The 288,358-nt window shown below is 45.3% G+C and overlaps 2 protein-coding genes across 3 annotated transcripts; both read left to right on the forward strand.

The window, feature by feature from the left end:
• Nucleotides 1-18,225: 18,225 nt before the first annotated feature.
• Nucleotides 18,226-136,713, forward strand: ZNF704 (zinc finger protein 704). Its single transcript, XM_075316293.1, has 8 exons — nt 18,226-18,441; nt 79,878-80,125; nt 106,180-106,283; nt 108,572-108,798; nt 111,985-112,085; nt 114,477-114,741; nt 131,792-131,883; nt 136,599-136,713. The coding sequence occupies exons 1-8, from the start codon at nt 18,226-18,228 to the stop codon at nt 136,711-136,713; spliced, it is 1,368 nt and encodes a 455-aa protein (XP_075172408.1).
• Nucleotides 136,714-155,626: 18,913 nt separating this feature from the next.
• On the forward strand, nt 155,627-281,736 carry LOC142244097 (uncharacterized). 2 transcript variants are annotated; one of them, XM_075316294.1, is made up of 11 exons: nt 155,627-155,748; nt 160,429-160,483; nt 161,533-161,622; nt 180,901-180,979; nt 195,927-196,041; nt 216,172-216,356; nt 220,507-220,661; nt 234,103-234,265; nt 252,780-252,938; nt 257,962-258,129; nt 279,952-281,736. In XM_075316294.1, exons 1-11 carry the CDS (start codon nt 155,742-155,744, stop codon nt 280,132-280,134), a joined length of 1,359 nt encoding a protein of 452 aa, XP_075172409.1. In that variant the 5' UTR covers nt 155,627-155,741; the 3' UTR covers nt 280,135-281,736. The 2 variants fall into 2 exon arrangements, with proteins under 2 accessions (XP_075172409.1, XP_075172410.1); XM_075316295.1 differs by lacking the exons at nt 155,627-155,748; nt 160,429-160,483; nt 180,901-180,979 and having other exon boundaries at nt 161,536-161,699.
• Nucleotides 281,737-288,358: the final 6,622 nt, after the last annotated feature.

A 288,358-nucleotide genomic window follows, 5' to 3' on the forward strand; every position in this document is an offset into this window, starting at 1 on the left:
TTTCTAAGGTTGCCCGTCTAGTCAAATGCTTAGGGAGAGTCCACCTTGGTAAGCAAACTTCGTTCACACATAAATTAACGCCCACCTAGGGGTCTAGACAGCCCGGGGCGGGAAAAACACTTGCGAGAGACTCGCGCGAGTCTCATATCGCATCACCCGGCATGGCCACACACTCTCCTGACAGGAGCGGGTCAGCTGCATGTATTTCTATGCAACTGAGATGCTCCTGTCAGGAGAGCTGCATGTCGGGTGATGTGATGCAAGACTTGCACGAGTCTCTCACAAATGTGACTCTGGCCTTAAACCATTACCCTGTCAGTTATGGGCCCAGCCACTAGAGTCTTGTCCTCCAGCTTCCTTCTATTGTCTCAGCCAACTTCATTCACATGCCAGTTAGTATTTACCTGTTACTATGATCGTTAGGGGCCCGGCCACTATAGTCATGTCCTCCAGCTCCAGTTGTCTGGAGCTGCTACGTTCTAGGGTCGGGTTCTAGCCTGAATTATGTTCTCGGTCAGCACTGAAGAATTATGCTATCTCCTATCCTGTCTCCTTCCTCATTTTGACACAATTCATTCACTGTGTAGTGCCTTGAAGACCTACAGACTATACATTCCTGCTTAGCACACACTGGATTTTCACTGCCTTTTGGAAAGGAACTGTCTCTTTTCCTATATACTAATAGTATGATAGCCCCACAACCCTCTATATACAATACAATGTTTCCACAGCCCACTATGTACAGTATGATGGCCCCACAACTCCCTATGTAGTGTGATATTTCAGACGGTTCACTATACCCAATATAATGATGCCCACAGCCCTCAATACATTATGATGGCCCTACAGCTCCCCTATATACAGTATGATGGCTCTACTGCCACTTATATAAATTATGATGTCCCTCAGAGCCTCCTTAAGAGAGTATGAATCCCCACAGCTGCTTGTGTCGCGAGCGGGGAAGGACGCCGCTGCGCTGCGCTCGCTAACGCTCGGGTCCGGCGCTGCTGCGGTGGCGGCTCGGTGGCTCGAGCGGTGGGCCGGATCCGGGGACTCGAGTGGCACTCCTCGCCCGTGAGTGAAAAGGGAGTAGTTTGGTTTGGGCATTTGATCCGTGACGCCACCCACGGGTTGTGGTGAGGTTGCACACCACCGCTGCTGGTGACGGGGATCCCGGGAGCGATGGCAGGGAGCAGCTGGGATGTTGTTTCCCCCCTCCGTGGGTAGGGGTTGGTGGTCCCAGGGCCCGGTGAGGTGACGGGGAGGCAGAGCTGGCAAGGTGCAGGGTCGCCTGGATTGCGCAGCGTGTATATGTGCCGGAGGAGCCCTTTTGCCTGCAGGCTCTGGCCCTTGGAACTCTAGCTGTGGCGGTAGCTGTATTTCCTTTTGCTGGTCGGACGGTTGCCTTCAATCGGGTCTTGGCTGTTAGGAAACCCCTGGGGTTCCGGTCACTGACGGATTTGACCTCTAATGGCGACTCCAAGCCTGGTTGGGGTCCGTAGGCCCTGCCTGAGTGTGCTGGCTTCACTTCGCTCCCCGGTTCGGTACCGGCGGGCCACCGCCCACCCCCTGTCCTACGGTTCCGTGTTGATCTGCCTCTCCTGCAGGCGGCCACCACCGTCTGCCAACCTTGCTTTTAGTGCCTGGGCCAAACACCCGGACACGGTCAGTTTACTCCTCCACTACTACTTCACTCCTCTCACTTGCACTTCCCTAACTGATCTGACTTCCTTCTCCCGCCTCCAGGACTGTGAACTCCTCAGTGGGTGGGGCCAACCACCTGGCTCCACCCCACCTGGTGTGGACATCAGCCCCTGGAGGGAGGCAACAAGGATTTTGTGTCTGGCTGATGTGCCTGTCTCGGGGTGGGGGTGTGTGTTGTAGTACCTGTGACAACCTGGCTAGTCCAGGGCGCCACACTTGTATTCCCTATGATGGGCCCCACAGTTCCTTATATACAGTATGATTGTGCCCATACAGGCTATATACAGTATGGTGGCTCTAAGGCTCCTTATATACCCTATGATAACCCCACAGCTCCCTATATACAGTATGATAGGCCACAGCTATAAAGTACGGTAGCCCCACAGCTCCTTATATACAGGATGATGGCCCCATAGCCTCCATATGCAGAAAGATAACTCTATAGCTCCTTAAATACAGTATGGGGGCCCCCCCAATTACCTTTATCCAACAAGAGACCCCCCAGAGCCCTATACAGTGGGTACGGAAAGTATTCAGAACCCTTTGTGTGACGCCCTGGCCTATCAGGTCATCACAGGGTATTGTGCAACCTGCCCTTCTGCACAGTATCCAATACTCCTTGGTTAAGGATCCTTGTCCTTTGGTGTTGCTAAAATCAGAGCCAGTCAAAACCTTAGAAACACTTTACACCATACCCACCAGACACACCACTGGGGGCCTGAAGGGAATAGGGCCGCCCACTTGGGGGGTTGGTAGGGGAAAGTGAAAAAGTGAGAGGAGTTGTCGTGTGTGGAAGAGAGAGAGAGGAGGTCAGGAGCAGGGCTCCTTGAGTCTGCTAGGTGGCAGACGTTGGTCTGGGCCTGGTAGGAGCTGGAACCCCGGTCGCAGGGGATCGTGTCAAGGGGCACGGACTTGCTGAGGAGGGCATTCGGCAGCCTTGAGCCATCTCCGGGCAGGGCACAACGGGGTACGCGGACCCTAGGCCGTGAAGTAGCTTCAAGCGTCCTTGTAATTTACCCAACGGGGGTGAAGTCTTCAAGATTCATCCCTCACCAGCTCCAAAATCGGGGTACTAGCGCACAGATGGGATAGGACTTTCCCAAACACAGTCCAGAAAATCCCGAGCGTGAACCCCGAGATCAAGCTCACTCCGTTAGCCATACGGGTGAGCAGGATCCGATTAGTTCCAGACTATTGGGTCCAACAAGTGAGACGGTGCCACGGAAAAGGCCACAGGCTAACAAGCAACACCAAGGGCACTGATCCAAGCGTGCTCCCTCCTTGCTGCAGCGGTGCTCAGAACTCTGGTTTTCAAGCTGTCGGTGTCAGTGTTCTTGGACTGAGTGAGTAACCAGAGACCCTTCCTTTTCCAAACGGCATCCACAGCACCACCACTGAGCCCTGGGGCACAAACCAACTACCACGGAGGAGTTAAACACCTTACTGCCAAACCACCGCCACCGGGCTCCCCCACCAACAGCAGCGGTGGTATTTCAACTTACCACACACCGTGGGTGGCGTCACGAACTTCTATCTCCCCTGTACATACCCCCCTTTTCAAACTCGAGTGACCATGTGAACCCCCGGGTCCGGAGACCCCTCGAGCCACCACGGTTCTGGATCCAAGCGGCTCGGCCGCTGACACGGGGGCGGTACATTTGCACTCTTTGTTTCATTGCAGCTATTTGGTAAATTAAGAAAAATATCTTTTTTTTCATTAATGTACACTCTGCATCACAAGGAAATTGACAGCATTTGACTTAAATATGGCTGTGGTTGAGCTCAGAGACGCAGTAGGGAGTAGGGAGAAAGTGCCATAAAGTCAACTGTCACTGCAGCCCTCCACCAGTCGGGCCTTTATGGCAGAGTGGCCCGACAGAAGCCTCTACTCAGTGCAAGACATATGAAAGCCAGCATAGAGTTTGCAAAAAAACACATGAAGGAGCATCTCTGGAGAGACCTGAAATTGGCTGTCCACCAACGTTCACCATCCAACCTGACGGAACTGGAGAGGATCTGCAAGGAGGAATGGCAGAGGAGCCCCAAATCCAGGTGAGGAGAAACTTGTTGCATCATTCCCAAGAAGACTCATGGCTGTATTAGCTCAAAAGGTGCTTCTACTCAATACTGAGCAAAGGGTCTGAATACTTATGACCATTTGATATTTCAGTTTTTCTTGTTGAATAAATTTGCAAAAATGTCTACATTTCTGGGGGGTTTTCTGTCAAGATGGGGTGCAGAGTGTACATTAATGAGAAAAAAAACCCCTTTTTTTGAATTTACCAAAAGGCTGTAATGAAACAAAGAGTGAAAAATTTAAAAGGGTCTGAATTTTTTCCGTACCCACTGTATATAAAGTACGATGACCTACAGCTCCATATGCATAGTATGATGGCCCCGCAGCTCCTTAACCTCTTCACAACCTTAGTTGTGATTGATTCAACTTCTCCCCTTTTTATCTGGAATCAGGTATGATTTTTATATTGCCCACAATGTTATTTGACACATGTGAGTCTGAACAGCTTCAATGAAGAAAAGAAAGGGATCCAGCTCCATGTAAAATTACAAGGCTTGAATTCTCACAAGATTAAAAATTCCATGTTACAAAAATAACGATAGACAAAGATTTCACATCATGGTAAAAGTCATATGCTACTGGAGGTGAAGAGCACCAACAGCCAGGTGAGCTTAAACGAATTTGACCTTTGCTTTAAAAAAAAAAGTTTACCCACAATTTTGGAAGTGTGCCAACAATTTTGTCCTGCCCATTTTTGGGGGTTTATGTGAGATTATGTCCAATTTGCTTTTTTTCCCCCTCTATTTTTTTGTGTGTGTTATTACAATACACACAGAGGAAGTAATCAAGTAATAAAACGTGTAACTGCAATCATTTTCTGGGAGAAATACTTCATTTTCTGGAACAATTTCAAGAGTGCTAACACTTTCGGCTGTAACTGTGCTGGTCTGCTGATCTTTTGAATTGGATGATTAATAACCACAGTGATGCCACAGTAAATGGAAAATAAACAGTGATGTCACAGTACATGGGTAAGAAACTGAGTGATGTCACGGTACAGGAATAAAGAGAGTGAATTTACAGTGTAGGGATAATAAATACAGTGACTGCACAGTACAAGAATTGTAAAGCGCTGTGGAGTATGTTGGCGCTATATAAATAAAATAATTATTATTAAGGATAATAAAAGCAATATCACAGTAAAATGATAATAAACCCAGTGATGTTACAGAACAGGGATATCAGTCCAAGTGATGTCACAGTACAGGAATTAATACTACACTGATGTCCCAATATAGGGATTAACATAGTGATGTCACAGTACAGACAATCCCAGTGATGTCACAGTAGACTGATTAATAAACAAAGTGATGTCATAATATAGGGATTAGTAAACATAGTGATATAACAGCACAGAGATAAACTGAGTGATGTCACTGTAGCGCCCCATGGGGCAGGTGGTTAACCTACTCGTCGCCGGGCCATTTTGGGTCAGGTTCTGTTGCCCTGAGGAGTACAGTAAATGGTGGGGGAATCGGGATATTGTGAAAAGTTTCTCATGACACCACCTGTGGTATGCGGCGAGGAGTAGCCGCCACTGCAGGATTCCTCACCGGGGCAGGTGTTACAGCAGCCGGGATGGTGTCGCTCCCCACAGGCGGAGCGGACCCCGGGTGGATGATGAGGGTTATAATGGCTGTTGGCACCTAATTGCTGGGCGGCGGCACCGGTAAGGACGAGTCAAAATAGTCTCTGCAAGTTCAGGGTGTAGTTTACTCACAACTTTTGCTGCCAGCCCAGTCACACTGGTCACTGCCATGATGGGCTCAGGTCAATCCCAGATCCTTTAAGGGGTCACCACCGGTGTTTTGTGAAAGAAGTGAAGGTCCTATTTCTTAGGTATTCCCCTCCGCAGATAGGTACCCTGGCTGACCTCCCGCTCCAAGCCCCTTGGCCCATTAAAGTCCAAGTTGTCCAGAGATGTCTTGCCAGAACTACGGTCCTGACAGGTCTGTTTTTGATGTGCGTGTGTTGCGCCTATTTCTACCCCAAGTGGAACCCACCCCCCAGGTGGCTGTTTTCAGTAACCGGGAAGTCCCATGACCGTTATGATTACCCCCCCCTGCCTACCCTGAGCCAACCCACTCTGTGTGAAGGCTCCTAAGCTGTATGTAGTGTGTGAGTGTGGAACACCGGTGATTAACCCCCTCCTTACCTGAGATAGATACCGCACCTTAATTGAGGTGCAGTACCCTGTGGCGACGAGAGCTTCAGGGGCGCCACATTCCCCCACGACAAATGGCAGCACTCCTGGGCTGCAACATAACACAGTCAACACTGCAATTTTTATAGGCATTTAACAGGTTAACAAGAAAAACATCTTTTCCCCTTTTTGGGACGCAGCATTGACTTCAAATGTTTCAAACATGTTCAACATTACCGGTCACAGGTCATCAAAACAGTTCAAATCAGAAAATATCAGCAATGAGAAAACATTCTGCATAAAAATACATTAACAATTGTTCTTGCTTGGTTGCTGGTGTTTCCAGAGGGCCAGTCCCGACCCCCTGGTTTGGCACGATCACTGGACATCCTCGGGCATAATGTCCTGCTCGCTTGCAATGATAGCAACAGGGAAAATCTATACAGTGATGTCATATTACAGTGATAAAAACAAAGTGTTATGGTCGCTGAGGGGTGGCAAGCGTGCGGACTCCCCTGAAGGAGCTAACCAATAGCGAACCCCTATACAGGGACTGTCTGGCACAGCTACAGGGGGCCTATATGCACGATTGCCAAGAACCAGTGGTGGTCGACTCTTACAGACTTGGTAGAGCCTCTTAATGTCCAGTGCTGGTGAGCTTGGATGTGGCAGCATGGAGGTGGTAACTCGGAATTGGCAGCACAGAGGTGGTAGCTCAGACATGGTGGCACAGAGGTATGGCTCAGACATGGCAGCACGGAGGTGGTAGCTCAGATGTGGCAGCATGGAGGTGATCGCTCAGACGTGACAGCATGGAGGGGTGGTAGAGAGCAAGCTCTAGAACGAGACACAGGTTAGGAACACGAGACTGGTACTAGGACAAAATTAGCAGAACTAGACACTGTAGCATAACGGGACCTGAGAACTAGCAATGCACTAATTGATGGCAACGTTGCTCAGGCACCTCCTGTAAGAGGAGGCAGTCTTAAATACCTTTAATGTAACAGGCGACCTCAGGGATCGCTTCCGGGTAATGGGACACCGACCCTTTAAAAAAGGGGCGTAGCCGCGTGCACACCCTACAGGCCTTCACAGAAGGGCTGCGCATGGCCTGGAAGCAGGAGGAGGCCACGACAGACGCTGGGGCAGGAGAGGAGCGAGTGGAGCTGACGGGCAAGTGAGAGGGAGGGCGCCCCCACCGAAGCCTGGGAGTGAGAATGTGCAGGCATACCGCACTAGGACCGAGCAGGTGAGAGGGGAGGATGCCTATGCCAGAGCTTGGGAGCGGGGGCGCACGGGGATGCCTCGTTGGGACCGGGACCGGTGCGCTACAGTATCCCCCCTTTTGCCCCCTCTTTTTCAGGAATCTCCTAAGGAGAAGAGGAGCATCAACATTCTCTTCTGGTTCCCAAGACCTCTTCTCAGGACCGGACCCCTTCCAGTCTACCAGCCAGTAGGTTTTACTTCTGGCCTCCTTCACTACAAGTATGGCTTTTACCTCATAGATGTCTTTATCACTGATCAGAGGAGGTAAGATACCAGGATCCCGGTGAAACTGACTCAGGACGACAGGCTTGAGGAGGGATACGTGGAAGGAGTTGGGGATGCGTAGAGTGGGTGGCAACTTCAATTTGTACGATACCTTGTTGATCGAGCCATACCTTGTCTCCAGGCTGGAAGGAGGGAGCATCTAAGTGTATCTTGTCCATGTGTCTCTTCATACAGATGTAGGAGTGCTCCAGAGCGGACTTGGCCTCTGCCCAGATGTTGGTGAAGGACTTCATGAGAGTATCGGCTGCTGGATTGCCAGAGGAACACACCACAGGACATGCAACTTTGGGTTGCTGCCCATAAGCCACCTGGAACGGAGACTTTGCAGAGGACTCACATGATTGTTGTAGGACAATTCTGCCCAGGGAAGCAGCTTGATCCAGTCGCTGTGGTGTTCGTTGATGAAATGGTGACGGTAGTTCATCAGGACCTGGTTAACATGTTCTACTTGGCCATTAGACTGCGGATGGTAAGCTGATAAAAAGTCCAAAGCGACATCCAGCATCTTGCAGACAGCTCTCCAGAACTGCGTTGTGAACTAAACCCCTCTATCAGACACAATGTGGAGGGGCAAACCGTGTAACCCGAAGGTGTGCTGGATGAACTCCTCAGCAAGAACTGGAGTGGACGGTAACCCAGTGAGTGGCGTAAAGTGGGCCATTTTGGAAAACCTTTCCATCACGACCCAGATGACGGTGCACCCAGAGGACATTGGCAGGTCCGTGATGAAGTCCTTACCGATATGTTGCCATAGAACAGATGGCACTGGTACAGTATAAGAAGCAGAGGGCCTACAGGAAGCATCTTTGGAGTCTTTTTCCGGGCACAGGAGGAACAGGAACTCCAGAAATCCAGAACGTCCTGATGTAGTTTAGTTCACTAGTAATGCCATGAGATCAGCTGCAGAGACTTCCTGTGACCGACATGACCCGCCAGTCTGGAGGAGTGTCCCCACTGGAGGACTTGTTCTCTATCTACGTCTGCGCGAACGTCTTAACTGGGGGAAATTGGTGCACATAGACTGGAGCCACCATAAGCTTGGTTGGCTCTATGATGTGCTGAGGCTCTTCCTCCTCGTCCACCGTCAGGAACGACCGAGACAGCGCATCAGCCTTGACGTTCTTCTCAGCTGGACGGAAGTGTAGGACAAAGTTGAAGTGAGAGAAGAACAGTGACCACCGGGCCTGTTACGTATTCAACCTCTGAGCTGACTGGAGATAGGATTGTTGTGATCAGTGTAGATGATGACAGGATGCACCCCCCCTCCAGTAGGTATCGCCACTCCTCCAGGGCTAACTTAATTGCCAGCAACTCTTGGTCGCCAATTGAGTAGTTAAGCTCTACTGGAGAGAAGGCCCTGGAAAAGAAGCCACTGGTGATTGTCTTTACCCTCGGTTGTGTTCTGAGTAAGAACCGCACTGGCGGAAAAGGCATTCACTTCCAGGATAAATTGTTTGCTGGTGTCGTGTCTGTGCAGTGCAAGAGCAGAAGCAAAGGCCCGTTTGAGCAACAGAAAGGAGTCTTCTGCCTCAAAGGTCCATCTCTTCGGAGGCAGAAGAGATATACAGTCATGACTGAAAGTGTTGGCACCTTTGAAATTGTTCTAGAAAATGAAGCAGTTCTCCCAGAAAATTATTGCAATTGCACGTTTTGTTATTCACATATTTATTTCTATTGTGTGCATTGGAACAACAAAGAAAAACTAGAGCAAAAAAGGCAAATTGGACATAATTTCACACACAACTCCAAAACTGAGAGGGACACAATTGTTATCCCCCTCAACTTAATATTTGGTTGCACACGCTTTAGAGCAGGGGTGGGGAACCTTTTTACTGCGGGGGCCATCTGAAAATTTCTACGAACAATCGGGGGCCGCACAAAATTATCAATGTAAAAATTACCCGGCTACATTTGGTCAAGCAATTAATTAACTCACCCCTATTGTGGTGGCCAGAGATGATTCTCTTTGGCACAGTGGTTAATTTTCGGTGATATTGATCATGTTGCTTCTCACAGCTGCTTTTCCAGGATTGTCTCGGTCTGGAGCAGTCAACTCTTTGTGATAATAAGATTGGTAAATCATATACATCACAACTGACACTGGGACTGCTGTATATATATACATCACAGGAGGGGCTGGGGGCATATACATCACATAGGAGACGCTGGAACTACTGTATATACATCACATAGGAGACGCTGGGACAACTGTAGATATATATTAAAGGAGATGCCCCAGCCCCTCCTGTGATGCATATGCCAAAGCATCTCCAATGTGATGTATATGCCACCAGCCCCTCCTGTGATGTATATGCCCCAGCCCCTCCTGTGATGTATATGCCCCCAGCCCCTCCTGTGATGTATATGCCCCCAGCCCCTCCTGTGATGTATATGTTCCCAGTGTCTCCTGTGATGTGTATGCTCCAGCCCCACCTGTAATATATACATTACAGGAGACAATGGGGCATATACATCACAGGAGGGGCTGGGAGCATATACATCACAGGTGGGGCTGGTAGAATATATACGTCACAAAAAAGGCTGAGGACATATACATCACTGGGAGGCATAGATATGGCTTTGGAGCGCAGACAGCACTGGGGGGCACGGACAGCACTGGGGGGGGCACGGACAGCACTGGGGGGGCACGGACAGCACTGGGAGGGCACGGACAGCAATAGGTGGGCACGGACAGCAATAGGGGGGCACGGGGGAAACTGACAACACATGCAGAGCCCAGACATTGCAACGGGGGTGCAGACAGCATGGGGGAACATGGACATCACTGGGGGCACAGCACTGGGGGGTGGGGGGGAGTCACACAGCTCTGGGGGAGTGGGGGGCACACAGCTCTGGGGGAGGGGGGTACACAGACCTAGGGAAGGAGAGCACACAGACCTAGGGGAGGGGAGGCACACAGACCTAGGGGAGGGGGGGCACACAGACCTAGGAGAGTGGGGGGCACACAGACCTAGTGGAGGGGGGGCACACAGACCTAGTGGAGGGGGGGCACACAGACCTAGTGGAGGGGGGGGCACACAAACCTAGTGGAGGGGGGGCACACAGACCTAGTGGAGGGGGGGCACACAGACCTAGTGGAGAGGGGGGGCACACAGCCCTGGGGGCCACACAAACCTGGGGAACACACTACCCTGGGGAAGAAGCACACAACCCTGGAGAAGAAGCACACAACCCTGGGGAAGAAGCACACAACCCTGGTGGAGCGAACACAGAGGGCGCAGGCACAAGGCAGCTGGGAAATGAGCACATAGCAGCACAGTGGGAACGGGCACACAGCACAGTGGGAGCGCACACGGGGAAGCGGGCACGGAGGAGCTGGCACAAAGGTGCGAGCACGGGGGAGCGCGCATGGGGGAGCGAGCACGTGTTAGCTGGCACGCAGCACGGGGGAGCGCGCACTGAAGAGCTGGCACGCAGCAGGGGGGAGCGCTCACCTACTAGTTGAAGCCATCAAACTGCTGCTGGGCTTCTGTGGGACGGGGCGAAAGTGTTAACCCCCGCCCACATAGTAAGTCCTGAGCACACACGCACTGACCAGCGTTCAGTAGTGAACGCTGAATGCGTGTCCTCGTAGCGCACATGGGGATTTAAAGGGCTGGCAACCGGCAAGACACGGCTGCTGGCAGAGTCCCGGGGGCCGTAGAAAAGATCTTCGCGGGCCATATGCGGCCCGCGGGCCGGAGGTTCCCCAACCCTGCTATAGAGTAAATAACTGAAATCAATTGCTTCCTATAACCATCAACAAGTTTCTTACATCTCTCAGCTGGAATTTTGGACTTTTCTTTTGTAAACTGCTCCAGGTCTCTCATATTTGAAGGCACCTTCTCCCAATAGCAATTTTAAGATCTCTCCACAGGTGTTCAATGGGATTTAGATGCGGACTCATTACTGCCACTTCAGAACTCTCCAGCGTTTTGTTTCCACCCATTTCTTGGGACTTCTTCAGATATGTGTGGGGTCATTGTCTTGCTGGAAGATCCATGACCTAGCATGCAAACCTAGCTTTCTGACACTGGGCACTACATTGCGACCTAAAATCCTTTGGTAGTTTTCAAATTTCATGATGTCTTGCACACAGACAAGGCGCCCAGCCAGAGGCAGCAAAACAACCGGAAAACCTATTTGAACCTCCACCATATATGACTGTAGGTACTGTGTTCTTTTCTTTGTAGGCTTCATTCTGTTTTTGGTAAACTGTAGGGAATAATGCGCTTTATCAAAAAGCTCTATCTTGGTCTCATCTATTGCTTTCCCAGAAGGATTTTGGCTTACATACATTTTGGCAAACTGCAGTCTAGATTTTTTATGTCTTGATGTCGACAGTGGGGTCCTCGAGGATCTCCTCTATAGTGTTTAATTTCATTCAAATTCGGATGGCTAGTTTGCACTGATTCACACTGAGCCTGCAGGACAGTTTTAATTTCTTTGGAACTTAATTGAGGCTGCTTTCCACCTTCCAGACTACCCTGAGTTACAATCGTTCATCAATTTTTCTCTGCTGCCCACATTCAGGGAGATTAGCTACAGTGCCATGAGTTGTAATTTTTTTTTATTATGTTGCACACTGTGGACAAAGGAACATCAAGATCTCTGGAGATGGACTTGAGATTTAAGATATTTTTCAACAATTTTGGTTCTCAGGTCCTCAGACAGTTATTTTCTCCTCTTTCTGTTCTCCGTGCTTAGTGTGGCACATGAAGACACAATGCAAATATTGAGTCAACTTCTCCCCTTTTTATTTGGTTTCAGGTTGGATTTTCATATTGCCCACACCTATTACTTGCCCTACATGAGTTTGAACGAGCATCACATGCTTGAAACAAAGTTGTTTACCCACAATTTTGTAAAGGTGCCAACAATTTTGTCTAGATTATTTTTGGCATTTTGTGTGAAATGATGTCAAATTTATAGGGGGCCAACACTTTCGGCCATGACTGTAAATGTACTTATACAGAATATGCTAAGGAGTTGTGCTAATATGATTTGTTATGCATGTGCAAGTGTTTAAAATGAATGAGAGAAATCCTCAATAAAGTTCTTTAAAAACTTATTTTGGGGTTATTGTGATTTTTTTGGATATGGGAAGACAAGAATGAAAAAAAAAGAAAGAAAAAAAGCCATATCATAAAGATGTTTTTTGTAAGGAGTTATACTAAGATCTTGTAAATTGGGAGCAACTGCAACAAACCATAGAATGCCACACTTAGTAACTCTTGTTAAATGCTGAAGACATTACACATTCAGAGATTGATGAAGCGATTGTCAGTAAGCGATTGTCCATTAGTGACGATATACAGTGCCTTGCGAAAGTATTCGGCCCCATTGAAGTTTTCAACCTTTTCCCACATTTTAGGCTTCAAACATAAAGATAAAAAAAAATAATGCTATGGTGAAGAATCAACAAGTGGGACACAATTGTGAAGTTGAACAATATTTATTGCTTATTTTAAATTTTTGTAAAAAATAAAAAACTGAAAATTGGGACATGCAATATTATTCACCCCCTTTACTTTCAGTGCAGCAAACTCACTCCAGAGGTTCATTGAGGATCTCTGAATGATCCCATGTTGTTCTAAATGACTGATGATGATAAATATAAGCCACCTGTGTGTAATCAAGTCTCTGTATAAATGCACCTGCTCTGTGATAGCCTCAGTGTTCTGTTTAAAGCACAGAGAGCATCATGAAGACCAAGGAACACAACAGACAGGTCCGTGATATTGTTGTGGAGACGTTTAAAGCCGGATTTGGTTGCTAAAAGATTTCCAAAACTTTAAACATCCCAAGAAGCACTGTGCAAGCAATCATATTGAAATGGAAGGAGTATCATACCACTACAAATCTACCAAGACCCGGCCGTCCCTCAAAAATTTCATCTCAGAGAAGGAGAAGACTGATCAGAGATGCAGCCAAGAGGCCCATGATCACTCTGGATGAACTGCAGAGATCTTCAGCTGAGGTGGGAGAGTCTGTCCATAGGACAAAAATCAGTCCAACACTGCACAAATCTGGCCTTTAGTGGCAAGAAGAAAGCCATTTCTCAAAGATATCAAAAAAAAAAAGTTGTTTAAAGTTTGCCACAAGCCACCTGGGAGATACACCAAACATGTGGAAGAAGGTGCTCTGGTCAGATGAAACCAAAATCAAACTATTTGGGCACAATGCCAAATGATATGTTTGGTGTAAAAGCCACACAGCTCATCTCACTGAACACACCATCCCCACTGTCAAACATGGTGGTGGCAGCATCATGGTTTGGGCCTACTTTTCTTCAGCAGGGACTGGGAAGATGGTTAAAATTGATGGGAAGATGGATGGAGCCAAATACAGGACCATTCTTGAAGAAAACCTGTTGGAGTCTGCAAAGGACCTGAGACTGGGATGGAGATTTGTCTTTCAACAAGACAATGATCCAAAACATAAAGCAAAGTCTACAATGGAATGGTTCACAAATAAACATATCCAGGTGTTAGAATGGCCAAGTCAAAGTCCAGACCTGAATCCAATCGCGAATCTGTGGAAAGAGCTGAAAACTGCTGTTCACAAATGCCTCCATCCAACCTCACTCAGCTCCAGCTGTTTGCAAAGGAAGAATGGGCAAGAATTTCAGTGTCTCGATGTGCAAAACTGATGCCCCTGAACTAGTCAGGGTGTCACAGGGTACTGCACTCTTATATCTTTTGGTGCAGGACTCAACCCCCCCCATCCTAACTTTTGGTATTGCTCAATCAGCACGCAAATTCTAGTTCACCTCACACCCCACCCTGTCAGGCACACCAGTGGGTGGTCTAGCTGGAACAGGGCCACTCGCCTAGGGGTCATACAGACTGATGGGAGGGGCAGAGTTAGTTGAGTGGTAGCTCCCAAAGATTGAGGAGCTGGGAGTTGGACCTACCTGGGAGACGTTAGCTAGGGTGCAGACGGTGTTCTGGGTCCGAAGGAGTAGGAGACCCGGTCGCAGGGTGCTTGAAAAGGGTGCCTGGCTTAGTTTAGGGGAACAGTCGGCACCGGAGTACCTAGTAACCGAACCGGTACCAAGCACGGTGGGGTACTGGACCCAGATCAGGGGGTAGCTTCACGCAACCTGATAATTAACTGTGGAGGATAGTCTCTTTATGAACTTTCCCCAAGAGCTAAGAGATCGAAGGCATCAACATAGCAAGGGGGATAGGGCTTTCCAGCTTATTCGGGCCAATGAAATCCCAAGTGTCAGCTATCGAGAGCACAGCTCCCCTACTTAACAGTGGGGAGCGGGACCCCGACAGCTTCAAGAATAGGGGTCACTCAGAACATCTAAAATACAGTGCATGGACGCAAGGTACAGATCACTAGCAATACCAAAGGGAGCGGACTCCCAGACGAGCTCCCCTGAAGTGGCAGCGGCCCCTAGAAACTTGGTTTACCTTTGTGTCAGAGTCTGCTTTGCAGTCGCATCACTACCAACACGGCCTGAGTACGCTGCCTCCCCTGCTTCCACCCAGCTCCCCTACACCCTCCATCATCCAGAGTCCCGGGGCCTCCCCTACCCGTGGAGAGAAAGTCATCTGGCTGCCCCGCTCCATCTTCCCTGGGTACGCCAATCGGCAGCGGCGGTACTCCCCTTACCGCGAACCACACGTGGCGTCACAAACTCTTATCCCCTGTAAATACCCCCTTTGCATTAGAAGTCGCCGCGAGCCCCCCGGGTCCGGAGACCCTCGAGCCACAGCAACCCCTGGATCCGAGCGGTTCGACCGCTGCAGGGGTAGCACGCATACCCCAAGCGACTTGCAGCTGTCATCGCAGCAAAAGGTGGCGCTACAAAGTATTAACTTAAAGGGGATGAGTAATATTGCACACCCCAATTTTTCAGTTTATTATGTTTTACAAAAGTTTAAAATAAGCAATACATGTTGTTCAACTTCACAATTGTGTCCAACTTGTTGTTTATTCTTCACCATAACATTAAAACTTTTATCTTTATGTTTGAAGCCTGAAATCTGGAAAAGGTTGAACAATTCAAGGGGGCTGAATACTTTCGCAAGGCACTGTATAAATGATTGTCTCTTAGTGACAGTATAAAACGATTGTCAGTAAGCGATTGTTAGTGATGATATATAAATGATTGTCTATTAGTTACAGCATGAAGCGATTGTCGATTTGTGGCAGTATGAAGCGATTGTCAGTAAGTGAATGTCCATTAGTGACAGTATGAAGCGATTGTCAGTAAGCAATTGTCCATTAGTGACAGTATGAAGCGATTGTCAGTAAGCGATTGTCCATTAGTGACAGTATGAAGCGATTGTCAGTAAGCGATTGTCCACTAGCGACAGTATGAAGCGATTGTCAGTAAGCGACTGTCCATTAGTGACAGTATGAAGCGATTGTCAGTAAGCGATTGTCCATTAGTGACAGTATGAAGCGATTGTCAGTAAGTGAATGTCCATTAGTGACAGTATAAAGCGATTGTCAGTAAGCGATTGTCCATTAGTGACAGTATAAAGCGATTGTCAGTAAGTGAATGTCCATTAGTGACAGTATGAAGCGATTGTCAGTAAGCGATTGTCCATTAGTGACAGTATGAAGCGATTGTCAGTAAGCGATTGTCCACTAGTGACAGTATGAAGCGATTGTCAGTAAGCGACTGTCCATTAGTGACAGTATGAAGCGATTGTCAGTAAGTGATTGTCCATTAGTGACCGTATGAAGCGATTGTCAGTAAGCGATTGTCCATTAGTGACAGTATGAAGCGATTGTCAGTAAGCGATTGTCCACTAGTGACAGTATGAAGCGATTGTCAGTAAGCGATTGTCCACTAGTGACAGTATGAAGCAATTGTCAGTAAGCGATTGTCCATTAGTGACAGTATGAAGCGATTGTCAGTAAGCGATTGTCCATTAGTGACAGTATGAAGCAATTGTCAGTAAGCGATTGTCCATTAGTGACAGTATGAAGCAATTGTCAGTAAGCGATTGTCCATTAGTGACAGTATGAAGCGATTGTCAGTAAGCGATTGTCCATTAGTGACCGTATGAAGCAATTGTCAGTAAGCGATTGTCCATTAGTGACCATATGAAGCAGTTGTCAGTAAGCGATTGTCCATTAGTGACAGTATGAAGCGATTGTCAGTAAGCGATTGTCCATTAGTGACAGTATGAAGTGATTGTCAGTAAGCGATTGTCCATTAGTGACAGAATGAAGCGATTGTCAGTAAGCGATTGTCCATTAGTGACCGTATGAAGCAGTTGTCAGTAAGCGATTGTCCATTAGTGACAGTATGAAGCGATTGTCAGTAAGCGATTGTCCATTAGTGACAGTATGAAGTGATTGTCAGTAAGCGATTGTCTATTAGTGACAGTATGAAGTGATTGTCAGTAAGCGATTGCCCTTTAGTGACCGTATGAAGCAGTTGTCAGTAAGCGATTGTCCATTAGTGACAGTATGAAGCGATTGTCAGTAAGCGATTGTCTATTAGTGACAGTATGAAGCGATTGTCAGTAAGCGATTGTCCATTAGTGACCGTATGAAGCAATTGTCAGTAAGCGATTGTCCATTAGTGACCTATGAAGCAGTTGTCAGTAAGCGATTGTCCATTAGTGACAGTATGAAGCGATTGTCAGTAAGCGATTGTCCATTAGTGACAGTATGAAGTGATTGTCAGTAAGCGATTGTCCATTAGTGACAGAATGAAGCGATTGTCAGTAAGCGATTGTCCATTAGTGACCGTATGAAGCAGTTGTCAGTAAGCGATTGTCCATTAGTGACAGTATGAAGCGATTGTCAGTAAGCGATTGTCCATTAGTGACAGTATGAAGCGATTGTCAGTAAGCGATTGTCCACTAGCGACAGTATGAAGCGATTGTCAGTAAGCGACTGTCCATTAGTGACAGTATGAAGCGATTGTCAGTAAGCGATTGTCCATTAGTGACAGTATGAAGCGATTGTCAGTAAGCGATTGCCCTTTAGTGACAGTATGAAGCGATTGTCAGTAAGCGATTGTCCATTAGTGACAGTATGAAGTGATTGTCAGTAAGCGATTGTCTATTAGTGACAGTATGAAGCGATTGTCAGTAAGCGATTGTCTATTAGTGACAGTATGAAGCGATTGTCAGTAAGCGATTGTCCATTAGTGACAGTATGAAGCGATTGTCAGTAAGCGATTGTCTATTAGTGACAGTATGAAGCGATTGTCAGTAAGCGATTGTCCATTAGTGACAGTATGAAGTGATTGTCAGTAAGCGACTGTCCATTAGTGACAGTATGAAGCGATTGTCAGTAAGCGATTGTCCATTAGTGACAGTATGAAGTGATTGTCAGTAAGCGACTGTCCATTAGTGACAGTATGAAGCGATTGTCAGTAAGCGATTGTCCATTAGTGACAGTATGAAGCAGTTGTCAGTAAGCGATTGTCCATTAGTGACAGTATGAAGCGATTGTCAGTAAGCGATTGTCCATTAGTGACAGTATGAAGCCATTGTCCATAGTTGTAGCTGCTGGTTTAGTGCTGGCTGTTATCTCTTCTCTCCTGGTGACATGTTTTGGGGGTCAGCTCTGGGGACCCTGCACCCCGCACTGTACAGCACACACCTCCCCGGATATCCCCTGCCATGATGCCAGTGCACAGGTGCCCACCTCCCGTGTGGTTAGGAGGTGCCCGGCTGGTGGAGGGGTGTGCTGCACATGGGGAGGTGCTGAATCTGACAGCTCCAGGACCTGAGGGGGAGGAGACAGGACAGTCCCGGGTAAGAACATGCAGCCTCGACGCCTCAACAAGCGCTCCGTGCTGGGCACTAAGATGGGCACCACCAAGGCTGCCTCCAAGTGTGGCATGAAGGAGGCGCTGTTTGCCCCGGGGTCATCTGCAGGGCACGGCCGTGGCGAGGAGGAGGACGAGGAGCTGGATGTCGGGCAGGCTGGGCAGGCTGTCAGACCCTCCTGCCCCCGGGGGGTGCGGTGCCCGGAGCAGGTAGGTGCCAGGCTGCTGAGGAGTGGGCGTGCTCGGGTAGCCATGTGCTGCAGCAGGCTGCTTGTTTCTCTGCTTGTAACAAAGGAAACTAGTTCTCATGGTGTAGAGAAATGTCTCCAGATTTACTGATCTGCACCTAATGAGGCTTTGTGCTGCCGCTGCCCCTTCATCACTGCCAGGGAAGCAACACATGCCATGGCGGGGGGCACCGGCGGGGGCGAGCCTGGTCTCCAGCGAGCCATGCAGCACTGGCACAGGGTAACACACCCCCTTCTCTGGAGAGACACACGTGCCCTGGCGCTATCTGCCCCCAGATCTGGTGCCAGCCCCCCCAGATGCCCTCCCTGACCCATACAGATGATGTAGGGGCTTTGTGCGACAGCAGCCCCCCTGAGAGTCACCTGTGCCAGGGGGCAGCCCTGACAAAGGCTGTACAGTAAACAATCTGACGGTGTGTGATTGGCACAGGATGCACCAAATGTCCCGTAAACAAAGCAATTAATGTCAGTGACGACAACTGCCAATCTAATGAGAGCCCCCCACGATCCATGCCCCTCACAGCCACGCAGTGTCCGTCAAGTTGATAGAATGCCAGTGTGAATACCAATAGGAATAATATGCCCAAAACATAAGCAATGTGCCCAATCTGATCAATCATATGTGATCTAATGCTGATAAGGATGATGCCAGTATTGTTCTCTCCGTGTATATACAGTATACAGAGTGTGGTATACGGGTTACGTGTAATGTGGGGGTCTTTGTGTGACCCTGGCACCTCCAGGGAGTCAGCTCAGGGGGCACAAGGTTACTGGAACAAAGGCACATAGTGCAGGGTATAGTGCTTGGCACCTCCGCCATCTCCCATGTAATAAACCTCCTCGTAGTGGGAACTGCGATCATAATAGAAGTGAGGAGTGAATGCATGGAGTGGGTGTGACGGCACGCGGGGCTCGTGCGAGTGTGGTGTCAGTGAAGGACCACACTGGAGAGAAGCCGTGTAACAAAGGAAAGGCCCAGTATATTCTCCATACAGTGCTGTGTGCCCATCGCAGGGCGGAAATCGCTGGACAGTCAGCAACTTGGCTTCTTCTTCCTCTTCTTCCTCGTCTTCCTTTTCTTCCTCTTCTTCCTCTTCTTCCTTTTTCTTCCTCTTCTTCCTTTTTCTTCCTCTTCTTCCTCTTCTTCCTTTTCTTCCTTTTCCTCCTCTTCTTCCTCTTCTTCCTTTTCTTCCTTTTCCTCCTCTTCTTCCTCTTCTTCCTCTTCTTCCTCTTCTTCCTCTTCCTCTTCTTCCTCTTCTTCCTCTTCTTCCTTTTCCTTCTCTTCTTCATCTTCTTCCTCTTCTTCCTCTTATTCCTCTTCTTCCTCTTCTCCCTCTTCTTCCTCTTCTCCCTCTTCTTCCTCTTCTCCCTCTTCTTCCTCTTCTCCCTCTTCTTCCTTTTCTTCCTCTTCTTCCTCTTCTTCCTCTTCTTCCTCTTCTTCCTCTTCTTCCTCTTCTTCCTTTTCTTCCTCTTCTTCCTTTCTTCCTCTTCTTCCTTTTCTTCCTTTTCTTCCTCTTCTTCCTTTTCTTCCTCTTCTTCCTTTTCTTCCTCTTCTTCCTTTCTTCCTCTTCTTCCTTTTCTTCCTCTTCTTCCTCTTCTTCCTTTCTTCCTTTTCTTCCTCTTCTTCCTTTCTTCCTCTTCTTCCTCTTCTTCCTCTTCTTCCTCTTCTTCCTTTCTTCCTTTTCTTCCTCTTCTTCCTTTTCTTCCTCTTCTTCCTTTTCTTCCTCTTCTTCCTTTTCTTCCTTTCTTCCTCTTCTTCCTCTTCTTCCTCTTCTTCCTCTTCTTCCTCTTCTTCCTTTTCTTCCTCTTCTTCCTTTTCTTCCTCTTCTTCCTTTCTTCCTCTTCTTCCTCTTCTTCCTTTTCTTCCTCTTCTTCCTTTTCTTCCTCTTCTTCCTTTCTTCCTCTTCTTCCTCTTCTTCCTTTCTTCCTCTTCTTCCTTTTCTTCCTCTTCTTCCTTTTCTTCCTCTTCTTCCTTTCTTCCTCTTCTTCCTCTTCTTCCTTTTCTTCCTCTTCTTCCTCTTCTTCCTTTTCTTCCTCTTCTTCCTTTCTTCCTCTTCTTCCTCTTCTTCCTTTCTTCCTCTTCTTCCTCTTCTTCCTTTTCTTCCTCTTCTTCTTTCCTAGGTTCCATCTATTTCTGACATTGACAATTAGATGGCGGCGAGCACCCAGCTTTCCTGCACACAGATAAAAGTAAAAATGACTGAAAAGAATTAGAACTTGACAAATATGTCAGAAATCAATATTTACCAATAATTGGCTCCGGATTTAAAGGCATGAACGGGATTTATTAATGGGGATTTTACCATATGAATTGACTTTGACGAAGAAGAGGGATCCAGGTAAAAAGTGTTTTGGCTCTCCATCTTCAGGGAGTTGGAGGAAGGTTCCTTAGAGGGGAGCGGCAGCCACCAAAAGAGGGTGGACGTCCAGCAACAAAACATCCAGGAGGTGGACAATGCAATCATAACAGGGTATGATATGGAACCTTGTGTTCAAAACGCGTAAAAAGACCCCGGGAATCCCACCCACCACGGGAAATGTGTCTCATTTCTTTCTAATAAACAGTTAATTTTATTGTCCACTTTCTGCAGCAATGAAGAGGGGTCTCACTGCAAATCCCCCAAACCACTTGTAGCCAGACTCTGGCTGCCAGAGGACATGATGATGATTGCCAACAAATTCTTTCCATATTCAGGGGGTTAAATGTCTACACCTTTGTGTGCCCCTTATGGAGAATCATTCCTTGCAAAGGTTTGTACCCCTACGAGGGTCTTTGCAGGGGTCCCATAGTACCTGTATGGACTGCCTCTATTAAATGCAGCCTTGTGACGTATGATCCAGTCTTATGTTTGTTATGATGCATCTTATTGTTACATTCCTCATTGTTTAAATAATAAATCTCACAGAGCCATTCACATCTATGTAGAGAAATAGCGGATTATAAGACCCCAACCAATACCTAGAGCAGAGACGACGAGGAGCCCATTGTCCTCCTTACTGCATGACACCGTGGCAGAAGGGAAAGCTTCATTCTTCAGCATACAAGACATTTTGGAAATTTGTAGCTTCCAACTTTGTGTGAACAGTTTGGGGAAAGCCCTTTTCTGTTCCTAGAGGAGAGGAAACTGTTCTAGCTGAAAAGGGAGAACCAGTTCCATATTAATGTCTATAGAATTAGGGGCTATATAAGATCTATAGGTAAAGTATAGGTGCCCCAATCCGTTTCTCCATATAGTGTATTTTAAACTCACCTCCACTTTGCAGTTGCCTGAAGATAGAATTATTGTCCTCAAAAAGATGATAAATGTGTTCATTGGACTTGTTCCTATTAGTCCCGTTAGTGCAGGAATGTCTTATACAAAGTGGTTGACTTGTGTGCAGAATAGCAGAATATAAGCTGCCTTTTACAGTAGTCTGCAGTCTGTCATTGAACTCTCATCCAAAGTTCGTATAGGATATAGACACTTTACATGCATGAATTTTGGGCTATTAAAGGGAACCTGTCAGGTGCAATATGCACCCAGGACCACGAGCAGTTCTGGGCGCATATTGGTAATCCCTGCCTAACCGTCCCTGTATACACTAGCTTAGATAAAGAGATCTTTAGAAAAAGTATTTCTAAAAATCTTTTATCATGTGCTAATGAGGCCAGGGACTAGTCATAAGGGCGTTACGTTCCCCAACTAGTCTGCCCTCTTAGCATGGTAGCACACACAGGGGTGTGCTAACATGCTATTCAATGCAGCATTATCAGTGGTATCACGCGTACCTGTCTCCTCTGTTCAGAAGTCCCCGACACTTCTGGTCATGCCCAGTATGAAGCAGGGTGTACACGTCCCAGCTTCAGCGAGGTCTAGTGCGCATGACCGGAAGTGTTGGAACTTCTGAACAGCGGAGACAGTGGACTCCGGTACGCTCATCACTGCTGATGATGTTGCATTGTGTAGCTTGTTAGCATGCCCCTGTGGGCATACTACCATGCTAAGAGGGCGGCTAGTCGGGGGAAGTAACGCCCTTGTGACTAGTCCCCTCGCTCATTAGCATAAGATAAAAGATCTTTAGAAATACTTTTTCTAAAGATCTCTTTATCTATGCTACTAGATACAGGGACGGTTAGGCAGGGATTAGCAATATACACCCAGGACTGCTCATGGCTCTGGGTGCACTGAGGACCTGACAGTTCCCTTTAAATAATTTTGCAATTGGGATGATTATAAATTTTGTACACTTTTGTCTCCTGTATCCTTTGTGTTGTGCTGTCTATTGTTGGCTGCAGAATGCGTAATCTAAGTACTAGTGATGAGCGAGCACTACCATGCTCAAGTGCTCTGTGCTCATAACTAGTGATGAGCGGGCACTGCCATGCTCAAGTGCTCTGTGCTCATAACTAGTGATGAGTGGGCACTACCATGCTCAAGTGCTCTGTGCTCATAACTAGTGATGAGTGGGCACTACCATGCTCAAGTGCTCTGTGCTCATAACTAGTGATGAGCGGGCACTACCATGCTCAAGTGCTCTGTAGTTGTAACGAGCAGTCAGATGCGACTCGTGGACCGAGTATAATGGAAGTCAGTGGAAAGATGTTCCAGAAAAATGCTCAAGATCCTTCATTGATTTCCATTATACTTGGTACAGGAGTTGAGTGTCCCACTGCTCGTTATGAGTACCGAGCACCCGAGCATGTTAGTGCTTACTCATCCCTACTAAGTATCCGTCAGTGAGCTTGGGAGATTTTTTTACTTGTTTATCTTAATTTTTCTGAGCTCCTGATTTATGATCACAGACCACATCGAAGTTGAGCTGAACATGAGCTGAGAGGAGCTCAAAAAAAGACAGATGAATGAGATAAATTAGTTATCAACTCCCCTGTTAGAATAATTACCTAAGGGATTATCTCTTGTTCTTCAATTGTTCAAATATCAGAAATATTAGAAAATGACTTGTTATTTTCAAGAACGGAGGGATTGTTAATTGTATTGTTTACTACTCGTTGAGTAGGTTACCGACAACTGCTGCAGTCTAGTACAAGGGTCTGAATGTGCTTACAAGCTCTTTCCAATAGAGCTTGTAATAGCTGCTCTGAAGCTGTCCGGATTGCTGGAGCGCTCTGTTAGTTCCCGGTTTCGCTTCAGTGCTACTGTGCGCTTCCAATGCTGCAGAGGCAAATTTTTGTCTTGTATAACAGCATCTGAGAGCGCACAGTTTGGACCATTAGTACAACGACGCTGCTAGTCCAAACCGTCAATCATGGAGTGTGCCGCCCCCTGCCTGGAGCAGAGGAGGGTGAGTAATTGATAAATTCATTTTTTCAGCTACAGCAACAGCCTGCAGAACTCCATATCCCTGTTTTTGAAGTTTTTGACAATATTGTGTATTTGTGTATGTAAGGAGCATATCAAGATGGATTCCTGTTTATTAAGAAGCAGCAGGAGGAGGAGAGAAGCAGCAGAAGAAATGAACCCTGCAGCCTCCTCTGTGCTGTTTGGGTGCTCTGGGCTCTGTACAGTATGTAGAGACGCTTACATTTATCCGACATGTAGCCATACCCTTCTATTAGCAAATTAAACCTTTAGAAACAGCTATGTCCTCCTTTGACTGATTAACTCTTTGGAAGCAGAGGTTTATTGAGCAACTCTTCTTTATCCAGACCTTCCCTATATATAGTAATTGTATTACGGTATTATTATTATAGCTGATAAATGTGGTGAAGTTCAGGATTCTGGTTGGAGGTAATGAGAATTTTTGTTTAATTTACATTTCACTTCTTATTCGGATGCTTTGGTGAAAAATAAATCACCATATTTGTGAATCCTTTTAGGAGAATTTATGTGAAAAGTTATCTCAGTGTAATCTACTGACCAGAGAGTAAGCAAGTGTTTGCATTGTGTACGCTCACTAGGAAGATGACCTACATGAAGTTACAAATGTACTACTGTTATTACACGTTCTTACAAGCTGATCCATTTTTTTACTTATGAAAGGGAATTTGTCAGCAGGTTTTTGCTACCTCATCTGAGAGCAGCATAATGTAGGCAAAGAGACCCTGAATCCAACAATGTATCACTTAGATTACTGGGTGCAGTTGTTCTGACACAATCAGGATTTTTAGATTTAGCCATGTAGCAGAGCTGAGAGAGCTATCCTGCCCACACCAGGCTCTCTATAGAGATTGTGCATTGACTGGGAGGTGTCAATTAGAGGAGGAGGCGTGCTGGACTGCTGTGCGCTTGACATTGTAGTCCAAGCAATGAGAAGTCAGGCTGCTTATCAAACATAGCAAACAAAGAAGAGATCAGACCTTGACAAGACAGACATCCCTGAATTTTCTGTGTTAACCCTTGCAGCATGCTCTCTTCAGCTCACATAGCAAAAACCTGCTGACAAATTCCCTTTAAAGGGGTTGTACCAAGTGTGTAAGTAATTCCTTATCCATAGGATAGATAATAACTTTCTGATTGCTGGGGTTGCTAGTTGGGACTCCCACTAATTAGAACAACGGGGGCTTTGGAGAGTCCCATGTGAATGGAGTGGTTGTCGATCATAGGTGGATCCGCTCCATTCATTCTTAATTGGAGTGTCGAAGACCAGCCAAGCACTGCACTAAGCTATCACAACTAGTCCAATTAGGAAGAAATGGAGTAGAGATGCGCAAGTTTGTCCACCACTTCATTCACATGGGGCTTTTCAAAACCTCGATTCTTGTATTCGGTGAGGTTTCCAGCAGACTCCGAGTTATCAGGAAGTTACCTCCTATCCTATAGAGAGGGTATAACTTCCAAATTTGCTACAGCCCCTTTATGAATAAGTCTGTCTGAGCATTAGAGGAGCTGTCCCACTACTTAGATATTGATGACTTACCTAGATTATTGATATCAGCTATTTGGAGATACATCAAATGTAGAGAGGGTACGGAGCTGGAACATCACTGCTCATCACTGCTCCATACACTGTAGTGTCCACAGCTGAGAACTGTATCTCAGCTCCTATTTAAGTGAATAGTAGCTGATCTACAATACCCAGGAGCGACCACTACAGTGTATGGAGCACTTCAGTGTATGGAGCAATTCATGGAGCACTACAGTGTATGGACCACTACAGTGTATGGAGCACTACAGTGTATGGACCACTACAGTGTATGGAGCACTACAGTGTATGGACCACTACAGTGTATGGAGCACTACAGTGTATGGAGCAATGCTGTTTCAGCTCCATATACTGTTTACAGACGTCCCTCTGATATGAGATTGATGACCTATCTGTAGAATAGTCTGTTGATGACAGATGAGTGATCAATATCTAAGTAGTGTTGAGCGGATCCGGATGGGAAAAATCCAGATCCGCACAGTTTGAGTACCCGATCCGAGTCGGACCCGGACGCGGGACTCCGGGTGCAAGATCCGGATCCGTGTTTTTTTGTTTTTTTTTTTTCTCTCTCTCTCTCGCTCTCTCTCTCGCTCTCTCTCTCGTCCCCAGATTCCACTCCCCTTTGACATATATGGGTCCAAACTCCGGATCGAATCCGAACTTCTTTCTCAACCCGCCGGGTAGCTGCCGGACCCGGATTTTACACTATCTGCTCAACTCTATATCTAAGTAGTGGGCAACACCTTTTAGAACCAAGATTTTTTTCTTTGTTCTTTCATAGTTGCATTCTGAGCACCATCTCTTTTCTGTCACATTTACTGTACATTTTTTCGCCAAAGGAGCTTTTATTTTTCATTTTTTATTAATACCATAAATTACTGATTGTCATAATTATGTCATCCATATTCAATGAGTCTATATAATTATACAATTACCAGAAATTTTAACTTTTCTAATACTAAATCTTTTAGGTTTTTTATGCTTTATTACTTTTGCACAATAAAGTCACTTATTAAAAAGTTGTTTTCGTGTCATTATATTCTGAGAACCGTGACCATTTTTCATTAATTGAGCTGTACACGGACTTGTTTTTTTATTAAATGCGTGATGTTTTCATTTTTCCCAATTATGGGGACTTAAAGCTTTCTGGTCGCTTTTTATTCCATTTTTTGAGAAACAGGATAAACAAAAAACAGCACTTCTGGCAGAGTTTTGTTTATTTCCGCCTCACAGCGTTCACTGTGCATGTTAAATAACTTGATCATATAATAAGTGTTGTTATGGATGTGGTGTTACTAATTCTGTGTATTTTTTAACTTAATAAAGCATTTTAATAGAGTAGAAAGGGGTTTGTGTGTCATTTCTTATTTTATACGCTTAAACTTTATTTGACTTTTTTCTTTATCATTTTTTTTAAGCCCCATTTTGGAACATGTATGCACATGATTGCTCATTTAATATATTCAACACTTCTATACAGCTGTATATTTTACCTGTCAGAATAATAGGTGCACTGATACGGTGGAGCTGGGGGTCATTTATAGGCCTCAGCTGCCACAGAAAACCATCGTCCATCTGCCAAAGGCAACTGCTATCTTGCTTTTTTGAAGGGTAAGGCTTGTTTGGGGGGAACATAGTTTGAGGGTAAGTTTACCCCCCAAAAAGGCAGACCTTCCCCCCCCTTCCTCAGGAGAATCATACTTACTAGTCACCGGACACCTGTGTCACTCCTAGGTCCTCAGCGCATGCTCCTTGCAGGTTCTTGTCTTCTTAACAGAGGTCCTCCCCTGCTTCTAGCCAGCCGGCATTGACACCCACACATCCGGTAATACCATTTCTTCCAGCTGACAGGGGGATTTGGGACGCTGTGAATGTGAGGACCTGTGGTGAAGCGCATTAATAACCTGCATTGGAATGCATCGATGCGTTCTACTGCCGGTCCTTGCATTCCACAGCATCCCAGGTCACCGGAGCAGTGCAGTACCACCAGAGGCAAGTGTGTATGTGTGGGTGTGTGTGTGTGCGTTCCACCGCAGGTCCTCAATGCATTCCACTGCAGGTCCTTTGCATTCCCCAGCATATGGTGAGTTTGGTTATGGGGTCTTCAGTCTTCTTTCTTTTGGGGGTGTCTTCTTTCTGTAATGAAGTGTCCTGTAATATTCTTTAACTTTTTTAGCTGCATGGACAATTCTTTATTGAACCACAATTAGGGCTTATTTTCAGGGTAGGGTTTATACTTAAGCCTTACTCCGAAAAGACCAAAAAATCCTGCTAGGGCTTATTTTCGGGGAAACACAGTGGATGTATTTCCTGTTATCATGACTGCAAATAGGATGGCCAAACCATAACAGAAAAATGCAGCCATCTTTGTATAGGAAGGAACATGCAACCTCCTTTATAAGGACTAGGTGTACAATTCTTTGTAGGCTGTAAGTATTGAACTCGTAGGATATGTGCACCGTATGTTTTTTCAGGCCGGCGTACTTTTGACTCCATTTGAGAGGAAAATGCCAGAAGAAAATTCGGATTTCTTCTTTTAACCATTTGGCGTCTATGGAAACCTGAAGCGGTTAAACGGTGATCAAAAGCCTGACCATCTGCACAGCAAGACGTTTTTATATAGATATTCATGTATTCATTCTTTTGAGGGTATTAATGGGTGCTTTCTGAGTGGACCCGCCTGAAAAAGAACGTTGTGTGCACATACCCTTATTACCTCAAATATTTAAAGGGTTTTTACCGAACTTTTAAAAACTATGGTATAATATAGTAATTCTTATAAAATAATTGTCTGTTATGGTTTGAATACACGTCTGCTGCTCCAATGGTTTCCATTGGGACTGGAAATGATGATGACATACTTGCAGTATCGGGGACTGGAAGTGACTGAGCGAACATAGTGGGGGGAGCGGAGACAGTGGGTGGAATTGCTTGGAATTAGTGGGCGGTAGCCGTGATAGTGGGCGTAAGTCCATGTGGTCATGGAGTTCATTAACCTAGACCCCCCAGAGTAAGACTCCCAGCAGGGAGGAGAGGTGGGAGGAATAATTTAATTATGCACCCCTTCCCGCACCCTCCTCCTTGCCTGGCGGTCTTTCCCCCAGACACCTACTTTTATTATAAAAAAAACTCCATGACCACATGGACTTAATAATTGTTTATTCCACTGCTCCTCAAAAGAAAATGCTGGGCCAACTAGGGTAGACATGACCAGTTTATCTCCGCTCCCACCCACTAACTCCAGGATCGATCCTACCCACTGTCTCCCCTCTGCCCACTGTCTCCGGGCGGCCATGCCCAGTTGCTTCCAGTATCCCAGTATCCGATATTGCAAGTATGCCATGATGACGTCTTTGCCATCAATCACCTGACCACTAAGGCCAATATTTGGATGCAGTAATCAAGTGACTGATAAAATATCATCACTTTTAGTAGGATGGAATTTTATCAGTTACCTGACTGCTGCAGCCAATCACTGGCCTTAGCGGTCACATTCCATACATGCACACATGACTGTAGAGGCCAGGGATTGGCTGCAGCAGTCATGTGACTAATGAATATGATGTAATTTCATAAACTCTAGACAGCCCTTCAGAGAGCTGCAGCGCTGGAGGGGCAGGGGGTAGTAAACCTTGTTTCTTTATTTTATAATGTTCTCTACACTCTGCCCAAAGTCCTGGAAAATCCTTTAGTAGCTACTAGGTGTCTGCTCTCCCTATTTAATAATATATTAGTAGTCATGTTAGTGACTGTTGGCTTTCTGAATGTTATTATGAAGTTACTTTCTTTCGGGATTCACACTCACAATGTATTTTGCAAAAATGCCAGAGCAGTGTCTGACACTGAACCAGAAGTGGATTCATAAAGAATGAGAAATATAAAGGATGGAATTCTATGACTTTGGGTTTAAAAACTACATAAAAAATTGCAGTGATTTTTGCCTCTGTAAATCATAGCTACAGAGGGGACCAAGACGGTGTTGTTTGCACCTAGTTCATTATCATTACAGACAGTTTTCATAATTCAAGAACTGTTACTGAATCTGTCTATAAATTCAGCACAGTATCTTTATAACACAAGTGCAGGACGTTATGGAGCATGAGTATATGCTGCTTCTTAATAAACACGATTTGCCAAAGGCAGCAAGAGAGACCTCAACTAAGGGCTAACTTAAAATATAACTTTTACTCTGTTATTTAATAAATGACCCATATTAAAAACAGCAGATGGCACGGGTGCTTATAATTATACAGTGTGTCCATCCATATCCTGTCCACCGCCATTAACTTGAGAACTGCGGCAGCTATAGGCATAGAAGTGGTGTCTAGGTATAGTAAAGTAGCCATGCGCTACGCAATGAAACCACCTATAGCGCCACCTGGTGGAAAACAACGGAGTTAGAATTTTTATATCGAAAACGGAACAAGATAGAGAAAAAAGTGAATTAAAAAATTGTAGGGCATCATCAATTCAATACGAATCGACACCTTGCATACAGAAATGCTATGATATGAAACCCATGACCCCCCCAAAACATTGAATGCTGGTCACGCATATGGGGCTCATTTAACTTTGATGCTCAAAGTGGCCACTGTCAGCTGCAATACACAACTGGACTCTGCACAGCATAATGTATCTTGCTGCACGTTGTGCAATATGGTAGGTGAAACGTTTGCACAAGCATCTGTGATACGTCGTCGTAGGTCCTGCAATGTTGTTGGAGGGGTCGCATACACCTGCTGTTTGATGTGACCTCACAGAAAGAAGTCCAATGGAGTCAGGTCAGGTGAGCGTGGAGGCCACTCCACGCAGCCACCATACACAATGTCTTGTAGGAAGGTCTCCATGAGGTATCGCTTCACGTCCGCAGCCTTGTGAGTTTTACATGTTCTAATCATAGCAATTCTGTATGCAAGGTGTCGATTTGTATTGAATTGATGATGCCCTACAACTTTGTAATTCACTTTTTTCTCTATCTCGTTCCGTTTTCAAGATAAAAATGCTAACTCCGTTGTTTTCCACTAGGTGGCGCTATAGGTGTTTTGATTAACTACTTGCTTGGTGATCCCTCATTTATGGCACTTTCTTTTTCTGCTTTTTTATTACAATTTCGTAGATGTATAGCCCACATGAAAATAAGCAAATTTTATCAAAAGAATCTTCTTCTTTCTCCTCCAGAACTGATCGATCATTTTCTAAACTCTCAATTAATTTGTAAATTCTATATTCAGTGAAGAGAGATTGTTATATTAATGTGATAGGAGATAAAAGTTGCTACTGATGAGAGGGGAGGAGGGAGGGGATGGAGAAGTGAGGAGCTCCTCAATCTTCCTTCTTTCTCCCAACTATATATAATCTTATTAGTAGCAACTAATATCTCCTATATTACCTTAATAGTCTCTCTTAACTGAAGACAGATTTTACCAATCAATTCAGAATTTTGAAAAAGATCGATCAGTCCTGGTAGATAAAGAAGTGAATTTCTCTGATAAGATATGTTAAATTTCTCTGATAATATATATATTACAGATTTGCTTACTTTCATGTGTTCTATTGATTTATAAATAGTTATGGGCGGACTTGGACTGTAAAACTCCAAATCCACGTGGGTTCAAATGAACCCGAGCGTTGACCCCAGGCCCGAAGTTCTCACGGAACTGCGGGTAGCAATCCAGGTCTGGCCACTGGGTAATAAAAAAAAATCAAAGAAAAAAACAAAGAAAATGAGAATAAAGCAAGCGCCTTATACTTACCGGTCTCAGCTGTAACCCTGCTTCCAGGCCGCTCACGCTATTTCCAGGGCTGCTCATTATCCTTCATACATATTCACTGCTTCTCACGGCCAGTGGCAGTCCCTGCGTCTCTGATTGGTTGCAGTTAGATGCGCCTCCAGTCTGTATGACAGCGTCAGACTGCAACCAATCAGATGCGCTCTGCCTGCATCTAGATTGGTGTAAAAATAAATAAATAAAAAAAATAGGCATAGAGTCCCCCTATATTATGATACCCAGCACAGATAAAGCATATGGCTACAGGCTACAGCCCACAGCCATGTGCTTGTCTTGGCTGTGTATCAAAATAAGAGGAACCACATGATGCCTTTTCTTTTTCTTTTAATTTTAATAAATAATTTTAAAAAACAACAGTGTGCGGTCCCTCCGATTTTGATACCCAGCCATGATAAAGCTGGGAGTTGGTATTCTCAGGCTTGCACGGCCATGCTTATTGGGCCCCCCGTCCTAAAAATGGCAATTGGGGTAATAAGGGGTTAATAATAACTCACACCTGCCACCAAGCCCTAGGTTAGAAATGGGATGTGTCTATGAAAACCCCCATTACTAATCTGTACGTGAAAAGAAATAAACAGAAACACAGAAAAAAATCCTTTATTTGAAATAAAATACAAAATACACCCTCTTTCACCCATTTATTAACCCCCAAAACACCCACGTCCGACATAATCCACATAAGGTCTCACGACGATTCCAGCGCTTCTACTTATGAAGTGACAGTGTGTGGCCATAGAACAATGACCGCTTGCTGTGAGCTTCAGGCCGTGTGCTTATCTTGGCTGTGTATCAAAATAAAAGGAACTGCATGCGACTTTTAAAAAATTATTTAAATAAATAATTTAAAAGACCGATGTGTAGTGCCCCCCCTAATTTTGATACGCAGCCATGATAAAGCCGACAGCTGGGAGCTGGTATTCTTAGGATGGGGAGACCCATGGTTATTGGGGCCCCCACCTAAAAATAGCAGCCTGTAGCTGCCCAGGATTGTCGCATCCAGCAACTGCTACAATCCTGGAATTTTACCTGGCTCTTCCCGATTGTCCTGGTCCGGTGGCAATGGGGATAATAAGGGTTTAATAACAGCTCACAGTTGCTACTCAGGTTATTTGCTGTCACAGCTGGAGGTTTCCACGGTCCTCCACTTGTGATCACAGGTAACCTCATCTGGAGTCACTCAGTTCATTGCAGGTCTGAGTTTAATGAGATCACATGCAGTCTGGTTTCCTGTGATCACAGGTGGAGGACCATGGGAACCTCCAGCTGTGACTGCAAATAACCTGAGTGACATCACCATTAATCGCGCGGCTCAGTCTCTCCCTGAAGCTGACAGCGGGCGGTCATGTTCTATGGCCGCATGCTGTCACTTCATATGTAGCAGAGCTGGAATCGACGTGGGACCTTGTGTGTATTACGTCATACCTCGGTGTTTTGGGGTTAATAAAGGGGTGAAAGAAGGTGTTTCTTTTGTATTTTATAAAATAAATAAAAAAAAATATTGAATAAAAGATTTTTTCGGTGTTTCTGTTTATTTCTTTTCACTTACAGATTAGTAATGGGGGGGTCTCATAGATGCCTCCCATTACTAATGTAGGGCTTAATGACAGCTGTTAGCCGTTATTAACCCCTTCCTACCACACTAGGGCAATCGGGATGATCTGAGTAAAGTTCCGAGATAGTCGCATCTAATGGATGTGACAATCCTAGCCAGTTGCAGGCTGCTATTTTTAGGCTGGGGGGCCCCAGTAACCATGAGCGTCCCCAGCCTGAGAATACCAGCTGTCAGCTTTGTCATGGCTAGGTATCAAAAGTGGGATGGACTGCATGACGTTTTTAAAATGATTTATTTAAATAATTAAAAAAAAAGCAGCTTGTGCGTCCTCTTATTTTGATACATGGCTAAGATAAGCTTACGGCTGGGGGTTGCAGCCTGTAGCCGTATGCTTTTTCTGTGCTGGGTATCATAATATGGTGGGACCCTATGCCAATTTTTTTCTATTTATTTATTTATTTTTCGATCAATCCAGATGCAGGCAGAGCGCCTCTGACTGGTTGCAGGCTGGAAGCGCATATGACTGCAACCAATCAGAGATTTGGGGACTGCCGGTGGATGGGGGAAGCAGTGAATATGCATGAAGGATAATGAGTGGCCCAGGAAGTTCAGTGAGCGGCCGGGAAGCAGAGTTACAGCCGTAGGTAAGTATAAAATGCTTACTTTATTCTTATTTTCTTTCTTTTTTCATTGATTTTTTTTTTTATTTACCCAGGTGGCCAAACTCGGATCGTTACCCTGGGTTCCCTGAGAACTCCGGGCTCAGGGTCAGCACTTGGGCTCTTTTGAACCCGTGCAGATCCGGACTTTTATAATTTGGGTCCTCCCATCACTATTGAACAGTGATCCATGAGAGGTTCATAGCTTTAGCTATTTTTTTATAACCTAACCCTGCTTAACCTATCTGGTGTGTTCCTTGGTTTTCATCATGCAGTTTGATCCCTAATGTTTTAAAATAAACCTCTGAGGCCTTCACAAAACAGCTGTAGTTGATGAGAATGAGAATAAATTACAAAAGTCAGGATTTTATTTAGGGGTATGAGACAACAGGCAGCTGAATACAAATGCACGTCACAATTTTCAGATTTAGAAATATTTAGAAATATTCAGAAATTCATGTATTATTTCCTTTACAATTCAGAAATACTTACTACTTTGTTTTGTTACCTACCATTAAATCTTAATAAAAATAACTTTTTAAGTTTGTGAATGTAATGTGAAAAATGTGGAAAAATTCACGGGGTATGAATACTTTTTTACTGCACTGTTGAAGCCCGTACAGCTCATATGTTGCCCAGTAAAGGAACAAATGGAAAGCAAAAATTTCTAAAAAAAACATATAAACTGTTTTCATTTTGTCAATGCATTACTTTGTCCTTTACCCTTTCTGAGTTATTATCGTCTGTAGCTGCAGCCACGGTTTTCTGGTTTCAGAGTTGAAATTTGGTTGCAATCTGAATATTTAAAGTATTGATGATTTTTATTAACCGCTTAACAACCACTGATAACACTGGGACTCTGAAGAGCCCCATGTCAACAGAGTGGAGATTTCTCATGTGCACTGCTGCTCTGTTCAGTCTTAGGCTGTGTCCGCACTTTCCAGTTCAATTCTGCAGCGTGTAAGTCACTGCGTGTGCGTCTCAGAACGCAGCTGAAAAAGCTGCGTTCTGAGACGCATTCGGCAGAACGCAAAGTGCAGACATTCCTGGAGAGAATTCATGCGTTCTGGATGCTTTCTCTGCCATAGACAGAATGGGGAAAGCATCCAGAACGCACATTTTTTTCAATACGCACTTACTCGGCTCTGCAGCATCCCCATAGACTTGCAGCAGAGCCGAGTGGGGCCGCACTGTCACTGTCATGGCTGGCTTCGGGACAGTGCCGCGCAATCAGAAAGAACTGGGATGAACTTCACCCGACTTCATTGTGATCGCGCGGCTCTGTGCGTGTGCCGCGGATTGATTTGCAGTCACACGTGAAGAACTCACCTGTGATCGCAAATCCCCTGAGTGACTGCAGTGAGCCACGCGATAAGCTGTGCTTTCACTCAGGTTACTCGCGGCCACAGCTGCAGTCCTCCACTGGAGAGCGGTGACCGCGAGTAACCTCAGTGATAGCACAGCTGACCGCGCGACTCACTTCAGTTGCTGCATGGAGCTCACAGGAGTGGCAGTGTTCTACTGCCGCTCCTGTCGGCTTCCGATGGAGGTGTTTTTGAGGGATTAATAAAGTGGTAAAAGAGGGTGTTTTTTTGTCTTTCATTACAAATAAAGGATTTTTTGGATGTGTGTGTTTATTTCCTTTCACTTACAGGTTCATCATGGAAGGTATCTCGGGGAGACGCCTGCCATGATGAACCTAGGACTTAGTGGCAGCTATGGGCTGCTGCCATTAACTCCTTATTACCCCGTTTGCCACCGCACCAGGGCGATTCGGGATGAGCCGGTAAAGTCCCAGGACTGTCGCATCTAATGGATGCGGCAATTCCGGGCGGCTGCTGGCTGATATTGTTAGGCTGGGGAGCTCCCCATAACATGGAGCTCCCCATCCTGAGAATACCAGCCTTCAGCCGTGTGGCTTTACCCTGGCTGGTTATCCAAATGGGGGGGGAGCGCACGTCGGTTTTTTTTTCATTTATTTATTTATTTTTTTTACTGCTCGATATAGACACGCCCACCGGCGGCTGTGATTGGTTGCAGTGAAACAGCTGTCACTCAGCGTGGGGGCGTGTCAGACTGCAACAAATCATAGGCGCCGGTGGGCGGGTGAAGCAGGGAATACGAGATGGATTAATGAGCGGCCGGCATTTTCAAAAGAGAAGAAGCCGCCATAGTGTGAACGCCGTGCTGTGCAGCGCCGGTGATCGTGGATCGGTAAGTATGAGAGAGGGGGTGGGAGGGAGAGACCGACATGAACAGAGAGAGAGATAGAGACATAGAGAGAGAGAGACCGACCGACAGACCGACCGAGAGAGAAAGACGAAATAAGTGCCTTTGTTATGTTAAATAAAAACATGTGGATCGCAATAACAATGCAATGCAAGCGCACTGCTTCACATTTTGGCAGCGATTTACTACAACTCATAGATTTCAATGGGTGTAGAACGCTGCCAAAATGGCAAAAACAACTGACATGCTGCTTCTTTGAACGCATGGTTTTTGCCCAAAATTATGCAAATTAAACGCAGCGTTTGGAAACGCAAAGTGCGGACAAGAAATTCACATTTTCCATAGACTTTGCTGGAAAATCAAAACGCATGCCTTTTGGCATGAAAACGCTGCAGTTCAAAACGGACCTAAAAAGCAGCTGAAACGCAGGTGGAAATGCAAAGTGCGGACACAGCCTTATGGAACTGTGAAAGAGCAGCTGAATGCAGCTCCCAGCTATTTCCAGCACTCCTTCCTTCAGAATTAGTGGAGCAGCATTGCGCATAATCAAACTCTGCATCATTCACATGAGGCTCTTCAGAGCCCAATTTCTTGTGATCAGTGGGGGCCCCAGCAGTTGGACCTAATAGCCAGGGAATAAGTTAAAGGGAAGGTGTCGTGATTGTAATTTTGTTTTAATAACTACAAATTGGAATCAATTGGAATCAATTATTTTTTTTATACAAAATTAAATTAATTGTGTATTTAGTTTTTATTTAATTCTATTTTTACTCAAACACTGGGGGCTGCCATCTTGGATTTGCTGTGTGTAACGACAAATATGGCAGTTCCTGGGCATAGAGATAATAGTCAGCATCTGACCCTATGTTCTGCACTGTGGCTGCGCCCTGCTGTGACCTGGACACGCCCCCGGGCTGTCCTGATCACAGCTCTGGGAGGAGACTGCCACCATCTTTGTGGAGCCAAGACCGTATATTGTGCGCTCCACTTTCCCCCTGAGCATGGGGCCAGCGGTGATCTGCAGCCTGGTATTGTACTGGAGATATCACGCTGTGATCACCGCTCCCTCCCCCCACATGTAACTTGAACCTCCGCTCCTGGCAGTTCCTCCTGTCACCGCTTTATGCGCTGACAGGAGGAACTTCTGAGATATCAGGTTGACAGAAGGAACTGCTGAGACACCAGGTTGACAGAGAACTGCTAAGACCAGAGGTCCGAGGTGAGTTACATGTGGGGGAGCAGTGATTGCAACGTAACATCTATAGTAGAATACCAGGCTGTAGACCACCACTGCTTCTGTACCGACCCACGGGCTTGGCTGCGACCGCCGAGCTGCTCGGATCTGTGCTCGTACGGTGGGTGGTGGCTCGAGCCTCTCACGGAACCAGGGGGGCACGTCGCTCTTCAAGGGAGTTGGCGCTACTCGCAGGGACTTGACGGGGAGTTCCACGGCCGGGGCCGTTGTGGTTTGGTTTGGGATGTAAGTTCGTGACGCCACCCTTGGGTTGTGGTGAATAGATGGACACCACCGCTGCCGTTAATTAGGCCTCCCGGGGACAGTGTTGTGCAGCTTGGTGTTGACCCCTCCGTGGGTAGGGGGATGATGGTCCTGGGGGCCCGGGGGAGGTGCTGAGGCGTGGGAGCGGGTGCGTGCTGGGTGCTGATGCTGTGCAGCGCGGTGCGCGGCCCGAAGGCACTGGTGTACTCACTATGACACAATACACTGGAGTCTCTGGTAAACCAAACGGGGTGATGAACGGGGCCTGCAGCCGGCTGCAGCTTCTCCCAGAATAGGTTGGTGGTTTCCACCTTTCTCCTGCACCTCTTTGTATGTGTGTTTTGACTCCTATGCATAAGCAACTGTAGGCCGCTCCCCGACTTGTATATGCCGTAGGAGCCCGTTTGCCCGCAGACGCTGGCCCTTTGGGTCTCTATTCCTTGGCGGTGGCTTTACCCTGTATGGTTGGGCTGTTGTCTTCTAACGGGTCTTGTGTGGGATAGGTCCTAAAGTCCAGTCCGCAATCAGTTGATTTGACTCGGCCCTGTCGGTTCAGGGCTTTGTACTGGGTCTGAGTACCCCTCCTGGTGCTCCGGTTTCCAATCCGTTCCCCGGTTCGGTACCAGCGAGCCACCGTCCCTACGGTTCCCCCGGCTGTAATCCCAGCTCCTCTAGGCGGCCACCACCGTCTGCCTCCTTGCCAAAGGTGACTGGGCTCCGACCCAGCCACCGGGGTAGTCTGTTGGCAGGCCTGGACACAGGTCTGCCCGTGAACTTGACTTCCCTCTACACTGCTCTAGAACTTGTGGTGTTTGTTTCACCGCCTCCAGGCCTGTGAACTCCTCAGTGGGCCCCCCTGGTGTGGACATCAAACCTGGAGGGTGGTGACAAGGGTTTCTTGGTTGGCTGCTGTCACCTAGTCGGGGAGGGGGTGTGATGTGTGTGTGACTACCTGAGACGACCTGACTAGTCCAGGGCGTCACACTTCTCAGGAGGAAGAGCTGCTGGAATCGGAGGTGGCATAGCATTATGGGGCACAGTAATATGGAGGCACAGTATTGTGGTGCACAGTATCTGGTGGCACAGTATTATGGCTCACAGTATTATGGTGCACAGTATTATGGCGCACAGTAATATGATGCACAGTATGTGGGGGCACAGTAATATGGTGCATGCATATGGGCACAGTAATATGATGCACAGTATAACGAGGCACAGTAATATGGTGCACAGTAATATGATGCACAATAATATGGGGGCACAGTAACATGGAGGTACAGTAATATGGTGGCACAGTTATATGGTGCACTGTGTATGGTGGCACAGTAATATGGTGGCACAGTAATATGGGGGCACAGTAATATGGTGGCACAGTAATATGGGGGCAAAGTAATATGGAGCACAGTAATATGGTGGCACAGTATTATGGTGCACAGTTATATGGTGCACAGTATATGGTGGCACAGTAATATGGTGGCACAGTAATATGGGGGCACAGTAATATGGTGGCACAGTAATATGGGGGCAAAGTAATATGGAGCACAGTAATATGGTGGCACAGTATTATGGTGCACAGTTATATGGTGTCACGGTAATATGGGGGCACAGTAATATGGGGCACAGTAATATGGGGGCACAGTATTATGGTGCACAGTTATATGGTGCACAATATATGGTGGCACGGTAATATGGTGTCACGGTAATATGGGGGCACAGTAATATGGGAGCACAGTAATAGGGTGGCAGAGTATATAGGGCACATTATACAGTGGGACACAGTATACAGTGGATCACTATGCCACCTGTCCTCAGCGACTCTTTCCACAGTTCAGGATACTTTTGCAGTCACCAACAAAATGGCTCTGCACTGGGATCCTAAACTTCAACCTCCCTTATCCTTTTGCCATACCCCAGAAAGGGAGGGGGAGGTATGTTCCAGGCTAGTTGTACACTAGTGTTTAAGCAGCTGCTCCCTCTATTGTTTAAGCGTGGAAAATGTCAACTTTTTAAATTACTTTTTATATTTTGCTCAATTAAAAACAAATAATATTTAAAGAAAACATTAATACTTTACATTTTTTCAGTTATTGAAATTTAGTTTTTGATGGCACTTTCCCTTTAAAGGAACCCTATCACCATATTTGTCCCCTATAAGCTGTGGCCACCACCAGTAAGCCCCTATATACAGCATTGAAGAGTACTGTAAATAAGTGCCCAGGCTGCTTTGTATAACATAAAAAATAGCTTTTACTTGGGGCGGGTTTATACTTGGGGCGGGTTGGTCGAGTCCGATGGGCGCTGCTCGTTTCAGTCCAGCGCCTTGTATCTTCTTGCTCCCGCCATCCTCCTTCCTGTTTTGTGTGGAGGACGCATCCTCCTCATAGGCCTCAACTGCCTCAGCGATTTCCTGCAGCTCCGCACGTCCTTCCCGGATCTGCTGCACGATCCTCGCTTCCAGTCGGTTACTGAACTGGGCAAGCTCCCAGGACCACCAGGCAGCGGAACCTGGCTCTGGGCTCCTATCTTCAGACGCCATCTTCACCGTGTCGTCGCTGCTCTGCAGATCTTTCCTCAGCAGCAGGCTTCCGGCTCCCTTTCTTTCCCGACGTCTCTGAACGTCTCCGCTCTCCTCACTCGCGAGGCCAGGACCCTTCAGGGGATCTCTGGGTAGCCACACCTCTTCGTGGGCGGTAATTTCTCCCAGCGCGGGCTGCTGTTGTTTTTCAGCGCGCTTTTCATGGTGGCAATATGGCGGCGCTTCCAATTTTCCAAGCGGACCGCCCAGGCACATGGTCACCTGTCTGAACAGGTCTAGTCCTTATCCTGTTCGTGACGCCAGATGTGTGGGGCCCCGAGGTTCGGTGTCGGTGCAGCGGTGCATTACCTTCAGGGACTCCACGCGGCTGGATCTTGTCACAGGTAGGAAATCCTCTATTTTGATTGTCGTGACGCCACTCTCAGAATTGCGGTCGGTGGGGACCGCCACTGCAGGTTAGGGGTGCCTGGGGCTGATAGTAGGTGCAGTCAGTTGTAATAGCCTCCTGAGAGTGAGGCATGCCCCAGGGTCCCGTGTAGGTGTGTGGAACTACAAGTCGCAGAATGACTCACACGCACAAGCAGGATGTCTTTCAGGGGTTTTTACTCACTGATGGTGGCAGGGTGAGTAACCCGGGCGTAGCTGGGATGAACCAGGCTGGAACCAGGTGTCCTTCAGGCTGACTGGTGAGGGTGGCTACCAACTCGCCTTCCTTAGCCCGTTGTGTTTTGGGGTAACCCCTGCTTGAAGCCCTGCTGGGGTCGCCCAGGGAAGTTGCTGGTGCCTCTCTCCCCTTCTTTTGGCCCGTTTGCTTGTAGCCTGGACCAGGTCACTCCGGCTGCTTGCCTCCTGTGAGCTATGGGCCCTCACTTTGGCTACGTGGCTGCGGACTCTGTGGTGTTGTCTTGGGGGTGTAAAGTGCCCCCTCATGCAGGTTTGGCAAAGGACAGGTGGATCTATCCCTGCACCGGGACCTGTTACCCGTTTGGGCCTGGTATCTCCCTGACAGTCTCCTTACTCTCCACTCCGTTGCTCTCTCTTTAGTCGTGGGTGGATTTCGGGAAGCACTACCAGGTGACCGATCTCCCCCGTCGGTAGTCACTGCGCGTACGTTGTCAGAATTGTGTAGAGCTACAGGGTCTGCTTCTGCCCTCCCTGAACTTCACCACTCAACTGTCCTCGGCTCACTCTTCCCTCCTCTCCTGTTCTTGCCTACGTCACCTAGCAACCAGGCTCTCTACCACACCCCTCGAGTGGAGATGGAGGCTTCGCCCCCTCCTGGGATCCCCAGGGGTCCTCTCAAAGGTAAATGTGTGAGACCTGATCACTATGCGCCTGTGTAGTCACACCTCGGTCAGCCTTCTGGATTACCTGTTTTGTACTGTCCCCAGCATGGGTGCAGTACTCAGTGGTGCCTGACCAGTTCAGGGGCGCCACAACCCTAATGATAAAGCTGTTGTATTATGTATCCTTTACAGTGAACACCATAAGATAAGATAAACACAAACACCGTACTGACACACAACAAGTAATAAAAAGTGATTAAAAAGTGATAGTGATGGCCTAAAGTGTTGGCACCCTTGAAATTGTTCCAGAAAATTAAGTATTTCTCCCAGAAATTTATTGCAATAACACGTTTTTATACATGTTTATTTTCTATGTGTGCATTGGAACAACACAAAAAAGAGAAATAAAGTCATATTGGTCATAATTTCACACAAAAATGAGCACCTTTCCAAAATGTGGGCACAAAACTTTGTTTCAAGCATGAGATGGCAAGTAATGTGTGGGCAAAATGAAAATCACACCTGAAAGCAGATAAAAAAGGCAGAAGATGACTCAATCTTAGCATTGTGTGTCTGTGTGTGCCACACAGCATTGAGAACAGAAAGAGAAGAGACCTGTCTGAGAACTTGAGACCCAAAATTGATGAAAAAATATCAACAGTCTCAAGGTTACAAGTCCTTCTCAAGAGATCTTGATGTTCCTTTGTCCACAGTGCTCGCCATAATCATGACGTTTCCAACCTATGGCTCTGTAGCTAATCTCCCTGCATGTGGACGGCAGAGAATAATTGATGAAAGGTTGCAACGCAGAATAGTCCAGATGGTTGATAGGCCCCAATCAAGTTCCAAAGAAATTTAAGCTGTCCTGCAGGCTCAGGGTGCCTCAGTGTCAGAGTGAACCATCCATCAATATTTAAAATAGCTTTGATGATGGCACTAAATAGAATGAAATTTAGTTTGTACTTCGGACTACCCTTTTAACGCTGCCAATAAATACTTAAACTCATCCTACAAAAAAATAAGTCCCCAATCAGGTCCATAACCTGAGAAAGCCATGGAACCCATAGGGTGGAGGGGCGACATGACTAGAGGGAAGGGAAGGAGTGATGGGGTTAATGGAAACAGGAATGGTTTGTTTATAAGGCAGAATAAAGGGATTGGTGGGTAGGAGGAGTTCCCTGGAGGAAGAGGTGGGACAGTTGAGGGGTGTAAGTAAAGGACTTTGACTTACCTACTCTCTCTTGACTTCCGGATATGGAACGATCCCCGCCCACCCTCCCTTGTGTTTAATACAGAGGGAATTTTGTCTGGGTTGTTTCTTTGTCACAGCAGCGGGGGGTAGGTCTGGTCCAGAGGCGGTTGAAGGCAATGGTAACTGGACAGAGAGACACCATCTTGGTATGGTGGCTCCAGGTTCCGGGATGTTGCAGGCACGGGGTTCTGCAAAGTCGGGGGGTTAATCCATAGGTGATTAATACCTCATCTCTGGGTCGGTGTGTTGCGGCCAGGGATACTGGGGTGAGAAGTGGTTCCTGGACTGGGCCTACTCAGGGTTGTATATTTACTGTATTGGTTACTGTAACCTATTGTTATTTGTTGGGGTCGCCCGTTGGACGGCGCCCCCTTGTGTTAGTATGTAAATAATAGGTAATAAAGGCTGCTGTGGCCAATTTTAAACCAAGTCACATGCAGTTCGTGTATTATTTACAGATGGTATTGGTGGGTAACACACATACAGCACGACTGGAGAATCCTTCCTCAATGGTCATGAAAGATGAAATAGGTATTTTTCCACTTTCATAGATTGAAGGTTCGTAAAATGCAACAAGTTCCTCCCCAAAATAACATTCAGTGAACTCTTGCTCCAAAATCAAAATGGCCCCCTTACTTCTAAGGCTGCTTTCACACATCCGGTTTGAGCCGTGCGGCTCAATCCGGATGTGAAACCTATGCAACGGATGCGGTGAAAACACCGCATCCTTTGCATATGTTTTTTACATGCGGCCCGTCCGGCTTTTGCTGCTTGCGGCATGCTACTGAGCATGCGCAGTGGCAAAAACCGCATGCGGCGGCCGGATGCGGTTTTTGCCGCATCGCGCCGCATCCGGCATCCATAGGGATGCATTGGAAAAAGCGCCGCATCAGCCGGATGCGGCGAGATGCGGTTTTTTTTGCCGCACAAAAAAACGTGCCAGGCAACGTTCCATCCGGCCGCCGCATTGGCTAAATCTGCCGCATGAAAAAAAACGGACGGAACGCAAGGCCATGCGGCACAATGCGGCACTAATTAAAGTCTATGCAGGAAAAACGCAACCGGCAGCAAAAAAAAAACGGTTGCCTTTTTCCTGCAAAGTGACGGATTGTGCCGCATAGCAAAAACCGGATGTGTGAAAGCAGCCTAAGCTTCATGAGGGGGGGGGGGGGGGCAAAAATACAATGGTGTAGAGCAGGGGTGCACAACTTGCTACCTGGGCGCCTGCAATGCCTTTCTGTATAGCCCTAAACTATCTGCTCAGATAAATGATAGTATCTGGCATGTATTTTTCATGACACGTAGAAGACCAGTGTTGTGTACAACCATAGAGACAGGTATTTATGACTGGTTTCAAAGCCTTATGGATTCTTCCTCAGGACAAATCATATACCCATTTGTGATTTGTCCTGAGGAAGAAGCCTGAGGCTTTGAAACGCGTAGACAAATAAAATAATTCCTTCTTCATGGATCCTCTTTTCTACGGCAGTGCGGTCTATTAACCCTTTTCTCTATAAATTTGAACTGCATCTCCACGTGAGTTCTGCTGCAGCCTTTACAATGGTTGTCTCTCACAACCACACCAGGTGAGGCTACCCTTACAGCACCTTTGCTAACAGTGTTTTCTAGAATACGACCCTATTTGCGCTTACTGTCTCTTCCAGCAATTTTAAGCAAAACCACATTCAAGAATTTTATTAACCCTGCACGTGCTTCACAGGAACTGAAGCAATGTGGAAGGAAAAAATGAAAATTTTACTTTTTCCCACAAAACTGTTACTTCAGCCCCAAATTTAGCATTTTTACAAGGGTAAAAGGAGAAATAGCACCATACAATTTGTTGTACAATTTCTCCTGAGTACGCTGATACCCCATATGTGGTGGAAAACAAATGTTTCAGTGCAGTGCTCGGAAGGGAAGGAGCACCATTTGACTTTTTGAATGCAAAATTGGAGGGAATTGTTAGTGGACTCTATGTGGCGTTTGAAGAGCTCCTGATGTTTCAAAACCACAGAAACGCCCCATATGTGGTCAGAAACTATGTTTGAGACACATTGCAAAGCTTAGAAGGGAAGGAACGCCATATAGGAGTGTAGATTTAGTTGGAATGGATTGCGGGTGCCATGTCACATTGGCAGAACCCCTGACATGCCAGGAAAGCAGAGCCCCCCCATAAGTGACCCCATTTTACAAACTGCATCCCTCAATGGAATAATCTAGGGATGCAGTGAGTATATTGATCTCCAGGTGTGTCATATAATGTTATAGCAATTCATAAATCAATAATTAGAAGTGCAATCGTGAAAAAAAACAAAAAAAACTCCTAAAATTCAAATTTTAATAGTCTCATTAAAAGGGAAGGGAATCTTCCAATACCAGTAGTAAATTCCTTCCAGAATACAAATATTATCAATATTAAGAAAACACAAGGGAGGGGGAGGGGGTCTAACCCTTCATAACGCCCTAAGTTAACCCCTTCCTTGCCGCGGAGGTCGACGCCCTATGAACCTGCGCAGATGGCGCCCCCGCTCTACGTCGACTCTCCCTCCTGGCCCTACAGTGGCCCTAGGAGTCGTGAGGAGGGTGATAGTACTGTGAAGGATTCACACATTCAAATGAACCAAAATTCAAGATGTAATATACATAATCATAACCTATGGCCAATATGATTAATTGGACACATACACGGGCACAATGACCCAGAGATCCACTCAATAATCTCCAGTGGTCCCTAAACGAAACCACCCGACGCGTTTCCCCTCATCTATCTGAGGTTCTTCAGGAGTGGAAAGAAATATTAGTTCATAGAACAAAAAAATAAATGACTGTTGGTGGTCCCAACACAATACAAACACTGGTAGAATCAAAGAAATGCTGGAGTCTGTATAAAGCAATCCCGGTGGAGCTAAACCCTATAGTTAGATACAGGGGTTAATCATGAATGCAAATACATGCACTTGTAAAGACAGACTCCAAACATATAAGGCCAGGTCAGAACCAAGGCTTTAACCACTTATCTCATATGCCTCGGTATCCACCAAATAAAGGACCTTTCTCAGGGGATTCCCCAAATATCGACCGGACCCAGCGTCTCCAGAGTAGCGATAATGCAATCCCTCAAGTCCTCATCCTAAAGCCCAGATGCGGCCCGCAACAGTGAGGATGTAGGTTCAAGGGGCAGAATGATCTCTGGGTCATTGTGCCCGTGTATGTGTCCAATTAATCATATTGGCCATGTTTTTTTTTTTTCATATAATGTTATACTATTGAGCGGTGAATAAAAAATAATTACATTTTTACCACTAAAATATTGTTTTAACTCCAGATTTCCAATTTTCACAAAGGGAATAGGTAACAAATGTCTCATAATGTGTTACACAATGTCTCATGAGCTTGGCAGTGCCCCACATGTGACTGTACAGTTCTCATTGGTCACATGGCAGGGCATGTGAGGAAAGGAGCGCCATTTGACTTTTGGAGCACAGATTTTTTTAGAATATCTTGCGGACTCCATTTACAGAGCCCCTAAGTTCCAGAAAAGAAGAAACCCCCTCAAGTGACCATATTTTGGAAATTACACCCCTTTGGGAATTATTCTATGGGTGTAGTGACAATCTTATGTCTGGAACACACCTGTAGAGTCAAACACAATGAATATTGAATAATTAAAAATTTAAAATAATCCCTTGTAGTGCCCAGTACATTGTAGTGCCCGTACATTGTGCCCACCACAAACTCTGGAGACACCCCCCTGTACATTAAACAGGTCTTTCTCACTACAACAATGCTGAACATGTGGACATTAACTGTGGTTTAGGCACAGAAAGGAGGGGGCATTTGGATTTTTTAGGGGGAGCCATAGCGCTTTTCCAGAGCATTTGTGCTGCTAGTAACGTGGAAGCCCCCTATATGTCCGTTAACAGATGAAGTTGAATACTATTGATGGTTATTTGCTTGCGGAACATTTTGGATCAGTTCACATTTATCCTGTGCTCTTTTCTGCGCACTTACAACAGGGATTCCATTTATATCTTCGAGATACGCAATTCGGGTGAAACCCCCGATGGATCTAATCATTAATGAGGCAGCAGAGTTAAGCGGGCTTAGCTTTACCTCGCTAGCAAGATCGCAAGCGATCGTACCCGCCCCCGTCGGTTGTGCAACACGGGCATATCGCTGCCTGTGTTGCACAACCTCGCTTACCCCCGTCACACGGCTTAGCTGCCCTGCGACGTCGCTCTGGCTGGCGAACCGCCTCCTTCCTAAGGGGGCGGGTCGTGCGGTGTCAGCGACGTCACACGGCAGCCGTCCTATAGAAGCGGAGGGGCGGAGATGTGTGGGATGTAAACATCCCGCCCACCTCCTCCTTCCGCATAGCCGATGGAGGCAGGTAAGGAGAAGTTTGTCGCTCCTGCGGTGTCACACACAGCGATGTGTGCTGCCGCAGGAACGACGAACAGCATCGCTAACATCCTGAAAACGTTTTTTTTGTTTCCGGACGACCTCTCCACGGCAAACGATTTTGCCCTCTTTTGCGATCGTTTACGATCGCTCTTAAGTGTTACACGCTGCGATCTCGTTAATGACGCCGGATGTGCATCACAAACAACGTGACCCCGCCGATAAGTCATTAACGTTATCGTAGCGTGTAAAGCCCACTTTACTCCAGACTCTGTTTGGCCTCTGTTCGCAAGTGTCTGTCTTTTCAAAGGTGCACAAAATTGTTTACCGCACTAGATATTTAAGCGGGCTTTACACGCTACGATATCGTTAATGAATTATCGTCGGGGTCACAGTGTTTGTGACGCACATCCGGCGTCATTAACGATATTGCAGTGTGTGACACTTATGAGCAACCTTAAACGATCGCAAAAGCGGTCAAAATCGTTTGCCGCGGAGAGGTCGTCCGGAAACAAAAAATCGTTTTCTGCTTATTAGCGATGTTGTTCCTCGTTCCTGCGGCACCACAAATCGCTGTGTGTGACACCGCAGGAGCGACAAACATCTCCTTACCTGTGTGCAGGCCAGAGCGACATCGCAGGGAAGGTAAGTCCGTGTGACGCTGCCGTAGCGATAATGTTCGCTACGGCAGCGATCACCACATATCGGCCGTACGACGGGGGCGGGTGCTATCGCGCTCGACATCGCCAGAAAATGCTAGCGATGTCGCAGCGTGTAAAGCCCGCTTTACACTTAATCCCCATTGTAAGTGCTCAGCGTAGAGTTTAGAATAAATGTGAGCTGCGCAATAAACAAATCAACAGCGGTTAAATATTAGCTTTGTTTATTTGTTTTTTTAAGTCATTAACTTTACGGTATAGGTGATTAGGCGGCTTTATTCCACAAGTCACTATGATTACAGCGATACCAGGTTTATATTGAGGATTTTTTTAGATTTGACGACTATCACAGTAAAAACGCTTTTTTACGAAATACATGTTTTTTGGCATCACTGAATTTTGAAGGGTTTAGGTTTTTTATTTTTCTGCTGACCTAGTCATGTGAGAGCTTGTTTTTTTGCAGGATGAGTTTGTATTGGTACCATTTTGGGCCACTTAATGTTTTTAATCGCTTTCTATTCCGCTTTTTATGAGGCAGAATCAAGAAGAAGGAGAAATCAAGGATTTTTTCTTTTACGCCATTTACCATGTCGTAAAAGTGATAAGAGAACTTTATTCTTCAGGTCAGTACAAATACAGCGATACCAAATTTAGAATTTCGGATGGAGATTAGTGTGGCACTTTTATAGATTGGGTTGTTACAGACACGACAATACCAAATAGGTCTACTTTTTTGTATATTTTGTTTTTACATAAAAAATTGTTTAAAAGAACTGAAGTCCTCAGTGGTTGATACCTTTTAATGGCTAACTGAAAAGATGGTAATAATAGTAAGCTTTCGAGACTACTCAGGTCTCTTCATCAGGCATGGTATAACACAAAATCTGAAGAGTCACATATTTATACACAACAGGACATAGAATAGTGCTAGTGTTGTGTATAAATATGTGACTCTTCAGATTTTGTGTTATACCATGCCTGATGAAGAGACCTGAGTAGCTTGCTATTATTACCATCTTTTCAGTTAGCCATTAAAAGGTATCAACCACTGAGGACTTCAGTTCTTTTGAACAATTTTTTATCTCTACTGGCTAACACGGTACAAAGATATATTTTACCTGTTTTTACATAAATATATGTATTTATTCGTATAATATATATTTTTTTCCTCTGTTTTCTGTTTGTTTGTCTTTTAATATTTGTAACAATTTTTGTTTTCACGTTTTATAGTTAGTCCCTATATGGGACATTACCTTTTATTGCCTTGATCGCTGATGTAATCTATTGCAATGCACTAGCTAGATCCCGCGATATTGTTCGCAGCATTTGGGGGAGGTAAGACAGTCCGGGTGATATAGGCACGGCTCCTGGCTGTGAGAGCTAGGTGTCGGCTTTCAGATAAGCCGAGATCACGGCTGAGATTGCATGGGCACAGCTACCCCGTGCGTTCGCCTTGACGTACCTGACGCACCCATGGGGTCGGAGGTTACCCATCACTGGGCCGCGGTTCTTCTCCTGGGTCGCTGCAATTGCCTCGCCCAGTTCCGTGACCCTGTCAAGTGTGAATAAAAGGCTTTTTGGGGAATGGGGATGATGGGGGTAGTAGTTTGTGACGCCACTTGTGGTACACAGCCAGTAGGAGCCGCCGCTGCGGGTGCTTCTCTCTTCTGGGGCGGATGGTGATGCAGCTTGGGTGTTTTAGCTCTCCACAGGTAGATCTAGGCCCCAGGGAGGACGTTGGGAGTAGTAGTGCTCGCCTATGGCGGAGGGGCACGATGATGGGAGCACCTGCAGGGATGAAACAACACAGATGGTGAAGTTCAAGTTCTTTACTCACATTAAGCACACTGGCGTTGGAGTACCGGGCTACACTGTGATGGGCTTCAGCCGATCCCGGATACTTTGGAGGTTGAGGCCAGTGTTTCCTTCTGTGCATCGCCTTTCAAAGGTTTCCCTCCACCCCAGCTCCTGGGCCGTGGAACGGGTCATGGGTGCCTTCTGCACTCCCCGTGATCCCTGGATCCCCCTTCCTTCCTAAGAACCCAGGTTGAGCTCCCAGCTCCAGACCACAGGCCCAGAACTAACCATGTCCTTTCTCGCTTTGTTCCCTAAGTCCGTCCAGACGTTGCTACGCCCGGAGCTAACTTCTGACTCATTGGTGTGTGAGTGGTGGCTCCTATCTCCCCTGTGGAAGCTCCGCCTCCCGGATTCCTGAACTAGTGGGCAAGAGGTCCCATACCTCATGATGGCCACCCCAGCACCTACCCTAGGCCGGTCCCAGTGACAGAACCTCCGGGTTATTTGTTGATTGAGAGTGGTGTGGTTGTTACCAATGTCGACCTCCTCCATATCCGAGATGAGCACCACACCTCGGGTGAGGTGCAGTACCCTGTGGCGCCTGAAGCCTCAGGGGCGCCACATACCCATACATTAGTATATATAGTTAAAAAGTTAATATTCGCAGTGGATCCATAACATTCGTATGCAATATGAGATACAATTTTTTTTCCCCACCCATAGATTTGAATGGGCAAGTTGCAGCCAATATACGGAAGAGAATAGTGCATGCCGCTCATAAGTGGGGTAAAGGACAATTTTGGAGTCAGCTCAACTGTTAATAAGGCATCTAGCCGAAACGCATAGGTCCAGTGTGATATCTAGGGGTGTCATGTTTTTTTTAATTTTAATCTTATACAATAAATGTGACGTTTTATACTTATCATCACTGGAGGAATCACCTGCTCTATTGAATTACATTAGTCTGTGTGATGTCTGCTTCTTACTCGCACAGCACACGTCTGTATAATATGTTCATCTGAACGAGCCCTTAGGCTGCATTCACATTCAAGAGAAATTGTAGACTTCGTTTTTCACAGGTGTCATCCTAGCTTCTTCTATTTTTTTCTCATCCATATTTTTTTCACTGAAGCAGGTAGACTGAACTTTTCTTTTATCACAATGCTTCAGTTAAAAACAGATGAAACTTGGATGGAGATCTGCAGTACAAAGCAAGTCTTCAGTGCGTTTTACACGAATTTCTATAGACTTTAATGTCCAAGTCTGTATAATAGGACCTGCTCTGCTCTGACAGACTGGACGCATGGATCCGTTTTTAAAACTAATGTGTATGGCCCAGTTCACTCTTTGGATCAGAGTGCATATTTGCTTTAGGCCTCGGTTCTACTTTAGTTTTGCACGGATGAGTGCAATCCGATAAAACATCAGATTTCACCCACACCAGTGCAAAACTATGGGACAGTGTCCATCTGCGATTAATTTCTCATGCGGCATGAGAAAGAATGGCACTGCGGTGATCCACAGTGTAGGCGCCAGATGTTGCAGAGGGGACAGCTGGGATATGTAGTTCCACTGGCAGCAGATGGTGCTGTCACAGTAGCTGAAGTGGGTCGCTGGACCCTAGACGCTTCCCTCGTGTCCACAACAATTGTCAATAGCAGGAGGTGGCACTTAAGGTGATGGTACAGGACCCCCGGGGGCACTCCTATGGATTTGGTGGTGTCTGGGTGCAAGTGTTGGAGCGCCCATGATGTTTGTGCAATTAGAAGCAGCCAAAGACAAGGGTCAATTTGCATTAACACTTAACTGAAGAAGAAAACAGGGTACAGTCTCTCTCTTAAAGGAAAAGTGGCGGTAGTTCTCTCTATAGGATACACTTAAGAGTACTTTACACGCTGTGACATCGCTAGCGATGTCGAGCGCAATAGCACCCGCCGTTGGTGTGACATTTTGTGATCGCTGCCGTAGCAAACATTATCGCTACGGCAGCGTCACACGCACATACCTTGTCAGCGACGTCGCTGTGACCGCCGAACAATCCCTCCTTTAAGGGGGAGGTGCGTTCGGCGTCACAGCGACGTCACAGCGGCGTCACTAAGCGGCCGCCCAATAGCAGAGGAGGAGCGGAGATGAGCGGCCGAAACATGCCGCCCACCTCCTTCCTTCTTCATTGCCGGTGGACGCACATAAGGAGATGTTCGTCGTTCCTGCGGTGTCACACATAGCGATGTGTGCTGCCGCAGGAACGACGAACAATATCGTACCTCCAGCAGCAACGATATTAAGGAAATGAACGACGTGTCAACGAGCAACGATTTTTCACGTTTTTGCGCTCGTTGATCGTCGCTCATTGGTGTCACACGCTGCGATGTCGCTAACGGCACCGGATGTGCGTCACTAACGATGTGACCCCGACAATATATCGTTAGCGATGTCGCAGTGTGTAAAGCACCCTTTAGCCTGTGATCACACATAGCGCTCAGCACATCTATAGCACGTATCCAAGATATGTCCACTGAGAAGTGACTTCCTAAATGTTGTAGTGCCTTTCCCCTGCACCATTAATTGCAAATGGCTGGCCTATTGTTAATTGCCGCATTTTTCAGAACCGTAATAAAGTCATTACTAATTAATTCGCAGAAAGGTGCTGCAACATTTCAGAAGCCACTTTTCAGCAGACGCACCTTGGATTGGTGCTACATATGCGCTGAGTGGTGTGGATTTTCAGACTGAAGGTAGGTGATGTATCACTGAATGATCCTGGTAAAATAAACTAAACCTTAACCAATATATCTAAATTTCCCTCCTTCTAAGGGGTACTTTGCACGCTGCGACATCGCTAGCATCGGATAGCGATGCCGAGCGTGATAGTACCCGCCCCCATCGCACATGCGATATCTTGTGATAGCTGCCGTAGCGAACATTATCGCTACGGTAGCTTCACACGCACTTACCTGCTCTGCGACATCGCTCTGGCCGGAGACCCGCCTCCTTCCTAAGGGGGCGGGTCGTGTGGTGTCACAGCGACGTCACACGGCAGGCGGCCAATAGAAGTGGAGGGGCGGAGATGAGCGGGACGTAAACATCCCGCCCACCTTCTTCCTTCCGCATAGCCGGTGGAGGCAGGTAAGTAGATGTTCCTCGCTCCTGCGGCTTCACACACAGCAATGTGTGCTGCCGCAAGAACGAGGAACAACATCGTATCTCCTATTAGTGCGACATTATGAAAATGACTGGCGCTACACAGATCACTGATTTTCGACGCTTTTGCGATCGTTTATCGGCGCATCTAGGCTTTACACGTTGCGACGTCGTTACGGTGCCGAATGTGCGTCACTTTCGATTTGACCCCGACGATATCGCAGTAGCGATGTCGCAGCATTCAAAGTACCCCTTAGAGGAGACAATGGAAGATAAAGTCTTCATTGTGGGTGATGTTAGCTGCTGGATATCCACCGCTCTTGACAAAATTTCAGGGTTTGAAGGTGTCACTTGCCATTTTTCTAAAACATTAATCTCCTAATATTTCCCATTCTTCGTAGTATTGAATTAATGTGTACCCAAAAATACATTGGGGTCGGTTCATCAAAGCTTTTATTTAAAAAAAAAAAGTGAAGTATAAGGTTTGAAAAGTTTCACAATTTTTGTCCAATGTGGAGTTGCACAAAAATGTTGCGACTTTTGCCATTTTCACCCCAGTTTGAATCAGCTCCACTGAAATGGGCAGAGCCGTGGAGGAGCCAGGATGGAGCATGGCCATGCCCACCTGTCCAATTCCTCAAAAGAGCTGGCATTTTGTACTGCACAAATGCTATCTGACTGGAGTAACACTTCTGTTACAGTCTACAGAGGTGCATGCATTGGAGGGATGAGGATTTCTGACCTGTGCTGCGAGTGCCAATGGGAATGCCTTTTTTGCCCAGTTTGACGATTGGCTTCTATCATGAAAATAATGGGCAACTTTTGTTCAGTACCATATGCTCCTTTGCATATATACTCTCTGCTCTCTGACTTCATTTTTCTGTGTTCCCATTTGTTCCCCTTCCCCACAGTTGTTGATCAGCATTATTTAGAAGTGGCCTACCCCATAGGATTTTCATCAAAAACAGATGCTTCTCATTGAGAGTCTAACTGGGCTTGATTATTCTTCACTCTACCCAGGTGCGAGAATGACTACCCTTACTTGGGTCCCAAAGTGCCCTTGTGTTAATGAAGCCGTGGTGTACATGATCATTGCTCCATGCATTTCTATATGACCGACAAAATGGCTATGTCCATCAGTCCCATAGAAGTGAATAGAGTGGTAATCGTGCATGTACATTACTGCTTCATTACCATGGGATTCTGGGACACCCATTCTTAGGATCATAGGGGTCCCAGCAGGTGCAAAATTTATCATATATCCTGTGGCTGAATCTGTGGCCAAGAATGTTGACAATGATAATTATGGATATATGTAACGCCTGTACCTGTGTGTCGCCCGGGGACAAGGGGTACTCAGATCCAGGCCACGGGGTCACTTCTGTGGGTATCACGGTGGCGTGACCCAGTCTGTGATCCCAGGCTCCACAGTAAGAAGGGGATTAGGTAAGGGGGATTGTCCGTGACGCCACCCGTGGTGTGCGGTGAGGTAACGGAGCACTGCCGCTGCCGGTTAATGGATCCCGGGGATGGTGGTGGGCAGCAAGGTGGTGATTTCCCTCCATGGGTAGGGTGTTGGTGTCCCGGGACCCCGGTGAGGTGGTGCAGGGAGGAGATGGAGACGGTCTGAGAGCTGTGCGTCCGGTTGGACCGGGGGATGTTGTTACTCACAGTTCGCTTTGCAAGAAAATTCACACAGAGTCAGGAATTAACCAGAAACTGCCGGAGTCCGCAGCCTTCGGTACGGAGGGTGTTAGAGTGGCGCCCTGGACAAGCCAGGGGCCACAGAGAACAACACCCACACACCCCACACTCCCGGTCAGGCACACCGAAGTCAGACACAAACCCTTGTTGCCTTCCTCCAGGGGCTGATGTTCACACCAGGGGGTGGGCCAGGCGGTTGGCCCCACCCACCGAGGAGTTCACAGTCCTGGAGGCGGGAAAAGCAGACAGTTTAGTTTGGACGTGAAAGTGGAAGGAAGGAAAGTGGTAGTGGAGCAGACTGAAGTTGGTCCGGGTGTGTGGCCCGGACGGATCAGCAAGGTTGGCAGACGGTGGTGACCGTCTGCAGGAGTGGCCTATCGGAGTTTACCACAAGGACCGTGGACGGGCGGTGGCCCAGCGGTACCGGACCGGTACACAAAGAGAAGCCAGCACCATCTGGCAGGGGCTTACGGACCCCGGCAAGGCTAGGAGTCGCCGTGAATTTGCCAAATTCGTTAGCGAAGGGTCCAGAGAAGCGGTGGTGTCACCAAACTCACCACAACCGTGGGTGGCGTCACGGACAATAACCATATCCCCACAATCAATCCCCACCCTTTTCACTCACGGGCGAGGAGCGCCGCTCGAGTCCCCGGGATCCGGCCCACCGCTCGAGCCACCACCGAGCAGCCGCAGCAGCCGCGCCGGACCCGAGCAGTGGGAGAGCGCAGCGTCCCCTCCTCCGCCCGCGACATTAGTGTCCCACACACGGTGCAGCAGCCCCTGTTCTTTCCCTGCAGCCAGGTGCCTCTTTCTCCACTCTTTCTCTTTCTCCTCAGCCAGGAACGGGGAGTCTACTCCCCTGCAGTGATCCGGGTCACCCTTGGTACCGGCGGGCCGCTACCCTGCCCCGGCTACCTCTGGCCCCTTCCTCACTAACAGCCTGTCCCGACCCTTTTGGAGCACGCTTCTGTAGTAGCCCGGGAGCTACAACTCCGGGCTCCTCTCCTGTCTCTCTCCACACACTCTGCTCCAGCCCCTCCCCTCCTGCTTTGTTTTACTCTTACACTGGGGGAGGTGGTTTGTCCTGCTGCACTGGTGTGGGATCAGGTTACCAAGGAGGATTAACTCTTTCTGTGACAACCTGGCTTTGCCAGGGCGTCACACCTGCATCCTTACACTGTCCTGGCCATCATTCCCGGTGGGAATGCTAACTTCCCCAGACACTACTCCTGTCCCTTGAGGCCTGTGCACATCGCATAGACCTCCTGGAAGTGTCATTAGGCCCCTGTTCTTAATGGGCCAGTACAACCTAACCTGGAAGCACCTCCCAGCTTATTGCTGAGAGGCATCAGGTATTTAAGGCACCCTACCCTTTTGAGAGGTGCCTGGGCAATGTTTTCCTAACGTTGCTAATTCTCAGGTTCCTTTGTGCTGCTGCTGCTGTTATTGTGCTGTGTGCTGTATTGCTGTATTGCTGATGCTCGTCTGTGTTCCAGTGCATGACGTCTCCTCTGCTGCTACAACTATCCATAATTACTACTGTTGCAATTGTCCACATGAGCCACTGCTATGATACCAGCCACCACTGCTGTAACTAACCATCTTGGCCGCCACTGCTGCAACTTTTTCATATCAGCCTTTGCTGCTGCAACTGCTCATCTCGGCCGCTGCTGCTGCAACTACCTGACTCGGCCGAATCTACGATATTATCTGCTGCTGATCTCTCTACACTCAGAGACTATTTATGAATATACCTGTGACGCCAGCTGTCGGGGTACCGTGATCCCCTGGGGCTACCCTTGCAGCTACATACCAGCGTGTTTGCCTATCTCCACCTCCAGTGGCTTTGGTGAATACTTGATAGACCATTCAGGTACACTCCTCCAGATCAGTGATTGGTGCCAATGGTCCAGTGGATCCACTTATCCCATGCTTGCATAACAATATAAATACATATATTCCCCCCCAAAAAAGACAGAAGTGACGACATATGACCTTGGTGATCTGGAGCCAAACTTCTGTCCCATCACTCCCACCACCTCTCCATTTGTAATGAAAACCCTAATCTTCTAACCTTGGCTTACCTTTAGGAGACATCATCCCATCAAAGTATTGTAGAAAGGAGTCCTTTTTATATGTAAAGTATGAAATATTGTGGAAATGTTGTAGAAAGAAAGGCAGAACTGTCACAGCAGAATCAAGCATCTAGACAAGCTCTTTGGATGATGCCTACATGTATTTCTCCCATTTAAACATGATCATATTAATAAGCGATGTATCATTTTAGATTCATGATAGCGCGAATTCCATAATTCAACATGTGTTTATACTGTAAAGCACATAATGGTTTCTGACATTGCTGACTATTCTGCAAGCAAATGAGCTGTCATCGACTTTTCTTCCAGGCCGATCCAATGACACAATCACACATGCACCGCACATAGATGGAGCTTCTCCAATCTTCTTTATTATTTACCTTTTTTACTGATTTCTTACTTTTTTGTGTAAGGATATTGTACTGATGGTGCCAGGAGAAAACATTTTTTCCAATGCTTTAAAAATACCGTAATACATCTTGCGATTCACAATAATATAGGATTAAAATGTTGGGACTGAAACCATAAACATTGAGAATTTTAATAAAAATATACCCAATTATATTTCATATGTAGAAACAAAAAACTCCTGGCAGGCTGCTTTATTCTCTCCACATCAGGACCCCGGGGAGAAACCAAAAATTATCACTATTAACAGATCCTTAACACCCCTAGGACCAGACCAATTTTTTTTACATTCATTTACTCATCTCCACCTTCCAGAATCCATAACTATTGAATTTTCCATCCACATTCTGAACCTGTGCCTAATCAAAAATAGTTTTTGTTAAATTGATGGGGAGTAAAGGGGGCTTTACACGCTACGACATCGCTAATGCGAACTCGTTGGGGTCACGGAATTGGTGACGCACATCCGACCGCATTAGTGATGCCGTTGCGTATGACACCTATGAGCGATTTTGCATCATTGCAAAAACGTGCAAAATCGCTCATCGGTGACATGGGGGTCCATTCTCAAATATCGTTACTGCAGCAGTAACGAGGTTGTTCCTCGTTCCTGCGGCAGCACACATCGCTCCGTGTGACGCCGCTGGAACGAGGAACCTCTCCTTACCTGCTTCTCAGCCACTATGCGGAAGGAAGGAGGTGGGCGGGATGTTACGTCCCGCTCATCTCCACCCCTCCGCTTCTATTGGGCGGCGGTTCAGTAACGCAGCTGTGACGTCGCTGTGACGCTGAACGAACCGCCCCCTTAGAAAGGAGGCGGTTCGCCGGTCACAGCGACGTCGCCGGGCAGGTAAGTAGAGTGACGGGTCCAGGCGATGTTGTGTGGCACGGGCAGCGATTTGCCCGTGTTGCACAACAGATGGGGGCGGGTACCCACGCTAGCGATATCGGTACCGATATCACAGTGTGTAAAGCGGCCTTAAGTGCAATTCTAACATTTTTATATGATTTGTTATGACATATACTGTGGTGTAAAAGTGACGTTAACTTTGTTCTGCAAGTTATGAAAATCCCATTTATTTTTTGCTTAACTACTTCTAAAAAATAAATATTTTAAAAATAAAATGGATGAATCCCCATATCCTGAAAGTCATGACTTTCTTAATTTCTCTGTCAATATTAGAGCTTGATTTTTTTTTAGGAGCAAGCTGTAGTGTTTTATTTTTGTACAATTTTGAGCACTATTGGTTACTGTTTATACCATTTTTTAGTAAGGAGTGGTGACAATAAAACAGAAACTCTTGCATATTTTTTTCATGTAGTTACATAAGTTGAAAAAAGATCTAGGTCCATCTAGTTCAACCTTCCTCCACCAATTATATATTATGTCACTAAATCATGTATATGTCACGCTCCCCGGGTCCCCTGCTCTGCTCCCCGGCTCACCTGCCACGCTCCCCGGCTTCCCTGCGTCGCTCCCCGGTTCCTCTGTCCGGCGTCCGCCGCTCCCCGGTCTCCAGCCTCCATTGCCTGCGGTCCCCAGGCGTCCTGGTCCCCGCTCCCGGCGCCCGTCGGCTACTCAGCCCCAGCCCGGCTCTCCTGCTTCCTGCTCACCGCTCCCTGCCCTGGCTTCTGGCACCCGGGCCTCGCGCATGCGCATTAGGGCGCGCGCGGTCATTGACCCTCTCTTAAAGGGCCAGCGTCCACTGACAGGAAATTGAACACACAGGTACAGGGTATAAAGGGGTTTAGTGTCCAAGTGGGCGGGGCCTGTTCTTCGTGTTTCCTAAGCTAGGAGTCAGGTCTCCTTGTGTCTCTGTGATATACTCACCTATCTCTCTTCTAGAGCCGCTCCTGCCTCGCCATCCGGTCCTGCCGACTCCCGAACCCCGAACGCTGACTATCTGCCATCCCGTCAGTCCGTTCCATCTCTGATCCCTGTGGTGACCCGTCCTCTCGCTCCATCGGTTCCGGACTCTGCCTGACAAGACCTCGGCCTCCGAACCTGAGCTCCGTCACCCGGACTACCATCAGTGACTCCGTGGTCCCAGGGACTTCACCATTCTACTCTGTTGCACGGACTGTCCTGCTACCTGTAGTGCTCCGGCTACCGGACTCCTTGCCTTCAGGAAGGTGTTCGGCCCAGTGGATCCACCTCCTGGGTCTGCCCGTCCATCTGGCCCTAACAGTAAGAACAGGCCATGGATCCCGCCGAAGCACTAGCGGCCTTGCAGGAGGAACTCACACGCCAGCGTGAGACCCAGACCCGCATGCTGAACTTTATGTCTTCTGTGGACGCCCGCCTGAACACGCTACAAGCGTCGGTTACATCTTCGGCATCTCGAGCTTCCACTGGACAATCCACGGCCCCAGCTCCTGTGGCAGCCTCCTCGGATGCTTCCAGGCTTCGTTTGGCCTCACCACCCCGGTACGCCGGAGATCCCAAGACCTGCAGGGGATTCATAAACCAATGCTCCCTCCATTTCACGCAACTACCGCATTTGTTTTCCTCCGACCAAGCCAAGGTCGCGTTCATGATGTCCCACCTAGAGGGTGAGGCACTGGCGTGGATGAACCCCTTGTGGGAGAAGGAGGACCCTGTGACCACTAACATCCAGGAGTTCCTGCAGGCATTTCGTGGCACCTTTGACGAGCCCGGACGCGCCGCCGCGTCTGCCTCATCTCTCCTCCGGTTACGTCAGGGGACTCTGACGGTGGGTCAATATGCCATCCGTTTTCGCACCTTGGCTTCGGAACTTGGGTGGAACAATGAGGCTCTAACCGCCGCCTTGTGGGAAGGTCTCTCGGGTCGTATCAAAGATGAGCTGGCTGGTCGTGACGTGCCGTCCACCCTGGATGCCCTGATTGCCCTAGCAACTCGAGTGGACATTCGCTTTCAGGAACGATCCAAGGAAGTGTCCCGTGAGAGACGTCCGATACGGCATTCCTCTCCTCCGCAGAAGCCCGCCGTTCTTCAGTCAACGGCATCTGGTGTCTCCATCCACGAGCCCATGCAGATCGACCGTTTGAGGCAGTCTGAACAACGCCGAGCAGAACGGCTCGCTAAGGGCCTCTGCTTCTACTGCGGAGAGGGCACACACCTTCTACGCTCCTGTCCAGAGAGGCCGGGAAACTCCAAAGCCTAGGGTTGGTAGGAGAGGCCACCCTAGGTGCTGGGACTCTCTCAGACCCGGTTACGTGGACTGTTCAAGTGACAACGGGAGAGACGCGATTCACGGCTGAGGCGTACCTCGATTCCGGGGCAGCAGGCAATTTCATCCAGCAGGCCACGGTGGACAAGTACCAGGTGCCTGTTACTCCACTCGACAAACCTCTCGTGATTGCCTCTGTGGATGGGAGACCCCTCTCTGACACCATCTCGTGGATCACCAAGCCGGTGGAACTGCGTATCGGTGCCCTGCACACCGAGAACATCGCTCTCTACTTCCTCCCACACATGTCCCATCAAATCCTGCTGGGACTCCCCTGGCTACGGACACACGAACCGTCCGTCAGCTCGGGCACTGGTGAAATCACCCGATGGGGCTCCTCTTGCCACGAGAACTGTCTGAAGACCATACCACCGACGACCTCCGGTTCCAGAGTCCCTACCGGGACTGCCCTCGGCCTATTGGTCCTTCGCGGACGTCTTTGACAAAAAGGAATCAGAGGTACTTCCGCCACATCGTCCTTACGATTGTGCCATCGACCTGCTCCCGGGAACTACACCACCTCGAGGACGGATATATCCGCTGTCTCCTGCCGAAACAAGGGCCATGTCTACCTACATCACAGAGAACCTGGCAAGGGGATTCATTCGGAGATCCTCCTCTCCTGCTGGAGCAGGCTTCTTCTTCGTCAAGAAGAAAGAGGGCGACCTACGCCCATGCATAGACTACCGGGGATTGAACCAAATCACCGTGAAAAATAAGTACCCCCTGCCGCTCATTCCCGAATTGTTTGACCGGCTTAGAGGAGCTCGTGTGTTCACCAAGTTGGATCTTCGGGGTGCCTACAACCTGGTCCGCATCCGCTCAGGGGACGAATGGAAGACCGCGTTCAATACTCGCGATGGGCACTATGAATACTGTGTGATGCCCTTCGGCCTGTGTAACGCACCAGCAGTCTTTCAAGAATTGGTGAACGACGTGTTCCGAGACCTTCTCTACATCTGTGTGGTGGTGTATCTTGATGACATCCTGGTCTTTTCTCCGGACCTCCAAACCCACAGAGAGAACGTGCAGCTGGTACTACAACGACTGAGGGAAAATCGTCTGTACGCCAAGTACGAGAAGTGTGTCTTCGAGCAGTCTTCTCTGCCCTTCCTGGGTTACGTAATCTCCGATACCGGATTGCAGATGGATCCGCAGAAGGTCTCTTCCATTCTCAACTGGCCCCCTCCTTCTGGACTGAAGGCAATCCAACGCTTTCTGGGATTCGCAAACTATTACCGCCAGTTCATCCCTCACTTCTCGGCCCTGACTGCTCCTCTCTCCGCCTTGACCAAGAAGGGAGCTAATCCAAAGGACTGGTCACCTGCGGCCGACGCCGCGTTTGGCTCTCTGAAGCGGGCATTTGCCTCCTCCCCTGTGCTCCACCGTCCGGAGTTGAACCGACAGTTCACCTTGGAGGTGGATGCCTCCTCCTCGGGAGCCGGAGCAGTGCTCATGCAGAAGTCCTCCTCCGGGAAGATGGTGACTTGCGGTTTCTTCTCCAAGAGCTTCTCAGCGCCTGAACGCAACTACACCATCGGTGACCGAGAGCTATTGGCAGTCAAACTGGCCCTGGAGGAATGGCGCTACCTTCTGGAAGGAGCAGTATACCCCGTTATTATTTACACGGACCACAAGAACCTGGAATACCTGCGGTCTGCTCAGCGACTGAACCCACGGCAAGCCAGGTGGTCCTTGTTCTTTGCCAGATTCGATTTCCAGCTCCATTTCCGACCCGCGGACAAGAATGTACGCGCAGATGCCTTGTCCAGGTCATTCATGCCCATGGAGCAGGAGGAGGAGACATCCCAGCCCATCATATGCCCTAGTAAAATCATTCCGGTGGCTCCTGTCACCCTGGCCCAGATACCGCCCGGGAAGACCTATGTCTCTGAGACCGACAGGCAAAAAGTGTTACACTGGGGCCATGCCTCGAAAATAGCCGGTCATGCTGGTCAGAAGAGAACATGGAGTACGATTGTACGTCATTACTGGTGGCCATCCCTTCGGACGGATGTCGCTTCTTTTGTCTCAGCCTGCTCCTCTTGTGCCAGGAACAAGACGCCCAAACATCTGCCTTATGGCCGTCTTCTGCCTCTGCCTATACCCTCAGTTCCGTGGCAACACATTGCGATGGACTTTATTACGGACTTGCCACTGTCCTCCGGACACACAGTCATATGGGTCGTGGTGGATCGGTTCTCCAAAATGGCTCATTTCGTCCCTATGGCTGGACTGCCCTCTGCCCAGGAACTCGCTGACGCCTATATACAACACATCTTCCGCTTGCATGGCTTTCCATCCCACATTGTGTCCGACAGAGGAACTCAGTTCACCTCCCGCTTCTGGAGGGCTCTCTGCAAACATCTGGGAGTGACTCTGGACTTTTCTTCAGCCTACCATCCTCAGTCGAATGGCGAAGTGGAACGGGTCAATCAGATCTTGACCTCCTTCTTACGTCACTACGTCAACGCCCATCATGACGACTGGTCCACGCTTCTTCCTTGGGCTGAATTCTCCCATAACCACCACGTCAGTGAGTCCTCCTCCAGCTCTCCCTTCCATGTTGTTTACGGACTTCAGCCTTCCGTCCCATTACCTGTATCCTCTTCCTCGGATGTTCCTGCTGCTGATGCTGTAGCCCGTGACTTTGCAACAATTTGGGACTCTGTCAAGGCGTCCCTTGGACGTGCTTCCCTGCGGATGAAGAGACACGCAGACAAGAGGCGTCTGGATCCTCTGTGTTTCTCTCTAGGAGATCTGGTCTGGCTTGCTTCCAAGTACGTCCGATTGAAGCTGCCATCCTACAAGCTGGGTCCTCGCTACATCGGCCGTTTAAAGTCCTCAGCAAGATCAATGAGATCTCCTACAAGCTGCAGCTCCCGGCCACAATGAGGATACCCAACTCCTTCCACGTCTCCCTGCTCAAGCCGGTTGTCCTTGGTCCCTTCTCCGCTGCTGCCAGTTCGGCTCCTCCTCCTATTGCTGATGATGACATCTATGCGGTAAGGGATGTAGTGGCCATGAAAACCGTACGGGGCCGACAGTTCTTCCTGGCGGACTGGGCAGGGTATGGTCCTGAGGATAGGTCCTGGGAACCCCGGGAGAATGTGGGTACTCCTCTGATCCGTGCCTTCCTGTCCCGGTTGCGGGGAGGGGGGCGTGGGGGGGGGTACTGTCACGCTCCCCGGGTCCCCTGCTCTGCTCCCCGGCTCACCTGCCACGCTCCCCGGCTTCCCTGCGTCGCTCCCCGGTTCCTCTGTCCGGCGTCCGCCGCTCCCCGGTCTCCAGCCTCCATTGCCTGCGGTCCCCAGGCGTCCTGGTCCCCGCTCCCGGCGCCCGTCGGCTACTCAGCCCCAGCCCGGCTCTCCTGCTTCCTGCTCACCGCTCCCTGCCCTGGCTTCTGGCACCCGGGCCTCGCGCATGCGCATTAGGGCGCGCGCGCGGTCATTGACCCTCTCTTAAAGGGCCAGCGTCCACTGACAGGAAATTGAACACACAGGTACAGGGTATAAAGGGGTTTAGTGTCCAAGTGGGCGGGGCCTGTTCTTCGTGTTTCCTAAGCTAGGAGTCAGGTCTCCTTGTGTCTCTGTGATATACTCACCTATCTCTCTTCTAGAGCCGCTCCTGCCTCGCCATCCGGTCCTGCCGACTCCCGAACCCCGAACGCTGACTATCTGCCATCCCGTCAGTCCGTTCCATCTCTGATCCCTGTGGTGACCCGTCCTCTCGCTCCATCGGTTCCGGACTCTGCCTGACAACACCTCGGCCTCCGAACCTGAGCTCCGTCACCCGGACTACCATCAGTGACTCCGTGGTCCCAGGGACTTCACCATTCTACTCTGTTGCATGGACTGTCCTGCTACCTGTAGTGCTCCGGCTACCGGACTCCTTGCCTTCAGGAAGGTGTTCGGCCAAGTGGATCCACCTCCTGGGTCTGCCCGTCCATCTGGCCCTAACAGTATAACTGACAATGTTGTGTACTGAGGAAATCATCCAGCCCTTTTATAAAAGCTGTTATAGTATCTGCCATTACTACCTCTTGTGGTTGGCATTCCACAGTCTGACTGCTCTAACTGTAAAGAACCCTTTCCTATTTAGCTGCCGGAATCGTCTTTCTTCTACTCGCAGTGAGTGCCCCTGGTCCTTAGTACTGTCTTTGGAAGGAATAAGTCATGTGCCAGTCCTTTATATTGACCACACATGTATTTATACATATAAATGAGATCTCCTCTGAGACGCCTTTGAACTGACTCTAAATTCTGAATATCCTTTTTAAAATGTGGAACCCTAGGTGAAATACTTTTTTTTTTTATAACTGTAGTTTCTATTTAATTATATAAAGTTCAACAGATTATGTTAACAACAAATGCAATCATATGCTATATAATGAAAGGTATATAAATGCAAGAAGAAAACATTGAAGCTTATCCATAAAACTTTACACCCTCTAGCGGCTCCTGAACTAACTGCATATCATTGCAGGAATTATAGAGCTGTGAAGCTGAATTACTACAGGGCCTTAATACATGTTTCTTTTAAACAATTAACCTTAAAGATACAGTGGCAAACAAAATTGACAAAGACAGAGGACTGACACACTAGGGATAGAGAAAGAAGGTGGGGACAAAGGCTGAATCAAACCTTGCTGTTGAATTGGGCCCAAAAATAATCCCAGGGAGCCCAGGTATTTTCAAAGCGATCAACTCTAGCATTCAGTAGTGCAAGTGTAAATATTCCATTCTGCGAATGTCAGACATTCTGGTTAGTAAGTCCCAATTATGCAGGGATTGGACTTTTTCCAATGGAGAGCAGTCATGCATCTGGCTGCTGTTAGAAGGTGTAGTTACAGTTTAGTTGAATTTTTTCCCAATCCTCTAGGAGTGACATCAAGAAGGTAGATTGCCGGATCAAGCCCCACCTCCACCAAAAGAACCTCTTATATCAGCCTTTTCACTGAGGTCCAAAACTCAGACAGCCTGGGGCAGGTCCAAAATATGTGAAAGTGTGACCCCACCGACAAACCACAGCATACACTTGGGAGTTGAGGATTTAATTTATTTAGGAACTCTGGGGTACGATACCAAAACATCATGATCTTATATTGATTTTCCTTATATGAGGTATATATGGAGGTTTTAGCCACCTTATCCCAAATATATTGCCATCAATAGCCAATGTAGGGAGAATGAAACAACTGCACAATCCAGCTCAGATCCGACCGGTGAGTGAAATGGGGTTTCCATGAGCTGTCCATTCCCCCCAGGACTAGGCTGGTTGCGGTGGTGCAGAACCGTCTTTGCTTTTCTAACCAAATATATTGCCATGACTGTGAGGAAAGTTCCCTCCCTAGGAAAGACTCCCACCTAGCCACATATGAACGTTTTTTTAAACGGATCGGCTTGAGGAGAATTAATTAACCTATAGATATCTGATATTAACCCTTTTCGTGATGGCCCTCTCCTACAAAGCTTTTCAAATACAGTTGGCTGAGAAACTCCCGATGAACCATAAAGTAGTAGTGCTAAATGTTTTATCTGAATATATTGGGAGAAATCGTGGTTTTATATGTAGAAGTTGGATTTCAGAAACTCAGATGAGTGTATTTTCAATGTGTCCTTGTCCACCACATCCTCAAATCTAAAAAAAAACCTGCTGAGATTGGGTGGACCATGTTGAATTCCATGCTGTTTGGGATTAAGGGTTGATAAATGAAAGATATCATCAAGGAGTTAGCTGAAGCCAAGACAAAATGTTTCATACATGTGTGCCATATTTCGCTTGTAAACTGCATGGGTCCTAAAAGAGGTTTAGTTAACTTAGACTGGTGAGTTGTCCATAATAGGGAGTTTGGGTGGACAGGTGCTAACCAAAGCTTTTCAATCTCAGTCCATTTATTATATGCCCTCAATGAAGCTCAGGATGGAATCCTCCTAAGCCCTCCGACACACTCACGTGAAAATCACGCACGTGCCGAGAGACACGTATTTCCCCTGCGTGTTGCGTGCAGGTAAGTACGTGTCTCTGGTACGTGCGGGCCACGTGTGTTCTCCGCATGCTATCCGTGATAACATACGGAGAACAGGTTATCTACATACTCACGTGGTCCTTTCTGCTGTCCGTGGTGCTGATCTTCGGTCTCCAGCCCTCCCGTCTCCCCGCTGCTGCTGCTTCCGGCCGCAGTGAAGTGAATATTAAATGAGAATAATGAGCGACGGTCGGCAGCAAGTGACAGCAGCGGCAGCGACAGGAGGGCAGGAGAAGGTGAGTTAAGGTTTTTTTTTTTTTCTCTGACACGTGTGTTTTCTCCGGCGCGTATCACACGGGACCGCATCCACACTACACGCGTGTGGTACGGGTGCGGGCCGTGTGACACCCGTGCTGCCGGAAAAAACACTGTCATGTCAGCGTGTAGAAAAACGCACACACGTACAAACGCACACGGACACACGTTCCGTGTGGTTTTACGTGTGTGTGCCTGCTACAATAGGGTAGCATTGCTGAACGTGTCTCCGTGCCGCCGGTACGTGCAAAAAGTGGCAAACACGTACCGGCGGGACGGATGTGTGTCGGAGGCCTTAGATGAACTGCCCAGTAATACTTTATGACATCTGGAACCGAAAAACCTCCTTGCAGTCTATGAGTGGTGAGAATTTGTTTAGAGATTCTATGATTCTTGTCGTTCCAAGTAAATCTTATTATGGCGTCCTGAAAAGATTTAAGCTCCCCAAGAGGAATTTTAACTGGGAGGGTCTCAAAATAATAAATTAATTTAGGTAGAAGAGTCATTTTTACAGATGCTATACGTCTCATTAATGAGATTGTAAGAGGTTTCAGTTTAGTCAGTAAGCCCTTTAGCATTACTTTACATTTATCAACAGTAAATCTCAATTTCCAAGTATCTGCTTATTCCAACATCTTATCTAGATCGTTTTATAATATTGTACTATCAAGGTTCGATTTTAATATGCTACATACATTTGGTGTCGTTAGCAAAGACTGACACTACTATCAATGCCCAGTCACCAAGTTTTGTATGGCTGTTTTTGTATGCTAAATATCTCATTTTTCTTAGATTTTCCTAAGCAGTAATGCATATCTATCTATATTCATACATTCATGGTTTTCATGGATTAGCAATTCAGAGTTCATGTGTAGTTATGCACCTATTCACCTTGCAGTTTGGTGAGTGCCGTCAGTCTTTTTGTCTACTTTACTATCAATCCCATCCACAAGGTCATTAATAAAGAGATTCAAAAGAATCGGTCATAGTAGAGATCCCTGCGGCACCCCCCTGCTAAATCTAGTTCAATTAGAGAATATACCAATTCTGACTACTCTTCGTTTACTATCTTTTAGCCAATTCCTTACTCATCTGCCTGTAGTTCCTCTTATCCCTTGCTTCTGGAGCTTCCGTATAAGGCTGTTATATCGTACATAATCAAATACCCTTGCAAAATCCAAACAAATCACATCAGCTGCATTACCAATATCCAGATTTGCACTTATCTCCTCATAGAACCCCAACATTTTGGTTAGACACGACTTATCTTTCATGAATCCATGCTGGTTGTCAGCTATCAAATTATTCTCTGCAATATATTGTTGCATCTTATCTCTTAAAATGCCCACAAAACTTTGCACACCACTGATGTCAGACTTACTGGACGGTAGACGCCTGGATCCACCCTCTTACCTTTCTTAAATATCGGTACCACGTCAGCCATTCTCCAATTCAGGTGCACCAACCCTGTTACAAGAGAGCCTAAAGAAGATGAGATGCCGCAGTCTGTGTCAATTACTGACCTCAATTTCCTCAATTTCCCTGGATGAATGCCATCAGGCCTGGGGGATTTCAGTCTTTCTTTATATCAGGTAGAGAATGATCCCTGGAACAGCCAGTTTCTTAGTGAACACGGATGAAAAGTACCAGATTAATATCTCAGCCTTTTCTTTGTCCTCTATAATTAACCTGTTATAATCTTTTAAGGGTCCTATATCATCCTTGTTTTCCTTTTGGCATTGATGTATTGTCAACATTTTTGGGATTTATTTTAATGTCTTTGGTGATTTGTGTTTCAGTAGATAATTTTGTGTTTCTCTTTTTAATATTATAAAAGCTTTTTTAAAAACTATTTTTGAACATTTTGGATTTAAATATGTAATTGCTTGATTGCAGATGCAATAAACGGCAATACTTCTATTTTACAGTATATTGTTAATTCTGCTGCAGTCCTTCTGTGGCTGAGCTTCATAGGACTACAAGATAGCATAGACAGGGACCTTCTTTAGGCCCCTTGCTGATATTCAGTACCTCATGATAATGCTTCGAGTTGGCCAAAGGGGTGACCACTTAGATGATGTCCAGCTAGCACCCACCATGTATGGAGCGGGCTCAGCTTCTGGGCTGGCTCTATAAACTATCTGCACCCAAATGACATTTTTATGTTACAGGGTCTTAAAGGGTTTATCTAGGAGTTTATATTCATAATTTAATCTTAACTAGACCATCAGATTACCCACAATTGGCAAAACAGCAAAATAAGGTGCATTAAAGTGGTTGTTTGTAGTGATGGGCGATCCCCCGATGAACGTTTTGTAAAGATCAAGATCGGGATTGAGATAACACGATCTTGCGTTCAAACACTGAACTCAGGCTTTACAGTAAAGGGATGGCGCGGGGGGGCTGTAAAATAAACAATATAGTTAATAATAAACATTGTAATTATACTTACAGGTCCCACAACGCGTCCTGCAGACTCTGTCTCCCAGCCGCTTCTGCTTACACGTCCGATAATTGCTGTGACCCCGTGCAACCACTACTACCTAAAGGACCTCCCATGACTTCATAGTCATGTGACAAGTCTGGTGCATAAGTTGTACAGACATTGGCTTACAGACTGGTCACATGGCTATGACGTCATCGAAGGTCCTGTTAACTGAACTTTCACTTTCACTGTTTGAGTGTTGCATCGCATCACCCGGCACGGCGCACACTCTCCCGACAGGAGCAGGTCAGCTGCATGTATTTCCTGTCCAGAGACCATCAGACCATGCAGGGTGATGCAATGCGAGACGCAAGTGGAATCATACCCTCACTGTTAGCCTGCTTCTCGCTTTGTACAGAGCGATGAAGCAGGGCTGACATGGCTCTCCCTGCTTCATTCTCTGTAGAGATGTTTGTCTGTACAGAGTGATGAAGCAGAGCTGACAATGCTCTACTTGTGGACTATGTCGGACTAAAGGGTACTTTACACGCTGCGACATCGCTAGCGATTGCTAGCGATGTTGAGCGTGACAGCACCCTCCCCCGTCCCTCGTGCGACATTTGGTGCTCGCTGCCTTAGCGAACATTATCGCTGCGGCAGCGTCACACACACATACCTGGTCAGCGACGTCGCTGTGACCGCCGAACAATCCCTCCCTCAAGGGGAGACGCGTTCGGCGTCACAGCGACGTCACTGCGGCGTCACTAAGTGGCCGGCCAATAGAAGCGGAGGGGCGGAGATGAGCGGGACGTAACATCCCGCCCACCTCCTTCCTTCCGCATTGCCGGTGGACGCAGGTAAGGAGATATTTGTTGCTCCCGCGGTGTCACACATAGCGATGTGTGCTGCCGCAGGAACGACGAACAACATCATACCGGTGGCTGCAGCGATATTAAGGAAATGAGCGGCGTGTCAACGATCACCGTTTTGGAACGATTTTGCGATCGTTGATCGTCGCTCATTAGTGTTACATGCTGCGATGTCGCTACCGACGCTAGATGTGTGTCACTAACGACATGACCACGACGATATATCGATAGCGATGTCGCAGCGTGTAAAGTACCACTAAGAATTTTTTTATAATAAAGATAAAGTCTCTACATTTTTTTTGTTTTATTTCCAATAAAAAAAAAAATCTATGTGTTTTTTTTTTTTACTGTTTGTTAGAAATACATGGTATCCATGTCTAATTTGGCGTGACACCAGGAATTTCGGGCTTAGTACCATCTGAGAATACAAAGTTGGTATTAACCCCTTGATTACCCAGCATGCCACCTCCATCAGGGCTGCTGGACGAGCCAGGTAAAGCTCCTGGAAATGGCACTAAGAAACAATGCGCCATTTCCACGGGCGGCTGCGGGCTGCCGAGAATCCCAGCCTCCAGCTGCCTAGTTTTACCTGACTGGTGATCAAAATACGGCGGGAGCCCACTCATTTTTTTTAAATTTTTTTTAAATAATGTTTTTTAATAGTGTGTCTTTTTTTTACAGCCCCTGGACCTGAACTGTAACACGAGCTTCCCAGGAAAGCTTGTGTTCGGGATTGTGTACACGATCACTATGTGTTCGGTTCGAACCCCAAACTTTACAGTTCGGGGTCACCCATCACTAGTTGTTTGGCCTTAGGCTACAAGACTGCAGACTTGTGAATCTTGATATCGAACACACTGCACACTAAAGACTCTCCAGTGTCTGCGCAGCAAGCGGCATACACGTGACCGAAAGTTTGGGATTTGCATACATGCGTTCACGTGCCAACCAGATGGGAGTGTATTGCGCAAGGTCGAATAAAGTTTAGTCAGAGTGTAGCCAGAATATTGTACACTTGTGGACACATGACCCCTGGCACTGAAGAGACCTCACAGTGCGCAGTGAGCGTCTTGTGAGGATTCACAAGTCTGCAGTCATATTCATGGTGTCTCCTAAGGATTTGGAAAATTTCAGGCAGCAAGGTCCATTATTCTAATCTTTGAAATGAAACAGAAACCTCACAGAAATGAACTAATTTGAATATAAACTAACATTATAGATTTGTTGGGGGATATTGGAGCCTCCGTGTCATGCCTTCAGAGCTGAAATCCCATCCTAGTTGGGTTTCTACACAGTCAAGGAAAACAAATTTTGGTTTCCCCTGTTTGTCCTTATCTGTGGGTTCAACCACTCCTCTCCCGGCCCTTCCTTAGGGTGAGGGACAGGGGGTATTAGATCAGGGCTGTACAGGAACAGGGCACAGAAGGTGGCCCTGACATTGTCACCATTAGGTGTATCTCTGGGATAAGAGATAGCTAGTGCCCTACTAGCCTGAAGCCAGTTTAGGAGCCCCAGTCCCCGTTTATTCCATCGCAGTTGCACCCTGTGATAACACATTTAAGAGAGAAACAATATATTATGTATGTTAGTGGTTCCCTGGGGGAAACTTTTCTCCTTGAGGAGACTGACAAACCAATCTGGCTGCCAGTGAGGAGTCTTATAGCTGCAATGCTCCTCTGGGAAATATTCAAATGTTCAAATATTTCAATTGACCGACGCTACACCGATGATACGATTACGACGATTTTGCGCTTGTTAATCGTATCAAAAAGGCTTTACACACTACGATATCGCGTGCGACACCGGATGTGCGTCACTTTCAATTTGACCCCACCGACATCGGACCTGCGACGTTGTAGTGTGCAAAGTGCCCCTAAAAGTCAAAAGTGACCCTTTAATGAGCCTTTTCATATGACTTAGGATTTATGCCAGATCAGAACCTCAATTTGCAGACACTGTTTCAGGGTGATTGCCCCTCGTCAGTGCAAAGTATGAGATCTGATCTGGCTGTATGAGAAGCTGTAGTGGGGTCTAAAGGGAAAACTCTCCTTGCGAAGACTGACAAACCAATCTGGCTGCCAGTGAGGAGTCGTTCCCTGTAAGTCTTCAATATTAATTTCTTTATTCATTTTGACCCTATCTTGTGAATAGCTTATCAAGTTTTCAGTCCTGGACAACTCCTTTAAATAAAATGTATAGACCTCAACTGGTATCACTTTAAGGATAATGCCTTCATTAAGAAATTATTATTTTCTGTAACTAGAAATGAATAACTGTTATAATTACACTTCTTACCTAATCTGGCTTTATTGTGAACTTTTTTCCTTTAGTTCCTGAACATTTTACAGCATACAATTTACACTTTCACTGGTCGGCCTTGTGGGTAAAACAACACAAAAGCAGATTTACAATTATGGAACAGCATTTGGACAAGGATAATTATTTTCATTAAATAATCAAGTTGAACAATTGTAACACATAAAATCACACTTCCAGAAAATCACACCCAAGGTGTCATATTTACTAAGAAATGCTGAGATTTCCAAAATGTAAGCTTTGCAATTAAAGAACTTCAAACGGTATGTGTGAAAAGCTTTTTGCTATGTAATCTGACAGTATCATGATGTAGGGAGAGAGACCCTGATTCCAGAGATGTATCACATACTTTACTGTGTGCAGCAGTTGTGGTAGAGTCACAGTTTTCTCTGCTGCAGCTCTAGCAGAGCTCAGAATGCTGAGCCCTGTTTAACACACCACTGATTGGCAACTTTCTGTGTATGTGGACAGAAAGCTGGTAATCAGTGGGGGTGGGGCATTGTTGGCCCAGGAGGCAGAGACACTAAGGCTATGTGCGCACGTGTGCGTATTGCATGCAGTTACGCTGCGTTCTGCACTGCAATGTAACTGCATGCTTCCTGCGTCCCCAGCACAATCTATGAAGATTGTGCATGAGACATGCCCACGTGGCGTATTAGAAAGCAGGGATTCGGCTGCTGCCCGAAGCGTGCGTTCTAAGAAGTGACATGTCACTTCTTTCCTGCTCTTTGCATGCTGTCTATAGGGAGAGGCAGCATGCAGAGCGCACAAATTCTGCAGGCACCAGGCGCTTCAGAAGGGAGCTTTTCAGCTGCGCTCTGAAGCAGACCTTTTGTGTGCGGTGCAGAGCGCACACGTGCGCACATAGCCTTAGTCCTCTAATGATGATATCCTGTTGATAAAACACTGATTGTGTTGATACAGAAACTTCCTGACTAACAAGTGACACACCGCTAAAATCAGGGTTTCAGCACGTCAATTATGGTGCACTCAGGTTATATAGCAATAACCTGCTGAAAGATTATCTTTAAGGCTGGAGCCACACGAGCATATGGCATCTAATGCGAGTGCATCGGATGCGATATTCTAATGACCCTTGGCTCTGCTGCGAGTGAAAGCCGAGTATCATGTCACTGTGATCCGATCCTGCGATCGGATCACAGCTGCAGAGGAGAGGGAGAGATTAATTTCCCCATCTCCTCTATTGCCAGCTGATGAGATTATCTCACTGCACTCCGGTGTCATCTGAGTGCAGTGCGATGTTTCACTCGCACCTATAGACTTGTATGGGTGCAAGTGAATACGGATCAAATTACACCGCATGCTGCGACTGTTTTCTCAGTCTGATTAGGGTTGAGAAAATAATGATGGGAAAGGCCTCGTGGAGTAACATGGGTCCAGGTGCAATGCGATTTTTTTTTATCTCTTTCCACTCAGGCCGTTTTACTCACTATGTGTCCTAGCCATAAAATGCTCTCTGTTCTTTCAATACACTTTCCATAAATGAATATGAAAGGAGAATATAAGGAACTTTGTAATAAATATTTCAAAATTAGTAGACAAAAATCTTTGTCTATGTATGAGACACTGTTTCACTCTCATAGCCTGCACTGAATATTCTTTTAAAAGCGTTAAAATTTCATTCTGAGAGATAAGAGGGACTTTCAGCTCTCTAAGGTACCAGGTTACATACAGTCCATAGAAGTCTATGAAGCGGGGAGAAGAGAATATCTGCTGAATTGAAACAGTCGGTGAGATCCAGTATTTGCTCATAATGACCTCTACTTCTTCTGAGGTTGTGTTACAGATCGGGGAGCAGGACCTCCTCATGTCTCTGTGTACTATGGAAGAAATAATACCAGCTCGTCTATATCTGCAAGTTTTGGTAATCTGGTAAACAATGGGGAATATACCCTCCCTGCAGACCTAATGCCTTATTCATTAGCATCTGTAAATCTAAACCCTTGTAGTCAAAGCCCCCAGTGCCGCCCTTGGTTGTAGTCCACTTTACCTGCAATATTCATCATTGAATTATTTCCTATGGAGGTGTTGCTAGGGTCTTGATTTGCTGTACTGATGAGCTTGTGGATATAAGCCCATTATCTGTGATACCTTCTCACAGAACCACACAGCGCAACCATCTCATTATAAAATAATTTTCAGTGACACCGTTCTGCTGAGCTGGAGTTCTGGCATCTCATACAACAGAGAGCATTGCATTTCCCGTCATAAAATGTTACTGCGTTCCATTATAGAATTGTTAGTGCTGTTCTTTGGTTTCATTTATGTAGGACCTTGCTCACACCTTAGGGGTATTTTGCACGCTGCGACATCGCTACTGCGATATCGTTGGGATAAAATCGGAAGTTACGCACATCCGGCGCCAGTAACGACGTCGCAACGTGTAAAGCCTAGATGCGCCGATAAACGATTGCAAAAGCGTCGAAAATCGGTGATCTGTGTAGTGTCAGACATTTTCATAATGTCGCACCAATAGGAGATACGATGTTGTTCCTCGTTCCTGTGACAGCACACATCGCTGTGTGTGAAGCCGCAGGAGCGAGGAACATCTCCTTACCTGCCTCCACGGGGCTATGCAGAAGGAAGGAGGTGGGCGGGATGTTTACGTCCCGCTCAGCTCCGCCCCTCCGCTTCTATTGGCCGCCTGCCGTGTGACGTCGCTGTGACGCCGCACGACCCACCCCTTTAGGAAGGAGGCGGGTCACCGGCCAGAGCAACGTCGCAGGGCAGGTAAGTGCGTGTGAAGCTGCCGTAGCGATAATGTTAGCTACGCCAGCAATCACAAGATATCGCATGTGCGACGGGGGCGGGGACTATCGCGCTCGGCATCGCTAGCATCAGCTAGCGATCTTGCAGTGTGCAAAGTACCCCTTAGACATTGAGGCAGATTTCATTTTTTTACTTTGGTGTGCCGGATTATGTAACTGATCTAATTTTTACATTTTTGTCTCATGCACTGTTGGATTCTGAAAGGCTTCTTGTACCTCATGTCCTAAATGATGCCAGGTATACAGAACATGCAACAGGTGAAATAAATATTGACCATGTCACCAATTCACCAATTTTGTAAGTAAATATATTTATAAATGTTCTATTGACTATGAATTTCTCACCATATGTCAGTAACAACCCATCCAAGAACTCAAACCATAGATGGCCATAAATTTAGGGATGTGTAATATTAAGAAATGGCACAGGGAAATAGTATTGAACACATTTATAGAAATGTATTTAATGCTACATACAAAATGATTTGTTGATATGGAGAAACTAGTTGCATACATTGCTCAGGTGTGATTTTGAACCATTCTTCCATACAAACACTCTTCGAATTCTGAAGGTTCCCTTGGTGCCTTCTATTAACTCTGAGCTTTAGTTCCTCCCATAAATTTTCTATTGGACTCAGGTGGAGTGATCGGCTCAGCCATTTTTGCAGCTTTATTTTTTTTCTCTGAAACCAATTGAGAGTTTCCTTGGCTGTGTGTTTGGTATCATTGTCTTGCTGAAATGTCCACCCTTGTTTCATATTCATCATCCTGGTAGATGGCAGTAGATTTTTATTAAGAATGTCTCGGTACATTTGTCCATTAATTCTTCCTTCAATTATATGAAGTTTACCTGTGCCATATGCTGAAAAACAGTCCCACAACATGATGGTCCCACCTCCAAACGTCACTGTTGGTTTGGTGTTTTGGGCTGTTATGCAGGCCTTTTGGCCTCCAAACATGATGTGTATTATGGCATCCAAAGAGTTTAATTTTGGTCTCATCTGATCAGACTATATTCTCCCAAGGTATCAACCACTGAGGACTCTCTGTTCTTTTAAACAATTTTTTTATCTCTACTGGCTAACACGGTACAAAGATATATTTTACTTGTATATTCTCCCAGGATTTTACAGGTTGTTGAGCAATCTTTAAATCCGCTTGAATATAGTTCTTGTTTTGCAATGGAGTCTTGCGCTGATTCCAAGTCTTTCTGTAGCTCTCAAGAAGTGGTTCTTTGATTATTGTTTTCACTCCTCTGTCTGAAATCTTGTTGAGAGCACCTAGTCATGGCTGGTTTATGTTCTTTCAAGTTCTGTATTATGGCCCCAACAGTGCTCACTGGAAACCTCAAAAGTTTAGAAATGATTCTATAACCAATGTCAACACTATGTTTTGCAACAATAAGATTGTGAAGATCTGGAGACAGCTCACTGGTTTTACCCATCATGAGATGTTTCATTTGTGGCACTTTGGTAATGAGACACCTTTTTATAGGCCATCAGTTGAACCAGCTGATATTATTTTTCACAAAGTGGCAGGATTGCTTTGCGATTACTGATAGCTTTTTGCACCTTTCTTTCTTCATGTGATCAATACTTTTCTCCTGTGTCATTTCTCATAATTACACGGAACTTACTATGTGGACATCTATGGTTTGATTTGTTTGCCTGTCTGGATTTGATGGGTTGTTACTGACATCTGATGAAAAATGAATATCAATAGTAACTTTAGAAATATGTTTACTTAGAAAATTGGTGACATGTTCAATACTTATTTCACCCGCTATATCTCTATATATAAGTATTATCATTTAGGACATTTATACACTTTCAGAACTACCAGCTATCGGCAGCGTAGGGGTCCCTTTCTACACTGATGACCTTCAAAAGAGACCATACAAGCCTGCAGATCTCTCCATTTTGTTTGATGTATTTTTCATTTACAATGAAGTTAGCCCCATGAGCATTTGTCTTAGTAGTCTTAGTGGTGCCTCAAAGTGATCAAGAAATCCCCTTCTGCCAATACTTTGGGGTCTCAAGACATCTACACAGTGCACCTGCTCCTATTGTATTTGCCGCCTGTTTTCTCTGTATAAATGCCCAAAATGATTCTGGAAAATATGAGAGCAGCTACCAGACACAGAAAAGCATGAGTGGGGTCACACAGAAAAGCATGACTGGGGTCACACAGAAAAGCATGACTGGGGTCACACAGAAAAGCATGACTGGGGTCACACAGAATGGCATTGCAGGCCAATGTGGCCCTGGAGCCTGACGGAAATGCAAAAGAAGAAAAGGTATTTTATGTGCAAAGCTTGGAGTCAGGTGTATCAGCTTTCCCTTCCCGTAGTTGCATACTGTATATCTCAAGAATTTGACAGCATTTGCCTATCGATAAAGATTCAGATGTTGGGATTCCCATTGCCATCTAAAATAAAGAAATCTTAGTAGTATTTTCCCTAAATACCTCTATGGCTATGCAACTGCATCCCTAATGTACATGAACAGGCTGGAGATGCAATCACTATCTACAGTATGTAAAGAATGAAAAGTCTTACAATTTTTACATTGAGCATTAGGGGTCTGATTCATTATTGCACTTGTACCTGCATTTTGTCTAGTTTTTCCTGAAATATAGGCAAGTAAAGTTTGTGAAATACACTGTTACTTGATTGATAGCTTGATAGATTGAAGCTACAGAATATCTAATAGGTAGGTCGGGTTTTGCTATCTGCCTCCCTGTCCTTCCTCCATCCTCCTCCCCCTGTAGTAACAGAGAAAGGGGGAGGAAGGACAGGAAGGCAGACAGGGACAGGAAGAACTACCAAAACCTGAACCACCTATTACATATTCTGTAGCTGCTATCAATCAAATAACAGTGCATTTCACAAACTTTAGTTGCCTGTATTTCAGAAACTATTCATCCGATTTGACAAGTAAAGGTACAGTTAGGTCCAGAAATATTTGGACAGTGACACAATTTTCGCGAGTTGGGCTCTGCATATCACCACATTGGATTTGAAATGAAACCTCTACAACAGAATTCAAGTGCAGATTGTAACGTTTAATTTGAAGGTTTGAACAAAAATATCTGATAGAAATTGTAGGAATTGTACACATTTCTTTACAAACACTCCACATTTTAGGAGGTCAAAAGTAATTGGACAAATAAACCAAACCCAAACAAAATATTTTTATTTTCAATATTTTGTTGCGAATCCTTTGGAGGCAATCACTGCCTTAAGTCTGGAACCCATGGACATCACCAAACGCTGGGTTTCCTCCTTCTTAATGCTTTGCCAGGCCTTTACAGCCGCAGCCTTCAGGTCTTGCTTGTTTGTGGGTCTTTCCGTCTTAAGTCTGGATTTCAGCAAGTGAAATGCATGCTCAGTTGGGTTAAGATCTGGTGATTGACTTGGCCATTGCAGAATGTTCCACTTTTTTGCACTCATGAACTCCTGGGTAGCTTTGGCTGTATGCTTGGGGTCATTGTCCATCTGTACTATGAAGCGCCGTCCGATCAACTTTGCGGCATTTGGCTGAATCTGGGCTGAAAGTATATCCCGGTACACTTCAGAATTCATCCGGCTACTCTTGTCTGCTGTTATGTCATCAATAAACACAAGTGACCCAGTGCCATTGAAAGCCATGCATGCCCATGCCATCACGTTGCCTCCACCATGTTTTACAGAGGATGTGGTGTGCCTTGGATCATGTGCCGTTCCCTTTCTTCTCCAAACTTTTTTCTTCCCATCATTCTGGTACAGGTTGATCTTTGTCTCATCTGTCCATAGAATACTTTTCCAGAACTGAGCTGGCTTCATGAGGTATTTTTCAGCAAATTTAACTCTGGCCTGTCTATTTTTGGAATTGATGAATGGTTTGCATCTAGATGTGAACCCTTTGTATTTACTTTCATGGAGTCTTCTCTTTACTGTTGACTTAGAGACAGATACACCTACTTCACTGAGAGTGTTCTGGACTTCAGTTGATGTTGTGAACGGGTTCTTCTTCACCAAAGAAAGTATGCGGCGATCATCCACCACTGTTGTCATCCGTGGACGCCCAGGCCTTTTTGAGTTTCCAAGCTCACCAGTCAATTCCTTTTTTCTCAGATTGTACCCGACTGTTGATTTTGCTACTCCAAGCATGTCTGCTATCTCTCTGATGGATTTTTTCTTTTTTTTTCAGCCTCAGGATGTTCTGCTTCACCTCAATTGAGAGTTCCTTAGACCGCATGTTGTCTGGTCACAGCAACAGCTTCCAAATGCAAAACCACACACCTGTAATCAACCCCAGACATTTTAAGTACTTCATTGATTACAGGTTAACGAGGGAGACACCTTCAGAGTTAATTGCAGCCCTTAGAGTCCCTTGTCCAATTACTTTTGGTCCCTTGAAAAAGAGGAGGCTATGCATTACAGAGCTATGATTCCTAAACCCTTTCTCCGATTTGGATGTGAAAACTCTCATATTGCAGCTGGGAGTGTGCACTTTCAGCCCATATTATATATATAATTGTATTTCTGAACATGTTTTTGTAAACAGCTAAAATAACAAAACTTGTGTCACTGTCCAAATATTTCTGGACCTAACTGTATGTATAGAATCTGCATGATAGCGCCAGTATAACACTGGGTTTAGTATATAAAGGAAAATCCTGGTGGTTGGTCCTCTTTAAGCCTATTTTTGCTTTGCTCTAAATTCCTCATCTTTCATTTGACTCTTTTTAAAGGCCTAAGACACGCGGCGAGAAAAATGGTGCGATAAAAAAATCACATTCCACTTGGACGAATGTTACCCTATGTTCCCGCTCCCATGAGCGATTATTTTCTCAGCCCTAATCGGACCGAGAAAACAGTTGCAGCATGCTGCGAGTGGAACGCGATCCTGTTCCTCTCGAACCCATACAAGTGTATGGGGCGAGAGAAACATCGCACTGCTCTTGAGTTACACCGGTGTAACGCAAGAGCAGTGCGAGAATCGCAATTGCCGAATACTGACGAGAGAGGGAGATAAATCCCTCCCTCCGCCCCTCAGCGCCGGCCCGCAGGTTAATAGCGTTTTCTTTACAGGACAGATTTCCTTTATAAAAACCTGCAAATAGTGAATCAGGCCCTAGGCCTAATATTAGACTCCTATTTCCTCTCCTTTACATGGATGTTTACAGCAATAGACTGATTCAGATCCTATATATTTGTAAAGAAGATTTATTTGAGCTTGCTCTAATAAAGACAAAAGTCATTGTGAAGGAAAGGCAGGAAGGTGAGCCTTAGTGTGAATTCTGTGTTGTCTACTGTATATACAGTTGTGACCTTTTGTTGTAATTCTGTCTGTGATGATAATGGGACTCCTGAAAAGTCTTCTTTATAAAACAGGTAGTAGAATTCTATTATTAGGTTCAGTGGCTGTTATGAAAATTTGTGACTTTTTTTTCATAGAAATTGATATTAAAAATTAAAAAAACATTGTCAAAAATTAAAGCCATTATACATTTCACATAAAAACCTGACTTGAACAACAGGCCATATATTGATGACACGTTCCCTATAAATGCAGACTTCTTATAGTTCACTCATGACTTTTTGTGCCACATGGACACTGACTGTTTTTGTGTTAATATTATATCCACAGGGAACATGTGGAAAAACACACTGGCGAAGTAAAGAGCATCAGGCTAACATCAAACATACTGGTCAGATGGCATCAGAGTTCATGGACTCCGCTACAGAATGGAAGAACTCTTCATCCATCGTCTTGAGGAATACAAGTAGAGGAATGGACACCAAGCAGGAACTGAAACAGGAATGTACAAGATCCATCTGCCTTTTGGAGCAGAAAAGGAAGGTTGTCTCATCCAACATAGATGTCCCACAAGCAAGGTATGAAGAAAATGGGTGGATGCAATTGTATATTCTGCATAGTAAAGTGAATATCAATCTACAATGTCAGTGCACAAAGCGGGAGCTTCTGCTGTATTTCTACATGAAGTATTACATCCTCACATTAGAACCTTGCAATTCAGTATTAAAAACAAATATAAAATGTGCGCACAATTATTAGCCAATTTGGATTTTTAATGATTACAGAGTTGTCGGTCAATCCAAAGGGTTACATTTTGCGATGTATAAGACACACTTTTTTCCTAAAAATTTTTGGAGGAAAGCAGGGGTTGTGTCTCATAGTACGGATGTACCTGGCTTTATCTGTGAGGAGAAAAGGCAGCAGTGGAGGAGTGGATCACAGGACACAGGAGCATGGTCACAGGAGGCAGGAGCATGGTCACAGGACACAGGAGCATGGTCACAGGAGGCAGGAGCATGGTCACAGGAGGCAGGAGCATGGTCACAGGAGGCAGGAGCATGGTCACAGGAGGCAGGAGCATGATCACAGGAGGCAGGTGCATGGTCACAGGAGGCAGGAGCAGGCACTGGTGCAAACATGTGTGCCTGCTAATAAAGACTGCTTACCACGAGCATAATCCCGCTCTCTTCTCGGCACTGAAGCTGGTGCTGAGAGGTGGGCGTGATTATGGGAGTTAATAGCAGTGAATATTCATTCTCTTTAATAGCGGGTACACGTGATCATCATCATGAATTTTCACAGCTCCCCATGCTCATAATCCCAGGCATGGGGAGCAGTAAATATTCTGGCAGCTGACTCCAACATATAACTGGGTGCCCATAGCAGTGACATCATGTGCAGCACCACTTACAAGCTGAAATCACTTTTCCAGGTTTGTGGAAAAATGGTGAGTGTAATTGTTTATTTTTCTATGTGTGCATCATGATGGAGGACATATATAACAGGATAGTGGTCATATATACCAGGCTGAGAAATATATATGTATCATAGTATCATAGTTTTTAAGGTTGAAGGGAGACTCTAAGGCGGGCTTTGCACGCTGCGACATCAGTAACAATGTGTTACCGATGCTGCAGCGATAGTCCCGCCCCCGTCGCACGTGCAATATCTAGTGAAAGCTGCCGTAGCGATTATTATCGCTACAGCAGTTTCACACGCACATACCTGCCATGCGACGTCCCTCTGGCCGGCGACCCGCCTCCTTCCTAAGGGGGCGGGTCGTGCGGCGTCACAGCGTGTCACACGGCAGGCGGCCAATTGAAGTGGAGGGGCGGAGATGAGCAGGATGTAAACATCCCGCCCACCTCCGTCCTTCTCATTGCAGCCGGCGGCAGGTAAGGTGAAGTTCCTCGCTCTTGCGGCTTCATACACAGCGATGTGCGCTGCCGCAGGAGCGAGGAACAACATCGTATCTGTCGCTGCACCGGCATTATGGAAATGTCGGAGGCTGCAGCGATGATACGATAACGACGCTTTTGCGCTCGTTCATCGTATCAAAAAGGATTTGCACGTTGCGATATCGACTGCAACGCCGGATGTGCGTCACTTTCGATTTGACCCCACCGACATCGCACGTGCAATGTCGCAACGTGCAAAGCCGCCCTAAGTCCATCTAGTTCAACCCGTAGCCTAACATGTTGATCCAGAGGAAGGCAAAAAAAACCCCAATGTGTCAAATAAGCTCCAATGGGGAAAAAAAATCCTTCCTGACTCCACATCCGGCAATCAGACTAGTTCCCTGGATCAACACCCTGTCATAAAATCTAATATACATAACTGGTAATATTAAATTTTTCAAGAAAGGCATCCAGGCTCTGCTTAAATGTTAGTAGTGAATCACTCATTACAACATCATGCGGCAGAAAGTTCCACAGTCTCACTGCTCGTACAGTAAAGAATCCTCGTCTGTGATTATGATTAAACCTTCTTTCCTCAAGATGTAGCGGATGCCCCCGTGTTCCAGTCGCAGGCCTAGGTGTAAAAAGATCTTTGGAAAGGTCTCTGTACTGTCCCCTCATATATTTATACATTGTGATTAGATCCCCCCTAAGCCTTCGTTTTTCCAAACTAAATAACCCCAAGTTTAATAACCTGTCTTGGTATTGCAGCCCACCCATTCCTCTAATAATCTTGGTGGCTCTTCTCTGCACCCTCTCCAGTTCAGCTATGTCCTTCTTATATATCGGTGACCAGAATTGTACACAGTATTCTAAGTGCGGTCGCACTAGTGACTTGTACAGAGGTAGAACTATATTTTTTTCATGAACACTTATACCTCTTTTAATACATCCCATTATCTTATTAGCCATGGCAGTAGTTGCCTGACACTGTCCACTAAAGTGAAGTTTACCATCCACCCATACACCCAAGTCTTTTTCTGTCTGTTTTACCCAGTGTTCTACAATTAAGTACATAATCATAAATGTTATTTCCTCTACCCAAGTGCATGACCTTACATTTATCTACATTAAACTTCAATTGCCACTTATCAGCCCAATCCTCCAATTTACATAAATCTCCCTGTAATATAAAATTTTCCTCCTCTGTATTGATTACCCTGCAGAGTTTAGTATCATCTGCAAATATTGAAATTCTACTCCGCATGCCCCCAACAAGGTCATTAATACATATGTTGAAAAGAAGCAGGCCCAATACTGACCCCTGTGGTACCCCACTATGAACTGAGACCCAGTCCGAGTACGTACCATTAATAACCACCCTTTGTTTCCTATCACTGAGCCAGTTTTTAACCCAGTTACATATATTTTCTCCTATCCCCATTATTCTCATTTTATGTACCAACCTTTTGTGTGGCACGGTATCAAAAGCTTTTGAAAAGTCCATATACACAACATCCACTGCATTTCCCTGGTCCAGGCTTGAACTTACCTCTTCATAGAAGCTGATCAAATTAGTTTGACAGGATCGATCCCTCATAAACCCATGTTGATAGTCTGTCATAAGGTTATTTTTCTTGAAATACTCCAGTATAGCATCTCTCAAGAAACCCTCAAGGATTTTACCAACCGTAGAGGTTAAACTTACTGGCCTATAATTTCCCGGCTCAGTTTTTGTCCCCTTTTTGAATATTGGCACCACATTTGCTATGCGCCAGTCCTGCGGTACCGACCCTGTTATTAAGGAATCTGAGAAGATTAAAAATAATGGTCTATCTATCACAAAACTCAATTCCTGTAGTACTCTGGCAGCGGTGTACTTCCTGCTGGGTTAAGCAGGTAATACTCAAGGGTGAATTTTTGGTATTACTGGTCATGTCATCTGCCATGGCATTTTCTTGTATAAATACCGTAGAAAAAAAGTCATTCAGCAGGTTGGCTTTACCCTCATCCCCCTCCACCATTTCACCAAGACTATTTTTGAGGGGGCCAACACTATCGCTTTTCAGTTTTTTACTGTTTATGTAGTTAAAGAATATTTTAGGATTATTTTTACTTTCTCTCGCAATGAATCTCTCTGTCTCAAACTTAGCTAACTTAATTTGCTTTTTACATATTTTATTTAATTTTCTATAATTATATAATGCCTCATCACTACCTACCCTCTTTAATTCTTTTAAGGCTTTCTGTTTTTCTTTTATTGCTTCCCTTACAGCTCTATTTCGAGATAGGGGTTTCCTCCTATTTCTAGCATGTTTGTTCCCATAGGGTATATTTTCTGCACAAGCCCTATTCAGGATGCTCATAAAAGTCTCCCATTTGCTTTGTGTACTTTTATTACTAAGTACATCATCCCAATTTATTGCACTAAGATCATCTCTGAACCGTTTAAAATTGGCTTTCCTGAAGTTTAGTGTCCTTGTAGCCCCTCTACTATACATCTTAATAAAGAATACATGAAAACTTATTATTTTGTGATCAATATTCCCCAAGTAACCCCCAACTTGTATATTTGATATGCGGTCTGGCCTATTGGTTAGTACAAGGTCTAGTAGTGCTCCCCCTCTTGTGGGGTCCTGTACCATTTGTGAAAGGTAATTATATTTCATTGTTATCAAAAATCTATTTCCTTTGCTGGAACTGCAAGTTTCTGTTCCCCAATTTATATCAGGATAGTTAAAGTCCCCCATAATAATTACCTCTCCGAGACTCGCTGCTTTATCAATTTGCTTTATGAGGAGATTCTCTACCTCTTCCATAATATTCGGCGTCTTATAACACACCCCTATCAGTATTTTATTTTTCATTCTCCCCCCCCCTTATCTCCACCCATAGGGACTCTACATTCTCAGTACCCTCACATATGTTGTCACGCAGGATGGGTTTTAAGGATGATTTTACATATAGACACACACCTCCCCCTCGCTTATTTGTACGGTCATTCCTGAATAGGCTATAACCCTGTAAATTAACAGCCCAGTCATAGCACTCATCCAGCCATGTCTCTGATATCCCCACTATATCATCATTTTTTTCCAACAATATTAATTCTAATTCCTCCACCTTATTTGTGAGGCTTCGGGCATTAGTGTACATGCACGTTACGTATGACTCTGTACCTCTATTCCTGCTTACTGTATTAACTGTCCTAACCCTTCCCCCCGTACCACCCCCAATTTCATTACTTGTGCCCTGGTCACTATCCGCACTACATTCCCCTTCTATAAAGTGAATACCCTCGCCCCCCATTCCTACTTTAAACACTCCTCCAACCTTCTAGCCATCTTCTGTCCCAGCAGAGCTGCACCCTCCCCATTAAGATGCAGCCCATCCCTAGCATAGAATCTGTAGCCAACTGAAAAGTCGGCCCAATTCTCCAGGAACCCAAAACTCTCTTTCCTACACCAATTCCTGAGCCACCTGTTAACCTCCCTGATCTCCCTTTGCCTCTCTGGTGTGGCTCGTGGCACAGGTAGTATTTCCGAAAATACCACCTTGGAGGTCCTTGCTTTAAGCTTACAACCTAATTCCCTGAAATCATCTTTAAGGACCTTCCACCTACCTCTAACTTTGTCATTTGTGCCAATGTGTACAATGACCGCTGGGTCCTCCCCAGCCCCTCCCAGTAATCTGTCAACCCGATCAGCAATGTGCCGAACTCGAGCGCCAGGAAGACAACACACTGTTCCGTGATCCCTGTCTTTGTGACAGATTGCCCTATCTGTCCCCCTAATAATTGAGTCCCACACTACCAGTACCTGTCTTGCCTGCCCTGTACTCCTATTCCCCCCCTTACTGGAGCAGACACTCCTCTGGCGTTCAGAGCAGCAATGCTACCCCTGTAATGACATCCCCCTCATCTGCCAAGTTTGCAAACCTATTGGGGTGTGTCAGTTCAGGACTAGCCTTCCTAGCACTTTTCCTTTTATCCCCCTTTCTAACTGTCACCCAGCTACCTACCTCACCGTCCTGCCGCTCCCTACTACGATCCTCCCCCACATCTGACCCAGCAAGCTGCTGCTCAGTGAGCAGCAAACTCCTTTCCATATTGCTAATGCATCTCAGAGTTGCCAGCTGCTCATTTAGATCCAGTATCTGGGCTTCCAAATGTGCAACTTGTGCACATCTCGAACAACAGAATGCACCCTCGAACGGCTTTTCAAGGACTGCATACATGAGACAAGATGTACACTGGATCGCATTAGCAATAGTGGAGCACATTTTCTAATGGAGATAGCACTAAACAAATGTTAAGTAATTAAACAACTAAATACAAACAATTCTACTCACACTTACTTTTGCTCACACTTTGTTCACTCACGCTCACAATGAAGAAGACGGGCCAAAATTCTAGGCTAGCGGCGCACGGTTTTCAGAAGTCTTCCTTACGGCTGTAACGGCCAAAACCCGGTTCTCCTTGAGCTCGCGGTGACTCTTCACTTATCCCAGAAGGCACTGGGAATATGGGGAATATGCAAATTTTCCTCGCAGGACTCGTCCCCTGGTATAACAGGATGGGCCTAGGATGAGGGCCATATTAACTAGGACGAGGGCTATATATACACCAGAAAGGGTACATCTATACAAGGATGAAAGACATATATAACAGAATGGGATCATACAGTTGAAACCCGAAGTTTACATACATTATCTAAAAAGAAACACATGCATATAATGCATATAAATAATTTTGGTTCCTAATTGACCTAAAATGGGAAAGGTTTATTCTGATTTCATGTCAGATAGTGAGAAAAACATGCAGATGTGTATTTTTAGATAGTGTATGTAAACTTCTGGTTTCGAGTGTATGTTGATAAATGTGAGCACTAGACATGCCCTGTCTTGTCGCCAGTTGTATATTCCTGGAGAGCCCCTTTGAGGGCCATTGTTTCATCTCTATGTTCTTTTAATTACCGCTTTACGAATATCTTTAGCATAAGCTATGCATCACTTTCATTCACAGAGATCCGGAGTGCTATCATTGTCAGAAAGTGAAAGTGTTCAAGCTTGTAATACCTTTGCTGGCATCTTTGGAAATTGAGATTAACAGCTATGCTAAATTGGGCCATGGAGTGGGACCATAAAAAAGGAAATTCTATACCATTTTGTCACAAGTGTCATTTAAATGGTAATTTACTTTAATTATACAGTGTATATGTGATATACTGATATACCGTTGCTCTCTTCATGGCCAAATTATCTGGGGGCAGCTTTAATAGGGTTTCCCTATTCCAACCTTTAAAATATAATCTTCTGTCTGTGAATCTATTGAATTCATAATTTATAGAGAGAATTAAAGACTTAGTGTGATATAAAATGTGTGTGAAGCATTTAGTCCAACTTTTTCTTTCTTCTGGACTGATTTAAACTAGAACTTAATCAGAGAAGATATAATCTGCGAGTGCACTGAGATGGTAATAGTGGATGGTCAGCGAATGATGCCATATTGGATGGAAAGTCTGACTCTAGTCCTATTATTTGTTTCATTATATGAAGTGACGTGTTTAGTCAAAAGAAAAGGGGTTGTCATGAAGATGACCATCTTATAGCATGGCCTAAAGGCCGCTTTACACACTACGACATCGATCAAGCGATCTCGTTGGGGTCACGGAATTTGTGACGCACATCCGGCCGCTTTAGCGATGTCGTTGCGTGTGACACCTTTGAGCGATTTTGAATCGTCGCAAAAACGTTCAAAAACGCTAATCGGTGACATGCCCCCCTAATCTCAATTATCGTTGCTGCTGCGTGTACAATGTAGTTCGTTGTTCCTGTGGCAGCACACATCGCTACGTGTGACACCGCAGGAACGAGGAACCTCACCTTACCTGCGGCCGCCGGCAATGCGTAAGGAAAGAGGTGGGCAGGATGTTCCGGCCGCTCATCTCCGCCCCTCCGCTTCTATTGGGCGGCCGCTTAGTGATGTCGCTGTGACGCCGAACGAACCGCCCCCTTAGAAAGGAGGCGGTTCGCCGGTCACAGCGACGTCGCTAGGCAGGTAGGTAGTGTGACAGGTCTGAGCGATGTTGTGCGCCACGGGCAGCTATTTGCCCGTGTCGCATAACCGATAGGGCGGGTAAGCACACTAGCGATATCGGTAACGATATCGCAGCATGTAAAGCGGCCTTTACTCAGGATGCATTTATGCTATTTGCGGATTTAGGCCATCCCTGGCTAATGTTTATGGGTGGCCCGCTATGCAAAGTAATGGAGCATCCCTTGCAGGTGCTAAGCTATATGCAAACGCTCAAAATATACTTATATATTTACAATTAAATTTTGAGCAAATTTTATGCCGTCAACCTCAGGGCTGTGGAGTCGGAGCTCATTTTCGTGGAGTCGGAGTCGGTATAAAATGCACCGACTCCGACTCCTAAAATATATAATAAATTGGGGACAGTAGTGCAATACAGAATGTGCTGAATATTTTACTAAATAATAACATTTAGTATAATGCTTATATTTAAGTGAAAAATGTATTGTAGTACAATGTGAACATTAGACATTTAATTATATATAATTATTATTGAAATACAACTTTAGAACACAAAAAACTAATAAATTGTAAATATGTAATAAAATATGTAATATTAATATATATATATATATATATATACACACACACACACACACAAGATATATATGTAATCTACTGTATATTACATAATGTATTACATATTTACAATTTATTACAGTTTGTGTTCCAAAGTTGTATTCCAATAAATATATTTTATGTTCTATCCAAATATCTTGATTATTGTATCATAAAAATTATTAAATGTCTGATGTTCACATACACATGTTCATGTATTACAATAAATTTTTCACCTAACTATAAGCAATATATGTAGGAGTCAGAGTCGGTGCAAGAGAAATTGAGGAGTCGGAGTCGGAGTCGAAGGTTTGGTTTACCGACTCCACAGCCCTGGTCAACCTGCCATAACAATGCTGTCACGCTGCCGGGTATGACAAGTGTGGCACGTGTGTTCAGATCTACAGGAAACCTGACGTACAACAAAAATGTAACAAACAATACAGCAAGTAAGGGGGAACACTGAGAAGACAATAACAACGGTGAGCCCTAGCTCTAGTGAGAAGGGTAGATGGGACACCTCCTATCCTCACTTGCAGATGTTCCTACTCTTCTAGCCAGGCCCTATAAAGTCTCCTCAATTGTCGTTGAGCATGAACCCGAAACCCTGAGAAACCCTGTAGTTGTCCTGGCTAGGACGTTGGCAAGTGGGAGTTGGTATACCAACCACAGCACTAATATACACATAGAAATGTAAGACAAACAGGGGAAAACAGCAACAAAAAAAGGATAAAGTCTAACCTCTGAAACACTCCTTCACAGGACCTTACACCAAGGTGACCAGAATACAATGGATTTGTATCTTCAGCAAGGACTATTGGGAAAACACTACTACTTATACCTGAAGGGACATGGTTACAACGCAGCTGCAGCTGAAATGCTCTGCTGGGAGCTGCTGGCAACAAAACTGACATTAACTGCTTAGGTCCCAAAGGAAATAAAACTACGTTTAAATATAGAGCCTAAGATGGTAATGAGTGACTCTAGTCCTGAACCTGTCACTAGTTTTCAAAGATAGAGCGACAACCGTGACAAATGCACCTTCATTCAGATGAGTTTGGACGCTAACATCCTACGTCATGCTACACAAGACTATATAACTCTTTTGGACCTAGACCTATAAAATGTACTCAGGAAAAAGAGAAATTAGGATTTGACCTCATTTACAAATATCTTGTTCAGTATTTTTTTTATAGTATTTGTAAACCAAAATCAGGAGTGGATTCTACTGAAAAAATGGTAAGATCTGCTTGTCTTCTAGGTTCTGGACCCATTACTGACTTTACTTCTGTGGTTGACAATTAGGGCTTGCTCACACGAGCAAGTGCTATCCCATGTTTTATTGGACAGCCCCCCGCCCAATGTTATATAATAGGGCAGTGCTGATTTGCACTTATTTCTCATTCCGATTTGGCATAAGAAAACAATCACAGAATGGTACAAGTGCATCTGATCGGGTGACACACACCCATACAGATCTATGGGTGCATGGAAATCATTGGACTGCACTCGGATGTCATCCAATTCCCACATACTCATAGAATAGAGAGGATGGAGAAATTTTGTTCTTCTTTTCCTGACAGTGAGAATCAGATCACACAATATTTGAGAGTTTAATCTGACTGTCAGCATAATCGGCCTGATTTTCTCACATGAGAGACTGTACGGCCGTGTGAGCGATCTCTTAGGCTATGTTCACACTATTGTATTTTCTGTCCCTGGAAAAAACTAACAGTACATGGACCAATTTTATTGAATACGGCTGCTCAGAATATCATTCTTTTACACAGACCAAATGTCTGCTTGAATAAAATTGCAGCATGCTCTAGTCTTCTTCGTATGTCGGATAGGACTCACCTATTGAAGTCTGTGGTGCACAAAAAAAAAAAAAAAAAAGATCCCATACTGTTCAACCGCTCCTCATCTGATTTTTACGGATACATCTCCATTACTTACATAGGAAACTGTTTCTGGTTTTGAAACTTTCATTCACTGCTGATATATAAAAGCAAATGGCATATGGGTGACAATACAGATGCAGAATTAGTTGTTTTCTTCTGGATGAAAATCAGATGATTTTCTTATAAGCTTGTATGAACTTAGCCATACAGTGTGCAAATTGCCAATTTTGGAGCAAAAAGGGCTTGAACAGATGAACAACAATGCACTGTCAGGATGAAGACAGTTACAACCTGCAGAAATGTAACGCACAATGCAGTCACCTCCCACCTTGAGAATTTACAGTATGTGAAGGTGTTTTTCCCCGCAGTGGAGTAACAGAACAAGAACAGTTCGAGAAATACAGTCATAGTATATTATACATTTTGAAAAATATCAATATTTCTTTGTTCATTAGGATTTGCAGGCTGGTTCCTCATTGCCGTCTCTCTACTTTTCACAGTGGTCATATACAATATTGCAGCATTATCCTACTCAGTCCAAGGGAACACAGCTGCTATAATAGTACAGCACAGGCAGGTACATGGCAGGGTGCATGCTGCCTCTTCAGGCAGTAGATTGGAGGGGTGCTGACTAGGGATGGGCGAACCTGATGTTCGGTGTTCGGTTTCTGGACCTAACAGCAACTTTAAGGCTATGTGCGCACGTTGCGTAACTGCATGCGTCCTGCATCCCCTGCACAATCTATGAAGATTATGCAGGAGCCGTGCGCACGTGGCGTATTAGAGCGCAGCGCTTTGGCTGCTGCCAGCAGCGTGCGTTCTAAGAAGTGACATGTCACTTATTCCGTGCGCTCTGCATGAAGTCCCTGCTCTGTCTATGGCAGGGGCTGGGAGGGGCAACATGCAGAGCGCATGAAATTGGCTTTTGTTTCTGCAGCGATTTGAAGTGCACGTGTGCTGTTCAAAAAGCTGCAGAAATTTCTGCAGGGACAGTACGCAACGTGCGCACATAGCCTTAAAAAAAGAGTTCGGGTTCTGAGTTCGGATGCTTTACATATGATAACTAGGGATGATCGAATACTTCGATTATTCGGCTTCGCGAATATTTTCCGAATACTTCGCCGCTATTTGACTATTCGATGCGCAATGTAAGTCTATGGGATGCCCGAATAGTTCCGAATAGTTGTTATTCGGGTTTCCCATAGACTTACATTGCGCATCGAATATTCGCGAACAGTCGAATAGCGGCGAGGTATTTGGAAAATATTTGCGAAGCCGAATAATCAAAGTATTCGATCATCCCTAATGATAACCACTCACGCGATCATTGCTGTGCTCAGATAGGCTCGGTGCTTGGCCAAGTGTGAGCCCCTTGCAGTGTTTGAACGGCTCACACTGAGATGGAACAACAGCCTGATCGGATGTAGTGTGCACCCAACAAAAAATGGAAAACCCCCTCCCACCCTCCTCCGTACGTATTCTGCTTACTGCTGGCTTTAAATGGACGGAGACTCGAACTGCCAATCAGTGAATTCCATTGGGGTTCGCGCCAAGTCCAAACAAATGGCGGTATGGTTCAGCTGCAGCCACCGAAGCAAACTTCTATGGGTTCGCTCATCTCTAGTGCCGACAATGGAACCCCATCCAATCTCATATTGATGGTCTATCTTAACACCCTATTACCTAGCCATGTTGTATGTAGAAGAAAAAAAAAGTTAATTGTATTAGTGGACAAAAAATGCCCAGTTTGAAACTATCAAGAAGATATGTGTTATAATTCTCATATTTTGAGTGTTTATTTTCAGCTTTATTGATCAGTATATAATTTTTCAAATGCTGAATCAAAATCTCAATTCCTTACAGCACCTACATAACCAAAACTGGAGAGAATCAGCCAAAATTACATTAGGGAATCTAAATCTAATATAATTTCATTAAAAACACAAATTCCTTCCATGGCGTGGACAGATTCCCGGAGAGGACTATGGGGTACTTTGCACACTAGGACATCGCAGGTGCGATGTCGGTGGGGTCAAATCGAAAGTGACGCACATCCGGCGTCGCTGTCGACATCGGAGTATGTGAATCCCTTTTACTACGATTAAAGAGCGCAAAAGCGTCGAAATTGTATGATCGGTGTAGCGTCAGTCATTTCCATAATTTCGGAATGACCGATGTTACGATGTTGTTCCTCGTTCCTGCGGCAGCACACATCACTGTGTATGAAGCCGCAGGAGCGAGGAACACCGCCTTACCTGCGTCCCGCCTGCAATGAGGAAGGAAGGAGGTGGGGGGGATGTTTACGTTCCGCTCATCTCCGCCCCCTGCTTCTATTGGCCGCCTGCCGTGTGACGTCGTTGTGACGCTGCACGACCCACCCCCTTAGGAAGGAGGCGGTTCGCCGGCCAGAGCGACGTCGCAGGGCAGGTGAGTGCATGTGAAGCTGCCGTAGCGATAATGTTCACTACGGCAGCTATCACAAGATATCGCAGCTGCGACAGGGGCAGGTACTATCGCGCTCGGCATCGCTATCATCGGCTAGCGATGTCGTAGTGTGCAAAGTACCCCTAAGGCTCACATCCACGGCTAGTGATTCGCTTTTTGTTATTTATTTGTAATAGTAAGACAGTGATTTGCAATTTAGATTGGGCATAGATTTTAATTCCCCAGTTGTTGTTTTTTTTCCCCAGAAACTTTCCTTCACTTATTGCTTAGTGATCTAAACAACATCAGGAAAGGAATACTTGTACAGATGTCACTAGTGTTATATGTTATTTTGCAAGTTTATGTAACTTTCTATGAGACATATAAAATAAGTGAGCAATGTTCTGTACATGTAATTTTATATCATCGTCAGCTGCTACTAATTCTCTCCATGCTCAAAATATACAATATACCACAAAAATGAGTACACCCTCACATTTTTTGTAAATATTTCCTAATATCTTTTCATGGGACAACAGTGAAGATCTGATACTTTGTTACAATATAACTCAACACACAGCCATTAATAGCTAAACTGCTGGCAAAAAAGTGAGTACAACCCTAAGTGAAAATGGTCTAATTGTGCCCAACGTGTCAATATTTTGTGTTACCGCCATTACTTTCAAGCACTGACTTACTACAAATGGGTGATATACTGTATGTAATTCATCACACAATAGATGAAAGACAACTGTACAGGCAATATCAGATGTTAGCCTTGTTTCCCATATTGTAGGGGATGCTACTCACTTAAAAGGAGTGTCACTTTTCAGAAAACTTTTTTCATTGGCTGCGGTAGCTATAAAAAAAATAAAGTATGGCTTTCTCTCTCCAGGTCTAGTGTTATGCACCCCGATATCTGTCCTTTGGCTGCACCCCTGACATCACATTTACAGTGCTGCAGCCATTCAGTGGGCTCAGTGGCTCTGAGTGGCTCATGCCGTGTCAGGGTAAGAGCCACTGGGCTCACTGATTAGCTGCTGCACACTGTTGTGACTGCTGCAGCCAGAACATAGAGGCCAGGGCAGCAGTGGAGAGTAGGGGGTGGATACAGAAAAGTTAAGTAAAACAGTTGTTTTTTTTATAGCTACCCTAGCCTATAAAAGAAAGTTTTCTGAGAGGTGAGAACCTGTTAAAACTCACTGTGTATGATGAAAAAGTAAACATTAAAGTAATAAGTGACAGTCCAACTTGGAATGTAATATAGAAGCAGGAATGAATATTTAGTGCAGCACCCTGGAGAAAATGAACTTTATTTCTCCTGGGAGCCGTTGCCTTTCAGTCATGGAGGCGTGCCCAAATTGATTACAGTCACAGCTCACAGCACTAAAAACATCAGCTATAACATAACCACGCCCCGGCATTGACTGACAGCCGCCGACTCTGTACTAATGCACTGCTGAGCCTGCTGTCAGTTAGTGCTGGGGTGTGCTATCAGCCAATGCTCTCAGTGTTGTAAGCAATGGCTGTAATAGCTCTGGGCACACCTGCATGACTGAAAACCGGCGGCTCCCAGGAGAAATAAAGTTAATTTTTTCTTGCGTGCCGTACTTTTAGCGCTGCAGCTAGGCACCCCAATAATGCAATTAACCTGCAGATTAACCCTATATCTGCAGGTTAATAGCATTATTGGTTGTGACAAGCTCCCTGTAACCCATAATCGTAGAAGATTTGTGTAATAGTGTTGCACCTCTGTCATTACCAGTAGAGATGTCAAGGTGTCTGGAGAGATTTCTGTACTTGGACTGTTGGTTGATTTAGGGGCAGTTAAATAATCATATACATCCTGGAGAATATAGTCTATGTAGGTATCATGAAAGAGCTGATAGTGATTGATTATATTGAAAGTGGGTACCAGCAGAACATTCACCATTACCTATAAATATTACTTGTGAAAGTGCTTACTGAGAACAGAAGCTGAGCCACCTCATCTATCATTAGTGCTCTCATTTCGATCCTTCGTCCATTCAGCTCTGCTAACCTCTCCTAGGCACAATGCTCCTGATGAATTATACATGAGGCAGACTGCATCCTCTAGAGGTGACAGGAGCGTATTTCAATTTGCAGAAAACTTCTAATTTCTGAGCTCTATGAAAACAAAGGAATATTTAATGTTTATCGAGTAAAAGATAAACCTGCAAAGTTCTTTCTAGATATAGTAATTTGTCTATGCATTCATGTCCCCAAGCACCAGCTTTACCCAACCTTTTTTGGCACATAAACAGTGTATAACATTACATCCATTTGCTGATTAGATGCAATGCAATGAAGCAGCCATGTGTAATGAGGGTAAAACGTGAAACCCCCATCTGTTGCAGATGATTGACTGTTGTCTATCCATTTTTTTTATATGCCACATTGACTATGAATGTTACTTTAACTGGACGAGAGAATGAGAGGACTCTTGGTGACAATCACGGAGGAAGTGGCTAGAAGCCTAGTGATGGAGTGTGGTGACACAGGTATACTGTGCCATAATGCTATTAAGAGTAGGGATGAGTGAACCCAAGGTTCAGTGTTCGGTTTTTGGGCCGAACATCCACTTTAAAAAAACAAACAAAAAACAGCATTTGGGTTGGGAGTTCGGGTGCTTTACTTTTCCTGACCACTCATTCGAGCATCGCTGTGCTCCAGTACGCTTGGTGCTCAGCCCAGTGCTAGCCGCTTGAAGTGTTTGAATGCCTCACACTAGGGGTTACAACAGTGTGGTCAGATGTAGTGGCTGGCTGTGTATGGTTTGAGATCCGAACTGTCAAGCAGTGATTTCCATTGGGGTTCGGGCTAACGTCAAACTCGTGGAGGTATGGTTCGCCTGCACACGCCGATCAAACCTACACGGGTTCACTCATCTCTAATTAGGAAGGGGCTAGAAGAGGCGCGTAAATTGTGGAGATATTATGTGCTCAAGCAGGTCAATTCTGAGGTTGTGGGTGAGGTTGAGCAGTATGGACAAGATGTATCCAAACTGGTTGGACAGTATGTGAATCATCAATGACCAGTACAGCAGGGTATGCAGTATGGGAGATGTTCAAGCAAAGATGGAAGCATTAGATCCACAGAGCCAGATGTGTGGATAATACACATTCCATATTTAATCCAAGAGAGACCAGCACTCGTGTCCATAAAAAAATCATGAGACTTTATTCATCCATTAAAATAAAGGTGGGTCAGCACAACAAAGCACAGGGAGAAATACAGCCTTTGTACCATTATGCTGACTCGCCTTGATTTTAATGGATGAATAAAGTCTCATGATTTTTTTATGGACACGGGTTCTGGTCTTTCTTGGACGATATACAGTACAGACCAAAAGTTTCGACACACATTCTCATTCAAAGAGTTTTCTTTATTTTCATGACTCTGAAAATTGTAGATTCATATTGAAGGCATCAAAACTATGAATTAACACATGTGGAATGAAATACTTAACAAAAAGTGTGAAACAACGTATGCCTTATAAATGGGGTTGGGACCATCAGTTGCGTTGTGCAGAAGTCTGGTGGATACACATCTGATAGTCCTACTGAATAGACTGTTAGAATTTGTATTATGGCAAGAAAAAAGCAGCTAAGTAAAGAAAAACATGTGTCCATCCTAGAAATGAAGGTCAGTCAGTCCAAAAATTGGGAAAACTTTGAAAGTGTCTCCAAGTGCAGGGCAAAAACCATCAAACGCTAGAAAGAAACTGGCTCTCATGAGGACCGCCCCAGGAAAGGAAGACCAAGAGTCACCTCTGCTGCGGAGGATACGTTTATCCGAGTCACCAGCCTCAGAAATCGCAGGTTAACAGCAGCTCAGATTAGGGACCAGGTCAATGCCACACAGAGTTCTAGCAGCGGACACATCTCTAGAACAACTGTTAAAAGGAGACTTTGTGCAGCAGGCCTTCATGGTAAAATAGCTGCTAGGAAACCACTGCTAAAGACAGGCAACAAGCAGAAGAGACTTGTTTGGGCTAAAGAACACAAGGAATGGACATTAGACCAGTGGAAATCTGTGCTTTGGTCTGATGAGTCCAAATTTGAGATCTTTGGATCCAACCACCGCGTCTTTGTGTGACACAGAAAAGGTGAACAGATGGACTCTACAGGCATGGTTCCCACCGTGAAGCATGGAGGAGGTGTGATGGTGTGGGGGTGCTTTGCTGGTGACACTGTTGGGGATTTATTCAAAATTGAAAGCATACTGAATCAGCATGGCTACCACAGCATCTTGCAGCGGCATGCTATTCCATCCGGTTTGCGTTTAGTTGGACCATCATTTATTTTTCAACAGGACAATGATCCCATACATACTTCCAGGCTGTGTAAGGGCTATGTGACTAAGAAGGAGAGTGATGGGGTGCTACGCCAGATGACCTGGCCTCCACAGTCACCAGACCTGACCCCAATCGAGATGGTTTGGGGTGAGCTGGACCGCAGAGTGAAGGCAAAAGGGCCAACAAGTGCTAAGCATCTCTGGGAACTCCTTCAAGACTGTTGGAAGAGCATTTCCGGTGACTACCTCTTGAAGCTCATTAAGAGAATGCCAAGAGTGTGCAAAGCAGTAATCAAAGCAAAAGGTGGCTACTTTGAAGAACCTAGAATATAAGACATATTTTCATTAGTTTCACACTTTTTTGTTAAGTATTTCATTCCACATGTGTTAATTCATAGTTTTGATGCTTTCAATGTAAATCTACTATTTTCAGACTCATGAAAATAAAGAAAACTCTTTGAATTAAAAGGTGTGTCTGTACTGTATGACATGTGTATTATCCGCGTACCTGGCTCTACTGAGCTAAGGCTTCCAGCTTTGCTTGAATATCTCCTATACTGTGTACCCTGCTGTCCTGGTCCTTGATGATTCACATGCTGTCCAACAAGTGCACCGGGCAGGTGAGCTGATTATATATTTTTTTAACTTCAACATATTTCATGTGCACCAGTCATAATTATCTATTCTGCCTAAATATACAATATGGGGTGCCTGCATTTTATAATAAGACTTAAATTCTAAGGATGATATATTGTACAGATTGGATGATAGTTTATTTTTAGTAAGTATTGTCCGGTGATTTGCATGTGCAGCATGGAATGAATGACTAATAATTGTTAAGAAATGAGGACACACTGAGAAGGCTAGATCCAGTAGACATGTTTTGACTTTTGTGATTAGAAGATGAAAGCTGACCGAAAAAATCTTTAATTTCAGAGAATAGAGTGATGGAACCACATTGGCAGGACCTATTTCTTGTCATAGTTATAATATATGGTAATTACAGCAGTGATGTCCCGATCCTTATGTGGGGAGTTAGTGGATGTCAGATTTTTATATAAAGGACAGTCAGGAGTTTTTACCATTTGTCACAATGATCATATAGTGCGCACATATATTTTAACACAAGGACTGGGATTCAGGATTTTGAATGAACATCTCCTGCTGATAAAATAATAATTCCAATGATAGCATTATTATAGGAAAATTCATTTTTGCAATTTCTTGCAAAATATCCTTTTTTTCCCTTAAATGCCTAATACACTTGCATACATATAGTTAAGCAGAATAAGGTCCAAGTTATTCGGAGATGTGGAATGTTAAAGCTCATCTGTCACCAAATTCCTCAATACACACTTTATACATTATTAAATAGATCTGATAGACATGATGAGCCGTGTGGTCTTCCATGTAACTTTTAAGTATCACCATACAGCATTTCTGACTTGAATTTATATCAAAATAAGTAAACCAGTCTCATCAGGTCTACAAGTGCTGAAGTATGTTTTCTGGATTATGTATAGTTGAATCATTAGTTCTGTGTATTAAGGACTCTTTTAGACATCTAACTATCTTTCCAGTTTTTCTACTCAATTGCTCTGAGGTTTTGCTGCCAAATAGGTTTTACTATGGGGCTACTATATCCATTAGTCTGTGAGTGATAACAAAGGAAATGCCTGGACCAGGGAAATGTAGTGGATGTTGTGTATATGGACTTCTCAAAAGCTTTTGATACGGTGCCACACAAAAGGTTGGTACATAAAATGAGAATAATGGGGATAGGGGAAAATATGTGTAACTGGGTTAAAAACTGGCTCAGTAATAGGAAACAAAGGGTGGTTATTAATGGTACGTACTCGGACTGGGTCTCAGTTCATAGTGGGGTACCACAGGGGTCAGTATTGGGCCCGCTTCTTTTCAACATATTTATTAATGACCTTGTTGGGGGCATGCGGAGTAGAATTTCAATATTTGCAGATGATACTAAACTCTGCAGGGTAATCAATACAGAGGAGGATAATTTTATATTACAGGGAGATTTATGTAAATTGGAGGATTGGGCTGAGAAATGGCAATTGAAGTTTAATGTAGATAAATGTAAGGTCATGCACTTGGGTAGAGGAAATAAAATGTATAATTATGTACTTAATTGTAGAACACTGGGTAAAACAGACACAGAAAAAGACTTGGGTGTATGGGTGGATGGTAAACTTCACTTTAGTGGACAGTGTCAGGCAGCTGCTGCCAGGGCTAATAAAATAATGGGATGTATTAAAAGAGGTATAAGTGTTCATGAAAAAAATATAGTTCTACCTCTGTACAAGTCACTAGTGCGACCGCACTTAGAATACTGTGTACAATTCTGGTCACCGATATATAAGAAGGACATAGCTGAACTGGAGAGGGTGCAGAGAAGAGCGACCAAGATTATTAGAGGAATGGGTGGGCTGCAATACCAAGACAGGTTATTAAACTTGGGGTTATTTAGTTTGGAAAAATGAAGGCTTAGGGGGGATCTAATCAGAATGTATAAATATATGAGGGGACAGTACAGAGACATTTCCAAAGATCTATTTACACCTAGGCCTGCGACTGGAACACGGGGGCATCTTGAGGAAAGAAGGTTTAATCATAATCACAGACGAGGATTCTTTACTGTACGAGCAGTGAGACTGTGGAACTCTCTGCCGCATGATGTTGTAATGAGTGATTCACTACTAACATTTAAGCAGAGCCTGGATGCCTTCCTTGAAAAATTTAATATTACCAGTTATGTATATTAGATTTTATGACAGGGTGTTGATCCAGGGAACTAGTCTGATTGCCGGATGTGGAGTCAGGAAGGAATTTTTTTCCCTATTGGAGCTTGTTTGCCACATTGGGGTTTTTTTGCCTTCCTCTGGATCAACATGTTAGGCTACGGGTTGAACTAGATGGACTTAGAGTCTCCCTTCAACCGTAAAAACTATGATATGATACTATGATATGATACTATGATAAGATGAATAGTATTTATTTATGGTTGACCCTTTTTTAGCATATAGAGAATTGAAAAATCAATGTGATTTCTCAGGTCATGGTTGCATTGAGTTGTAAAGCGTTCCAGCACGCCTGTATGATGGAATGCCGGCGGCTCCCAGGAAATATAAACTTCATCTGTGGTGCCCCTGAGGCTTCAGTCGCCACAGGGCATTGCATTTCATTTAGGGTGCAATGATTGGACTCGGGTGATGAAGGAGTTAATCACTAGTGTTGTTTTTCACTTACAAACATCTAGCTATGAGTCACTACTTACACAGGAAGCCAGGCAATCTGGGGAAATCCAGGTTACCAGGGCAACAGCCACTAAGAGTCATCCCAAGGGTGGGGGCAATTAGTGAGAGAAACACACAAACAGTTTTTAGTCAGATCAGCCTAGGACAGAGAAGAGAGCAGACAGCCTTGAGAGAGCAGCGTTTAACAGGCTGGCCCTGGGGACGGGAGATAGGTGGAAATAGTCCCAGAGCCAGGGACCACAACACCGCACTGAATCTGCAGGAATGAGACTGGAATAGGGCAAGAGGCGACCGGTGGATATGCTGAGAAAGGACACATGGTAGTTGAGGTCGAGCCTAAAGGGTGCTTACACGCTGCAACTTCGCTAGCAATTGCTAGCGATGTCGCGTGCAATAGCACCCGCCCTCATCGTTCCTGCGACATTTTGTGATCGCTGCCATAGCGAACATTATCGCTATGGTAGCATCACATGCACATACCTTGTCAGCGACGTTGCTGTCACCGCCGAAAAATCCTTCTTTCAAGGGGGAGGTGCATTCGGGGTCATAGCGACGTCACTGCGGCGTCACTAAGCGGCCGGCCAATAGAAGCGGAGGGGCGGAGATGAGCGGGACGTAACATCCTGCCCACCTCCTTCCTTCCGCGTTGCCGGTAGGCGCAGGTAAGGAGATGTTCGTTGTTCCTGCAGCGTCACACGTAGCCATGTGTGACGCCGCAGGAACGACGAACAACATCATACCTTTGGCATCAACGATATTAAGGAAAGGAGCGACGTGTCAACGATCACCGTTTTTGAACAATTTTTCGATCGTTGATCGTCGCTCCTTTGTGTCATGCGCTGCGATGTCGTTACTGATGCCGGATGTGCGTCACTAACGACGTGACCCTGACGATATATCGGTAGCGCTGTCGCAGCGCGTAAAGCACCCTTAACTGTTCCCACAGTGACAGCTTAGACAGGGTGCAGAACCCTCGGTTGTGGAAACCTTCATGGACTCTAACAAATCTGCAGGGGATGAGGATTTCATGTCCCATCGTCCACTGCCCACTTTCCCGGAGCACAGTGACATATAGGATCCAGGGTCAGGGCTACGGTCGGACCCAACGGCAAGGACCCACGTCACCTGCACATGGGACAGGACACTTAACATGAACAGCAGGGTCCCCAAGTTGCATCAAGCCACAGGGATCCACAAACAAGCACAAAGAAGAAGGTCTCACACATTTCCACAGACACCAGTGATTGCCTTTGATTCACCCGGGATCGGCTGAAGTCCATCCATGGCAGCGGAGAGCGGCACCTCCGGGGTACCTTAAGAACCATAAGTAAAAAGAACTTTGAACCGCAGCGCCGGTGTTGTCCTTGTCATTGCCGGCGCTGCCGCCCCACGCTTCGGCGCCTCAGTCATGCCCATTGCCCTCATCCTCCCTGGGGCTCGCTCCACTTGTGGGGAGCTGGACTATTTGGGCTGCGTTAACATCAGCTCCGAAAGAGAGCAACACTTCGCAGTGGCGGCTAATCCCTGGCCGAGCACCACGGGTGGCTCTGCAAAGCATCCCCCATTCCCATCCAACACTGCCCCTGGAAGAGGAAAAGTCGCCAGAAGGGGTGGGCGGCGGAGGCCGAGACCCCAGTCACCGCTGCAACAGGTGACACGCTTCCCAGGGACCCTTCGCCCTCCTTCCAACCCCCTCTACACCTTGCACCTGTTTGTTTGTCATTTACATGTAGCCGACGGGGTCATGGAGCCGGGTCAGGCCAGTCACAGCAACCCCACAGAACCACTGGCCCGGTGACGAGTAACCCCTTAGGCCACGTGGGGCACTACACATCTTCTGCAGGTAGCCACGCTTTCAGTACAGTGGTTGTGTAAACAGGGTGGCACGGGGCACTGTAGTCATGGTCAGTGTGTCGTGCAACCCCCTGGTCCTGGTACAGGCAGATTGAGGGCCCAGTGGATGTCTGAGGTTCGTCCATTTACTTGCCCCCTGGGGATACTTTGTTTCCTTCTATTCTCTGGTTCAGGTTTCATCAAGGAGATGATAACAGAAGGATTTATTTTCTCAAACACAACTTTACTGATCTTCAGCAGGGTTTCTCATGCAGGTTAGATTCACGTTAAACCCTTCCTCTCTATCTCTTCCTTTGCTCTGTTCCTCTCAGTCTGTTCCATTCTTTCTCTGTCCACTCCTGCACTATACTGAGCTTCTTTGCCTTTGGCTGCCTTCTGTCACAGTAAACTGGTCCAACCCTGACCGATATCTAGGATCCCATCCTTGTTGTGAGGGTCCTGTGTACCCCTATGTCACCCAGCAGGCTGCTGACAATGGACCCACTCATAGGGGAATCAGTCCGACCTCGGCACCACACACACCCTCTTCCTCAGGCAGCCATCTTCTTCTCTCTGAACATTCTCCTGGACCCAGTGACCTAGTTCCCAAGCTCCTCCCAGAGGCTAAACCTTTCCTTATCGCCTGGTGTACTTGCTGTGAAATGTGACCAAGCTACCCTGCCATTTTGCACTCCAACAGCACTGTTTATCTAACCTGCGCTTTTCTAACTCTGCTACATGTTTTCTATCTATAAACCACTCTGCTGTCCTTACCATCACTGACCTAATGTTACTAATAATTTATCTAAGCATGCTCACTTTTTACACAATATAGTCTTTTAATAATAACCGGTACAAAACACATTACACACTTAAAGGCATATAAACACACATTAGTATTAAATACGACACTGTACCCTTTTGGACACTAGATGGCACCGGCCACACTTACAACATCACCATCCTAAAATCTAAAAAAATATTCTGGTTGGGGTCTTCAGAGAGGAGTTCTTCTCACATGGACCACCTCCTTACATTGAACACTTTTCTAATGCTATTAACCTTCGGATTAACCATTTACCTGCAGGTTAATAGTATTATCTGTTATGACACATTCCCTTTAAGCAAATGAATAAGTGCCGATCTGCAGGACCTGGGAGTGGCCACTAAACAGTGTGTTAGAGTAGTGGTTGGTCCACTCCACAATGCCTACATCCAGCCACTACTGGAGCTGGAAACAAGGGTTACCTTTTACTTGATGGTAGAGTATACTGGCCCGGAAGACTGGTCCAGTAGGCAACAGATGTCCGGTCAACCTGGAAGCAATTGAGGGGATCCACCTAGCCAGGTGGGTTGGAGGCCTTCCTTCTAGTGCTGTAGTGTGCGGGTCCCAGTGGCTTGGAGCTACACTGTGGTCCATTCTTCTTGTGTTGGTAGTGACTCTCACCCATATGGCAGGCAGCGCGAGTCCTTTGCTGGTGCTGCTCTTTGGTCACGGCTCCTGTCTCTACTATGCTGCTGTGCCCCAGGCACTTGGTTGGTCAGGAGACTTGCAATCTTCTACCGTCCGGATTCTGCTGGTGGGACTTTAGTGCCCAAGTGGCCTAGGGCACCGGTGCCCTGTTTTCTGCGCTCAATCCTGAGAGAGCTCAGTTACAGATTCCTTCTCAAAGACAGTCTCCACAGTTCTGCCTAGTTTAGTTTCACTTTCCTGTGTCTGGATGTTCCTAACTCTTCCTTTAGGTCAGAATGTATAGGGCAGCTCCCCTCAAACAGGTTTCTCGAGCCCCCTCCTCTGGTCTAGAGTAGGAAATGTTGAGTGCTGGTCACCTATCATGGAAGACCCCCGTTCTTGCTTCCAGGCATAGCATCACCCCCTGTGGGAAGGCAATATTACTGTGGCAACCGGACCACTGGGGTGCCACATTGGCGGCGCAAGCTTCCGAGCTCAGTGATTGGCTGCAGTGCTGTTGATGTGACAATGACAGACATCTGAAGTAGCAGCTAAGACTCAGCACTGGACCTGGGAAGGGTGAGAAATACACAGCTTGATTTTTTTAACAAAGACTGTAGCCAGGAGACAAGACTTTTCTGAAACTGGAAAACTCCTTTAAGTGTTTATCCAAGCACAAGTGTGCATCTATAGCTACGACTTTGTCTGGCACTGCAGCTCAGCCGCTTTGATGTCCTAGCTTTTATCCACTTTATGGATTGGCTTTGTGGACTGCACTATGTTCTCCCTCTCCACAGTTACATTTATCTAGAAAATAAAAGATTAGTTATGATTATAGCTATGGGACCCTCTGCTCTGTGTATGGCACTGATATGCTATGGAAGGCATCTTTCAAGCAGAAATCTTGCACATAATCGTTTATTACTACTACTAGGTAAGTGATAGATGAGGAGCTAAATACATATATGAAATAAGTAAAGTGCTAGTAAATGCCAGGTGTGATATACTGTGGTGGTTTCAGTATTTTATGTCAGTTTATGTTGAAGTGATGACAAATTGTCAGTAATACCAGCGAGGGTACTCAATTATTGTGGAGCCGTCTAATGTTTTGATGTCTTGTATCAGAACAAAAGCCGCAGTCGTATGACAGTGAAATTCCACTTATGTCTGAAGAGCAGATGGTCCATCTTCGGTGACATATTCTGCAATTTACTTAGAGAGCTCTACTGAGCCTCTTTTATCAGTTACTCTGAAGCACCTTGTCTTCTCTTGGGATATTACAATACAAAATTCAATATATAGTCCAAAGACTCAAATATCAAAGTATATTTATATTTCTTCTGCGGTAAACTTCTTAGGAAACTCTTGTAAAAAAAAAATACACAGATCTGAATAAAGTACAGCCTTGATATAAAGGAAAATGATAAGTAACCAAATACAAGGACAGTGATGTAATCTATTTTAGTCTTTTAGGACATGGACAACATTGCTGAAACCCTTCTGGTAAAGTAGAAAAGCATCACAATGGCCAGTGAAATTACTTGAAACTGACAATGTAATTTTCAGTTTACATTTACTGAATAGCATCTAATGAAAGCCAGACATTGCTTTTGAATTATGGTTCAACAGAAATGAAAAACAACAACAAAAAAATAATGAAAATCGCCTTGACAAAAATGATGGAACAGATTGAATATAATTTAACCATAGTGACTTGTGAAACTAAGCTATATCCTGTGATTAGTATCACGGGTGTCTACAAACTTGTAATCAGTGAGTCTGCCTATTTAGAGGGTGAAAAGTAGTCACTGTGCTGTTTAGAATCATGGTGTATACCACACTGAACAAGGACCGAAGAAAGCTAAGGAGTTGTCTCAGTAGATTAGAAAGAAACTTTATAGACAAGCGTGTTAAAGGTAAATAGACTATAAAGGGGGCTTTACACGCTGAGATATTGGTAACGATATATCATCGGGGTAACGTCGTTAGTGACCACATCCGGCGCCGTTACCGACATCGCAGCGTGTAACACAAATGAGTGACGATCAACGAGCACAAAAACGTGAAAAATCGTTGGTCATTGACACGTCGCTCATTTCATTTCCTTAATATCGTTGCTGCTGCCGATACGATGTTGTTCGTCAGTCCTGCGGCAGCACACATCGCTATGTGTGACACCGCGGGAGCGACAAACATCTCCTTACCTGCCTCCACCGGCAATGAGGAAGGAAGGAGGTGGGCGGGATGTTCGGCTCGCTCGTCTCCGCCCCTCCGCTTCTATTGGCCGGCCGTTTAGTGACATCGTGGTGACGTCGCTGTGACGCCGTACGCACCTCCCCATTGATGGAGGGATTGTTTGGCCGTCACAGCGACGTCGCTGCACAGGTATGTGCGTGTGACGCTGCCGTAGCGATAATGTTCGCTACGGCAGCGATCACCAAATGTCGCATGTACGACGGGGGTGGGTGCTATCGCGCTCGACATCGCTAGCAATCGCTAGCGAAGTCGCAGCGTGTAAAGCACCCTTAAGACCATCTCCAAACAGCTTGATGTCCCTTTTATTACAGTTGCACATATTATTCAGAAGTTTAAGGTTTATGGGACTGTAGCCAGCTACCTTAGATGTCAATAAGAGGAAATTTGATGCCAAACTGAAGACACTTTTAATATAAATTATAACAAAAGAGAACAGAACAATTTCCAAAGAGTAGTTATGGGTGAAAATGTTTGGCACTGCTCAGTACTCGATTAAGCATTGAGGTGCTCGAGGTACTCAATTCTCAATCGAGTATTCTGCTATTTGGACACTGTGCTCGAGTCTCCACCCTTCATGTTTTGCAGCTTTTTTTCAGCTACTAAACATCTTCATTGTCTTGCAGGAAATATGAAGATGAGTTGGACATGGATAAGGTGACAGCTGCCATGGTTCTGACCAGTCTTTCTACCAGCCCTTTGGTTCGCAGTCCACCAATTCGATATACTGGTAAAGTGGCCAATTATCTGCATGAAAGAATATTACTCGTCAGAAAGTCAGTAATTGCTGTATAGTACGTCTAGTCAGTGTTTGTAGTTAAATCCATGTTATGCCAAAGCATCTAGCGTTAACAATTTGCAGCAATTGTGCAAATGGTTATGATTTGAAAATATTCTACCATTGTGAGTATATGACTTTCAGAAGATTTGTCTCTCCGCGGTTGCAAACTACAAGCAAACCCTCTTCCATCTGCCTTCTGTACTATTGATTAAAGGGATATTCCAGTCAGAAGAATATATTTATTCACTGGATATGTGGTCAATGTAAGTGGGGTGTCCAGCTTGCTTTTACATTCACTGATTGGCAAAATGATGAACCACAGCTCTCACTCTGCCCCAATCCATAATATTGGGAATCGAAAGAGCTTGATGGGCGACTGAGTGTGCTTAGAGCTACTCCATTCAAAGTCTATTGCAAAGGCGTAAACAGATGATTCAGTGCCATAAATTTGGAATATAGGTTTAAGGGAGCATTCTTAAGCTGGGTTCACACTAAGCGACAGGGACAACGACGTCGCTGTTACGTCACCATTTTCGGTGACGTAACAGCGACCTTGTAAGTCGCTGTTATGATCGCTGCTTAGCTGTCAAACACAGCGATGCAGCAGCGATCATAACGTCGCTGTGCTACATGTGCAGAGAGCAGGGAGCCGCGCTTACCGCTGGCTCCTTGCTCTCCTAGGTACAGTACACATCGGGTTACTTAACCCGATGTGTGCTGCAGCTACATGTCACAGTGCAGAGAGCAGGGAGCTGCGCGCACTGCTTAGCGCTGGCTCCTTGCTCTCCTTGCTACAGTATACATCGGGTTAATTAACCCGATGTGTGCTGCAGCTACATGTCACAGTGCAGAGAGCAGGGAGCCGCGCGCACTGCTTAGCGCTGGCTCCCTGCTCTCCTTGCTACAGTATACATCGGGTTAATTACCCGATGTATACTGCAGCCACATGTGCACAGAGCAGGAGCCGGCACTGGCAGCAAGAGCGGAGGCTGGTAACGAAGGTAAATATCGGGTAACCAGGGAAAGGTCTTCCCTTGGTTACCCGATGTTTACGCTGGTTACAGCTTTCCGCAGCTGCCAGACGCCGGCTCCTGCTCTTTGCTCACTTCATTTCGTCGCTCTCTCGCTGTCACACACAGCGATGTGTGTGTCACAGCGGGAGAGTGACGACCAAAAAATGAAGCTGGACATTCAGCAATGACCGGCGACCTCACAGCAGGGGCCAGGTCGTTGCTGGATGTCACACACAGCAACAGCGACGGGACGTCGCTGCAACGTCACAGAAAATGGTGACGTAGCAGTGACGTCGTTGTCGCTGTGTGTGACACCAGCTTTAGGCCTTCCAGCCGTAATCCTGCAAATAAGGGATACTAAGGTCTGACAATTGGTGGAAGTCCCTGTGACTGGACATCCAACAATTTGCATCTATTACCTTTCTAGCCAATACGTGATAGCAGAATATCCCTTGAAGGAGAATAAAATATGGCTGAAGGATCAGACTACACATAAAGTTTGCAACTACTGAGATACACAGGTTTGCATTGGAACTGTATACCCATATGGTACGAGAGAAAGAATGCAGACCGTAGAATTGTTTTATTTTTTTAATCTTAGGAGCAATGACATACCGTCAATGGTGGCAGACCACAAAACTACTATGATATTGATAGTCTGAGTGTCAAACGGTGCTACCCCCTACCCCTCATCCACCGATTTCTAACAATATCCGCAATAAATGCATAGAAGAAGTTTGGAAGAGCTGTATAAAGAGGGCTACATGCTTAGACTGTGCCAAACAACAAACAAGATAGATGACAAGCATAAGACACAGCAGACACCCGTCAGTAACTGCATGAATTGGAGCTTGCGCAAATTGGAGCGATTTCACCCCTTTAGATGCTTTAGTGAATAGTGACTATGGCATCTAAATGGTTAGACAACCCGATTGGGTCCCAGAGACGTGATTGCAGTTACTCAATGGGCTGTTGTCATGGCTGTCAGGGGCCCATAGAGTACCAAATTCAGACCTTCGTCATGGGGTCTCAGGATTTCTAAGTACACCCCTACATTGTAGCAATATTACTTTGTAGAAATTATGTACATATCCTTATTTGTTATATTTTTATTAAATGTTTTTAGGTATTGTTATATTGTAGGTGGTATACTTACAGAATAGGAGCAGCAGCGTCTGACGGCATCTAAGTATAGTTTGCTTATATTGCACTTTTACTTCACAGATGTAAGTGAATCTTGGAAGGACTCCGGCTACGTCCCTTCCAGTTCCAGCAGCAGTGGTTGTTGGAGCTGGAACACAAGTGACTATTCTAACCCATCAACACCATCTCCACCATTATCTGCTGATAACTTCAAGCATTTCCGCTGCATGCTTCACCCTGATGACATCGCCGATGAAACAGACTCTGGGAACTTATTTTTTGAAGACCCTGTTCCAAGAAAGAGAAAGGTCTGTCTAATAATCGCCCATCTTTTTGTATTCAGGTGGCATGAAACGTCCAGTACAGTAGCATTACCTGTGGGGAGATTCATATTGCACAGATTGTACCTCTTTTATATATCTATGGTGCATTAATAATGTAAGGACCTTGTATCTATGCATAGTGTAGTTGTGATCCTTTTACATGTCTGCAGGTGCAGCAAGACGTATACGTACAGTACGGAACATTGCAGGAATTCTAAATCCCAATAGTTGTCTGTCCGGCCATTTACGCCTATCTATTTATGATTTAGGCTGCTCCAGTTCCTACAATTCAGCCACATCCATTCTAGATTTCAGACAAGACACTTGTGGGTACAATCTGTTCTGTGGGATTTGTTCTGTCATCTTCTGTTAGTCACTTGCTGGAGATCGGGATCATTCCTTGTGTCTGATGTCTCAGCTGGTTAGGCTAACACTCAGCGCAGTGTTGCTCTATGGAGCTGCTCTCAGCCTTAAGCGATTGTGGAGAACATCTCCCGAAACAAAGGGACCCATGTTACCCATGGTCCGTAAATTGGTATTATTGAATTATCGGATTCGTATGCCGTTCAGATTTATTCTTAATTAGTTTACAAATGTGTATAATGGTAACTCTGAGACAATGGGGCATATTTATCAAAACTGTCTATTTCTTAGGCCCCCTTCACACGCACATGAAAAAATTGAACCGTTTTTTTCACGGACATATTAAAGGGGTGGTTTGCTCCCCGTGTGCCGTGTTTGTGGCACATGCGTGTTCTCTGTGTGTTATACGTAATAACACACGGAGAACGGAAAGTCCCGCCTTACCTGATTCTTCCGGAGCTGTCTGTGGTGCTGAATGACAGTGTCCGGCACAGGCCACGCCCCGCTGATGCTGCTTCCGGCCCCCAGTGAAGAAGATGCGTTGTTCAAATTCACTGGGGGTCGGATGCACGTGACAGCCGCGGCAGAGACTGCAGGGCTGGTGGAGGTGAGTATGTGTTTTTTTATTTTTACAATGACACGTGTGTTTCTCCGGCGCGTGTCACGTGGGACCGCATCCACACTACATCCATGTGCGGGCCGCGTGACACCCGTGCTGCCGGAGAAAAACAGACATGCCGCCGTATGGAGCACACGGGCTCACGTCTGCTCCACACAGAGGCATGGGCCAATGGCTGAACACGTGCATGCACATAAACCCATTGATTTTGATGGGTGTACGTGTGCCTTCGGTATATGCGGGAACGGACCTAGCACGTACCGGAGGCATGTGCGTGTGAAGGGGGCCTTAGAAAGAGCAAACGTAGACTAAAATGCACTATATGTATCAAAGTGGTTCATGCTGTTTGATAAATCCGTCTATTCTAAATTGACACAACCTATTATTTAAAGGGAATCTGTCATCAGGTTTTTGCCGCCTAATCTGAGAGCAGCATAACGTAGGGGCAGAGATCCTGTTTCCAGCGATCTGTCACTGGGCTGTTTAGTGTAGTTTTGATAAAATCACTGTATAATTAGCAGTAGATTATCATTACATGGCTACTTGTCATACTGCAGGTAGTCCAGCATATTCATGAGCTCTGTATAATTGCTAGATCTGCAGGAGAGAAAACATTGATTTTAACAACAAACGGCTCAGTAAGTGACACATCACTGGAATCAGGGTCTCAGTCTCTACATTATGCTGCTCTCAGGTAGGGGAGCAAAAACCTGGTGACAGATTCCCTTTAACTTACTTTGTGCCAGAAATGTGCACCGCATTTAGATTGATAAATATACCACATTGACTTAAGATAATATATGTATATAATATAATCTATAGTACAAAACACAATATAGCTGACTTTTAAGAGTTGCATTTTTGTCATGTATGTTAGCCTTGTGAAAACTACAGGTCAAGTCGTTGCCTAAGGCCTAATTCAGACGTCAGGTTTTTTTCCTACGAGAAAAATGGATGGAGTTTGGTCAGTGATTTTCATCAAGGTTTGGTAATCAGTTTCACTAATGAGAAAAAAAGGTTTCTTCACCCTCTCCAATCTATCAGTCAGTGAAAAATGGAGGACTCATGGATGGCATCCTAGTGCTGTCCAATTTTTTTTATGAACCCATATACTTGCTGAGATTGATCACACACGGGGATCAACATTGGACTTGTCTGCAATTTTTCATGAATCAATCGGTCCACAATAAATCTATACTAAATCAATGACATAAGCGGGCTTTACACGCTATGATTTCGCTACAGCGATCTCGTTGGGGGTCACGGAATTTGTGACGCACATCCGGCCGCTGTAGCTATATCGTTGTGTGTGACTCCTAGGAGCGATTTTGGATCGTTGCAAAAATGTCCAAAATCGCTCCTCGTTGACATGGGGGTCCACTCCCAATTATTGCTGCTGTCGCGGGGGCGAAGTTGTTCCTCGTCCCTGTGGCAGCACACATCGCTACGTGTGACGCCGCAGGAACGAGGAACCTCTCCTTACCTGCCACATGCCAGCAATGCGGAAGGAAGAAGGTGGGCGGGATGTTTGTTCTGCTCATCTCCGCCCCTCCGCTTTCATTGGGCGGCCCGCTTAGTGACGTCGCTGTGACGCCGAACGGACCGCCCCCTTAGAAAGGAGGTGGTACGCCGGTCACAGCGACGTCGCAGGGCAGGTAAGTACGTGTGACGGGGGTGCGCAATTTTGTGCGCGACGGGCAGCGATACGCCCCTCTCGCAAAAACGATGGGGGCGGGTATCATGCTAGCGATATCAGGACCGATATCGTAGCGTGTAAAGCCACCCATAGACTATCACAGGTATGAGTTTTATCCATAAAACCACCCTCGTTTTTGAAAAATTGACATGTGAATGACAGGAGGCTTACATTTAAAATGCAACTCCAGCGATGGAAAAAAACAAAACACTGCAGTGATATTTTAACTTTCATTAAACAGTAGAAGACAGACACACCATGGGTGACATCCATGTAGTCTTTTTTTTAATGATATAGTTGACTTGAATTGACACATTTGATCCACGAACCATTTCAAAATAGGATATTTCTCTTTTTTTTATTTTTACGGACAATTGATCCACAAAAAATACATACGTGAAAAGGAACATTTTATTTTTTAAAAATGCAAAAATCATATCTGAAACATGTAAAGTTTTAATATTCTTTTACTTTGTTCACTACTTTTCTTTAGAACTCAATGAAAGTAATGTTTAAATGTCTTTGGAAGAAGTGTGGGAAAATACTGAGCACTGCAGCGGGAATCAAGAAGCACATCAGGACCATTCATCTTGGGTAATATACCCTCACGTTCTTGTAATCACTGGTTCACATAATAATGAGTATATCTTCACATTCATTTATAAATCCAGAGTTGCCTGTATAGGACGGATATGTAGCGCCCCATGGGCAGGTGTTTTGACCTACTCGTCGCCGGGGGTGCAGATCCTCTGCGCCGTTACAGGGTAACTTTTCCCAGTTCCGTTCCCCTGAGGCATACAGGAAGGTAAGGATGGCAATGGACGGGAGGCAGGAGTGGAGGATGAGGGTGGTAGTTGGAGGTGGAGGATGGTGGTGACGGTTAGGAAAATCTATCGGATGATCGTGACGCCACCTGTGGTATGCGGCTGTCGCTGCAGGGTCTCTCACCGGGGCAGATGTTGGGTGCAGCAGGGATGGCGTCTCCTCCCACAAGCGGAACGGGATTACTCCGGGGAGGATGATGGAGGACGGGGGTGGTGGTAGTCCTTGTTGACGCCGCAATGCTGGGCGCGGGTAAAGGAGAGGCAGAGGCAGGGGCTGCGGTTCCAAGTCTCTTTACTCACAGGTTGTTCAAGCGCTGCCCCAGAGTACTGATCTCTGCCATGATGGGCTCCAGCCGATCCCGAATCCATCAGTGGTCACCGCCAGTGCCCGTGAAAGTCTGTTAGTGAAGTGTCCCTCAGTTGCCATCCGGAACCCGGGCCGAGCCTCCAGCTCCAAGCCACGGGCCCACGAAGAAAGAGAAACACTATCACCGGTTGTCAGTGCTAGATGTTATCCCAAGCTGTGTCCAGGAAGGTTCTGTCTCAAGTGTGTTGGTTGTGCCTACTTCTACCCCATGTGGTGCCCGCCCCCAGTGGTTGTCCTAGTAACTAGGGAAGTCCCATGCTTCGTGATGGCTAACTATCCTGTCTGCCCTAGTTCATCCCCCTGTGAGTAAGCACCTTACTGTTTGTATATGTGTGTCTTGTGAAGGCACCGGCAGGTTAACCCCCTCCTGACCCGGGATAGATATTACCCCTGAAAAGTGGTGTAATACCCTGTGGCGCCTGAAGCACAGGGGCGCCACAGATAGTTTCAAAGATGTGATTACTGGTAATCAAATACTGTGATAGTTAGGAAAAGGAGTATCACTAAAAGCATTGATGGCGGATCTGCAAAATATGCCACCATGCCAACCACCAGTCTCTCCACATCAGAAGGTGCAGTGGTCTATTCAACTTCTATGAGAAAGTACGTTCCAGACTAGACCAGGGAAAATCATTGCATGTTGCATAAATGGACTTTTCAAAGGTGTTTGATACAGTGCCACACAAAAGGATGGGGTATAAAATGAGAACAATGGGAATAGAGGAAAATATGTGTAACTGGGTTAATAACTAGCTCAGTAACAGGAAAGATAGGGTGCATAACACATTAGGACTGGGTCACAGTTAACAGTGGGGTATCACAGGGGTTAGTATTGGGTCAGTGTTGATTGGATGCGGGTCTCGTGAGCTGCGGCACCTCTGGAACAACACCGGTATGGGAGGTGAGTATAGGCTTTAACCTTTTGCTTGGGGGAAATATGTGGAATAAGAAGGGCTTGTCCTAGTAGTGGACAACCCCTTAGGGGACATGAGACACGGTCCTCCTTTGTCCCTAAATGGGCACCGGTAAAGCCAAATGTTGTTCAGAAATGTAGCTCTACATGCCTATACAGCTGTGGATACTCATCAAAGAAAGCAAAATAACCTATTAAGGCTACTTTCACACATCAGTTTTTTGGCATCAGGCACAATCCGGCGTGTGCCTGAGGCAACGGATCCGGCGCAGAATATGCAAAAAATGGATGCGCCGGATGCTTTTTTTTTTCTACTGATCCGCTATCCGTAAAAAATTGATCCGGCGCATCCGTTTTTGCATCCGTTTTTTCCTGGATCCTTTTTTTTTACAATAAATTGGAGCATGCTCAGTTTAAAAAAACGGATCCAGTGGCTGCATCCGTTTTTTGCCGCATTATGCCGGATCCAGCGTCCATAGGCTTCCATTGTAAATCACGCTGTATCGTTCCAGATCCGGCGCGATGTGTTTTTTTGTCAGAGACAAAAAACGTTACAAGAGACGTTCCATCCGGCCGCCGCATTAGCCAATTACGCCGGATCCGGCAAAAGCCGGATGCAACGCAATGCCACTCAGCACAATCCGGCGCTAATACAAATCAATGGGGATAAAACGGATCCGGCGCCGGATCGGTTTTATCAGTTTTTCTCCGGATTGTGTCTGATGGAAAAAAACTGATGTGTGAAAGTAGCTTAACTTCTCACATAGACAACTTTCGGAAGACTTGCTCTGATCTATTCCTTATTTTCTTTGTATGGCAGGACTACTTTCTAGGAGACTAATTATCTCAGCAATTTTGACAACACATATTTCTTTCCACAGACGCACTGGAGAATCGGATGATTGTGATGGAGAAGAAGATTTTTACTATACGGAGATCAGGCTTAACAATGAGTCTGGCACGGAAGGACTATGCAACCTCTCTCCTGTATCTCCACCTTTTGCATCACCTCCCTCTACAATACTTCTTCCAAATACTGGAAGCTGTGACTCTATATACAGCAAGACAGAGACCAAACTGAATGGCCGTCTAAGCAGATCAGCCCCCAACACCTATTACCTAGTTCAGTCCGACCACGCCTATCAGGTAAACCACAGTAATACCATTCGTGTAAATGATACAGCCATTTCTGGTTTAATGTGCTATTCCATTAAAGCAAACCTACCAAATATTACGTGAAAGACACTTTAGTGTACATGAAAAGTGGGAAAATAGAATTTTAGATAACTTGGTGACTACTCTTATGGGACTGAAGTATATCCTGCACATTGCTCACTATTTCACATGGTACTGCCTCATTGCTCAATTCATTTTTCTTTTATATATGCCATTAAAGGCTATAGAAAAGATGGAATCGACATGATATGTCAGCAGATTTCACAGTACAAACTGCATTCATTATTAAATTAGATCTATTAGACCTGATCATGTTGGTGTACTTGTTTTGAAAATTAATGCCTGTTATTAAAATGAGTCCATATCTATGAACCACAAGGAATTTGAGATTGATGACTATCCTGGGTATAGGTCATCAATATGACAAGCCGAGACAACCTAAGGATGTCGGAAGGTCAGGAACTGCAAAGGAACTAATAAGGGAGGAAAACATAGCTGTCAGTTTTCCATTTTTCACCTGGTATGGTTTTAGAAGGTTAGTTAAATTAATTTGTAGCATAGCTTTGTTGCATTAATCAGTATATATAGCTGTACAGTATATAGTCATTTATATTTGTACAGTACTGTGATAAAGTATTAGGTACGCGAGTAAAATAATGCTGCAAAGTAAGAATACTTTAAAGGGAACCCGTTATGTAAAAAATGCAATTAACCTACAAATATGGGGTTAATCTGCAGGTTAATAGCATTCTAAAGCTATGTGGCAGCTGCGCTGAAAACCTGGCTACCGGGAAGAAATTAACTTTATTCTTACTAGCAGCCTCTGGCTTTTAGTCATAGAAGCTTAATACATAGTGAACAGCGGCTGAAACTGCAAGCCAGCACCGAGTGACACCTGGATGGGCCATGCACAAGCACTGAGCTGGCTATCAGTCAGTGTCAGGGCGTGGAAAATGCCACCACTCACTGTGTACTGAGCGGTGACTGAAAGCCGGAGGCTGCTAGGAGGAATAAAGCTAATTTCCTCCTGGGAGCAGGGCTCTCAGTACAGCGGCCAAAAAGTTTTAGTAAATAAATAATAAATTTAGAGCTCTCAGAATATGGCGACAATTTTTTTTTTTTTCTAAAAAGTATTTTTTACTGTGTGATTGTAGCAAAACATAAGAAAACCCGATATGAATCTGGTATCACTGTAATTGCACTGATCCGAACAATAAAGCTGTATAATCACTTATACCACATGAAAAATAGTGCAAAAATAAAAACAATTCTTTTACTGCTATTTTTTCATTCTTCGTCCCAAAAATCGGAATAAGGCTCGGTTCAGACTTATTCTGTGCTGTCCACTAAACTCTTTCTTTGGGGTTTCTTGGTAAATTCCCCAAAATTCATACAAAACTCCCGATGGAGCCACTCACTATAACAAGGCAGATGGAGTAATTTTGGACTCCGTCTGGTCTCTGTTCCGCTGGTGTCCCATCATTTTTGGCATCTTTTTAGCACACAAATTTGTTTGATCACAGTTCTGTTCTCGCCTAAAAAGATGGGTGTGATCGGAACAGAAACCACATGGAGTCCAAATTGTCTTCATCTGCCTAATTAGAGTGAATCACATTTTTGGGATTTACACGGAAACCTCGATGTAAGTGCTCTGTGTATGACACAAGAATGTGATCCCAGCCTCATACTGAAAATATTATGTATCCAAAAATGCTACTAATAAAAACCCTAACTTATCCTGCACAAAACAAGCCCCTACTCAGGTCTGTCATCTGTCACCAGAAATATAGGGGGTCCCACATTACTGGTAGGACAAAGACTGTGGAAAAGCAACATCCCACTCCCACTCCTCAAAATTCGTGAAATTTGCACTATCAAATCCAAATGCCCCCCTCCTTCGGAGCTCCATTGTGCCTAAACCTCAGTAAGAGCTTATGAGATCGGTGAGGAACATCCAAACTCTGCTACAAAGGGGAAGTTGTGGAAGACAGTTTCATGCTACTGATCATAGAATATAGCAAGATGACTGAGCACAGCAACAAGGCACAAGGTAGTTGTACTGAATCAGCAACGTGTCTCCCAAGCAAAGATTTCAAACAGATTTTGGTTATAAGATGGGCTCTTCAAGCTCTTTTGAGGAAGCACCAGAAAATGGGCAAGCTTTAATTCTGTATATGCACTGTTTATACAAGGAAACTTAGTGAAGGATATGAAACACATCATGCTTACTTCCCTTTGAAATCAGAAGCTATCCAGCAGTGCCATCAGCTCAGGACTGGCAGCAGTCAGTTGACTCCGGCTATTCCCACCTATGTTTTGGAGAAGTATGGTGAGAATTGGTCTCCAAGAGACAATTGCAGCCATAAAGCTATACCTTCGACATAGAAACAAAGTCAAGTGATTCATCTATGCTCAAAAATCATTGGAACTCAGGTGCAGAAAAATGGCATCAGGTGCCCTGGACTGATGAGTGACATGTATAGTATGTGGCTGTTACAGGAGGCAGTTTTTTTGCTGAAGAACAGTACAATAATGAGTGTTTGCAAGCAACAATGAGCATGGTGGACGGTCCTGACAAGTTTAGGACTGAATTTCAGCAAAGAAGATGCTTTTCATAAACTATACTTCCGACTACGTTTTACATTTACTTCCATCTCCCATAGTTTCCCACAGTACTGCATGCCTTTGTATCATGCCTCTCAAACAATATGCCGATATTTATTTGACCCTTTGTCACGCTAGCTACGGGGAAGTACCCAGCTCAAGCCAAAAGTGAAGGGAAACCCTGTGTCTACGGAAAGGGAAGATAGTGTCCCCTGACTGAACCTACTGCTGGTCCCTGGGGTCCTCCATCATCCTAGATAGGTTCCGCACCTATGCATCGAGCTGGATACCTGACCCTAGATATCCCTAGTGCTGGGTCCTAAATAGGGAACGGATGCAATGAGCTCTTTATCAACCCCACTAAACCCTATAGAAGACACAAGGAAGGACACACAGGAGGAAAATCATGAACTACTTATCTACAGATGGCTCAGGTAGAAGCTCAGCAGAGTTTTCAGCAACGATACCACAGAGGAGTACAAACCATCTGCTTGCAACCTAGGCTTGAAGGAACTGAAAAATATCACCAGCACCAGTCCCAGGAAGGAAGGGGTATTCAAGCAGCAAGACAATGCTGATCATCAGCAGCTTTGTGGAAAGCGAGCTCCTGCTGGGTCCAAAAGGGGGAGAGATGAATCCAGCAGGAAATCTACCTATACTAATGAATAATGACAGCAGGAACAATAGAAAGTCAGAGGACATTCTGCGCTGTCATACGCTGTGACCTTCTATGGCCAGAAACCACATGACTGTGTCACTCGTAACACACCTGTGACACCCTTCCCATGATCATATATGTAACATCACAACTTAAGCCCCACATACGCTTTAGATAGCTGGGTTATCTCATCCATCTGTCATACACCGGGAGTGCTCCTGTGTTCTCTATGAAAGAACTGCTGTCAGACATCACTAGAGGTGGCTTATCTCTTGGAGAACAAAAGGATCAAAGGTCCGAAATCGGACACGCCGGATCCTTAATTCCCCCAACAATTTTGTCCAAGAGATCTCATACAGATTAGAGTGTCAGCTGAATCCATTGATTTAAGTGGGTTTGACTGACGTTAATCTAATGTATATGGAGGCGTTAAGTATCGGTAACTTCAGTATATTCTCTCTGCTGGTTTGATACTTTTATTAAATGCTATACATATGGATGTAAATCAGCATGCTTTCATCTGTACACAATGTATACACTATACGGCTGAAGCAGACGTGATTATTCTCTGCTGTATCGCAGGCTGGCTTCACGCTGGGCTGAATTGTATTGATTACTTGGCTTTTGAGATTGAGTAACGTATTCTGAGAACTCTATTAGAAACTCCTGTAGATCATTCTTCCATACGACTCTGTGTTTCTTATAAGAATCACCATTGTCTTTTATGTAGTAAAACTCTAAATACTTTATAAATGTAAAACAGATTTCTATATACATATGCTAGACTCCATGAGCCGGTCTGAGAAATGATTTGAGTATCATTTATCCATTGATTTTGACCAACAAAGGCTTCAAATGAATTTAGAATCAGGTTAGTGCCTAACAGCTAAAATTAAGTGGGTTATCTCTAAAGGGCACTTTACACGCTGCGATATCGGTACCGATATCGTTAGCGAGCGTACCCGCCCCCGTCGGTTGTGCGACACGGGCAAATTGCTGCCCGTGGCGCACAACATCGCTTACAGCCGTCACACTACTTACCTGCCTAGCGACGTCGCTGTAACCGACAAACCGCCTACTTTCTAAGGGGGCGGTTCGTGCGGCGTCATAGTGACGTCACAAAGTGGCCGCCCAATAGCAGAAGAGGGGCGGAGATGAGCGGGCCAAACGTCCCGCCCACCTCCTTCCTTCCTCATTGCCGGCGGGACGCAGGTACGGTGATGTTCCTCGTTCCTGCGGTGTCACACATAGCGATGTGTGCTGCTGCAGGAACAACAAACAACCTCGCTACTCACCTGTCAACGATTTTTGGTGTTGGAGCGACCTCTCCAATACCAACGATTTTTACCTCTTTTGCGATCGTTTTAGGTCGCTCAGAGGTGTCACACGCTGCGATGTCGCTACCGGCGCCGGATGTGCGTCACAAACACCGTGACCCCGACGATATATTGTTAGCTATGTCGCAGCATGTAAAGCACCCTTAAGACAATCACCCATAGGCTCTCTTAGGGCTTTGAGACCTTCTTGTAGTAATTTTCTCTAGCAGAGGAGGTTTCTGACTTGCAAAGATCAGCAGCTGGCGGCTCAATTTCAATAGCACCCATCACCACCCCCGACATGTCCATGTTAGTAAATAATTTGGGAGTGCTTTTAATTAAAGCTGTATATTGATATATTCCATTGTTATTATTCTTAAAAATATATGCATAAAGTGACAACTGGGTGTTACCACTAAGCAGGTGTCCACGCAGCAAACAATATTATCCAACCTGTGCTGTCATTGACCAAAAATGGTGTCACAGGTGTGTCACGGATGACAGACAATCATGTGGTTTCTGGCCATCGAAGGTCACAATGTTTGGCTGCGCAGTATGTATGCTCCCTGACTTTCCATTGTTCTTGCTGTCGGTATTCATTGGTATAGGTAGCTTTCTTGCTGGATTCATCTCTCCCCCTTTTGGACCCAGCAGGATCTGTCCTTCTACCGAACTGCTGATCATCAGTATTCTCTTGGTGTTTAAATATCCCTTCCTTCCTTCCTTGGAATGGTCCTGGTGACATTATTCAGTTAATTCAAGCCTTGGTTGCAAGCAGGTGCCTTGTACTACTCTGTTGTATCATTGCTGAAAACATTGCTGAACTTCTACCTGAGTCATCTGTAGATAAGTAGTTCATGTATTTTCCCCATGTGTCCTCCTTGTGTCTTCTTTAGTGTTTAGTGGGGTTGACAAAGAGCTCATCCCATCCCTTTCCTATTAAGGGCCTAGCACTAGGGATACCTAGGGTCAGGTATCTGGCTCGGCACATAGGTGCGGAATCTATCTTAGGTGGGGAGGGACCCCAGGGACCAGCAGTAGGTTCAAGCATCTTCACCATCTTCCCCTTCCCCAGACACAGGGTTTCCCTTCCCTTTCACCGTTTGCTTGGTACTTCCCTGTACCCAGCGTGACAAATGGTCCATAATTGGTAATTCATTTAATTCATAGGGAATGAAACAAAATTGTAGAAAAGACAACTGTCGTGTGATAACACATTCTGTGACGACCCTGGACAGTCGGCTCTGCGTAATGAAACACTGGAGAGGAGTTGGTGCTCAGTTATCAGTTGTGTGCTTTGCATTGTATGATACATAGTGACAATCTTTCAGACTGTTATTTTTGCCACAATATTACAGAATGGGTGAATATATTAAGAAAAATCTTCTGTGCAACTATTTTTCCTTAAATAAAACAATTTAATTGAATCTAAATAATCCAATAATCGCAAAAATACACTTGCAAATGAAATGTTTACCCTTTATGGTTCATTTACCTTTTGAGTAGAAATAATTTAAAAAGGAGGTTTCACTATGTTTTTTTTATTTTAGTCTGTATATGAATAAAAAGATTAAAAAAAAGAGTGTCTCAATGTGGTCAGGGTAGACATATCGGTCCTACCAGATCACACTGAAAAAGCCTGTTCTGACCTCGGTGGGCTTTTGTTTTCTTTTCTTCTCTATAATGCTGCCTTCTTATGATTGGGCAACTTCTTACAAGGGAAAAAGTAAATACCCCCAGAGAAAAATGTTAACACCTCCTCTCCTTATGTTGAAGAGGAAATTTGCAAAGCCTACAAAAGCCACAATGTAGTGAAGAAAAAAATCATTTCATCCAGCCACTCTGACACTTTTTTAATGATATACACAGTTTAAATATAAAACATATCGTGAAAGTCCTCTTTAAACCTGTAAACAATGGACTAATGTTTTTCAGTCCTATTGCTTGTGCTATCTTTCAATAAAGGCTAGCTTCTAATGGAACAGTATGTAATAGTATATGTCTTTTGTCAACAGACTTTTTAAGCCATTGCAACCCGTTAGAATATTAGACGTGGCAATGGCGCACATCTGCAGTGCCACAGTAGTTATTAACTAGTCACTTGTGTGAGTCTCTGAATTGTTATTTGTTTGGATATTTCATGAATATAATTGGTGACTTTGTGGGGAAGACAATAAGCTTGTCATTATTGCCATCACATTTACTTCTTTAGTTTATCTACAACTGTTCACAGCTGTTGCACCCTATGTTCACCCACCGCCTACACATAAAATTTAGCAATTTAGACAATACAGTATGTATATATATATATATATATATGTATATATATATAATATGGTGTCTGTGTGTGTATATATAGATTCACATTGAAGGCATCAAAACTATGAATTAACACATGTGGAATGAAATACTTAACAAACAATTGTGAAACAACTGAAAATATGTCTTATATTCTAGGTTCTTCAAAGTAGCCACCTTTTGCTTTGATTACTGCTTTGCACACTCTTGGCATTCTCTTGATGAGCTTCAAGAGGTAGTCACCGGAAATGGTCTTCCCACAGTCTTGAAGGAATTCCCAGAGATGCTGAGCACTTGTTGGACCTTTTGCCTTCACTCTGCGGTCCAGCTCACCCCAAACCATCTCAATTGGGTTCAGGTCTGGTGACTGTGGAGGCCAGGTCATCTGGCGTAGCACCCCATCACTCTCCATCTTAGTCAAATAGCCCTTACACAGCCTGGAGGTGTGTTTGGGGTCATTGTCCTGTTGAAACATAAATGATGGTCCAACTAAACGCAAACCGGATGGAATAGCACGCCGCTGCAAGATGCTGTGGTTCAGTATAGTAACCATGTTGGTTCAGTATACCTTCAATTTTGAATAAATCCCCAACAGTGTCATCAGCAAAGCACCCCCACACCATCACAGACACTTCCTCCATGCTTCACGGTGGGAACCATGCATGTAGAGTCCATCCATTCACCTTTTGTGCGTCACACAAAGACACGGTGGTTGGATCCAAAGATCTCAAATTTGGACTCATCAGACCAAAGCACAGATTTCCACTGGTCTAATTCCTTGTGTTCTTTAGCCCAAACAAATCTCTTCTGCTTGTTGCCTGTCCTTAGCAGTGGTTTCCTAGCAGCTATTTTACCACGAAGGCCTTCTGCACAAAAGTCTCCTCTTAACAGTTGTTCTAGAGATGTGTCTGCTGCTAGAACTCTGTGTGGCATTAACCTGATCTCTAATCTGAGCTGCTGTTACCCTGCGATTTGGGAGGCTAGTGACTCGGATAAACTTATCCTCTGCAACAGAGGTGACTCTTGGTCTTCTTTTCCCGGTTCGGTCCTCATGTGAGCCAGTTTCTTTGTAGCGTTTGATGGTTTTTGCCACTGCACTTGGGCACACTTTCAAAGTTTTTCCAATTTTTCGGACTGACTGACCTTCATTTCTTAAAGTAATGATGGCCACTCGTTTCTCTTTACTTAGCTGCTTTTTTCTTGCCATAATACAAATTCTAACAGCCTATTTAATAGGACTATCAGCTGTGTATCCACCAGACTTCTGCACAACACAACTGATGGTCCCAACCCCATTAATAAGGCAAAAAAATCCCACTTATTAAACCTAACAGGGCACACCTGTGAAGTGAAAACCATTTCCGGTGACTACCTCTTGAGGCTCATCAAGAGAATGCCAAGAGTGTGCAAAGCAGTAATCAAAGCAAAAGGTGGCTACTTTGACTTGAAAATTGTGCTGTAAATTTGTGGTAAAAAGGGCTAGGGGGCTGCAAAGCAGGACCATTATACTTACCAAACTTCCCCGCTAATGTAACACTTGTCAAATGATTAGCTCTCATACATATTCACTGCTTCCCCTGCTCACTGTCAGACACGGCATCTGATTATTCGCAGTCAAACCCCACTCTGTGTGACAGCGTCTGTGTTTGGTTGGAATCACACACACTGTCTGTGTTTCTATAGTGGTGTAAAAATAAATAAATAAAAAAAATGGAAAAGGGTCCTCCCATATTGTGATGCCCAGCACAGATAAAGCAGATGGCTACAGGCTGCAGCCCCCAGCCATGTACTTATCTTGGCTGTGTAACAAAATAAGAGGGACTTTATGCGGCTTTTTTTGCTTAATTATTTAAGTTAGCAATCTAAAGAAACCCCCCCACCCCCCAATTTTGATACCCAGTCATGATAAAGCCAACAGCAGGGGGCTCATATTCTCAAGCTGGGGAGGCTCATGCTTATTTGGCCCCCTCAGGCTAAAAATACCATTGCATGGTTCAAAGTAGAGCGTGGAGTTAGACAAAGCTGTATCATGTCACCATTTCTCTTCAATTTATATGCTGGAATGGCCGAAAAAGAAGAGGGAATCAAAATTGCTGGACATATCAACAGTATTAAATATGCAGATGATACAACATTGATAGCAACAAGCATAGATGGAATAAAGAACTTATTATGGAGTGTCAAGATGTATAGCTCAAACATGGGACTCCTACTCAATACAAAGAAGACAAAGATATTGAAAGTGTGGAGAAAAAACATGCTGGGAAATTCAGGATGGGCTATTCTTCAATATATAGTGAGAAAGGGTCCATTTATAAATGGGTTGGAAACATAGGTTCAGGAGTCTTGCATCTTTGTATCTCATGATCAATCTAATATATAAAATATGGCAGAGGATAAAGTGTGGTGCCCCGGAGGTCCGTTGACCACTGTGATATCACTCCTCTAACCTGTGGTGGTACCAAGTCTGGAGGTAGTTAGAGTTCCCTACACAAAGTATTCCACTGCATTCACACAGAGCCTGATCCCTGACCAGACGGGGGAGTACAAGTGCCTATGTTCAAGGGGTGTCTCCTCCTTCTGGCTGGGAGGGGACAGAGAAAAAGAGGAGACAGAGAGAGAGGACGCATGAAGAAGGAGCTCTGGGCTTTTGGGATTGTGAGGAGCTCACCCAAGAGCAACGCTGAAAGCGGGATACCAGCGGCCTAGGTTATCCAGGGATTGAATAAACAATACCAAAAAGCACGGACAGTCCCGTGCCATATTCACAATATGGACAAAGCCATATACAGATTGCTATAAACAAAAAAAGGAAAATTCTGTACAACGACTAAATGGTAGAAAATATGTATATTTTATTGATGAAAAAATAGCTAAAAAGCAGACAAACAATTATAGATTAAAATTAGCAGAGACAAATAATGGTGAGTACCAATAGATGGCGCCCTCACCCCACAGTAGGTATATGGTAGCACATGTTGGAAATCAACACACAGCACATGAAAGGCTAAAAAGCCAATATAACATACATCTAAAGTGTGCTGCTGCCTATTAGATCCCCGACCCATAGGTTTCGGTGTAACTCCTTCTTCCGGGAGAAGGAGTTACACCGAAACCTATGGGTCGGGGATTTGGGCTCTCATCCACCATTTAGGTATGTTTGGTTGCAATGTATACACAGTGCGTTGTTACAAGACTTTTTGACACTATGTATTGTGATGTATAAGTAACAGGCATCTAATAGGCAGCAGCACACTTTAGATGTATGTTATATTGGCTTTTCAGCCTTTCATGTGCTGTGTGTTGATTTCCAACATGTGCTACCATATAACTACTGTGGGGTGAGGGCGCCATCTATTGGTACTCACCATTATTTGTCTCTGCTAATTTTAATCTATAATTGTTTGTCTGCTTTTTAGCTATTTTTTCATCAATAAAATATACATATTTTCTACCATTTAGTTGTTGTACAGAATTTTCCTTTTTTTGGTTATCCAGGGATTGCAGACCCTGGGGACAGAAGCTGGGGACTGGCAGATTACAGGTCTACTGGCCATTTGTGTAAACCCAGTAGCACAGCGCTATAGAAGAGCCCAGAGTCAACGTGACTTGTCCAGCATCACTTGCATGGCTTGATTACCTGCTGAACTGGAGGAATTACACAGGCATAACCAGAGGAGAACCAGGAAGCTGGCAGGCACCTAAGACTCCAGACAAGACAAGAAAGGCAGAAATTCATTCAACTCTCACTTTCTGAGTGGTCCCCAGCTGCTTCCATACTGGTAGGACCCCGGGCACCTAATCTGCTCTGTACTCCGGCTGTTCTCTAACCACCATCATTTGTAAGTAAAAGGTACAGAACTGCAAAGATTTTTGTTTGGCCTCCTTCTTGCTAGTGATGGGCGAACCCCACGATGTTCGTGTTATGGAGACTCGCCCAAACATTTTGTAAAGTTCGGGTTCTGAGATAAGGCGAACTTGCATCCGAACACCGAACTTGGACTTTACAGTTATGTGATGGGGCGGGGGGCTGTAAAATAAAGAATATAGTTAATAATAAACATTGTCATTACTCATTATACTTACAGACTCTGTCTCCCTTCCACTTCGGCTTCCGATCATCGCTGCGCCCTCCCGGTAACCATCGCTGACGATAGGACCTTCCGTGATGTCATAGCCATGTGACCAGTCACGTGTGAATGTTGTATTACCTCGTTGGTTACAGACCGATCACATGGCTATGACGTCATGCAAGGTCCTGTAGTGTCAGTGCATCTCGCTGGTACTCGGTGCTTGCCCGGGCATCTCAATACTCAGTATACTTGGCGAGCGCTATGTAACGGCAAGATGCTCGGGCACATGCTCGGCTCCCCCTCCCTGCATGCTGGCGCTCTTTACAGAGTCAGCCCACATGCAGGGATTGGCTGCCACACACCGGCGCAGGGGAATCAGGTGATCGGAGATCACCATTGCTATAGTAACCCGCTCGTTAGGTTACTATGGCAATGGTGGCGGCAGTGACGTCACCGCTTACCAACCCGCAGCCTCTGCTCGATTACACGGCACGGAGAGCAGAAGCGTTCTTCCTACCCTAGTGTGTCTGATGTAGCAGAGCTAGATCGATTGAATAAGACAGAAGACCAAGATCGTGGAGGGGTGAGAGGGAGTAATAAAGATGGAGTCCCTAAGTGTGTCTGTGTATTTATTTCTAATAAAGTATTTTTTCTCTGTGTGGTTTCTTTTTTTTAACCCTTTATTAGAGATTCTTAATGGCCGGGTCAAACTTGGCCTGACATTAAGAATCTCGGGCTTAATACTAGCTGGTAAAACAAAGCTGGTATTTACCCCTTATTACCCAGCATGCCACCCGGAACCAGGGCCGCTGGAAGAGTTGGATACAGAGCCAGTAGATGGCGCTTCTATGAAGTGCCATTTTCTGTGGTGGCTGCGGACTGCAATTCACAGCGGGGGTGGCCCAGAAAGCTTGGGCCACCCTGTGCTGCGGATTCCAATCACCAGCTGCCTAGTTGTACCTGGCTGGACACAAAAATTGGGTGAATCCCACATAGTTTTTTTTTAATTATTTCATGAAATTCATGAAATAATTAAAAAAGGGCTTCCCTATATGTTTGGTTCCCAGTCGGGTACAAATAGGCAGCTGGGGGTTGGGGGCAGCCCATGCCTGCCTGCTGTACCTGGCTCGCATACAAAAATATGGTGAATCCCACATCATATTTTGGGGTTTTTTTGGCAATAAGCTTAAAAAAAGGGCCTCCCTGGATTTTCCATTGCCAGTGAAAATAACACCAAGGAGTGTGGGTTAGCAGCCAGTAGCTGCTTGGATTACCCTTCGCTAGCAATAAGAAAATGCAGAGGGAGCCCACGCATTTTTTTTTTAATTATTTTTTTAAATAACCCAAAAAAAATTGGCTTCCCTGGATTTTGAGTCAGGTAAAGCCAGGCAGCTGGGGGCTGGGATTCTCGGCAGCCCGCAGCCGCCCCTAGAAATGGAGCATTGTTTCTTAGCGCCATTTACAGGCGCGTTACCTGACTCGTCAGTATCCCTGGTGTCGGGTGGCACGCTGGGTAGAAAAGGGGTTAATACAAGCTTTGTATTCTCAGATGGTACTAAGCCCAAATATCATTGTGTCACGCCACTTTAGAAATGGCCACCATGACTTTCTAGTAAACAGAAAAAAAAAACACAACACATAGAAGCATTTTTTAAATAAAACAAAAAGACATTTAGATACTCTATCTTTATCATAAAAAGATCCTTAGTCCGACGTAATCCACAGGGACAGCAAAGTCAACTCTGGTTTAACATTGTGCACAGACAGTGTCTATACAGAGTGAGAAGCAAAGAAACCCATGTCAGCTCTGCTACATCGCTCTGTACAGAGCGATGAAGCAGGCTGACAGTGAGGTGATGATTGCACTTACATCTCGCATTGCATCACCCCACTCTCAGGACAGGAGAGACTCAGCTGCATGGAAATAAACGCAGCTGACCCGCTGCTGTCAGTAGATTGTGCGCCATGATTTGCGATGCGACACTCGCATCACGGCGCACCAGGACCTTTGATGACGTCATACTCAGTCTGTAGCCAGGTAATACAACATTCACACATGACTGGTCACATGGGTAAGACGTCACGTAAGATCCTTTTAGCCAGAGGTGCATACACATGGCACAGCAATGATCGGACGGATGCGGAAGCAGAAGAGCTGGGAGACAGAGTCTGCAGGATGCGTCGCGGGGCCTGTAAGTATGATCATAATGTTTGTTAATAATGTGCTTTTTTTTTTTACAGCCCCCGGACTCGAGCTATAACACGAGCTTCCCAGGAAAGCTCATGTTCGGGGTCGTGTACACGAACACCATGTGTTCGGTACGGACCCTGAACTTTACAGTTCGGGTTCGCCCATCCCTACTTCTTTCTGCATTTCACTACCACCCCCATCATTCCTCCGTTCCTGCACCATCTACTATATCACCCTCTTCTATCTTCCAAGGGACCTACCCTAGCTGGAGAGGGTATACTACCAGGCTGCTCCACCATCTGCCCTTGGTCAGAACTCTACCAGGCGTCACAACCTACCGCTCCTGTAAATATTCCCTTTACTTGTCCGGTTAGGGCCACTGCTTCTGGGGACCGCCACCGTGATCTCATCCACCAGGCCCCCAGCCTGCTGAGTACCCTAGGCCCTTGCGACCGCGACAAATGCAAATTAGGGATGTGTCTCATTTAACTAGCTATACTCCAATATCTTATAATACACATATGCACAAATTCCTACAGTTTTCAAGTTTTGAAAATTGGATGAATGTGGGTATATATTATATAGTCAGTTGATAAATAATGACATGTTTAGACCTGGAGCTACAAGATGAGGTTCACCTGTCTGAAAGTTGTTTTTGCAAGTATTATCAAATTAAGCATGCTTATATTGCCCAGTGTAAAGTGAAAAATATGAAAGTTAAAAAAATTTAGTATTGCATTGTGTTTGTTCAACAGATGATATTGAGGGAGTAATATCCAGTTAATGTAATGGTCTAATATATATCTTTTTTGAGAAATATTTGCTCACACTTAAACAAAAGTGGGAATCAGAGATTGGTCATATGTCAGAAGAAAAATAGCCTGCTATTCTGGAATAGGTTCCCAAACTTTCACTTGGTGACCCTAAAAGGTTTTCACTAGTGATGAGTGAGTAGACTCAGTATTGCTCGATATCCGATCCAGTATCGGGGTGCTCGGGCACTGCAGGTGCTCGAGCTAAATACTTGAGTTCCTGTTCTGTTACCTGCCTTGACACAGCCCCCAGCCACCACAGTCCTTATCATCCGCAGACAGAAGACATTGCCCGGCAACATCTGTTCGATCTTCCTGGCCACGACAGTCCTCATCATCCATGTGCTGCTGGCAACACCTGGCAACTTCCATTTTGAGTGCACCGTTCCAGAAAACAGAGAGAGAAATTTGTTTTTCAGAATGGGGACTTGAGCAATACTAACTGCACAGTTACTTTGGTCAGGGGTCACATTTGAACGACGCACACAGAACAGAACTTGGCGGGCGATGCGAGCTGCACGCAGATGATGAGGACTGTAGTGGCCGGAAAGACAGAATGCAGGTTGCTTGGTGATGTCTGCTGCCTGCTGCACGCGTATGAAGGAGACTGTGGTGGCCGGGAGCTGTGTTAGGGCAGGTAACAGCCCGCGACTTCGGGAAAAATATGCTCAAGTCAACCATTGACTCCTATTGTGCTTGGGACTCGAGTCGAGCATTTCTGAGCTTCCAACATGCTCGATTCGAATACCGAGTAACTGAGCACTTTTATGCTTCCTCATCACTTGCTTTCACATCTATTTGTTATTCATAGAACATATAGGTCTCCTGATGTCCTGTTTAAGGGCGGTATCAGAACTGACACTAAGGGGTACTTTGCACGTTGCGACATCGCTACTGCGATCTCGTCGGGGTCAAATCGAAAGTGACACACATCCAGCGCTGGTAACGACGTCGCAACGTGTAAAGCCTAGAAGCACCAGTAAACGATCGCAAAAGCGTTGAAAATCGGTCATCTGTGTAGTATCGGTCATTTCCATAATTTCGCTGCAGCGACAGGTACGATGTTGTTCCTCGTTCCTGCGGCAGCACACATCGCTGTGTATGAAGCTGCAGGAGCGAGTAACATCTCCTTACCTGCGTCCCGCCTGCAATGAGGAAGGAAGGAGGTGGGTGGGATGTTTACGTCCCGCTCATCTCCGCCCCTCCGCTTCTATTGGCCGCTTGTCGTGGGACGTCGCTGTGACGCCGCACGACCCGCCCCCTTAGAAGGAGGCGGGTCGCCGGCCAGAGCAACGTCGCAGGGAAGGTAAGTGCGTGTGAAGCTGCCGTAGTGATAATCTTCGCTATGGCAGCTATCACAAGATATCGCATCTGCGACGGGGGCGGCTAGCGATGTCGCAGCGTGCAAAGTACCCCTAAGTGTCCTCGTTGCTCTTGCGAACAGGCAGGAACTCTACATATGATATGGTTATGTCCACGGATATTGTAGTGATTTTATTTATTTTATTTTTGTATATCTATCTATATACTGTATATATATATATATATATATATATATATACATATGAATTACTTTTTTATTGATTGTTATGACATTTTTTGTGTGTCAGTATGATGAAAAAGCTAAAAAAAATGTGTTTAGTTGTTTTTGAATTTTCTTACGCTATTTGTAGTACAGGATCAAATATATGAGTTTTATAGTTCGAGTCGTTCCGGATGCAGCAATACCAATTATGTGTACTTTGTTTTTTGTTTATTTTTGCTTCGCACAAAAGCTGTGTTTTTAGTGGCAAGACAAGTTTTTGTGCACTTTTTTACATATTCTAGCTAACTTATTTTTGCTTTTTCACTTAGTCCCTCAATGGGATGTGAATATTTTTAATTTTGATCTTTGGTTTCATGCAGTTCTCATGTACTGCAGTGCACGAAATCTATCCGTTTCTTAGTGACCCAGCCTGTTAGACCCTGCTTATAGCAGTGCCTAACAGGCTACCATATCCTGAGGTCATCAGATGAACTCGGGGTGCGATGGCAACTATCGACACCTGCGATGACGATTACAGGGGGACGATATTGTTAAAGGGAGAGTTTTAACGTCCTTTTAACCACTTAGATGCCGCTGTCGTGATTTACAGCATCATTTAAGCGATTAATTGGCCCAGATTGGTTTCAAAATCTGTTAGACTGATGCCTCATGCTGTCAGCTGTCATACACAAACTCTCACTTGCAGGATTTTTTCCGCATGGGGGCCCTATACCCTTAATCCTCAGCACCATGAAAAAGCTGCGCTGAGGTTTAAGGCCACTTAATGGCCACCATAAGGGGCACTTTGCACACTGCGACATCGCAGGTGCGATGTCGGTGGGGTCAAATTGAAAATGACGCACTTCCGGCATCGCATGCGACATCGCAGTGTGTAAAGGCTGGATGATACGATTAACGAGCGCAAAAGCGTCGTAATCGTATCATCGGTGCAGCGTCGGCGTAATCCATAATTACGCTGACGCAATGGTCCGATGTTGTTCCTCGCTCCTGCGACAGCACACATCGCTGTGTGTGAAGTCGCAGGAGCGAGGAACGTCTCCTACCGGCCTCACTGCGGCTTCCGTAGGATATGCGGAAGGAAGGAGGTGGGCAGGATGTTTACATCCTGCTCATCTCCGCCCCTCCGCTCTGATTGGCCGCCTGCCGTGTGACGTCGCAGTGACGCCGCACGACCCGCCCCCTTAACAAGGAGGCGGGTCGCCGGCCACAGGGACGTCGCACGGCAGGTGAGTGTGTGTGTGAAGCTGGCGTAGCGATAACTTTCGCTACACCAGCTATCACCACATATCGCTGCTGCGACGGGGGCGGGTACTATCGCACTCGGCATCGCAGCATCGGCCTGCGATGTCGTAGTGTGCAAAGCCCGCCTAAGAGGTGTAACAGCGGTCATTAAGGGGTTATCAATCTCTCTACTGCATTATAATGCTACATTATGTACCTGGAATGTGATTATCTTGTGAGGGCAACTATAATTAATGCAATCTGTGTATTTTTTTTATACTTTATACTATTGTCTTTTCAGGTCTGTCTTCCTTGCAATAATAATCCTGAGGAATATATACCATCAGTTCATACAGTGAGATCTTCTCCTCCGAGAGCTGGTGTGGTAACAAGGTAAGGAAGAAGTACATTTTGCATCAAAACCTTTATAAATACAAACGGATATAAAAACAAAAATATAAAACAAATAAAAACAAAAATATTAAAAAAAATATTATAAAAAAAATAAAAACAAAAATATTAAAGGTATTTTTATGGGAAGCTATCATCAGAAAATTACCTAGACCAGGTTTTTGTGTTACATGTTTTTTTTTTTAAATTTTCTTTGCATAACTTGGTCTTTATTAAAAATAAAAACAACAACTAAATTGGTAATCTTACAATTATCACACTGGCCACTGGGTGTTTTTTAGGCTGATATTTCATGTCCTTCAATAACAGTTTACAGTATGCTCATAATCATCAGGTAACATCTCTATGCACAGATGATAATATTGGATCCAGCATTCACAATAGACAATGTCACAGCTGACCCTGCTCCATCTCTCTTCACAGAGACCATTGCACACACTCATTAGATGCTTCAATACGAAATATAGGGTCAGGGTCTAACTATTGTGTCCAGTGGCGTAACTAGATTCTGATGGCCCCCGGTGAAAAATTTGGACCTGTCCCTCCTGCATGTTGCTCAGATGTATAGACCCTTCTAGCATTTGTTCTAAATCCTATAAGGGCATACGTGTTTCCCCCCCATCCTCCATTATGTAGTAATGTCCCCTATCCTGTACTAATGTCCCCCTTGCTGTTATATATCCCCCATCCTTGTATATATGTCTCCGATTCTATCATGTATGTCTTCCATCCTGGGCTAATCCTGGTGTATATATATTCCCAATCCCAGGTCTCTTTCTGGTATATATGACCCTCATCCTAGTATATATTCCTCCCATATTCGTATATATCTGTCCCCCATACTGGTATATATGTCTCCCATCCTGGTATATATGTCCATCTTCCTGGTATATACAGTATATCCCTCATCCTTTGACCCTCCTGGTATACACTGTATATATGCCATCCTGGGACTTTTCCTGGTAAATATGGCACCCATCCTGGGCCCCTTCCTGGTAAAAATAAGTATTTAATACATTGCCGATTTTGCAACTGTGACAGACAAAATCCCCCCCAAAAAATACTGAAAATTATATTGTATGATTTTTAAATAATTAATTTGCATTTTATTGCATGAAATAAGTATTTGATCTCCTACCAACCAACAAAAATTCTGGATCTCACAGACCTGTTATTTTTCTTTAAGAAGCCCTTATACTCTGCACTCATTACCTGTATTAATTGCACCTTTTTGAACTTGTTATCTGTATAAAAGAAACCTGTCCACACAATCAATCACACTCCAGCCTCTCCACCATGACCAAGACCAAAGAGTTGTCTAAGGACACCAGGGACAAAATTGTAGACATGCACAAGGCTGGGATTGTCTACAAGACAATAGGCAAGCAGCTTGATGAAAAGGCAACAACTGTTGGCACAATTATTAGAAGATGGAAGAAACACAAGATGACTGTCAGTCTTACTCAGTCTGGGGCTCCAGGCAAGATTTTGCCTTACCATTAGTAACACACTACGCCATCATGGATTAAAATTTTGCAGGGCACTCAAGGTTCTGCTGCTCATGACAGCAGATGTCCAGGCCCATTTGAAATTAACCAAAGACCATCTGGATGATCCAGAGAAAGCATGGGAGAAGGTTATGTGATCAGATGAGACCAAAATAGAACTTTTTGGTCTCAACTCCGCTCGCCATGTTTGGAGGAAGAAGGATGTGTACAATCCAAAGAACAATGTCCCAACCATGAAGCATGTGTACAGTCATGGCCAAAAGTTTTGAGAATGCTACAAATATTAATTTTTACAAAGTCTACTGCTTAAGTTTTTCTAATGGCAATTTGCATATACTGCAGAATGTCATAAAGAGTGATCAGCTTAACAGCAATTACTTGCAAAGTCAATATTGGCTAAGAAAATGAACTTTAACCCCCAAAACACATTTCAACATCATTGCATTACTGCCTTAAAAGGAGCAGCTAACATTGTTTTAGTGATTGTTCCATTAACACAGGTGTGGGTGTTGATGAGGACAGGGCTGGCGATCAATCAGTCATGATTAAGTAAGAATGACACCACTGGACACTTTAAAAGGAGGCTGGTGCTTGGTATCATTGTTTCTCTTCAGTTAACCATGGTTATCTCTAAAGAAACACGTGCAGCCATCATTGCTCTGCAAAAAATGGCCTAACAGGGAAGAGTATCGCAGCTACAAAGATTGCACCTCAGTCAACAATCTATCGCATCATCAAGAACTTCAAGGAGAGAGCTTCCATTCTTGCCAAAAAGGCTCCAGGGCGCCCAAGAAGGACCAGCAAACGCCAGGACCGTATCTTAAAACTGTTTCAGCTGCGGGATCGGACTACCAGCAGTGCTGAGCTAGCTCAGCAATGGCAGCAGGCTGGTGTGAGTGCTTCTGCACGCACTGTGAGGCGGAGACTGCTTGAGCAAGGCCTGGTTTCAAGGAGGGCAGCAAAGAAGCCACTTCTCTCCAGAAAAACATCAGGGACCGACTGATATTCTGCAAAAGGTACAGGGAGTGGACTGCTGAGGACTGGGGTAAAGTAATTTTCTCAGATGAATCCCCTTTTCGATTGTTTGGGACATCTGTAAAACAGCTTATTAGGAGAAGAAGAGGTGAGCGCTACCACCAGTCTTGTCTCATGCCAAATGTTAAGCATCCTGAAACGATTCATGTGTGGGGTTGCTTCTCAGCCAAGGGAATCGGCTCAGTCACAGTCTTGCCTAAAAACACAGCCATGAATAAAGAATGGTACCAGAATGTCCTCCAAGAGCAACTTCTCCCAACTGTCCAAGAGCAGTTTGGCGCCCAACAATGCCTTTTCCAGCATGATGGAGCACCTTGGCATAAAGCAAAGGTGATCACTAAATGCTCATGGAACAAAACATAGAGATTTTGGGTCGATGGCCTGGAAACTCCCCAGATCTTAATCCCATTGAGAACTTGTGGGCAATCATCAAGAGACGGGTGGACAAACAAAAACCAACAAATTCTGGCAAAATGCAAGCATTGCTTATGCAAGAATGGACAGCTATCAGTCAGGATTTGATCTAGAAGTTGATTGAGAGCATGCCAAGGAGAATTGCAGAGGTCCTGAAGAAGAAGGGTCGACACTGCAAATATTGACTTGCTGCATTAACTCATTCTAACTGTCAATATAACCTTTTGGTACTCATAATATGATTGCAATTATATTTCTGTATGTGATGTAAACATCAGACAAACACAATTAATAACCAGAGGGCAACAGATCATGTGAAAATATAATTTTGGTGTCATTCTCAAAACTTTTGGCCATGACTGTATAGGAACATCATTCTTTGGGGGTACTTTTCTGCAAAGGTGACAGGATCACTGCATCATATTGAAGGGAGTATGGATGGGGTCATGTATCGCAAGATTTTGGCCAACAATCTCCTTCTTTCAGTAAGAGCATTGAAGATGGGTCGTGGCTGGGTATTCCAGCATAAAAGTGACCAGAAACACACAGCCAGGGCAACTAAGGCGTGGCTCCAGAAGAAGCATTTCAAGGTTCTGGAGTGCCCTAGCCAGTCTCCCGACCTGAATCCAATAAAAGATCTTTAGAAGGAGCTGAACTCAATGTTGCCCAATGACGGCCCGAAACCTGAGAGATCTGGAGAAGATCTGTATGGAGGAGTGGGCCAAAGTCCCTGCTGCAGTGTGTGCAAACAAAGGTTTCTACCAAATATTAAGTTCTGTTTTTCAATTGTATCAAATATTCATTTCATGCAATAAAATGCAAATTAATTGTTTAAAAATCATACAATGTGATTTTCTTATACTTTTTTTATTCTGACTGTAACAGTTGAAGTGTACTTATGATAAAAATTACAGACCTCTCCGATCTTTGTAAGAGGGAAACCTTGCAGAATCAGCAGTGTATCAAATACTTGTACAGACTTTTCAGTAGGCGCCAACATTTCTGAGTTTTTTCAGTTGGTCTTATATAATATTCTAATTTTCTGAGATAATGGCTTTTGGGTTTTCAATGTCTGTAAGCCATAATCATCATTAACCGAAATAAACACTTGAAATAGATCCCTCTGTGTGTAATGACTCTATATAATATATGGAAATAGATCCCTCTGTGTGTAATGACTCTATATGATATATGCGTTTCCCTTTTTGTATTGAATTACTGAAATAAATTAACTTTTTGATGATATTCTAATTTATAGAGATGGACCTGTAGTACTATTTCAGTATTTGTCACCAATAACTAAGCTAATGCAAGTCAATGGGGAACTTGAGCATTTTTCTGGGAAATCTTCAAGAAAAATGTTCTGGTTCCCCATTGATTTGCATTAGGTTCACTATTTGTAACAAATACTGGAATAGTACCAGGTACTATTCCACAAAATGAAGAAGGTGCTAGATCTGTGATTTTTCCAGCACATTGAAGTTCTAGGCTGCCTGCTGTAGATGTGAAAAGCTGAAGGGACCTTGATCCCATTGTTTCCAGGACTAACAAAGCTGATAGATCCTAGCCGTCAGTTTCATCGCAATAATGTCCTGTGCTACATGTCTTAAGAAAAAGGAGGTTATATATGTGTGAGCAGCTCTAGAATTGCTGGTCTCCTGGACATGGAAGCTGCTTCTCATTCATACAGATGTGTCTAGAAATAATTATTGTGTTAATTAATGTTTTCTCATTACATAGCAGAAAGCCACGTGGTGAAGGCAAGAAATGCCGCAAGGTGTATGGAATGGAAAACAGAGACAAGTGGTGCACGGCCTGCCGCTGGAAAAAAGCCTGTCAGAGATTTCCTGACTGAATGCGGCTCCAGCCTCCCCTCCATCGGATGGATGGATACACTGCACTCATGACATAGTGACCATGGTCTGGATTAAGCTCATCCAGGAGCTCCGGATCTGTGCTCTGCTGGATCATCAGGGAAGATATTATAGGTGACATGTTATAGAACTACGGGAATGTTCACTCTTTAATTGCATGACGATTTCTGGGCTCCGCTGCTAAGCTTTTTTTTACAAATAGTTCCTTTACACAGATGCAAAAAAAAGTTGCTGAACACTGTTTTATACAAAACCATCATAATTCTTTCCTTCATGCTAAATGATGAACAAAAAAGAAAAGAAAATCTATGAGGATGGGAAGACACGCCAAGCAGAGAAGAAATGACTGGTCTTAGCGAAAAAGGCTGAAAACATCACCATCTGATCCTCAAGAAGATAAAGCATGCCCCAGACTGTACAGAAGTGTATTGAAATGTGGCTAATCAGCATACCCCGGGCTGTGCCGCTCTGTGATATGAATGTTCACGCTGATGGCACCTGGTATGCCCATGTGTACGTACATTGTGACCACCATTTTTCCATAAGTGCTCTTTTATTCTCTTCCTATGAACTGTTTTCTATGAGCTAGTCATGCTGATAGTATTGACTCGTACTGTTTTCCATGTTAGATGAGGGCACTTGAGTGAAGCAGACATACGAGGCCCGGTGCCCATCGCTGGCCCAGGCCTTCTGCACTTTGTTTCACAGCGACATTTTTTATATGATTTTAGATTTTTACCCCCGCTCCAATGACGGTGGTGATTTTAATGACTGAACTAATAGCTAATAGTGCCAACACGCATATGAGACCCAACCTGCCTCACCTTCTTCCCCGTGTGGAACACATCCTTGTAGGTTTTTATACTGTGAATACTATATACATTTTATCCATATTTACTTTATAAAAGCCAGAGGCGTGCACATCATGTACCTTTCAGTTATCCCTACACCAACCAGATTAGGGGCCACATATTCGATATCCCAACGCTATTACCCGACACATCGGACGCGGACCTCATACAAAAGCCATTAAGTCTAAAAAGCAGTCAGTGGATTTTGATACTTTTTATTGTTGATGAATTTACATATAAGCAGTATTAGTGTCGTCTGTGGAACTGTGTAATTCTCGTAACTTGAGTATTTGATGTGGACTATTGTAAGTGTTGCTCACGTCTTCATCGCCTTCACTTGCTGATCTGCGCACAAACAGAATATGATCCACCCATAAAGGCACTAAAATTTCCACATTCAGAAAAGATAAAAAATACACAAAACATAATCTGGACAGTTCAAATATAAAGCAAAATGCAGATCACTTTGGCAGTGATTATATTGCATTCTTTTATAATCATTTCGTGCACTTAAGGTGTCGTACACATATTGTTCTGCCTCCACCAACATCACACTTGAAATTCATGAGTAATTGTCTAGGTGCCTTATTAATTGGAGGCATCAGCAGTTACCTGTAGCAAGGGACACTAATTTCTAAATTGCAGGGAGCAACTATATATCTTAGCATCTTCCCGGCAGTCAAATTGGGTGCAAATCTTCAGGGTTTAATTGCTATTAGTTACTAACATCTAGTGGGGTCATTTATGAAATTACGATCAGAAAAAAGCTCAAAAGTAGCTATTTAGTTATAGTTCCCGATTCATCAAAGCTTTCATGCTAGGTTCTCCTGGTATAACAAAGTGGGCGAAGCTGAGGCGGGATGGGGCACAACATGGGCGAGAGGGGGGTGACTCTGGGGCAAGATGAGGATACCACGGGGATGGGATGGGGCGGGACGGGGCACAGCAGTGGCAGGATGGGGTGACTCTGGGGCGAGATGGGGGCACCTCGGGTTGGATGAGAGGTGGGGCGGGGCACAGCAGGGGCGGGATGGGGTGACTCTGGGGTGAGATGGGGGCACCTCAGGGGTTGGATGGGGCGGAACAGGGCACAGCAGGGGCGAGATGGGATGACTCTAGGCTGTGATGGGGCACCGCAGGGGTGGGATTAGGGCGGAACAAGGCACAGCAGGGGCGGGACGCCAGAGCTCTTCATGACTGGCTATGACATTCCGTATGCCAGAAATGTCACTCCATTACCTAACTGGAGTGAGATCTCTGGTGTAGCATATGGAGGCTCACACCAGTCGTCAGACACTCCAGATTCATAAAAAGACGTATACCTCTTCATAAATCTGGAGCATCTAACTCCAGCACGCCCCCTTATCAAGACCAGCTTGAAGAACACCAGTCTTGATGAATCAGCCTTATAACCAGGAATATGTTCCAGACGTGCAGCAATACCAACAAGCAGATGTTTTGACTCTTGCAGATTCAGTCTACCTATGTATTACATGGGTGACCATTCATCTGAATGACTGTCATGCAGGGGTGGACATAGTATTGGTGTAATCTGTGCAGCCAGGAGGGCCCAAGAGTTAGTTACCTCTATCATCTCCAAAGCAGGTGCAGTTGTGCATTATTATGGGCTATTGGACTGTAATGGATCCTCCATTTCTGTCTGTGTCCACTCCTGCGGTCATGTTCAGTAATAGTACATATTGAGTGTGAGATCAACAGGCCAGACTCCTTAAGACTGGTGTTTTATACACTGATCTTAATGAAGGGAGCATTGGAGTAAAGGCTAATAATGCTGTGGGGAATAGCGATTCAATCAGAACTTCACTGTCAATACACTGACCCCAAACATTGAGTTTGCAAATAGAATTAGAGTTTTCGCCTATACTATTTTCTGCACTTATTATTCTATTGCACATATTATTAAGCTTATTGATTTTTGCACTTTTTTGTCTTTCTCTAAACTATTGCAACTCATTCCTTTCACTTTATAAATATAAGATCCCTGGCAGTCAGGTATTTCCACTAATCCTACTTCACGCATTCGCCTTTAATTCCTGGAAATTCCGTGTAACCCGTAGCAATGAGAAATGAATCAATTCATTAATCAATGTTGCTGCACTGATCAAAGCTAACATCTGCCGGGTTGCTTTGAGCAACTGTGTGTTTGTGCTCTTTGCAGCATGTTATTAACCCCATAGCCACCATAACCTTGAAAGTAAAAATTAATAAAAATGCAAATTAAATGAAAGGATTATTACATTTAATTTAACTATGCAAATTAACATTTAATCCCACATGTTACATGATAGAACCAATTTATGTCTATTGGAGAATTTTTATTTTTTAAGTTCCCAGGGGGTCTTTTATTATTACTTGTGGTCTTAAAGAGACTTGTGTTTCATATGTATGTTACTGTACCATGCACAATTTCTTTCATGTATTTCCTGTAATATATTTATAGGTGCTTTGAATTACTGTTTTAAGTTACAATTTAGATGACATATGTTATTGACAAGTTATACAGCAAGAACAAAGACCTGAATAGCCATTTTACTATGTATATGTATCAGTACCAGTTAAAGAGGACTCACCTCCAGGATTTTCATCTATAAACTAAAGCCAGTGCTATACTGGTGCTATCATGCGGATTCTATACATACCTTTAGTTGTGAGATCGGATGTATAGTTTCTGAAATACAGACAAGTAAAGTTTGTGAAATGCACTGTTATTTGATGACAGGTGCAACAGAATATCTAATGTCTGCCTGCCTGTCCTTCCTTCCTCCTTCTAGAGACAGGGAGAGGAAGGACAGGCAGACAGACAAGGGCGGGAATAACTAGCAAAACCCAACCCACTTATTAGATATTCCATTGCACCTCTCATCAAATAACAGTGCATTTCACAAACTTTACTTGCCTATATTTCAGAAAGTATACATCTGATCTCACAACTAAAGGTATGTTTAGAATCAGCATCTTAGCGCCAGTATAACACTGGCTTTAGTTTATATATAAAAATCCTGGTGGGTAGTCCTCTTTAAGTTATACAGCAAGATCAAAGACCAGAATAGCCATTTTACTATGTATCAGTACCACTTATTGTATTGTTACATATCCCTTGAATCTCAAGTATCATGTATAATATATATTATAAGATAGTAACTGCATAAAAAGCAGATTGTCTAGCTGCTATATGACCCAGGGAGAAAGTCCACCTCTTGGGTGGTGTGCACCTATGCAAGGCTTCTTCTCTCAGCCGACAAGACAGCATTAGGTGATAGAAGCCGGCCCATGGGTCATACCACATATCTTCTCTATAGAGGTAGGTAGAGTATGGAAGCAGGTGAGCCGTCCTCTCCAACAAAAATAGAAGGGGGACAAATAATGACTTTTCTATAAAAATCACCATCGTTTCTTGCTGCAATCATATTTGCAGAAGCCATATATTTAGTACTAAGAATAAGACAAGATCCCATCATGGAGCAACCGGAAAGGTTATACTGGAAAAGGTTGCCCTGCTGTGTTCTTATGAGATACAATTTAGTTTTTGATATATGTTTCCTGAACTATTTTACACTATGACATCTGTTTTCAAGTCGTGGACTATGAGACTCATCATCATTGCATTTCTGCCAGCTTTTTGGGAAGTAAATTAATAATTTTTTTATTTGCTTTGTTAAAAAAAAGGCGAATATCCTTTGATGGGTTTGTCACATTGTTTTTATGTTGTTTAGTTATTTCTATGTTTTTGGGAGTTTTTATGTCAATGTGGCTCTTCCAGACGTTTTACTGATTCATCAAATGCAAATTTTTTAAAGTTGCTAAATTTTTGCTTGAATATTCTCCAGTTCCCCAAAAGTGATTTATTTTTTTGCACTCCAGGCTTTTTTGCAAAAAATTTGAGGATTATTTGCACTAAAAAAAGAGCAAAAGAGGTTAAAGGGAAAAATCAAACCCAATTTCTACTTCAGAAAGTTCATGAAGTATGTGTGCTATTTTGAAGAATTTTGTTAAAAAGAAACATTAATGAATACCACAAGGCAAAAATCAAAAATGACTTTAAAAAAATGCAAATGATGAATCGGGATTTATATATTTCTTTAAAGTGTTAGATCTCAGGCATAACGTTGTATGCACAGCACCTGTATGGAGGTGAACTAAGTCCTCGGTACGGAATCATATTTTCACCTAGAAACATTAATTTTTGGGGTTTTGGGTAGATACATCTTTTTTTTCTTATGGTGTGTATGCTTCTGAAATAAATCAGCATCATACAAAGATACACTAAGGGCCCACGGATTTATATGGATCAGCATTATGGATTCATAGAACATACTCCAAAAGCACACTGAAATCAGCCTAACTTTATAAAGCCTTTCTATACCTGAAATAGATGAGTATTAGTGATGGGCAAATAGTGAAATATTCATGTTCGGATTATGCGTACTGAGTACTATTCCACTAGAGATCAGCAAACCCGAGGTTCGGTGTTCAGTCTTTGTACCAAACACAGACTTTACAAAAAAAAACCAGAGTTCAGATTCGGAGTTCGGGTACTTTACGTACGAACATCACTTGCGCAAGCATCACTGTGCTTGGGTACGCTTGGTGCTTGGCCCAGTGTGAGCCGATTGCAGTTTTTGATTGTTCGCGCTGGGGGTATCAACAGCATAATCAGATGTAGTGTGCACCTAAAAAATTTTTTTTGAAAAACCTTACCCACCTGCGCCAAGAAGTGATCTGTTTATGCCTGGTTGCATGTGGGCGGAGACCTGAACTGTCCAATTAGTGACTTCGATTGGGGTAAAGGTCAAGTTCGGGTCCAAAACTGAACTTTATCAAAAGTCTGGCTGAACCCGCCAAACCGAAGTTCCACGGGTCGGCTCATCTCTACTTGTCACGAATAACAAACCTAATGCATTGGGTTCGTTATTCATGACAAATACTAGAATAGTACTAGGTATTCAGTATGCATAATCAGAACTGAAATATTTCACTATTCACCCATCTCTAGTGAGTATATTATGGATCGGTGTTCTATGGATCCATAGCATGACCCCATACAGACATCTATAGGGCTTAACATTCCAACTGTGCACCTCTGATTTCATACGGGCACATGGAGGTCTTTACTTACAGATTGATATCACAATGTGTGTTAATAAATATAAAATCATGGCATACTCCAACACCCTACTTGCCAATAGTCCAATTCTGCAAGTAGAATACTGCAACCTAATCAGGGGTGGGACTTTACAATTACCCGATTTTGGTCTTTAAAACTTTCTTAAATAGCCATGACGTGTGATATTATGGAATTATTCTGACCTCATAGAATTTCTTCTAGGGGATAATGACTCTTAGAGCACTGTAATACAGATTGTGAGTGCCCTTGTGTGCACACAGCTATGCCAGACTTATGAGTCCAAATTCAGAATTATGTGCATAACCGCCACAATTTTTTATCTTTACACCTTTCAAGATAAAAAAAAATAATTTTCTTATACATCATAACCAAGAAACATTCCGTACTATGAACTGCATTTTCTAGTATTCTACCTCTATCCTACCTCTGTCTTGTACGCCAAGTACTACAACTGGTATACAATCACTTCAAAATGTCAATATGCCAAACCCTGTGTTGAATGTAAAGTAACTGCAAGGGAAACATTTTGAGTAAAATACATTTCGGACTGCATGTCACGATTCTAATAGCATTTTACCAAAATGTCCCTTACTAGCAGTACTTAATGAATAACCTTTTATATACCTGATCTAAGGGACTGGGAAGCTCTATGATTGTGAATGTAGAAAGTTCTATGTGCACAGTAATTATATATACACATTATATCTTTCCCTCCTTTTACATTATAGTTGTATATTATATGTGAAACTAATGTTAATTGTGGAGTCTTATAAAATACCTTATAAACCCACCCTAAATGTAAATGCTTAAATGTTATTATTCTTTATATAATAAATATAAGTCCATTTGCACTGAACACCGCCATGCTCACCATGACTGGGTCGTATATAGCTCGGTGTTATTTGATAATTGCCATAATATTCTTGGTTTCAGAATACCATCTCATAACTCATTTCATAACCGAAAAATTAAAGGGATTTTTTAAGGAACTCAATGAAATCTTACCTAGAGTTGGAAATTTTATAAAATATAGGAATCACAATTACTTTCTCCTTGAATACCCATCTGATTTAGTGGTGGTCTGGAAGTGAAGTCCCACCCTTCATTCATGTGAATGGTACAGCCAATTACTGGTCTTAGTAACATGCCATAAGTGCAAGCAGTAGACAGCGATTGATTGTAGCTCTTGACTGCACCTGTGGGTGGGATGTCATCACTGCAGAACCAGTGGCAGCCACTTGGTGCCGTAAGAATTAAAGGGAGCCTGTCACCAGATTTTGGCCTTCTAAACTAAAATTAGCACCTAAGGCTATGTGCCCACGGGGACATTGTCCTGCGGATATATCCGCAAGACATTCCGCAGGTGCTCCCAGAAATCCGCAACAGAACTTTCTCTGTTTGACCGGAGCTCGTGCAGGCCCCGCCCACCTCTTCCTTCCTGTACCTGGCTGGATCCACCGCGCTGCTGCCGCTGCCGCTACACCGGACGGAGAAAGTGACTCGGGTCTCTATCAAGGCAGGTAAGTATATGGAACCCTGCGGAGAAATCCGCAACAATTGACATGCTGCAGATTTTTCCGCACGAAAATCCGCACGATTTCCGCTGCAGAAAAATCCGCAGCGTGGGCCCAGCATTTCCCAAATGCCATAGAAATGGCTGGGGAGTAGCTGTGCTGCAGATTTCTGGAAAATCCACGGCTTTTCCGCGAGAAATCCGCGGCAAAATCCGCGCATTTTCCGCAGCGTGGGCACATAGCCATATGCAGCAGCATCTGTGCTGCATTCCCCCCTGAGCCCCCCTATAGACCCCACAAATACCTTTATAAAATCTCCCACCATGTGTGTAAATTGCCCGATCCGGTCCAATGGGCGTCCTAACCTGTACCCCCTGTCCCTCCTTTTGCCGTCCTCCAGTGCTGATTGACGTGGATAACGCCTTCAGGGCCAATGACGTAGGCGGGCTTGTTCTCGCACCTGCGCAGATACATTCCTGGCTCGCGCAGGCACACTTTGCTCTACCCTACTGCGGACAGAGCCGAAAGCATAGGTGCCCCTGCGCAAAGCGGTGAGTTCTCTGCACAGGCGCGACATTTTGCCCGTGGATGTGGATGACATCCCGATCATCTTGCACATCGCTTGGCAAAATATCGTGCCTGCGCAGAGAACTCGTCAGTTTGTTCAGGCTCACCTATCTTTTCGGCTCTGCCCACAATAGGGCAGAACTAAATGTGCCTGCGCAAGCCGGGAATGTGTCGGCGCAGGCACAAAATTTTGCCCGCCTACGTGGATGGTGCATGAGGCGCCGTCCACGTCAATGAGCTCAGGAGGACGGGGAAAGGAGGGACAGGAGGCACAGATGAGGATGTCCATCGGACCAGATCGGGCAATTTGCATACAGGGTGGGAGATTTTATAAAGGTATTTGTGGGGTCTACAGGGGTGTTCAGTTGGTAATGTGCACCTTTATAGACTGCAGCACAGACGCTGCTTACGGTGCTACTTTTAGTTTAGAAGGCCAAAATATTGTAACAGGTTCCCTTTAAGTGGAAAGTAGTTATTGTTTCTTCCTTTTTTATACCTTTTCTACTTTAGGGAAAATTTTGTAAAGTTGGGGAAGATCTATTTAACAAAATGGAAATTAGTTGCCTAAATTAATAACATAAACTCACAAAATGCAGAAGGTTCTACCGCAGAAGTCCCCAACATGCGGCTCTCCGGCTGTTACAAAGCTCCCTATGCTTGTCAGGGTTTGCTGGGAGTTGTAGTTCTTAACATCAAGTAATCTTCAGGTTGGAGATGCTGAAAAAAAACAGTTCTGCAAAGACGTTTTCTAATATACCGTACCTAAAATATTTGCAGCAGATGGATTTTGCTGACTATCCAGTCCAAAGTCTATGGTTATCATCTCACATTTTCTTTCTAAGACAATGCAAGAAAGTTTTTACTTTAATTAAAAGATTGTTTGTTTGTTTTTTTAAAAATAAGAAAATGTAAAACAGAATTATATTATTTTACATTATTCTAATTATTGGGGACTCTTTTCTATCATGTAAATACTGAATTCCATTCTGCTGAACTTTTCGCTTCGACGTTGCTGGGGGAATAGTGCTGTCTTTTGGGTCATCCAGAAGTTACAATGTCATCACCAAAGTCACAGGCTCCTATATTAACACCCCAGGGAAGATAGCAATTGACTTTTGTCATTAATTCTTGTAATTGAATTTTATAATATCTTGGGGAGTAGGGGACCCTCTATTCTGCTGGAATATCGTCTCTAAAGTTCCCATAAATGATTTATTGTGTTCTTTGTTTAAGACCTAAACGTATCACATATGGCTTATCCATTATTACTTAAATATTATTTCATAAAATATTATTTCATGTATGAACACAATTAACAACCTCTTCTTATTACTGAAATTGCACAAGCGATGCAAAAAACAGAATGTACTGCCCTTTCTATAGTAAGATATCTATCCATATTTATTTTTGTACTAGTATAATGTATTCAGATCTTTACATTGATTATGGGGTTATCCAGATTATGTCAATAACCTCTGAGGATATAACACTTTGTGCTTCTACTGTGTAATATACTCTCGCTTTAGGGCTCGTTCAGATGTCCGTTTTTCTCATATGATTTATATTTGGGGTTTTCACAGACATAAATCTTACTTATAGTCCATGGGGCAGTTCACACGTCGATCAATTTTTTGTAGACCAAGTGGTCTGCACAAAATCACAGAAATATGACCAATTTTTATCCAATTCACAGACCTAACTTGACAATGTTGAAGCTTGAGAAACTTGAGAAGCTTGAAAAAACTCTGTCATGATCCAGGACCGGTATTCCCCGCTCCAGAGTTTCCCAGACCAGGCCTGGTCATTTCAGGGGTTAACTCCCATCGGCCTCGTTCCGGTTTCAGGAGACAGTATCTGGGCACTGTACCAGCATTCCAGCGCTGGTTATGGTTTTGCTCTGCAGCCTGTGACTGGCTCTGGTGAGATTTCCTTTTTGATCTGACTCCTAGTTATCGTGCCCTAACCTGTACCCTCCTCCGTTCGTCCGTCTGTTCCAGCCCTGACTTCCCGCTCCTCTCATTTGTTTACCCATACTGGTTCATGCTCTTCCCATGTCTGTGTCTCCTCACCCTCCAGTCATGTCTTCTGTTCCCGGTGCTCTTTGTGTCCCTTCTGCATACCTAATCTCTCACCACCCAACCTCGGTTCTGTTTTCTGACCTAATCTTGATCCTCCCTCAGCACTTACTTGACTTCTCTGCTAGACCCTGACTGCTTGACTGCTCTATTTCCCCTGGTAGTTCGACTGTGATCTGCCTGCTGAAGTTACTCTGCTGTACTTCAGCCTCCCTTCTGTTACAGTGTTACTTTGACTCTCCTTCACTACACTGCTGCCACTTAGTGGAGAATACGCTGTACTACTTCTCACCGGCCCTTTGTACAGCTGACACTCCACAAGTGTTTTTTTACAGATGAAACTGACAGCAAGAACTTACACACTGGTAAAAAATATGATAAAAAACACTGATGAAACTCAGACTATTTTTTACGAATGAGAAAAGTTACTGATGTCTGTATGAGCCCTGAAAGAAAATGAGTCATGTGATTCATGCTGTTCAAATCAAGGTCAACATGAAAAAGAGCCTGGCTCCATCATCACAAATATGTAGAGTACACTCTGAAATGGTGTTTCAGAGAAAACATGCTTTACACATGGAGTCTAGAACAAGGCTACTGAGATTCCTAGCCACTGATGTGGGTCCCTGGCTTCTCCCTGCCCGGCTTTGCATAATTGAGCAGTTGGATGCTCAGAGGGGCATGACTCGAGTACTCAGTGTAATGGAAGTCTTTGTCCAGAAGATTTTGTAATAAAATGCTCTAGTTCCCCATTGACTTCCATTATACTTGGGTACTCAAGTCATGCCCCTCTGTGCATACGATTGATCGTTACAAGTACCAAGCACCAAGAACCCGACTCGCTCATCACCAGTGACTAGTCATCTCAGTCACATTGTTCTGTGTCCACTGTAATGACAGAGCCTGGCTCCATTACAGATATTTAGGAATCACTCTGAAATGGTGTTTCAGAGAAAACATACTTCACACATGGGAACTGGAACAAGGTTACTGAGATGACTAACCATTGACATGGGCCCCTGCTGACTTCTCCTTGCCCGGCTTTGCAAAATTCACAGGACTCCCCCTATACACGCTGTCGGTCATGCAGAGCTGGGCAGGGAGAAGTCAGTATTGGACCACTTTGGTGACTAGTAGTGATTAGCGAGCACTGCCATGGTTGGGTACTCGGTACTCATAACATGCAGTTGGATGCTCGGATGGGCATGACTCATCTATTGAGCATAATGGAAGTCAATGGGGACTCAAACTTTTTCCGGAAGATTTCCTGGAAAAATGCTTGAGTTCCCCGTTGACTTCCATTATAGTCTGGTACTCGAGTCTCGCCCATCCAAGCATCCAACTGCACGTTATGAGTACCAAGCATGGTAGCGCTCGCTCATCACCAGTAACTACTCATCTCAGTCACCTTGTTCTATGCCCATTGTAATGAGAGAGCCTGGCCCTATCATTACAGATATGTAGGTTTCACTCTCAAATGATGTATCAGAGAAAACATTCTTTACATATGGGGTCTACTGAGAAGACTGGCCACTGACGTGGGCCCCTGCTAGCTTTTCCCTTGCCCCTGACAGGACTCTCCCTATACACACTGTCAGTCAAGCAGAGCCGGACCTGGAGAAGTCAGTGGAGGCCCAAATTGGTGACTACTGACTAGTCATCTCAGTCACCATGTTCTGTGACCATTGTAATGACAAAGCCTGGCTCTGACTCATGTGACCCAATGTTCCCTTTATAAGTGACTGATTTCCTTGAAAAGTTGGTGATTTATTAAATGGAAATTGTTTGTGTTGTCTATGTCAACCAATCACACTGCAGCTTTCATTTCTTACACTGCTCTGTAAAAATGAAAGCTGTTCTGTGATTAGTTGCTATGAGAACTTAAAACTGCTTCTTTTTAAGTTTCACATCTGTTACCAAGGTCTATATACGTAGTATAGTCTATGGGCCTCATGTATCAAAACTGGCCTTGCTGTCCATAGCAACCACAGTGCAATTTTGGTCCACGGTAGTCTAAGAAATGAAAACCGAGCTCTGGTTGCTACGGGCAAAAAGGCTGTTTTTCTGTCAATTTTTATGAAAGGTTTATCTGGTAATATTTCTCAAAATTTCTCCAAATTGGTGGAAAGATTATAATATACAGTAGGAGCATATCAGGGAGCAAAACTTTTACCAGTGAACATTGCTTTTCCCTTTCCAAAGGGTTTTCAGGAAAAATGAGAACTGGAAAACGTGATTAGTTGCTATGGAAAACCGCTCTACATTTACACTTTTCTATTTTTTCAAAACAGTAAAATTTCTAAGATTTATTTGACAGAATAGTAATCTGTGAACGCAGATAGGCCAGATAGCAAATATGGTAAGGTACAAGGTGGTCTAAAAGCTGGCGCCTGCCTCAGCATCGGTTCAGGCCACTACACAGTATAGACAATGCGGTTGTATGAAGGCTTGGTAGGCCGCATGCTTAGATTTGTTTCAGACCGGTGATTGAGAAGCTAATAACTACATATCATGAGGGATATTAACTTTTAATATGTATTTTTTACCTGTTATAAATGTCTTTTTAGCAAGTGGGTGTGAACCTCAAGAAGACTGCCATAGAGAAGAGTTGAGGACCAGGCCCACTTGGTAAAAAGACTAGATTTCCGTGCAGGGAAGAAGGGATCATAATTCAGGAATGGAGAGACTCAGGAAGAAAAGAAAAACCATCCCAAATTCAGGAGAACATCAGCTTCCATTTTAAGTAATAATAAAAGTGACAGGTCTTTAAAGTTTTTATTCTTCCACCATGGTAATAATGTATGAGAGGCTGCTGACTTCTGTAACCCGTTCTTATCCTTCAAATGAAGACTCCTGTCGAATGGTTTCTTGCATATCAGGTCAGGTTGTTGCTGTGAAATTAAAAAGCTGAGGAGACCTTGGTGCCTTCATTGTTAGGATTGGTGAAGGCCTTCTCTATCTTCTCAAGAAACTTGTGGGTGTCAAAGGTTGGACCTGCATCTACTGGACATTATGACATATCCTGTATGAATTTCCCTAATTCTTTATTAAAAGTCAATAGATCTGATATCAGAAACAATCATCTGCAATTCTCTAATCATATACTTCAAATTCTAAATAATTTTTGCCCAAATGGTGAAAAAAAAGGAACGACTATGTCTCAGAATTCCCTCAATTTGGGTAAATCTCACCTATACCTTGAAATTTAACCATCCAGGGTTGGTGACCTCTGTGAACCTCGAGAACCATGGGACCAGAAATCCAAGAATTGGTATATATCTCCCCAGTATCCCTGTTTTTATAGACCTTGAAATCTGTTTGAATATTTTTTCCATGAAATTCCTTTTGAAAAATGTGACCCAAGTAAATATTAAAAAATGTCATGTCCATGTGGTTTGTGTGGTATTGATATAAAATAATGATATGTTAAAATGCTACAAATATTTATGGTATATGACATTTTATAAACATTCAGATATTTTTTGTTGAGTTCATCATCCTTGTCAACTTTCAGGACTTAAACCATGGAATTTCTCATTATAAAGTTACGTCTTGCTGATTCTATTGGAAAAAAAAATATGTTAATGCAAAAAAATTGTCGACATGTAATTTATATGTGTCTGTGTTTTTAATAAACTTTATGCTGTTATTACACTAGTGCGTTCTGAAAAATCCGTAAAACATTCTTAAAAAGAGGAGTCCATAAAATACACAGATGTGCCTGGTTATTCACGTGCATAATCTAAAGGGAGGACTCAGAATTGCCAAATAGGTTATATAAAATTGATTTTCTTAACAACAGACAATCCCTCTAAAGCAGGGTGCACAACTTACGGCCTGCAATGCCATTCTGTCTTGCCCCCAACCTGGTACCAGGTCACAAGTATTTTCTGTCATTAAGAAGAAAATTGGTGCATAGCACAGCAGCAGAGGTGGGCAAATGCTAAAAATGGGCAGTGAGTTCCAATGTCTGGCTTCTCATATATCAGCATAATTTAGTAATCCTGATCCCCATGTGCCACGTCAGAGGTTGGCATGCATAAGTGTGTGTGGAGTAGTAAACATTCATCAAAGTTCTGTAAATGGACCTGGCACCTCTCATACACTTATGACGCATACTTTCAGTATGCCATAGTTGTCTTAAAGTGGTTATCTTAGGGTATGTGTCCACGATCAGGACTCGCTGTGTCCTGGACGTGGTAAGTCCTGACCTGCGGGCCCCGAGTCTCGTCCGCCGGAGAACACAGGAGATCGCAGCTGCTGGTGCCGACAATCAGGGTTCGGTGAGCTGCGGTCTCTCGCTTGTGTTCTCCCTACGGAGGACACTTGCGACTCCACAACAAACAATTGACATGCTGCGGCTTGGAAAGTTGCAACCGCAGGTCAGAGCTTGCTGCGGGAAAAGCAAGCACAGTGGGCACGGGATTTCTATAAATCCCATCCACTGTGGTTGTACTGTATAACACAGCGTTTTGGACGCAGATTAAGCATGCTGTGTCCAAAACACTGTGAACACTGATCGTGGGCACACACCCTTAGGCTATGTGCGCACGTTGCGTACTAGCCCTGCAGATATTTCTGCAGCGATCTGAAGAGCACATGTGCGCTTTAGATCGCTGCAGAAATGTCCGTAGTGAGCGCCGATTCCATGCGCTCTGCCTGCAGCTCCTGCCATAGACAGAGCAGGAGCTGCCGGCAAAGCGCAGGAAAGAAGCGACATGTCACTTCTTTTTGCGCAGCGCTTCGGCAGTAGCCGAAGCGCTGCGCTCTGAGACGCCACGTGCGCACGGCCCCTGCACAATCTCCATAGACTGTGCAGGGGACGCAGGACGCATGCAGTTACGCTGCGCTGCAAAGCGCAGCGTAACTGCATGAATTTACGCAACGTGCGCACATAGCCTTAAAGTGTCCTGGTCAGTACCAGGACAACCCCTTCTGATTCCACGTTTCTCCAGGTAAAATAAAGCCTATACTAACCACCCATACCGACGCCGTTCTAGTGGTGCCACAGTTCACGCAACCGATGCGCACGTGACATCACGTAAGCCCCAAGTCCAATCAGCGATGGCTTCGGTATCTCCACCTTTGGCCAAACGAGCAATCAATAGGAAATGAGAGGCAACCACGGCGCTCAATACCTGTTGATTACTCGTTTGGTCCGAAGGTGGGGACATAGAAGTTGGCGCTGACTGAGCGCAGAGATCCCATGATGTTACAACATCACGTGAGCCCCGGGAACATTAACTGTGACACCACTGTAACGGCGCTGGTATGAGAGGTGAGTATAGGTTTTATTATTTTAGCTGTTAGAAACGTAGAATCAGTGGACAACCACTTTAAAGTAAATCTGTCAGAACGGTCAACCATTTTAAGTAATCTATATGGGGATGTTGGTTATAGAAAGTTAAATAAAATGAAAAAAAAAAAAAGGATATCTGCAATCTGATGTTTTATTACAAAGATATCAACTTTTCATAGATGTAAATGAGCTGTAGAGATCTATGGGCCGGACACAGATCTCCCTGAGAATCTGCCTGCAGAGATGATTTTAAATGAAAGGTGAGACATGTAATGACTGACAGTCTGCTCTTACTGATCTACATGAAGAAACAACAGTAGATAATAAAGAACCTTCAAAGAACATTGCAGCAAAATACTTCTTTCAAATTTTAAATGTGTTTTTAACCTGTTTTGGTAATCTCCTGATAAAGGGGACTGATAACATCTTTCATTTAAAATAATCTCTGGAGGCAGATTCTCTGGCAGATCTAGTACATAATAACAGGTCAACTAAATTCACCGGTTGTGTGAGAAGGCATTACCCCGCCACCCCCATTTTGGAGATATTCAAATAGTAATTTAGAGTTAAATGTGCTACAAATCCAAACACTTTTTCTGCAACAAAATCCCAATGCAGATTTTGCTGTGTCTTTTTTTTTTTTTTGTATAAGGGGACATCGGAGGAAATGTTATTTCTATTTTCTTTATGGCACTAATAAAACGTCTAGTGAGAAGGTAATACATATCCGTTATTGATAGTGTGTATGCTGCCCTCTAGTGACACACACAGGTACTTTCTGTCTCACAGAATTTGAAACTCTTCAAAGATCCTCTGCACAAAACAACACAATAGATGCACTGTATGTGATGTATATTCCATAGCACCCTATTCACATTCTTTGCAGGACGAGATGACATTTTCAGTGCTGCCATAATTTTTACTATACAACTTTTTTGAACATTTTTGATGTCTTAATTTTTTAATGTCTTTCATTGTATGGATTATACTACAGTTTTATAGCTTGGGTTGCTACAGAAGCGGTGAAAAAACAAACATGCACCTTTTTTATGTACTTTAATTTGTAGATAAAAGAGCACTGTTTGTGGCAAAATATTTTTCGATTATTTTTTCACACTTTATTTTGAGGTGTTTTTTTTTTACATTTTTACATTAGTTTTACCTTTTTTTTGGCCCCCAATTGGCCCCATACAGTAATTACACACATAAAGTTTGCCTCACATAGTAATTTTGGCCAACATCTTGTAGTAATATCTCTTTCCTGTAGTAATGTCCCCATCCTGGTCCCCATCTTGTAGTACTGTCCCCATCCAGGTCCTCATTTTGTAATAATGTTCCCATCCTGGTCCCCATCTTATAGTAATGCCCCCATGTTCAAATAATGTCCCAATCCTGGTCCCCATCTTATAGTAATATACCCAACCTGTAATAATGTCCTCCATCTTGCACCCCATTTTGTAGCAACATTCCCATCCTGGGTCCCATCTTGTTGCAATGTTACCCATCGAGATCTGCATCTTGTAGCAATGTCCCCATCCTAGTTTCCATCTTGTAGTAAAGTCCCCCATCCTGGTTCCTATCATATAGTAATGCCCCCATCCTAATCTCCATCTTGTAGTAATGTTCCCATCCTAGTCCCAACCTTGTTGTAATGTCTCCATTCTGGTCCCCATCTTGTACCAATGTTCCCATTCTGGTCCCAACCTGGAAGTAATGTCCCCATCCTGGACGCCATCTTGTAGTAATGTCCCCATCCTGGTCTCCATCTTGTAGCAATGTTACCATCCTGGTCCCTATCTTGTAGTGAAGTCCCCCATCCTGGTCCCCATCCTGTAGTAATGAGCCCATCCTGGTCATCATCTTATAATAATGTCCGTATCTCAGTCACCATCTCTTAGTACTGTTCCCAACCTTGTAGTAATGTCCTACTTCCAGGTACCCATCTTGTAGTAATCTCCCCCATCCTGGTCCCCATCTTATAACAATGTTCCCATACTGGTCGCCATCTTGTTGTGATGTTCCCATTCTGGTCCCCATCTTGTACCAATGTTCCCATCCTGGTCCCAACCTTGTAGCAATGTCCCCATCCTGGATGCCATCTTGTAGTAATGTCCCCATCCTGGTCCCCATCTTGCAGCAATCTCTTTGTCCTGGTCCCCATCTCGTAGCAATGTTCCCATCCTGGTCCCCATCTTGTAGTGAAGTCCCCCATCCTGTAGTAATGAGCCCATTCTGCTCAACATCTTATAATAATGTCCCCATCCAAGTCCCCATCTCGTAGTACTATTCCCATTCTGGTCCAAACCTTGTAGTAATGTCCCCCTTCCAGGTACCCATGTTGTACTAATCTCCCCCATCCTGGTCCCCATCTTATAGCAATGTTCCCATCCTGGTCGCCATCTTGTTGTAATGTTCCCATTCTGGTCCCCATCTTATACCAATGTTCCCATCCTGGTCCCAACCTTGTAGCAATGTCCCCATCCTGGATGCCATATTGTAGTAATGTCCCCATCCTGGTCCCATCTTGTAGCAATCTCTTTGTCCTGGTCCCCATCTTGTAGCAATGTTCCCATCCTGGTCCCCATCTTGTAGTGAAGTCCCCCATCCTGTAGTAATGAGCCCACTCTGCTCAACATCTTATAATAATGTCCCCATGCTAGTCCCCATCTCGTAGTACTGTTCCCATTCTGGTCCTAACCTTGTAGTAATGTCCCCCTTCCAGGTACCCATCTTGCAGTAATCTCCCCCATCCTGGTCGCCATCTTGTAGCAATGTTCCTATCCTGGTCCCTATCTTATCGCAATGTTCCCATCCCGGTCCCAGCCTTGCAGTAATGTCCCCCTTCCAGGTCCCCATAGCAGTAATTTCCCCCATCCTGGTCCCCATCTTGTAGCAATGTTCCCATCCTGGTCCCAGCCTTGTAGCAATGTCCCCCTTCCAGGATCTTGCAGTAATATTCCACATCTTGCAGTGATTGTACAAAAATAAAATAGAGACAGAAAGCTATTTCGTTACAAAGTTCTGACATTCATTTTTACATCACTAAAAGCCTCTAGAAGTTTAGTTCCTCAACAGTGCTGAGCGGATCGATCCCACAACGGGCACTTTTTCCAAATAATAAAACTTGTACAAAAACAACCCTAATAAGAATGGCATCGTTAAATTTCACTATTTTATCCCACTTTCTATTTTTTCCCTTGTTTCCCAGTCTGTATAATTAGTGTCATTCATAACTACTAGTCCTGCAGAAAGCAAGCCCCGTGTACATGGAGGAATAAGAGGAGCCGTCACTCTGATCCCGTCGCTAGATTCATTGTAGTAAATACTTCTGTGCAGTTCTTCCGGGTAAAATAATTGAGAAAACGTCATCATCATTTTAAGGAAACTTGTCCTCTATCTGCAGTTACAGCAGGTTTCTCTTGCCCACATCCAAAATGGCCGCCGTTACGCAGAATCCACCTAGCAGCAATGCTGTGGAGACGGTGTATGTTGCTATGGTGACGGCCGAGTCCGTGCTCTCACAACTGACAGCTGTGCGCCTGTGACTGCGGCCAGGAATGGCTGGTGAGTGCGAGGAGCTGCCGCACGCGTCCTCTGTGTGACTGAGGCTCTATTAGGACTCACGGGGGCAATATTATAAAAGTAAGGGAATATTGGCTATTGCAACCAATCAGATTGGAGCTCTCATTTATAATTGAACCTTTGAGAAATGTAAGCAGCAACCTGATTGGTAGCCCTGAGCATCTATCTCTTTACCAAGCACTTTGTTTCAGTTTGCATGATTTCTCCAAGCTACTTGGAGACTTTGTGCACTATACAGGACATGGCAGCATAGTGCATGTGAATGGTGGCATTGCTGCCCGCAGATACTGCAGCCCGCAGATACTGCAGCCCGCAAATACTGCAGCCCGCAGATACTGCAGCAAGCAAGTTATAAGGAGTCTAACTGGTTCTGAGTTTTTGTGCTTTCTTGTCACGCTTTGCCATCCCTTGGCAGTGAGATCCCATTCACTTGCACTATGCTACGATTTTTGGTCACTTGACTAGTGTTGTGGCCTTAAGGGCCATTTACACGCTGCGACATCTCTAACGATATATCGTCGGGGTCACGGTGTTTGTGACGCACATCTGGCGTCGTTAGCGACATCGTAGCGTGTAACACCTATGAGCGACCTTAAACGATCGCAAAATCGACGAGGCAAAAATCGTTGGTCTGTGATACGTCGTTCATTTACCAAAAATCGTTGACTGGTCAGTAGCGAGGTTGTTTGTCGTTCCTGCGGCAGCACAAATCACTATGTGTGATACCGCAGGAACGAGGAACAACCTCGTTCCTGCGGCCGCCCGCAATGAGGAGGGAAGGAGGGGGGCGGGATGTTCGTTCCGCTCATCTTCGCCCATCTGCTTCTATTGGACGGCTGCCGTGTGACGTCGCTGTGACGCCGCACGAACCACCCCCTTAGAAAGGAGGCGGTTCGCCGGCCACAGCGACGTCGCAAGGAAGGTAAGTATATGTGACGGCTGTAAGCGATTTTGTGAGCCACGGGCAGCGATTTGCCCGTAATGCACAACAGACGGGGCGGGTACGTTCTCTAGCGAGATCGAAGCGTGTAAAGCACCCTTTAGTCTCCATGTATCCTAACAGTTTGGAGGTGGCACATACAGTATGTAGCTGGCAGTGGCGTACCTAGAGTCTGATGGATCCCGGTGCAGAGTTTGAGTCTGGGCCCCCCCATATGCTCGTCAGATGTAAGGGCCATTGAAGCATTCTAAATCCTATAAAGACATACAAGTTGAAGGGGACTTCATTGTGTAGTAATGTCCCACATCCTGTACTAATGTCCCCCATCCTGTGGCACTTCCTGGTAAATATGTCCCCCATCCTGGTATATGCCCACATCATAGCCCCATCCTGGTGTATGACCCCATCATGGTTATATCCTGGTATATATGGTCCCATCCTGGTATATATGTCCACTATCATGGCCCCATTCCGGTATATATATCCCAATCATAACCCCCTCAAGGTATATGTCCGCATCATGGTCCCCATCCTGGTGTATGACCCCCATCATGCTCATATCCTGGTATGTATGGCCCAATCATGGCCCATCCTGGTATATATGTCCCCATCATTGCCCCATCCTGGTATATATGTCCCCATCCTGGTATATACCTTATGTCCCTATCATGGCCCCATCCTGGTATATATGTTCTCATCAAGGCCCCATCCTGGTATATATGCTCCCAGCATGTCCTCATCCTGGTATATGTCCCAAGCATGTCCCCACCCAAATAATTATTATGACCGAAGGTAGTGTACTGCGGACACAAAAAGGCATCCAGACAACGGATATCTATGGAGTGTGGCCACTTATGGCTCATGCACAAAGCCACATACCCTATTGTGGTGGCCATGTACTTACAATAGCTGTTGCTTGCACACTTGTTTGCCCTACAGCTATTCCTCCTGACTCCTTCATACATTATTGACTTGGTTGGATGCCTGACTTGCATGCCATTTATTTTCTTTGAAACTGCCAGAAAAAAGCTGCACGCAGCTCTCGGCAGGCCCATAGGGAATGAATGGAGTGGCAGTTGAGCATGTGTACAGCGGCTCCATCCTAATGGGGTAAAAATGTCCTGTTCTACTGCTCAGAACAGGTCCCAGCGGGTGGACCTTCAACAATCACAATCAATAACATAACTTTCTTCACCAAATAACACCTTTAATGACCGACCATTTTTCTTACTTTTGCCTCTTTGCATCCCAGCAGTCTTAACTTTTTATTTTTTTTTTACTAGCATGCCAGTATGAGACATTGTTTTACAAGGGGCTGCTGATAAGTCTTTGGCTTTACCCAGAAAGAAACGAGATAAGATGATGAAACTTTACATTTATTCCACATACTCTCCACTGATTGTAAACACACTTCTTACATCGGTATTCCAAATTCTGTAAGCCTAGCAAAAAGAAGGATTTCGGTAGTGCCTCAAACCAGGCATCCGTAGCAGTCATGGCATCAGAAATGGTGTGAAATTTGGTACCCTTCAGGTGTTTCTTCAGGTTTGGAAACAGCTAATAGTTGGAGGGAGCTAGATCTGGTGAATAAGATGGGTGGTTAACCAGCTGGAAGCCCAGCTCTGCCAGTTTTGCCGTGGTCGCTTGTGCAGTGTGAGCAGAGGTGTTGTCTTGCAGGAACAAGATTCCTATGGACGGCTTGCCGCGCCTTTTGGCCTTCAGAACTGCCTTCAATTGGTCCAAAAGTTCAATGTAATACCTTGCATTGATGGTGGAACCCTTTTGAAGGTAGTCCACTAGCAACACGCCCTCCTTATCCCAGAACACAGACGCCATCACCTTAATGGCTGATTTTTGCACCCTGAACTTCTTTGGACGAGGAGAACCACTGTGCCGCCATTCTTTTGACTGCTCTTTGTTTTTAGGATCATACAAATAAATCCAGGTCTCATCCATAGTGACCAGTCAATCCAGTAAGTTCTTATCAGTCCGGAAACGCTGACAAATGGACCAGGAAGTTTCACTCGCATGCTTCTCTGATCTGTGGTCAAACATTTGGGGACCCACTTTGCAGATCGCTTCCTCGTGTCCAAATGTTCATGGATAATGACACAAACGTGTTTACAGGAAATCCCCATGATGTCTGCTATGGCTTTAGCTGAAATTCGTGGATTCTCCCGTATGAGGTTGTGCACAGCATCGACGATCTCCGGAACAACAACCACTATCGGTCGTCCAGGACGTTCCTCATCATTGGTGCTACAGTGGCCTGTTTTAAATTTGGCAACCCAGTTCTTAACTGTGGAATATGAAGGGCATTGATCACCCAATGTCTGCGACATATCACCATGAATATCCTTTGCGGACTTTCCTTGCAGAAACAAGAATTTTATCCCTCTTCTGCTGTCAGATGCTGTGAATATTGCATTAGACTCATAAGGCTTTCATGTGATGTAACATTCATTACCATAGAAACAAAAAAAGATCACAAAGCCAAAGACATCAGCAGCCCCTCGTACAGTGGGTACGGAAAGTATTCAGACCCCATTAAATTTTTCACTCTTTGTTTCATTGCAGTCATTTGGTAAATTCAAAAAAGTTTATTTTTTTCTCATTAATGTACACTCTGCACCCCATCTTGACAAACAAAAAAACAGAAATGTAGAAATTTTTGCAAATTTATTAAGCAAGAAAACCTGAAATATCACATGGTCATAAGTATTCAGACCCTTTGCTCAGTGTTGAGTAAAAGCACCCTTTTGAGCTAGTACAGCCATGAGTCTTCTTGGGAATTATGCATCAAATTTTTCACACCTGGATTTGGAGATCCTCTGCCATTCTTCCGTGCAGATCCTCTCCAGTTCCGTCAGGTTGGATGGTGAACGCTTGTGGACAGCCATTTTCAGGTCTCTTCAGAGAAGCTCAATTGGGTTTAGGTCAGGGAAGTCCATTAGTGGAAAAAATAATACCTTCGCTGACCCACGCAGCTACTTATACAGCACTCGGAGATGGATTAGCGCTTTGGACAGTGATGGCTAAGTGCCATTTTCACCCAGTTCCGTAGTGTTGAGGAGAAGAAAATGAAACCCAGGCCATATCGGAATGGAGCAGCACTGAAAGGGGAAGTGACGGAACGGAAGGGGTGTATATTTTCTGTTAGATTTTCTTTAAGCTTTCTGAGGATCATTTATATTCGCCAGAACATCCCTTTGTTTTTGTGCAGCTCCTTTGAAGTCATACAGCCCCCGTGCTTTGTCATACAGGTCTCTTGGGCTGTGTGCAGACATTTTCTCCAGTAGAAGCAAATAAAAAGTTTTCGAAGTGGGCCACAGTTATCAATACTAATGTTTTGAACAATCTGAAAATGTGACATTTATCCCAGTGGTTCCTGATGTATAAATTTGGTGCAGCTCTACGCTGTCTACTCCTAAGTTTACATTATCTATTAGCCGGTTTACTTTGTGCCAAAATTTCGGCACATTTTTGATGCGGTCACATTTAAGCCATGCCCTATTTCCAGCAACCTCACACTCATTTGCTACCCAGGATGCAGAAAGTGTCCAGAATCAATAATAAATGTAGCTCAAGTCGTAAAAGTTTTTTAGTGATTAGAAAATGAGTGGCTAAAAATCTAATTTATGAAAGAAAACGGCACAGTGTAAGTGCAAATGTACACAACCATAACATGGCGTTATAACTTCTGATATTTATTTGCTATCCAGAAACAATGCGGAAATCCCTTACTATGAAGGATTTGAAATCTGCAATGGAAACCAGGTTAGTTCTGTGTGGAATTAGTGAAGAAATACTGATGGCACGAGTCTGTGTGTGAATTGTTCTGCGTTTGCTCCTGTTTTGGTTCGGAATTGACCCTATGGACGAGATTTATCAAAACTAGAGCAGCTGCGAAGTGGAGCAATTGTCCGGAGATTTTAGACCTTTGGAAAATTAAAGGGTTAATGTTATTACAAGTGCTTTCTTTTTCCCCTGCTGATGGTTGATGAATCTCTTAGGGCCGATCTCGGAAAACAGTGCATGGAATGGCAACCGGATTCCCTCCTGGAGTATGAAAGGTTACTATATTGAAGCTGTGACGCTCGGGTTAGAAGAGCCGCGGCCAGTTTGTGTATTGTACCCCGAGATCGGACCAATTTGGACTGACGCCTGCATGAGCCCTTAGGGGTACTTTGCACGCTGCGACATCGCTAGCCGATGATAGCGATGCCGAGCGAGATAGTCCCCGCCCCCGTCACACATGCAATATCTTGTGATAGCTTACGTAGCGGACATTATCGCTACGGCAGCTTCACACGCACTTACCTGCCCTGCGACGTCACTCTGGCCCGCGACCCGCCTCCTTCCTAAGTGGGAGGGTCGTGCGGCGTCACAGCGACGTCACACGGCAGGCGGCCATTAGAAGCGGAGGGGCAGAGATGAGCGGGACGTAAACATCCCGCCCACCTTCTTCTTCTGCATATCCAGTGGAGGCAGGTAAGGAGATGTTCCTCGCTCCTGCAGCTTCACACACAGCGATGTGTGCTGCCGCACGAACGAGGAACAACATCGTATCTCCTATTGGTGCGACATTATGAAAATGACCGGCGCTACACAGATCACCGGTTTACGACGCTTTTGTGATTGTTTATCGGTGCATCTAGGCTTTACACATTGCGACATCGTTACCGGCGCCGGATGTGCGTCACTTTCGATTTGACCCCAATGATATCGCAGTAGCGATGTCGCAACATGCAAAAGTACCCCTTAGTGATTGTTGGCAACTTACACAATCCGCCAAAATTTTGATTATTGCACTTTCTTTTTAACAGAAAAATGGAAATGTGTTTACCCATTGAGACAGAATACATCAAGAATCTTCAGAAACAAGTGTACCTTCTGGAACTGGAGACGTCCTTCTTATATCCTTTCAATAGCCATGTGCTCAGCTTTATGTAAAAGGTCTAGGAACAGAGATGCCTAAGAATTCACTAAAGGGGTATTCTCATCTTTATTAACAACTAACTGGATAAGTGATAAATGCTGATTGCTGGGGTGTCTGATTTCTGGGACCCATCAATACCTGTCTGAATGGAGTGGAGATCCAGTATGGAGGAAGATAACTCCGGTACACTATATGTTTCCGAAGGAGGTTAAAGTATACAACTTGTATACAGTTGATTTCAAATCCTTTTCTTTAATTCAATGTGCAAAAAGGTGAGCAAAAACGTGCTGTACAAAACAGTAAATCCGCCAGGTCGCAACGTTTCGGCCAAAGGCCTTCTTCAGGTCGGACAGACTAGAATCAACAAGAAACACTGGTAGGTGAAGATATAGGATACCCGTATGCGCTATCGACCATAAAGTATACAGCCACAGACAGAGTGAATGATGGCATATAGAAACACCTCATATCCCCGGGGATGTTGTGGATTAAGCTCTGGGCTTGTGAGGGAGGGTATCCGGACATGAGATCAAGCGTAAATCTCTGTATGCTGTGACTGAAGGCCGTGCGTAAGCGGGTGGGGGATCCCATGATAGTAGTAACTCAAACAGCATGTACGGTCCAAGTACAATCTAAGGCTATGTGCGCACGTGTGCGTAATTCATGCAGTTACGTTGCGCTTTGTAGCGCAGCGTAACTGCATGCGTCCTGCGTCCCCTGCACAGTCTATGGAGAGTGTGCAGGAGCCGTGCGCACGTGGCGTTTTAGAGCGCAGCGATTCGGCTACTGACGAAGCGCTGCGTTCTAAGAAGTGACATGTCACTTCTTCCGTGCGCTTTGCCGGCAGCTCCTGCTCTGTCTATGGCAGGAGCTGCAGGCAGAGCGCATGGAATCGGTTTGTTTTTTTTTCACTACGGACATTTCTGCAGCGATTTAAAGCGCACATGTGCTCTTCAGATCGCTGCAGAAATTTCTGCAGTGACTGTACGCAACGTGCGCACATAACCTAACACTGCATAAAGTGTATAGGTCGCAGTAGAAAATACGGCTGAGGTTGCTCCATAAAGAATGAAGGGGACGCTATATAGTCCAAAGGTAAAACAGGTAATCAGAGCCTGGGAGAGTATCCATGTAAATCCAGGTGGTTTAATAAGCAGTAACTTCAAAGGATAAGCCTCAGGAAATGTCCATGAAGTGTGGCTAGTGAAGTCCGGGGAAAATACCAGGCATGTGCCTCTGGTGCAGCGTTAGCAGACCGCGCGTCCTGTGTGCCGGAGTTATCTTTCTTCATTGACTCTATTTTTCTCCTGAGCACTTATGCAAGGTGATGCGAGGTCTTTTCTCTTATATTGGAGATCCAGTATGGGACTGCCAGTACCAGCTATTTCCACCAACAGAGAATGAATGTAGTGGAGAGTGCATCTTTAGTTCTTACTCCACTCAGAGCCCCCTTTTTTGTGTTGGTGGAGGTCCCCGCAGTCAAACCCCCCTGCGTGATTGTGAAGTTATGAGCAGCGGTCATGTGCCATTGCTTATACTAGGAGACCATCAAGGAAAACGCCTCAGAGCGAAGGAGCAGTGCAGGTCCTAAGTAAACTTTTTTTGTCATCTATGCAAGACCCTAAAGCCATTAATAACCGATTTCCAAATACTATTTATTTTAGGATTAGGATTTTTCTGTAGGCTTATTCTAGTTTTTTTCAGTAAACACTTTATAAAGAATATTTTGATACACACATGTAAATTTGGATGATTTTTTATTTTTGAAGGGTGGTGCATTTAGCAGGTTCAAATACAATGTGGGTGTAGAGTAATGGGTCAATAAAGAAATGGAGCCGGCCACACGATTGATGGTGCCAATATAATAAAGAATAGTGGGATGTTTGGTGTTGAGAGTTATTATTTTAGGGTACATAAGGGAGGATAGACTTATTGTGTTTATTAAGGCTAGGCAAAGACCCAACCACAGTTTGTTGTGTAAGAGCTCATTTAGATGCCACTTTTTCTTGTACGAGTGCCATTTGTCTTCTTCACGAATAGCACCCGTACAAATAATAGTGAATGGAGCTGCTTACATATCCATGATTTTTCGCGGACAAGTCAGGCCAGTCAAAATCACGGATACTTGTCCAATATAAGAGTCGGATCAAAATTGGCTATACAAATCTATGGGTCTGTGAAAAAAAAAAAAGAAATTAGACAGCACTTGGATGCCATCTAAGTGCGATCCAATTTTCACGGAGTGCTAGATAGAAAAGATAAAGATTTTTTTCACCTACGAAATAGACTGATGACACTCGGACCAATTTCTGATGACACTCAGATGAAGCTCTGACTGAAAAAAATTAATCTGTTTTTCTCACATGTGAAAAAAAATGAACGTCCAAATGAGCCCTACATATTATAAAAGGTAATCTAACCTAGGATAGGTGCTCACAACCATTCTCACTCTATCGAAAAAATAGTCTAATTATGCTAATCACACTTTGATCAGAGTGGGATCTGTTTTGAGAAGCTTTTTTTGAGGCTTGAGAATCTTGAGAGAGGCTTGCGACCTGCAGATAATGTGACACGGTCCATCTCCAGAGGAGAGTGATAAGTAACCTTTTCATACCCTCATCATATTACAACCCTGTAGCTGCGCATATCATTATAAATTTTTGAATATTAGCACTGTACACTTTATGACACCAGTGTTGCACTTTATAGGCACTGCACCTTCTTCTGACAGGGATATACAGGGTTAAGTAGGGTAAAGGGGGCTTTACACGCTACGACATCGCTAATGCGGAGTCGTTGGGGTCACGGATTTTGTGACGCACATCCGGCCGCATTAGCGATGTTGTGGCGTGTGACCCCGATGAGCGATTTTGCATCGTCGCAAAATCGCTCATCGGTGACATGGGGGTCCATTCTCAATTATCGTTACTGCAGCAGTAACGAAGTTGTTCCTCGTTGCTGCGGCAGCACACATCGCTATGTGTGACACCACAGGAACGAGGAAGCTCTCCTTACCTGCCTCCCGGCCGCTATATGGAAGGAGGAGGTGGGCGGGATATTACGTCCCGCTCATCTCCGCCCCTCCGCTTCTATTGGGCGGCCGCTCAGTGACGTCGCTGTGACGCCGCACCGACCGCCCCCTTAGAAAGGAGGCGGTTCGCCGGTCACAGCGACGTCGCCGGGCAGGTAAGTGTGTGTGACGGGTCTGGGCGATGTTGTGCGGCACGGGCAGCGATTTGCCCGTGTCGCACAACAGATGGGGGCGGGTACCCACGCTAGCGATATCGGGACCGATATCGCAGTGTGTAAAGCCCGCTTTAGTCTACGGTGATCGGGGACGCCACATCCCAATCTAGGGTGCTGACCTTCGCTGCCAGGTAGGGCACAGGAGGGAGTGATTCCTACAGGGTCAGTTTATCTCTCCCTTTTCTGTGCACGTAGAAATTTGTTTTTTGCACATTGGTTGGGATATTTTTAAAAGATTATTTAAAGGGAACCTGTCACCAGATTTGGTGACTATAAGCTGCGGCCACCACCAGTGGGCTCTTATATACAGCATTCTAACATGCTGTATATAAGAGCCCAGGCTGCTGATTAGAACGTAAAAATGACTTTATAATACTCAGCTAAACGGTCGGTATGGTGTAGATGGGTCAGATGGGTGGCTTCGTTCTCCGGGTGCGACGCCTCCTCTTTTGGCCATCTTTGTCCTTTTTCTTCTGAAGCCGCGGAGTGCATGACGCACCCTACATCATGCACACATGTGACGCCCCTGGACTATCAGGTCGTCTCAGGGTATTGCACAATCTGCCCTCCTGTGCAGTATCCACCTCCTTCTTGGTTGGGGGTCCCTAACTATATGGTGTTGCCTACATCAGCTAATCAAATCCTAGGTACACTCTGCACCACACCCACCAAACACACCAGTGGATGGCTTGGGTGGAATAGAGTCGTGCACCTGGGGGGTTGGAGAAGGGAGGTCAGGAGTGTCAGTGAGGAGTTGTGTTTTGGAAGTGAATGAGAGAGGAGGTCAGGAGCAGGGCTCCTAGGAAGCTGTCTAGGTGGCAGACGGTGATCTGGGCCTAAAGGAGCTGGACCCCCGGTCGCAGGGGATCGTGGCAAGGGGCACGGACCTTTTGAGGAGGACAGCCGGCGGCCTTGCACCATCACCGGGCTGGGACCAAGGCACGACAGGGTACGTGGACCCTAGGTCGGGGAGTAGCTTCAGGCAACCCGATAATTTTCCTGAGGAGAACGGAGTCTTCAAGAACCATTGCCACCCGCTCCAAAATCGGGGTACTAGCGCAACGAGGGGGATAGGACTTTCCACTCAAAACGGTCCAGAAAATCCCAATCGTGAACCCTGAGAGCAAGCTCCCACACTTAGCCATAGTAGGGAGCGGGACCCGGCAGGTTTCATACTACCGGGACCAACAGAGAAGTAAACTTAGTGCCAGGAGGCAGGTCACTGATCAACAGGGAGCAACATTGGGGACTGGACCCGAACTAGCTCCCCTCAGCGGCAGCGGTATTCATAACTTTAGTTTATCCGGTTGTCGGTGTCAGCTTAATGGACTGAGTGAGTACGCAAGTGACCCCTTTGCAACCAACGGCACTCCCCCACCATCACCGAGCCCCAGGGTATCCCCCCTACCCATGGAGGGTCACAACACCTGGCTGCCCCATTCCATCATCCCCGGGTACTCCCAACTGCAGAGGTGGTACTCCTAATTACCATATACCACGGGAGGTGTCACGAACTTTATAACCTCCCCTGTAAATACCCCCGCTTCATTTGAGTGGCCGCACGACCCCCGGGTCCGGAGACCCTCGAGCCACTGGGGATCCGGATCCGAGCAGCTCAGCTGCTGGCACGGGGGCGGCACACACGCACCAGCATTGAGGTCTTGCACATTCGCACTTTGATTTGCCCTGAACAGGGAAGATCAAAGTATTGTAGTGCGCCAGCGCAGGACCTCAATGCCGGTGCATGTGCATGATGTAGGATGTGTCATGCACCCCGACTTCAGAAGAAGGAGGACAAAGATGGCCAAAAGAGGAGGCGCCGCACCGGAGAACGGAGCCACCCATCTGACCCGTCTGCATCGTACCGACCGTTTAGGTGAGTATTATAAAGTCATTTTTACATTCTACACAGCGACCTGGGCTCTTATATACAGTATGTTAGAATGCTGTATATAAGAGCCCACTGGTGGTGGCCCCAGCTTATAGTCACCAAATCTGGTGACAGGTTCCGTTTAAATAAAAAATAAATAATTTAAAGGGAATTTTGTTCTGGAATCAGTTTTTCGCAGAGATGAAGACAAAAAAAAATGATCCACCTTCTCCATTATATCAGTCTGGGAAAATGGATACCATCCAAGTTCGGTCCTATTTTTTTCGTGGACCTTTAAGACTTGAATGGGTAAGTGCCATCCGATTTTCAGGGGGAAATCATGCATGCTGTGATTTTTTTAACATCAGTCAGTGAAATATATTATTCATCTGCACTGCCCCTTTGAGTAACATTTGTTCAATGGTGTTTCTTTTTTTAAGGGATAGCACTCACACCGAAAATACTCTGTTGTGCATGAGCCCCTACAAGAAGTGTACTCTGCTAATGACAGATGTAATGATCACATTTAGGGCAGAATTGGGAGTTATTACTTTCCACCCAACCCTAGCTGTCACTACTCATAGTCAGAAAACGTCCAGTATGGGATTATTTACTAACAGGGACAGCGTAATTGGGGTTTCTTTTTTTCAATACTTCAAGACCTTCCAATCAATGTAAGGAATAACATTCTAATGTTTTAGGATCTATTACAAAGTAACTCTCACCAGTATCCCCTAACAAAAAATAATAAATAAAAATACAAATATTATATCAAAGCAAACTTCTGTCTGTGAGGGGTATTATAGTAAGAAAAAAAAAATAATGACGAAAAGAAATTGTAATTTTTGGCTTTTATTTTTTAATTTTGCAGAACTATGCATTGAAAAATCATATACGAAATATAGTTGTTTTCTAACAATGAACACAGGAAAAGCCCTTTCGATCTGGCGGTGCAATGTTTTCCTCTCTCCCATGAATTGTCACCAGATGGCACTATTGTAGTTTCCATAAGAGTATCTTGCATTGTCTCTCTCAGGATAAGTGTAAATCCCACATGTATACCCTGCAGACATTTCCATAGTTACACCGTCTCTGTGGATCAGCTATGCACTTGCATTGAAATAAGCTATACAATTTAGTCGCCACAAGACTACTTAGAAGCTTCATAGTTCCAGCCCGCTAATTTATAGTTTTAGGCTACATGCGCACGCTGCTTCTTTTTCGTGTTCACAAACTGCAGCCAAAACTGCAGCCAAAACTGCAGCCAAAACTGCACCTTGTCAGAGAGAGCCTGGAAATGTCACAAAAAATGTAGGTGCTTTTTTGGTGCGTTTTTGGCTGCAGTTTTGTCAACAATTGTTTCATGTATTTTTCAGTTCAAACAAGCCCATAAAGCTTGTTGAATTGAAAAAAAAAAAATTAGAAATAAATAAATAATTAAAAAAAAACTGGCGTGCGGTCCCCCCCAATTTTAATGCCAGCCAGATAAAGCCATACGGCTGCAGGCTGGTATTCTCAGGATGGGGAGCTCCCCGTTATGGGGAGCCCCCCAGCCTAACAATATCAGTCAGCAGCCGCCCAGAATTGCCGCATACATTATATGTGACAGTTCTGGGACTGTACCCGGCTCTTCCCAATTTGCCCTGGTGCGTTGGCAAATCGGGGTAATAAGGAGTTATTGGCAGCCCATAGCTGCCAATAAGTCCTAGATTAATCACTGAATGAATTTAAGAGAGGAATGGATGCATTTCTTGTTAGCAAAAGTATAGAAGGTTATAAATAGCATAATCTTACAGGTAGATAGAAGAGCGACCTAGATTATTAGAGGAATGGGGGGGGGGCTGCAATACCAAGACAGGTTATTAAACTTGGGGTTATTTAGTTTGGAAAAACAAAGGCTTAGGGGATCTAATCACAATGTATAAATATATGAGGGGACAGTACAGAGACCTTTCCAAAGATCTCTTTACACCTAGGCCTGCGACTGGAACAGGGGGCATCCGCTACGTCTTGAGGAAAGAATGTTTAATCATAATCACAGATGAGGATTCTTTACTGTACGAGCAGTGAGACTATGGAGCTCTCTGCCGTATGATGTTGTAATGAGGGATTCACTAGTAAAATTTAAGCAGAGCCTGAACGCATTTCTTGAAAAATATAATATTACCAGTTATGTATATTAGATTTTATGACAGGGTATTGATCCAGGGAACTAGTCTGATTGCCGTATGTGGAGTCAGGAAGGAATTTTTTCCCCATTGGAGCTTATTTGACACATTGGGGTTTTTTTGCCTTCCTCTGGATCAACATGTTAGGCTACAGGTTGAACTAGATAGACTAAAGCGGGCTTTACACGCTACGACATCGCTAATGCGGAGTCGTTGGGGTCACGGAATTCGTGACGCACATCCGGCCGCATTAGCGATGCCGTTGCGTGTGACATCGATTAGCGATTTTGCATCGTTGCAAAACAGTGAAAAATCGCTAATCGGCGACACGGGGGTCCATTCCCAATTATTGTTACTTCAGCAGTAACGAGGTTGTTCCTCGTTCCTGCGGCATCACAGATCGCTGCGTGTGACGCCGCAGGAGCGAGGAACGTCTCCCTACCTGCCTCCCGGCCGCTATGCGGAAGGAAGGAGGTGGGCGGGATGTTACGTCCCGCTCATCTCCGCCCCTCCGCTGCGATTGGGCGGCGGTTCAGTGACGTCGCTGTGACGCCGCACGGACCGCCCCCTTAGAAAGGAGGCGGTTCGCCGGTCACAGCGACGTCGCCGGACAGGTAAGTATGTGTGACGGCTCTGGGCGATGTTGTGCGCCACGGGCAGCGATATGCCCGTGTCGCGCAACAGATGGGGGCGGGTACGCACACTAGCGATATCGGGACCGATATCGCAGTGTGTAAAGTAGCCTTTAGAGTCTCCCTTCAACCTTAAAAACTATGAAACTATGTCAGGCGTCTATGAGACACCTTCCATGATTAATCTGTAAATTACAGTAAATAAACACACACACCCGAAAAATCCTTTATTAGAAATAAAAAACACAAACACATTCCCTCATTACCAATTTATTAACCCCGACAAAGCCCTCCATGTCCGGCGTAATCCAGGATGATCCAGCGCCGCATCCAGCTCTGCTGCATGGAGGTGACCGGAGCTGCAGCACACACCACCGCTCCTGTCACCTCCATGCAGCAAATGAAGACAGCCGCGCGATCAGCTGAGCTGTCACCGAGGTTACCCGCGGCCACCGCTGAATCCAGCGGTGGCCGCGAGTAACCTCAGTGACAGCTCAGCTGATCGCGCTACTGCGTGGAGCTGACAGGAGCATGGAGGACGGGACTTTCAGCGGTGGCGGTGGCGGTGAGAGGGGTCCATCATCTCCCCTGTGCATGCACGCTGGGGACAGCGGTACATCGGGGAACTCGTGGAGGACGGGACTATCAGCGGCGGCAGCGAGAGGGGGATGGACATTGGCAGCTAAAAACATTGATTTTTCCCTCTCGCTGCCGCCGCTGCTGATAGTCCCGTCCTCCACATCATCTCCCCTGTGCGTGCACGCTGGGGACAGTGGTACTTCGGGGAACACGTGGAGGACGGGACTATCAGCGGCGGCAGCGAGAGGGGGATGGACAATGGCAGCTGAAAACATTGATTTTTCCCTCTCGCTGCCGCCGCCGCTGATAGTCCCGTCCTCCACATCATCTCCCCTGTGCGTGCATGCTGGGGACAGTGGTACTTCGGGGAACACGTGAAGGACGGGACTATCAGCAGCGGCGGCAGCGAGAGGAAAAATCAATGTTTTCAGCTGCCAATGTCCATCTCCCTTTCGCCGCCGCCGATAGTCCCGTCCTCCACATCATCTCCCCTGTGCGTGCACGCTGGGGACAGTGGTACTTCGGGGAACACGTGGAGGACGGGACTATCAGCGGCGGCAGCGAGAGGGGGATGGACATTGGCAGCTGAAAACATTGATTTTTCCCTCTCGCTGCCGCCGCTGCTGATAGTCCCGTCCTCCACATCATCTCCACTGGGGACAGCGGTACTTCGGGGAACACATGGAGGACGGGACGGGACCACTTGCCTGACCTCACTTCCTGACAAATCACCTGCGTTTTTGCTAGCAAAAACGTAGGTAAAAGGCAGGTAAAATGCACCACTTTTGATTAGCATGCATTTTTCCTGCGTTTTTGATGCCCTCATTGATTTCAATGGGTGACAAATGTTGACAAAAACGCAGGAAGAATGAACATGCTGCATTTTTTTTGTCACAAACTTTTGACAAAAAAAACGCTGACAAATAAACTGCAATGTGCGCATGACAAATCTGACTTCTCATAGACTTTGCTGGGAAGTCAGATGTCAGAATGTTCAGCTGACAAAACTGCAGCCAAAAAAGCAGCAAAAAAGCAGGAAAAAAAGCAGCGTGCGCATGTAGCCTTAAGGTTCTTCTGAAGATGCCATTTGCTTATTTAAATTCCCAGAGGTGCATTGTATGGCCTATAAGTCTCCTTACGCTGGCTTGGCTTTTCAGGAATGAGAATCGTCCCCCCTTAAACCCCCAGTCTAACACGTTGCGTTTTGGTTGCGTTTTAAACTGCACTGTGTCATTGACAAAATGCATGCATTTTGCTTCCCCAGCAAAGTCTATGATAAATCAGCAATTCCATCCACACATTGCTTTTTTTTCAGCAGCGTTTTGTTTGACAAACATTTGTCAAAATCGTTTCCTAAAAAAAGAAGCATGTCACTTCTTCATTGCGTTTTATGAACATTTTCCACCAATTGAAATGAATGAGGCGGCAAAACGCAACCAAAATGTTTAGCTGTGCATTTGCAATGCATTTTGATTGCATTTTGGATCCGTTCTTGTCAACAAAAACTCAGGTCACCAACTTTTCTACATTCTTTCTTTCTCTCTCTCTCCGCTTCATACTTACCGATCACTGGCGCGGCTGTCACACTGCTTCCGCGACCTCTCCTGCTTCTTAAAGTGCCGGCCTCTCATTAGGTCATCTCATATTCACTGCTTCCCCTGCCCACCGGCACCTATGATTGGTTGCAGTCAGACACGCCCCCACGCTGAGTGACAGCTGTCTGACTGCAACCAATCATAGCTGCTGGTGGGCGGGTCTATATCGTACACTACAATAAATAATTTAAAAAACACGGTGTGCGGTCTTCCTCAATATTGATACCCAGCGAAGATAAAGCCTTACAGCTGGGGGCTGGTATTCTCAAGCTTGGGAGACCCACGTTATTGGGTTATTAACCCAGAAAACACCCCTCCAGGTCCCACGTAATCCACACGAGGTCCCACGACGCTTCCAGCACTGCTACATCTGACACTCACAGTGAGTGGCTGTAGCACCCTGAAGCCATCAGGGAGCTACAAGGTACTGCATCCCCACCAGGATGCAAGGCCAACCCCCAGGAACTCACAAGATCAGTGCTGGTAACAACAAAATCATTCCAGTTAATCCCTGTTTTTCCCCCAAATTCCCCATAGACTGGTGCCAGACTAGGGTTGGAGCAATAGATGGCCACATAGAGGTGGAGCCGATCCAGTCTACTAGACGACAAGGTGGGAGGGGCAGACAGTGGACAGTCAGTCTGTAGTAGTTGGTGACAGAGAGAGGAAGTGAGTGGACGCACTGACAGGAGTGTGACAGTGACCTGAGGTCCCAGGCGGTTGGTTGCCGGTGGAGTATGGTTGAGTGCTCCTGGAACCACGGCACCAACGGGGTACAGAATCCTAGGTTAGGCAAACGCTCCAGGCAGATCTGATAAAATCTGCACAGGGGACCATCAAGGACCTCACCTTGACTCAGTAGAAAAGGGAGAACCGGGGAACAGGACCAGAGACTCCAATCCCACAGGGTTTACGCTACCGTCATACGGACTACCATTAAGAGACTACCAGAAGGGGACCCCCAGCCGCTCCAAGCCACGGGGACCCACCAACCAAAGAGAGGTGCAGGGGAAAGAAGCCACCAGGTCATTAAACCAGCACTGGGAATAAGGGACCCTGCGGTTGAGACCAGCCTTCCTCGGGTGACCAGTTTCCATCTGTCTGTGAGTAAAGGAACCAGTTACACTGCAACCCCTTGTGTGGCCTAACTTCTTTCAACACCCATCTGCATCACCTATCCTCTGTGGCCTGGCCCTGCTTGCGGAGGGCCTAACGTCCAGGCTGCCACCAACACCAGCCCCAGTAGAGAAAACTGTTAAGCGGCGGCTCCATCTATATAGCCGCAACCCGCAAGTGGCGTTACGTGATAAACTTTCATTTAAATTCCCATGTAAATATTTCCCCTTTTTAAAAGCACCCAGGGTACGGAACCGGGCAACGGCCACCAAGTGACATTTCCCCAGTTATACACCGCCCGGGACCGAGTACCTGACTCGCCCACCCCAGGGCTGTGGGACACCCGGTGCCGGGCCGGACTAGTCCGGTGGTAGTCAGTGGTGGCTGGGCCCGGCTCCGTGGCACAAAAGTTTACAAAGAAACTCTATATGTGCACTTCCAGTCCATTGCACGGTTTGGGCACTTCCCCCATAATTCTGGTAGGGGGCACAACAGGTGCAACTATATACATCTTGGCTACAACAAGTCCAGTAGCCTGGCAGTTCGTTCAGCTTTCTCAAGCTACAAAGGAAAAAACAAAACCAGCCACTAAGTCCAGTGGCCTGGTTACACAGGACACATTACACATTCACATTCACCGGGGACCACATTCCAGTTCCGTGGCCCGGTACACATAATCATGGGGAGTGACATCTTCAAAAAGCAAAAGGGGCAGTAAAGCAGGGTAGGGTGTCATCTTCAAAAAGCACATTAGGGCAGCACAAAAGGGACGTCTTCACAAAGGATGAGGGGCAGACAGGGTCTATTTACAGTTCAGCTGCTTCATCTTCATCTCTTCACTTAATTGCAGAGGTCATGCTGCGGCAGGGCCCTGGACAGCATGCAGGCCGTGCTCAGACTGGTCTGAGTCCCTTGGCCCTGTACTGCAGCCGTTGTGGGGCTGCTGCGGGGTGATGGTATCAGAGCTGCGTCCCTGTCTTGGCGGGCCGCGCCTGGCATGGCGGCGGCCTGGATTGGAGTCGCTGCTGGGGCCTGAGCTGGACGGGCCGGGCTTGGCGTCGCTGCTGCGGTGTGGATGGGCGTCGCTCCGGCGGCGAAATCTTGGCGGGCCGCACCTGGCGTGGCTGCGGCCTGGATCGGCGTCGCCGTGCCGGGCGTCTCTCCAGGGACCGCGGTAATGGCAGCGGGGGTTGGGGCACTCGCGCCAGCAGGGGCAGCATGGGACTCACCCAGATCTAGGCCGGAGATGCTCTGCAGCAGGATCGGCATCGCTGGTGTGGACTCTGGATGGACGTGGGCATCACCCCCACGCAGGCCTCGCTGCACAGCCTTCTGCAGACTCCTCATGGCCAGCACCATCTCCTACCCCCACACGGCTGTCTCCCGTCCGCTCTGCTCCTTCATCCTGTCAGCCATCCTCCCGACCTCAGCCTCCAGCTCAGCGGCGGTCACAGGCTTGATCCAGGTGAGCTCCTCCTGGCCTCCGCTTACAGGAGCCATTTTCTTTCTCCTCCGCTCTGCATAGCGGGCACTGCTTCGCGCTCTTTCTGGGCAAGGCCAAGGGGGCGGGGCTTCTCTTCGCGCCCTTTCTTCTTGGACGCCCCCCTTCTTCCCGCTCTCTGTAGCGCTAATGGCGGCAGTTTTTCACTATAACACAGTCTTTTAAACACAGTTTCTGCAGGCGCACAGTACCCGGTGGGACCGGGCACGAAATCCTGTTCGTGACGCCAATATTGACTCGCCCACCCCAGGGCTGTGGGACACCCGATGCCGGGCCGGACTAGTCCGGTGGTAGTCAGTGGTGGCTGGGCCCGGCTCCGTGGCCCTGGTGGGTGTCAGTGGAATATGTGGCTTGAATTAAAGTTTGTGTTCGTGACGCCACCTGTGGTATGCGGCTAATAAGCCACCGCTGCTGTATGAGGCCTCCGGGGGATGATATGGCAGCAGTGGTGGTACTACTCCCCACAGGTGGAGCAATGCCCCGGGGCACAGTTGGTGCTTGTGAGTGTCTATGCAGATGAAATAACAGAGGCAACTTCAAGGGTACAGTTTCAAGTTCTTTACTCACAATTCTTGTCACAGTCCTGCAGGGACCCTTGGACTGCTGGGACCACTGTCAGGGACCTCCGCCGTTTCTGGGTGATTCTGAGAGTAAAAGCCGATACCCTTCTCTTAAGTGTCTCCGCCTTCAGCTGTCTTCCTTAGTCTTGCCTTGGTAGGTTGAACCTGGCTTGGCCTCCACAACAGCCTCCAGGCTGGGGGGTCACCTGTCGGCTGATTACCCCTTTTCTAGAGGTTCTGCTGTGGGCTGTGGCCCGGGGAGTTTACAACATTCCCTGGGCCTCGGTTTTTACTGTCTGGAGATGATTTTGCACTCCTCCGGTTTCTAGGGACCGTCCCCTGTTGCAGCTTGATCCCTCCACCGATGTTCCTGTGGAACAGGCCACCGCAGCTCTACAGCTACCCGTGGCCCTGGAATCCCTTCTGTTCTCTGCTTGGTGTCACCTGGACCCTCTGAGTCCCAGGATCTTCACCAGGAAGCGTCTCTTTCTTTCCTTAGCTCCTGACTGACTTGGAGCTCTCTTTCCTTTCACTTCTCCTCCTTGCCTGCCTCCTGCAGACCTCCTCCTCCTTCCCCACTCTCTCTCGTTCTCTGACTAAACTAGACCTTCCTCTCTTTGACTGCTCTCAGATGGCTCCTCCCACCTCCCCAGTCCCCAGTTGCTCTGTTCTACCCTATAGGAGCAGGGATGGGTCTTACGGCCCCTCCCAGCATGCAGCATGGGAGGTTTTCTGCCACTTTCCCTGGTCCCAGTGTGTTCCTAGCAATGGGTGTAGTGTGGATTTACCAGGGGACCGGCGTTCACTCCTTTCCTCACCCAGAATGGGGCATCACACCCCTGGATGGTGTGCAATGTCCTGTGCCGACGGAAGCCTCAGGGGCGCCACACTCCCCCACAGTGAATCCCAGCACATCCTCGGGCTGAAAAACAACAAGAAATGTGGAAAGAAACTGCAAAAACATTTTTATATGCATGTAACAAAAACAATAAAACTTTTCTTCCCTTTATGGGAGGCACAGATACTTAAACGTTGCAAAACTTTCTTACAAAGAAACTCTATATGTGCACTTCCAGTCCATTGCACGGTTTGGGCACTTCCCCCATAATTCTGGTAGGGGGCACAACAGGTGCAACTATATACATCTTGGCTACAACAAGTCCAGTAGCCTGGCAGTTCGTTCAGCTTTCTCAAGCTACAAAGGAAAAAACAAAACCAGCCACTAAGTCCAGTGGCCTGGTTACACAGGACACATTACACATTCACATTCACCGGGGACCACATTCCAGTTCCGTGGCCCGGTACACATAATCATGGGGAGTGACATCTTCAAAAAGCAAAAGGGGCAGTAAAGCAGGGTAGGGTGTCATCTTCAAAAAGCACATTAGGGCAGCACAAAAGGGACGTCTTCACAAAGGATGAGGGGCAGACAGGGTCTATTTACAGTTCAGCTGCTTCATCTTCATCTCTTTACTTAATTGCAGAGGTCATGCTACGGCAGGGCCCTGGACAGCATGCAGGCCGTGCTCAGACTGGTCTGAGTCCCTTGGCCCTGTACTGCAGCCGTTGTGGGGCTGCTGCGGGGTGATGGTATCAGAGCTGCGTCCCTGTCTTGGCGGGCCGCGCCTGGCATGGCGGCGGCCTGGATTGGAGTCGCTGCTGGGGCCTGAGCTGGATGGGCCGGGCTTGGCGTCGCTGCTGCGGTGTGGATGGGCGTCGCTCCGGCGGCGAAATCTTGGCGGGCCGCACCTGGCGTGGCTGCGGCCTGGATCGGCGTCGCCGTGCCGGGCGTCTCTCCAGGGACCGCGGTAATGGCAGCGGGGGTTGGGGCACTCGCGCCAGCAGGGGCAGCATGGGACTCACCCAGATCTAGGCCGGAGATGCTCTGCAGCAGGATCGGCATCGCTGGTGTGGACTCTGGATGGACGTGGGCATCACCCCCACGCAGGCCTCGCTGCACAGCCTTCTGCAGACTCCTCATGGCCAGCACCATCTCCTACCCCCACACGGCTGTCTCCCGTCCGCTCTGCTCCTTCATCCTGTCAGCCATCCTCCCGACCTCAGCCTCCAGCTCAGCGGCGGTCACAGGCTTGATCCAGGTGAGCTCCTCCTGGCCTCCGCTTACAGGAGCCATTTTCTTTCTCCTCCGCTCTGCATAGCGGGCACTGCTTCGCGCTCTTTCTGGGCAAGGCCAAGGGGGCGGGGCTTCTCTTCGCGCCCTTTCTTCTTGGACGCCCCCCTTCTTCCCGCTCTCTGTAGCGCTAATGGCGGCAGTTTTTCACTATAACACAGTCTTTTAAACACAGTTTCTGCAGGCGCACAGTACCCGGTGGGACCGGGCACGAAATCCTGTTCGTGACGCCAATATTGACTCGCCCACCCCAGGGCTGTGGGACACCCGATGCCGGGCCGGACTAGTCCGGTGGTAGTCAGTGGTGGCTGGGCCCGGCTCCGTGGCCCTGGTGGGTGTCAGTGGAATATGTGGCTTGAATTAAAGTTTGTGTTCGTGACGCCACCTGTGGTATGCGGCTAATAAGCCACCGCTGCTGTATGAGGCCTCCGGGGGATGATATGGCAGCAGTGGTGGTACTACTCCCCACAGGTGGAGCAATGCCCCGGGGCACAGTTGGTGCTTGTGAGTGTCTATGCAGATGAAATAACAGAGGCAACTTCAAGGGTACAGTTTCAAGTTCTTTACTCACAATTCTTGTCACAGTCCTGCAGGGACCCTTGGACTGCTGGGACCACTGTCAGGGACCTCCGCCGTTTCTGGGTGATTCTGAGAGTAAAAGCCGATACCCTTCTCTTAAGTGTCTCTGCCTTCAGCTGTCTTCCTTAGCCTTGCCTTGGTAGGTTGAACCTGGCTTGGCCTCCACAACAGCCTCCAGGCTGGGGGGTCACCTGTCGGCTGATTACCCCTTTTCTAGAGGTTCTGCTGTGGGCTGTGGCCCGGGGAGTTTACAACATTCCCTGGGCCTCGGTTTTTACTGTCTGGAGATGATTTTGCACTCCTCCGGTTTCTAGGGACCGTCCCCTGTTGCAGCTTGATCCCTCCACCGATGTTCCTGTGGAACAGGCCACCGCAGCTCTACAGCTACCCGTGGCCCTGGAATCCCTTCTGTTCTCTGCTTGGTGTCACCTGGACCCTCTGAGTCCCAGGATCTTCACCAGGAAGCGTCTCTTTCTTTCCTTAGCTCCTGACTGACTTGGAGCTCTCTTTCCTTTCACTTCTCCTCCTTGCCTGCCTCCTGCAGACCTCCTCCTCCTTCCCCACTCTCTCTCGTTCTCTGACTAAACTAGACCTTCCTCTCTTTGACTGCTCTCAGATGGCTCCTCCCACCTCCCCAGTTGCTCTGTTCTACCCTATAGGAGCAGGGATGGGTCTTACGGCCCCTCCCAGCATGCAGCATGGGAGGTTTTCTGCCACTTTCCCTGGTCCCAGTGTGTTCCTAGCAATGGGTGTAGTGTGGATTTACCAGGGGACCGGTGTTCACTCCTTTCCTCACCCAGAATGGGGCATCACACCCCTGGATGGGGTGCAATGTCCTGTGGCGACGGAAGCCTCAGGGGCGCCACATACCCCTTAACCCTGGGTGACACATGGCCATAGAGCATGACTGCTTGCTGTGAGCTCCACACAGCAACTGAAGTGAGTTGCGCTATCAGTGGTGACGTCACTCAGTTTAGCCGCTGCTACACTTGGAGTCCTCCACCTGTTACAGCAAATCACCCAAGTGACTGAAGTGAGCCACGCGATCTGCAGTGCCGTCACTCAGGTGATTTCTGGTCACAGCTGGAGTCCTTCACCTGTCACCACAAATCAGGCACAGACAGAGCTGCGCGATGAGAATGAACGCGGGTGAACCTCTGACCTCACAGCTGCAGGCCCCGCACTACTGCCTGTGTCGCGGCACTGACGTTAGAGGTTCACCTGATTTCATGACAGCACACAGAGAGAGAGCCACGTGATGATAATGAACTCGGGTGAACCTCTGAAGTCACAGCTGCGGGCCCCGCACTACTGCCTGTGTCGCAGAACCGACATCAGAGGTTCACTCGAGTTCATTCTCATCACACGGCTCTGTCTTTATGTGCTGTCAGCGGCCAGTCATACCCTATAGTTCTGCTGTGACTGGACAGGGATGTAGCAGAGCTGAATCGCTGTGAGACCGCACTGTCAAAAACGCATTAAAATACATTAAAAATGCATCCAAAATGCATCGTTTTCGATGCGTATGTTTGACAAACGCAGTGTTTACAGTTGTCACAGTCTGCCAGAGGGTGCATTTTTTTGTCAAATCAAGAACGCAGCGTGCGGACATACCCTAAGGTCACTTACCTAGCCAAATCCTGCTTTGCACTGAGAAGGGGCAACACCCCAAATTACATTTCTACAAATGGAGTTTTTAGTTTGGCTTCTCATACTACGTCATGTGGCAAGACATGTTAAAGGGCTACTATTGACTTTTAGTATTGCTACTTACAATAGGTGATGCTAGAGATCAAGTCCTCCTTCTTCTGAAGAGGCTATTTTCACAATTAGTTTTAAAGGGGTTATCCACTACTCGGACAACCCCTTCTTAATCAGAGTGTTTGTCCCTGTTAAAATAAAAACACTTTTACTCACCTCCGGTGCCGGCGCCGTTCCAGCAATGTCGGCAGTTGCTCTCCCGGAGCTCACGTGCCGTAACGTGAGACCTCCACCTGATCAGTGCCAGCTTCCCTCTCCCCACCTTTGGACATACAGTTCACATTCAGCTCTATGGTAAATTTGTTTTTTTTCTGCTTACGCTGTGGTGCTATTAACACCCGCTATTCAAGGAACTGCAGCAGCCTCATTCACGAGAATAGGAAAGGTTGCATTTCCCTGCTCAACTGGGTGGCCCAGAGCACTGGTGTATAGGGAACACTGGTTTAGTGCTGGTCTATTCATTGATGGGATCGATGGGGTCCCTGTGGTTGGAACCCTCCAATCATAAAGTGATGGCATACTGCAGCAATATTGCTCCACTTCATAAGAAGACATGGCAACAGCACATTAGCTTTTTGAAGAAAAGCCAGAATAGATACAAAGGAGGGACTCATATGTCTTTTGGCTCAAATACTGCATGAAAAACTGCAGTGGGGTTTTGCCAAGAAGATCCGTACCAAGGGAACATGTTGTCTAAGAGCAGGCAAGAATAAAATTGGTACACAAAAGGTAGACTGCGTTACTGCAATCCAGCAGGCTTCAGAGCTGAAATCTGCTTGTTTTAGTGCAGCACAGAGGTTCTTATGCTAAATTACACTCTGCAATTTTTTCTGATAATAGGGACTGTACAGATATTGTAAAATTTACTGTTATAGTCCTTTGTCTGACAACAAGCCTGCAGACGTTTCGATAACAACCAGTGGAAATATGAATGCAGCTCTGGTTCTCATCACTGGCTGTAATCAGATAATAAGGACCAGTACAAGATATGACTTGTATTATAATTATAAAGTTAAAGGGGTTTTCTCACATTCGTTAATGGTTAAAATTCCAAAGTGCTTGTAAAACTTGAGAACCAAGGGATGTTTTTTGTTCTAGTTTACTAAGGTTACCGACCACCTATGCATTTTCTTAATTTGTGTGTGTTTACAAGCTGTTTGCAATACCGCCTGCAAACGCTGCTCTCAAGCCATCCTAATCGCTGGATCTGACCAGCTATAGAGCTCCTGCACCTCCCCAATTCTGCAGAAGCAAAGCTTTCTATGTTAGTAGTATTGGAAAGTGCACAGCTCAGGACAACAACCCAAATTTTCAGTCTTTAGGAGCCTGTTCTCCCCACCCAGGAGGTAGGCGAGTGATGCACTTCTAAAGAACAAACGTGAGACAACCCTTTTAAGTCAGTTTTTTATGTACTTTATATCTAAAGGTTGTTTTTTTAAAGATTGATTTTTTTTTTTGCTGGAGAAAGCTGAGTGTATTGGCCAACAATAAAAACAAATTACTTAACAAAATTGCACAAGAAATAAGGTACAAAAAGCCACAAGCAACCAGCCAAAACTTGCAGCAGAAGCTGAACAGATGATTGCAGAAGTCAAAGTGGGTAATTTTTATTTGGCATACTAAAATTCACTGCAGGTAAACCTGTACTAGGATTGAACATTTTCCTGGTGAAAGCATCTTGCAATTCGTATTTTGCTCTTTCTTAAAGGAATCTGTCACCAGGTTTTTGCAAATGTAATCTGAAGACAGCATGCTGTACGGGATAAGATACAGATTACAGCGTGGCATCTCTTATCTCAAAGTGTGTTGTTGTTTACCTGCAATGTTAGTTTAAGCTCCTGTAGCTTTATCATTAGTGGACTGAGTGTGGGCAGGGACAGCTGTATGGGCTTTGTTAAGGCCCCTTTACACACTGAGACTTTCTAGCGATCCCGACCTGGCCGGGATCGCTGGAAAGTCTCTAAACAGTCGCTGGTGAGCTGTCAAACAGGCAGATCTGGCCAACGACGCAGCAGCGTTTAGAGACTGTCTAGCGATCCCGGACCTGCAGAATGACCTCGCTGGTAGGGAACACTATAGCACGCCTATGGGCTAAGTCGCTAACGATGTCGTTGTAACGGTGTCAAACACACCGATACATGCTGCGCAGCGGGAAACAAAGGACCAAAAAATGGTCCTGAAAGATTTGTAGCGATCAGCGACCTCACAGCGGGGGCCAGGTCGCTGCTGCGTGTCACACACTACAATGTCGCTATTACGTCACAAAACTGGTGGCGTTACAGCGATATCGCTAGCGATGTTGCAGTGTGTAAAGGGGCCTTCACATGCTAAAACTAAAATCTTTGATTATATCCGAACAGCTGCACCCAGTAACCTAAGTGATACATCGTTAGATTCAGACTCTCTTTGCCTACATCATGCTACTCTCAGATGAGATAGCAAAAACTGCTGAAAGATTCCCTTTAACATAGGTTACCTGCCTGCTGGACAAAGAATGCAACATAATCCCAAATCCAAATGCCCCCCCCCCCCTTCTGAGTCCCACAGTGTCCCTAAACCACAATTATTCTCCATATGTTTGACATTACTGCAGCAAGGCATGTATGTCTTCAACAGCATAAGCAGGGCTCAATATCATGGACACTACAATGTATTGGGCACTACAATGGCATAAATCCATTTTTCATTCTGCAACATTCACTGCATTGGATTTCATGGGTGTTTTCCATAAAATCGTCACTACACCTGTAGATGAATAGGGGTGCAATTTTCCAAAATTTGGCCACTTGAGGTTGTTTCTGCTGTACTGGCACTTAAGGGGGCTTTACACGCTGCAACATCACTAATGCGGAGTCGTTGGGGTCACGGAATTTGTGACGCACATCCGGCCGTATTAGCGATGTTGTTGCGTGTGACACCGATGAGCGTTTTTGCATCATTGCAAAAACGTGCAAAATCGCTCATCGGTGACATCGGGGTCCATTCTCGATTATCGTTACTGCAGCAGTAACGATGTAGTTCGTCGCTCCTGCGGCAGCACACATCGCTATGTGTGACGCCGCAGGAACGAGGAACCTCTCCTTACCTGCCTCCCGGCCGCTATGAGGAAGGAAGGAGGTGGGCGGGATGTTACGTCCCGCTCATCTCCGTCCCTCCGCTTCTATTGGGTGGCCGCTCAGTGACGTCGCTGTGACGCCGCACGGACCGCCCCCTTAGAAAGGAGGCGGTTCGCCGGTCACAGCGACGTCGCTGGGCAGGTAAGTATGTGTGACGGGTCTGCGCGATGTTGTGCAGCACGGGCAGCGATTTGCCCGTGTCGCACAACAGATGGGGGCGGGTACCCACGCTAGCAATATCGGGACCGATATCGCAGCGTGTAAAGTAGCCTTAAGGGTCTCTGTTTATAGAGTCTGTAAATTATTCTAGGAAAATCTGTGCTCCAAAAGTCAAATGGCGTTCATTCCCTCTCGAGCCATACTGTGTGGCCAAACAGTACTAAACAACCGCATGTGGGGTATTGCCACATTCAGGAGAAATAGCGTAACAAAATTATGAGGCCATTTTGCCCCATGTGAAAATTGGAAATCTGGAGTTAAAGCAACATTTTAGTAGTAAAAATGTACTTATTTTTCACCACCCAATAGTGTAAAATTTTGAGAGACACCTGTGGTGTCAATATATGCTCACTGCACCCCTAGATGAATTCACTGCAAAATGAAGTAAGTTATGGGTGACTCCTGCTGTTCTAGAATCTCAGGGGCTCTGTCAATGTATTATGGCACTCACAAACCATTCCAGCACAATCTGCACTCTAATAGGGCGCTCCTTCCAAGCTTTACACTGTGCTTCAAAAGTAGTTTTTGACCACATATGGCATATAGGCATAATCAGGAAAAATTGTGTAACAAATTGTACCATCCATTTTCTCCTATTAAGGCTACTTTCACACATAATTTTTTTGCCATCAGGCACAATCCGGCGTGTGCCTGATGCAACGGATCTGGCGCAGAATATGCAAAAACGTCTGCGTCTGATTCTTTTTTTTTTACTGATCCGGTATACCTGATCCGTCAAAAACGGATCCAGCGCATCCGTTTTTGCATCCGTTTCGTCCATTTTTTTTTGCTGGATCCGTTTTTTTTTTTCAATAAATTGGAGCATGCTCAGTTTACAAAAACGGATCCGGCGGCCACATCCGTGTTTTGACGCATGACGCCGGATCCGATGTCCATAGGCTTCCATTGTAAACCACGCCATATCGCGCCGTACCGCGATGCGGTTTTTTGTCAGAGACAGAAAACGTTACAAGAGACGTTCCATCCGGCCGCGGCATTAGGCAATTACGACGGATCCGGCAAAAGCCGAATGCAACGCAAGGCCATCAGGCACAATCCGGCACTAATATAAATCAATGGGGATAAAACGGATCCGGCGCCAGATCCGTTTTATCCATTTTTTTCTAGATTGTGCCTGATGTAAAAAAACTGATGTGTGAAAGTAGGCTAACCCTTTTGAAAATGAAAGCCTTGGGGCCAAAGCAACCTGGGGTAAAAAATGCTCACTACACCCCAAGATGAATTCCTTGAGAGGTGTAGTTTCCAAAATAGGTTCACTTGTGGGAGATGCAGTATCTACTGTTTTGGCATATCAGGGGCTGTGCAAATGTTACATGGCTCTCCAAAATTCAAGTAGTGCTCTTTCCTGCTGTCTTCTGCAGAAAGCACTCGCAGCCCGGCAGGAGAGGCTATGCTGCGACCTGGATGACTCGTGGGTACATACCCTAAGGCTATGTGCTCACGGCTCACACTGAGTTTTTTTACTGACCACAAAGATGCAGCGTTTTTGGGCCAAAAAAAAAACGCACAAAAAAGCATCTGCTGCAAACACGCATCAAAAAAATGCATGTGTTTTGATGCGTTTTTTGCTGCGTTTTCCTCCATTACCATTCAATGGGTAAAAAACGCAGGGAAAAATGAAAAAAGAATTGACATGCTGCATCTTTGTGGTCACCACAAAAACGCAACATAAAAAAAACTGCACTGTGCAGACAGCCAAAATAAAATCTGATAGACTTTTCGTTTAGACCAAAACTGCACCCAAAAAATGTGCAAAAATGCGGCAAAAAACACAGCGTGCACACATACCCTAAGGCTATGTGCACACGCTGCGTTTTTTGACGCTGCGTTTTTGGCCGCTAAAAACGCACAAAAACGCACCACGGCAAAAAAAACGCGGCAAAAAACGCATGCGTTTTTACCGCATTTTGGTGCGTTTTTGGCTGCGTTTTGCTGCATTTTTGATCTTTGCGTTTTTCTGCGTTTTTCCAATGCATTGCATGGGGGGAAAATGCAGAAAAACGCAGGAAAGAATTGACATGTCCATTTTTTTTTTTTTAAAGCTCAAAAACGCAGCTTAAAAAAAAGTTGTGTGCGGACAGCAAAAATGAAAACTCATAGACTTTGCTGGGGAAGCAAAGTCATGCAGTTTTGAGGACAAAAACGCACCTGAAAAACGCGCATAGCCTTACACTGGTTTTTGGTAGAGAAAAATCTGCTGCAAAAACGTAACGTGTGCACATAGCTTTATCTGCCCCAGTGTTTCATTAGCAGTTATATATTCTCATATACCAGTTTAAGCAGCTATTTATGTATTAGAGTTAGTAACATTGCATAGTACAGGGAGTTTTCTTAAGGCCTGCGACACACATCCGTGCCGCCGGTACGTGTTTGCCATTTTTTGCACGTACCGGCGGCACGGAGACGCGTTCAGCAATGCTACCCTATTGTAGCAGGCACACACACGTAAAACCACACGGAACGTGTGTTCGTGTCTGTTTGTACGTGTGTGCGTTTTTCTAAATGCTGACATGTCAGTGTTTTCTCCGGCAGCACGGGTGTCACACGGCCCGCACCCATACCACACGGGTGTAGTGTGGATGCGGTCCCGTGTGACACGCGCCGGAGAAAACATACGTGTCAGTGAAAAAAAAACAAAAGATTTACTCACTTTCTCCAGCTCTGCTGTCCTGCCGCTGCTGCCTCTTGCTGCCAACCGCCGCTCATTATGCTCATTTAATATTCATTTCACTGCCTGGCAGCAGCGGGGAGACGGGAGGGCTGGAGACAGAAAATCAGCACGACGGACAGCAGAAAGGACCAAGTGAGTATGTAAATTACCGGTTCTACGTGTGCTATCGCGAATAGCACACGTAGAACACACGTGGACCGCACGTACCCGAGACACGTACATACCTGCACGCAACACGCAGGGGACATACGTGTCTCTCGGCACTTGCGTGATTTTCACTTGTGTCGGAGGCCTAACTATGATTACCAGTTCAAATTAAAGGCTACGTCCTCTGGCTTCAAATTTTTTAAAATATTTAGAAAAAGATCCAGCACCATAACAGGAATCCAACCAGTAAGATGAATAAAAATGTTTTTCATTTATTCAGATCATAAGGTTAAAAAATACATACAAAATTAAAAAACATGACCAAAGCCTGACATGTTTCGGACCCTAGAACATAGTCCTTACTCATAGGTATGAGCACATCAGGGTTCACTCATGAAAACTACCTGATGTTTCTGGAACCCCATTCCTTGTATTGTTCTTAATTTACCAGAAAATTTTAATATGTCCTTAACTGAAAATCTGCAGCTAGGTGAAGCATAACACAAGACAATGGAGTTTAGCTTATCTTATTCTTAGAAATCATAAAGATCCACCGTGGATTTTAGACCAGTTACAGATTGTCAGATCCATAATAATAATAATAATAATAATCTTTATTTCTATAGCGCCAACATATTCCGCAGCGCTTTACAATTCAGGAGGATCATATACAAACAAGTAACAGTTATAGAAAATACAATAAAGAGGGAAAAAAGACAACCCTGCTCGTGAGAGCTTACAATCTACAATGCGATGGTGGTGGGGACAAGGTACAAGTGCTTATTTACAATGACAATCCAGCCATCTCAAGAAAATGGGGGATAGATAATGGCTTCCTGGACCAATTGGCCAGAGCCTTGAGATGTATTTGGGTGCCATGGAGTTTGACGTGGGGTAAGGGGTACTTCACACACAGCGAGATCGCTACTGAGATCGCTGCTGAGTCACGTTTTTTGTAACCTCATTAGCGATCTCGCTGTGTGTGACACTGAGCAGCGATCTGGCCCCTGCTGTGAGATCGCTGCTCGTTACACACAGCCCTGGTTCGTTTTTTTATTGTTGCTCTCCCACTGATAAGCACACATCGCTGTGTGTGACAGCGAGAGAGCAACAATCCTGAATGTGCAGGGAGCAGGAGCCGGCGTCTGACAGCCTGCGGTAAGCTGTAACCAAGGTAAACATCGGGTAACCAAGGTGGTTACCCGATATTTACCTTCGTTACCAGCCTCCGCAGCTCTCAGGCTGCCAGTGCCGGCTCCTGCTCCCTGCACACGCTAAGTTAAGCGGTGTGCGCTGGTAACTAAGGTAAACATCGGGTAACCATACCCGATGTTTACCTTAGTTACCAGTGTCCGCAGCTTCCAGACGCCGGCTCCGTGCAAGCGCAGCGTCGCTTGCACGTCGCTGCTGGCTGGGGGCTGGTCACTGGTCGCTGGTGAGATCTGCCTGTTTGACAGCTCACCAGCGACCATGTAGCGATGCAGCAGCGATCCTGACCAGGTCAGATCGCTGGTCGGATCGCTGCTGCATCGCTAAAGTGTGAAGGTACCCTAAGTTTCTGAGAAGTTGGAGGGATTAGGTGAAATTAGTTTGGCTAGGGATTGTGATAGGCCGCCCTAAAAAGATGCGTTCCATAGCACGCCAATGCAGATATTTGTGACCAACTTTACCTATTGCAATGCAATTCACAAATTAATTTGTATTAAATCTGCAACAAAATAAAAAAAAAATAGATGCGAGCACAAGATTGATAGACAAGGCAGAAAATGTAAAAAGGAGTTACCAACAGCAAACTGGTCATAACTTTTATTTTGAAACTTGTCTTAGAAAAAGGCAAATTTGCACCATGTGTTTCACATGTGTACCTAGCAGTATGGTGTATGCTAACGTCACCATTCGTGTCTTGTCTAACCCATACATCTCTGCTAGAGAGGACACTCCTATGTATAACACATTTTTGGAATATTGCTCTTGCTCTACGGCTTGTAATCCAATCTATTTTGCTGTATCAGATATTTGATAGTAAAGTGTGGCTAATGGAGGGATTAATTCCTATGTGTACACAGCACTCTCATGTGAAGGAATCCTCTTGGGTCACTTATATCGAGAGCAAACATCCTGCACTTACAAGAACCCGGCAGCCTGCCTGCGATTCTTATCTGACATATTTTTCTTCATGGTGGTGGACATAGGATGCCTCACTTCACTCATAATGACAGTGACATTTTTTTTTACTTTGATGCTATCAATATGCTTAATCTTCCATAACATCTAGTTGTAAAGGTGGCAATTTGCCCTAAAGCCCCACAATACATTTTCGATATCTGTTGGCTAAACGATGGTTCGGCCAACAGCTATTTCACCCAAAACTCCCAAAAGGATGAGGCTGAAAAGACAAAAAGACGCAATCCTGGCATCTTCTTGTCTGGTGGAACCAAAGTAAGGGGTTACAGGGAATCACTCACCAGGATTACTTGTGCGAGTCACAATTACTATACCATGCTTGAAATGGTGTATCCGGCTGCTGCAGACCCGAGAGCTGAAGCATCGATATATTGTTAGGAGAAGGGGATAAACGACTGCACTGCCCGGCAAAATCAGAGAAGCGATCCTTGAGGATTAGAAGATTTTATTGTTCTACGCGTTTCAGAGTATATACTACTCCTTCAGATACAAAAATCATCTATGTACAATGATCATTTTTGTTTATGAAGGAGTTGTACAAAAACACATAGAACAATAAAATCTTCTGATCCTCAAGGATCTCTTCTCTGACTTTCCCCAGCAGTGAGGTCTTTTATCCCCTTCTCTTAGGGGTGCTTCACACACAGCGAGCTCGCTGCCGAGATCGCTGCTGAGTCACGCTTTTTGTGACGCAGCAGTGACCTCATTAGCGATCTCGCTGTGTGTGACACTGAGCAGCGATCTGGCCCCTGCTGCGAGATCGCTGCTCGTTACACACAGCCCTGGTTCGTTTTCTTCAAAGCCGCTCTCCTGCTGTGACACACAGATCGCTGTGTGTGACAGCAAGAGAGCGACAAATGAAGCGAGCAGGGAGCAGGAGCCGGCGTCTGACAGCTGAGGTAAGCTGTATCCAAGATAAACATCGGGTAACCAAGGTGGTTACCCGATATTTACCTTAGTTACCAGCCTCTGCAGCTCTCACGCTGCCTGTGCTGCCGGCTCCGGCTCTCTGCACATGTAGCTGCTGTACACATCGGGTTAATTAACCCGATGTGTACAGCAGCTAGGAGAGCAAGGAGCAGGCGCTCAGTGTGCGCGGCTCCCTGCTCTCTGCACATGTAGCTGCATTACACATCGGGTTAATTAACCCGATGTGTACTGTAGCTAGGAGAGCAAGGAGCCAGCGCTCAGTGTGCGCGGCTCCCTGCTCCCTGCTCACACTGGTAACTAATGTAAACATCGGGTAACCATACCCGATGTTTACCTTAGTTACCAGTCTCCGCAGCTTCCAGACGGCGGCTCCGTGCAAGCGCAGCGTCGCTTGCACGTCGCTGCTGGCTGGGGGCTGTTCACTGGTCGCTGGTGAGATCTGCCTGTTTGACAGCTCACCAGCGACCATGTAGCGATGCAGCAGCGATCCTGACCAGGTCAGATCGCTGGTCGGATCGCTGCTGCATCGCTAAGTGTGAAGGTACCCTTAACTTTGGTGCTATCAATTTGCTTAGTCATCCATAATATCTAAAGGTGGAAATTTGCCCTAAAGCCCCACAATAAATTTTAAATACCTGTTAGCTAAACGATGGTTCGGCCAACACCTATTTCACCCAAAGGAGGAGGCTGAAAAGACAAAAAAGAGCAATCCTGGTGTCTTCTTTCCTGGTGGAAGCAAAGTAAGGGGTTACAGGGAATCACTCACCAGGATTAGTTGTGTGAGTCACAACTACTATATTAATGACCCAACACTCCCAAGCACAGGAGCGATTGGTCACAGGTTTTCTATGAGAGCCGCTGCCAGACATCCACAGCGGCAGCTTATATCTAGAGAACCAAAAGATCTGCAGTCCAAAATCAGACGTGCCAGATACTTAGCTCCCATAACAATCATGCGCTATACTTACCCATACACATTTGAATGTCAATCAAATTTGTTGATATCAATAGGTTTGGCCAATGTGAGTCCAATGAGTATGAGACCTTCTGATATTGGCTCAACAGGATCAGTTTTATCCCAATAGATGATGTGGTGGAAAGAAGGGATTGATAGTATGTATTCAAACAATCAATTCTATTTCTGTGGGAAATAATCTACTATCACTATTAAAAACACATGAATGTTCACCAAGAGTTCATTTGTTTAGGGGGAGTCAAAAGAAATTGTAGTTGGCTAAATTACTGTCTGATCAAGAACTATCTATAACTATAACTTTTGACTTTGTAGAAAGTATTAAAAATGCCTTAAAACATTATCTGTCTCTCATTATTCTGGCATTTGGCAAATGTAAATAATTTTGGTTCCTAATTGACCGAAAATGGGAAAGGTTTATTCTGATTTCATGTCAGATAGTGAGAAAAACCTGCAGATGTGTCTGTATAAAGAGCGGAGGGAAAAACCTGCAGATGTGTCTTTTTTAGATAGTGTATGTAAACTTTTGGCTTCAATTGTATATATTTTACCCTACTGCACCTCTTATATATCGTACTCTAGCAGGAGTGCAGGTCTCCTCTGTAATACGTCGTTTCTCCATGTACAGAGGACAGATAGCATTATAAAGGTCTGCGTGGCCTGTCCTGGAAATGTATATAAACAGTGAACGCTTCTGGTAGACATGTAGGCCTGATATCCAGGAGAATGAAAGACGACTTACACTCGCACAATGTGACCATACAAGGCTCGTTATAGGATGTAGGGGGATTCTAATTCTATCTTCTGCCAAGTGCAACTCAAGGGTTTCCAGAGTCGCCCAGACTGAGTGTATAGCTACATCTGCATGAACACATGTACTATACGGCCGCGTAAAGCATCTGCCTTACATGATACCTGGCATTAATTTAGTCACACACATGGGCTGCATGTATAATACAATGAGGCACTGAAGCAGTGTCATGACTCTGCATCTTTGCTGATAGATGTGATGCCCCCATACACATTACATTAATGTCAGACCACCTATGTATGGGGCCCCCCGGTCCTGAGAGATGAGCAATTTGAAGCATCATACTAAGGCCGGGGCCACACGGGGCACTAGTGCGATCCTCGCATGACACTCGGCTCACGCTGGCAGCACAGCGGGAGCCGAGTGTCATGCGAGTGTCACTGTGATTGAGGTCCGATCATGCGATCGAACCTCAGCTGCAGGGGGCGGGCCGGCACTCAGGAGGGGAGGGCCAGCGCTGAGGAGGGGAGAGAGGGATTTATCTCCCTCTCTCCTCCGTTGCCTACTATTGCCATTCTCGCCCTGCACTCGCGGTACACCGGTCTACTGCGAGTGCAGTGCGATTTTTCTCTCACCCCATAGACTTGAATGGGTGCGAGAGAAACCTGGATCGCATTACAGTCGCAGCATGCTATGATTGTTTTCTCGGTCCAATTAGGGCTGAGAAAATAATCGCTCATGGGTGCTGGCACATAGGCTAATATTGGTCCGAGTGGAATGCGATGTTTTATCGCATCCCACTCGCTACGATTTTCACGCCGTGTGTCTTAGGCTAGGGCCCCACTTTGCGTTTCCACCTGCATTTTAGGTGCTTTTTAGGTCCGTTTTGAGATGCACCTTTGTCATGCCGAAAGGCATGCGTTTTGATTTACCAGCAAAGTCTATGGAAAAAGTGGATTTCCTGACCCCACTTTGCGTTTCTAAACGCTGCGTTTAATTTGCATATTTTGTGACAAAAACCATGCGTTCAAAGAAGCAGCATGTCAATTGTTTTTGCCATTTTGGGTGCGTTTTGCTAACATTGAAGTCAATGAGAAATGGCAAAAACCAAGATTCCTGCAAATTCCAGCGTTTTACCTGCTTTTTCAGTGCAGAAAACATGCGTTTTTTACTTCAAAATAATGATTTCATATGTCCCTTTACACACACACATAGTCCGACAATTAAAAAAAGAAATTTATTAAATTATTGCTATTTTTCCACTAAATATCTTATTACCGCTATAATTTCATTCATAATTTATTTCTATTATTTTTCCCAAAAATATAGATGTTTCTTTTTTTCCAATTTTTTCATTGAGTTTGACTATTTAAACTTTATTTAGCAGTGTCTTGATGTTCAAAACGCATATATCAAAACGCAGGTATAAAGCGCTGAAAACGCACCTAAAACGCGGTAAATACGCATGCGTTTTCAGCGCTAAATTTCTGAAAAAGGCAACTTTGGTCAAATCAATTAAGCCCAAAACGTGCGTTCTGAACAGCAAGTAGGAGAACACAAAGTGGGGCCCTAGCCTTAGGCCTAAAACTTCTTGTTTTCCCAAGAGATAAGTTACTGGTTCTAGAGCGGTTCATTCCACTCGCCCCATTGAAAATGCATGCACACTGTGATATTTAATTATTTCAGTAAAACTTTAACAAAAACTTATTTGATTAAAAAAAAAAAAACACCTGCAGGCTTGGCTGAACTGAGCGTGCATGTACAGTATATGTGATGGTTGGGAAGGTGAATCTGAGATTGGCTTGGGCGACTACTATCGTCCCTTGTGCATTTTAGAATAAAGATGGCTGAACATTTCAGGCTGGGATTTCAGTGGGGTCATCAGTCAACCATCTGATGTGTATCATGGATTCATGTCACGTCACAGCGACGTCACATGGCAGCTGTCCAATAGCAGAGGAGGGGCAGAGATGAGCGGCAGGAACATCCCGCTCACCTCCTTCCTTCTGCATTGCCGGTGGACGGCAGGTAAGGAGATGTTCGTCGCTCCTGCGGTGTCATACATAGCGATGTGTGATGCCGCAGGAACGACGAACAACATCGCTACTCACCAGGCAACGATATTTGGTGTTTGGAGGACCTCTTCAACACTAACGATTTTTACCACTTTTGCGATCGTTGAACGTCGCTTGTACGTGTCACACGCTGCAATGTCGCTAACGACACCGGATGTGCGTCACAAACACCGTGACCCCAACAATAAATCGTTAGCGATATCGCAGCGTGTAAAGTACCCCTTAGTCAACCATCTAATGCATAAAGGAACTCTTCAACTTTACCCCAACAAGTGATGTCAGAGGAGGGCGAGAAAGAACAAACATTTTCAATTCAAATGCCCAACCCTTGTTTACATAGGTGTCTGGCAGTGGCTTTCTTCTCTCTTGGGGTCCCGTCACATGTAGCGACGTTCCAGCGATCCCACCCGCAATCCGACATGGCAGGGATCGCTGGAGTGTCGCTACATGGTCACTGGTGAGCTGTCAATCAGGCAGATCTCCACAGCAATTAGAGACCAGCCAACAGCGACCCGTGTAACGACGCTGTGCTTGGTAGCCAGGGTACACATAAGGTAACTATGTAAAGCGCTTTGCATAGTTACCCGATATGTACCCTGGCTACGTGTGCAGGGAGTCGGCGTCTGGCAACCTGTAACCGGCGTACGCTGGTAACCATGGTAACACATCGGGTAACTAAGCAAAGCGCTTTGCATAGTTACCCGATGTGTACCATGGTTACCAGCATACTGCCGCTTACAGGCTGCCAGACGCCGGCTCCCTGTACATTCAGATCGTTGGTCTTCCGCCGTCAAACACGCCGATGCGTGCTGCACAGCGGGAGACCAACGAGCAAAAAATGGTCCTGACCATTTTGTAATGATCAGCAACCTCACAGCAGGGACCCGCTCGCTGCTGCTTGTCACACACAGCGATATCGCTGGCGAGGTCGCTGATACGTCACAAAACCTGTGACGTTTCAGCAATCTCGCTGTGTGTGACGCCCACATTAGGCTATGTGCCCATGGGACAATGTATCCGCAGACTTTGCTGCAGGTTTGTCCGCAGGTTTACCGCAGTCGCTCCCCGGAATCCGCAGCTATCCATTGCTGTGGGATTCGAGCATTTTTGTTGCGGTAAACCTGTGAGACAAGTGCGGAAATACCTGCGGAAGTCCCACCCTCTATCTCCATAGTGGAAAGGCGGGACATCCGCAGATATTTCCGCATGAATAATGGACATGCAATTACGGGCGGCTGTGGGAAATCCGTAGCATATTCCGCAGCCGTACATACTGCAGCATTGATACAGCACTCCCCAAATCCCATAGGATAACATGGGGAGTGTCTGTACTTGCGTTAACCTGCGGATTTATCTGGAAAATCTAGATAAATCCATGGGTTTTCCGCGGCAAAATCTGCACATACATTGTCCCATGGGCACATAGCCTTACTGTTGAAAACACATGAACACTCGGACGAGTCATTCATATGTGTGTAGGAGTTGGGGGAGAGCTGAAGACATAGGAGTGTTCACCCTACAGCTATTGCATGTGAATGGCCAGCTGTAGACTGAATGCCCATTAGAATACTTTCTACTACAAATCGGCTGCATGTGAGCTCCAGTGTTGCCCTGGTGTCCATCCATGCCAAACACAAAGGACAATGAATATGGAAGTATACTAATACATAAAAAGTGTAAAGCAAAGAACTAAGGCAGCAATCCCATATATAATGGGTTATTTTAACAATGTAATAATAATATTAATAAAATGTTAATAAGAATTATTTTTTTTTAAATGCAACTATCTAATATACTGTATACAGCTGTGTGTGTGTGTATATATGTATGTGTGTGTGTGTATATGTATGTATGTGTGTGTGTATATGTATGTTTGTGTGTGTGTGTATATGTATGTGTGTGTGTGTGCGTATATGTATGTGTGTGTGTGTGTATATATGTATGTATGTGTGTGTGTGTATATGTATGTATGTGTGTGTGTGTGTGTATATGTATGTTTGTGTGTGTGTGTATATGTATGTGTGTGTGTGCGTGTGTGTTTGTGTATATGTATGTGTGTGTGTGTATATGTGTGTGCGTGTGTGTGTATATGTATGTGTGTGTGCGTGTGTGTGTATATGTATGTGTGTGTGTATATGTGTGTGTGTGTGTCTGCTAAAGGAATCCGCACTGTTGCATTTACAATCACAAAATTTTGCACAGACGCCCCATTTGACTCAGGGAACATCATAGACTATGTTTTGCAGGGGGAAATTTTAACCCTGTACTTTAGTTATTCGCAAGAAAAATTGCTTACTTACTGTTTGGATGTGAGAGGTAATATATTGGCTATTTTGTTTTTGAGAGCCTGGATATCTATCAGGCGGCCTATAGCAACCAATCACAGCTCTGCTTCTATTTTGCTACAGGTCATTAATAGGAGCTATGATTGGTTGCTATAGCCAACATAGGACATTCTTAGTATAAGACGTTTATGTGTGAGTTAATATGATTTTGGTGGGAGAGAGGGAAAGTGGGAAAGATTTAGTTCCTATCCCGGGCAACGCCGTGTACTACAGCAAATTTAGCATAAAATATTGTTTTGCAGATATATTTCATAAAAATAAGAGGGGGTAACACATTTCCCTGCCTCTGGTAACATTTTTCCCTGCCTGTTTATCACAGGAGTGAGTGCTTCTACTGCATCATCAGTCCTGTGAGCTCATCATAAATCAAGTCAGTGAGGTGGAACTACATTGGGCTGAGCTTATATGTCACTGACTTGATTTATGATGAGTTCACAGGACTGATGATGTGATAGAAACACTCACTCCTGTGATAAAACAGGCAGGGAAATATGTTACTTGAGAAAGCAGCTGCGAGCCTCTCCTGTTTCATCTGACGTACTCACTTATCATATGTGATTGATGCTTTCCCCGTGGCCAGGAGCTCACCATGTATGTGCTCACCATATAGCAGCTCTGTAGGGTCAGACACAACCATTACACAGTGCATAGAAAGAACACATTTATAACATATCTCAGCGCAGGAACATTTTTTTTAACACATCCAATTGTGGAATAGTTATTACAAGATGTATTAATTAAAGGTATTTTGTTCAGGAGTTTACCTTTAAGTAAACTATACCAAATTCAATAATTCCCATCAAACTCTGTAAAAATTGGCCCGTTTGCCCATAGACGCGTAGTGCCCACCATTTCCCAGAGAGGTGCACTCGATCCATCCCAAATCTTTGCTCACATTACAGCGCAGCTGTATATGTCATGTTATACTGATCAGTGGTCTCCTACAGATTCTCCAGTTGTGGGGGAACTACGGTGTATGCTGGAAGTTGTGTTTTTTGGGGAGTGGGGAAAGTCATAGGTTGGATACCACTAATTCAGGTATGTTGCAGGATGGTGATATGAATTGCCTGTAATGAATGCCCCTAAGCACTTTGCTGTGTCTTCTCCCCAGGAGTTGCAGTCTCAGATTAGCACCATGCAAGTGGAGCTGGGTGTGAAAGAGGCCACTATCAGTGCCATGAAAAGAGAGGTGGAGACCCGGCGCAGGCACCTGCGGGATATCTCAGGTATTCTCAGTATGCAGATGAAGTTTTCTTTGTTTCTTCTCCTCTGTCTCCTACTTAAATACAGGGTGTGTCACCACATAATGGTAACAAGACACCGAGTGTCTGGGGGACACCTGCCCGATCCCAGCCCCTGCTTCTGCAGACAGGGAGCACAATGCAGTGTGATATGGACACATCTCTGCAGGGAATCTGTGGTTTTTAGCCTGGGTATAAAGCTCTATCAGCTCATTGTGCTGCTTATCCTACATATACAAAGACCTTACTTCTTATTAATAATAATAATAATAATAATCTTTATTTCTATAGCGCCAACATATTCCGTAGCGCTTTACAATTCAGGAGGATCATATACAAACAAGTAACAGTTATAGAAATACAATATTTAGAGGGGAAAAAAAAATACAACCCTGCTCGTGAGAGCTTACAATCTACAATGAGATGGGGGGAGAGGCAAGGTTCAAGTGCTTATTTACAATGACAATCCAACCATCTCACGGAAATGGGGCTGGATAATGGTTTCCTGGACCAGTGGGCCCGAGCCTTGAGATACAAACGGAATACCTATGAGGTATAATATTCTCACCTACGTCTCACTAGAGATATGCTTAGTAAATATTTAAAGGGATTTGTTGGTTTGCGAAATTCCCGGCACCCCGGCTGCAGTTTGTCTTAAAAAATGTAAAAAAATTAAAATTGTCTTAAAAATTAAAACCTGTCTTTTACTCACCTTCCCAAGGTCCAGCGTTGAGTCTCAGAGGCTGCTCCCAGTGTCTGTGATAGTCTGCATCCGCAGGACTGTTGTCACGTCTGCAGTGTTGATGTCTCATCGGCAGCACTGATGATGTCACGTCTGCAGCGCTGATGATGTCATGTCTGCAGCGCTGATGTCATGTCTGCAGCGCTGATGCACTGATGATGTCATGTCTGCAGTGCTGATGTCATGTCTGCAGCGCTAATGATGTCACGTCTGCAGCGCTGATAATGTCATGTCTGCAGTGCTGATGTCACGTCTGCAGCGCTGATGCACTGATTATGTCATGTCTTCAGCCCTGATGTCACGTCTGCAGTGCTAATGAGGTCACATCTGCAGCACTTCAGCCAATAACTGAGGTCAGCCGCTCTGCCCGAGTTGATGGTGAACTGCTCAGAGTCGCTGAGATCACTGATAGATGTCAGCAAGACGTCAGCCCTGCAGACAATGATGTCACTGCGAGCAGTGGCAGAGTATCAGCCCTGATCCGTAAGGCCCCTTTCACACATCAGTTTTCTGCCATCAGTCACAATCTATTTTCTCAACGGATTGACGGATCCGTCGCAGATTGTGGAAAAACTGATGTGACGGATCCGTCAAAAAAAACGGATCAGTCGCATCAGTTTTTTCAGCCCAACAGTGTTTTTACACCCCATCTGAGCTTGCGCAGTTAAAAAACAAAAACGGATCCGTCGCCGGATTCCGTCATTTGACGGATGACGACGGATCCTGCGCCCATAGGCTTGACAGATGAAACATGAGGCCATCTGTCGCTAATACAACTCAATGAGAAAAGAACGGATCCAGTAGCATCAGTCGCTGCATCCGTTTTTTTCAAAATTCGACAGATTGTGACTGATAGCAAAAAACTGATGTGTAAAAGGAGCCTAAAGGGTACTTTACACGCTGCGATATCGATATCGCTAGCGAGCGTACCCTCCCCCGTCGGTTATGCGTCACGGGCAAATCGCTGTCCGTTGCGCACAACATTGCTAACACCCGTCACACGTACTTACCTGCCTAGCGGCGTCACTAAGCAACCGCCCAATAGCAGAGCAGGGGCGGAGATGAGCGGGCGGAATATCCCGCCCACCTCCTTCCTTCCTCATTGCCGGTGGACGCAGGTAAGGAGATGTTCGTCATTCCTGCGGTGTCACACATAGTGATGTGTGATGCCACAGGAACGCTGAACAACCAGCGGCATGCACCACCAACGATATTATGAAAAGGAGCGACGTTTTTGCGATCGTTGATAGTCGCTCCTAGGTGTCACACGCTGCGATGTCGCTAACAACGCCGGATGTTCGTCACTAACGACGTGACCCCGACGATATATCGTTAGCGATGTCACAGTGTGTAAAGCACCCTTAAGAGAGAGTAAAGAATAGTTTATTGTTAAAACAAATTGCAGCCGGGAAATCCGAAATATTGCCAGTATAAAAATATATGGTCTCTAGGGCACATGTGTGGCGCCCTGGACTAGCCAGGTAGCCACAGACAAAACACACACACACACCCACCCCCCCGGACAGTTACATTAGTCAGACAAAAACCCTTGTTGCCTCCCTCCAGGGTCTGATGTCCACACCAGGTGGGGCGGAGCCAGGTGGTTGGCCCCACCCACCGAGGAGTTCACAGCCTGGAGGCGGGAAAAACAGGAGATAGAGTTTGGAGGTGAAAGTGAGAGGTCACGTACTGCGAGTGTCTGGGTTGGAGCCCAGGCACCGAGAGCAAGGTTGGCAGACGGTGGTGGCCGTCTGCAGGAGTTGGTGGAACTCCGCAGAGCCGTAAGGACCGGGGCTGGGCGGTGGCGCACCGGTACCAGACCGGGGAACGGAGTGAAGCTAAGCACACACAGGCAGGGCCATCGGACCCCGACCAGGCTTGGAGTCGCCGTCAATAGTCAAATCCGAATGTGACAGGAACCCCCGGGGTTCCCTAACAACCAAGTCCCGATTGAAGGCAACCGCTCACACCGTGAGGATATACAGCCACCGCCACCGGCTAGAAATCCAAGGGCCAGCGCCTGCGGGCAAAACGGGCTCCTCCGGTATCTATACACCGGGGAGCGGACTACCGTTGGGAAAAGCCATTGGAGTTAACACAGTACACAAAGGTGCAGGGAGAGACAGCCACCATCACCTGTCCGGGGAGAGACACTGCAGCCGGCTGCGGGACCCGTCCATCCAGCCGTTTGGTTTACCGGAGACTTTGTGCATCTATTGCTGAGTGAGTACACGCGTGCCATCCGGCACCGCGCTGCGCTGTCCCTGCAACCCTGCACCTCACCGACCCTGCCTCCCCGTCACACCACCGGGCCCCGGGACCACCAACCCCTACCCATGGAGGGGGAAAACAACATCCCAGCTGCTCCATACCATCGCTCCCGGGATCCCCGTCACCAGCAGCGGTGGTGCCCATCTTCACCACAACCCGTGGGTGGCGTCACGGACTAAATCCCCAAACAAATCACCCCCCTTTTCACTCACGGGCGAGGAGTGCCGCTCGAGTCCCCGGATCCGGCCCACCGCTCGAGCCACCGAGCAGCAGCCGCAGCGCCGGACCCGAGCGTTAGCGAGCGCAGCGCCCCGCCACCCGCGACACATGTACATATGTAAAGGTGCTGTAAAGAGCAGCTCCTCCCCTGGAGGACCCAATGCATCTACATATTACATGGTCTTTCATTCATTTGCACGTAAAAAAAAAAAAGAATTTCAAAGGATGAAAACATTTACTAGAATTTTCTCTGCAATGTGTGCATGAGACTTGGTAACATCTCATCCACTTTGCTGCTACATACATTGTTGTTGTTTTTAAATTGTAAAATAAATGTCATGAATTTGATTTATTTACAACATGCATTTTAGTGGCTTTTTTTCCCACATTTTTCCAAAATAACTAACATAAGTAGTTGGAGCTCACACTGAAAATAAATAGGTGAGGATTTAGGTATCGTATAGTAGTGATCAGCTATTGAATGATAGGTTTATGCTGAGATCAGCACAGGTACAACTAGGAATTGTTAAAAAAAAACAGCCTGTCCCCCAAGTACGCTGCACCCCCTCATCAATTCCCACTGCTGAGTGTGGCCTGCCACTATAATGTGTGGTTATCAGGTGGCTGCGCGCAGCACATCGGTTCAGGGACATACGCTCAGGCTCCCACTGTAATGTGACACCGCAGCGCTGAGTTATTGAACCCAGTAATAACAGTGACGTATGTGAACAGCAGCTTCAACGAACTTCTTAAAAAGCTCTTGGGAAAATCCACACTGACGTTTCACCCTGCAGTAACCCATTATGCACCTGCAATTCAGAGTTTAATTTTAACTGCAAATGCCTGACCTCTAAGGCCACTTTCACACATCCATTTTTTTGGCATCAGTCACAATGTGTCGAAATAGGAAAAAAACGGATCCAGCGTTGGATCTGTTTTTTTCTCATTGGCTTGTATTAGCGACAGATCGCGACGGATGGCATGATGTTACATCCGTGGTATGACGGATCCATCAAACAAATTGTGTCCGTCGGACTGAGACGACGTCCATAGTAACGTTTTTTGTGTACGTCGAAAAAACGGACAGCGACGGATCTGTCGTCGTCCGTTGTTTGGTATAATGGAAGCCTATGCGCGCAAGATCCGTCATAGTCCGTCATTTGGTATAATGGAAGCCTATGGCCCCAGGATCCGTCGTAGTCTGTTGCTTGGTATAATGGAAGCCTATGGGCGCAGGATCCGTTGAAGTCCGTCATTTGGTAAAATGGAAGCCTATGGCCGCAGGATCCGTCGTAGTCCATCATTTGGTATAATGGAAGCCTATGGCCGCAGGATCCGTCGTAGTCTGTCGTTTGGTATAATGGAAGCCTATGGCCGCAGGATCCGTCGTAGTCCATCGTTTGGTATAATGGAAGCCTATGGCCGCAGGATCCGTCGTAGTCTGTCGTTTGGTATAATGGAAGCCTATGGCCGCAGGATCCGTCGTAGTCCATCGTTTGGTATAATGGAAGCCTATGGCCGCAGGATCCGTCGTAGTTTGTCAAATGACGGAAGTAGGCGACCAATACTTTTTTTTCTCCTCTCTCTCTCTTTCTTTCTTCATATATAGAGAGAGAAAACGGGTTTTCTTATTTAAAGTGCATTTTAATGAATAATTCCACAATTGGATGTGTTTAAAAAAAATGTTCCTGTGCGGAGATAATCTTATATATTTGTGTCCTGTAGTTCCATGAAAAATGCCCAAGGGAAAAATGTCCATAGGAAAAAAGCCCACAGCCAGAAAAATTGCCCACATGGAAAGTTGCCTACACAGAGAATTGCCCACATGGACAAAATATCAACAATTTATTACCAGTTTATTAAAGAGGGCTAAGGCTGTATTTAGACACAGAAAATTGGGCACATGGGAAATTGCCCACATGGACGAAATAACAGTTTATTAAAGAGGTCTGATAACAATAACTCCAGTCCATTTGCCCACACACAGCTTTGTACCATTGCCACATCACAAAGTTTTGGATCTGTGATATTTGAGGTGCAAGGTGAGGATATTACATGATATGTGATCAACTTGTGATTTTGAGTTGATCTAATGCAAAAATTATGAAGAGCTCTGGTTTGTAAGCACACCTTTGTACCAGTCTGTAATTAGCAACAATAGATATACAGGTTGGTCTCATCCCACACTGATTCCATGGGGTCCAGAATCCGGCGATTTAAAACGGTGATAGAAGGAATTGGGTGATTAGAGCAAGCGTATTATACATACCGAATCTCCCATGCGGCTGTAGCGCTACTTGAGGGGGCGCTCATTATCCCTCATGCATATGCACTGCTTCCCTTGCCCACCGGCAGTCCCTGGTTGCAGTCAGACCCGCCCCCACCCTGTGTTACAGCTTGTGTGATTGCTTGCAATCAGATACGCTGCGTGTGCGTCCCTATTAGTGTAAAATAAATAAAAAAATGGTTTAGGTTCCCCCTATATTATGATACCCAGCACAGATAAAGCATACGGCTACAGGCTACAGCCCCCAGCCGTGTGCTTTTCTTGGCTGTGTATCAAAATAATAGGGATTTTTAAAAATTACTTAAATAAATATATTTAAAAAAAAAGCGTGCAGTCCCCCCCTATTTTGATACCCAGCCATGATAAAGCCGACAGCTGGGGGAACACCCATGCTTATTGGACCCCCAGCCTAAAAATAGCAGCCTGCAGCGGCCCACGATTGTCACATCCATTAGATGCGATAATCCCGGAACTTTACTCAGCTTATCCCGATTGCCCTGGTGCAGTAGCAATCGGGGTAATAAGGGGTTAATAACAGCTCACAGCTGCCAATAAGTCCTATATTAGTAATGGGAGACATCTATGAGACACCTCCCATTACTAATCTGTAAGTGAAAAGAAACACAAACACTGAAAAAATCCTTTATTTGAAATAACATACAGAAATCCCACCCTCTTTCACTACTTTATTAACCCCCAAAAAATCCAATTCGGATGTAATCCACACGATTCCATCTCTGCTACATCTGAAGTGACAGCACGGTCCTCCACCTATGATCGCAAATAACCTGAGTGATGGACTTCCGGCTCCTGCGCTGATCATGTAGGACACAGGACGCCTGAGCTCTGTCATTCCCTGCAGCTCTGACATATATACCGGACAACCCACCAGCCTCCCCCGCTCCATTCCACCGGTGAGTGAAGTTGCTACATGCAGGGAAGTTCATGGGGAGCCGTGGAGATAATTACTTGAAACAGCGCGGTGAATTTCGCTCTCCCCCTCCCTCTCAAGATCTGGCAGCATGATAAAGATGGCGCCGGAGCCTGCCCTGCACTAAAATCAGATCTGTACACAGAGAGCAGGACGCAGCTTACCTTGCACTCACTCCCCCAGCACTAAGCAGTTAACCGGCAGCAGAATAATAAATCTCCTGGAGTCCTGATAAGATATCAGCAGCAAACAACACGCTACTGACAAGTTCTGCAAAGAGCTAAGAGTTAAAAAGCTGGGAATCCCTGGGCCCTTCCCCCATCTTGTCCAGACCTGTGCATAAGCAGGAGCTGAATCTCTAGGCATACAGACTCAGTGCAAAGCTCTGGAGAAAGTGAAAGAAGCTGAAGGAGGGAAGTTTAAACATACATCCCTGCAAAGTTTCAGGACAGTGAGAATTCATATAACTCTGGCAGGGGGGAGAAAGGGGTGAAAGTGAGAATAAACAAAAGGGGGAGCAGAATCAAGATTTGTCTGACAACCCACACTAAATCAGTGTCAAAACTTACGTCCCTTCACTCACTATTTGATGGAAAGATACCTGCTGCGCAGCAGCTCCAAAACACAAAATCCTCATACATCCAGCGTACAGTGTGAAAAAAAGATTGTGACTGCCCATACAGAATTAAGTGTCCCTCGGTCACCTGAAAATACTCATCAGATGGAGATGGAGGATTCCCAGGGGACCCCGGATGTATTCAAAACAATGGAGGGTATGGATTATAAGCGTCTGGCTGATGAAGTCGCCAATCGTTTGCTACCTGATATCTCCGCTACAATTAAAGCATCAATAGCAACAGCTCTCAGTGCCATACAGAACCAACTTGATGAGACGGTGGAACAGGTTGCGGCTATGGAAACCAGAATGTCGACGCTAGAGGAGGACTTCGGCTCTGACCACACCACAGTCATGCGTCTGGCCAGGGAGAATCTGATCCTGAGGGACCGTGTGGACGATCTGGAGAACCGCTCCAGAAGAAGCAATTTGCGCATTGTCGGCCTGCCTGAAACATACCCAGTTGGTGAGCTACGTACATTGTGTGAATCCACTATTCCTACAACCCTGGGAGTAGCAGGAAGGAGAAAAGTGGAAAGGGTGCACCGCATTGGTCCGCCAAGGAGAGGTGATGAGAGTGAAAATAACAGACGCCCAAGACAAGTCATAATGAAATACTTGGACTTCTCCGATAAACAGGAAATATTACAGGCATACAGGAAATTGAAACATCCCTTGGAGGTGAAAGGCTCGCGCATCTTACTCTTCGAGGATTTTTCTGCGGAGGTCGCACGGCAGCGGAGGGCATTCTCATACATATGCTCTGCCTTATTTAAGAGAAATATACGCTTCCAGTTAAAGTACCCGGCAACGTTGATTATCAGACATCAGGATGGATCCTACAATTCTTTCTCAAGTCCAAAGGAGGCAGAGGCCTTTATTGAGCGGATCAGCAGTCCTCGTGACCTCAGGAATTCTCCAGTACAAGGGCGCAACGACTCACCGAACCAGAGAGTGACCAAAGGGAGCTCTGTGAAGCTCGCTACAGCTTCCCCGAAGGACCGGAGACAGCAAAACAAGGAACTTAAGGGAACCTAAGACAAATAGACAAATGTCGGATGTGTAAAGTTCAAGGTGGGACACCTGTTTTTGATTTAGGTTGGAGAAGCCGCAGTGGAAAAAGTTTAAGAAATCTGAGGCGGAGGAAAGGAAAGAGAACTTTTTTTTTTTTTTTTTTTTTTCCTTCTCTCTTTCTTTGTAGGTGGGACAGTCCTTTATATTGGTTAAATGCTATACAAGTATAAGGTTGACTGAGCTTGGAAAGTGATCAGAAAAAAGTGAAGTCTGAGTATTTTGGTATAGTTGGGGGGGGGAGGGGAGGGAGATGTTTGAAATGTTTGGGGATTTTGGATTCAAGTGAAGTAGCAAAGATTTTACACAGAGTTATTATTATTACTACTACTCTCATTATTGCAAGTGAGCACTATGTTCAATTGTCTAATTGGTTGAATTTTTTTTTGGCAAGGGAGGGCAGCAAAAACATGGTAAACGAAAGTCAGGATTTCCATTTATTACATGTGCTTTATGAGAATAGTTACCTGGAATGTTAAGGGGTTACGTTCCCCCCAAAAAAGAATTAAGATATTACGCCACCTTAATCGCCTCAAACCGGACATTGCACTTCTTCAGGAAACTCATCTGGAAGGTTCAGACATGCAGAGGATGGGGAAATTGTGGGTTGGAGGAGTCTATGGGTCATCTTCAGTTAAAAGGAAAGCAGGGGTTATTACATTAGTCAGTAGGAGATTACAACATCAAGTCCTGGAAACATATGCGGACACGGAAGGTAGGGTTCAGATGGTCTCAGTGGAGATACCTGGAGGAATTTATAAAATCTTTAATATTTATGCCCCGAACGAAAACAACAAATCATTCTTTCAACGACTTGAGGCCAAAATTTTAGAACATGCCCATTTTAATCTAATAATTGGGGGGGATTTCAACTCGGTGGTATCTGTGCTAGAGGACAGGAAAAATGCTAAAGGCCCCCCAAATGTACCGCGTGGCCATGATAAAGTTATGTGTCCTCTGTTAAATGCCACGGCCTTATGGGATGCGTGGAGACTATTGCACCCTCAGGATAGGGAATTTACGCACTATTCACATGCTAATAGCTCCTGGTCTCGCATTGACTACTTCCTTATTTCAGGGAACCTGGTACGTGCGCTCCACTCAGCTACTATCCAGGATTTGGTGATTTCTGACCATGCCCCGGTGGTGCTAGACCTAGCAAACATTTATCCCAGAGGAACGGACTATCTGTGGAGATATCCTTCCTTCCTTAAAGATAACGAAGATTTTTCCTTGAAATTAAAGGAATGGTGGACGGAATTTATGGTACATAATGATCAACATAAAGACACACCTATGTTATTATGGGACACGGCGAAGGCAGTATTACGGGGCAGAACGATAGCACATGTTTCCTATTTGAAGAAAAAGGCTCATCTTAAATTTACTGAAACCTCCCATAAATTGAGGGAAGCATATACTTCTTTTCAAAAGCATCCTGATAGGGACCATAGAGATAGATGGGTAATAGCCCAAAGAGCTTTTAATGAGTGGGTGGAAAAACGGGAACAAATGGCTAGGTCAATGCAAGAAGCTACATTACATCGCTTTGGAAATAAAGCAGGGAAAATACTGGCCAACTTAGCGAAAAATAGGATTATAACTCAGGGACCCATGCAAATAAAAAATCAAAAGGGGGAGATACACAAAAACCCTAAGACAATAATTGAGACTTTAGGCACGTATTATAGAAACCTTTATTCGTCGGAAAAGCGAGACAAATTTCCCGATAATAATCTTTTATCTAAAGTGACACTACCTCGACTCACAGAAGAGCATCGCACTTTTCTGAATGCCAAAATTACGGGGGAAGAAGTATTGGGGACAATCAACTCCATGCATAATTATAAAGCCCCTGGCCCTGACGGATTTACGGGAGAATTCTATAAAACAGTAAAGGAAGAGATCTTACCTACATTACTAGAGCTGTATAATAGCATACTAGACGGTAATGCGTCTTTCCAAAATAATAACCGGGCATATATAAAATTGATCCCTAAACAGGGGAAGGACCCGAAGGATCCGGGTTCGTATAGGCCCATATCACTTATCAACCTAGATATGAAGATAATGTCAAAGATTATGGCAAATCGTCTAGCTATAATTCTTCCCCAACTGATTTCCCCAGCACAGGCCGGTTTCATTCAGAAAAGATCAGGGACACTAAATATTAGAAAAGTTCTTCTTGTCCTGGATAGGGTTAACCTTCAGCCTCTGAAAGGAGAATCTCCCGCTTTGCTTACAATAGATGCCGAGAAAGCCTTTGACAATATTGAGTGGTCATGGCTTTATAGAGTTCTAGATGAAATGCGTTTTTCGGGGTCATTTTATACCTACATTAGAGAAATTTACACAAATCCGAAGGCTCAAGTTTACATTCCAGGATATCTGTCAGCCCCTTTTCCGTTACTGAAAGGAACCAGACAGGGTTGCCCCCTTTCCCCATTACTTTTTAATCTGGCTCTGGAACCATTGGTACGATTGTTATCTACACATAGCACCTTCCAGGGTATTTCTGTAAATAATAGACAAATTCAGTCAGCTTTTTTTGCGGATGACATTTTGCTTTTCCTTTCGAATCCAGCTCAGCAGGTCCCCGAGATTTTACAAATTTTGCGAGAGTTTGGAGCGTACTCAGGCTTCAAGATTAATGCGTCAAAATGCGAGCTCCTATACCTGGGAGGGACAAATGTTCAAACACGGGAGCAGAACCCTTTTGAAGGAATTACAGTGGCTAAGTCATATATCACATACCTGGGAGTTAAAATAGGTAAGGTTCCGGCAACCCTTTATAGTCTAAACTATCCACCCCTTCTGAGCCAAATAGAGCAAGATCTTAAAAGATGGCACGACCTTCCATTGAACCTAATCGGTAGAGTCCACCTAATTAAGATGATGTCGATATCAAAATTAATGTATCATCTTCAAACACTTCCCCTGCTTCTCAAGCATAAAGATATTGTCCAGCTAAATAGAGCTTTTTCACATTTCATTTGGAGGGGGAAACGCCCTCGTATAGGGCTTAAGAAGTTGATGGCATCTAAGGTTCATGGAGGTCTGAGTTTGCCGAACATTCGGGGTTACAATATAGCCTGTTTGACTAGATATATATTGGATTGGATTAAAGGCTCTAGGCATTATTCAGCGTTAGAGCTTGAGAGAGACTATGCACAGCCTTGGGATCTGGTGGCATTGCTTCATACTAGGCAGGCTAATCTCCCAGTGAAAGTCAAGCACTCTTCCTTATTTAAAGACACGATTGCAGCGTGGAAGGCGTTGAGGAAAAATTACAAACTTCCCCATAAAATATCCAAATACTTGCCTATATGGGGGAATCCAGAGTTTGTGCAGGGGACAAGCAATAAGCTGTTTGAAGAGTGGAAGGTGAGGGGTATAAGGACTGTTGCTCATCTCCTGCACACCTCAGAGCCTAGATGGTTGAGTAGAGACGAAATTATAGCGCAGTATGGCCTGCGGCCTAACCAAGTAATCCAATATGACCAAGTGAGATATAGTATTATGACTCAGTTGCATGATGTGACCCAGGAGGTAGTATTTAACTCTTTTGATTGTCTGGTAAAGAACTCAATAACTTCATCATCTATCTCTTTTCTTTATGGAGCCATGCGTGATATACTAATAGGACAGCACCCGGAAGGTTTATTTAAATCTTGGGAAAAACAATTTGAGGACCCGTCTATGGGGGTAAAAATTAGGGGAGGGTGGAATGCTCTTCGTAAATCAATTTTAAATGAGAATTGGCGAGAAACCCAATTTAGAATTATGCACAAGGCAATTTATGGTTTCAATCTCCCTCCATCAGCAACAAAGCCAGACAGGCTTACGTATTGCCCTAAGTGTAAGAGTAGTAGAACTGATCTCCTTCACGGGTTGTGGTCCTGCCCCCATTTGAGTCCATTATGGTCACAGATCAAAAGTTGTATACAAAAGGTGTGGGGTCTTGAAGTTCGGCTCTCACCTGGGTTCGCTATTTTTCACCATTGGGAGGAGGGGAACGATACCAAAGGGAAGATGACTAACCCACCCAGACTTATACATGTGATACTTCTGGCAGCCAAGAGAGCGATACTAAAAAATTGGTTGGAGTCTAGGGTCCCCGCGATTGAAGAGATCTTGGGTCAGCTCATGCATCTTCTTGAAATAGAAGGATTGGATGCAGAGAGAAGGGCGGATAGAATACGACAGCACTTTAACAAATGGAAGAAATTCATACTGGCCTATTGTACTCGGGACGAGATAGTCAGGATTATGTCACCTTTCAAAGACACAGTCTGGTATCATACTGAAAAATTGAAGGGTACATTGGATGGCTTGGAGGTGGGGGAGGAAAGGTTGAAAGCTGACTAAAAGGAGAGGGGGAAATAACCGATTTGAGTGGGACTTCTTTATTGTATGTCATTACCATGTTCACAAGGGTTCAATGGGGGGAATGATAAGAATGATGGGTTAAGGGGTCGCTGCTTTCCTTTGCTTTATCTTGCCATGTTACGGTTATTGATTTTAAAAATTGGTATGGAATTTGGGATGATCAAACATGACAATGTAATGTTGAATTTGCAATGCTGAATTCGCTTATGCCAGTGTTATGTTATTGAAAAATTTGAATAAAAATATAGTTAAAAAAAAAAAAATAACCTGAGTGATGTCACCGCTTATAGCTGCGGCTCAGTTACTGCCTGAAGCTCACAATGGGTGGTTAAGTTCTTTGCCCGTGTGCTGTCACTTCAGATGTAGTAGAGCTGGAATCGTTGTGGGACCTTGTGTGGATTATATCGAGTGTTTTGTGGGTTAATAGAGGGGTGAAATAGGGTATTTTTTTGTATTTTATTTCAAATAAAGTATTTTTTCAGTGTTTGTGTTTTCTTTGTTTTCCCTTACAGAATAGCAATTGGAGTGCTCTCATAGATGCCTCTCATTACTAATCTATGGCTTAATGGCAGCTGTAAGCTGTTATTGACCCCTTATTACCAAGATTGCCACCGCACCAGGGCAATTGGGATGAGCTGGGTAAAGTTCCAGGATTGTCGAATCTAATGGACACAACAATCCTGGCCAGCTGCAGGCTGCTATTTTAGGCTGTGGGGGTCCAATAAGCATGTGTCTCCACAACCTGAGACTGCCAGCCCCCAGCTATTGACTTTATCATAGCTGGGTATTAAAATTGGGGGGGGGGACGGAACTACACAAATGTTTTTTAAAATTATTTATGTAAATCATTTAAAAAAGCCGCATGAGGTCCCTCTTGTTTGATACACAGCCAAGATATGCACACAGCTGGGGGCTGCAACCTGGAGCCGAATGCTTTATCTGTGCTGAATATGATAATATGGGGGGACCCTACAGCAATTTTTTTATTTATTTTTACACCATAGGTACGAACACACATCTCCTCAGATTGAAAGCAGTCAGACATGCTGTCATAGGGTGTGGAAGTGTCTGACTGCAACTAGTCAGAGATGCAGGGATTGCTGGTGGGCGGGGGAACAGTGCATATGTATGAAGGATAATAATAGGCCTCGGATGTGGTATGAGTGGACCCGGAAGCAGTGTACAGGCGTGCGAGAGACTCGGTAAATATAACCCGCCTGCTTTACCCTTATTTTTTCTTTATTTTTCCTTTTATTTTTTTTAGTTGCCAGACCCAAATTGTTCCCTAAGAGCTCCGGGGTCGGTGCGCTGGTACTTTTGAACCTGCACAGATCTGGACTTTTACAATGCTAGTCTGCCCATCACTAGTTGTGAGGGATTTCACAATGCACTTCATCCCGTCTTGTGGTCTCTCTTATGGATTGCAGAGGGACCTGGCTTGCCACAAATTAACACTGGCTAATGCACAGGCAGGTCACCTTGAAATAAAAAAAGAGGCGGTATGAGGTACTGTATTACACGGTACCACTTCTGTGCCCAATTTTCTGTGTGTGAATAAAGCATTCTTTTTAAATTAACATTATTATTGAATTAACAATGCCAAAGAGAAACACAAGAGGTTGGAAAATCGATACAACCCAGGGACATGGGTCAGATGCCACGTCGTAAAAAGAGGAGGATGCAAGACCTCATTGCTATGAGAGGTCCGGCGACATCAAATTAAGCAACTTTTACATATAACAACAAAGTATCAAGTCTCCCAAATAAAAGAAGAGAGAGGGAGCAAAGAAAATTCTTGTTATTTTGTCCGTGTGGGCAATTTTCCGTGTGAGCATTCATGGCTGTGGGCTTTATTCTGTAGGCATTTTTCTTTTGGCTATTTTTCTGGTCACTGTGTCTCTGCTGTGTACTGTGTAATGGCTGTGTCTCACTGTACAGGCACATGGTTTGATCATACCACAACTCCTGGGTCGGGAAGGACGCAAAAGAGAGTATAAAGACGAGATGCTCTCTGGTTCTTTTTGTAAGGTACAACATTTCCCTGCTGCTATTTGTGGTCCCGTGCTGTAATGTCTCAGGAGATGTGGTATGATCAGACCATGTCCCTGTACAGTCAGACACAGCCATTACACAGTACACAGCAGGGACATATGTATAGGATTATCTCAGCATGGGAACATTTTTTTTAAACACATCCAATTATGGAAATTATTATTATTCCAAGATCTATTGATTAAAATTAACTTTGTTCTTGGAAATCCCCTTTAAAGAATATGGACGCCTTTTGGGACTTTTTTTATTGCTTAAATAAAAATGATTTCACAATTGAGTTTCATTAAAAATCTTTCACCATTTGGCTCTTGAAGATTTGTTTCTCTTAACATTGTGGGCTACAGAATGAGTTTGCTAAAGCTACGTTTACATGCTTTTTACAGTACCAGCAAAGCTAGAAGATTTCAGAAATCTCATGCACTCGGTTTTTTGTTCTCTGGCTGAATTGGAAAACTGCCGCGTTTTTTAAAATTTGCAGCATGTCAATTCTTTCAGCGTTTTTGCAACTTTTTTTCACCCATAGACTACGATGAGGAAGTGGAAAAGAAAAAAAAAACACTGATTGGTGACTGAAGCCACGTCGGCTGCGCCTCTATGACTAAAAGCCGAAGGCTGCGAGGAGGAATACATTTCTTTGTCTCCCAGCCCCTAGGCTTTCAGTATGGCCTCCGTACAGCTTCAGAGAGCTATAAGTCTGTAGATTGACCCCATATTTGTAGGTTGTGTTTTTTGATATGACAGGTTACCTTTAATGACATTCTGCAGATAGCAATGTGCAGAGCAATAAACAGCCTTAAAGGGAATCTGCCAAGTTTTTGCTATTTAATCTGAGAGCAGAATGACGTAGGGGCTGAGATCTTGATTCCAGTGATGTGTCATTTATTAGGCTGTGCTGCTATTTTAATACAATCAGTGTTTTATCAGCAGGAGATTATCACTACAGAACTAGGTGCTTTGGTAATCCAACCATGTCCCCAAAACTGATTGGCAGCTTTCTGACAATGTACATTGGTGTCGTGGGATTATACAGAGCTCAGCATTATAAGCGTTGCTAGATCTGTAGCAAAGAAAACAGTGATTTTATCAAAATGACTGCATGCAGACCTGAAAGTGACACATTGCTGGAATCAGGATCTCTGCCCCTACGTTATGCTGCTACCGTATCAGATTATATAGCAAATATCTGCTGACAGATTCTCTTTAAAAGTCATACAGAGCAAACATTTAATGAAACCCAATGGCAAATATTATTTTTAGTAAAACTTACAAGTGTTTAAGTAAAAAAATTTGTGTACCTAAGGTGTCATCATTTTTAAGAAGAAAAAAAAATAACAGCTTGGTTTATGGATAAGGAATTAAGGGTTAAATTAACAAAAAAATTCCATAATAAATGGCAGAAATATCCAAACATATTTTACTAGGAGCCGCGCATAGGACAGTGGGAATATTATTATACTGCCCAATAATGCGAGAGGTCAGTAAAAGCTTTTCATTCTTAGTCTAGTAAGACAGTAAGCTCTTTATTTAAGTATATATTTATATCTAATGCAACTGAATTATAATCAGATACATTTCTAGAAACCCTAATGTGCCTTATGAAAAGGACTAATTCACTGTGTGTAGATGCAGCCGCTGGAGAGGCTTTAACACTAGAAATCCCAGAAATTTCGAGCTCCATAGGTTTCCAATGGTAGAAATGTTAAATGACCCCTCTCTGGGATTTCTAGTGTTAAAGGATTTATCCACTACTCGGACATCCACTTCTCATTCCCTATGTTTGTGCCCGTTAAAATTGGAGTACTCAAACTCTCCTCCGGTGTTGGCATATTTCCAGTGGTGTCATCACTTACTCTCCCATGTCTTAGGTGAGGTAGTTACGGTACCCAAGCCCTGTGCCCAATCAGCGCCAGATTCTCTCTCCCCATAGTCCTATCAAACATCAATAGGCAGTGATAGAGCAGCCGCAGCTCTCACTTCCTCTTGATTGCGTATTTGTCCAAAGGTGAGGACAATGAAGCCGGCACTGATGGGGCGCAGAGCTCGCAGAATGTAACAGCACTGGAGATGAGTATAAGATTTTTTATCTTCATGTGGGTAAACATGGGTGTAACGCTCACTGATGTTACGGTGGCGAGCGGAAGTGAACCCACTGAACCACGGGGGGAACTTGGGCTTGCCCTGATGAAGGAGGGGCCTAACCCCACCGGGTATATGCCAGAGCCTTAAATGGTGAGGATGGGTTTGGGTGCCTGTAGACGCCAGGTGCCACTCCCAGTGTCAGGGACAGTGGTCGCTGACTCCCAGAGCAGGGACAAGCTCAAGTAACAGCAGATATAGTCTCTAGTGAAGACAGGTGCAGCTGGGATGGCTGATGAGGACAGGGCGTTTGGTACAGGCGGGTACGGAAGGTACGGCAGATACTAACAGGAATGGGAAGGCGGCCACAGGTACAGGTAACGGACAAAGTTAAGCGGGACCTGACAATTAGTTAGCTGGACAGAAACTTACTAACTGACAATGATGCTCAGGCACCTTTCCTAGTGAGAGGATGCCTTAAGTACCTAGTGTCTATCAGATACAGTTAGGTCCAGAAATATTTGGACAGTGACACAAGTTTTGTTATTTTAGCTGTTTACAAAAACATGTTCAGAAATACAATTATATATAATATGGGCTGAAAGTGCACACTCCCAGCTGCAATATGAGAGTTTTCACATCCAAATCGGAGAAAGGGTTTAGGAATCATAGCTCTGTAATGCATAGCCTCCTCTTTTTCAAGGGACCAAAAGTAATTGGACAAGGGACTCTAAGGGCTGCAATTAACTCTGAAGGCGTCTCCCTTGTTAACCTGTAATCAATGAAGTAGTTAAAAGGTCTGGGGTTGATTACAGGTGTGTGGTTTTGCATTTGGAAGCTGTTGCTGTGACCAGACAACATGCGGTCTAAGGAACTCTCAATTGAGGTGAAGCAGAACATCCTGAGGCTGAAAAAAAAAAAAACATCCATCAGAGAGATAGCAGACATGCTTGGAGTAGCAAAATCAACAGTCGGGTACATTCTGAGAAAAAAGGAATTGACTGGTGAGCTTGGGAACTCAAAAAGGCCTGGGCGTCCACGGATGACAACAGTGGTGGATGATCGCCGCATACTTTCTTTGGTGAAGAAGAACCCGTTCACAACATCAACTGAAGTCCAGAACACTCTCAGTGAAGTAGGTGTATCTGTCTCTAAGTCAACAGTAAAGAGAAGACTCCATGAAAGTAAATACAAAGGGTTCACATCTAGATGCAAACCATTCATCAATTCCAAAAATAGACAGACCAGAGTTACATTTGCTGAAAAACACCTCATGAAGCCAGCTCAGTTCTGGAAAAGTATTCTATGGACAGGTGAGACAAAGATCAACCTGTACCAGAATGATGGGAAGAAAAAAGTTTGGAGAAGAAAGGGAACGGCACATGATCCAAGGCACACCACATCCTCTGTAAAACATGGTGGAGGCAACGTGATGGCATGGGCATGCATGGCTTTCAATGGCACTGGGTCACTTGTGTTTATTGATGACATAACAGCAGACAAGAGTAGCCGGATGAATTCTGGAGTGTACCGGGATATACTTTCAGCCCAGATTCAGCCAAATGCCGCAAAGTTGATCGGACGGCGCTTCATAGTACAGATGGACAATGACCCCAAGCATACAGCCAAAGCTACGCAGGAGTTCATGAGTGCAAAAAAGTGGAACATTCTGCAATGGCCAAGTCAATCACCAGATCTTAACCCAATTGAGCATGCATTTCACTTGCTCAAATCCAGACTTAAGACGGAAAGACCCACAAACAAGCAAGACCTGAAGGCTGCGGCTGTAAAGGCCTGGCAAAGCATTAAGAAGGAGGAAACCCAGCATTTGGTGATGTCCATGGGTTCCAGACTTAAGGCAGTGATTGCCTCCAAAGGATTCGCAACAAAATATTGAAAATAAAAATATTTTGTTTGGGTTTGGCTTATTTGTCCAATTACTTTTGACCTCCTAAAATGTGAAGTGTTTGTAAAGAAATGTGTACAATTCCTACAATTTCTATCAGATATTTTTGTTCAAACCTTCAAATTAAACGTTACAATCTGCACTTGAATTCTGTTGTAGAGGTTTCATTTCAAATCCAATGTGGTGGCATGAAGAGCCCAACTCGCGAAAATTGTGTCACTGTCCAAATATTTCTGGACCTAACTGTATAGGCTGAGAGGCACTTGGGGAAATGGTGCACTGGCCCTTAAGAGCAGGGAATGTGCATGCTCCTGGGGGATGATGGCAGCGTGCACAGGCCCAAGAGCAGGAAGCAGAAGGAGAGCTCATGGAGGACCGAGGTGGGGGAGGGCTTAGTCCGGCTGAGGTGGTGAATATGGCTGCGTCCCTGAAGCAGGGGAAAGGTAGGATAGTGTAGGGGCGCCGGCATTACAATGGCGAATGAAAAGGAGTTGTTCAAGTAGTGAACAAACCCTTTAAGGCATTTTTTTCCTGGAAAAGGTATGTAAAGTAGCTCTCCTCTATGAAGAAGAAAAGAGGCGGGAGTCCTGTAAATGTATTTCTTGTCCTTTAGAGAGCCAACAATTTCTCAATATTATTATACAAACATGAGGAAGCCATCTCTTGACTCAACCTCCATATCCAGCTATCGTCCCATATCACTGCTCTTGTTCGCCTCCAAACTACTTGAACCACACGTCCACATTGAACTTCTTTCCCACTTCTCATCCAACTCACTCTTCGACAACCTGCAATCTGGCTTCTGTCACCACCACTCCATTAAAATTTTGCTAACGAAAAGTACTAACGACTTACCGCTAAAGCTGAATGACAATACTTTATACTCCTTCTAGACCTGTCCTCTACCTTTGACACAGTAGACCACTCCCTCAATCTACATATTCTCTTTTCCCTTGACATCAAAGATCTTGCTCTCTCCTGGATTTCCCCATACCTAAATAACCGCACATTTCATGTCTTGCATTCCACACTACCTCCCCATCCTGCCCTCTTTCTGTTGGTGTCCCTCAAGGCTCTGTCCTGGGACCCCTATTCTTCTCCATCTATACCTTTGGCATGGGACTGCTCATAAAGTCCCATGACTTCCAGTACCATTTATAAGCTGATAACACTCAAATCAACCTCTCTGGTCCAGACATCAGATGAGGAGGACATGTGCTAACTTTTTAGTATAAAGAGGGTTGAGGAAGGGACGAATTCTGGAAATATTTTGGAGTTGAGATGGACATGTTGTTCAAGGGGTTTTGAAACAAGCCGGAATAAAAAGATGAGAACAAGCAGGATAAACAGGTGGGGTCAACAGATGACCTCCTGAAGATGGGAGGACCACATGTCAGTTTAGTCTGGGTTTAGTTAAACCTTCAGGCATTTTCTTGTACATTCACACACAATAAGGCCCTGCAATAATGGGATGCAGCGCATGCGCAGTGATAGCTTGAGAATCAAGTCTACAAATGTCAGATAAATAAATCTTCACTTTATTTTTCTCTTTGAGATGTCAATATGAGAGAGAAGAGTGTCCTGGTGGAGGATGTGACACAACTAAAGAAACTGGCAGATGTTTCTGTACAAGATCTCACACATAAAGAGGAGGAACAGAAGAGCATTCTTCATCAACTGCACAGCACCATTCACAGTGTGAAGGAGAAAGACCGAGACCTCCGCCTCCTACAAACACAAGTAATAATGTCTGCCTCCTTACAATAGCACAATGATCTATTCTAGGTCAGGGCAGGATAATTCTCAGCACTTATGCAGAGCCAGTGCCTGGGAGGGAGGACGCAAGACAATACACAAAAATCAAACTTACATTTTTATTAATATTTTAGAGCCATGCACACTGACATCTAATTATTGATTAGTAATCTTAGCATTTAAATAAACTATTACTATGGACTGTAGATACCTCAGTATTTAATATATATCAGCATCAATGTGAGATTGTCTTGTTCTCTAACCTCTAGAGATGGTGGACCCTCACCCATCCCTGAAAATGTACTTTAATTTCTCAGATAAGTAGTGCCAGAGGCTTCTGCCAGCTGCTCATCGCTAATGCTGAAAAGATTCCTACTAGATGAAGATAAGGCTTTTGTTGCTGACATTTGTGCAACTACCACATCTATGCAGTAGCAATAACCCAGTTCTGATACATAGACACAAAATTTGACAATGTCTTTTATTTTGAGATACAAGTGCATATCAATAAATTAGAAAATCATCAAAAAGTTAATTTATTTCAGTAATTCAATACAGAAAGGGAAACACATTATATAGAGTCACTAGCTGTACTACCCGGCTTCGCCCGGGTTAATAACTGGTGTTAACAAAATAGAATGTATTAACAAAAATTAACAAAAATGTATTCTGCACACAAACCACAAAAAAAATACTGTAGATATAAATGTAATTATAATGTCTGTCTCCCCCTCTGTATATATCTCTCTCTCTCTCTTTGTCTGTCTGTCTCTTTCACTGTCTGTCTCTGACTGTCTCTGTCTCTTTCTCCGTCTGTCTCAATCTCTTTCCCTGTCTGTCTATCTCTTTCCCTGTCTGTCTATCTATCTCTTTCCCTGTCTGTCTATCTATCTCTGTCACTTTCCCTGTCTGTTTCTTTCCCTCTCTTGCCCTGTCTGTCTCTTTCCCTGTCTGTCTCTTTCCCTGTGTCTGTCTCTTTGTCTGTCTCTTTACCTGTCTTTGTCTGTCTCTTACCCTGTCTGTCTCTTTCCCTCTCTTTCCCTGTCTGTCTGTTTCCCTGCGTCTGTCTCTGTCTCTTTGTCTGTCTCTTTACCTGTCTGTGTCTGTCTCTTAACCGTGCTCTCTCTTTCCCTATCTGTCTCTTTCCCTGTCAGTCTGTCTTTGTCTGTGTCTGTCTCTTTGTGTCTGTCTCTTACCCTGTCTGTGTCTGCGTCTTTCCCTGTCTGTCTCTTTCCCTGACTACATTGTGACACACCAAGATTCCATTTAAGGGCGTGGCTGCGCATTCTTCTGAAGTTCTGGCTGCACTGTGGCTCCCAGCTCCATTCTCTTTAATGGAGGCAAGTTTTTTGGTGAATAACTGTAAAGCGTGGGGTTAAAATTTCCCCTCAAAACATAGCCTATGACGCTCTCTGGGTCCAGAAGTGAGTGTGCAAAACTTTGTGGCTGTAGCTGCGACGGTGCAGATGCCAATCCCGGACACACACACACACACACACACACATATTCAACTTTATATATTAGATTACACACAGAGTGATCTATTTCAAGTGTTTATTTCTGTTAATGTTTATGGCTTACAGCCAATGAAAACTCAAAAGTCATTATCTCAGAAAATTAGAATAATTACCACAAAGCACCTGTAAAGGCTTCCTAAGCGTTTAAAATGATCCCTTAGGCTATGTGCGCACGTTGCGTAAATTCATGCAGTTACGCTGCGCTTTGCAGCGCAGCGTAACTGCATGCGTCCTGCGTCCCCTGCACAGTCTATGGAGATTGTGCAGGGGCCGTGCGCACGTGGCGTCTCAGAGCGCAGCGCTTCGGCTAGTGCCGAAGCGCTGCGCAAAAAGAAGTGACATGTCACTTCTTTCCTGCGCTTTGCCGGCAGCTCCTGCTCTGTCTATGGGAGGAGCTGGAGGCAGAGCGCATGGAATCGGCGCTCACTACGGACATTTCTGCAGCGATCTAAAGCGCACATGTGCTCTTCAGATCGCTGCAGAAATTTCTGCAGGGCTAGTACGCAACGTGCGCACATAGCCTTAGTCTTGTTCAGTAGGCTACACAATCATGGGGAAGACTGCTGACTTGACAGATGTCCAGAAGGCAGTCATTAACACACTCCCCAAGGAGGGTAAGCCACAAAAGGTCATTGCTAAAGATGCTGGCTGTTCACAGAGTGCTGTATCCAAGCATATTAATGTATTGTATTACTAAAATAAATTAACTTTTTGATGATATTCTAATTTATTGAGATGCACTTGTATTTGATTGTTGATGTGTAATGTAACAAAAGTTTGTGGTTGACATATTATGGGCTATTTTCAAGGCAAAAATGTAAATCTGTATCTGCTATGAGCCATTTACTATCTTTGTATTGGATTTTTGCTGATTTTCCTTCTCCCACTGAACCCCGTATACTTTAGAAAATTGGCAAGAGGAGTAAAAGATTTCAAGTTATGGCGCTGGCGCTATAATGATAAAAAATAATAATAATAAGAAGTTATAGTGCAAGCATTGTGCGCACTATAATTATGATATTTTAACACCCAAGACCTGGAGAAAATGTCCGTGGAAGCATGGTTGAAAAGCAATGCCTGACTTTCATTTGTTCATTTTCATAGATTTTTTTATTTATTATTACATTTGTCAGATTCAAGTTATTTCTGTGACCTTTGTGGGGTTTTTTTCATTAAACGAGGGGTACCAACAATTTTGACCACATGTATAGATAGATAGATAGATAGATATGGCGTCACTTGAGGTTTGTGGGGCACAGTGCACAAAAAGGACACAAACTATCAAATATCTTTTAAAGGGAACCTGACAACTAATACATCATGCCCGAACCACTGGCAGCACGTGCCAAACACTGACTCTTTCATTTCAGTCAGGGAGGGAAAGCCGGAGAGAACTATGCCGCTCGGATTACTAGTCCAAGAGGCTGGTCCTTGGCTGCTTCTCACTATCCCAATCCTCCTTGAGTGACAAGTCTCTCCCTCTGTGTGTGTCTATAGAGAATACCTGGATAAAAATTAAACAAGGGAGCGCATGTGAAGGTTCTGGGAGATAGCGGTGAGGAGAAGAAAAGGAATCTGCTCACCTGATGTGGTTGTGCAGCCCTCGCACAACTACGGTGTAAGGCAGGAGTGTGGAGTCAGTGATCTTCTGGCCTGTTAGCCCACGATGTCCATCCAGGGAAGCAATTTCCTGAGGAGCTGGTCACATGACAGATCACTGGGCGTCTCTGGTAATCTGACCTCCGTATCAAGCAGCTCTTGCCGTGAACCCACAGGGGGGAAGATCAGCAGTAAAGTATAGAAGCACGGTCTGATAGAGCGCTAAGGAGGCCACAGTATTAGAAAACAATAAATTCTAAAAAAAATTAATCTAATACTGTGGCCTCCTTAGCGCTCTATCAGACCGTGCTTCTATACTTTACTATAGAGAATACCTGTCTCTCAAAGGGAGCAGGGCAGGAAGAAGTCTCAGGGACCTGCCTAAGGCCACTTTACACGCAGCGAACTCGCTAGCGATGTCGCTGGTGAAAGCACCCGCCCCCGTCGTTTGTGCGTCACGGGCAAATCGCTGCCTTTGGCACACTATCACTAGTACCCGTCACACGGACTTACCTTCTCAGCGACATCGCTTTGGCCGGCGAACAGCCTCTTTTCTAAGGGGGCGGTTCGTGCGGCGTCACAGCAACGTCACACGGCAGGAGTCCAATAGAAGTGGAGGGGGGAGAGCAGCCGCATGAAAGACACGCCGACCTCGTTGCCGGAGGACGCAGCCAGGTAGGTTGTTGTTCGTCGTTCCTGGGGTGTCACACGTAGCGATGTGTGCTGCCTCAGGAACGACGAACAATCTGCGTCCAAAAGCCAAAAGCAGCAACGACATTTGGGAAATGGACGCTCTGTGGCCCAGCGCCCACTATGGATACGTCACTGCTTGTGTAACACTACATGTTGCCTTGGCCTATAGATTTTGCCGAAACATTATTGTGGTTGTTTCCATTGAACTTTTAGATTTAGACTTTTATTGAAGCAAAACAGAAAGAAGCAACAGCCAGGTACAAAGGTGTTAGAACCATTCTGGGTTCTGTAGTGCGTCATTCAGCATTTCTATTATTATTTATCAGCTTCAGGAACAAATAAAGCAGCAGGAATCTGTGGAAACACAACTGGCGGAGAAGAGATCAGAATGCCTGTCATTACAGTCTGCGGTAAATCAGCTGGAAGAACAGTATTTATCCACTGCTCAGTCTGTTCAGGACCGGATCGGGTCTGAGCTTCGGTATGTATATTGGACATCCCAGTCTTTTTAGCTATCAATACATCTGCTTCCATACGGCTATGTGCACACGCTGCAGATTGGGTGCACCTTCTGGCAGAAAAACGCACAAAAAAACGCATGCCTTTTTTTATGAACTCAATAGCTGAAAGGGCTAAAAAAAAACGCAGGAAAAAATGCCCAAACAATTGACATGCAGATTTTTTCTGCACCAAATCTGCAACGTGCAGACAGCACTTCAGACATCTCATAGACGTTGCTGGCTTCAGGATAGGCATGCAGATTTTGGGGCAGGTCTCTTAAAAAACGCAAAAAATATGCACCGTGTGCTCGTAGCCTAAAGGCTGCTCTATACGTATCAATTTCTCGTGCGATCGCATGTGCGATCGCACCCGCCCCCATCGTTTGTGCGGCACGGCAATTTGTTGCCCGTGTCGCACAAAGTCGTAACCCCCCGTCACGCGCATTTACCTCCCGAACAACCTCGCTGTGGGCGGCGAACATTCTCTTCCTGAAGGGGAAAGGACGTTCGGCGTCACAGCGACGTCACACAGCGGCCGGCCAATAGAAGCGGAGTGGCGGAGATGAGCGGGACGTAAACATCCCGCCCACCTCCTTCCTTCCGCATTGCCGGCGGGACACAGGTATGCTGCAGTTCATCGTTCCCGGGGTGTCACACGGAGCGATGTGTGCTGCCTCGGGAACAATGAACAACCGGACGTTCGATTTTTAGAAAATGAGCGACGTGTCAACGAGCAACGATAAGGTGAATATTTTTGCTCGTTCAAACACGCTCGTAGCTGTCACACGCTACGATATGTCAAACGATGCCGGATATGCGTCACTTACGACATGACCCCGACGACATATCGTTTGATATATTGTAGCGTGTAAAGCCCACTTAAGAGTAAAAGAAATTGTGCAATATCTTGCCTATAAGCGTGTCTACCCATATCCTGTCCACCGCCATTAACTTGAGAATGGCGGCAGCTATAGGAATAGAAGTGGTGTCTAGGTATAGTAAAGTAGCCATGTGCTACGCAATGAAACCACCGATAGCGCCACCTGGTGGAAAACAACGGAGTTAGCATTTTTATCTCGAAAACGAAATGAGATAGACAAAAAAAGTGAATTACAAAGTTGTAGGGCATCATCAATTCAATACGAATCGACACCTTCCATACAGAAATGCTATGATTAGAACGTGTAAATCTCACAAGGCTGCGGACGTGAAGCGATACCTCATGGAGACCTTACTACAAGTCACTGGGTATGGTGGCTGCGTGGAGTGGCCTCCACGCTCACCTGACCTGACCCCATTGGACTTCTTTCTGTGAGGTCACATCAAACAGCAGGTGTATGCGACCCCTCCACCAACATTGCAGGACCTACGATGACGTATCACAGATGCTTGTGCAAAGTGTTACCTACCACATTGCACAACGTGCAGCAAGATACAGTATGCTGTCCAGAGTCCAGATGTGCATTGCAGCTGACGGTGGCCACTTTGAGTATCAAAGTTAAATGAGCGCCATATGTGTGACCTGCATTCAATGTTTTGGGGGGGTGATCATGGGTTTCATATCATAGCATTTTTGTATGCAAGGTGTCGATTCGTATTAAATTGATGATGCCCTACAATTTTTTAACTCACTTTTTTTGTCTCTCGTTCCATTTGCGAGATAAAAATGATAACTCCGTTGTTTTTCACCAGGTGGTGCTATAGGTGGTTTCATTGCGCATGTCTACTTTACTATACCTAGACACCACTTCTACACTTCTATTCCTATAGCTGCCGCCGTTCTCAAGTTAATGGCGGTGGACAGGATATGGGTGGACACACTGTATATCACAGTGCATACTATACACACCATTCCCATCTCCATCAGAGCCGATGCACTGATAAGGTAGTGGCGGGCTTAGCTATTGAAATAAGCTGTCGGCCAGCCCCCTGTGTACACACCGGAGTGGGCTGCCAGGCCCTGAGCCTACAGTAGAGCAGTCTGGCACCTCTGACACATAAAACCCATTTGCATTTTCTTTTTTAACTTAACAACCCTTTTTTTAGGGGTGAAAATTCTGTATAATAATATCTGTACAGGGAAACTCCGCAGCTCTGGTTTGATACAATTCTGACTGCATGCAGCCACCACTAGGGGGAGCTAACTGCATACTGTTCATATTATGACTGTATAATGCATGTCTAGTGAGCTGCCATCATTATAGAAGATCACCTAAAACAGGGGTCCCCAACCTGTGGTTTGGGAGCCACATGTGGCTCTCGGGCCCATGATGCTTGGCTCGTGGCTGTCTGCCAGCTAGGTGCATTTGCACCAGGTCTTGCAAACAGCTATGAAGAGCAGGTGTCCAGATAGTGACATTTGTGAATAGCCCCACACAGAAGAACAGATATGAATGGCGGTAGGAACCACTGCACATTGGTATACTGCCTTAGTGTGGTGATTTCTGTGGAAAAGCATTGGCTGTCATTATACTGGTAAAGGGGCTCTGGGTGCTACATTACATTGTCTCAAAGTGCCATATATTCAGTGTTGTCCCATGAAAAGATATAAAATACTTCCAAAACCGTGAGGGGTTTATTCACTTTTGTGATATAGTGTGTGTGTGTGTGTGTTGTATGTATGTGTGTATATATATATATATATATATATATACTAGAAGGTGGCCCGATTCTACGCATCGGGTATTCTAGAATTTACGTATTGTGTAGTTCATGTATGATTTTTGTTTATATATATATATATATATATATATATATATATAGATGTTGTTGTGTGTAGTTACCAAGTGTTTGTGTAGGGCGCTGTACATGTTCTGAGTGTCGCGGGGGGTGAGAGCGGTATTGTATGTGTGTTGCGTGTGTTGCGTTGTTTGTGGAGCGCTGTGTGTCTGTAGCGTTGTGTGTGTGTGTTGTGCGGTTTGTGTGTGTGTGGTGTGTTTTGGGGGGAGGTATGTTTTGAGCAATGTGTGTGTTGTGCAGTATGTGCGTATATTTGTGTGTGCAGCGTTGTCTGTGTGTGGGTGTCTGTGTAGGGCGTTGTTTGTGATTCCTAGTGTGTGTGTGTGTTGTGCAGTGCGCGTGTGTGTGTGTGTTGGGGGGAGGTGTGCACCTCCCATCGTGCTCCATCCCCCATGCTGCGCACCCCCCATCGTGCTGCATCCCCAATGCTGCGCACTCCCAAACGTGCTCCATCCGCCATGCTGCGCACTCCCAAACGTGGTCCATCCGCCATGCTGCGCACTCCCAAACGTGCTCCATCCGCCATACTGCGCACTCCCCATCGTGCTGCATCCCCCATGCTGCGCACTCCCAAACGTGCTCCATCCGCCATGCTGCGCACTCCCCATCGTGCTCTATCCGCCATGCTGCACACTCCCAAACGTGCTCCATCCGCCATGCTGCGCACTCCCAAACGTGCTCCATCCGCCATGCTGCGCACCCCCTATCATGCTCCATCCGCCATGCTGCGCACTCCCAAACGTGCTCCACCCGCCATGCTGCGCACTCCCAAACGTGCTCCATCCGCCATGCTGCGCACTCCCAAACGTGCTCCATCCGCCATGCTGCGCACTCCCAAACGTGGTCCATCCGCCATGCTGCGCACTCCCAAACGTGCTCTATCCGCCATGCTGCGCACTCCCAAACGTGCTCCATCCGCCATGCTGCGCACTCCCAAACGTGCTCCATCCGCCATACTGCGCACTCCCCATCGTGCACCATCCGGCATGCTGCGCACTCCCAAACGTGCTCCATCCGCCATGCTGCGCACTCCCAAATGTGCTCCATCCGCCATGCTGCGCACTCCCAAACGTGGTCCATCCGCCATGCTGCGCACTCCCAAACGTGCTCCATCCGCCATGCTGCGCACTCCCAAACGTGCTCCATCCGCCATGCTGCGCACTCCCAAACGTGCTCCATCCGCCATGCTGCGCACTCCCAAACGTGCTCCATCCGCCATACTGCGCACTCCCCATCGTGCACCATCCGGCATGCTGCGCACTCCCAAACGTGCTCCATCCGCCATGCTGCGCACTCCCAAACGTGCTCCATCCGCCATGCTGCGCACTCCCAAACGTGCTCCATCCGCCATGCTGCGCACTCCCAAACGTGCTCCATCCGCCATGCTGCGCACTCCCAAACGTGGTCCATCCGCCATGCTGCGCACTCCCAAACGTGCTCCATCCGCCATGCTGCGCACTCCCAAACGTGCTCCATCCGCCATACTGCGCACTTCCAAACGTGCTCCATCCGCCATACTGCGCACTCCCCATCGTGCACCATCCGGCATGCTGCGCACTCCCAAACGTGCTCCATCCGTCATGCTGCGCACTCCCAAACGTGCTCCATCCGTCATGCTGCGCACTCCCAAACGTGCTCCATCCGCCATGCTGCGCACTCCCAAACGTGCTCCATCCGCCATGCTGCGCACCCCCCATCATGCTCCATCCGCTTGGGAGTGCGCAGCATGCCGGATGGTGCACGATGGGGAGTGCGCAGTATGGCGGATGGAGCACGTTTGGGAGTGCGCAGCATGGCGGATGGACCACGTTTGGGAGTGCGCAGCATGGCGGATGGACCACGTTTGGGAGTGCGCAGCATGGCGGATGGACCACGTTTGGGAGTGCGCAGCATGGCGGATGGAGCACGTTTGGGAGTGCGCAGCATGGCGGATGGAGCATGATGGGGGGTGCGCAGCATGGCGGATGGAGCACGTTTGGGAGTGCGCAGCATGGCGGATGGAGCACTTTTGGGAGTGTGCAGCATCGCGGATAGAGCACGATGGGGAGTGCGCAGCATGGCGGACGGAGCACGTTTGGGAGTGCGCAGCATGGGGGATGGAGCACGTTTGGGAGTGTGCAGCATGGCGGATAGAGCACGATGGGGAGTGCGCAGTATGGCGGATGGAGCACGTTTGGGAGTGCGCAGCATGGCGGATGGAGCACGTTTGGGAGTGTGCAGCATGGCGGATAGAGCACGATGGGGAGTGCGCAGCATGGCGGATGGAGCACGTTTGGGAGTGCGCAGCATGGGGGATGCAGCACGATGGGGAGTGCGCAGTATGGCGGATGGAGCACGTTTGCTCAGCCTCTCTCCTTCCAGCCTCCCTCAGCATCAGCCTCCCCCTCCCAGCCTTCCCCAAGATCAGCCTCTCTGCTCCCAGCCTCCTCCAGCACGCCGTGCTCCTCTGCCGACACTCACCCACACCCGATCGCATCCACTCACCCACACAACCGATCGCATCCACTCACCCACACAACCGATCGCATCCACTCACACACACAACCGATCGCATCCACTCACACACACAACCGATCGCATCCACTCACACACACAACCGATCGCATCCACTCACACACACCCGATCGCATCCACTCACACACACAGACACTGACGATATCGCACATACGCGCTGATACTCACAACATCCGGGGATATCACATGCTTCTGGCCATGTGATCCTCCGTCAGGTCCTGGAAGCTCACAGCACAATATCGCCGCCGAGAAGCAAGCGATATCCCAGGATGTTGTGAGTATTTGGATGCGATGTGATGTGTGAGGTGTGTGTGAGTGTGATCTGATGTGTGTGTGTGTGTGTGCTGTTATGTGTCTGTATGTTCCGCAGCTGCAGGACCTTGATGTGTGGATGCGATGTGATGTGTGTGTGAGGTGTGTGTGTGTGAGCCGGTGTACACTGGTAACTATGATACACATCGGGTAACTAAGGGACCTTAGTTACCCGATGTGTATAATGGTTACCAGCGTTCACGGCCTCCGTTAAGATCCCAGCATCGCAAGGTTATGTGTGGCGCTGCTGGGATCCTGACGGAGCCGGTGTAGAAGCAAGCGATATCCCAGCATGTTGTGAGTGTGTGGATGTGATGTGTGAGGTGTGTGTGAGAGTGAGTGTGAGAGTGAGTGTGAGAGTGAGTGTGATCTGATGTGTGTGTACTCACCTGGGAATCGGAGCCCCGTGTCAGTTGGGCCAGAGCGAGCGTGCATTGCGTGAGGGGGGCGGGGCCTGCAGAGAGCCGGGGCGAGAGGCCAATCCGTGGGGGGGGCGGGGCCATGGCGAGCCCAGCGGCCAATCAGCTTTGTGTCACCGTAAGGACACAATTTCGGAGCATGACAGACAGACAGACAGACAGACAGAATAAGGCAATTATATATATAGATATATATACAGTTAGGTCCAGAAATATTTGGACAGTGACACAATTTTCGCGAGTTGGGCTCTGCATGCCACCACATTGGATTTGAAATGAAACCTCTACAACAGAATTCAAGTGCAGATTGTAACGTTTAATTTGAAGGTTTGAACAAAAATATCTGATAGAAATTGTAGGAATTGTACACATTTCTTTACAAACACTCCACATTTTAGGAGGTCAAAAGTAATTGGACAAATAAACCAAACCCAAAAAAAAAGTTTTAGTTTCAATATTTTGTTGCGAATCCTTTGGAGGCAATCACTGCCTTAAGTCTGGAACCCATGGACATCACCAAACGCTGGGTTTCCTCCTTCTTAATGCTTTGCCAGGCCTTTACAGCCGCAGCCTTCAGGTCTTGCTTGTTTGTGGGTCTTTCCATCTTAAGTCTGGATTTGAGCAAGTGAAATGCATGCTCAATTGGGTTAAGATCTGGTGATTGACTTGGCCATTGCAGAATGTTCCACTTTTTTGCACTCATGAACTCCTGGGTAGCTTTGGCTGTATGCTTGGGGTCATTGTCCATCTGTACTATGAAGCGCCGTCCGATCAACTTTGCGGCATTTGGCTGAATCTGGGCTGAAAGTATATCCCGGTACACTTCAGAATTCATCCGGCTACTCTTGTCTGCTGTTATGTCATCAATAAACACAAGTGACCCAGTGCCATTGAAAGCCATGCATGCCCATGCCATCACGTTGCCTCCACCATGTTTTACAGAGGATGTGGTGTGCCTTGGATCATGTGCCGTTCCCTTTCTTCTCCAGACTTTTTTCTTCCCATCATTCTGGTACAGGTTGATCTTGGTCTCATCTGTCCATAGAATACTTTTCCAGAACTGAGCTGGCTTCATGAGGTGTTTTTCAGCAAATGTAACTCTGGCCTGTCTATTTTTGGAATTGATGAATGGTTTGCATCTAGATGTGAACCCTTTGTATTTACTTTCATGGAGTCTTCTCTTTACTGTTGACTTAGAGACAGATACACCTACTTCACTGAGAGTGTTCTGGACTTCAGTTGATGTTGTGAACGGGTTCTTCTTCTCCAAAGAAAGTATGCGGCGATCATCCACCACTGTTGTCATCCGTGGACGCCCAGGCCTTTTTGAGTTCCCAAGCTCACCAGTCAATTCCTTTTTTCTCAGAATGTACCCGACTGTTGATTTTGCTACTCCAAGCATGTCTGCTATCTCTCTGATGGATTTTTTTCTTTTTTTTCAGCCTCAGGATGTTCTGCTTCACCTCAATTGAGAGTTCCTTAGACCGCATGTTGTCTGGTCACAGCAACAGCTTCCAAATGCAAAACCACACACCTGTAATCAACCCCAGACCTTTTAACTACTTCATTGATTACAGGTTAACGAGGGAGACGCCTTCAGAGTTAATTGCAGACCTTAGAGTCCCTTGTCCAATTACTTTTGGTCCCTTGAAAAAGAGGAGGCTATGCATTACAGAGCTATGATTCCTAAACCCTTTCTCCGATTTGGATGTGAAAACTCTCATATTGCAGCTGGGAGTGTGCACTTTCAGCCCATATTATATATATATAATTGTATTTCTGAACATGTTTTTGTAAACAGCTAAAATAACAAAACTTGTGTCACTGTCCAAATATTTCTGGACCTAACTGTATATATATATATATATATATATCTATATAAAACGATGTGAGGCCCCGAGTGTATGGGAGCCACACGTCAGGTATCGGGATTAACGCACACCGGAACAATTTGTCTCTTTAACAGACCATATGGTTTTTTAGCAGCTCAAATAAACCATGCTAGGTCCCATAACAGAAAGATGCCATGCCTTGGCTTTATCCTCAAAGTCCAACACATAACGTAAAGTCCACACACTCTTGGACTTCCTCACACATGTCACTGACCCTTGTCAGTACTTGGCTTTATCCTAAAGTCCAATCCGGGTTACCTTCCTCTGAAGGCGGCTAGTGTCCTTACCAAGTTCCCCCTGGCTCCAGCCAGGCTTTGCACATGGACCTAAAAGCCCCTTCCTTCAGGAGAAGGTCTCCTGAGCAGAGCAAAGCCCCCTGCTTCTGCTCTCCCCGTCTCCAGCACACACACTGGAAGTCTAGAGCCAGTCTCTATCTAGACTGCCCTAGACACACTCCACCTAGGTTCAGAGACAGAATTGCTTTAACCCCTGGAGCCACACCCACAGGTGGTAAGGAGTGTGTAATCAGCGTCACACACCCTTCCATGGCTCTGCATGTAATGCAATCCTGTGGAACCACAGGTCCCAGCCAACTTCACATTGCAGAGCACCCATGCTTCTGCAAAACATACCGGCCCTTTGTAATACAGCCGGTTGATACCTCACATTATATATATATAATATAAATATGTACAGTGCTGGCCAAAAGTATTGGCACCCCTGCAATTCTGTCAGCTAATACTCAGTTTCTTCTTGAAAATGATTGCAATCACAAATTCTTTGGTATTATTATCTTCATTTATTTTGCTTGCGATGAAAAAACACAAAAGAGAATGAAACAAAAATCAAATCATTGATAATTTCACACAAAACTCCAAAAATGGTCCAGACAAAAGTATTGGCACCCTTAGCCTAATACTTGGTTGCACAACCTTTAGCCAAAATAACTGCGAACAACCGCTTCCGGTAACCATCAATGAGTTTCTTACAATGCTCTGCTGGAATTTTAGACTATTCTTCTTTGGCAAACTGCTCCAGGTCCCTCAGATTTGAAGGCTGCCTTCTCCAAACTGCCATTTTTAGTTCTCTCCACAGGTGTTCTATGGGATTCAGGTCTGGGCTCATTGCTGGCCACTTTAGTAGTCTCTAGTGCTTTGTATCAAACCATTTTCTAGTTCTTTTTGAAGTGTGTTTTGGGTCATTGTCCTGCTGGAAGACCCATGACCTCTGAGGGAGACCCAGCTTTCTCACACTGGGCCCTACATTATGCTGCAAAATTTGTTGGTAGTCTTCAGACTTCATAATGCCATGCACACGGTCAAGCAGTCCAGTGCCAGAAGCAGCAAAGCAACCCCAAAACATCAGGGAACCTCTGCCATGTTTCACTGTAGGGACCGTGTTCTTTTCTTTGAATGCCTCTTTTTTTTCCCTGTAAACTCTGTTGATGGCTTTTCCCAAAAAGCTCTACTTTTGTCTCATCTGACCAGAGAACATTCTTCCAAAACGTTTTAGGCTATGTGCGCACTTACCGGATTTTGCCGCGGATTTTCCGCGGATTTGCTGCATGTTTCGCTACAGAAAATGTTCATAACATCTCTGCAGTGAATCACCAGCAAATCCTATGGAGAAAAAAAATCCTGTGCGCACTGGGCAGAATTTGACAGCTGCATGTTTTGCTGCGGGAATCCCGCAGCAAAAACAAGTGCATGTCACTTCTTTTCCGCACATCGCTGCGGGATTTCACTCCATTGACTCCAATGTTAATCATGAAATCCCGCAGGGAATAACGCAGGCAGCAAATTCTGTGCGGTTCACTGCGTTTTCCTGCGTTATTCCCTGCGGTATTTCGCGGTTTCCCTCCGGTAATGTACATCGCCTGTCTGCGGTTTTGCAGGGAAGTGATGTCATTACAGGAAGAGGAAGCCGTGCAGAGTAAACACACACAACACAGACACATCACAGACACAGACACATCACAGACACATCACAGACACAGAACACATAGACACAGACACATAGAACACACATAGAAAACAAACGGAAATATAGAAAAAAAAGAACGTGGGCTCCGCTGCATATTTACCTTCCAGCCGAGGTAAGCACACAGCGGCGGCCCGGTATTCTCAGGCTGGGGAGGGAGAGGGGCAGGGGTAATGTCCCCTGCCTCACTCCCCCTCCCGCAGCCGAGAATATCAGCCGCAGCTGCCCCGGCACTGTCGCATGCATTATGCGGCACTACCGGCGTGTCCTCGGCTCTTCTTGCCACCGTGTAGCAGTGGCAGCAAGGTAATACAAGGGGTTAATGGTGGAGGGGGACCACCGCCATTAACTCCAGGCTTGATCATGGCAGCGTCTATGTGACAGCTGACATGATCAACCCGTAAGTAAAGTGAAAAAAACACAGACACCGAAAAATCCTTTATTTTAAATAAAACAAACAAGCCTCGTTCACCCTTTTATTAACCCCTCCCGCACCAAAGCTCCGGCGTAATCCACCGCTCCGGCGTAATCCACAGGTCCTGTGCTGCTTCCATCCAGCCGCGACTGTCACAGACACAGCGCTGAATGAAAGCAGCAGACAGCAGAGGTAATTACCAGTCATTTCCCACGGCCGGTAATGTGAACTCACTGCCGACCGTGGGAAATGTAGCGATCTGTCATCTATCTATCTATCCCTCTGTCTGTCTATCTATCTATCCCTCTATCTATTCTTCTGTCTATCTACTATCTCAGAATTAAATGACTTTTTTTTTTTTTTTTCAATGTGCTTTATTGCATTGAATGCAATAAAGCACTTCCCAACCCGCACGCGGCAAAACCGCGGCAATACCGCGAATAATACCGCGGTAAAACCGCAGCAAACCGCATGCGGTTTTCGGGTGCGGTTTCCCGCGTTTTTTTACCGCGGGTGCGGTAATCTTTGAGAGCATGCAGAATTTTCTCAAGAAAATTCCATTTCCCAGTGCGCACAAGGCCTTAGGCTTTCTCAGGTAAGTTTTGGCAAACTCCAGCCTGGCTTTTTTATGTCTCGGGGTAAGAAGTGGGGTCTTCCTGGGTATCCTACCATACAGTCCCTTTTCATTCAGACGCTGAGGAATAGTACAGGTTGACACTGTTGTACCCTCGGACTGCAGGGCAGCTTGAAATTTTTTGGATGTTAGTCGAGGTTCTTTATCCACCATCCGCACAATCTTGCGTTGAAATCTCTCGTCAATTTTTCTACATCTAGGGAGGTTAGCTACAGTGCCATGGGCTTTAAACTTCTTGATGACACTGCGCACCGTAGACAAAGGAACTTTCAGGTCTTTGGAGATGGACTTGTAGCCTTGAGATTGCTCATGCTTCCTCACAATTTGGATTCTCAAGTCCTCAGACAGTTCTTTGGTCTTCTTTCTTTTCTCCATGCTCAATGTGGTACACACAAGGACACAGGACAGAGGTTGAGTCAACTTTAATCCATGTCAACTGTCTGCAAGTGTGATTTAGTTATTGCCAACACCTGTTAGGTGCCACAGGTAAGTTACAGGTGCTGTTAATTACACAAATTAGAGAAGCATCCCATGATTTTTCAAACAGTGCCAATACTTTTGTCCACCCCCTTTTTTATGTTTGGAGTGGAATTATATCCAATTTGGCTTTATAACTATTTTTTTTTTCTTCTTCATTGAAGACAAATTAAATGAAGATAATAATACCAAACAATTTGTGATTGCAATCATCTTCAAGAAGAGACTGAGTATTATCTGACAGAATTGCAGGGGTGCCAATACTTTTGGCCAGCACTGTGTATATATATATATATATATATATACATACATATATATATATATATATATATATATATATATATATATATATATATATATATATATATATATATATGTATATGTATATATATATATAGAATATATATATATATATATATATATATATATATATATATATATATATATATATATCTGACCCACCATTATGTTTGTGCATGCAATTTAGTATGGGTCTATTTACATTACGCAGTTTCGCCTTGGGCTGATAAACCATTGACAAGACTCCACCATTATCATGGTAATATGTCTATTTACACTAAACAGGGCATTGTAAGCATTGGCAGATTCTTTACAGGTCAATTATCTTTCACACATCAAGACTTCATCTTGGTTGTGGGGTCTCCATGTAGTATTTTTTTCAGGTTAATCATTGCTCACAGGACAACTAGCCATTACATTTATGGAATTTTTTTATCTGATACATTTCCAAAGCATTCATCTTTAAAGGGAATCTGTTACCAGGTTTTTGTTCCCCATCTGAGAGCAGCATAATGTAGAGACAGAGACCCTGATTCCAGTGATGTGTCACTTACTGAGCTGTTTGCTGCCATTTTGATAAAATCAATGTTTTCTCTGCTTCAGATCTAGCAGTTATACAGAGCTCATGAATATGCTGGACTACTTGCAGCACACCAAGTAGTCCTCTAATGATAATCTACTGCTGATTAATCAGTGATTTTATCAAAACTACACTAAGCCACCCAGTAAGTGACACATCACTGGAATCAGGATCTCTATAGTGCCTTGCAAAAGTATTTGCCCCCCTTGAATAGTTCAACCTTTTCCCACATTTCAGGCTTCAAACATAAAGATAAAAAGTTTAATGTTATGGTGAAGAATCAACAAGTGGGACACAATTGTGAAGTTGAAAGAGATGTATTGCTATTTTGAACTTTTTTAAAAAATACAATAAATAACTGAAAATTGGGGCGTGCAATATTATTTGGCCCCTTTAAGTTAATACTTTGTAGCGCCACCTTTTGCTGCGATTACAGCTGCAGTCGCTTGGCGTATGTGTCTATCAGTTTTGCACATCGAGAGACTGAAATTCTTGCCCCATCTTCCTTTGCAAACAGCTTGAGCTGAGTGAGGTTGGATGGAGGCGTTTGTGTCTCTACATTTTGCTGCTCTTAGATTAGGTGCCAAAAACCTGGTGACAAATTCCCTTTAAAGGGACTGTTCAGCAGTAGCCATTTATTAACTATCATCACTGTGGGGAGATCCTGAATCCCGCACTTCTCTTCACTGTATGACTATGAGTCTTATTGCCCATTTCCATCCCCCCCATTGACTTTGAATGGAGTGCCATTGCATTTTCTCATTTTCTGCCTCATTGAAACTATTTAGAACTGTTTGCAACATTTGTGAAAAAGTGGAAAAATGCTGCAAATTTCTTTAAAAAAAAAGGTATTTTTAGTGTCCTAGTATACTTGCTTTTTTTTTTAGAGAGCTGGCACTTTGTTATGATATAAGAGCCTACTTTGAGAAAGGGTGCTGCACCAGGAATTGTGTCTTTTTTCCTAATAATATGCGGAGGTTGGGAGGTTGCAGCAATCGGTTACCACCTAAGAAAACCCTTGTAATATCATTAACTGTTATATTATAACAGAATAACAAATCAACTACGGTATTAAAGTTTTGGGCGGAATGCTCTTGCTGGACTCCAGTTGTCCCCCTGCCTGCAACTATTGTCATTGCCTAAAATTATATATTTCATAGCAAAGAGGCAGAAAAGTTACGGACTCAGTTGACAGAAAGGCAGCTTACAGCAGATGAAGATAAATACCTACGGAACAAAATGATGGAAGACTGCGCACGTCTTACCAAAGAAAATGGCCACTTGCATTCTAGACTTCTGGAAGCTAAAAAACAACTTGAAGAGGTAAGACAAAAGTTTTCTTTTCAAGACCAGAAAAACATTTGATAGAGTTTGGTATGGAGATGATTCCATATTGGAGGTATGAATGTTGTAATGAGTTGTAACCTCTGAGGCTTCCAGACTTGTTTAGTGCTGGTTGTGTCCACTTACATTTCCTGTTACGCAGAAGTGTCTGTAGGTGCCAGCAGGTAGGTAAAGCTGCTGTATTATGTACAACTGGATTCACACATCCTTGATTCACAGTCCAAGTCCAGACCACATTGCAAGGACTGGCCCGGGGGGGGGGGGGGGGGAGAGGGGGGCTCATAGGTATACAGTCATGGCCAAAAATGTTGTTGGCACCCTTGAAATTGTTCCAGAAAATGAAGTATTTCTCCCAGAAAATTATTGCATTTTCACATTTTGTTATACACATGTTTATTTCCTTTTTGTGTAATGGAGCAACATAAAAAAAAACAGGAAAAAAGGTGAATTGGACATAATTTCTCACAAAAGTCCAGAAGATGGACCGTGCAAAATGCTTGGCACACTCAACTTAATATTTGTTTGCACACCCTTTGGAATAAATTACTGCTATCAATCGTTTCCTATAACCATCAACAACCTTCTTACATCTCCTAACTGAGTTTTGGACCACACATTTTGCAAAATGCCCCGGGTCTTTCATATTTGAAGGCACCTTCTCCAAATAGCAATTTTAAGATCTCTCCAATGGGATTTGATTCCGGACTCGTTGCTGCCACTTTAGAATTCTCCAGCACTTTGTTTCCATCCATTTCTGGGGATTCTTGAAGTATTTTTGAGATAATTTTCCTTCTGGAAGACCCATGAACTAGGACGCAAACCCAGTTTTTTGACACTGGGCACTACAATGTGATCCAAAATCCTTTGGTAATTTACAGATTTCATGATGCCTTGCACACAGTCAAGCCACCCAGTGCCAGAGGCAGCAAAACACCCTCAAAACATCTTTGAACCTCCACCATATCTGACTGTAGGTACTGTATTCTTTTCTTTGCAGGCATCATTCTGTTTTCAGTAAACAGTAGAATGATGTGTTTTAACAAAAAGCTCTCTCTTGGTCTCATCTCTCCCCAAGACACTTTCCCAGGAGGAGTTTTGCTTACTCATATACATTTCGACAAACTGTAGTTTAGCTTTTTTTATGTCTCTGTGTCAGCAGTGGGGTCCTACTGAGTCTCCTGCCTAGCATTTCCTTTCATTCAAATGTGGATGGATAGTTATTCTGACACTGATGCATCCTGAGCCTGCAGGACAGCTTGAATATCTTTGGAACTTGATTGGGGCTGCATATCCACCATCAAGACTATCCTCTGTTCAACATTTGATCAATTTTTCTCTGCCATCCATATCTAAGCAGATTACCTATAGTGCCATGGGTTGTGAGATTGTTGATATTTTTCAACAATTTTGTTTCTCAAGTCCATAGACTGTTCTCTTCTCTTTTTGTTCCCCATGGTTGGGGTGGCACACAATGCAATGATTGAGAACTTCTGCCGTTTTTATCTGGTTTCTATTGTGATTTTCATATTGCCCACACCTGTTACTTGCTACAGGTGAGTTTCAATGAGCATCACATGGTGAAAACAAAGTTCTTTACCCAAAATTTTTGAAACATTTTTGGGGGTTTTATGTGAAAATATGTCCAACTTACCTTTTTCACAGTTTTTTTGTGTTGTTCCAATACACACAAAGGAAATAAATGTGTTTGACAAAGCAAGTGTAAATGCAACAATTTCCTGGGACAAATACTTCATTTTCTGGAACAATTTCATGGGTGCCATAAATATACAGTGGGTACAGAAAGTATTCAGACCCCTTTAAATTTTTCACTCTTTGTTTCATTGCAGCCATTTGGTAAATTCAAAAAAGTTCATTTTTTTTCTCATTAATGCACCCCATCTTGACAGAAAAAAACAGAAATGTAGAAATGTTTGTAAATTTATTAAACAAGAAAAATTTAAATATGACATGGTCATAAGTATTCAGACCTTTGCTCAGTATTGAGTAGTAGCAAACTTTTGAGCTAGTACAGCCATGAGTCTTCTTGGAAATGATGCAACAAGTTTTTCACACCTGGATTTGGGGATCCTCTGCCATCCTTCCTTGCCGATCCTCTCCAGTTCCGTCAGGTTGGATGGTGAACGTTGGTGGACAGCCATTTTCAGGTCTCTCCAGAGATTCTCAATTGGGTTTAGGTCAGGGCTCTGGCTGGATCAGTCAAGAATGGTCATAAAGTTGTTCTGAAGCCACTCCTTTGTCATATTAGCTGTGTGCTTAGGGTCTTTGTCTTGTTGGAAGGTGAACCTTTGGCCAAGTCTGAGGTCCAGAGCACTCTGGAAGAGGTTTTTCTTCCAGGAAATCTCTGTACTTGGCCGCATTCATCTTTCCTTCAATTGCAACCAGTCGTCTTGTCCCTGCAGCTGAAAACCACCCCCATAGTATGATGCTGCCACCACCATGTTTCACTGTTAGGATTGTATTAGGCAGGTGATGAGCAGTGCCTCGTTTTCTCCACACATGTAGCTTAGAATGATCACCAAATAGTTCTATCTTCGTGTCATCAGACCAGAGAATCTTCTTTCTCATAGTCTGGGAGTCCTTAATGTGTTTTTTGCAAACTCTATGTGGGCTTTCATATGTCTTGCACTGAGTAGAGGCTTCCGTCGGGCCACTCTGCCATAAAGGCCCGGAAGGTGGAGGGCTGCAGTGACAGTTGACTTTCTGGAACTTTTTCCCATCTCCCTACTGCATCTCTGGAGATCAGCTACAGTGATCTTGGGGTTCTTCTTTACCTCTCCCACCAAGGCTCTTCTCTCACGATTGCTCAGTTTGGCTGGACGGCCAGGTCTAGGAAGAGTTCTGGTGGTCCCAAACTTCTTCCATGTAACGATTATGGAGGCCACTGTGCTCTTAGGAACCTTGAGTACTGCAGAAATTCTTTTGTAACCTTGCCAGATCTGTGCCTTGCCACAATTCTGTCTCTGAGCTCCTTGGGCAGTTCCTTTGACCTCATGATTTTTATTTGGTGTGATATGCAGTGTGAGCTGTGAGGCCTTATATAGACAGGTGTGTTCCTTTCCAAATCAAGTCCTATCTGTTTAACTAAACACAGCTGAACTCCAATGAAGTAGTAGGACCATCTCAACGAGGATCACAAGGAAATGGACAGCATGTGACTTAAAAATGAGTGTCTGAGCAAAGGGTCTGAATACTTATAACCATGTGATATTTCAGTTTTTCTTGTTTAATAAATTTGGTAAAATTTCTACATCTGTTTTTTTTCCTGTCAAGATGGGGTGCAGAGTGTACATTAATGAGGAAAAAAACAACTTTTTTGAATTTACCAAATGGCTGCAATGAAATAAAGAATGAAAAATTTCAAGGGGTCTGAATACTTTCCGTACCCACTGTATATGAGGTTGTTGAGTTTAGGTCAGGAGACCAGCGGCCAGTTTGTGCAACATAATGCGAAAACAGATCCGGCCTTATAGACACTTGGACACATACATTCCGTGAGAACAAAGAATTGGTAATGTTCGGCAAATGTATATGGCCACCTCAAGCCCCGTGTTTTACATTTCATAAATATTGTCCATTATTGCAATTACACGTTTTGTAATACTTATATTTATTTCCTTTGTGTGTTTTGGAACAACACACACACACACACACACACACACACACACACACACACACACACACACACACAGAAAAAGGCAAATTGGACATAATTTCAGATAAAATCTCTAAACTGGGCAAGACAAAATTGTAGGCACCTTTCCAAAATTGTGAGTAAACAACTTTGTTTCAAGTATGTGATCCTCATTCAAACTCATTTGTGGGAAGTAACAGATGTGGGCAATATGAAAGTCACACCTGAAACCAAATAAAAAGGGGAGACAACTCAATCTTTGCATTATGTGTCTGTGTGTACTACACTATGCATGGAGAACAGAAAGAGAAGAGAACTATCTGAGGATTTGAGAACCAGCAATGTGTCACTTACTGGGCTGTTTGCTGCAGTTTTGATTAAACAACTTAATCATCAGCTAAACATTATCACTAGAGGAATAATAATCTGCTGCAATGTTGTCCTTGATATACATATGATCTGTATGGCCCTGCCCCACCACTGATTGTCAGCTTTCTGCCAATGCACAGTGTACACAGAAAGCTGCCAATCAGTGTTGTGGTCAGCTTAGCATTCAGAGAATTAAGTGACACATCGTTGCAATTAGGGTCTCTGCCCATACATCATGTGGCTCTCAGATGGCATAGAAAAATTTGGTGACAAATTCTCTATGGATGGTCCGGAGGTAGATAAGCAAGGTAAAAATAATTTCACCCAACAAATGATAGTTTGGGATGCTCAGAACCCTGTTTAAGGAGACCGATAATCAAGAAATGAGCATTCCTGTTTCCCAGTAAAATGCACTTTAACGTGTGTAGGCAGCTTTATTTCCTTTGCATTTCACTTTAGATGAGATAGTCATTAAACGATCACTATAAAACCACCGAAACCAAAGAACAACTAACAAATGCTTTATAGGTTGCTGTGCCTCTTGCTTACTTTTTGTGGTGGTTCTAGTGAGGTTGTTAATGGGAAACAACAGTGTGTTAAGGCTTAAAGGAAACCTACCAGTCATTTGGTGCTGCCCAAACAATGGCGCAGAAACTGGCAGCACAATTAAAGCCAGGTATAGTTTTGATAAAACAATGAAAATGTAGATAGAAGATTTGTGCAGGGATTATAGGGAGAGACGGGACTAGTCCTGTGCCGTCACCGTCTGGCTTCTCCCAGCGCCTCTCTCATAGCAATAGACCTAGCAATCATTTTCTCTGAAATGTTGGATCGTTTTATAGAGAAATATACCTGGCTGCAATTATGAATTGTGTGATAGCTTCCCTTTTCCCTTTTAAATGGGTTTATCCTTTTGAAAAGTCATAAATATTACATTGATGTGCGGTGCCCGAGTTATCTCGTGTTTGAAGAGGCTGCGGCACTCGTGTTCCATTCTTTTTAAGGGTAAGTTCACACAGTGCGTTTTTCGCTGCGTTTTTGCGTGTATTTCGGGTGCGTTTTTGGCCTCAAAACTGCATGACTTTGCTTCTCCACCAAAGTCTATGAGTTTTCATTTTTGCTGTCCACACACAACTTTTTTTTAAGCTGCGTTTTTGAGCTTAAAAAAAAAATGGACATGTCAATTCTTTCCTTTTTTTTTATGCGTTTTCCCCCCCATGCAATGCATTGGAAAAACGCAGAAAAACGCAGAGATCAAAACGTAGCAAAACGCAGCCAAAAACGCACCAAATCACGGTAAAAACGCATGCGTTTTTTGCCGCGTTTTTTTTGCCACGGGTGCATTTTTAGCAGCCAAAAATGGATAAAAACGCAGCGTAAAAAAAAACGCAGCATGTGCACATAGCCTTAAGGCCCTGTCACACACAGAGATAAATCTGTGGCAGATCTGTGGCAGATCTGTGGCAGATCTGTGGCAGATCTGTGGCAGATCTGTTGCAGATCTGTGGTTGCAGTGAAATTGTGGACAATCAGTGGCTGTGTACAAATGGAACAATATGTCCATGATTTCACTGCAACCACAGATCTGCCAAAGATTTATCTCTGTGTGTGACGGGGCTTTAAGGCTACTTTCACACATCCGGTTTGAGCAGTGCGGCTCAATCCGGCTGTGAAACCTATGCAACGGATGCGGCGAAAACACCGCATCCTTTGCATAAGTTTTTACATGCGGCCCGTCCGTTTTTTTCCGGTTGCGGCATGCTACTGAGCATGCGCAGTGGAAGAAACCGCATGCGGCGGCCGGATGCGTTTTTTTTCCGCATCGCGCCGCATCCGGCGTCCATAGGCATGCATTGAAAAATGCGCCGCGGCGTGATGCGTTTTTTTGCCGAAGCAAAAAACGTTGCAGGCAACGTTCCATCCGGCCGCGGCATCAGCTAAATCTGCCGCATGCGGCAAAAACCGGATCGAACGCAAGCCCATGCGACACAATACGGCACTAATGTAAGTCTATGCAAAAAAAACCCGCAACCGGCTGCAAAAAAAACGGTTGCGGTTTTTCTGCAGAGCGCCGTATTGTGCCGCAGAGCAAAAACCGGATGTGTGAAAGTAGCCTAAGGGAAAAATGCTGCAATATCTTAACTGGAGGTGAAAAATGCAGATCAGGTAAGTACGAACCAGACACTGAAAGGCTGCAGCTTCTTCAAAAAGTGTCGGACCCCCACCAATCTGATATTAATCGATTGTGCTAAGGATATGCGATCAATTTTTAAAGACTGGATATCCCCTTTAAACAATAAGTATGGTAGACACAGACCGAAAAGGGCCCCTGTGCAAGAACAATATTACAGTATTTGCCCTTTGCAGCCCAATAGCACAGTTTTACCTGCTTTGGAGGTAGTAATGGACCCCCCCTAACCTCGTGGGCCCTTGTGCAGACACACAGGTTGCACCACTGATATGTCCGCCTATGAAGCCTAATCGCTATGACAAAATGATGTATTGGGGCTGAGTAGTTCGCAGACCCAAATCTGACAAACGTTCACAATGCCAGCCATTTCTCAGTACAGCATAAATTCACTATAATTGTTGAAGAAGTAAAGTTGTGTTTAAAAATCTGCATTCAACACCTCTGGCTGTCAGGTTTCTGCCTGTCTGGTCTACAACCATAATTTAATCCTTTGACTCCAGAAAGTCTGACTAACGGCCTTACCTTGATCGACCGACCATCACCCCCACCCACTTCCCCGAGTTCTTACCTAAAATAAACACAAAGACTGCGTGACGTTGGCTATAGAAGGCTACAGCAGACCCTGTTTGTTAAACAACAACAAAAACATGAAAGAATAAATAACATTTTAAATAACCGATGAAAAACACCTGAAAGGAGGGGGGTAAATGAAGGTTCCCAAACCCGTTCGATTGCAATATCAGCTTCACCACCTGCTCTCAGCCGCACCACACCGGCTCGAGGGCACCCAGCCGATTGTTGCCCAACCAATGTCCTGCTGAGACTCAAGCCAGCAAGGACCCATGTTACCAATCAATTGCACCACCAGATGTAACCCGTTCCTGCACTGGTTTCCCCCCCTCGTTCTTTTGTGCAAACCCCCTCCTTCAAATGCCCCTCTCCTTTCCCCCGCTGCAGCGACAATATTTACGAGCATCCTCTTCTCCACGTTGATTGCCGTCCAGGTAGGAATGACCAACCCCCCTGGGGACCTGACCTATATAGTGACCCCCCCCCAACACCACCCCTTAACAAATCAAAGAACCCCAAATCCCAACTGACCCTACAGCTCCACCCTATACTTTTCCCACACAAAGTGAACACCACATATTAACCCCTTAACTGAAATTGAGGCCTAGCACCCCTCCTCAGTCACGCTGCCCTCCCTTGAGCCCCTTCAGGACAGCAGTCCGGGCTGTTCCTATCTCTGCGTACAAGAAAGCCTGCCTGTGTCTGTTTGACATCACTATGACTTCACTGGGACATCACATGTAAGATACCTGCCACATAGCATTAGGCCCCCTTCACACGCACGTCAAAAAAAACAAACCTTTTTTTCACGGACGTATTAAAGAGGTGGTTTGCTCCCCGTGTGCCATGTTTCTGGCACATGCGTGTTCTCCGTGTGTTGTACGTAATAACACACAGAGAACGGAAAGTCCTGCCTTACATGATTCTTCCGGAGCTGTCTGTGGTGCTGAATGACAGTGTCCGGCACAGGCCACGCCCCGCTGATGCTGCTTCCGGCCCCCAGTGAAGAAGATGCATTGTTCAAATTCACTGGGGGTCAGATGCAGGTAACAGCCGCGGCAGAGACTGCAGGGCTGGTGGAGGTGAGTTTGTGTTTTTTTTATTTTTACAATGACACATGTGTTTCTCCGGCGTGTGTCACGTGGGCTCGCATCCACACTACATCCGTGTGGTACGTGTGCGGGCCGCGTGACACCCGTGCTGCCAGAGAAAAACGGACATGTCGCCGTATGGAGCACACGGGCTCACATCTGCTCCACATGGAGGCACGGGCCAATGGCTGAAAACGTGCGTGCACATAAACCCATTGATTTTAATGGGTATACGTGTGCCCGTGTCTCCGGTACATGCGGGAACCGACCTAGCACGTACCGGAGGCACGTGCATGTGAAGGGGGCCTTATGGTACCGTCACACTAAGCAACATCGCTAGCAACATCGCTGCTGAGGCACAACTTGCTAGCGATGTTGCTTAGTGTGACATCCAGCAACAACCTGGCCCCTGCTGTGAGGCGCTGGTTGTTGCTGAATGTCCTGGGCCATTTTTTAGTTGTTGCTCTCCCGCTGTGAAGCACACATCGCTGTGTGTGACAGCGACAGAGCAACAACTAAATGTGCAGGCAGCAGGAGCCGGCTTCTGCGGACGCTGGTAACCACGGTAAACAGCGGGTAACCAAGAAGCCCTTACATTGGTTACCCGATATTTACCTTCGTTACCAGCGTCCGCCACTCTCAGCTGTCAGTGCCGGTTCCTGCTCTCTGCACACTTAGCCGGAGTACACATCGGGTAATTAACCCGATTAACTGTGGCTAGGAGTGCAGGGAGCCAGCGCTAAGTGGTGTGCGCTGGTAACCAAGGTAAATATCGGGTTGGTTACCCGATATTTACCTTAGTTACCAAGCTCAGCATGCTTCCACGTGTAGCGACGCTCCAGCGATCCCTGCTAGGTCAGGTTGCTGGTGGGATCGCTGGAGCGTCGCTAAAGGTCCAGTCACACTAAGCAACTTACCAGCGATCCCAACAACGATAGGGATCGCTGGTAAGTTGCTAGGAGGTTGCTGGTGAGATGTCACACTGCGACGCTCCAGCGATCCCACCAGCAACCTGACCTGGCAGGGATCGCTGGAGCGTTGCTACACGGGTCGCTGGTGAGCTCACCAGCAACCAGTGACAAGCCCCCAGCGCCGCGTGGAAGATGCTGCGCTTGGTAACTAAGGTAAATATCGGGTAACCAACCCGATATTTACCTTGGTTACCACCGCACGTGCAGAGAGCAGGGAGCAGCGCACACTGATCGCTGGCTCCCTGCTCTCCTAGTTACAGCACACATCGGGTTAATTACCCGATGTGTGCTGCAGCTAAATGTGCACAGAGCAGGGAGCAGCGCACAATGCTTAGCGCTGGCTCCTTGCTCTCCTAGTTACAGCACACATCGGGTTAATTACCCGATGTGTGCTGCAGCTAAATGTGCACAGAGCAGGGAGCAGCGCACAATGCTTAGCGCTGGCTCCTTGCTCTCCTAGTTACAGCACACATCGGGTTAATTACCCGATGTGTGCTGCAGCTAAATGTGCACAGAGCAGGGAGCAGCGCACAATGCTTAGCGCTGGCTCCTTGCTCTCCTAGTTACAGCACACATCGGGTTAATTAACCCGATGTGTGCTGCAGCTACATGTGCACAGAGCAGGAGCCGGCACTGACAGTGAGAGCGGCGGAGGCTGGTAACAAAGGTAAATATCGGGTAACCAAGGACAGGGCTTCTTGGTTACCCGATGTTTACATTGGTTACCAGCCTCCACAGAAGCCGGCTCCTGCTGCCTGCACATTCAGTTGTTGCTGTCACACACAGCGATCTGTGCTTCACAGCAGGACAGCAACAACTAAAAAATGGCCCAGGACATTCAGCAACAACCAACGACCTCACAGCAGGGGCCAGGTTGTTGCTGGATGTCACACACAGCAACATCGCTAGCAACGTCACAAAAGTTGTTCGTTACCAGCGATGTTGCTAGCGATGTTGCTTAGTGTGACGGGGCCTCTCACCTGCGGCCTCCTAGCAACTTACCAGCGATCCCTATCAGGTTGTATCATTGGTGGGATCGCTGGTAAGTTGTTTAGTGTGACTGGGCCTTTAGACAGGATCTAACAGACCTGTTTGTGCAGAGGGACAGATATCTAAGCTGGGAAACCTGTTGTAAAACCCAGTTAGTACTAAAAAAATAGGCCACACAATAGGCTTCATTTTTAAATGATCCATTTTGGCAGATTGTAACTTACTGAGGTAAAACGGGCCTGTCAGGTTTTTTTCAAGTTTGACTAGAACAGTAGGTAACAATTTTCAACCCATCTGGACAAAGGCGACAGGACAGAAGGGTTCCATGATGATGGTGTGAAGAGAGCCCATTGTTTTTGCTATCAAAAAACACTTATCAGCAGAGCAGCCTGCCCACACATATAGCATTCACTCCTCTTGTATCAGATCTCTCTTGTAGTTTGCTCACATTCCTACATCCAGCTTATTTACCTTGTTTTGGGGTAGATTAGCTTTTGTTTTGCTAATCTACTCCCTTCCCCCAGAAATTGTTCTGGATTCTACAACATGAGGTCCTTAGAACATACTGAAATCTCTCCTACCACCATAGCACAACTTCAGGTATCTGGTTCAGAAAACCCCTGTCCCCTACCATCAGTTTGGTTAACAATCAAACAAACAAACCACAAACTACTTTACTCCCCCCTCCCCGGGTCCAGCGCTGGCATGATTTCGATAATGCTGCAGTCAATGATCTCAGCGGCTCTGGGTAGCTCGTGTCGTCTACACAGGCGCGCTGCGGAGCTCACTTACTGGCTGCAGTACTGATGTGACGTCCGCACTGCATGAGACATTGGGAGCAGCAGAGGACAAGGGTTTTGCAATAACAGAAAACTTCTTTAAGGCCCCGAAATACATTAGACTGAAGGCTGCTTTACACCAGACAATCTATCGTGCGATAGATCGTCGGGGTCACGGTTTTTGCGCGAACGTCCCTCCCACTCCAGGAAGTGGACGTTCACCGCCCACAGCGAGGTCGCACGAGAGGTATGTACATGTGACGGGAGTTACCGACTTTGCACGCCACGGGCAGCGATTTTCCCGTGACACAAAAAGGACGGGGGCGGGTACGATCGATTGTGAAATTGCACAATCAGTCATACCGTGTAAAGCAGCCATGAGTTTGGTGGCCTCCCTACTCCCCCGAACAGATAATGTGAAATTTCACCATCCCTTCCTTTTGCTCTCCTTATAGAGAACACCGGAGTGCTCAGCTGAGTTGTACATGCCTGTGTATGGGGGAGATAGGAGAAGGAGTTTGTATGTTCTCCCCGTGTTTGCGTGGGTTTCATCCGGTTTCCTCCCACACTCCAAACACATACAGATAGGGAATTTAGATTGTGAGCCCCAATGGGGACACTGTTGCTGAGATTATTATTATAACTGTGGGCTAACCAATCATTTAGCTGACAGCTCTCTAAGGTCCCCACGTTAATCTAAATTTGATGAAGATGAAAAATTTCAACTATATCACATGTTCACCAGGCGAAATATAACAAGGAACAATTGTTTTAGTGAAGCGAGAAAACACCATCATTATCACAAGTAAATAGGAAATATCCCATGGAACAGCGAAAGTCCTTTAACTTTGGAGTAAGGGCGGAATGGCGGCACAATACTACTGCTATGTCCTCCCCGGCCCAGGAGATGTGGTATGACCATTTCCCTGTGCGGTCAGACACGGCCATTACACAGTACACAGCAGGGACACATATGTAAGATTATCTCGGGAGAGGAAAATGTTTTTAACACATCCAATTGTGGAAATTATTATTATTCCAAGATCTATTGATTAAAATGAAATGTAAAATTAATTTTGTTCATGGGAAAATTCTTGACATTTTCTGCATACATTTTATAGCCAAAATACTTACAGTTTCCACTAAGCAATGGAGCCGCCAGTGTTTCTTGAGAAAAATTAATCCATTCTCAAAAATATTAATATACAGTTATGGCCAAAAGTGTTGGCACCCTTTAAATTGTTAGAGAGAATGCAGTATTTCTCTCAGATAATTATTGCTATTACACATTTTGTTATACACATGTTTATTTCCTTTCTGTGTATTAGAGCAACACAAAAAAATCTGAGAAAAAAAGGCAAACTGGACATAATTTCACACAAAGCCGCAAAATTGAGATGGACAAAATAGTTGACACCTTTCCAAATTTGTGGGTAAACAACTTTGTTTCCACCATGTAATGCTCATTCAAACTCACCTGTGGCAAGTAACGTGTGGGTAATATGAAAATCACACCTGACACTAGATAAAAAGGGGAGAAGTTGACTTAATCTTTGCATTGCGCGTTTGTGTGCTATACTATGCATTGGGGACAGAAAGAGAAGAGAACTGTCTGAGGATTTGAGAACCAAAATTGTTGAAAAATATCAACAATCTGAAAGTTACAAGTCCATCTCCAGAGATTTTGATGCTCCTTTGTCCACAGTGCACAACATAATCAAGAAGTTTACAACCCATAGCACTGTAGCTAATCTCCATGGACGTGGACGGCAGAGGAAAATTGATGAAAGGTTACAATGCAGGATGGTCCGGATGGTGGATAAGCCGCTCCAATGAAGCTCCAAACAAATGTAAGCTGTCCTGCAGGCTCAGGGTGCATCAGTGTCAGTGCAAACTATCCGACATTTGAATGAAATGAAACGCTATGGCAGGAGACCCAGGAGGACCCCACTGCTGACAAAGAAAAATAAAGAAGCTAGACTGCAGTTTGCCAAAATGTACATGAGTAAGCCAAAATCCTTCTGGGAAAGCATCTTGTGGACAGATGAGACCAAGATTAAACTTTTTGGTAAAGTACATCATTCCACTGTTTACTGAAAACAGAAAAGGGCCTACAAAAAAAGAACAAAGAATCTTTGGCACTGGATGCCTTGACTGTGTGCAAAATTGAAGAAAACGACCGGCACTCTTCTTTATGAATGTAGATTCTTTTTATTGTACAATTCCATGTACAGGCATCAAATATTATAACGCATTTCGGCGAAAGCCTTTCTCAAACAAAAGGTGATGTGTCAGAATGCTGGGTTTGCGTCCTAGGTGATGGGTCTTCCGGTAGGAAAATGACCCCAAACATACTTCAAGAAGCCCCCATAAATGGATAGAAACAAAGCGCTGGAGAGTTCTGAAGTGGCAGCAATGAGTCTGGATCTAAATCCTATTGAACACCTGTGAAGAAATCTTAAAATTGCTGTTGGGAGAAAGCGCCTTCAAATATGAGACCTGGAGAGTATGCAGAAGAAGAGTCCAAAATTCCAGTTGAGAGATGTAAGACACTTATTAATGGTTATAAAAAGAGATTGATTGCAGCTATTTATTAAAGGGTGTGCAACCAAATATCAAGCTGAGGGTGCCAACAATTTTGTCTGGACCATTTTTGGAGCTTTGTGTGAAATTATATCCAATTTACCATTTTTTCTATATTTCTTGTGTTGTTCCAATACACACAAAGGAAATAAACGTGTATAACAAATCGAGTAACTGCAGTAATTTTCTGGGAGAAAGAATTACCGTAATTTTCTGGAACAATTTAAAGCGTGCCAACACTTTTGGCCATGACTGTATTTATCATTAATTTTTGCATGCCCTGAAAACACATATTTAGGCTGGCCTATCACATTCCTTAGGGTGACTTCTTTCCGTTTACCAACCTTTGTATGTTATTCCTCAGACCTGATCCCTTTGCTCCTTGCATCATGATATGCTTCATGTTTGTGCATACATAGAGTGTGGCTGAATGGGGCTCATGAAGCTTTAGGCTATGTGCGCACACTGCGTCTTTTTGACGCTGCGTTTTTGTGCGTTTTTGGCCGCTAAAAACGCACAAAAACGCACCTGCGTCGAAAAAACGCGGCAAAAAACGCATGCGTTTTTGCCGCGATTTGGTGCGTTTTTGGCTGCGTTTTGCTGCGTTTTTGATCTCTGCGTTTTGCTGCGTTTTTTATCAGTGAACAAAAACAAAAAGGTCTGATGTCATTTCCTTCTTCAATGTGTTCTTCATTCTCCACTAGTGTATGCAGAAGAGCAGACAGCTGCAGAACTACAAGGCTCAGCATCCTCCTTCCAGGACTGTATGCAGGATTTCTTTACCCCCCCAAACAAAAAAAATGACGTGGGCTTCGCCATATTTTTGTATGCTAGCCGGGTACAGCAGGCAGGTACGGGCTGCCCCCAACCCCCAGCTGCTTATTTGTACCCGGCTGGGAACCAAAAATATAGGGAAGCCCTTTTTTTTAAATTATTTCATGAATTTCATGAAATAATTTTAAAAAAAAATGACGTGGGCTTCGCCATATTTTTGTATGCTAGCCTGGTACAGCAGGCAGGTACGGGCTGCCCCCAACCCCCAGCTGACTATTTGTACCCGGCTGGGAACCAAAAATATAGGGAAGCCCTTTTTTTTTAAATTATTTCATGAATTTCATGAAATAATTAAAAAAAAAATGACGTGAGCTTCGCCCAATTTTTGAGTCCAGCCGGGTACAACTAGGCAGCTGGGGATTGGAATCCACAGTGCAGGGTGCCCATTCTTTCTGGGCACCCCCGCTGTGAATTGCAGTCCCGCAGCCACCCCAGAAAATGGCGCTTTCATAGAAGCGCCATCTTCTGGCGCTGTATCCAACTCTTCCAGCTGCCCTGAAGCCGGGTGGCTAGCTGGGTAATAATGGAGTTAGGGCTAGCTGTATATTATCAGCTAGCCCTAAGCCCGAAATTCATGGTGTCACGCCAATATTAGACATGGCCACCATGAATTTCTAGTAAAGATTAAAAAAAAACACAACACAGAAAAATATTTTTATTAGAAATAAAACACAACACAATTAGTGACTCCATCTTTATTAAAATAAAGAACCCCCCTCCGCAGTAATCCTGGGTCAAGGGTCCCGCGCCGTCCAATCCAGATCCAATATCATCTGATCGGTTTGCTGGAAGGCAAAGCGATCAGATGATGTGTCAGGATCAAGTGCCTGAATCCCATCACACATCAGCTGATTGTATAAAAGCCGATTATACAATCAGCAGATGCATCGGTGCAAAAAAAAATAATACTCACTTATGTGCTGATTACCGGCAGCTCCTGGAGCGATGGGGCGGGAGTCTGATCCCGTCCGATCGCTGCAGCAGCTGCCGGTATTCAGGGATGAAGTCTCCTGACGCATCTGCTGATACCGGCCGGGCGCCCGCGTCACCGCGATACTTACGATCAGCTGATGCGTCAGGTGACTGCATCAGGTGATCCATCGCCAGGTCCTGCATCCTGCAGGCATACATACCCGGGGAGACTGCACACAGCCGGAGCGGCGGTGGTACCGGGAAGAGGAGATGGGAGTGGGCATGGCACCGGGAGGCTGCAGACAGGTGAGTATAACTTTTTTTTTTTTTTTTTTCTACTGTTAACTTTTGTTTTCGCAGCTGCTTCCACCTCCTGCCTGTATATGGCGCCGCACGGCAGCATACATGCACAGGACGGGAGGTGGAAGCGGGGGTGACGGTACCGGGAGGATTCACGCTTCTGTGTTTACTGACAGAAGGAATCCTCTTCCTGTACATGTCACTTTACTACCCACCTCCTGCGCTTATAGCTGCGTTTTTGGTCTTAGAAACGCACCAAAACGCACCAAAACGCAGCTATTTGCGTTTCTCATTGCGTCTTTCAACATCCCATTGAACTCAATGGATGAAAAGCGCAGTGAAAAACGCGGGAATAATTGACATGCTGCGTTTTTGTGGCACCACAAAAACGCAGCTGAAAAAAAACAGATGTGTGGGGACAGCAAAAATGAAAACTCATAGACTTTGCTGGGGAAGCCAAGTCATGCAGTTTTCTGAGCAAAAACGCACCCGAAAAACGCGCAAAAACGCCGCGAAAAACGCACTGTGTGCACATAGCCTTATGTTTACTGCCCTCTTTTCTGACACTCCTCATAGACTGAGTTTCAGCAGGGGTCCTAGTGATTGAATTGATTGATTAGTGTCTTTCCCTGCATTCTGTAGTGTGTGGCTTTGTGTGTACATGTAACCTCTGAAGAGTGTGGCTGGAATATGTTAGTGCTATATAAAATCTAAGGGTGGCTTTACACGCTACGAGATCGCTAGCCGATGCTAGCGATGGCGAGCGTGATAGCACCCGCCCCTGTCAAGATTGCTGCCGTAGCGAACATTATCGCTACGGCAGCGTCACACGTACTTACCTGCTCGGCGACGTCGCTGTGACCGACGAACCGCCTCCTTTCTAAGGGGGCGGTTCGCTCGGCGTCACAGCGACGTCACTAAGCGGCCGCCCAATCAAAGTGGAGGGGCGGAGATGAGCGGGACGAACATCCCGCCCACCTTCCTTCCTCATTGCTGGCGTGTGGCAGGTAAGGAGAAGTTCCTCGTCCCTGCAGCGTCACATGTAGCGATGTGCGCTGCCACAGGGACGAGGATCAACTTTGCCTAAGCGACAGCAGCGATAATTGGGAGAGGACACCCATGTCAACGAGGAGTGATTTTGGACGTTTTTGCAACAATCCAAAATCGCTCCTAGGAGTCACACACAACGAGATCGCTACAGCGGCCGGATGTGCGTCACAAAATCCGTGACCCCAACGAGATCGCTGTAGCGATCTTGTAGCGTGTAAAGCCCGCTTAAGTCAAATTTGTCTCATAAGAACAGTTTATTGTGTCCTATAGTATCTTCTCTAATTTGTGCGATTTTTGTCTAATTTGCCAAAATATATTCACCAATGAATGAATTTTATTGAGGAAAATCCTATAGCTTAAAGGAATTGTTTGACTAGAACCATACACTGTCCGTATGTCCTATTGGGGCATACACTGTGTGCAGAATTATTAGGCAAGTTGTATTTTAGAGGATTTTTTTATTATTGATCAACAACTATGTTCTCAATCAACCCAAAAGACTTAATATTTTTGGAAGTGGGAGTGTTTTTTTTTAGATTTGGCTATCTCAGGAGGATATCTGTTTGTGCAGGTAACTATTACTGTGCAGAATTATTAGGCAACTTAATAAAAAACAAATATATTCCCATCTCACTTGTTTATTTTCACCAGGTAAACCAATATAACTGCACAAAATTTAGAAATAAACATTTCTGACATGCAAAAACAAAACAAAAAAATTAGTGACCAATATAGCCACCTTTCTTTATGATGACACTCAACAGCCTACCATCCATAGATTCTGTCAGTTGCTTGATCTGTTTATGATTAACATTGCGTGCAGCAGCCATTACAGCCTCCCAGACACTGTTCCGAGAGGTGTACTGTTCCCCCCCCCCACCGTAGATCTTATATTTTATGAGGCACCACAGATTCTCTATGGGGTTCAGATCAGGTGAACAAGGGAGCCATGTCATTATTTTTTTCATCTTTTAGACCTTCACTGGCCAGCCACGCTGTAGAGTAGTTGGATGCATGTGATGGAGCATTGTCCTGCATGAAAATCATGGTTTTTTTTAATGATGCCGACTTCTTCCTGTACCACTGCTTGAAGAAGTTGTCTTCCAGAAACTGGCAGTAGGTCTGGGAGTTGAGCGTCACTCCATTCTCAACCCAAAAAGGTGCCACAAGTTCATCTTTGATGATACCAGCCCATACCAGTACCCACCTCTACCTTGCTGACGTCTGAGTCGGAGTGGAGCTCTCTGCCCTTTACTGATCCAGCCTCTGGCCCATCAACAGTCACTCTCATTTCATCAATCCATAAAACCTTTGAAAAATCGGTCTTAAGATATTTCTTGGCCCAGTCTTGATGTTTTATGTTATGTTTTTTGTTCAAAGGTGGTCGTTTTTCAGTCTTCCTTACCATGGCCATGTCCCTGAGTATGGCACACCTTGTGCTTTTTGATACTCCAGTAACATTGCAGCTCTGAAATATGGCCAAACTGGTGACAAATGGCATCTTGGCAGCTTCACGCTTGATTTTCCTCAATTCACGGGCAGTTATTTTGCGCCTTTTTTGCCCAACACGCTTCTTGCGACATTGTCGGCTATTTGCCATGAAACGCTTGATTAATTGGTGATCACGCTTCAAAAGTTTGGCATGTCAAGACTGCTGCATCCGTCTGCAAGACATCTCACAATTTTGGACTTTTCAGAGCCCGTCAAATCTCTCTTCTGACCCATTTTGCCAAAGGAAAGGAAATTGCCTAATAATTAAGCACACCTTATATAGGGTGTTGATGTCATTACACCGCACCCCTCCTCATTACAGACATGCACATCACCTGATTTACTTAATTGGTAGTTGGCTCTCAAGCCTATACAGATTGGAGTAGGACAACATGTATAAAAAGTATCATGTGATCAAAATACTCATTTGCCTAATAATTGTGCACACAGTTTATAGGTGTCATATATTAATCCAACGTCACTATTTTATATAATGAGAATATGCAAAAATTTGCTGGATACCGAATGTTGGACCCCCACCAATCCAATACTGATGACTTATCCCAATATTGTAAGGCTGGAAGACCTCATAAGGTTCCCGTTGAAGTCCGTTGCAGAAAATAGAATTTTAAGCGTCTGCTTTTATGGACTTGTTTTGGCTTTTTCTGAACTTGTTTTTTCTTGCCTCCAATACACATTCACATTTTCAGGAGCGACAACTAAGAGAACAAGAAAGTCTGAATCGTTCAAAAAGAATTTCTGAGATAACATCAGGGAAGGAGAATGGGAGGCATCTAGAGCTGACACTGGCACACTGGAGAAGACTTGTACACGATGAGAAGGAAAAAACCGCTGCAGCCCAGGAACAGGTTGAGTAATAAATCCTCATGGCTTGAACTTAAGAAGGAAGCTATCATCAGAAAATTATATTTTGTTTAAATTAGGCTTTTGTGTTATTTTTTTTATTTTTATTTTTAGCAAATCACAATTTGTATTAAAAATAGAAATGTTGCAAATATTTACACTTTATTAGACTCTAATTTCCTGTTGTTTTAAGAAACAACACATGTACATGGACACAATGAGCAGACTCTGACCCTATCTTTGTATTGTCACATTGAGTATTGAAGCAAGTACTTGTCACATGGCATGTTGCTCAAGACTCGCCGAGTGTCATAATGGCCTCAGACGCTGTTCAGACCACAGACTCTGACACTCCTCACTATGCTTTCTCTGGTGCTTCTGAGTTGCACAGGAAGGCTCAGGCGTCGACCAGCTGTGAGGTCATTAGTGATCGGGCTATCAGGAGTTAATTTCTACTAGCCTGCTGGTTACCTTTTTGATCACATGTTGCAAGAGACCTATTACAGGTACTCCCCGCCTTTTTAAGATGGAGGCATTTGTCTTCCTTTGCCGACTATAGATTTCTTCTACATCGGTCCGTGTGCTGTTGTTTTCTAGTCTGGTGATTTACTGAGTGTTGCTTGGTGTGCAGTGGAATTCCCCCTGTCATCTGGTTATTTCCTCCTTGATTTCGTTTTCCTCCTTACCACTTGTTGTCTGTGTGAGTGTGCTGTGTGATAGGGTTTTGTTTTCCCCTGTTTGTGTATCACTGTTGGTGTTTACATGCCCATGTCCAGGCCCTCCCCTGGAGTAGGGAGGCGATGCTTGATCATGGCTGGTCAGGAGCAGGGGTTGGAAGGCGGCCCAGACATCATCACCATCAGATGTACCTCTGGGATCAGGGTCAGCTAGGGTACCCCTAGTTTGAGGACCAGTTTAGGAGCCTTGGTCCCTTGTTATCCCCTGCCTCCCTCTGACAGTACTGAGCGTGTGCAAAGGGGAGGGGGAGCAGTGCCAGCTGTGATATCATAATAATCAATATTTATTTCTATAGCGACAACATATTCCGCAGCGCTTTACAATTCAGGATATCAGCTATTGTGACTGATGAATCTTGTTTTATCAGCTGTATATAGATGTGTTTCCTGTCATCATAATCCTGCCTCTGATAAGGAGACTGCTGAAAATTGTTACTGAAAAGACAGGAAGTATGAGTCTAAAAATTCCCAGTGATCAGTGTAAAAATAAGTACTTTTTTTTTTTTACAAAAATCATGATATAAAAATTAATTTTTTGGCAAATATTTTTTAAAAAATACATGTAACATAAAAACCCGATTTAAACAAAAGATACTTTTCTGATGAGAGATTCCATTTAAAGGGCACTGTAATGACTTATTACACGTGTTTAGTGTTTACTATAATTGACCTAAGTGCATGTTACTTATAACAATAAAAATGTGCATGGCTGGAGACTTGTGTGGAAGGATCAGCTGTAGACGCTCGTGAAAGAATTGTACTTTTTCATACAGGAGGTGCACAACAGGGTACAATGGGGTCAGATCAAGACATGGGAAGGGTCATACAGTGTGTGCCTAAATTAAAGGCCTTGGAAACAGTTACAAAAAAGTCTTTGAAGCCAAAATATTAAAATATTAAACTTACATCACAGATAACTGTGTGTATCCCTAAAGTCTTTGATTGTGTCACAAGGGCAGATTTCAAGAAATTATCTAATTTTTACATACAGTCACGTTACACTAGACAGTATGAAAATTTGCCAAATTTTTCAGTGGTTCATGCGGTTTCATAAATTTGGTTCACAAATTTAAAAAGAATTCTGACATAATTATCTTAGTATAAGGTTATTTTCACATCTTTGAAGACAAAAAGGGATCCAGTTCCTGAATATGCGAAAACAATTCTTTGAAACTTTATTTCATTTAAAACCACAAATTTTTCCAATACATAACATCATAATATGTGGAGCCAATAAATCCTCCATACCAGTGCATGAATTCAGAAAAATGTTTGTATTATGTTTTTTATCTCTTTTCATTTGTGTTTCTTTGTGCATATGTATGTATATTTTATATATGTATATATATATGTATGTATATATATATGTATGTATATATATATATATATATATATATATATATATATATATATATATATATATATATATATATATATATATATATATATATATATACAGTACAGACCAAAAGTTTGGAGACACCTCATCTCTGGAACAACTGTTAAGAGGAGACTTTGTGCAGCAGGCCTTCATGGTAAAATAGCTGCTAGGAAACCACTGCTAAGGACAGGCAACAAGCAGAAGAGACTTGTTTGGGCTAAAGAACACAAGGAATGGACATTAGACCAGTGGAAATCTGTGCTTTGGTCTGATGAGTCCAAATTTGAGATCTTTAGATCCAACCACCGTGTCTTTGTAGAAAAGGTGATAGAAAAAGGGGCGTGCACACTTTTTGAGGGGTGAGGTGCTAGTGAATGGGGGAACCCCACAAATATAACCATAGAGATACACTGCACACTCAATTGTATATGCTATGTGAATTTATTAAAGATTTAAAGATTCAAAAAAGCCATGCAAAGAAAAATGAACTAAGAGGCAGAAAAATACTCTGACGTTTCGGCCACCGGCCTTGTTCACAGAGTCTGCTGACACTTATAGTTCTGAGTTCCAAGGAGAAATGCTGTGGCTATAAGGTAATGGAAGGATTGCATAAATGGGGTATCAAGGACGCTTAGGACATGTTATCTGAGCCTGTGTGTATGCCGGCGCTCGCGTGCCTTGGCTATGTATGAAGGCCTTCATACATAGCCAAGTCACGTGAGCGCCGGCATGGCTTTTTTGAATCTTTAAATCTTTAATAAATTCACATAGCATATACAATTGAGTGTGCTTTGTAGAAAAGGTGAACAGATGGACTCTACATGGCTGGTTCCCATCGTGAAGCATGGAGGAGGAGGTGTGATGGTGTGGGGGGGGGCTTTGCTGGTGACACTGTTGGCGATTTATTCAAAATTGAAGGCATACAGAACCAGCATGGCTACCACAGCATCTTGCAGCGGAATGCTATTCCATCCGGTTTGCATTTAGTTGGACCATCATTTATTTTTCAACAGGACAATGACCCCAAACACACCTCCAGGCTGTGTAAGGGCTTTTTGACTAAGAAGGAGAGTGATGGGGTGCTACGCCAGATGACCTGGTCTCCACAGTCACCAGACCTGAACCCAATCGAGATGGTTTGGGGTGAGCTGGACCGCAGAGTGAAGGCAAAAGGGCCAACAAGTGCTAAGCATCTCTAGGGACTCCTTCAAGACTGTTGGAAAACCATTTCCGGTGACTACCTCTTGAAGCTCATCAAGAGAATGCCAAGAGTGTGCAAAGCAGTAATAAAAGCAAAAGCTGGCTACTTTGAAGAACCTAGAATATAAGACATATTTTCAGTTGTTTCACACTTTTTTAAGTATTTCATTCCACATGTTTTAATTCATAGTTTTGATGCCTTCAATGTGAATCTACAATTTTCAGAGTCATGAAAATAAAGAAAACTCTTTGAATGAGGCGTGTCCAAACTTTTGGTCTGTACTGTATATATCTATATCTATATATATATATATCTATATATATATATATATATCTATATATATATATATATATATATATAAATATATAATATATATATATATATACATTTTTATATGTATATCTTATGTGGTATCTGCACATGTTTCTATGAATTAAATTAGTCTTTTTCCTGATTGGTTGGGATCAGTTTAAATACCTTATGGGTACTTTTACCCTTTAGGCTTGACAAAGAACACCGTCAGCGTTCGACACTTGTTGCTGATTCTTGGGCTCCCTGGCTTCACATATTATGGTGTTATGTATTGGAAAAATCCGTAATTTTAATGGAATAATGTTTCAAAGAATTGTTTTACAATATTCCAGAAGATGGATCCCTGTTTGGTCTTCAAAGACTTTCCACGCTTCAGAGCGTTTGATCCTTGCATGCCGGTTGCTGCCACAGACGAGCTAGATTACTTTCACTATGTTCACATCTGCACAATTTAGGCTGTGTTAGGAACCTTTTTTGCAGGTACCATTCTTTTTTTACCCTCCCAAAATAAAATACTGCTGAGTGAAGCATTATTGTTTCCACCCAAACAATGAACATGTCGGCATAACCCAATGGACCCCAAGTCAATGGTGACAGCCATGTCCCCCTTCGTGTTATTACAGTGAGAGATCCGCACCGGATTATGGTATAACAAGACGATTACGACTTTCATACCTCAGTTACAGCAATTTTCTGCATACACACAATATTATTGGTAGAAATCTAACGCTTGGGTACAAATAGTTTGGTGGGATTCTTCACGGTATGAAAAGCCAACACTTAAAAAAAAAGTTTTGTCAAAACTGAAGGTAAAATCTGAGACCTGCATAAATTCTCATACTCAGTAATTTGCCAACCATTCTTTTTAATTTGGCAGTTCCTCTTCATCAGCATTCTGCCAGTACTATAGGTTCTGGGATTTCCTTTCCATCACTTCTTACTACTCCTGTTTCTTTCCTGTCCTGAACTGATAGCTGGCCTCTATGTTATGTCTTTATGCAGTATGGCAGACAGGAGAGCAGGAGCAGAGGCACAAAGTCTCACTCCCTACTATGTGTCTCAGCTTCTTTTGCTGATGGAGATTAGACAGAAGGGAGTCTATTAATATGATTAGTTATTATAGAATGTGTTTTATTACCATTTTTATACTATTGGTTGTAGTTTTTTTTATTGCACCTTTTAAGTACACACATGCCCTGTAAGACGTATAGATACATCTCTGTATGTTTTCACTGCTTTTAAGGGTTTAGGAAGGAACTGATAAGTCATGGATTATAATCACATTGCACTCTGAATGCTGAAAATAAAAAAAATAAAATAAAATAATAAAATTGGTTGCAAGGTGTATATAACGTGACCTTGTTAGTAAAAGCTGGCCGCATCGCTTGTGTTTCTAGGTCCTGCAGCTGGAAAGAGGCAGGAAATCTGTAGAGATGACTGGGAGTTCACTGCACAAGCAGATGACGGATTTACAGAACAAACACTACAAGGTTCAGGAGGAAAACTCTCTCTTGCGTGTGGAGAAGAGCCATTTGGTTGAGCACATCTCTCAGCTGCATAAACAGGTACGTGCCCAAAGCATGCAGACTCCATATTACCTGCGCTCACCATGGGTAAGAGGGGGCCGTGCTGCTTACTATGAGTGACGCACCCGAATCACACTAAGAATTTCTCCTTATGTGAAACATTTTTATCTGGAGCTTAAAAAAAATAGCTCTTTTCTTTGAACTCGCAATCAGATAAAAAAGGGATTGTATTCGGAACAATGTTTTTGTCTCAGATGTATTCTGTTTGAGGAAAAAATGGCAGCATGTTGGGATTTGAATTAGAAATTGGTACCGTGCAAGAAAAACTATTGGATGCCATGCAGGGACTGTAAAGCCTGCTTTACATGGGACGAACGATCGTGCGATTTCACGATCGATCGTACCCGTCCCCGTCGTTTGTGCGTCACGGGCAAATTACTGCCCGTGTCTCACAAAGTCGTGAACCCCCCCGTCACACGCACTTACCTGCTGAGCGACCTCGCTGTGGGCGGCGAACGTCCACTTCCTGAATGGGGAGGGACGTTCGGCGTCACAGCGACGTCACACAGCTGCCGGCCAATAGAAGCGGAGGGGCGGAGATGAGCGGGATGTAAACATCCCGCCCACCTCCTTCCTTCCGCATAGACGGCGGGAGCCGTGGGACGCAGGTAAGCAGAGTTCATCGCTCCCGTGGTGTCACACAGAGCGACGTGTGCTGCCACAGGACCGATGAACAACCGGCACAAGTAAAAATAAACGATATTATGAAACTGAGCGACGAGTACACGACTCACGATTTGTGAGCGATACTGCGTCACTCAGAGGTTTCACACGAGACGATGTCGTGTATGATGCCAGATGTGCGTCACGAAAACCGTGACCCTGACGATGCATCGCACGATCCGTCGTCTCGTGTAAAGCACCCTTTAGATGGGAAACTGTAAATGACTAATAGCTGCTGATTTAAAAAATATGGATTGTATATAGACAGCTCACGGATGACAAGTGAGAACAAATCTGCCAACTTCTGTGGCTGAGAATGGGACCAATTTTTCTTTTTATTTTTTTACATACATTTGTGTGACCCCAGCCTTAAAGTGAATCCATCACCCAAATGCAAATCAAACTGTATAAACATTAATTTAGGAAAAATATACTTTTATTTAAAATGCAAATAAGGGCACTTTAATGCACCCTTGGCGTGGCCTATGACTTGGGGCACCGTTACGCCCTCCTGTTTGCATGTTGTACCAGTCCCTTGTGTTGATTGACAGAGCTCCGTTGACAAGAGATACGCCTTGTCGTTGGCTGTCGGGCTCAAATGGATTGGCCAATCTATAAGCCAAGTACTGTATATTTGGTTATATAAGATGCACCGGATTATAAGGACGCACAACAGATTTAGAGAAAAAAAGGTCCATCTTCTAATCTAGTAGACGTGGTGTCTTACCGGGGGGAGGAGGGGCAGAGTGGTGGAGCGGGGGTCACAGGAGGCAAGGGCAGTCATGGAGCAGAGCTGTGCAGCAGCGGTGGTGGAGCAGAGGTCACAGTAGATAGAGGCGGTCATGGAGCAGAGCGGCAGCGATGGTGGAGCAGGGGTCATGGTAGACAGAGGTGGTCTTGGAGCAGGGCGGTGCGGCAGCGGTGGTGAAGCGGGTGTTACAGGAGGCAGGGGCAGTCGTGGAGCGGAGCGGTATGGTGGGTGTCTCAGATGCTCGGCGTCGCTGTGAGGCAGAGAAAACATCCAGGAATTGTCAGCGGTGTGGGCCTCAAAGATATGGCACCCGGAGTCAGCGTGTGCGCTGATTGAGTAATCAACTCATTGACAAGCAGGGATCTCATATGTGCACGTGCCACCTCCGGGCGCGAATTTCCTGCATGGCACAGATGAACTCTTGAGCCGAAAGCGCCATTATTTGAAGCCCACAATGCAGACATCTTCAGAATGGTCCCAGCATCACCGCCCGCTGCACAGAGCAGCGCCACCCGCCACACAGAGCAGTGCCATCTGCCGCACAGAGCACCTCCCACCACACAGCCCCAGCAGCACGCAGCCCGCAGTATCGCCCCTGCCTTCTGTCACCATTCTCCACTACCCCCAGTAAGCTACATTCAGATTATAAGACGCACCCCTCATTTTCCTCCCAAATTTTTGATCACTACGTTTTTGATCACTGCGTTTTTGATCACTGCATTTTTGATCACTGTGTTTTGCTGCGTTTATTCAATACATTGCATGTGTGGAAAAACGCAGGAAAATGCAGAAAAGAATTGACATGCTCATTTTTTTTTTCAGCTCAAAAACGCAGCCAAACAAAACTGCACTGTGCAGACAACAAAAATGAAATATCATAGGCTTTGCTGGGGAAGCAAAGTCATGCAGTTTGGAGCCCAAAAACGCACCGCAAAAATGCAGTAAAAAACGCAACGCACGCACATAGCCTTACACAGACAGGCTTGGGCGTCAACCAGCTGTGTTCTCATTAGTGACCGGGCTTGCAGGATTTAATTTCTTTTAGGCCAGTGTCACAATTGCGAGTGCCTCGCGTGTATCTCGCGCGAGTCTCGCGGTGCATCACCCGGCATAGACTCACACTCTCCTCACAGGAACGGATTGGTTGCATAGAGATGCATGCAACTGACCCGCTCCTGTGAGGAGAGTGTGAGTCTGTGCTGCTTGATGCAATGCGAGACATACACACGAGTTATTCCCAAGTGTGACACCGGCCTTAGCCTGCTGGTTACCTCTTGGATCACATGTTGTGGGAGACCTATCACACTCACTCCCCGCCTTTTTAAGATGGTGGAGCCTGTTTTTCTATACTAACTATAGCTTTTGCTAAACCAGTCCGTGTGCTGTTGTATCCCAGTCCTGGTGATTGTATTACTTTGTGTGTGGAGTTCTTGTGGAGTTCTCCAGTTGTCTTGTTGTTTTACCCCCGATCTTATTTTCCTCCTAAACTCTCTGTCTTATACCTCTGTGTGTGTGTGCCGTGACATAGAGATTTGCTTTTCCCTGTTTGTCTATTTATGTTGGCTTTATCACTCCTGCTCCAGTCCTCCCCAGGGGTTCAGGGTAGTGGGTGTAAGATCAGGGCTGGTCAGGAGCAGGGCAAGGAAGGCGACCCAGATATTCTCACCATCAGAGATACCTCTCTGGGATTAGGGATAGCTAGGGTCCCTACAATGGTGTAGGTGGCGAGCCCTTGTCCCCTGCTCTCGACCGACACCATTACCTACACCGTTATATTTATTATCCACAACATAATATAAAACATGTTGAACTTTGGACATTTCTCCATTTCATTTGAAACAATTATCTCATTTGCACAGAGCCATGTCTACTGTTGTGTAACGCCCCTTCTTTTTACATTAGTCTGTAAATTTTTAGTGTACTGTACATGGTGGATATTCAAAGAATTTGTAGTTTTACGTTGAAAAAAACATTTTTCTGAAATTATTCCACAATATTTAGCTGCAGTTGTTCAAAGATTTGTAAACCTCTGACCATCTTCACTTCTGAGAGACTCTGCCTCTCTACCATGCTTTTTTATGCACGTCATGTGATTTATTTAAAACTTGACCCTCGAGCTGTTTTTCATTAGTACCACTTTTTCCAATCTTTTGTTAACCCAGTCTCAACTTTTTGAGATGTGTTGCTGTTATCAATTTTTAAATGAGTTATTTTTTTTTTTAATTAAATGGAAATTATGTAATGTCATCTTCTGATCTGTGTTCTATGTTCTCTTGTGAAAAATATATGGTTATAAGAGATTTCCAAATCATTGCATTCTTGTTTTCCTTACGTTTTTTACAGCATCACAACTTTTTTGGAATTGGAGTTGTAACAGCAGTTTCATAAATTTGCTGTAGTTTTTTGACTGTCTAAAAATTATAATAAGTAAATCTGTCTCAGTGTATACATAAGGCCCTGCCATTAAAAGGTTACAATCTGTATGAAGCTTAGGGAAAGGAATAAGCAGCACTAGACATGTCTGGTGAAGGTGGTGTTGGGACATCAGATGTTGGACACTTTTATGCCATGGTATACTTATTGGAAGAGGTAAGTATGTTTTCAGAGTGTTAAGGCCCCGTCACACTAAGCAACATCGCTAGCAACATCGCTGCTAACGAACAACTTTTGTGAGGTTGCTACCGATGTTGCTGTGTGTGACATCCAGCAACAACCTGGCCCCTGCTGTGAGGTCGTTGGTTGTTGCTGAATGTCCTGGGCCATTTTTTAGTTGTTGCTGTCCCACTGTGAAGCACAGATCGCTGTGTGTGACAGCGAGACAGCAACAACTAAATGTGCAGGCAGCAGGAGCCGGCTTCTGCGGAGGCTGGTAACCACAGTAAACATCGGATAACCAAGAAGCCCTGTCCTTGGTTACCCGATATTTACCTTAGTTACCAAGCGCAGCATCTTCCACGCGGCGCTGGGGGCTGGTCACTGGTTGCTGGTGAGCTCACCAGCAACTCGTGTAGCCACGCTCCAGCGACCCCTGCCAGGTTAGGTTGCTGGTGGGATCGCTGGAGCGTCGCAGTGTGACATCTCACCAGCAACCTCCTAGCAACTTACCAGCGATCCCTATCGTTGTTGGGATCGCTGGTAAGTTGCTTAGTGTGACTGGACCTTTAGATAGGATGAGAAAGGAATATCCAGAAGACAAGTGAGGCACGGAAGAAGTCGTCTATGTGAGAGCGTGATGAGTGGAGTAGAATGGTAAAGAGAAGATGGTGGTTAGCAAAGCGGAGGTTATATGTAGGGCTGGATCTCTGAATTAGAAAACAAATGCAGGAAAGAACAGAAATGCATATGGCATCGAATTGGATTCTTTCTATGATGGTCAGCCCGTGTGTGGTCTAATAAGGATTAGAGGAACTGCGGAGAGGTGAACCCTCATATACATTAGATGGTTCGGTCAACAGGTATCCCTCCAGAGTCCTCCATACACTTGCCGAGTGCCTCTGTTTTCTATAAGAGAAGTGTCTTTACTATGATAGGCTGGATCTATTTCTTCGATTATATTATCTGTCAGAGGGGAGTCGGGAGCCCACCGTACATTTTAGATTGTCTCCTGATCTTGCCGATATTGGCAGGTTCAGACAACTTTAGTCAAATGTGTACGGGGTCTGTAGTGGAGCTATAGCAGAACTATTGGGTCTTCATAAAGATATTTATTGAGGTTGGATATGCCCACCGGCCCTTGTACATGACAACTGTTCCAATGTTCCCCGGGCCCGGTGCTCTGTTACTTTTGAACCCGCGAAGATCCGGAATTTTACAGTTTAGGTCCGCCAATCACTAATAACAACCAATCAGATTCTTCTTTTTAGTTAAGGCTTAACGTAAAACTGACACCTTTTTCGAAAAACGTTTTATGCAATTCAGAGGAGTCAGGATTGCTATCAGCCGGATGGGCATTTGGCTGACCGCTATCTCATATGTGTGGACAGTGTGCTTTGCCCCCGAAAAACAGCTGTCACCAGAGATGTTTGACAGCTGCTTATCTCAATCTTTGTATTGTAAAGAACATGCAGGGTCAGCCAAAACAAGCATGCCTGTAAAAGGGGGACCCTGTCGGGGCAGTAATCTTGGGTATGTGGCTGACTTGCCAATGCAGGGGGTAGTCACAATGGTGTACAATAAAGAGAGCCCTGCTGAGAGAAGATAAAATGGAGAAGTGCAATATATAGAAAGGTGAGTTTTGCAACCTTAAATATCTGGAGATTGTGTCACAAAATCTCTGGAGACTGTGGCACAAGACGTATTATGAAAGCCTTCCAAATTGTGTAATGTCAGTAAAGACGTCCACCTTGCTATACAATAACCAGGACCATAGAAATTGTATTTGATTTCCTCTCTAGCCGCCCTCCTGTATGCTCTGCACTGTGCGATCTCCATACACATGAACACATTTTGATTTTTGTTCTCTTATTTTTTATACCTTGCTTCCAATGACTTTTTAGCAATGACTGTTTTTATTTTTTGCTTCCCCGTAGCCATAATCGGGCTTGATTTTTGTGGTTTTACATTTCATCTATTAATTTGCTGTATTTAATCTACTATAAAATGGAGAAACAAATTCCAAGTGCTGTGAAATTGTGAAAAAATTGCAGTTCTTTCATTGTCTTGGGGGATTTGTCTCTAAAGACTTCAGTTTGCAGAAAAACTACATACCAACATGACTTTCCACATCACTATGATTATGGTGATATCGAACTTGTATAGCTTTTTTCATTATTTTAGTGTTTTTAAAAAAAATTTGGACTTTGCAAAAAATAAAAATAAATTTGAGTTGCCATTTTCCAAAACACATTTCTTTCTTTTTGCATACTGAACTATAGTTGTTTTTTTTTGCATTTTTTCCGATTGAACATTGATGGTCGCTGTGTTTGGCGGCACAAACTGCTCCTTGATATTTCATCTTTTTCTCTGTGGTGTGAACGGAGTTTTGCATGTCTTCTCTGTTACGGTTTACTCTTTCCCCTTTAGGACCCTGAGGAGATCTCTTCCTTTCAGCTGCTATCATTATATCATTATATACCTGCATTTCCCTATTTTATGTTGCTGGTGATAAAATTAAGTTTCCATACGGTCCTAATTGCAAGCAGTTGGCTTGTAATCATCTGGAAAAACGTTGTATGTTGCTGTTCCTCTCCCTAAGTTATCTTGGAGATGTTTGTTTGCTTTCCCCTGTTTGTTTTCCCTGTGTGTTCTTTAGGACTTAGGGTACCATCTCACTAAACGACGTACCAACGATTCCAACCACGATATGACCTGGTCAGAATCGCTGGTGTGTCGCTACATGGTCGCTGGTGAGCTGTCAATCAGGCAGATCTCACCAGCGACCAGTCACCAGCGACACGTGTAACGATGCTGCGCTTGGTAACCAGGGTAAATATCGGGTAACTAAGCAAAGCACTTTGCTTGGTTACCCGATATTTACCCTGGTTACCAGCGTACACCGCTTAGCGCTGGCTCCCTGCACACGTAGCCAGGGTACAGATCGGGTTACTAAGCAAAGCGCTTTGCTTAGTTACCCGATATTTACCCTGGCTGCGTGTGCAGGGAGCCAGCGCAAAGCGGTGTACGCTGGTAACCAGGGTAAATATCTGGTAACCAAGCAAAGCACTTTGCTTAGTTACCCGATATTTACCCTGGTTACCAGCGTATGCTGCTTACACAGAGTCGGTCCTTGTTGGTCTCCCGCCGTCAAACACGCCGAAGTGTGCTGCACAGCGGGAGACCAACGAGCAAAAAATGAACCAGAACAGTGTGTAATGATCAGCGATTTCACAGCAGGGGCAAGATCGCTGCTTAGTGTCCCACACAGCGAGATCGCTGATGAGGTCACTGGTATGTCACAAAACCTGTGACTCAGCAGCGATCTCACTATGTGAGAAGTACTCTTAAGTGGGGTTGACTAGTACTCCTCTCACTTGTTCATTAATTAGTGCTCAGTTCAGGGTCAGCTAGGGCCAGGTATCGTGCTCAGTGCATAGGTGAGTAATCTAGATTGGGACGTCATGGGCCGGTGAAAGGTTTAATCAGGGGTCACCATCTCCCCCTCCTCTAGACACAGGGTTTCCCTCTTCCCTCCCCTCCCTTTTTGCCGTTTGCTCGGTATTTCCCCATACCTAGCGTGACACTCTTATTAAAATAAAAAATATATATAATTTGGTATAACTGCCATGTATGGAGATAGACAGGAACCTGGAGAAAAGCGTGGATCAATCTGCACTGCTATGGAAAAGATAAAGGGTCCAATACGTAGAATAGATGAAAGGTGTTTCATTAGCATCTCGTTTTGAAGTGAAACCCCACTTCTTCCTCAGGATAAGCACCAAGTTACAAGGCATTAGCAGTGGTATGGTCTATATAGAACAGATATTTTTCAAAAAAGAGAAGAGAACATATGACACCTGAGTCAGAGTTCAAAGGGTTACCGATAATACAACTGAAATGTTCATTAAATTAAAATCAGTTTTATTAACTAAATGAGTGCAGCTTATCCCTGGGAGCCGGCGCTTCAGATTCTGTCAGCCTCGGTCAGCTTGACAGTAGCTCAGAGAAAGTCTGACTCTCATGCAGCTGCTGGGTAGACACCGCGGACCCCCGCATCAGGCGCCCCTATCCTAGCTGCGCTCGCCTGCCTCCTCTACATATGGCTCTTGTCCCCGCCCCCTACCCCTGGAGCCCTGTGAGTAGAAGAATGAAAGAGGAGGGACCCGGGCTGCCAGTGTGTCTGGGGCCCCCTGTGTGCTTTTCCTCACCGAGTGCGCCCTCCGACGTGCATCCAACTGAAGTAAGGCAGGGTCGGCACCCCCCGTTCTGCACCTACTGTCCGGATGTGCCTACATCGCTGTGGGGGAGCCGTGGCGGTTGTGGAGCGGAGTCACAGGAGCATGGTCGCGGATATAAGAAGTTGGCGGCTGGGCAAACACGTGTACCAGCTATTTAAAGAAGATGAATATTCACTGTACCCCACGTCCATAATCCCATCCACCTCTCGGCACTGAAGCTGGCATGGGGAGCAGTGAATATTCATTTTCATTAATAATGGACACACTTATCGCCCCATCCACTGGCTTATTGCAGCAACTGGGGCTCACGTGTGTCTGCTATTTGAAAAGATTAATATTCACTGCTCCCCACACCCATAATCCAGGGCAGGATAGCAGTGAATACTCATTTTGGATTAGCAGACAGCTGACGTCGGTATGTGCCTGGAAGTGCATGGCACTGACGCCATGCGCTGCCCATCGCTTACATGCCAAGTCAGTTGCTGGCATCAGAAGATGACGCCCTGCATCCGGGGAGCAGATGGAAGGATGGGGGACATATATACCAGGATGAGGGACATACATACCAGTATGGGCCAGGATTGTGGACACAGACCAGGATGGACCCAAGATTGGGGACATATATAGCAAGATGGGAACATATATCCCAGGATGGGGGACATATATACCAGGATAGGCCCATGATGGGGATCATATATACCAGAATTAGGAACATATATACTAGCATGAGCCCATGATTGGGATCATACATACCAAGATGGGGAACATATATCCCAGGATGGGGGACATATATACCAGGATAGGCCCATGATGGAGATCATATATACCAGGATTAGGAACATATATACTAGCATGGGCCCATGATTGGGATCATACGTACCAAGATGGGGAACATATATACCTGGAAGTAGCCCAAGATGGGGGACAATAGTACAGAATTAGGGGACATTACCCCCATAACAGTGTCAGCAGCAGATCTCCCCCATAACAGTACGTCATGACCACATTTTTTGCTTCAATTTTTTTCCCTAATTTGACCTCTCAAACTGAGGTGCATCTTATGGTCCAGTGCGTCTTAAAGTTTAAAAAAGTTGCCACTCACAGGCATGTTATATTGGATCATTTTCTTAAATAAGAAATGATAATCTAATATTTTTTAATCATTTATTTGATTTGATTTTCTTTATGTACTTTTCAATTAGTGAAAATTTGGTGTATGGTATAGTTTTAGGTCAAATTTATGCGAAAATATGGAAAATTCTAAAGGGTTCACAAAGTTACAATACCACTGTATCAGGCAGCATCTTACCATATAGAAGACACTCCCACTCTGCCAAACCAAGTGTGCATGCGTTTAATGAAGATGGCATGCCATGGATTTCTAATAAATGCTGTTCCCACCACTTATCTAAAAAAGAGGGGTCCATTCTTCTGGCTGCAGTGATAGGAAAGGTGACTGCACATGTGGAGCTCTCTCGCCTCACTACAATGCTAGTTAGAATAATAGTTTTATTTATATAGCGCCAACACGTTCCGCAGAACTTTTCAATTACTTTACGGCATTTCCGTGGCACTTTATAATTTAGCTATTATGTGACGTGGACCAGTACATGGACATGGAGTGATATCTAAGTGTGGTTTCACCCTGGTTGATCTCAGTATAGACAACATAGGATCTATACTTGGGTAACAGATGTCCGTGCACTGCCTCGGGGGGGGGGGGGGGGCTAAGAGATATGGCATAGGAAGTGTGTGGTCTGCAAACCTGAATTTCTTGTTTCCTCTTCAGATTATTCATGGGCAGCTGGTGAACAGGGCAGGTGGGGGAGGATGCTCACCAGCAAGCTCCGGACATTACTCGCCCCTTTGTCCTGCTTCTGCTCTAGTCATCCTTTTAGAGTCGAGGGGTTTTTGTGTTGATTTTTTTTTATTTTAGGCTACCTTTTACACACATTTTGTGATGTTGTTTTGGTGCTTCGAATAAATGGCATGCATTTTATGCCTTCGATACTTGCGTTTTTGAAGGCATTTACTTCTTTTTCAGCCATTTTTCCCCTATATTATTATTATTTATGATTATTATTATTATTATAGCGCCATTTTTTCCACGGTGCTGTACATGTGTAAAAACAAGTACAATAATCATGAACAATACAAGGGTACAGGCAGGTACAGGAGGAGAGAGGACCCTGCCCGTGAGGGATCACCTTCTACAGATACAGAACTGTATGGAAAATGCCTGATAAAAAGAGGGTGCCATGTCCTGAGTATGCTGTGTCTCGAAAGAAAAGAAAAAAGGTTAAAAATTCTACAAAAAAGCAACATTTCTATAGTGGTTTCTAATTTTCTGTTGACTGTTGGCTCACCTCTGGTTCAAGATTTTTTGGGCAAGAAAAAGTAGCAAACAAGAGTGAAAACTACCAAAAACTATGGGGGGTGGTGTCATAAAAAACCTTTATGTGATGGCGACACTAAAAGAAAATTATTACCAAATTCTGAATATTTTATGTAATATATTCCCTTAGGTACCAGGTAAATAAAAATATTCCTACCGTATTACCACCACCAGTCATCAGTATGCTACTACCATTCCTGATAGATTTAGGTCTTGTCACAATTAGTACATCGCTACCAGTGTACAACAGATGGACATGGCACAGAGGATTACAGCACTAATGTCTTTAGAGGGGCCGGCAGCGAGGGGTGAGGGTCATGAATGACTTCTTTGAGTCCTGACTATGACTGTTAGCGCTTATCATCAGTATACGTAGGCGATAGATAGTACAACAGTCCAGTATAATATTTGCCTGAATATCTTTATGCTGTGGCACCCCTGATGTCAGTTCTGTATTAGCCCATGTCAGCAGAATGACGGGAGACATAGTTCAGAACCCAGGCCACGGTGATGAGCATTTTGGACAAGACTTGGAGGCATCATAAAGAAAGGAATTGAAGGAAGCGGAATAATAAAGGAATGGCTATATATCAGAGATGTAAGGTCAAATTTAAATTTGAGGGTGGAGGGTCACTTTAAAGGGGTATTCCCATCTCCAATATCATATCGCAATGTGTAGTAGGTGTATTCATAATAAGATCAGCAGATACTTCCAATTAGAAATATACTATAGGTCTTCTGATTAGCTATGTAGTTTACCTTATGTGCAGGGCATTGCAGGACTTTAGGTATCCATGGGTAATGTGGCAATGCTCAAACTAATAAAAGGTCCTCTGTACCCAAAATATTCAGATACCTTATTTAAAAGGGGTATTCCCATCTCCAAGATCCTATCCCAATATGTAGTTGGTATAATAATAATAATAATAATAATAATATTAATATTAATAATAATAGCAAATACCTCCAATTAGAAATGTAGTATAGTTCTCCTGATTAGAAGGAGAAGAAAATCCAGCACTCGTGTCCAAAAATAGTATAAAAACTTGCTTTTTTATTCAATTCATAATGAAATGGAAATGAATCATATCCATAAAATATAAATTATAAAAAATCCCCATACAGATGAGATGAGATGTCAGGGGGGTACGCGTTTCGAGCTACATGCTCTTAATCTCAATCCACATTGAATAGACAACCAAATGGAGATTTAAAGGAAAAAGGGAAAGAGCTCCCTTTTTCCTTTAAATCTCCATTTGGTTGTCTATTCAATGTGGATTGAGATTAAGAGCATGTAGCTCGAAACGCGTACCCCCCTGACATCTCATCTCATCTGTATGGGGATTTTTTATAATTTATATTTTATGGATATGATTCATTTCCATTTCATTATGAATTGAATAAAAAAGCAAGTTTTTATACTATTTTTGGACACGAGTGCTGGATTTTCTTCTCCTTGGAGTTTCACAGCCGGGCCGGCTTCACCGTGCACTTGTCTCCTATGGGAGTCTCCATGATGTCTGGGTGAGCTGATTCTACCCCTTTGTTCTCCTGATTAGCTATATTGTTTACCTTATGTGAAGGGCATTGCAGGACATTAGGTATCCATGGTTACCATCACGCATATAGTCAGTTAGTTAGCTTCTCATGGTCATAACCATGGATACCCAAGTTCCTGCAATGCCCTAAACATGAGGTAAGCGATAGAATGAATCAGAAGAATTATACTGCATTTCTAATTGAAGGTATTTGCTAATAATATTATTATAACACCTACTACATATTGGGATAGGATATTGGAGATGGGAATCCTTCTTTAAATCATTGCCATGTGTTTTGTAGAGGTGTCTGATCGCTCTTGAGCACGAATGATCATCATGTTATCATGCTGAAATTCAAGATGCCAGCTCCTCCTTTCTGCTGATATCTGTGTGGGGAGTGAGACCCTTACTTATTTGTCTTGTTAGAACGAAATCCAGATTATATTTAAAAATTGACAAACATTACATTATCATCTCTACAAGACAGTAATGTCTGACGTGAAGACTTATTGTAACTTCCCAGTAATACTATAGATGGGGTAAAGGCAGTTTGTCATCTGTGAAATCAAAGAAAGCACAGGTAGCTAACTCAAAAATGAATAATAATAATCTTTATTCTTATATAGCACCAACATATTTCGCAGCACTATACATACAGCAACATCACTGTCCCCATTGGGGCTTACAATCTAAATACCCTATCAGTATGTGTTTGGAGAGTGGGAGAAAACCGGAGAACCCGAAGGAAACCCACACAAACACAGGGAGAACATACAAACTCCTTGCAGATGTTGTCCTTAGTAGGATTTAAACCCAAGATCCCAGCGTTGCAAGACTGTAGTGCTAACCACTGAGCTACCATACCGCTTTAAAAAGAACTAATTGCAGCTTAGGTATCCATTGTTACGACCACTCATATAGCGACAATTAGTTGGTTGTAATTAGAGTTGAGCGAGGATCTAACTATTTGTATTCACTATACTCATAACGAGCATTGCATTGTACTCGCTATTCGGAATGAATACGCAAGTATTAGACAGTACTCGTTATGAGTATAGAGAGTACGAATAGTTAGGTACTTGCTCAAGTTTAGTTGTAACCTAAACTACTGCAATGCCCTGCACATGAGGTAAGCAACATAGCTAACCAGGAGAACTATAATACTTTTCTAATTGTAGGTATTTGCTAATATTATTATTATTATTACACCTACTACATAATTGGATAGGATCTTGGAGATGCAGTAACACGCTAAGGGGTACTTTGCACACTACGACATCGCAAGCCGATGCTGCGATGCCGAGCGCAATAGTCCCCGCCCCGTCGCACATGCGATATCATTGTGATAGCTGCCGTAGTGAATATTATCGCTACGGCAGCTTCACATGTACTCACCTGCCGTGCGGCGTCGCTCTGGCCGGCAACCCGCCTCCTTATTAAGGGGGCGGGTCGTGCGGCGTCACTGCGACGTCACACGGCAGGCGGCCAATAGGGGCGGAGGGGCGGAGATGAGCGGGACGTAAACATCCCGCCCACCTCCTTCCTTCCACATATCCTACGGGAGCCGCGGTGACGCAGGTAGGAGATGTTCCTCGCTCCTGCGGCAGCACACATCGCTGTGTGTGAAGTCGCAGGCGCGAGGAACAACATCGGACCGTCGCGTCAGCGAAATTATGGAATTCGCCGACGCTACACCGATGATACGATTACGTCGATTTTGCGCTCGTTAATCGTATTATCTAGGATTTACACACTACAATGTCGAGAGCGACGCAGGAAGTGCGTCACTTTCGACATGACCCCACCGACATCGCACCTGCGATGTCGTAGTGTGCAAAGTACCCCTAAGGCTGGTGTAACACCCAATCTTGAAATCTTTAGTATGACCACATAAATGTATTTTTAATTACGGATGATAGAATTCTCCACTTTACCTTTTTCACATCTTGGGAAGCAGTCCACATCTTCGTCTGTGCACCGAAACCAACAAGCTACTATTGTTAACTTGAAGTGGTGATCTGATGGATTTTGATTTTCTATATTATTTTCTATATCTTTCACCAGTGTTGCTGAACTAGACGGTGCCAAATTCATTTGGAGGCACAGGCCACTTAATAAATTTGGCGCCTCTAGAAGTGATGTGTGCCTCCATTGTTTCTCCAGAAATGCTATTCCATGGAGTACAAAGCTCTTGTATTTTTAATGAATTTGACAGGAGGACGTGTTCATGCCCCGACCCACCCCAGCTCCACCTATTTTGACAGAGCTGATTCATACTGGTAAAAAAAGGCGTAGAGTTGATAAAACTGTATGCTACTCCCCATTGCGACCAAATGTATCAACTTTCACAGCTTTGATTAATCACCCCCATATCTTTCTTTTAGGCTACTTTCACACTTGCGTTGAACGGTATCCGTTGCATTGCGTTGTGTAACGGATGCAACGGATGTGTTGCATATAGTGACACAACGGATGCAACGGATGCTGCAAAACAACGCAATTCGTTTTGATTTTTTTTTTTTTTTTTCCCGGTTTTACCAGCGGCAGACTATAGTGAACGATCAGCTGATCGTTCCCTGCAGCCGGCCGCTGGGTGATCAGCTGATTGCTCCCAGTAGCCGGCCGCCGGGTGATCAGCTGATCGCTCCCGCCCGCCGGGTGATCAGCTGATCGCTCCCGGCTGCCGGGTGATCAGCTGATCGCTCCCTGCAGCCGGCTGCCGGGTGATCAGCTGATCGCTCCCGGCCGCCGGGTGATCAGCTGATCGCTCCCTGCAGCCGGCCGCCGGGTGATCAGCTGATCGCTGTCACTTGCCGGCGCCCGGGCATGCCGGCGGGCGGGCGCTCAGCTGAGCGCTGTGACTTGCCGGCGGCCGGGCATGCTGGTGGCCGGTCATTCAGCTGAGCGCTGTCGCTTGCCGACGGCCGGGCGCTCAGCTGAACGTTCGGCCACCGCGAGCCAAAATAAAGTTTGATTTAAAAAAAAAAAAAAAAAAAAAAGAGCATGCGCAGTGAAATCCAGAGGATTCCGCTGCTCAAAATAACGTTACATGCTGCGTTCCTCCCGCTGGGCGGAAGCAACGGAGCGTCGCCCAGCGGAAGCAACGCAGCTCCTTTTGGTACAATCCGTCAACCATACAAGTCTATGGGAAACAGCGGAATCCGTTAACGGATTCCGCTGTTTCCCAAAAGGGCGGATTGTAACGGAAGGAAAATAACGCAAGTGTGAAAGTACCCTTAGAAACCAATTGGATTGTTTTTGACGCAATGTTAACTACAGGTGCGTCCAGAGGCGCCCTTCCTTCGACAGTTTTGCTGGCTATCTCCACCCCTTGTTGCACTGATTGACAGTGCTAACTCATCTAAAATTCAGTAGTTGTGCCAATCGTCACATTCTCACTGCGTATTCTGAAGATATTGGGAATGTAATGATCACACATGCGCAGGATTTCAGGGGAAATAGCAGTATCTTAAGGGAAGCTAGTGCTTTTAATCAATGAAACAGGGTCTGCAGAGTATGTGGTCCCACCAGCGGTATTCCGAGTCCCGCATTTATATTTGAATTTTCTGTCCAGTTTGCTTTCAAAAGAAATATGTTTCTTCTTTCGCTATGAGCTTTGGTGAGTTTTGACACTGCGTACTTTTGCTACTTAAAAAACGCAGCGTCTTAGCCCTCTGCCACACTTCCGCAAAAAAACCGTACATGTCTCACCGTTTTTTATGGGCGTTTCTCCAGTACGTGTGACATCCGTGTGATGGCGTATGCTCGCCGTGTGTGCGTGTGAAATGTCTGTGTATGTGTGAGATATGTACGTGTAATGTCCGTGTGGTGTCCGTTTGAAATGATCCGTGTGTGTTGCAAAATGTCGTTGCTACATACCCGCTGACAGCCGACAGCGACGCGCGATGAGAATGAACTCAGATGACCTTCACCCGACTTCATTGTCATATCACGGCTCTGTCTGTGTGTGGCGTCCTGATTAGCGGTCACCCGTGAAGAACTCACCGGTGACCAATAATCCCCTGAGTGACTGAAGTTAGCGGCGTGATTATCGCTGCTGTCACTCAGGCTATCCGCGGCTAGCTGGAGTCCTCTACCTGAGACCGCAACTCACCTGTGACTTCATTGCAGATCGCTCAGCTCACTTCAGTCACTTGGGCGACTTGCTGTTACAGTTGGAGGATCCAGCGGTGGCCGTGAGTAACCTGAGTGACGTCATCGCTGATTGCGCGGCTCACCTCAGTTGCTGCATGGAGCTGACAGAGAGCGGTCATGGTATGTGGCCGCTCCTGTCACCTTCACGTAGCAGAGCTGAGAGCTTTGTGGGACCTCTGTGGATTACGCCGGACCTGGAGGGGTATTTGTGGATTAATAAAGTGGTGAAAGAGGGTGTTTGTTTTTTGTATTTTTCCAAATGAAGGATTTTTTGGATGTGTGTGTTTATGTTCTTTAACTTACAGGTTAATCATGGAAGGTATCTCAGGAAGACGCGTGCCATGATTAACCCCTTATTATCACAATTGCCAATGCACCAGGGCAATTCGGGATGAGCTGGGTAGAATCCCGGAACTGTCGCATCTAATGGATGCGGCAATTCCGGGCGGCTGCTGGCTGATATTCTTAGGCTGGGTGGCTCCCCATAATGTGGAGCTCCCCATCCTGAGAATACCAGCCTCCAGCTGTGTGGCTTTACCCTGGCTGGTATCAAAATAGGGGGGGACTGCACGCCCTTTTTTTTAAATTATTTATTTATTATACTGCACGAAATAGACACGCCCACCTGCGGCTGTGATTGGTTGCAGTAAGACTGCTGTCACTCAGCGTGGGGGCGTGTCTGACTGCAACCAATCATAGGCGCCGATGGGCGGGGAAAGCAGTGAATACGGGATTGAATAATGAGCGGTCGGCATTTTCAAAATATTAATACCCGCCGGAGGTTTTTAACAGCTGTGCAGCGCCGCGCCGGTGATCGGCGATCGGCGAGTATGCGAGAGGGGGAGAGACCGACCGACGAACAGAGAGAGGGACAGACAGAGAGAGAGACAGAAAGACAGAGCGACCACCTGACGGAGAAAGATACCGACCGACCGACAGAGGGAGATTGACCGACATCGCTTCCAGAATTAAATTAAAAAATGCACATGGACGATACGGGTAGCACACTGACATGCTACGTGTCACATACGTGCAGACATTGACCCATTGACTTTAGCGGGTCCGTGCCTGCGTGATGCTGGAGAAAAACGGACATGTTGAACGTGTGGATAAACGCACACGTACAAACAACATGGACACACGTTCCATGTGGTTTTACGTGTGTGTGCCTGTTACCACAGGCTAACATTGGTGTACGTGTCTCCGTGTCGCCGGTACGTGCAAAAACGTACCAAACACGTATCGGCGACACGGATGTGTGTCGGAGGCCTTAGGCTGTGTGCCCATGATCAGGGTTCACAGCGTTTTGTATGCAGTGTTTTTCAGCTGAGTCCAAAATGCTGCAATGTACAGTACAAGCACAGTGGGTGGATTTCTAGAAATCTCGTGCGCACTGTGAATGTACGGCCCACAGTGTAAACTGAACTGCTGTATAACTCTCCAAGCCGTAGGCATTTCAATTCTTTGCTCCGGATACTTGAGTGCGGAGAACACAGCAAGAGACCACAACTGCCCGAGCCCGGATCGCGGGCACGAGTAGCTGTGGTCTCCTGTGGAGGAGAGTCGTGGCCCCGCAGGTCAGGACCCGCCGTGTCCAGGATGCAGCGGGTCCTGATTGTGGGCACACACCCATACACTTCCAACAAAGTTGATGGGATTAAAGAAATCTCCTGCCCACTGTGCTTTATTTTTGCTAAGCATCAGCTCATCTGCGGTACGTGTTTCAATGTCAGTTTGTCTTGCGGGTATGCTGACTTTTATGTGCAGATTTTCCCCAAAGACTTGCATTAAATGCAGAAAATCCACAGATAAAAAAACGCTCTTGTGTTTTAAGTGTCTTTCTGCAGCAGAAACACATCTAAAATGCATGTACCTGCACCTAAGTATATCAATAAAGGTTTGTCAAAGCCATATTCCAAGAAGTATCAAAAACAAAGCAGCTTCATTTACAGAATGACATACTGTATATCACTAGCTAACTGTATAGGAATAATCCAGGAATTCCAAGTAAAGAGTTAACAAAAAACAAAATTCCTAAAATGTCAATTTATTAAATATGCATTAAAACTGTCATCTGACAAATAACCAAAAACCTTAACACTCCCCTTTAAAAGGTACCACACAGTAAGGACAGATTAGGGAAAAGCAAGGTAGGTATACAGGGCTACCGGACCGGATCAATGTACTACTTTAATTGCCCTGCTCCCGCCCCTAATAAACTGCCCTACCTGCCTGTGGAGATCGGCACCCTAATAAGTGTAAATGGCGTCCCCACTCACTGGACTAACCCTAAGGCTGGGGCCACACGGGCACTACTGCGATCCCCTTGCATGAGACTCGGCTCGTGCTGGCAGTACAGCAGAGCCGAGTGTCATGCCTGTGTCCTTGCAACTGAGGTCCGTTCGTGCGAGCAGACCTCAGCTGCGGGGGGCGGGCCGGCACTCAGGAGGGGAGGGAGGGATTTCTCTCCCTCTTTCCTGCATAGCCGGCTATTGCCATTCTCGCACTGCACTAGCAGTACACCGGTGTACCGCGAGTGCAGTGCGATTTTTCTCTCGCCCCATTCACTTGAATGGGTGCGAGAGAAAGAGACTCAGCTTACAATCGCAGCATGCTGCGATTGTTTTCTCGGTCCGATTAGGGCTGAGAAAATAATCGCCCATGTGTGCTGACACACAGGCTAGAATTGGTCCGAGGGGAATGCGATGTTTTATCGCACTCCACTCGCACCGTTTTTCTCGCCGTGTGGCTTAGGCCTAAAGGTCCCTCTCACCATGTGAGTATTAAACCACCACTAACCACTTATACAAAAAACATCTCTATATGTCTGGTCCCTACTGTACAACCAGGCTCCTGACCTCAATGTAATATCCTTGATGAACTGATAACTACTTCACATTGAATCTCTGCGTCCATCAAACATTGAGTCAGTAACTGCACTAATAGTGTTAAAGGGAACCAGTCAGCAGAAATTTCGCAATAAACCTAAAAGATTCCCCTTCTGTAGCTCGTGGGCTGCATTCTGGAAAGGTTCCTGTTGTTATTGTGCCCCCTTTGAGACCTAAATAAATACATTAAAAGTCTTACCTTTTTGTTTGGAAATGTTTTTTATGGTCACGGGGGCGGGCTGTCTTGCGTCCGTTATTCGCCTCCTGGCGCTTTACGCTGTCCCCCATTGCTCATTTCCATACATGAGGACGCCGCCCAGTGCTCCCGAGGTCTCGCGCATGCCCAGTGGCACTATCGCAGGACAGCACTGTGTAAAGCGTGACCGCTGGTGAGGTGATTACGCAGGCGCGAGATTATGGGCGGCGCTGTGATTGTCATCAGCAGCGTCATCCAAGAACCCGCCCATAATCTCGCGCCTGCGGTAATAGGTGACGTGGGTTCATATGGCCAGCGCTTGCGCATAACGGTGGAGGCAGAGGGAAAAGCGCCGGCACGAGATTATGGGCGGGTACTGATGACAATCACAGTGCCGCCCATAATCTCGCGCCTGCGCAATCACCTCACCAGCGGTCACGCTTTACACAGTGCTGTCCCGCGATAGTGCCACTGCGCATGCGCAAGACCTCGGGAGCACTGGGCGACGTCCTCATGTATGGAAATGAGCAATGGGGGACGGCGTAAAGCGGCAGGAGGCGAATAACATACGCAAGACAGCCCGCCCCCGTGACCATAAAAAACATTTCCATACAAAAAGGTAAGACTTTATAAAGTAATTATTTAGGTCTCAAAGGTGGCACAATAGCAACAGGAACCTTTCTAGAATACAGCCCAGGAGCTGCAGAAGGGGAATCTTTTAGGTTTATTGCGAAATTTCTGCTGCCAGGTTCCCTTTAATACACTAACCAATTATTCACTTCAATGAGTGTTATTGTGCATAAAAATCTACTTCACATGCAGTACATGTGTTACGTCACCGCCGGAGTCTGCTCCAGCGACTTCAGCTCCGATCGCCAGGTGACGCCGTGTTCCTGCCGTGGATGGTGCTGGTGATGGGAGAGGAGTCGATGCCAGCGGCACCGGTGGGCGCAGGCTCCGATCATCCACTGGGCTGGGTTATCTTGGGATCTGCAGTACCGCTGGCTGACTGTAGGTGGCGGGTGTCTACCAGCTGAAGTTGCCAGTGTTCAGCTACAGCCAATGGGAAGACACCACACCCTTCTTATTCCCCCTCCTGTCTGCTGACCTCTGCCAGAGATAGTTCTGATTCTGGCTCATGTGCTGTTTGTTTTGTGATTCCTGTGCGCTGACTTGTTTGTTGTTGACTACCCTTCTGCCTGCTGTTTTGTACCTCGCTGCCCGACCCGGATCTGACCACTGCTACGTTTTCTGTTTACGCCTTTGCCTGCCGATTCTGTCCCTGTTCTGCTATTCCTGGTTTGACCCTGCCTGACGACTACTCTCATCGGACTGCAGCCTTCCACGGGTAGAAATCTCCAGGGCCTTCTGTAATTCCAAATCCCTGTATAGGGGTTAAAGGGTTTCAGGGTTCTGGGGTCCTCCTTGGTGAGGGCTTCCCTTTAGTCTGTCCATTACATTCTACCTGAGTCTGTTTATCCAGGCAGGTGTTACAGCATGATAACAGAGATGTCTGGAGAAATTACTTCCCTTTAGAAGTTTGGTGTCATAGCGTAGCCTCGACGCGTTTCTCCTGCCTCACAGGTTCATCAGGAGGCTTTGAAAAGGGAAACATTTCCCAAGATGTGGCAGATACTGAATGTGCTCCTGCAGATAACTTAGCAGATAACATGTGTTACATCTATCAGGGCGCCATGTTTGATGGCCCAGAGATTCAATGTGAAGTGGTTATCAGTTCATCAAGGATATTACGTTGAGGTCAGGAGCCTAGTTGTACAGTAGGGACCAGACATATAGAGATGTTTTATGTATAAGTGGTTAGTGGTGGTTTGGTACTCACATGGTGAGAGAGGGACACTTTAGGGACCTCTAAAGCATGACATACCAACAAATGTCAAAAACGCAATAATGCATGGTAACAAAAAAAAAATGAAAAAAGTAATAAACCTAATTTATATAATGGGTGCAGAAATTCTGAAAAATGTCTATGAACGTCGCCTTAATGCAAGGTCTCCAAGGAGGACTTGTGCTTACTGTGATAGGGATATGAGAGATATCAAATTTTCTTTAAGAACAAACAGCCATTTTCCCAGACGTGGGCGTCCGTGATGTACATCTTACTGCTTATTATCTATAAACAGATAGACTTTTTTTGTCCCCGTGTTTAGTGTTGACTGGCTCCATAGAAAACCGTCATGTGCTTTACATTTGGTACTAAGTTAACATTGTTCAGATCACAAGTAACCCATCTGTGTGCATTATCCTCCGCACCGCCAGCCCCCCACGATTCATTATTAAACTTCCTTCCCCACATTGCTCAGCTATTGAACAAACCAGTAGTTCTGTGAACCAGAAAACAAATGTTTTCATTCTTTTCAGATCGCAGAGAAGAATGATGAAATCCGGCGCATGCAGGGTCATGTGGACAGCTTGTGTTACGATATGGATAGCCTGAAGCTCCGCAGAGATCTGGACGACTCCTCTGACAAAGAGGCCTGGAAGCAGCTCTCCAGCATCAGCCACAATGTAGAGAGGCTGGCGGAGGAGATGAGCTGGAATTAGCCCCTCCACTGCACACTATATACAGTACATGCTGTTATATTGGCCGGTGATTTCAGATCATATTAGATGTTAATGAGTATATATCGTACAGGCTGCATTCTGTAAATCATAATACCTCTCGCTGGCCATTCCTGGTATGATAGATTACAGTATATGTGCCAATCAGATAGCGGCCCGAAATGATAGTCTTTAATTATTACTAATTTATGACACAATATGTAGCCTCCACTTGTAACTCTAAGGGGTACTTTGCACACTACGACATCGCAAGCCGATGCTGCGATGCCGAGCACGATAGTCCCCGCCCCCGTCGCACATGCGATATCTTGTGATAGCTGCCGTAGCGAACATTATCGCTACGGCAGCTTCACACGCACTCACCTGCCCTGCGACGTCGCTCTGGCCGGCGACCCACCTCCTTCCTAAGGTGTCACAGTGACGTCACACGGCAGGCGTCCAATAGAAGCGGAGGGGCGGAGATGAGCGGGACGTAAACATCCCACCCACCTCCTTCCTTCCTCATTGCAGGCGGGACGCAGGTAAGGAGATGTTCCTCGCTCCTGCGGCTTCATACACAGTGATGTGTGCTGCCACAGGAACGAGGAACAACATCGTATCTCCTATTGCGACATTATGAAAATGACCGACACTACACAGATCACCGATTTTCAACGCTTTTGCGATCATTTATTGGTGCATCTAGGCTTTACACGTTGCAACGTCGTTACCAGCGCCGTATGTGCGTCACTTCAATTGACCCCGATGATATCGCAGTAGCGATGTCGCAGCGTGCAAAGTACCCCTTAGGGTATGTGCCCACGATCAGACCTCACTGTGTCCTGGACGCGGCGGGTCCTGACCTGCAAGGCTGCGAGTCTCCTCTGCAGGAGATCGCAGCTTCTTGTACCCACGATCAGGGTTCAGTGCGCTGCGGTCTCCTGCTTCTGTTCTCCCTATGGAGGACGCATGGAACCCACAGCAAACAATTGACATGATGTGGCTTGGAAATCCACACCAAAGGTCAGTGTCTGCTGCAAAAAAAACAAGCACAGTGTGCACAGGATTTCTAGAAATCCATCCACTGTGCTTGTACTGTACAATGCAGCGTTTTGGGACGCAGGGAAAACTTGCTACATCCAAAACGCCACAAACACTGATTGTGGGCATGCACCCTTAGGGTATGTGCACATGTTGAGTATTTGTTTGCAGAAATTTCTGCATCTCTTGGCAGGAAAAATGCAGCATAAAAAATGAGCGTTTTTGCATGAATTTTTTAAATTGAAGCCAATGGGTGAAAAATTGTTGCAAAAACGATAAAAGAATTGTCACACTGCAGACTATTTCTGCACCAAATCTGCAAAGACTTAACGTGTGCACTAGACGTCAGGATTCTCATTGACTTTGCTGACATCAGGATTTGCATGCAGTTTTGTGACAAATCAGCAATTGAAAACGCAACGTGTGCACAGAACCTAATACAGACAACGTGGAGAGATAAATTAAAATAAAAATTACTTATTGAAATGAGTGTTGTTTTATCTGTCAATCTGTAGCAGTAATTTATGGGGGAATAAAACAGACGACCGTTAGACAATGTGCACACATTAAAGGGAACCTGTCACCACATTTAGTGACTATAAGCTGCAGCCACCATCAGTGAGCTCTTATATACTGCATTCTAGAATACTGTATGTAAGGGCCCAGGCCGCTCTATAGAACATAAAAGTCAATTTTATAATACTCACCTAGGGGGCGGTCCGTTCCGATGGGTGTCATTACTCTACAATCCGGCGCCGCCTCTCTGCGGTGATCGCGGTCCTCCTCTGACCTAGCCCAGTATGGATGATGTGTCCTACGTCATCCACACAAGCCGGGATTGCGGTCAGGCATGCTTTGGTCTGCCCTGCTCAGGGCAAATCAAAGTACTGTAGTGCTCATGCGCAGGCAGTCTTTCACCTTGCCTGGCGCCTTCGCATTACAGTATTTTGATTTGCCCTGAGCAGGGCAGACCAAAGCATGCCTACGCAGGACTGCAATGCCTGCCTGTGTGGATGATGTAGGACACGTCATCCATACTGGACTAGGTCGAAGGAGAATCGCAATCACCACAAAGAGGAGGCGCCAGACCAGAGCGCAACAACACCCATTGGACCAAACCGCCCCCTAGGTGAGTATTAAAGAACTGATTTTTACACTCTACAGTGCAGCCTGGGCTCTGATATACAGTATTCTGGAATGCTGTATATAAGAGCTCAGTGGTGGTGGCCGCAGTTTTTAGTCACCAAATCTGGTGACCGGTACTCTTTAAGTATCTGCAGCAGCTGAAAAAAACCTGAATGTTGGCAGGAGATTTGCTGCATAAATGGCACACCTATTTGCATGCTTTGTTGAGGTGTTTTTAATTATTTTTTTCTATTCAATTGAAATGGTGGAAAACGCTGCAAAAACGCTAAAAGAATTGACATGCCACAAAAAAAGATATAAAAAACCCAACGCTTTGAAGGTTTATATCTGCAAGGAAAAAATAGGCTGCATGATGCAGTTTTCCATTATAGACTTTAATGATACAGTGACTAAATATTTGAGACTGTGGGGATCCATCGGGTGTTTTCAATTACATGTACTTTAATGAAAAGCATATATGTCTACATAACGGTCTTTGTGTAAGAACCCTATTAAAATCTTAAAGACTGGTGACAATTAGGGCTCGTGCAGACGGCCATCTATTCTCTCATCCAAGAGATTCTGGTCGATGATGCAGACGACACTCAGATCGAACTCTGATCTGAGTGTCCGCATAGTGTGATCCGATCCTCTCGGATGAAAGAATGTGAGGCGCTGGAGAACAAAATGTCTCCATCTTCTCTTATCAGTGCTCAGAAATTTGACGGCACTCGGATGTCATCCAAGCCCAGTCTGATGTTTCCCACACACTCATTGACTTGCATAGCCAAGTGCGATCCTTGACCAGGTTTGAGATAAAAGTCTGCAGTTAGGGCTGGTTCACACTAAGCGACAGCGACAACGAGGTCGCTGTTACGTCACCATTTTCTGTGACGTAACAGCGACCTTGTAAGTCGCTGTTATGATCGCTGCTTAGCTGTCAAACACAGCAGCCGAAGCAGCGATCATAACCGCGAGAGCAGGGAGCCGCGCACACTGCTTAGCGCTGGCTCCTTGCTCTCCTAGCTACAGTACACATCGAGTTAATTAACCCGATGTGTACTGCAGCTACATGTGCAGAGAGCCGGAGCCGGCAGCACAGGCAGCGTGAGAGCTGCGGAGGCTGGTAACTAAGGTAAATATCGGGTAACCACCTTGGTTACCCGATGTTTACCCTGGTTACAGCTGCCAGATGCCGGCTCCTGCTGCCTGCTCGCTTCATTTCGTCGCTCTCTCGCTGTCACACACAGCGATCTGTGTGTCACAGCGGGAGAGCGCCTTTGAAGAAAACGAACCAGGGCTGTGTGTAACGAGCAGCGATCTCACAGCAGGGGCCAGATCGCTGCTCAGTGTCACACAGCGAGATCGCTAATGAGGTCATTGTTGCGTCACCAAAACCGTGCCGTAGCAGCGATTTCGGTAGCGATCTCGCTATGTGTGAAGCACCCCTTACTCTTTGTGACTGCAGACTTGTGAATTCTCAAAGTGCGCCCAGCATACAATGTCAGGTCTCTCCGGTAGGCGACATGAATACCTGCTCCCACAATCCGACTAGACATGAGCAACCTCGCTCAACACAACGGAGTTGGCCGCACACGTCTAGTTGGAATGTGGCTGGGAGTATGCATATCACATAGTGGTCACATTAACTCCCACTCACTGGAGAATCCTATGGGTTTCAACAGCATGATCTAAATTCACTGCTGAGCTGTCAAACTGTACAGTAGTTGTATCTGTACAGTTACTTTATTGCTTTTTCTCCTTTTCTCTATCACTAAACTTTGACTTGTAACATACACTCAATATCCATATATATTCACCATAGAATAGCTGCTGCAATCCCTGCCTCGGCTTTTATACAGGCTATGATTGTCCCTCCTAATTGCTGTGCCATGTGATGTGACGTGATAACCGCAAGGCAGCAGCCGAGGTCATGTGAGTCTTCCACAATCTGTAAAGTCGCTGGAGACGGAGAAGATGAGGTTAATCAGGCTGCCGTGGGATGAAAGATGGATGAGACAAGGATCCTGGAAATGTGATTTATTGTCAACTTGTTTCAGAGTACAGATCATGCCTTCATCATTGAAGTCTTCTAGTGTGATTGTCCTGATGAAGGAGTGACCTGAACTCTAAAACGCGTTGACAATAGATAACCTTTGCAGGATCCTTCTCTCATCCATTTTTCATCCCACAGCAGCGTGTTTTAACCCTTTCTTCTTCATCTCCTGTGACTTTCCCACGTGGGGCTGCAGCAGCCGTTTACGATTTAATATTTTTTTAAAGGTATATATAGAAACTTTGCAGTGATTGACTAGTCTGGTAAAAAGAGGGTTTCACCTGTTCACCTTGTCTTAGGCTAGGTTCACACTTCCGTTAAATTGTATCAGTCACAATCCGCTGCTCTGGTAAACAATGGAATCCGTTTGGCGGATTCCGTTGTTCCCATAGACTTGTATGAGCGACAGATTGTGACTGATGAGGATGCGTTTCATCCTCCGCCCGACTGATCAGTCATGGAACGACTGACCGCGGGGCGGAAGGAACGCAGCATGTAACGTTTTTTGAGCAGCGCAATCCGTAGGATTTCGCTGCACATGGTCTCTCTGGCTCCCTGCACACGTAACCAGGCTACACATCGGGTTGCCAAGCAATGCACTTTGCCTAGTTACCTGATATTTACCCTGGTTACGTGTGCAAGGAGCCAGCGCTAAGCAGTGTACGCTGGTAACCAAGGTAAATAGCGGGTAACCAAGCAAAGTGCTTTGCTTAGTTTTTACCCGATGTTTACCCTGGCTATGTGTGCAGGGAGCCCAACACTTCCCCGCTCGGCTCCGCCCCCTCCCGCACTCCGCATGTACACACACACACACACACTCACCTGTCCGCAGCGCCACGGCCCCGCTCGGCTTCACCCACCTCGCACTCCGCCCCCCGCACATAACGGAGTCCGACAATGAATTCTGTTCTTTGTCATCCGTTGTACAACGCATGAGTCACATGCGTCAAGCAACGCATGTGACTGATGCAAAACAACGGAAATGTGAACCTAGCCTTAGCCAGTACAGGCTGATATAGAAGTCATCCAACTCTGAATCCCCAGTCCTGTCAGAGATAAAGATTTAGGATTTCAGTAATTAACTGCTTAGAGGTCTACATGGGGATTATTGATTGCTTGAATGCTAATGAATTAAATTGTGAAAGTGGAGGGGTGAGAAGTATTTGGAGTGTGAAGGTCAGTACGTACTCCCATCTGTCGCTTCTTATTCCTTCTATATACTCACAATATGTCTACATTAGTTTTAATTAGTCATTACTACTTGCACGTAATAAATGACGATTGGAGTGAAGGGTTTAATGTGTATTGTCCTTTATATGTACATTATATCATATAACGCTGCACTTATTCACTGTAAGGTAGTTATTAAAAGGTGAGTGTAAAACAGAATTATGGCTCCTTAAAGACATAAATTACCTACTTATATTAATGAACCATATAAAAAAAAACACGTTCTTAAACTACTTACTTAAAGACATCATTAACTACAAACATAAACTGACTTTTGATTCATGAGAACAATCGCAATTAGGATCTGTGTGTTGTAATTGCTGATTGTACTTGTAACTCTTCTTATACCTTGTATGTGGTGTCACTATGACTGCGGTGGTCTTATGCAATGTCTGTTATTCATTAATTTTTTGCAGAATTGTTCAGGGTTTTTCAAAATGGAGTATGAAATGCGATGAAATAGTATATATACAATATATATATATATATATATAAAAATATGTATATATACTGTATATATAAGTGCATCTCAATAAATGAGAATATCATCAAAAAGTTAATTTATTTCAGTTATTCAATATAAAAAGGGAAATGCATATATTATATAGAGTCATTATACACAGAGTGATCTATTCCTATATATTATATAGGGTCATTACACACAGAGGGATCTATTTACAGTCATATGAAAAAGTTTGGGCACCCCTATTAATGTTAACCTTTTTTCTTTATAACAATTTGGGTTTTTGCAACAGCTATTTCAGGTTCATATATCTAATAACTGATGGACTGAGTAATATTTCTGGATTGAAATGAGGTTTATTGTACTAACAGAAAATGTGCAATCCGCATTTAAACAAAATTTGACCGGTGCAAAAGTATGGGCACCCTTATCAATTTCTTGATTTCAACACTCCTAACTACTTTTTACTGACTTACTAAAGCACTAAATTGGTTTTGTAACCTCATTGAGCTTTGAACTTCATAGGCAGGTGTATCCAATCATGAGAAAAGGTATTTAAGGTGGCCACTTGCAAGTTGTTCTCCTATTTGAATCTCCTATGAAGAGTGGCATCATGGGCTCCTCAAAACAACTCTCAAATGATCTGAAAACAAAGATTATTCAACATAGTTGTTCAGGGGAAGGATACAAAAAATTGTCTCAGAGATTTAAACTGTAAGTTTCCACTGTGAGGAACATAGTAAGGAAATGGAAGAACACAGGTACAGTTCTTGTTAAGCCCAGAAGTGGCAGGCCAAGAAAAATATCAGAAAGGCTGAGAAGAATGGTGAGAACAGTCAAGGACAATCCACAGACCACCTTCAAAGACCTGCAGCATCATCTTGCTGCAGATGGTGTCAATGTGCATCGGTCAACAATACAGCGCACATTACACAAGGAGAAGCTGTATGGGAGAGTGATGCGAAAGAAGCCGTTTCTGCAAGCACGCCACAAACAGAGTCGCCTGAGGTATGCAAAAGCACCTTTGGACAAGCCAGTTACATTTTGGAAGAAAGTCCTATGGACTGATGAAACAAAGATTGAGCTGTTTGGTCATACAAAAAAGCGTTATGCATGGAGGCAAAAAAACACGGCATTCCAAGAAAAGCACTTGCTACCCACAGTAAAATTTGGTGGAGGTTCCATCATGCTTTGGGGCTGTGTGGCCAAGGCCGGCATCGGGAATCTTGTTAAAGTTGAGGGTCGCATGGATTCAACTCAGTATCGGCAGATTCTTGACAATAATGTGCAAGAATCAGTGACGAAGTTGAGGTTACGCAGGGGATGGATATTTCAGCAAGACAATGATCCAAAACACTGCTCCAAATCTACTCAGGCATTCATGCAGAGGAACAATTACAATGTTCTGGAATGGCCATCCCAGTCCCCAGACCTGAATATCATTGAAAATATCCAGAAATATTACTCAGTCCATCAGTTCTTAGTTATATGAAACTGAAATAGCTGTTGCAAAAACCCAAATTGTTATAAAGAAAAAAGGTTAACATTAATAGGGGTGCCCAAACTTTTTCATGTGACTGTATATATATTATATAGAGTCATTACACACAGAGTGATCTATTCCTATATATTATATAGAATCATTACACACAGAGGGATCTATTTATATATATTATATAGAGTCATTACACACAGAGGGATCTATTTCAAGTGTTTGTTTCTGCTAATGTTGATGATTATGGCTTACAGCCAATGAAAACCCAAAAGTCATTATCTCATAAAATTAGAATTTTATATTCGTCCAACTGGAAAAATGATTTTAAGCTCAGAAATGTTGGCGCCTCCTGAAAAGTCTGTACAGTAAATGCCTCAATACTTGATCGGGGCTCCTTTTGCATGAATTACTGCATCAATGTGGCGTGGCATGGAGGCGATCAGCCTGTGGCACTGCTGAGGTGTTATGGAAGCCCAGGTTGCTTTGATAGCAGCTTTCAGCTCGTCTGCATTGTTGGGTCTGGTGTCTCTCATCTTCATTTTGACAATACCCCCATAGATTCTCTATCGGGTTTAGGTCAGGGGAGTTTGCTGGCCAATCAAGCACAGTGATACTGTGGTTATTAAACCAGGTATTGGTACTTTTGGCAGTGTGGACAAGTGCCAAGTCCTGCTGGAAAATGACATTTCTATCTCTAAAAAGCTTGTCGGCAGAGGGAAGCATGAAGTGCTCTAAAATTTCCAGGTAGACAGCTGCGCTGACTTTGGTCTTGATAAAACACAGTGGACCTACACCAGCAGATGATATGGCTCCCCAA

Source organism: Anomaloglossus baeobatrachus, chromosome 6, assembly GCF_048569485.1.
Source record: "Anomaloglossus baeobatrachus isolate aAnoBae1 chromosome 6, aAnoBae1.hap1, whole genome shotgun sequence".
Taxonomy (NCBI): domain Eukaryota; kingdom Metazoa; phylum Chordata; class Amphibia; order Anura; family Aromobatidae; genus Anomaloglossus; species Anomaloglossus baeobatrachus.

Excerpts from the sequence above, each read along its gene's own strand:
- ZNF704 (XM_075316293.1), top strand. The coding sequence starts at position 18,226 with ATGCAGCCTCGACGCCTCAACAAGCGCTCCGTGCTGGGCACTAAGATG. Across the intron at positions 106,284-108,571 it reads TCCACCAATTCGATATACTG|ATGTAAGTGAATCTTGGAAG; the intron begins GTAAAGTGGCCA and ends TTTACTTCACAG. Across the intron at positions 112,086-114,476 it reads ATCAGGACCATTCATCTTGG|ACGCACTGGAGAATCGGATG; the intron begins GTAATATACCCT and ends TTCTTTCCACAG.
- LOC142244097 (XM_075316294.1), top strand. Across the intron at positions 216,357-220,506 it reads TCCGCCTCCTACAAACACAA|CTTCAGGAACAAATAAAGCA; the intron begins GTAATAATGTCT and ends ATTATTTATCAG. Across the intron at positions 258,130-279,951 it reads TCTCTCAGCTGCATAAACAG|ATCGCAGAGAAGAATGATGA; the intron begins GTACGTGCCCAA and ends CATTCTTTTCAG.